The 288,341-nt window shown below is 36.4% G+C and overlaps 1 protein-coding gene across 1 annotated transcript; it reads right to left on the bottom strand.

The window, feature by feature from the left end:
• Positions 1–132,780: 132,780 nt before the first annotated feature.
• On the bottom strand, positions 132,781–243,006 carry LOC148653672 (kelch-like protein 4). Its single transcript, XM_088648938.1, has 11 exons — positions 242,151–243,006; positions 192,215–192,382; positions 183,442–183,578; positions 181,269–181,465; positions 176,721–176,933; positions 171,633–171,819; positions 168,881–169,105; positions 157,314–157,476; positions 154,919–155,131; positions 137,469–137,640; positions 132,781–136,859 (listed from the first exon to the last, which is right to left on the bottom strand). Exons 1-11 carry the CDS (start codon positions 242,573–242,575, stop codon positions 136,800–136,802), a joined length of 2,160 nt encoding a protein of 719 aa, XP_088505064.1. The 5' UTR covers positions 242,576–243,006; the 3' UTR covers positions 132,781–136,799.
• Between the last annotated feature and the right edge of the window lie 45,335 nt (positions 243,007–288,341).

Below are 288,341 nucleotides of genomic sequence, written 5' to 3' on the forward strand. Positions count from 1 at the left end.
TCTTTATTCAGTCTTTTGGAAATTGTGAATATTATTGGGATGAATATCATTGTGTTTCTGCTGCAATTTGTTTTGAAGATTTGTTTTTTCATCAAAGGTTTTTAAACTACAATTCCGTCCAGGATGTAACTTGCTTTCTGCCCATTGCTTGCAGGGATATGTTCTGGCTCTCCTGCTACCCTGAATTAGATAAAGCAGCTAGAAAATGGATGTAAGGACACATATTCTGCATAATTTCACTGTAGGCGAAGTATATTATATATGAAGCTGAAGTTAAACTGAGTTTGAAATAAGATACTTAAAAACTATTATAAAAATAATTGAATCAAAAGGTGATTTATAGTGCAAAATAACTTCCTGGCATTATTTATCTTTCTTTTTCTAGGTATTACTATTTCCATTCTCCTTTAGTGCAGTCTTTATATCTAGTGACATTTTTTACAATTATTAGAAGAATAAAGCCTTGTTTAACTTAATAAAAGGGGTCAGTTTTTGAATTTACAATACAATTGACTGGTTTTGCCATTATATAAAAACACAACAAAGATATAAAGTATGTAATTAACACCAGAAAAAATATTTTTTGTATTGTTTACTGATACAGAGATCTGCCTGTAATGAAACTGAAAATCTCACTTCATCTCATCAACAGTTGCCTTAGAATAATGTATTCCTATTGCCCTAAGGACCTGGCTGATGTTAACCAAGTACATCTCAATTATTATGCTTATAAGCTAGTTTGGTGCTGAACTCATTGAGCTCCCTTTTATCAGATATTAAAGACTCTAACTCAATAATGAAAATATGTATCATTTTAAAAAGGAATATTTGTAGAACACTACAAATCCTCTTCTATTACAAATAATAATATATTTTGCTAGCAATTGAAAGTAGTCCCAAAGCAAGATTCTACGTTTATTTAAATTGGAATCATACTTATATGTTGTTCTTCATTGATTATCATTCACTAATGTGGTATTACTGCCAATTATCAGTACACAGACTCTTCTAAAGCTATTTGAAATGCCTCTGAGGTGTATATACCTACTCTCATTGGAACTTTGGTCAAAACCATTACTATATTAATTGCATAGAACTCAAAACAAAGTAAAATAAACATGATGCATACAGAAAACACAAAAACATAAATATACAGTGCCTGGTATTGAGGTACTTAAATCTAAACTGGGATTTTCACTATGAACTCTAATAATTATTATTTATAATAAAAAAGAGGTTGAACATCCATACTAACTTGTCTTACCAACCTGTCTTGATTTCAGTGTGTGAAGTCTATAGTTGAAAGTCAAAATTTAGAAAAATATCTGTTAAATAAAAATGTACAAGCAAATCACCTACATCCATCTACTTTCTAACTGCTTCATCCAATTCAGGGTCAGGAGGGTGGAGCCTTAACTGGCACTTCAAAATCAGCAATTTATAATATATGGAAGAATAAATAATTACCAGTCAACATTTGGCTGGCCAAGAAATAACTGCAGTTGGTAACAAAAATAAAAACATCTCAGAGTTGTTAAGGAAAACACTAAAATACTGTAAGTCAGAACACCCCTTGAGTAGGCAAGAATTTAAAACTCAAATTGTTTTCAGAAAACCATCTCCTCAAAGGGACATGTAATCACACACTATCTTTAAAACTCTGATAAATGAACATTTCTCAATACTTCAAATCACTAGGTTGAACACAAAGTATGGATTTACCAAACATAAGGCATACTGTATATTGTATGTCATAATACCTCTGTAGGGCACTGCTGATTGTCAAGACGTAGGATTAAAAAATCAACAAGATGTAACGAGTTCATTACTGAAGTTATATTGACCTTTCCTGAAAGTACTTTAAGCTTCTCTGGGATGCACTGTGGGTATCCCAATAAGACAGCGAGGAGGTGCATTGCTGCTCGCTATTCTCTCTGGACTGTCATATCCTTGCTTATGTCCAGCTGAAATTCAGCCTGAAGCCTAAAAAACAAATTGGCAATTATTTCAATTCACCTGCAGTCCCAGGCCTTTTCATCAGCTTTGATTAGTTTCAGGCTGGATGGGACAGACTCTGTCTGTTTCAGAGTGAAACATAGAATACATAAAGCAACAACAAGACAGTACATACAGTATCAATTGAATTTATTTTTTCCCTTTTTTCTCTGTTTTCTGAAGCATACTGCAGAATAATATGTGTATGTAATTTATTGATCATAAAATGTGCAGACTATAGTAATTCCTACTTTTAATATAATAATTTATATTTAATTAAATGTATAATTATTATTAGTTGTTATAGTTGTATAATCCTATCCCACAGGATCCAGCCATTCAGAATGAGCGAGGGATTCTGCAGTACTTTGCAGTTTATGGTCTGTGGGAGAATGCAGCTTTTTTAGAAATACTTTGTACTTTGTAAATACTTTGTTTTGTAAAACCTCCAGGTTTAACAGGGCATGTGGAGCATTTGGGCTGTCATCAGAAAATGCCTGATTTTGAATCCCGGTCAATGCTGAAGGACAATCTTTTACCAATTATAGAATTTTAGTTGTATACTGTTTCGACTTTTATTAATTTTAAACTGTGTATTACAGCATGTTAAATATTAAACTAATTAAAAAGTAGGTATATTTGATAAAATCAAGACTGTTCAGTTGGATATAAAAAAAGTGTTTATTGTTATACTGTAGCTTTGTGTAATGTGATGTGCCTTTTTCAGGTTTACATCCACATAGAGATAATCCAAAAGGTAAAAAACAAGGTAACCAAAAATAAAAACAGTAGTATAACATAATACATACCTAATGTACACACATTAGATGATAGATGATAGTGGTAGCTAAATATATAAAAGTACACAACAGTATTCCACCTTCTACATAAATTTTGGTTTTGGTTTGAATTGGAGAATAAAGCAGTTGCTTGTTTCACTATCTCGTCTCCACTTGTCCTTTGTCCTGCGTGAACTCAAAAACACTACATTGGTGTCAGAAGCCCGCAGGATGGACAACCTGTGGAGGATGCTAGCGGACTCTGTCAAGTGCCGGCTGACCCTGAAAGAGACAGAACCGAGGGGCAGCGAACACCCAGAGCCTGAGCAACTCCTGGGTGCAACAGGTGGCCACAGCCCTTACAAGTAGTGGCCCACCATTGGAACTGGGGAGACTGCCTGCTACTCCCGTCCAGCGGATGCCCCAGAGAGGAGATGCCCTCCCCGCCGGAGCCAGCCAGCTGTTCCCAGCCAACCAGGAGAGAGACTGGGCCCGGTCACCGCTAATGTCATGTTCCTCGCCCGCTGAGAATACCCAGCTTTCCCCTGGGAGGCGCAGCAGGAGACAGCTCTCCAGGCTTTTCTTAAGGCCCTCTCACCCGAGGAGCTGCAGCACCACGTACAGCTGGCCATGCTGGCCTCGCTGGAGCAGGCCTTGGCCCTTGCTACACAGGCTGAGACCATGTTCGGGGTGGCTGGAAGCGGCAGCAGACGGAGTGCACTATGCTGGCTGACCGAGGCGGAGACAGAGGGGTCCAGTGAGTGGGAAGATTAGCCAGCCTGCACAGCGACCCCTGCGGAACAGCCCCGCAAGCTGTTTTGCCTACGCTGCAGGAAGAGGGGACACTGAGCCCAGGACTGCCGGGCCCCAGAGCCTCGCACTCCAAGGTCGGCGTCAGGAAACAGGAGCGGGGCGGCTCAGCCCGTGGGATGGCCGCCCTTGAACACCTCTGTGTCGACCTAGCCATGGTTTACACTGGTTCATCAGTAACCCTACTCCGGCCTGGGGTCCTCCCCGACACCAAGGGGACTAACCCCCTAGGATGGGAGGCCTCCGGCCTGCCGCTGAGGACCGTGATGGGACAGCTTGCTGCAGTCCGGGGGAAACAGATGCTTACCTTCTGTATTGGTACAGCGAAGGTGCACCACCCCTGCTACCTTGCACCCATACAGGAGGACTGCATCCTGGGGCTGGACCTGCTGCAGCGGAAGGCCGAGGGACGCGGGCTTGCTGGAGCCGGGGGAAAATGAGGCAGTGGCGGCGGCTGGACCGGGCCTGTAAGCCGGGGAGTGAGCATGCCGGATCCTGCACCTGAGTCACCCGGGGGGCCAGACAAGGCGGCAGTGGTGGGGGCCGAACGTTGCGTGGAAGCGAGGTGAGCCGTTGAGGACCTGTACCAGCGAAGCTGCAAAAAAACTAAAACAACCACAACTACAGCAAGAGTGAACCAAGAAAAAAATATTGGCTCCACAAAACAAATCAAAGATCCTGAACAAGCTCCCAAATATGCTACATCCCCACTATAATTATGGCAAAGCTGATTTTTAAACCATTTTTAAAGACAATCAAAAATAAGAAACAATGACATGTCCCTGCCTAAATTAGACATTGCATGATTTAAACTTTAAACAGTAGAACCTCAATTATATTCCCCATTGTATTAACAGTTACAACAGATATAAATCTTTACACAAATTCAAAACCTTTTAAACCAGAAGCTGTTAACTCTACTTCATACCTGCAAGACAAGATCATGGTGTGCCCAGAAGCTCTTTTGATTGGATTACACCATGAATGAGTCCTTGAGGTATATCATCCAAGGTTTCAAAATTTTTGAAAAATCAAACCTTCGGATGAGAGAAACGGGTATCTTTTGAGAAGTCGAGTACTGATTGCAAAGAATCTGATTTTGACATACCTTAAAGAGATAATTTTGCTTGAAGAATTTAAAATCTGTCTGCTTGACTGTATTGAAGTTTATTTCATTGAACTGTTCGGACACCTACGGAGATACCTTATCTAAATTTAAGGTCTTCTTCTTTCACGGTTTTGTTATGCAAAATGTTTTTGCACTTGTTAAACTCCGAGGTCCTTGCTGATTTGACTTTATATTTCCCCCATTAAGTTGAAACAGAAAAAGAAGACGTTCTGTAGTTAATCTTTTTGGAATTTGATTTATTATATTATTTGTTAATTATTCGTATTAGTAAATAATAATTATTATATTATTATTTATTATAAAACCACTAAGTTCAACACAGGTGCTGCTGCTATTCATAGCCTCTCATTAATTTAAAATTTTAAAGACTTGTTGTAAAGACTTGTCTTGAATTGCCCCATTGGATGCAATATTTTGAATTGGATTGAATTAAGCTGGTCAAACTGCGTTTTACTCCTACTATTGACAGTAATCACATTTGCTCATTCATATTTTCAATTTATTTATTGAAAATGTTGTGATATATAAAAAATAAAATGTCAGTATAATGTACATAATATTTCCTACTTTATTTTTTTAAATTAGTCTTTATTTGTTAAAAGAAAAATGTGTGCCTTGACAGGGAATCAAACACTGAGCTCCAGGTTGATATGCAAGCACCCAGTCCAGACACTTTAAATTTATTCCAACTTAATCACGTGCGAATGAGTCAAAGAAATTGATGCAGATTGTTTACAAAGAAAGTGGAATACGGTAATACTTTGATCTAAATAAATATATTAATTCATATCCTTAAATTAATATCATTATTAATTTCTTTAGATTCCATTTTATATTCCCTATTAAGCAGATTCTAAAAAGTACACGTTTTTTATTGTGATAACAAGCTAAAAGTATTCACAAAAAAGGTTAAAACATTAAAGCTTTATATAAAGTACAGTATGTAAACTTAATATTGTCAGAACAAGCACGTCAAAACTTGTTCAAAATACACAGTAAAATATACAGTAAGTGACCAAGTGAAAGACTTTGATGCATAAAATGTTTATGAAGAAAGTGGGATACTGTTGTGTATTTTTTATTTAAACTACCACTACCAGCCATATAGAGTTTGTATAACATATTTATATTCCTAAATTAATATCGTTTATGACGTTCAGAGACATTATGCTCCTGTTATTTTTATGCTCAGCTACCAAACTTCCCTTTAGTTGTAAAATTCCATATTTAGCTAATTTAAACATGCACAGTTCAGAGATTAAATGAAGCAATCGTTTCACTAACAGCTAAGTGCCACCTGTCGATCATCTTTGGCCAGCAAATTACATACTGCGGCCGCCTGCGCCTGGAAACCTGCAGTACGGGATTTTTACCACACATTTTGAATGGCTACATCTCTGTATACTATAATTAATATTTAATTAAACGTATTATAGTAGTAGTAGTAGTAGTAAAAGTTGTAATAGTTGAATATTCCTCTCCATAATAACATTCAGAATTCATTATTATTTATAATTATGTACAGGGACTGCAGTGTGAATATTTTGTTTAGAAAGCAAATTAAAAAAATATATTGAAAGAGCTGCTTCATTACATTTTGTTTGAATGAGTCCATCGAGCAGACCCAACTAAATTATACAGTCAATTTAAAGAAAAAAGCCTGTGAAGAGCTACAGTTATATTTATTCTGTATAGTATAGTGGCTTATCTTTATTAGCATATAAAACTCTACCCAGAACATACCTTTTGGTGAGAATCACTGAGCAATGGTGTTTTGTTCTTAAATCATGTAACGCTTGTTAAAGGGAACAGTGCAGAACATTAAGCTTCAAGGCTACAACGAAGAAGAAAATGCCATATAAAGCCAAAGGCAATATAGCACTGAAACTCATACTGAGCTCTGAAGCCTGCTTGTAAAATGTAAAGTTAGATCAAATAAAACCTTCAAGTCGTTAGTGGGGGTAAAACAAAATAAGGCACAAGCATGCAGCATTATGAATCCCAACTACTGTGCCTTGGGCAGCCCTGCAGGCAAATACATGTAGACTTCTTCTGTGTGATACGGGAGCTTGCAGAGTCCCCTGATGAAATGTTCCAGTATTGATTACATCAAGTATATATATAACAGTAACACCGTAACATCCACATCTTTAGGATTTGTACGAAAAACAAAGTCCTGAGGCTGCAGCTTTAATGTACTTATTATTTTGCACATCAGTTCACACTGAGGATTTCAAGAATGTCATGCACATGTTTGCAGAGTGAGCATCTCATCCATTAGTTTGCAACAGCTGGCATCCACCCTGAGGCATTCACTGTAGGATAGCTTATGCTGCCTCTGTCGTCTGCAGACCTAATTTTATTCTACTGGTATTGGAGCCCTGAATTTCTGCCCTCTTCTTTTCTGTTTCCATCTTTAATTTTGCTTTTCAATAGCATCAGTACATCTGCATAATAAACCATTTTTAATAGATTGTGTTTTTACAACAGCTCATCACCTAAAAGGTAAGAAGCTGCTTAAACAGGGGAAGTGAGACTGATAATGTGCAGTAGAGTGTCATTTAAATTCATAAATGCAAAAATACAGAACAATTGCATAATTTTACCAGTAAACAATTTTCACAAGGACATACATAAACTAAAATGCAATCTTCTTTGATATAAACAGAGAAATTGTTAAATGCAAAGAATATGCTATATGTGTCCACTGAATCTTCCTTCTGAATTTGATTAATTGACTCAGTTGTTTCATAATATACTGTCTGTTGTAATGTATGGGGGGGTATTACTGACAAAAGGTATTAATCAAATAATTAGGTCACAATGACAGAAAATCCTAACAGTAACTTAAGCACAGGTAGTTTATAAAAGTAATAATATATGTTATCTAGTTAGGGAATAATGTGCAAGATCGCATAGCTTTGTTTTAATAGTCTGATAATAATGTTGTTGCAGAGAAATACAGTAAATAAGAAATTGTTACAAGTACAAATATTAATTAAACAAGATTAACACAAACAAGACACATAACACAGAAACTACAACTCCTATTTATGAAAGGAGACCCATAACCTTATTTAGTATAGTATGGTGACTTATCTTTATTAACATATTAAACTCTAGCCAGAATTACCTTTGGTGAGAATCTCCTTCCTAGCTCCCTAGCACTGATTCATACATTCATACCTAGGACCAGTCACTATATCAATACTGCAACCTGTACATGGATGGGACCCATTCTGGGAAAGGTTTGGTTACTGCTAGAAGAGTTGCTTTGGGTCCAATAGGGAGTGTTCACCTTGTAGTCTGTGTGGGTCATTTAGTGACTCTCTGTGGTCATTAAAAATCACACGACAATTCTCGAAAAAGAGTAGGAATTTTAACCCCACTACCCTGGCCAATCATAGGCTCCTAATTATCCCCATCTAAGGAGTATTAGTATTGGTATTGGTACTGGTGCTGATACTGGTATATTATTATTATTACTAATAATGTCACTTAAGTTCTGTTACTTTCCACATCCCTCCTCTAGAGGGCGCTCCTACCCCTTTTTGTTATTTTAGTTTTTATTATTTCCTGGTGCATCTCATTTGAATATTGGTTAAAAGCCTAGGGTCTCTGCAGTTCCTGGCTCAGTATTGGAAGATGGACACCACAAGGCTTGCTTATTCCCGAGGGCAGGCCTCATTCCCCGGCGTCCTGACTGTCTGAGTCCGGGGCTCAGGGCACCTTGTCCCATTATGCTTTTAGTTCTTTTTCCTGTTCCAGATCGCATTCTGGCTTTTAATCCTGTTTTTGTCTTGGATGGATCTCCCGGCCTTCGGACTACAGACTGCACTCCGACTTCCCATTTTGGACTTTCCTGGACTTGGTTGCTTCTGCATTTCCCCCCACGCATCAGATCACTACAGTCACTGCCTCCTTTCTGTCAACCCGTCCTTACCCTGCTGTACCTTCCTCTGATGTCCTTCTCCATAATCTTCTGGATTATACTGTCTGCATACACAACTCACTTCACGGGAGTTAGAACCGGCTTCCGTGACAAGTTCAGAATAAATGCACCTGTCTCTGTAGGATTCCTTAGTCAATAAGTACATTTAATTCAAAGATTCATCTGTGAAGACCAAGGAGTATTCAAAACAACACAAGCAGGAAGCTGTATAAAGGCACATACAGTATCAGGCGGCTTGTATGGAAGATGTCAAATCCTGCCCTGATTTACAAATAACCTAAGTGATTCTGTAAACATGTTGCAAAAGGGTTTGTGGTCTGAAAAGACAGAAATTGAACTTTTTTTGTCTAAATACAAAGCATTAAATCACTAAATCTAATGCAAATCCAATATAGTTCATCATTCAACTAACACCATCCCTATTGTTAATGTGGTGGTGGTGGCAGTATTATGTTAAAATTCTGTTTCTTCTCAGGTGAGAAGCATGTCAAGACTGATGGCAACACAGATAGAACAAGGTATTGGACAAATCTATGAGAAAAACCTGTTCAGAACTAAAACTGGAGTGAAAATTCACATTTCAACAGGATAATGACCCAAAGCACTAGGTCGAAACTGCAATGGAGTGGCTTAAAAAAGTGAAAATCCTTACTTAGAAATAGTTTTCTTGACTTGAATACTATTAAGAATCTATGGAAAACAAATTGAGGGAGTTTGATCAAATCAGCCAAGAATAATGGGCAAAAGCTGCACTAAGCTGATGTCCAAAGTCAGTAAAGCCTTCCAAGATGGCTTAAAACTGCAACTGATGTCAAAGATGCTTCCACCAAATCACACGACTGAATACTTGTGCAATCATTTTTTATAGTTTTTAGTTTCTGCTAATACTAACTGTTACTTATGACCCATATTGGCAATGGGTAGAGGTAACTTGGAAAAAAATAAAAATACTGTAGGTCTTTGCTTGCTGCAAATGATGGTCAAACCAACAATTGCATTTGAGTACAATTATGTTTTAATGATATCCACTACCAGAAAAACAACAAATGTGCAGAAACACCAGCTGGTAAAACATTTACAGTGCTGACCATGTGCACAATATACAAATTAAAGGAAATAACCTTAATGAGCAGCAACATCTACAACTACGCTCTGTAGCTCCAAATGGATCTGCTCTTGAGTAATGAGAGTAGGCCCTGCCCATGAGAGGCTCTTTTTCCTTAGGGCCTAGACAAGGGGAGGCAAAATTATAGATGCTGTTTTTTATGCTATGTAAGTACAGTATATACAGTATATAATGTGTGTTGGATTAACATATATAAAGCAGTGTATGATTCATTTTAAATACGTGCACCTAGGAACCAAATCTCTAGATACAGTAAAAACAGATAGTAAAAGAGTTAGTGAGATAAATTAGATGTTTGTACATGTTCATTTGGGCAAGAATGAAGTTAAAGCCAAGCAGGTCCAGAAGCCTGTCGATATGGAAGGGGATAAGGAATGACAAGATCTCCTTTTGGGTAGGTGGAGAGCGCATCTCCCTGATTGCAGAGCAACCTACCTGGAGTCTTCGAGCAGAGATGTCAGACAGAAAGATGGGAAATGCCATGCTTCAGCAGCTTTCAGACGGCCTGGATAAAATCGTTCAGAGCCAATTACCTAGAAAATACAGGGTATGGTGCTGCCAATTTACACTGTAACAAAGGATCATGTGGCCACTGAAGATTTGTTGAGATCAGCTCATCAATACATCCAAATGTGGCTAAGCCTCCCAATATGTCTTTCAGAGACAGGACTCTTCAGGAAGGACACTCTCCAGCTTCTTATAAAATCTATAAGCTTAGACTGTAAGCAGGAGAAAAACAGCCTAATCATGGAATAAGAGAGTCCAGAATTCAGACAATCAGAGGTGTCAATGTACAGGTAGCATGCTGGAAGATGTTTGAGGGCACAAGATGAAGTGCAGAATGCAGTGAATAGGCTGCAACACCAGGAGGTGGTTGGCTCAGTCCAAACAAGTCGAGCAGGACTAGGATAGGGGCACCCACTTCGCCTATGGTCCAAAGCCAACAATAAAGAATGGAAGTAGATGGTGGTCATGGAAGTGACAAAACAGAAGAGGAGAGATGGAAGGTGAAAGCAGTGTCACATGAACAACAGGGAAGTTGGACTAAGTGGGAGAGTGTGGTGAATAAAAATCAGCTGGTTTGGGAAAAGACCTACAAGCACGCTTCAGCTTCCTGATTAGGGTGACCTATAACATTTTGCCTTGCACCAAGAACCTCCAACAATGGTACGGGATAGAGGAGACCTGCCATCTTTGTGGTACCCTCAATACAAGCCTCCAGCATCTTCTCATATTCTGACAGGCTGCAAGATGCCTCTCTCGCAGGGCCAATATAGGTGGAGACATGACCAGGTCCTCAGGAGCTGGCAGAGGTACTCGAGACCAAGAGGCAGGAGGCAAAAAGAAATAGTTCTCTACCAACAGCACAGCAAGTTGGTTTGTCAGGCAAGGTCAGGAGGTGGGGCAATGCAGAGGGAGGGTGATATCAAAGATCCTAACACCAGGAGTGGAGTGGAAGATGGAGGGGGACCTTGGCTGGCAGCTCCAATTCCTTAGGAAATCTGCAGCACAGCATTGCATCCTGATATAGTGGTGTGGGCAGAAGAGACCAAGACCAAGAGGTTTTATAAGCACATCATTATTACGCCTCCTTAGGGATGTGGGAGTGGCTGGTATAACATTGAAGAGAGCAGTAAAGGACCTAGTGGAACAGGTTGAAAAAGGAAGTTTTTGTCTATGGCTGAGGAGAAGAGATAGGAACTGGGGGTCTAAAAGTCTTAATTAGAGAGAAGACAGCTGCAGGGGGTAACAGGGAGACACCCCTGTCACTGCCCCATCACTAGAAGATGTACCGGAGCAAGGGGTGCAACATTGATGAATGGTGGTCCCCCAGCTGAAGACCCTGTAGCTGGTCTCTAGGCACTGTAAGAGTTGCAGCAGGCAAAAACCATGCAGGTTAACATCCACCTGTATAGATGATGATGACCCTACACTTGAAGTGGATGAGCTGGAATGTGCTTTCAGGAACTACATCACTTATCTAGTGCATGCTGATTCTGTTGTGCAAAGAGGTTCATTGTGGTACCGAAGTGAAAAAAGATGAAAGTGAAAAAATGTGGCCTGACAATGTACATTTCAACCAGCTGTTCTTTTTTCTATCTGCTTTTTTTCATTTCACAGTCCTAGGGGAGCTGGAGTCTCTCCCAGCACACAACAGGCACAAGGCAGGATACACCCTAGGCAGGATGCCAATCCATCACAGGTCAGACAGACACAAACACAGACATGCACACATACTCAAGTCCGTTTTTCCAGAAGCCAGCTAATGTACCAGTACTGTACGTCTTTGGTCTGTAGGAGAAAACCAGAGTATACTGTATGGAGGAAACCTATGTGAACATGGAGAACATAAAAACTCCATGCAAAATATCACCCCAGGTCTCCAATGCTGCAAGGCAGCGATGCTAACCACTGTGCCACTGTACCACCCCCCTTTCATTTTCATAATTGTCCATTCCAAATCATAAGATATTTTTTATTGGTGGACCAGCACAAGTAGACCAATAGGTAGCATTCTTTCTCCTGATAAAGACTTTATAAAAAATAGACCTGTTTGTAGAAATGGGAAATTGTGCTGTAGGAGGTGCCATCCTTAAGATGAAAAATTTAACCAGTGATTGTTAAACCTTGTTCTAAGGGTCGTATGTTTTTTATTTTGTTTTTGCCCCGGATAAGTTCTTGATCACAGGCTAGTTGATTTCAATTTTCTATTTCAGGTGTTTTTTTAAAAATTGCTTCCAGCTCTTAAAGGGTGTAATGGAATTTGTAATTGGTATACTAAATAGTGAGTTTCAGAACTGTCCTTATTCAGTTATGTTAGCTGAAATGTGTCCAATTTGTTTCAGAGTGTCAGAGTAAAAATCGGACTATGGGAGTGTCTGACACAATTATTCCCATGTCTCTTCAATCTAAACTGGTTTCGTACTAATAGCTTTTTATTGAGAAATAAGAGGGAATTATTCTATTAGTATTGTTGGACCAGGGTCCTTAATGCAGCAGAAAGTCTCAACAGCAAGCAGATCAGTTACAGGCACCAATTAGCTCTAGTGATAAAGGGCCTACTTGGAACAAAATCCAGCAGACACAAGAGGTCCCCCAGGACAAGGACTGAGAATCACTGGATTAAACAGAGGTCTTGTGTACTTATGGTCATTAAAGATCAGATGGTACTGTTCATAGGAGTGTAACCCTAGACTCCTGGCTACTTTGATCTTGTACAATATGCCCTAGTTGAATTACTTACTTAATTCATTGATGAAGTAATGATGTACTGATTAGTACCAGTGGGAGCTGTAGTTCAGCAATGAATTATGTGAGTGTTCTCCAATTTGAAAAGTGCTACAGGAGTAATATATATATTTAAAAAAACAGAACTAAAATAGTAAGGTTATTAAGGACTCCTGAAATCTGAGTGTTGGACCAGTAACATTAAACAGCTCACTTTTACTATATGGTACAGTATATAACTTTTATTAATGCATTTAACTAAGCATTGAGTTATATTACAGTAGAGTATTTTCATTTGACACTTACAGTACTGTAATACAGTTCAAATGCAAATTGTTTATTTTTCAGGATTTATAAATTATAATAGCTAATAGACACTGACTCACTTTTCGCTAGTAATAGATTGGAAAAGGGTTTTAAATGAAAATTTCGCTAGATGTCCACACCCCCCGGAACATCACAATGTATAAAGTATAAACTGTTAGAAAATAATTAAATTATCATTACTGCTATTGTGACTATTGAAGTGTATTTAAAACAATTTCAGCCATGAGAGTCCTGTAGTGATTCATAGCCGTTCAGGGACGCCAAATATGTAAGAAAACTGGCTCTCTGAAGGCACCAGTTCTGTAGGGTTTGGGCATTTACTGAGACAATTATTAATTGTAGCAGTAAATCACAAAGTTGATTCTTTTGATGGCTTTAGAATCCAACCATGCGACATAACTCAAACAACGCACACACACAGGTACTAATACACGAGGATACATTTATTAATACATAGAATATGCCTTAAACTAACAGATCTTATCGAGAGGGTTATCAGAATACAAAAGATATATATTCAATCAGTTACGAAGTGTTACATATATCAAGAGGACATACGTTCAGTATATCATTCATTAAGACCGTTTCATAAATGAACTTGGTTATAACTTCTACATTAGATACTCGAAACAAGTACATAACTCTTAGGAATTAAATTGATATCAACTGGTTGGGATAACAATTGAATTCTTGAGCTGTAATGCATTGAAGTTGAATACTCATCCAATCTTTGGGGATTCAGATCTCCTGCGGGCACAAAGAAACAGTTGCAGGCTGTTGCTGTCCAATCCGCGCTCTCTGGCTCGGTGCCAGGCTGTGCTGTGCGGCTTGCGACGGTGCGCTGCTGATGCTCACTGACCGGCTAGTTAGTGTTGGCTTTAACTAGCAAAGTTTGTGCACAGGAGAAAAGATGACTGTGGGTCCCAGCAAGTCAGGAAGAGGACCGGTTCGTTCCTGATGAAGAGCTAGTTCTGAATAGTGATTCAGCTGTCCACAATTCCGACCTGTTCACGAGGCCTGCTGCTGGTTACTCTCTGGCAACCTCCACTCTAGACTCTTAGAACAAAGGAAAGTTCTGGCACTCGGACACACTGGCCGTTCCGTGGTTGTCCGGGCTGAGTCTCAGGATGGTCAGGAGGCGCGCTGCGAGGATGTCCTGCCCTTGGGAGCCTTCTGCTCCTGGGCCGTCCTGCCCTGGAATTCTCCTTTGAATTCCCTTTAGAACAGTCCACAGAATCCTCTCCAGAATCCCTTCTGAATCTTGTTGAATCTCTGTGTTGCCTGTTTTTACCTGGAGGAACTTCAGCTCATTGATTGGCTGAAAGTTCCATGGGCATCAGAGTCCCACGTGGGTTACTCGGCCCTACCAGTCCCTGATTGGTTGATCAAGGTGAGATATGAGTCACTTACTCCGGACACTTAGGAATGCAATCCAGATGTCCAACTCGCACTCCCTAGACAGATATGCGCCAATGGATGACCATTGATCATGATAGCCAGGCTTAGCTAAGTGCATCCCCCTTTGGGAGCTGGTTTCTTATCACAAGAAAACATCTTAAATCAGCTTGCATGAATTCTTTCTCTGTGGCTGCACCACAGAGATGAACAGAGAAATTAGGCCTAATTTGGGAAAGCTCAGAAACACTTAATTCTGCCTTATTAATAAGCCTCACCGCTACAGTCCTATCAGAATACATGTATATTTGATTTTAATGCTAAATTTTTTATTACCAAAAACAACATTTTTAATCGTTTCTCAAAATATGCAAGTGATCTCCAATACCCTCTAAACACAACCATCAAGTTTTTTTCACAGCAGCGAAGTTATTTTCTGATAAAGCAACAAATTAATGATATACAGAACAATACAGTACTAATTCCAAAACCTAGAAAAAGAAATTTACATCCCAAGTATGCCACAACTTGAGAAATGGACTTTAGAAGACAGACAATAAAATGTGTTGTATTTTTTCCTGTTTTTGTTTTCTTTATAATGTGTGTACTGAGTAAGATATATACAAATTCTGATGGTCTAGACAGGATGTCTAAGGTGGTTCCTTGAATTCAAGAACCAAACCAGGCCTGTACTGTGTATACTTTCTAAGAAAATTTAAGATATTTAAGGGTACATACATTCCAGGAGAACAGCGACTGTGGGTTCCGTTTGGGGGAGAGGGTATATAAAGATTCTAGATATCATGGGTAAAACCTGGCCTGTGTCAACATTTCCAGTTCTGAGTTCAAAGCTAGGAGATGTTTTCTGAGATGTACAGTAGAGGTCTGAGATTCATAGATTAAAGTAATCGTGAACTTTACCCTGGTTAACCTTAGCTAATTAAGTTCAGGGTAAATGATTAAGTATTAATCAACAGTCCAGAAATACAGCATACAACAGGCAAATAGAAGAGAGCAAGGAGATGTGAACACATGTAAAGACAGACAGAGAGGAGAAAGAAGGACACAGAAAATCAAGCGTGTGCCAGGCAAGAGATCCATTTTCATATTATCCACAAAGATGAGGTTAGAGGTTAAGTATCTGAAACTTTTTCAGAAAGCTTGCCATTCTGATATTTAAGGAAACTCTGATTTCTTGTATAATGAATGCTTTGGTTAAAAATAGCATTTATCAGTTAGTGGGTGCATTTTTAGACTAGGGATCCAGGTTTCCCATTCACTTTGTAGCATCTATGTACAGTATATACATACAATAGAGAGATTTAACTGTATGACATATTATATTTAGTTTTGAAGGTAGCTGTCTCTTCTTTTGGTCTTTGTAGGTGTTAAAGAGGATTTGAACATTTGGTTACAGTCTTGGATTTTTCAGGGTGGTCTGGACTTAGGCCTCTGTGATGCCTTGTTTGTAAATAGTGCAACTTGTATATTGTACATGTATATTGCGTGTTGGTTATTGTGTCATTGTCATTGTTAATACATATTTGTTTAACCGTAGTGTGCTTAAATTATTATTCCTTTTACCTAAGCTGTGACAGAGAACAAAGAACTCTGGTGCTTCCAATTATACCAACCGCTCGGGTATATTCTTGGCAAATCACATTATAAAACATTGAATACCGATTATTCTTAATCAACAGTTAAAATACTGTATGTATGTAATAACAAATTGATATTTTTGTTCATTTAAATATATTTTAGCACTGAAGCCTAGGCAATGAGATGGGAACAAAAAGTTGTTCAACATAATTAATGCGACTTTTAATTGTTCTTAAATGCTAGTGGCAGCCTGCCCCTTGAGGTATCGTTCTGAAGTTTTACATTTAAGCAAGTTTTAATTTCATGTGGAGCTGTAACACAATTACATGGAAGTATGTAAGCAAATTAAATACTTTATAGGTCAATTGTCCCATTAACTATCCTCAGGGACTGTCTTCTCAAAATAAGTATCAGATGCAATTTACTTAATGATCTTTCTGTTTATGTAGATCTTTTGTTGTTGTTTAAAGTGTGATTTTCTTATTAAAGGACAGTAGCAATGCTTTGAAATAGCTTGGAAACAACATGTTAAATGTACAGAAAAAGTACAGAGGAAGCTATAATCTTCCACCACTTCCTACCCTAACACTATCCATCCTTAATGAAATAATCTGAGAAACCTGAATTCTGTAAAATAACAAGGATATTTAATAGAACCCAGCGGTGTATTTTCTATATATTTTATGACAGTGAACACCAAGAGTGTTCTTCCAGTATTGCAAGTACAGTACACCACTGCAATATTGATCAGAACAAAACAGAAGTAGTTGTACATATAATGATTGAATTTAAAATTCACTCTACTTGTGAATTTTCTTATTAAGTCAGCTCACCTATATATTTTTTTAATTCAATCACCTCTTTATTATGAATTGCAACCATTTTGCTAAATTGATCCTAATCCCACAATCTATTTCAATTCCAAATGCAATTCAACCTTTAAATAGACACATAAAAAATGTAAAATGCTGCTTTTTCTGTGTTGTTGTATTATTGCTGTTACAGTATTTGTGATGAAACAGTACTGTATATTTAAGTCATCATGTGTGAGAAAACCTGCTGTGACTAGCTCGCTTTCTTCAAACTGTAATTTTGCTTAAATTATATGGGCTCAAAACAAGGAACCAGTTCTTGCTCAGGCAATTTGGTTAGAAAATTACTCTTTCCTTCAAGAACAGTAATGACATGGAATTTTAACTATCACAAGCAGTTCCTCTTCACTAAGAATAGTTGTCAGGACTGACCAAGTCCAAACAAGGCCTACCTTTTCTCAATATATAATTATTATTAATCTTTCCTTGCCTGCTTGTTTTTGGTTTTGAAGATAAGGAAATGCAACATTATACCATCTAAAAAGACACAAAGACAAAAGGCATTTCAGAAGTTACAACAGCAGAAAGAGCAGAGATTACTTTCTTTTATTGGGTTTAAGAAAAACCACAGGAAGAGTAGAGATAACCTAACCACTAAATATTATAAACAAAACCCCATACTGCAGTTGTTTGCTTATACATTGGTGTCATGACTCAGTCCTAAATCTATGTTTGTCCTGATATAATATACATCACATGAGAAACCGATCATGTAAAAGTATTAGGTCTTCGATTGTATTTAAGAGAACTTAGGCTCTTCCTGTTTGCAAAGTTGTTCCTTTACATTACACTGCATTTTAAAATAAATAGTGCTGTGAAGTAGAATTTTACAGGTGAACAAGTAATTTTCTTATCTGGGAAGTAAATAAAAAGTTAGGCCCTACTGAACAAGAGTAAGCCGGGCTCTGCGGTTCAGGAGTCATATAGAAACCAATGCCCTCAGGCAGTGGACGTGGGGCGACCTGGATGCTAGGTGGGTCTCAGGACATCTGAACGTCAGTGCTGAACAAAGTTGAAAGAGAGACCCAGAAATATATAGCCCCAGAGAGAAACCGGAAGGACAGCAAAGCACAGGAAACTAGGGACAGGACAGAGCAGGAATGCCCTCTGGCTGCAGAGGGCGTGACAGGTATAACGTATTGCTCATAAAAAATTCAAAACTAAACATTCAAATTCAAGTACACATTTTTATTCATATTAATATGAGAAAAGGGATAGTTCATTGTTGTAAAGTAGCACTGGGTTCTGAGGTTTAGTAATTCATGTAAACAAAGGAGATAAAAATGTATGATTTTCTCTAGACCTTGACCACAAGACTGAGATGAAAAAGCTATTGGTTACTAGGAACCCAGATAGATACCTCATTAAAGCTAATCAGTTCTAACTAAAAAAAATATTTCTCAAAACACCTTATGATCTTCAATCTTTGTATATACTTAGTCTTGAGCTTCAATAATACCTTGAAGTAGGAGCTTTTTTTTCTTAAAGCAATTACTGGAAAATATTCTGTTATATAACTGGTGTTGTATAAATAATAGAGAAGTACTCCATGGTTTCTTTGGAAATGCATGTATATTGCAAGCTTCAAACTCTATATCAGCTAAAATTCTAAAGCCTCTATCCCCCCTAAAAAATGACAGTCTAAACACCGTTTAAACTGTCATTCACTACTCAATAATGAATATGTCAGGAAGTCTAAATGTCAATTTTAATGATGCTTATGAGACATGTTTTTCAGAACCATTCCAATACCATTCCAAAATCAGTTGAGAAAAAAAGAGTACAAAAATAATGTTCACAAAAATACGTATCTTCAGCAAAAGATGTCTTTACACATTAAAAGGAGAATGACACACTATTACACAATACAGACATTTATTTCTGTATTTATTATTGTATTATTTATTTTTAAGAAACTTAGACAATACAGATGGAGGGGTGACAATTTCTTACATTCCTGTTCAACTATATGTAAATTTTACTAAATATTTTGAGATACTGCAGTACAGATGCCACACTCTTGCTATTCCACTTCTTATTTTTTTCTGTGCATGTTGAGGTGTGCCATATTTAATTTTTGTTTTTATATTTATTTATTCATTTATTGCTTCAGGCATTTATTATGAATATAAATGTTATCTGTAAATTGGTGTCATAGAGGCAGTGAAATTTCTGTTTCAAATTAACTTACAGGACAATGCCTAATTATCGATCCATAAATGTAGAATGAAATATGGAAAGAAGTGTACCAAAAAAACCTCCAGGCCTTTCCTAATCTCTTAAAAAAACGGAGCTACTATTTTGCATAAATACAGCAGGCACCATACAATTGCTAAGGAAGTGCGTCGACTGATAAGGAAATATCAGTCATGATGCCCTGAGTCAAGTCTCCAATGCAATTTTATTCATATTTGGGTGGATAGCTGCTCATTTTTATCTGCAATTCTCAGAAGCACTGAACAGGTCATTTTGAGGTCAGTCAACAGTCCGCATATGACTTCTTTATTTAACAATAAATGTGAAAGTAATGTGAAAGAAAAAAGAGATGCCCAGTTCATTGATGAGAAATGTGCTGTTGAGATTATATTTAGTTTTTACTTTGTATGGAGGTAAATTTAATAAGTGTGACTGGGAATCATCTGCTTTCGCCTTTTGGAAACTAGCTGGCTCACTTCACTGTTCCAGGAAAGCAAACATGGAATATGAATTAAAAATTTATTAAACGTGCTGTCTGTTGCAATTCTCTATCAGGGCTACAGATGCAGTGGGTGAGGTGGGTGTTCAGTCTTTTCCAACACCTGGTATATAATGAACAAACATCTGTGGAGGTCTTGTACTCTTCCTCTGGGGAAGGAAGCCACTATGTGGAGAGCTGGGGAGCTAGACTCTGAATCAAAACTTTGGCATTTCCAAGGTTAATGCTCATAATCCAGTGGGAGCTTGAAACGTCAATACCAAGGAGGGTCTGTGCCCAGGAGACCTCTTTCAGCCAATGCAATTATCTCTTGCAATCTGGCAAGAGATTAATTATTTTCTCTATACAGCTGCTGAGACCTGAAACATTCCTTGAAATCTCTTTATGAAGGTATTCAGTGTTTAAGGGCTTTGTCTGAATAAGAATCATGAAGTGTACAGTTGACATATTTTGAAGGATCCTGATAAAATCTTAACAGTAATGCATATATTGTAATGGTACATTCATAGGTAGAGAACTGTGGTATTATGGAGCTTGTTGTTTAGCTGATTTTGCATTGGTTCGTAGGCTAGAGACAAATAAAACCTTCTTTCTTCAATTTCTTTAGAAACCATTCACCTGTTACTAGGCTACCTTGCTTTAAACAATTAGCTATTATTATAATGCAACCCATGCCTGTCTTCAGGTCTCCATTTCTGTTACAGTATAGTTATGATATTTTAGAAATACAGTAAATGAGGAAAGAATTTGTTTTTTCTTTAACCTGATTAAAACAGAAGCCATTCAGATCTAGAAAGCCTGCTCTTAAATTTGCAGAGGAAAAAAGCATAATTCCATAGTTAAAATTCTTGCTGATTTCTGCTGTTATCCAGAAAGGCAAGTAAGCATTTGTTCTGAATAAAGCCTTTGAAAAGAAAAATGTCCAATCAGTTACTAGCAACAATCTATGAGGACTATGACTCCAGTAATTCTATGGTATTTCTCTGCATTTTTGTACAAAAGAACAAATAAAAATGAGAAGTAATCAAAAGAGAAGTATATTTAAATATGATGATAAAAGGTTTGGGTAAACCTATTTTCACATTTCTCTGAACATACTGAACCCCTTGAAGACCCACAGTAGCTTCTCTTATATGTTAACCATTATGATACAAATGTAAATAATAAGCCTAATGTAACTGGATAGGGTGCTGACATACTGAAAAAGTAGGAATTTAAATAATACAAATTAAGGTTTCATCAATGTTAAGAACATTACAATGATAAAGACTTGGATAATCCATTGACTGTACCATACATTTTTATGTTATTTCTTATATGTTTTTATTTCTATGTTATTTATATTATGTTTTTATTTTCAAGCTAAATTCTGCAATATGTAATACTGGATATGTTTAAGTAAGAATTTTTATATATTTTCTTTTATTTCAGAAAACACCTCAGCAGGATGATATTACATTGCATAGACCTTCACAAACCCTTTCAGTTCTTCTAACAAGTCCACATGACCTTGAAGGCTATCTTTCTTCAACTGTTTGTGTAAGTGAAAAGGTTTCCATGGATACAGCTGCATATAACAAATACAAAAGCTTAGACAATGTTAAAAAAGCTTTTAAAAACCTTATTTTATATAAAACACGATCCTCTCTTTGAAAGCACGTTTTAAAGTGACAAAAGCAAATATATATTTCAAATATACAGTATTGATTCTGTTAACATGTGGATATTCATTATTTAATAATCTCACATTTTGAAACATCTTTCTCACTATTCAGTACATTACTCAACATTCTGTTAGGCAACGTCTATTTTAACTTCAATGTAATTACATACAATAGATTGCAATGTATTTTGATTTGTTTGTATTTTCTATATGTTACCTTGTAGTGGATATCCTTCATTTTTTTTCTGTGTTCCTACTTGCTTCATTTAGGTGATTTTGAATTTGAATTGAGCTTGCTTGTTCTCATCTTGATTTTCCCAGTGCTCCAGTTCACACTCAAATGCATTCTGTCTAGTTAATTAGCATCCCAGTTGTGCCCTCCATGTACAGTATGTGCATCTTCTGCAATGGACTCGCTTCTTTCCCAGGGTGTAATCTACCTTGTGCATACTGTCTTCTGGGTTAGGTATTGGACTAAGTGGTAATTGAAAATGGATGGATTACCTTCTTGTGGAGAATGTATGCATTAATAGGTAAATTTAACAAATCCCCTTTATTTAAAGCATTGGCTTCCACCAAAACCACACAGCATCATCTAGCATGGATACTGTACTCTTGTAGTACACATGTACACATAGTTCACATACTGTAGATCATTGAAAGTGACAAATAGAAACTTGTTATTCTTACCTCTAATAAACCAAATGAAAATCTGCCATCTTTGCAGGAATGATAGAACATTAGATGTTAATGGTATAGAAAAATACTTACCATGTTTGGAAATAATTGGTCAAATGTTTTTCATTAGTGTTATGTCCCATACTGTACATTGACAATTAAGAATCTAGTGTAAACATTTCCAGCTTCATAGCAAATGGGTGTTTGGGTAAGATATAGGGGGCCCAGATTTAGAGATCAAAGCAATCATAAAGTTTACCTTGGTTTACCTTAGCTAATTATTATTATTTATTCGTATTCCATTCAGTTTAGGAAGAAGCTTTATTTTATTCCAGCCTTTGTAAGCATTGTGAGTTTGAATAGTTGGTAACAGTTTAGGTTTTTTGGGGTGCTTCAGATGTTAGGCCTCTGCGACACCTTATTTGTAAATTTGTACATACAGTAACTTGTATTTTGGATGATTATGTTGTGTGTAGATTAGTGTATGTCACTGTCATTGTTAATAAATATTTGTTTAACTAAGTGTGCCTGAATTATTACTCTTTTCACCATAGCTGTGCCAGAGAACAAAAAACTCATGTGCCTCTAATCATACTAACTGCTCAGGTACAGTATATTCTAGGCAAAAGCCTTACAGGTTGGGTGTTATGATCATTTAATAATCAGATTTTACCAATTTTACTAATTGATTTATCCGTTCAGTTGTTTTCTATTATTCACCATTTTCAAAAACCACATTTGTAATAATATCTATAATATTGTATTTAATTCACTCAACTGTATTTAAGCAGAATCTTTATGACATTAACTGTTTATTACCTGTAGCAAATGCACATATTATCGGAACAAATATTCTTGATTGCCGAAGCACCCCAATTTTTGTCACATTTATAGTTTAACTTTTCCAGATTACAGTAATTGTCTAGTATGAAATTGCTATGCAGCCTTGCAGAGTACGTGAGTGAGAAAAAGAAATAAAACTCCCAATCACCAAAGCATTTGACTACTAGGAATCTGAGAAATATGTTGATACCATATTTCAATATTGCAGATGTCATATTTCAAGCTATTATAATAAATTTTAATGTATCACTTTCATGTACCAAATCAGTTGACTCCCATAACAATTTTATACCAGCCTTTTATAGAGAATAAAAGGATTTCTACTGTGATCTGTTTTAGGTAAGGGAAAATACTGTACTTCTGCTGTAACTAATGAACAACATTATCAACTGTCTCCACCATCAAAAAATCGAGTAATAAACTAGAATATTTAAATTAAGAACACATTTAAACTTTATAAATTATATTAAATGCACTGACCTGCCATACAAGTTCCACAGGGAAAATCAAAAGAAGTTGTCTAAGTGGCCAGCTGCAATACATTATTTCCATCATTTCTTCAAAAACTGTACGCAAGTGTAGGGGAAACTCATATCTGGTACCCACTGAAGCTAAGCAAATGTGAGCCTAGTCAATACCTGGATGGGAGACCTCCTGGGAAAAACTAAGGTTGCTGTTGGAAGTGGTGCTAGAGGGGCCAGCTGGGGGCGCTCACCCTGCAATCTATGTGAGTCCTAATGTCCAAGTATAGTGAAGGGGACACTAAACTGTAAAAAGGTGCTGTCCTTCAGATGAGATGTAAAAAAACGAGGTCCTGACTCTCTGTGGTCATAAATATCCCAGGGCATTTCTCAAATAGTGTAGGGGTGTAATCCCGGTGTCATAGCCAAATTTACCATTGGCCCTTACCAATCATGGCCTCCTAATAATCCCCATCAATGAATTGGCTTCATTAAACTGTTCTCCTCCCTACTATGTGTGGTGTACCACTGATGTGTTGTGAGCATTCTGGCACACTATGGCTGCCGTAGCATCATCCAGGGGAATGCTGCACATTGGTGGTGGTATAGGCCATTGCCTATAAAGTGCTTTGAATGGCATGTCCAGAAAAGTGCTATATTAGTGTAAGTAATTATTATTAATTATAAAGACTTCTTAAGGATTGCTAGGATTTTGGTAATCAATTAGTATCACACAATTATCTTTGCAAGTGTATAATAGGAGAATATTTCAACTTCACTGCTCATTGCTGAATGAGGGTGGACATAAAACATTGCTTTCTGTGAGAGAAAAAGTGAGGAAACTAAAAAAAGTTGCCTAATAAATCTTCATAATTGATGTTCTTCAACCTTTAAGGAGTTTTACTAGTATTATTTGGGGAAGAGAGCGTTTTTGTCTTCAATAAGCTTATGTTTCGATGTGTATGTACAGATCCAGCCATTCAGAATGCGTGCTGAATACTGCAGCAGTTTGCAGTGCACGTGATCTAGCACAATTAACGCACCTCATTTTTGTTTTTGGACTGCACTATTTTGTACAACCACCAGGTATAAAAAATAGTTTATTATTATAACTTGTTTTGATGTTGCAATGTGCCTCTTTCAGGTTTACATTTGGATTGAGAAAATCTATATTTTGTTCAATTTCAATTTCATCAATAACAATTAAACAATTTAACTTTAAATTTTGATTATAAAATATATTTCACATACTGTCTATTGTACTGTTATATACTGATTATATCATACTGCAGTTGATTACTGCACAGTACGATATAATACACAGTACTGCACAGTCTAAAGACATACTGGGAGGTTAATTGTTTAATTAAAATTGGCTCAGGTATGTGTGAGTGTATCTGGATAAATTATTATAAGTGATGGTTTCGTGATTAAGGGGGGTTTATTATTATTTTTATCTTGTGACCTGCATACTTCATTTTAAGGAACAATATGAAAAAGATATGTTTAATTCCTGTAATACTGAAAAGAGAAATACAATTTTCAAAATGGGATTGCCTAACAAACTATGAAGAAGAAAGCAAAAGACTGTAAATTCAGCCCCATCCCCCAAGCAAAACTTCCTATTCAAAATAACAAAATATCAGCAGGATGTATCACCCCCACCATAATGTTTATTAAAGAAGAAGGGAGCTGCATCATTTCATGTTCCTAAGCACTGCAATGGAACAAGTGAAGGCAATCAGCAATCAAATAGCCTGTAACACTCGTTTTTCCTTTACTGTAGTTTTAAAATGAGGACAAAGACTACATATCAACTAGGAAGAAAAAGGGGCAGCAAATACATGTCTAGAGACAAAACTTTAGATTTTACATTTTATATTTTAAAAATATATAGTACATAGTGGCATTAAAATCTGTATTTAAAACTAAATGCTATAAACAAAAAACTCAATTGTGATTTCTGTTTAAAGGCAAATTCTTTAGATTCTCTTGCTGTTTATGAGGAAATTCAAGATGTTTGGTCTCTTGGTATGGAGTTTCATACATGTTATTAGTTAATATTCAGAAATGTGAATATAGTTTACAAATGATTTTATTGTAGAGAGTGTTTAATGCCCAAGGAACAATTTGTTAAAAAACCTTCCGATCAGGGCTGGAATCAAACCCAACCCTTTTGCGTAAAGGTGCAGAATCCTACCACTGAACTACCGACAAAATGAAAGCAGCACTTCCCAAATTAATTTCAGCAAGCATGCAAATTTTCATTTTAATAGTTAACATAAAAATATCACATGGACTACATCTGTACATTTCAATGGTCCAGAGGCAAAAGGACTTTACTTTGTCATCTCCAGGAAAGCATCATAGGCCTGCTGAATCAGAGGTTTACAAAGCTTACATTGTTTGATTGGAAAATAATACATACGAGTTAAAAACTTTGATGAATAAAATAATGTGAATTACATGCACCACACGACTTTTACTGTATTTTGAAGAAACACTGCATGTTCTGATTGGCTGCATCTTGTATTCTATAGTGCCTTGTAAAAGTATTCTGACCCGTACAGTTGTTTCTTTACATGACATTTTGAAACAGAAATTAGTATTTATTATATTAACAACCAACTCCACACATTCAAAGAAAAAATCGAAAAGAAGGAAATAGTCTAGATTTGGTTGTTCTTCAAAACTTAGTGGCCAGGCTAAAAAGCATATATTGTTGCAAATGTGTATAGGAGCAGCCAGATCTGGAGTGTATAAACTGGATCAGGCCATGTGAGGTGAGGTGTGAAGACACTCCAGATATAGGGTGAAAACTAATCATCCAAATTTGCACAAGGTTATTAGTGAACTGACTTCACCTGTTGGAAACTGGTTCCTCTACATAAGACTTCAGAGAGTAGACTGGGGTTGTCTACTTAAGTTTGGACTAGACAGCGAGAAACGTAGTGTCATCATCCGTCCTCAGACCTTTTGTATTTTGATTTCATTATTACGTGTACCTCTCCTATTTTCCTGTCCCTACTTCAGGTGTCTCTGGGCTTCAGGGCTCAATATTGGAAGATGCATGCCACATGGCTTGACTATCTCCCGAACTCGCGGGTAGCCCAAGGTCAGGTCTTATTCCCTGGCATCCCGAACATCTAGGTCCGAGGCTCGGAGCACCTGGCTCCGTTGTGATTTTACTTTCCTGTGTCTATTTTGATCGATCTCCCGGAAATGGACTTTGGACACCTACGTGTTTTCCCCTTCTGGATTGTTTTGGACTTGTTCGCCTAAGCCACGCCCCCAAGCACCAGAACACTGCCGTCACGTCCCCCTGTCAATCATCCTGATCCTGTCGTGTTTCCCTGTTGCCCTTCTCCAGTCTCTTCTGGATTTTACTGTCTGCACAGGGTCTCATGACAGCCATGAAAAGACATCTGATTTCCAAAACTTTTTTGGCCTGGCAGTAATGTAAAGAAAGAGGTAGAGCGGGTCTGACCAAATAGGAACAATCAACTTGAGGGAAATTCCACTGCTACTTACCGAAAGGAACAAGAAGGAGAAAGGCTTTTAAAAGACTACATTTTGGATCAGGGTTGGTAAGGCCTCTACCTAATTCCTGCAATAAAAAGGTGATGCACAGATCTTCCATGCTTCACAACCACACTAGGGGGATGTGTCCCAACGTGGTTAAAGCTTTGGTGGTCAAACAAGACAAAATTGGACCCTTTTTGTCAGAATGCAAAGCTGTACAACTGACATAAACCCAACATAGTACATCAGTAATATGTCAGCCCTACTGTCATGCATAATTTTGGCATCATTATGTTATAAATCTCAGAAGCAGGGACTGGGAAGCTTATTGAGATTGATTGGAGAACAGAAAGAGCAAAGTACAAGCAATTCTTAAATGAAACCTTGTATTAGATCTAAAACTGGGTCAAATATTTACATTTCAGCTGGACAATGATCCAAAGCTCAGGTCAAAACTACACTAGAATGACAATGGAATGACACATAGTGACTGTCCTTGTGTGGACCACCCAGTCAAAGTCCTGACTCGAATCATATTTTAACTCACTGGAAAGACGAAGACTGCTGTCCATAAGCTATCTCCAAGCAACCTGAGAGATCTTGATCAAATCTGCCAGGAAGAATGGGCAAAAATACCATCAGCCTGGTGTGCAAAGTAGGTAGAGACTTACCCCCAAAAATCTGTACTGTAACTGCTCCCAGAGGCCACAGGTCTGAATATGTATGCAATAAACAATTTAGTTTATCCCTTTAGTTTCTGGTTTCTGCTGCCATTTACTCTAACCTAATCTGCCCTTATAACTATTAAGTTTGAACATTTCAATTTTGAATTTTTGAATGAAATATTAATTTAAAAATATGTATGCATAATTTAGCTATGAAGTATTTCAATTGCAATTTTACCTTTTATCGCTCAATATTGTGAGTCATATAGGTGTGTTATTGGTTGGGTGTACACTGTTACTCACAGGTTCAGTCTGTCTTTGTTGATGTTAGTGGTTTTATAATAAATCGAGTACACATTTTTATTTATACATGGCATAATTTATCTTACATATTTTAAGTCATATTGGCAGATTACATACTATGATGAGAAGTAATACTCCTCCACTAACACCTCTCCCAGCTGTAACCTTAGTTTTTCCCAGGAGGTCTCCTACCCAGGTACTGGCCAAGCTCACATCTGCTTAACTTCAGTAGGTTGCAGTTGTGAGTAGCAGGGTGATGTAGCTGCAAATATATTTAAGATAACCTCTCCACAGCCTATTTTCAGATCACAGCTCAACTCTCTATAGCATTTCTGAAGACGACCAAGGCTGGCTCCTTTGTGAGCCTGCACCTGGAGCTCAGCTTGCCCTTCATCACTGCCCTAAAACCTCAGGACTGCAGCATAACAGTTACTGTACATCTGCAGATAAAACCAACAAAAACACTACTTTCTACAGCAAATTGTGCGATTAAAGGTTTAAAATGGAACAAAGTGTGTACTATGCGTTTAAAAGTTTGGCCACATTAATCTAAAAAACAATTCCTGACATGCCACACAAGCCAATCACATGAAGTCATACAGATGCAGCTATTCAAAATGCGCGGGCGATACCGCATTATTTTGCGGTACGCTGTACGCAGTCTACCGCAAGCTACCGGTAAATACCGCGAGTTACCGTAAATTCTCCTATAATACGACAAGCAAAATAATAGTATCCGGAATTTCCGCAAGGTGGAGCTAATAAAGCTCAACCTCTCATGTTTGAGCTGTGGCCATCAAAGTCTTTAACGAAGATATTACTAATAGTATTAATAATGAATGACCTTGGACAAGCTTTAAGTGTAAACTCAAAGTATTGCCCTGGTCAACATTCTTTTTTTCATTGACCGTCTTTGTAAAAGTAACACCACAGCATTTCGCAATCACGCATTTGTTTCCAATCATGCAAAGTACAGTAATTTTTGATAATCGATTCACCATGCCTTTCACATGCTCATAAAAGAGATTGATTTAGGAACATAAACATATTACCGTATGAAAACTGTACTGTATACAGTATGTATATGTATATTTAATGTCTTAACTGTGCCCGTTTTAGTATTGAATATTCATATCTAATTTTACCACTGAAGGGAAATCTTAGTAGCTGAGCATAAAAAGAATAGGAGCATACTGCAACGCGTGTGAAGGCCATAAACGATATTAATTTTGGAACATAAACATACAGTATATGGCTGGTCTCGGTACTTTAAAGAAAACATACACGAAACATGGTTTCATTATGACCAGAATCGGTCTTGAGATATTTTTAACTTGATTTACAGTATTTGAGAGGTATGTCTTAACACCGATACTACAGTGCTTAAGTACTGCTCACGTATATGTTTCTAGGTTTATATTATGCATTTCATACGGTCAAATTACTTTTGAGCAACTAATAAGAAGCGCGAAACGGTATGCGTTTTAGTTTCGTTTTGTGCTGGGACCCGTGGATTGATTAGAGATATCAAGTACATACAAGTCATTTTTTAAATGTTGTAGTTCGTCTTGAAAAAATGTTACGAGTACATCATCTATCAACAATTACACAGGTTCTGTTTCCATATTGCGGATTTTGGTTACGTAATATTATTTTCTAGATTTCACATTGTGAATATATGATTTGGGCAAACAGAGCCGCAAAGAAGTACATTATGGGTTGTTGTTTTTTTTTTTTTGCAGTTTTATCTAGAACAAGCGATGCTTAAACCTTTGTCTGATTCCTGTGAAACTATCCACACGACAGTTACAGTACTTAGGAGTTGACTTCAGTGATGTCACTGATGGGATGTTTCTAAAAATCCATCCTCTGTAAAACGTCTTCTCTAGTTGTCCTGCATATGTATTCGCTAATGAAGCTGTGTGTTCTGAGCCTGGATCTCTACATTTCTGTATGAACCAGCTTAGAGGGCTAAAGACAGCTTGTGTTTAAATTGAGTGTAAGGCAATTTATGCTTCTAAAGTCATGGTCAGCATTTATTTTTATACTGTGCTGTAAACTTGTTCTGTGCCAAGTCACATTATTTTATAGCGTTTTTATAGAGTTATCAAATACGGTGTTACTGTAGTTTACTGAGTCCCATGTCACATGGTCTGTGATTGAAACCTGTAAAACCGGTTTAATTCGTCACAGCCAGCACTCTTCAGGTGTGAGGGTCTTCTGCTCAGAATGAAACGCTAAAATGTTTGTGTATATTCTAATGGTAGTGGGGGCAGGGTGTGTGGGAACAGGTTTGGTTGAAATTGCATTGGAGATCTATGTTCTTCACACCTGAAACATTTTCTCTGAAAGCATTTTCTTCGCAGTTTAACCGATCTTGTTACAGCATGTTACAGTTTACTATTATTAACCATATTAATTTTAAGTGCTTAATGTAAAATCTTGTAAAAATATATTTTCATTGTTCAAATATACATTAAGTCTGACTATCATATAATAAGTTAAATACAAAACTAAAGAAAAAATAGAGTTAAATATAATTCAAAATATTTTGCTAACAATGTTAACTGTTTATGAATAATAAAATGTATTAACTAAGGAGTAGGATGGCACAGTTGTTAGTATGTTTTTTGTTTTGTTTCTTTTTCATAAATACCACAGTAGTACCTGATGTCTCAGTGGCTTTCAAAATTAAATTATGCATGCAAACCTGTGAACTAGAAAGATAACTAAGATATCCATCCATTTATAATGGTGGCGAAGTGGTTAGCATTGCTATCTTGCAGCACTGGGGTCCTAGGTTCAATTCCTGCCATCCTGTGTGTGTGGGGTTTACATGTTCTCTCTGGGTTACATGGTTTTTCTCCATATGTGTGATATGACTCCCTCTCGCACTCCAAAACATACTGGTAAGTTAATTGGTTTATGGGAAAACTGGCCCTGGTGTGTGTGTGTTTGTGTCTGTCTGTCCTGTGATGGACTGGCGCTATGTCCAGGGTGTATTCTGCCTTGTGTCCGTTGCTTACTGGGATAGGCTCCAAATCCTCTGTACTGGATAAAGAGATTAGAAATGGAAGTAAAGGCACTGTGTGGATGGAACTATACACAGTGTTAGAAACCCACTATGAAATGGCAGCATCTCACTGAGAATAAAATATTTTATAGTGCTGGCTTAAGGAAACAGCCTTTCCACCTCTCTTGCACATCAGTATTCATACCTAGTTATTTAAACAAATTGCCTCTAATTATAAACATCTTAATATGCTGGCTCTGTGGATCCGCATCAGCTATGTTTGCCCATTCCTTCAATTCATGTGCATCCAACACACATTTCAATGCCAGCAACTACACATAATCTAAAATACAATCCTTATTTCAGTATCTGTGTAAACATATAGTCTGTTAACTTCATCATCTTCATCAAAAGTATGCCTAACCTCATTAGGAAGTATTCTTGTTATAAGTGTATTCCTCAGCTTTCCCCAAATTATCTTCTTCTTGCCAACATCTCTAGTCTTTTATCCTGCAATAACTCAGCCAACACTTAAATCTCCAAAAGCTGCTTGTGTTAATTTCTTTAAATCACAAATATCATGTGTAAATACTGGCCATGTAATACTCTGCATTGTGGAATAATAGTTTATTTTAAAGGGAACTAGAGAAACTAAGAACTAGAGAAATCAAGAAAGGCTTTTTTTCTAGAATTAATAAATGCACATCCTGTTCACTGGGGAAATTAAATCCACACTGAGCAATCTTCAATATGTTCAGAATATGACAGCAAGAATCCTATCAGGGATGCATTACACCTGTTTTCAAGTCCTTGCACTGGTTACCTATCAGATTTCGAGTCAACTTTAAAATCCTTATCCTCCTTATATACTGTCCTACAACTGTTATTATTGATCACCGAATTATTGTACTTGACATGACTTCATTCAGCCTTTCCTGAACGTCTATGACAGGCAGAGAGAGTGCTGTTTCTGGTGCGATCTTTTGCAGCTGACATTTCACTGTTTTAAACAAACAAGAAATTAGATTGCTCATAAATCACTTATTCTATATAAACACAGCGTAATTGCCCTCCGAAAATCCTCTTTTTCTTGTTTGTTTTAGAGACCTTGATCGAAACTGATTTTAGATGTCAGAAAGGATTTATTTTCTCTGTATTTCCTACATTGCTTTGTCGAGATTTTAACTTTATATCTAACTTTATATCTAACTTTATATCTAGGCTCAGATTTCAACTATAAATCGTACAGTAATTAATAGCAGTAAATACTGATGTTTTGCGCCCTCTTACCACAAAAATATATGTTTTGTAGTTGGGATTAACTTTATTTCGTACGCGTAGCTACTCCGATTCGGACACCGAACAGTTAAAGATGGCGGCAAATCAGACACCCAGAGAGAGGGGGGGGGGGCGTCTTCTCGCCTCCATAACTAAAATGCCAAATAGGAGTGGCTTAAGCGACATACACAGTCGTGTAACTGACAGTTTGAGGTAGCCTATTGTGTAAATTTCGCTTTGTTGCTGATAGGTTAAGCTTTCGAAACTCTGCCCCAAAGTCATGTGACCTGTTTCGTTGGTTAAACGCAATGATCACAAGCACCACCATGGTAACTGGGATGTGTAGTTTTTAATTCCATTTGAATTATAACTGTACGTACTGTCTTCATATTTGGCCAGGGCTTTAAAGAGAAGGCGCGCCAAAAAATGTCGGTGCCGTTGTCTCCGCTTTAAAGGTACCCCCGTGCTGGAAGAATTTGACCTCAGAACGTTTGCCCAGCGTAGTTATAGTGGACATAAAAACAAGAGTTCGCTGGCATTATATCCTAGAAGACACAAACCGGCGCCAGACCGGTAAATGCTTGATGAACTAGGGATTGGACAGTTTCCAAGTGCTTGTACAATCGATGGAAATGTTCAAATAAATGTGCAAAAGAAATAAACAAAATAATCATTTATTTCTTTATCATATTGGCTAGCTAATGTCCTCTCTTTGCTAGTTAGTGGCTGTGTTTCTGCGTTGGGTAGCAACGGGTGACTGTTCTCAGGCGGAAGATGTAAACAGCTTAATTTTCGTGTTAAATAATTTTTAAAAATTAAAATTCATTCTATACAGCAATCACATATTTGGGTTCCGTTTCATAAAACTTTCATGCTTAAAATGTTTAGGGAGAAATGGAAGACTGGTGTGTATTTTTTCTTTAAACTATCAAGACCAGCCATAGACAGTACAGTTTATGTACATACAGTAATGTTTATGTTCCTAAATTAATATCGTTTATGACCTTCAGATGCGTTATGCTCTTCTTCTTTTTATGCTCAGCTACTAAAATTTCCCTTTAGTGGTAAAATTCCATATAAATATTCAAAACTAAGCGGATTGAAATGTGCACAGTAAAGACATTAAATGATTAAATCTTTTCACTACCAACCAATGCACCACGAGTGCCCCTGTCGGTCATTTTGGCCAGCCAATCACTTGCCCTGCGGTGCCCTACGGTGCCCTGCGGGTTGGTTACTGTACCGCGGGTTTTTACCGCTCATTTTGAATGGCTGCATCTGTATCCACAGATATGAAGAAACAATAGAGTACAGGTCAATGAACCGCAGTACAATCATTATACTAATATAATCGTATAAATAAACTCTATATACTGTAAATACAGTATGATAACATAAGGCTTTAAATCCATTATAGTGTAGTATTTGTGAAATATATTCTTTATAATCAAAACATAAAGTAAAATTATTTCCTTATTACTTACTAGTTACTGAAATTAGCATTAAGACAAAATATGCAGAAGATTATTTTAATGTGGATGTAAACCTAAAAAAGCACATGTATTTGTATTTGCAAAAAGATATAATATTATACTATTTTTCTGAGTAATCTATCTTTGTGAAACAGTTCTTACTTTGTGTTTGATATTAATTTAGTATTTAGCAAACTGTGGTATATAAAATTAATAAAATGTTATATAGTATACAAATTAACTTGTATTATTTTTAACATTTTGGTCAAAAATTATTCCCCACGGGGGCAGGCATTGGCTGGGATTCGAACCTAGGTGTTTTGCGGTAATTGTTCCACACACCACATTAAGCATTCATTACACCACCTGGTGGTTTTATGAAGTAGTGCAGTCCTGCATCAGAACGAGAAAGGCAGAGGTTAAAACCACAAGCAGTTCTGATCTCCCAAACAAGAGACTCAGCTCGTCCCTATTTAGTACAGATCAATCAATTTGTATTGATCGATCTGGACTGAACCAACTCACAGCTCCTCTCTAGTCATTTTACTTATGAACATGGCAAACACAACATTTCGGCTTTACACCCGAAGAAGGCTCCACAGCCAAAACATTGTGTTTTCTTTCTTCTCTTTTCAGCATGGAATAAACCTATTACTTGTTCCTTTGCAGCCTACGCATGCTGACTCAGCTACCTACCTGAACTACTTACAATACATATGGTGCATTATGCTTCCTTCACAAATTCTGGCTGGATCTGTATATGTAGTGATATTGTAAACACATTATAATAATTGAGCAATAGTTTGGACATTTCCACAATAATTTCATGTTCTTGAAAAATATTATCTCAATTTCTAATTGTTTTACTTTTTAATCTAAAAAATTTTTTTTACTGTTTTTGCTCTTTATGCCCAAGCATAATAGTGCTGAGAGGCACTGTTGCTAGAAACAATTCCACAGGTAAAAAATGTACAATTTACAAAGCTTAATGAAATAGTATGCAAAAAAATACTAGAGTTTTGATTTGAATTTAACAGAATGTATCTTTATTAACAGACAAGTAGACTCTGTAATTAAATCTAACATTGATGAATCACAAACTAAGCTTCTAATTAAGATCACCCTCTTTATGGTAAATAACGATTAATCACTTGCAAAAAAGTCAATATGGACATATCTTCACAATAGGTTTTCCTTTATTTTTTCCCTTTCTCTATTCCCCTCCCTTCTCAAATATTCTTTTTAAAGCTAGGTATTGAGGAAATATTTTGACTTTAATAACCACATGAACCACGTAAGTAGGCTTTCTTTGCTTTGTACCTTTTTCTTGCACTCAGTAGTGTCTTTCAAAATTAAAAATTCAGAGGATAAAACACCGGGGACAAAAAGTTAAAGTTATGCATTGTGATTCCCCACACTAGCAGCAGTTAAAGTGACATACAATAGACCAACACAGGGGAAATTAAATAGATAAACAGAAACAAATAGATAAATGGAAAAGAAATACATAAACAGAATCATTAACTTAGACGTATTTACCCGAATGAACCACAATTGCCATTTTCTGTGCTGATTTTTACTTATTAACATGGCAACTGGTCCTAGTCCAAATCTCATGAACAACAGGGCAGTCCTGCCAATTTGCTACAAAATAATACCATTTTACAAGAACAGCATATGGAACCTACCACAGCACAACATTAATTGCAGAGAAAAGATGCATTTGGGAAATGTTAACATTGGTAGTTAGCTGAATGACTTTGTTCTTATTCTTTTCAATCTATTATATGATGTTTGGTTGCATTATTACATGACAATACAGACGGTAGATCAAAATGTAACTTCAAATTAAATTCGGAACAGATACTAAAAATAAAAAACTCCAATATTTTTTAAGAAAATATTTTATTGTAAAATTCAAAGGAACTTCCCTTAGATTCCCTTAAAAATTAAGACAAAATATTGTACTGAATTGAGTTATTGTAAAGAATTGAGGTAAAACAATAAAAGTAATTCAGCAGCATAACTAATTAAATCATATTGAGCAAGATCTGAAGATCTGATTTTACAGATTTCTGCAATAAGTTAATAGTATTGTGGCTGTAATTCAATTGTGTACTACGATATGAAAAATAAATAGAGTAATCAATACAATAAAGCCTTCTTTATCAATGAGATGTTTCTTTTGCAAAACCCTAGGCAGTTAAAATGATTTCAGTCTCATTACTGCCATAAACTGGCTATAAAGAACACATTGAGTTTTAATGTTTTGGATGCTGTGTCCATGATACTGATAATGCATAAAGAAAACATTTTCTCTTGATGTATTATGGATAATGAAGTAAAAATATGAAAGCATTTTCCTAGGTGGAGTATTTATTTATTCCTATGCAGCCTGTTTAAGCCTTTGGTTAGTTTGAACTTTGTTTAAAATATCTTTGGCCAAAAAAAATGTGATATTCATTAAATTTAGCCCAAAAGTAGGTGATGCTATTAAGGATTAGGATTAGAATACGAGAGTTTTATAAAGATTTCTCAAACCTATTTACATGATAGAGTGCATAGTGTTATAGTCAAGAATATGGAGCTCTTACAGACACACAGCAGGTTATTGTATTTGTTTCTAAGATGAATTCACACATTTTGCATTTTGGCTTTTAGACAAGTCAATGGTAAGATGTTTGACAGTGGCTGACAGCCTTTGAAGGAAAGGAAAAATGTAAAACTCAACAAATGCAGAGCAAGTGTCCAAATCATCTGTAGGTTTGACAGGGCTGCCATACATCATTTTCAGAGAAACAAGGAGGTTGGAAGCCTTGTCTTTGGCAGCATTCCTAATAGTTGAACTTTACATTCATCTAATCATACCTTGTTAAAATGTTTGGCAAGTGGACAAGCAAACAGAAGAATTCAATCAACAACTGCCAGTTAATGTGATGCTTGAGGCATTTGAAACTTCAGGGATGTATAAGATCACTTTCATCATTCTTGGACCCTTTCATTCTCTTTGTTTTATTATGTTTTAATGTTTGTCTGTTTATGTCCAGCATACATGTACAGTAATATATGTTCTTCACTGAGAATAAACATCCTGTTATAAAGGTTGCCCAAAAAGTCAAAGAAGCAAAGTTACATATTATCAAGTATTAAACAATCATCAACATTGTTTTTTTCAGGACTGCAGAGAACTCATGTACTCTGCTAATAGCAAATAAATATGGTGAAAACCTAATAATATAATTTCATTGTAAACCGGTTGAGAAAACAAAGTACTGTATTCAGTCTATGTAAAGAAGAGAACAGTACTCATTTTGGCTTTCTTTGTTTACAGGGAGTTCTAGAATACTGATGGAGCAAAGTTTCTTGCACATACTGTATCTTGAATTTACACAGTTCAAATAAACACAGTTCAAATAAAATACATGTACAGTTCAAATAAAATAGATCTAAGCCTAACACACACATTAATTCACAGCCACTCTAATAGTTGTGAGAGTATATAAAGGCCTAGTTTTAACCATATTAAGATGTTATGTTTTTGCTATTAATAAGTTGAATGAGCTCCAAAGAAACACAAGAACATACTGCATTCATGAACTTTATTCACAGCATTTATTAAATGAGAACAGAGTGACACCAGAGTGTCAGACCTTTCCTGGAACCAGAAGAGGCAGCAGTCCTTCATGCACTCTGTTCTGTTCAAAGATCTATAGCCTTTCTATTTTTGCACAGTTACAGACACCTCTTCAAATTATGCCATGAAAAAGGAAGCAATCTTTCTAATTCTCAAAAAATGCTGGCAACAGGATGTTGCTGCCCCTGCATGCCGGATGGCATAATGGGCTTACATCCATCCATCTACAATATTTTTTAAAAAAATCTTCAAAATTTGATGCCAATTATTTCATATATTTAGTTAATTTTCTTTCCAGTGAAACCTAGGGGGGTGATATGTAAAAACTGTTAATGTATAGTAGTTAAAAAATTTAGTTTTGTGTAATTTCGTGCATGTACATTTGATAATATTAAAACACAAATGTACTTTGTGTTTAACCCAATAATTTTAAGTGATCATAAATATTGTTACTCATTTTAATCAGATTTTAGAGCATAAAACCCAGTATTTGGTTTCATGTTCCTTTGAGGCAATAACTCGATGAAGTCTGCAACCTATTATTCTCAACATATTCTTTGTATAATTAAGGTGCTTCACTGCAGCAAAGTTTTGAGTCCTTGTATATACATCAGATGTTTGGATTTCAATTTGTTATTCAGCATACAGTATACAATGTAAGTAGTAGTATAAAGTGACACCTTTCGTCAAACTTTTGACAGGTACCACGCCCCCTTTTCCAGCCAATGGGAGTCAGCGGTGGTTGGCTGTCCGGCCCCCTTGCCTGCCAATGGCGGGTTGTTATTTTTGCATGTCCCGCCCCCTCAGGAGCCAATGGTGTGTCGTTAAGGGTCGGAACTCCCGCCTTCCCCCCCGGCCGGTCGGTCCGGAGCCTCAGGGTCCCAAAGCCCCAAGGCGGTGCATCCCTCGCTTTAGGTGTGTGTAAGTGTGTATTGGTTTGGAAGGGGACCATGTCTGCAGCGGGGTTGAGTGCGCTCTATTATAACCCTAGGAAATCGGGTAGTTACGGCGGCGCGGGGAGTCTGGTGCCCCCGGGGTGTGAGCGGCGCCAGCCGCGGCCGGGTGGCCGAGTGGTTGTCCGGCCAGGCTGCTTATACGCTGCACAAGCTGGCGCGTGTACGTTTTAAGAGAAACAGGACACTGGTGTCCGAAATGGACTGGCAGTGGCAGGCCGACTTGGTGGACATGAGAGAACACCGCGAGTTCAACGATGGTTTCTGTTACATCTTAATGTGTATAGACATGCTGTCAAAAATGTGGAGGTACCTGACACACAAAAACACCTTTCGATATATCGACGTCCTTTCAGATCTTATTTACGCTTATAACCATAGTTACCACACGACTATTAAACTAACCCCGGCTTCTGTTACGTCCAACAACTCCCTTGAGGTGTGGAGAACGGTCTATGACGACCACTTTAAGAGAAAACCGTCAAAGTTTTCATTGAATGTGGGTGATCGCGTGCGGGTGTCCAAAATAAAGGGAGTGTTTGAGAAGGGATATGAACAGACCTTCACAGATGAAATTTTCATTGTCAAAGAGCGGACCTCGGCTCTGAGACCCTATTACAAACTGCAGGACTACGCAGGTGACGACATTAAGGGCTCCTTCTATGCCAAAGAGCTACAGAAGATAAACCCAGATGTTGAGAACGTCTACCGCATCCAAACGATTTTAGCAGCCAGGGGTCGTGGCAAAAACAAACAGCTTTTGGTAAAGTGGCGCGGCTGGAGCAATAAATTCAATAGTTGGGTAAAGGCTTCCGAGGTCCGAGACATATAGAGGTGGTGAAAAATGAACCCCAATGGTTTCTATGTGACACTGGCCAGTAATTCATCCTCAAAGATCTTTCCAAAGAACACCAACGCGTGCTTCACAGAGCATCTGGCAAAGGCGATTGACCTGGACGGGGGCTGGGAAGTGGGCCTGGTCGAGCTGCACTATCCGCATACACTAAACACTTTTGATGAAGACGAAGTTTTTCTGTTCGTCAGTGATGAGCTCAAGACTATATGGACCTGTACCTTACCGAGAGGGTACTACAGCAAAATCGAGCAGCTCTTGCATGAAATGAAACGGGCTGCGGAAAAAAAAAGTTAACGGCTGTAAGTCTTAAATACAACCCCATTAGCCGGTCCGTAAGGATTGTTAGTGATAAACGGTTTGTTATACAGGTGCATAACCGCCTGGCGAGGATGTTGGGTTTCAAATCAGGTGTCGGGGGTGTAAAATCACCGCACCCTGTCGATATGACTGGTGGATTTAACACCATGTATATATACACCGATATCATAGAACACCAGTTAATAGGCGACGTCTACGCACCGCTTTTGGGTTGTGTGCCCTTCAGAGGCGTGGATGGTGAATTCGTCACAGTATTGTACGACAAACCCCATTACGTGCCGGTGAGCATCGACCATTTTAACAACATCACTATTGAAATAAAGACGGATCAAAACGAACACGTGTCATTTGCATTTGGAAAGGTCATCGTCAAGCTGCATTTCAGACCTGTGAAAGCGACAAACATCTGTAGTGTGCTCTCTGAAGGCACCAGTTCTGTCGGGTTTGGGCATTTACTGGGACAATTATTAATTGTAGCAGTAAACCACAAAATTGATTCTTTTGATGGCTTTAGAATCCAACCATGCGATATAACTCAAACAACGCAAACACACAGGTCCTAATACACGAGGATACATTTATTAATACATAGAATATGCATATAAACCTAACAGATCTTATCAAGAGGGTTATCAGAATACAAAAGGTATATATTCAGTCAGTTACAAGTCAGTTACAAAGAGTTACATATATCAAGAGGACATACGTTCAGTATATCATTCATTTAGACCGTGTTGTAAATGAACTTGGTTATAACTTCTACATTAGATACTCAAAACAAGTACATAACTCTTAGGAATTAAATTGATATCAACTGGTTGGGATAACAATTGAATTCTCGAGCAGTAATGCAGTGAAGTTGAATACTCATCCAATCTCTGGGGATTCAGATCTTCTGCAGGCACAAAGAAACAGTTTCAGGCTGTTGCTGTCCAATCCGCGCTCTCTGGCTCAGTGCCAGGTTGTGCTGTGCAGCTTGCGACAGTGCGCTGCTGATGCTCACTGACCGGCTAGTTAGTGTTGGCTTTAACTAGCAAAGTTTGTGCACAGGAGAAAAGATGACTGTGGGTCCCAGCAAGTCAGGAAGAGGACCGGTTCGTTCCTGATGAAGAGCTAGTTCTGAATAGTGATTCAGCTGTCCACAGTTCTGACCTATTCACGAGGCCTGCTGCTGGTGCTAACCTCGGGTGGATACTCTGGTTACTCTCTGGCAACCTCCGCTCTAGACTCTTAGAACAAAGGAAAGTTCTGGCACTCGGACACACTGGCCATTCCGTGGTTGTCCGGGCTGAGTCTCAGGATGGTCAGGAGGCGCGCTGCGAGAATGTCCTGCCCTTGGGAGCCTTCTGCTCCTGGGCCGTCCTGCCCTGGAATTCTCCTTTGAATTCCCTTTAGAAAAGTCCACAGAATTCTCTCAGGCCCTCTGTGTTGCCTGTTTTTACCTGGAGGAACTTCAGCTCATTCATTGGCTGAAAGTTCCATGGGCATCAGAGTCCCACGTGGGTTACTCGGCCCTACTAGTCCCTGATTGGTTGATCAAGGTGAGATATGAGTCACTTACTCCTGACATTTAGGAATGTAGTCCAGATGTCCATCTGGCACTCCCTAGACAGATAGGCGCAATGGATGACCATTGATCATGATAGCCAGGCTTAGCTAAGTGCATCCCCCTTTGGGAGCTGTCCCTTATCAAAAGAAAACATCTTTAAATCAGCCTGCATGAATAGCTTCTCTGTGGCTGCACCACAGAGATGAACAGAGAGATGAGGCCTCATTTGGGAAAGCACAGCAACACTTAATTCTGTCTTATTAATAAGCTACACATCTAAAAGGATGACGGTCATCAAGAGCAACGGGGATCCTTCTTTGTATACGCACTACTACAAACAACAGGCTGGTTATGGATTACCAGGATTTTCAGGGCTACCAGTTCAGTACGGCGCTGGTATCGGGGGTATTTTCAGAGCGCTATTTAGAAAAGCCGTGCTTTTTCTGAAACGCGGGTTTGAAATAGCTAAGCCGCACATGGCATCGGCAGCTAAAAACATCGCCAAAGACGTGGTCGGCAACGTTACAAGCACGGTCATGTCTAAGGTGGCTGCACATCAGCAGGAAGGTTCAGGTCTAGCATACATCCGCAGGGGTGTCAAGAGAAAAAGACAGACGTCATCATCTCACCGTCGGGGGCCGCCGAAACCTGATAAAAGAACGGCTAAGCGCAGATAGTCAACTCATTAAAGCTTCAGGTCGACCAAGAAGGGCGTGACACACCGCAATCAACGAGACACAAAACGAGACATATTTTAAACATGGCTTTTGTTCACGGCGGGTCTGCAGAATGCGCCAAGTCGGAGCTGGACATATTTCAATTAGCGCCTACCCAAACAAGCGTCGAGAAAAGCTTTTACATAGAAGTTCCACCCCTCCCGGCCCTAACGGAAAACGCACCTCTGGAGTTCTACGTCGCAGGCAACGGAGAAGATTATTTAGATTTAAACAACACCCTGCTCTATTTGACCTGTAAAATAACGGAAGCAGACAGTCGGGACATTGATGCGGCAGCCCGTGTGAGTCTGGTGAATTACCCCATCGCTGCCATCTTCAGCCAGGTTGACATCACCGTAGGAGACCGATTGATCAGCCAGAGCAACAACTGCTATCCTAACAGAGCCTTTATAGAGTCTGTCCTGAACTACAGTGAAGAGACGCTGAAGACGCAGTATTCAACAGGGCTCTTTTACAAAGACACAGCCGGGGAACACGAGTCCACAATTTTGGATGGTCCCAATCAGGGGTTCCGAAAAAGAGCATCATACACGACGCAAAGCTGAAAACTGGAGTTCCTGGGTCACATTCACGCAGACCTGTTTTTTCAGGACAAACTACTACTGAATGGCGTAGACCTGAAAATAAAACTCACGCGCAACAGAGATGCTTTCTGCTTAATGAACAACGCCGGAGAACACAAACTGAGCGTACTCTCTGCATCTTTGTTTGTGAAAAGAGTCAGAGTGTCACCCGGGGTCAGACTGGGACACGCCGAAGCACTCCTGACGGCCAACGATAAATACCCCATAAACCGCGTACAGATGAAAGTCTTCAGCCTGCCTGCAGGGAGCCGTGTGTGTAACCAAGAAAACCTCTTTCTCGGACAGTTACCCAAAGTGGTCATTTTGGGGTTTGTGGACAATGCGGCATTCAGCGGCAGTTTTACCCAAAACCCCTTCAATTTTAAACACTACAACGTTAACTTTCTGGCTCTCTACGAGGACGGTGAACAAATTCCCACTAAACCGCTTCAACCAGACTTCCAGAATGGACATTGCGTCCATGAATATTTTAATCTGGTGGAAACAGCCGGGAAGCGTCTGAAAGACAAACCACTTCTGGTGGACCGCGAGGAGTACGCGCGTGGTTACACATTGTTCGCTTTCAACCTCAGCCCCGACGACGAGTGCACAGGGCATTATTCACTTATCAAAACGGGTAATCTGAGAGCTGAAATACGCTTCGCGCTACCGCTACCCACTACAGTTAACATGGTTGTGTACGTGCTGTTCGACAATGTGATAGAGCTGGATATGAGACGTCAAGTCATTTACGACTTCAGCTAAAAAGCAGGGGAGGCCACACAACCTGCACATAAAGATGAACGCCAAACAGCTGGAAGACATTCTAACCCGAGACTGCTACACCCGAGACAGTTTTCTAGGCGTGTTCCCCAGTGATTCCCTACCATGCGAGAGACTGGCGCGGCGCCCGTTGTGTTTAATAGTTTATTCTCACCCACACGACCGCCCCGGTGAACACTGGCTTGCTATTTACTTACCCGACGACGAGGGCGCAGAATTTTTCGACTCCTAAGGATTTTCACCCGAAGCCTTTTCTTTCCCAAGAACATTATTGATTTCTTAAACAGAAATGCTAATTCCATATTTTACAACAACAGACAATTGCAAGATTCTTTTGCAGTGACCTGCGGTCTACATTGTGTCTTTTTTCTATACCATAGATGTAAAGGTTTATCTTTTAGAAACATTTTAGAAATTTATTCTACGAATGCAATCCAGAATGACCGCATGGTGGAAATGTTTCTGAAAAACCGACGTCGTGTGAGACGAAGACCCCTGTACCCTTTTAAGCCCTTTGAAAATACGAATGTTCAATTATGTGGGTGTTTACGACAATTTAAAACATGTCATAAATGTTAATCGACCGTCTAAAATAAAAATTAAATCGAACCATTTAGACGTCTGTGTGGTTATTATTTTAAAAAGAACACAAAACATGAATTAAAATCAACACAATATTTTTATTATACATTCGCTGTTATAGCGCTCAAGCTTTTTTTAATACATGTTACAGCCAAGCCATTTTCTTACAAACATTTTTAACCATATTGGGCACGCCTTTTAATATCCATTTCAAGTCATTTATCACAAACACACATACCCAGAGAAAAAATGTTACAAAGACAACCATGTGGGTCTAGGTATTAATGATCGTCTCCTTTCAGCGGTTATCTTAGAGACCGGGTCGACCGTCGACAACTCTACCGGTTGTTTTAAAGTTTTGACCGACGCTGCACACCCCAACGGGGCAGCCTTGAGTTTTTCAAGTAGCTCTCGGTTACCAGCGTTAGCTAGCAAGGTGCCCGGCACGTTGATTTCTGCCATAGCCTCCATGAACACATCCCAACCTTTTGGCTTCTAACCGACCGCAAATGCTTGCTGCTGCGAGAGAGCCCTGACAAGATCAATCATATGAGAGCCCTCAACGGGTGCCCCCTTGTACACAAATTCCCCTTTTTCATTCCAGGCTATTAATGGTTCATTGCGGGCCATGGTCTTTAACAATATCTCGGCATTTCTCCGGAACCGCTGAGACACGCTGTCCAAAATATACCCAAAGTCGTGCTAACGTGCATGATAGTTCAGTGGGTGCATTTTCTGGTAGTACAACAGTTAAAGTCCCCTTTTCGGAAGTCTCCTGGCGTACTAATGTCAAATACCTTTGTAACACCTGGCTGTACAATTTCACTTTTTCATATTCGGCCAGATGCGAGTTCTGAAGAATGTCACGCATTTCATCATCCAACCGACGGGCTGTTATTTTTCTTACATCGCTTTCGAACCCAGACCGCTCTCGGAGTCGATCGAGCTGTTTCTGAGGTACCAGGTACATTTTTTCAGCGTGCTCCATTATTGACGTTGTAGAAGCCCCGTAATCAGTGGTACTGCAGTACTCAACAGGGTCCCGATAAAACCACCGGACTGGTTTACCAAGAGTCTCTTTCTTTTAAGAGAAAGACCCTTTCGACTCAAAGTCTTTATAAGTTTACGCTTTCTCTTCAGGGTCCCAAACTGCTTAGCAGATAACAGTATGTTCCCTTTCAAGGTATTCAAGGCGATTTCGGCTATGGCCTGTACAAGATCATTTGTAGCCCCGCAGAGAATAGCTTTCCGCTGCTTGGGGGCGGCTTTTACCAGAAAATGTAAGAGAGTCTGTGGTTGTGAGATCACCGACTTTTAGATTTTTTAAATACATAAGCCGTGGGTACATCTGGGGGGAAAGCGATAGTCATCTGGGGTGTCGGCATTTAAATCCACCAACAAGTAACCGAAAGGTTTTTTAGTAGAGTCATCGAACGCTTCAAAAAAAAATGTGGCTTTACCTGGGTACATCTGCCGGGACAGGGTTGTAATCTGTAGTTTATCTCTAGGGTTTTTAAACAGCACCATGTACTTTGTATTTAATGCGATGGTTCTACTTTTCCGGCCTTGACAAAACACATTTTGGATGATATACATGATGCTGAGGTTTCGGTGGTGTACGTATTTGGTAAAAGCTTTTTCTATCTCATTATTTTCACACGCAGACTCCATCAAATCATCAACTATAATCAAATTTACTCTACCCGGCGGCAGTAGCTGGTCGTCGGAAAACGACGTCGGTAGTCCTTCTATAAACTGAATGTATGGAAATTTCACAAGCAACTCAGCGTATAGAGGTTGCCAGCAGCTGTAACACCAGACTATGTTTTCAGGTTTACGAGTCATAACGGTATCACCGTTCTCCAAGAGCTGTTTTATAAAATAACTTTTACTGCAATTCGAGGGTCCGGACAAAATGCATGAAAAAGGGTGTTTTAACCTGACATCCATAGTGTTAATATCCGTAGGGCAATGATGTCAAATTTTCTTGCAGCACCCGCTTGTCGTACACCACCTTCTGGGTTTTCTTTAAGGTCCGGGTCTCAATGCGCCAATCCTTTTTAACACGCACGATCATCGGCTGTTAAATAGAAAAGTGTTTAAATTCCCGACACTCTGCATAAGGGTTAACGCCATAGTCAAAAACCAAGTCCCGCAGACTCTCAAAGTTAACTTTTTCACAATTGTTCAAATTGAGCGTAATGCCTTTTACCTTTAAACAGGCTTTCCCTCCAGACAGTTTGTACCCCTACGACTTGGGTCCTGTTGATACAAACTCAGTGATGTGTTGTCCAGCAGCGATTTTGCCGGTCAGCTCACCCAAGTAGTCACCCAGTCCCGGATTCCACTCACCCTCCCGGCTCACAAAGATAACGGAATCTGTGTCGTGGTACAGACAGCGGCCTTGCAAAGCATTTAGCAGATTGTATAACTCCAAGCGGGCATAGGCGGTTGTAAAGCTAGCGATGAAAATGTTAGTGTTTGAATGGCCTGTATAGTGGTGTTTAGTGTGTTTCCACGTAACACAGGCTGTGTTTTCATCGATAAACTCGCAGGCTGACACCTCATGATATGGCGTAAATAAGTATCTGAACAATTCATCGGGGTTTCTCACAATGGTGGTCTGTGGTAAATTGTCTCTTTGTCCATACTTCCCCCACAAACTGTTCAAGGCAATTTTTGAAAGCTGTCTTTTGGCCAGATTCTTTTTAATGTTGCCGGGGTCCAGCCGGACACCCTCTTTTTCAGAATATTCACGGATATATCTTTGTTGTTTCGCGACATCTGTACACCACTCTGGAAACCCCGAAGCTTCCTGTTTCCCTTTCAGATGCAGTTTGATGTAGTCGGTAAAAAGATCGTGTGAGGCCTTTTCGAAATGCCAAATTTAATACATTTTACACACTCTATACCCCAGATCTAAGGCCATCTGTAATTCAGGGGTGCACCAGACACCAGTCAAGGCGCGATCTTCATCACCGTGCTCACAGGGGGTGGTCTGTTTTGTTTCAGCACACGTATGACACAGTGTGAAAAACAGTTTTTTGTCAATTTTGGTTGGAAGAACTGGAAAGTACAAACGTCTGAGTGGGTAAACTTTCACCTTCGCTAAACCGAAATACCGTTTTAAATCTCCAAAGTTGTTATATATTATTCGGGGGTGCCCCAGTGGGTATTTTTTAGTTTTGTTCACAAACGGATACAGACTGGTGAAATCATAGTAATGAATTTTTTCACCGGGCTGCGCTGTGTAATGCAAACAAATCGCATTTGTTCTCCCCCCAAAAAGCGACTCGCACGGTTGCAGAGGCTCTGGTAACTGCGCAGCTGTTAGAAATTTACCCAAGTCCCCATTTTCAACAAGCGTGTCTCTGAACTCGTGCTCCCACAAAACACGCACGTTAAAACCTCTCATTTTGAGAAAATTTATTTTAACCATCGTCTTTCTGTACAACAAGCCAAAAGTAGTTTGTCAGCGGATTAAAATCGTTTTCACAATAACAAATGCTACAACCGTGAAAAAAGCAACCGTTGAACTCAAAGGCTGTCGGCACTCTGTCAATTACAGCATAACCATCCAGAAAATATGGGCCAACCTTGAACTCACCAGCAGTGGTTAACGCGTGTTGGATTTTAATGGGCTCTGTGTGTTCGATGTGCATAAGCCATTGAATGCTGGGTGTAGAAAATCGTTTTTGCTGGTGGTGGTAATTGTCATGTGGTAGCAAAGCAATCGTCTCTTCCTGTAAAAACATAAGTCTGAACATGGCCATGCAGACACTAGCGATGGTCACAAACTGAAAGGGATTGATGCAGACAACGCAGGCGACCCCTGACTCAGTCACGCGTGTCTGTCTGGTCATATTCATGACCTCGTCCCCAAACCTGATACAGCCTTCTCTTAGAATTGCCACATCCAACTGGCAGTAACGTTTCAACTCTCTCTGTAAGTTAAACACACTTCCCCTGCATTCTTCATACCAAACCAAAAACCCGGCTTTCTCGCTCGGCAGCATGTAGTTAATGCCGTAAAGTTCTGGCGGCGGCATCGGTCCGACATAATTTTGGTTTTCTGAAGTGTTCATCAAGTATGGAAAATGACCCTTACCCCCGGGGAACCCGGCAGTTTGCTTAATTTCATAGGCAGAAAGTTTAAAGAATCGATAAATCTGATGTTCAGAGCTTTTACGGCCATACACATTATCTTACCACCCTGATTAATTAGTTCAACGTCCATCTTTTCAGCTAACAACTGTCTGATCACTAGGTAATTGTCATATCCCTTGCCATTGTGCGATATGAACGTATGGTTTTTGAAACGTCTATCGATAAATTTACACACAAAATCCTTTAGACAAGTTTCACCATAAAATTCCCAGCTTCGTTTATTGTCAATATGAAGGGCGTGGACGTAATTTGGTATGTGTGTCCCCGTTTCTTGCATGCATTCAAAGTTGAAAAAAATGTACTTGTTTGAAATTTTGGGGTTGTCCAAAGGCGGTATGTAGCACAAATGTGTGTCAGGGGTGTCGATCACGTTGTTACAACACAAGCACAGTTTCTCTTTACATTTGTGACTTGCGAGGTTATAAGCCCCACATTTCTCACAAAAGACCCTGCACTCACACTTACTAACACCCGTTGCCGCATTCCGAAAGTGTCTCGCCAAACACTGAGAGCTACGACAAAAGACCTTACAGGCCGGGCAATTCTGAATTTCTGCATCAATTTCGCAACACTGGGGATCTAAACAGGTTTTACAAGCTTTAACACAGGCGTGTGCGTTCTTGTGGCTATACGCCCCCACAAAAGCTTTAATATTTAAAACCCCATAAAAATGCTCTTCATGCAGTAGAACAAAAAGTATTTTAGAATTTGGTGGTGTGGGCCCCATTGTAAAATATTTCCAATCACTCTGGTCGTGGTACAAAATTTTAATGACCACCTTTAAATGTTTTTCAAAAGCGGTAATGTCTGACAAACTAATTTTCCGATTCTCTGGAAAACCCAACTCTTCGTGCATTCGTTTAGCGCCCTGTAACATTTCCCCATCGGTACAACCTTCATTCAACAAACAGTACACACTCCCGGCGAAACACAGATTACCGCCCGTGTAATGTAAGTCGATAAGGTGCGCTTTTTTCTGAGCAATTACCCGGCTGTACAGAACGGATTTAAATCTTCGGCACCCCCCTGCATATTCCTAACTATCGTCACCACTAATCGGAGGCTGTCATCAGTGAGAACCTCTGTGTGGCTCTGTAAGAGGTCTGAGATGTGGCTTAAAAAATCGGCAGCATTTAATTCTCCGGGGTGTCTCCTGTGTGAGAACAAGGGTTTGTTAAAACCACCCGCAGTCAAACGCAGCTGTACAAAATCATTCGCCCCGATGTTTGGAGAAAGTTCATCCAATATTCTCTGGACTGCACCATGCACAGCGTCTATAGCCTGTACATACAAGGCTATTCTGTCGAGATTAACAAAACGAAATTCTTCATGGTGCTCTGTTGCTCTAAAATTATTATAAGACCTGTTATAAATACGTATACGCTCCAGGAAAACTAAGGGGTCTCTATTCGCCCCTGCACCACCACCAACCTGATTCAGATCGTTCAGTACAACCGGTTATCGCCATCCTGTTCTGCTACAGCACCCTCGGGCATTAAGTTATTTTCTACCACTGCATTTTCATTGCGTGGTTCGGGTGACCCTTGGGAAATCTGATGCCTCTCTCTGAATCTTTTACGATGCAACAAACATGCTTTTGCCAGTTTAATTCTTTTATTTATGTACAAACGCTTGATGTTGGCAAGCGGTCGGTCTTTTAAACACTTTTTAGACCGCATGTTTAGTCATTTATCCCAGTGGGTCTTCACCAATGCTCCCTGAAATAGCATTACGAGGTAGTGAAATCCAGAGGTTAGATCGACATCCTCTTTAGAAAAAACGTCTAAGAGGTTAGCAGCGTAAACCTGGATCGTTTTTGGAAACTCTGCATGTGCACTTGCTAAAGCGGCTCTTAGATTCTCTAAATACCGCTTTTTATCCACCTCATTAGTGTCCACCTTTGATACTAAGTCTGCAATATACCGCACTGAGTATCCCAAATCACCAAGCACCAAGTCTTTAGGCGCGTTATTATTTTGCTCCGAAGGCTTGACACATTTGGTTTTGGTCAGCGTCTTAACAGCCGTCTCAGATGCAGTCACCACCTTAGGGTCCGACGTTTCCGCCACATTTGTTTCACCGCTCGTCGATACAGCTGCTGTGTGAATAAATAAAAGACTTTTTAATACCACGCCAATGCTCCACATCTCAAAATCAGAAAACTACACTGTGATAAAAATAAAAGTCCTTTCAACACAACAATCAATGAAATCTAAACTGTCAAAATCAGAAAACTACGATAACTATGATAAAAACGCCACACATGTGGCGCATCCTTACACAAAGGGCTGCGGGTGAATGGAACAAGTTACCCGGACATGTTGTTACACCGGTTTCCTTTACGACTGTGGTGGCGCTACTGTGTCAAGCGGCGTGGTTAACGGTCTATAGACCCCTCGCACAGACCAGTCGCTTTTAACTTTAAAAGCTAAGCAGTTTTAAAATAAGGCTTTTTAACACTCCCAAACAGAAAACTACGCGAACTAGGATCTTTCAGCGAATTAACATCCTAACAAAAGAAATAACATTTGCCATAAGTGGATCATAACATATCTTGACCACGCTTAAATTATATTAACCTTTGATTGTTGATTTCAGCCGTTTTGAGCTCGTTGACCCAGTTAACGTGTTGGCTCGTCGCAGTTTATTTTTTGAAGGTCCTGGGTCTGCACAGAGAGGGAAAATACCATTAGTGAAAGAACTCAACACCGCAAATTACCAAAAAATAGAAAAACAGTGGGGATTTTTATTGTAGACACGTTTAAATGGCCATGCTAAAAGAATGTTTTATATAATACCGACCTCTTCTCCCAGGCAATCTGATAATATGCTCCGCACCCTCTGGTATGACGTGAACATCTGCATGTGTCTCCACAAGGTTTTGCGGTGGTATTGTAAACCCCAAACGAGGTTTTTTAAATGTGTAGCGACTTGTCCCTTCGCCCGTGTCTGCGGAATAGACACATACGAGTATTGGTGTGGAGTATGTACCCCGGTGTCTTTAAGACACAAGCGTTATTCAAAACATTGTCGTAATTACTCACCAGTGTTGGGCTGCACCGTAACTGGTCTTTTTACAGCTGTGGTTTTCGGGGCTAATGGAAATGAATGGATACACACAGTCACAACCACATTACAGACCAACTCCCTTGTAATTCCATTATAATAATTCAATATTGCCTAGTATACAAATATTATACAATGTTTTGTAACTATAGCTAACATGAGACATGCACCGTGACGTTGTAATTGTCTCACAATAAGCCAGATATACATAACGCTGAAATTCGTGAAGTCCTCGTCTTCGTCTATCAAGTCGAACAGTGTTAAGTCTGTAAATAGACTATCTTCAGACTGTTGTAATTGATCGGCGTGATCCATTATGACGAGTTAGGCGATAACGTGAGACTGTAAGAATTGGAATCCAGCCAAAAATTCACCTGTTAAACCGCTGGTACTTATACCCAAACCGATAAACATTCTCTTCTAAGAAACACACATGGCCCCCCATAAAACCATTAATCTTAGGTATCGTTGGGGGTGCACGTACTGGTCTGTAGAAATTATTTTAAGAAAGATTTTAGAAAACGTTTTAGACCGTTATAATGTTAAAATCTATATTATTTTAAGACATACAACGGTGTCTAAATTTCATAGCTGTTAAAACGTGGTGAAAATGTGCCACGGTGTCTTTGTTTGATTCACCAACAGACCGCTAAGAATATTATCAAGCAAAATGTTTTTTATTAACGCTATAAGAAAATGTATCTGTTCTTTATAGTGACGTGTTCACAAACCAAGCTTGACGTTTTGAGGTTTTATTTTTTCGCGAAATACATGTGGTGCTTGTAAATTAGAAAACTTTACATGAATATAAAATTTTTGTAAACTTTCCCTGGGGTCAATTTTAGCCCCCCTCCCCCCACTCTGCATTCAAGAGGCTTTAACTAAACTCCACACCGCATGTCTCCAAAAACATCTCAAATTATCTCTAATACGTAATTTTAGAACTTTAAGACCAATCCGTTAAAGTATGAAGAACAACAACCCATCATTTGTTGCCTGTTAATACCTTTAAGACTTTTATGCTTGCGATGTGTGGAAATTTATCTCAAACTTTCGAAAAAGCTGTTGCGAATGTGTTATTAAAAATAAACTGTGTCTTATTTCATTATTTTAAAAACTTTAAGACCAACCCCGTGTGTTTAAAATTTATTTTCTGGGCAAACACATCATTTGTGTTTGCGTTGTGTGTTAATACTTTTAAAGTTTAAAACTTATAAACTGATATGTGAATACTTTTCGCTCTCGATAAATCAAGGGGGGGTCATCAGAACATTGGTTGTGATGCGTTTTAAAGCATCACAACCAATTGAAAAATGTCTTGTGTTATGTAGGCGTGGTTACACCATTGGCGCATATTCTTAAACGCTCCGGCCTGACAGGGTCGCAGTGCGTCCTTGGAGCTGTCAGACACCGCCCCTTGTTGGGAGCTGCGGAGATGGCTTCTTTGTGTGGAGAAACAACGGGGTCCGCTGCTCTACAAAGTGAAGAGGTAGGCGGCTAAAATATTTTTTCTGATCGTGGAATTGTTGTATCGGTGCTTAGTGTATGTCATTTTAATACTTGGTCTTCTTTTTAGCAAAACCCGACCCCACCCTCTGCACCCTGTGACAGCGGCGGGGGTGTGAGTTCAGCTGGGGTACCAAATGTTGAAGAACTGCTGGGTTCTAGCGATGATACCACGCTACAAATGGTAAATATTAACAAAAAACCTTAGCTCAAAAGTGCGTTAAATGCTCTATATTTTAGGTACAAAGCATGTCTATTTTGTTAAGCCTTCCTTTTCTTTTTCCTTTAATAGAATAAAGAGGATGTGGACGGGTCAATCTTCAGCCTACCGGCACAACTGAATGTTTCGTGTCTATGCTTGTGTGTTCGGCCAAATGTTAATAAAGCTGATGCCCATGTCCCTAATGAGCCCGATGTTATGCCCCAGATTGTGAAAGCAGCAGTTTATTGCATCTTCAAACACTGTTTAAAGGGGGTCCTGGTTGATGACTGCCCAGCCTGTTTGATTGACCATCCCGGGCAGTGGGGTCACACATGCCTGTCTGTCGGCTACACAGATGGGTTTGAAGATGTGACGTTTGCCGCTTTAGAAATTTATAAGTCTCTCAGTTTAGCCCGAATTTTATCGGCTGTTCTGTACACCGCCAGGTGTCTGGGTTCGTACACCATTACAAATGACACTGAGCAGTGCATCAAACAGTTGCTGAAAAATATAATTGAGGACCGCTCCCCATACGAGCATGTACACACCATACTTGAACAGCTGGATGAAAAATTAGTAGACGTGACTTTTGATGCGTTTACAGACGCAAAAAAAAAGATCTTTGTATAATGTGAATACAGATTTCACTCTGTTTTACAGACCCGGGTGTGCCATCGTCCGAAGAATGAAGAATTTCGAATGTATACTTCTGATTCTTACTAAGAGTGCTTTACACACTTCTCTCTACAAAGCTTGATATGCAAAACAAAGAGTCGAATGCTAATGTCCTTAAATTTGTTAAATAGATAGATGTGTATGTCAAGAACTTATGCAGATAAGTTGAAATTATTGCAGATCTGATGTTTTCAGATCAGAAACGGAAGCCTGGGGGGTTCTACAGTGTGTATTCCAAAATACAGCGTGTTTTGCACAGAACCTGTGGTAACACCATCCCGCTGATTACGCAGGCACATTTTTTTGCTCTGCTAGATGGGATCGCCCAGTGTGGTTCGCATGGCTTTAGACATGGGGAGCGGAAGGGGGTTATGAATGCTTTTTCAGATGCCTCAAAGTTTCTCAGCAATGTTGGGGTGGTGGTTACGTGTACCGAACTAATTTTCCGCACCAACATTTAATTGTTGAATGCAAACAGGAGCCGGTAACGCGTGTGTGCTGCGTTGTTTCAGTGTTTGAAACACCCACTGTTGAAATAAAGCGGTTCACATTTCACATACTTGCAAACTGGAGTCTGTAACTTGTGTATTACAGCTGCGCTGTTTCTGTGTTTGAAAACCCCCTGTTGAAATAAAGTGGTTCACATTTCACATACTTGCAAACAGGAGTCTGTAACTTGTGTAAAAAGTGATGCTGCGCTGTTTCTGTGTTTGAAAACCCACTGTTGAAATAAAGCGGTTCACATTTCACATGGTGTTTGTCCTGCGAGTTCTTTCCGTGAGACTTTACGCAGTCAGTGTGTGTGTGCTTACAACCCTGCTGCTTTTTAGACATGGCTTGTGCAGCGTATAAGCAGCCTGGCCGGACAACCACTCGGCCACCCGGCCGCGGCTGGCGCCACTCACACCCCGGGATCTCGCGGCCCGCACCAGACTCCCCGCGCCGCCGTAACTACCCGATTTCCTAGGGTTATAATAGAGCGCACTCAACCCCGCTGCAGACATGGTCCCCTTCCAAACCAATACACACTTACACACACCTAAAGCGAGGGATGCGCCGCCTTGGGGCTTTGGGACCCTGAGGCTCCGGACCGACCGGCCGGGAGGAAGGCGGGAGTTCCGACCCTTAACGACACACCATTGGCTCCTGAGGGGGCGGGACATGCACAAATAACAACACGCCATTGGCTGGCAAGGGGGCGGGACAGCCAACCACCGCTGACTCCCATTGGCTGGAAAAGGGGCGTGGTACCTGTCAAAAGTTTGACGAAAGGTGTTGCTTTATACTACTAATGTATGCTCAATTGGATTTAAATCTGGAGATTTACTTGGCGGGTGGCACAGTGTTTAGCATTGATGTCTTGCAGCACTGGGGTCCCGGATTTAGTTCTGGACCAGCAGCACCGTCTGTGTGAAGTTTGTTCTCTTTTTTATAAAAGATTTCACATATGATTTACAACATACAGCAGGAATTGGAAGTACCACTGAATAGTGTGTAGGACTTTCCAAGGATGTGAAATCTTTTTGAACATTAAATAACATATTCCATGTGGTTTTAAATTATTTACAGCTCATAATATTCTTCTAACAGGATCTCCCTCAGTTTAATGCTGCAAAGAACTGAACTGCATGTCTCACATGTTCCACTGGCTTTCAATAGAATAAAAATCAGAAGTCAGTTCTGGCTATGGAATACTACTGTACCTCACACTCCTTCAGCTATCCTCACAGAACCTGCTAGTGACAGGGTACACCTTTAACTAGGAATTACCAGTTTTTTGGAAGTAGGTGTATTATTTTGTCGTTGTGTAAGCAAATCTGCTAATAATTATTCTCAGGATCTTAAAGTTTCAATGCACAAAAAGTACTTTATGAACCTCTGTAACACATCTGATTTTTGTGGAATTTTAATTAAATAAGTGATGAAGATCTGTCTAAATACCTGTGGTTGGCTAGGGTGAAAAATATCTGTCCATCCCATCCTAAATGTACAAAAGTGATAGTGTGTGTGACTGTGAAATAGCAAAAATGAACATTGAACACAAGCACAAAATTCATCTATGATAAGGCCCCCATTTACTTGAATATTGAACATGTCAAGACCACTTCAAGAACAACTGCAAGTGATTGATATTTACCTGTAAGCCGGAGTTGCAAAAATGATACGGCTTACCTGAATGCAAAATCTTTATTCTTCCCTTTATTTTTACACGTATGAACATCAGAAGATGCTCACTTCTTACTACTCTATAGTTGCCATGTAAGAAGTAGTAAAATTCACAAGTACTCATCAACCACTGTTGCTACTTTTAATGTGTTAGGAAAAAAATCATCAGCTAAGCAAAATAAATTCAGCATTTATGTTGAATAAATGCTGAGTTTATATACTTGTAAATTATTATATTTATATTTATAATAAGCTATAAAAATGGTATTCATAAAAAATAAAGCATATTTATGAAGTTGTAGCTATAAAACAATGTTATGTGCTGAGCTGCTTACCCAATTCACATTTGTAGCAATTGCAGGTATGGCACTTATAAAATAGTAAATGCATATTGCAAGTCATTATGAAAGTCCTTTAAATGCATAATTATACATCAATATATACTGTAGATATGTTGCATACACACAATAATATATACTTTATAGAGTTTATGGTGTGTTTGTAAGCACAAGCAATCACTATGGGTTATGTAAACGTTAATTAACACTGGCTAATTAACAATGTTGGAAATCAGAACTGTCTACACATACTGTACCTGTAATACAGGACAGTTGTTTTGAACATATTACAGCCCATCCACATACTGTATCCATATAAGTTAAAAATGTGCAAAATAAAATAATACATCTATTTTCTATTCTATCTATTATCAACTTTATGTTTTGTATATATTTTTTTACTTTTATTCCAGGTTGCAGTAATGTGCAGTGTCTTGTCCATCTGTTCAGTTTGTGATCCAGATGTCTTGCTTGATTGTTAATCCATGTCTTTTCTTTTGGAGCCTTCTGTTCACAGTAAACATTTCCCTGTACTTTATACACTTTACATTATACAGTAGTCCTGAATTCTGCTGTACACAGTTTACAGTCTTTTTAGTCTGACCAGCAGAAATTTTAAAAAGTGAATTTTAATGTAATTGGAAAATATGATAATACATTAAAAGCAAGAGTAGGCTGTCTTTTTAAAATCACAATATGTAAAAACATTAATTATGTGGCTCATTTAACTAGTTACAGTACCTAGAGCAATTAATTAATGAATCTGAAAAGTAAGCAGTTAATTGGTTCAGAAAAGATATGGTTCTCTTGGCAAAGTTCTGCTTAACCTTTGGGCAACTGTTAGATACACTGTATACATGATTAATAAAATAAATGTTATAAATTCAAATAAAGGCCCACAGCTTTTGAAAAAATGTAGTGCAACTACTATACTTACAAAAGTGGCATAACTGTTCTCAATGTGCCTTACAAACACATTTGAGGTAATCATTAGCTTACTTGGACCAATTTAACTTCAAAGATTTTCAGCTGCCCATAATTTAAAGACACCTAGAAAACTGATTGGGTTCTGGTACTGATGTAATGTACTGTACCTATGAGAGGCGTTTGTAATACTGGTCCTGGGGATGCATACACCATTGCTGGTTAATAGTGGAAGTGAACTTAAATTTACTTAATTTAATCCTTGTTTGAACCTGTAAGTTGCTTGTTTAGAACATTTGTTTTTTTCCTTAATTACTTAATTGAATGAATTAAGCAACTTACATTTTCAGATTGACTTCAGTTAAGTCAGTTTGAAAAGTGTCTTTTTAGGTTATCTTTAGAATTAAAACACTTGTGAACTTCCATATACTTATCGTTTTTATAGAAATATTATATAGTTTATATATAATGTACAGTGAATGTATATGTATTGTCAAATAACAGAAATTCACAAATTGATAAATTCAAACATTCCCTGCATTTCAAGAGAAGTTAATATCTGCATCAACAAAACGTGTCTTTCTTTTCTCTGTTTTATGTTCTTCGTTTGCTTTTCTTGACAAAATCAAAGTGTATAGTACAGCATACCTTGTTACTAGTCAAGTGAAATAGTTTTTTTTTCTTATTCTGTTTTTCTTAAACAGGATAAGATTATTTTTCTCAGTACACATTTTGCTTATGAACAGATAGAGCAATACTGCTTTGATTTAATTCCCAAGAATTCTAATTCTATGCAGTTCTGCAGTTCTATGAAATATAATATGCATTCATAGAATGAAACTGAAATATATTAAAGCTAAGAAGAATGTTTCTTTTTTTGTTCTACTCTATGGGGGGAATGCTTCAAAAATAAATAGCCCTCACAAATTTAGGGCCATCTGAAACGTAATGGCGCATGAAGCAATCCCAAGAGATACCAGTGAAAGTGCAGCCTGCCAGCTCTGCCAAGCTGTCGTTTTGTGCCATTAAATAATTGTTCCTGCTTGCTAATCATTGTGCATCTATTATAGCACAGGTAATTCCATTCAGATACAGTTTATGAAGGGAGAATGGTGATGCATTTATTCTTGTAAACATATGTAGTGAATCTCATTTTACAAAGCACATTAAGGTCATGAAATGAGCAAAATTTATGTGAGGTAGCACACACTGTAGAGCCATATGGGAGTCTAAGACCTGGAATTTTAAACCACCTGCCATTCACAAATAACAAAAAAATGTGCTGAATATGCTTAGTTCAATAGATCCTTCTGCTTGTACTTCTGTTTTTTAGGTGAATTAAAATGGCAAATAGCTACTAATTTTGTAAAAGAAAAATCAGTAATGTCCTTAAACGTAAATGCTAAAAAAATTACTTCTCTATTCTGTGTAATGCAAATACATTATTAAATATATTATTAGACTATATATTATATGTTATTAATATTTATTTTATAGGATTTCTGATATTATTTTCTTCTGTAAAGCATATACTTCTCAACCAAACTATCAAAAACCCACAACAGCTTACAGAATAGGTTTAGAAAATTAAATTTAAAAATGTATTTGTGAGTTCTATGCAGCTAGTCAGGATGATGAATTTATGACTGGAATGAGGCCAGTAAATTAAAGGAGAACGATACCAAATACAAAAAAAACTCAACAATGGTTAAAATGTTTAAAGCTACTTTTGGTTATGCAAAAAGCATTTTTGTGAATAAATACTTTAGAAACCACGAATTATGCAAAAATGTTCAAATGAAAGTATAAAATATAACTATTGGGGAGAGAGATCCAGTATGCTTCCATATTCCATCCTGTTTTGCCACATTTTCCAGAAAATTCAAATCTTAACCAATTGCTCTAATCAAACCTAATTAAAATAAATAAACAAGCTAAGAATTGTGGGTTTTGGTTAAAACACTTTGTTTTCCTTGAAAGAGATTAATGAAATTTTAGCTTCACTTCTTTAGGAAAATATCTAATAAGGAAAAAATGGTATAGACTATTTTGCAACCTTTCTTTCAGTATATTTACTGTATGTCTTTGTATTCTATTTTTTATTTGATTTAAATGTGTAGTTTTTATAGTTGGTGGTTTCCTCAGAAATGGATTGTCACTATCTGATTGTACAGTATGTAAATAAGTATGTAAATATGCATCTTACCACATAGTAGTCTGATCTTGTCAGATCGTAGAAGCTAAGCAAGGCTGGGCCTTGCTAGTACTTAGATGAGAGACCAAGGACATTGTACTATAGGAGTTTCCATCCTTTGAATAAGGTATAAAACTAAGATCCCAACTGCTTGGTCATTAAAGATCCCATCACCTACCTTGAAAGAGTATGTAAATTAACCTTAGTGTTCTGGCTAAATTCCATCCTGGGTGTATATAATCTACTCTTCTAATGCTGTACCTTAATCCAACTACTGTATGAAGGGATTTTTAATTCCTTTTCTCAATCCACTGTGTCCTGGGACTACTGGCCTTGGTTCCTGCATGTCACTTACAGTAAGTGGATAGAACTTCTATTTATAAAGTGTTTGGGGATTATTTGGGATGCAAATCTCTATATAAATGTAAGTAATGAATTAATAAGTGAATTACTGAATATATTACTTTGGCAAATATGTTTTATAATATTTTGTCTCAAGTTACCAAAATGTTTTAAATAAAGTATTTGAACAAGAATAAGAAAAGGGAGGTAACTGTATTTTCATCTGAATTTTTTTAACACAGCATCAGAATGTATTATATTATTTGCTTCTAATGTTCACTAAACTGTTCATGCACAAATAATAGGAGGTTTGTTCTAAACATTTCTCATTCCTCCTACTACAGTAATGAGTGTAACAATGTACTGTAGCTTTAAACACTCCACTCCAAAGCACCAATTTTCCTTTTAATTGTCAAATATTTGTTCAACATAATAAAAAATTAAATGACAACATATCATGTAGGGAGCAGAGCTGATTCTGTTTATAGAGGGGGGAGCTGCTTGCATCAAACTGTCACCTTATCTTGTATTTTTTTTTTGCTTCCTGACTTTAACAATGATGTGGAGATAATAATACAATTGCTTGTCCTTGTTCTCAAATATAAAGATATATTAATGGTGAATAAGACCTTCATTCTATTGCAGGTTTAGTAGTATATTGTACTTTGCTTGTCATTGATTCCCAGAACTTCCTTTTTTTATTTAGAATTAAATTATTTATAAAAAGCAACAGCACCATCTACAGCATATCTGTACACACTGATAAAGGTAGATGATAAAGTTTATAGGTTTTACGGAATGAACATTTCTGTGATTCTTTATCATTTAAATAAAATAAAATGTATCACTAAAATCAGTAATGAAATAGTGAGTTATAGGATTTATGCAGACCTCTCCTTTCTGTGATAATCATACCACTAGTGAGCATTTTTAAACAGTTTTATGTTTAATTCATCCACATCATGTGGATCCACTTGACCTGGGAGTTATTTAGTCAATGTGCAAGTTTAGGTGTTTTACTTTCATATTATAATTACGATTCTTGAATGATATTCTTTGGAACTGGTCAAATTCTAACACAGGGAAGATTAATGATGGATACTTAACAATTGAAATGAATTGAGAAAAAAGACTAATTTGATTCTGTGTAAAAATTGTGCTGCATGTGTAGAGTGCTGCATGGTGAGACAGATGCTAGAAAGGTGTTTTTAAAAAGTACAGTAAATTTAAATTGCTTTTCAAACTGTATATTGTAATTAAGGTAAAAAAATTTTAATTTAAAAGAAATTAGCAAATTTGTTACAAACAAAATAGTTTTTGATGGCAATTAAGAAATTAAGATAACCTTAATGTTGTTTAACTGGGTCTATCCTGTAACGTTGCCATAGCCGGCCCAGGGACGCCAAAATGTAAAAAATGTAGTGTGCTCTCTGAAGGCACCAGTTCTGTAGGGTTTGGGCATTTACTGGGACAATTATTAATTGTAGCAGTAAATCACAAAATTGATTTTTTTGATGGCTTTAGAATCCAACCATGCGACATAACTCAAACAACGCACACACACAGGTCCTAATACACGAGGATACATTTATTAATACATAGAATATGCATATAAACCTAACAGATCTTATCGAGAGGGTTATCAGAATACAAAAGGTATATATTCCGTCAGTTACAAAGAGTTACATATATCAAGAGGACATACGTTCAGTATATCATTCATTTAGATCGTTTCGTAAATGAACTTGGTTATAACTTCTACATTAGATACTCAAAACAAGTACATAACTCTTAGGAATTAAATTGATATCAACTGGTTGGGATAACAATTGAATTCTCGAGCTGTAATGCATTGAAGTTGAATACTCATCCAATCTCTGGGGATTCAGATCTCCTGCGGGCACAAAGAAACAGTTGCAGGCTGTTGCTGTCCAATCCGCGCTCTCTGGCTCAGTGCCAGGTTGTGCTGTGCGGCTTGCGACGGTGCGCTGCTGATGCTCACTGACCGGCTAGTTAGTGTTGGCTTTAACTAGCAAAGTTTGTGCACAGGAGAAAAGATGACTGTGGGTCCCAGCAAGTCAGGAAGAGGACCGGTTCGTTCCTGATGACGAGCTAGTTCTGAATAGTGATTCAGCTGTCCACAGTTCCGACCTGTTCACGAGGCTTGCTGCTGGTGCTAACCTCGGGTGGATCCTCTGGTTACTCTCTGACAACCTCCGCTCTAGACTCTTAGAACAAAGGAAAGTTCCGGCACTCGGACACACTGGCCATTCCGTGGTTGTCCGGGCTGAGTCTCAGGATGGTCAGGAGGCGCGCTGCGAGAATGTCCTGCCCTTGGGAGCCTTCTGCTCCTGGGCCGTCCTGCCCTGGAATTCTCCTTTGAATTCCCTTTAGAAAAGTCCACAGAATTCTCCTGAATCTTACTGAATCTCTTCTGAATCCCTGTGTTGCCTGTTTTTACCTGGAGGAACTTCAGCTCGTTGATTGGCTGAAAGTTCCATGGGCATCAGAGTCCCACGTGGGTTACTCGGCCCTACCAGTCCCTGATTGGTTGATCAAGGTGAGATATGAGTCACTTACTCCTGACACTTAGGAATGCAATCCAGATGTCCATCTGGCACTCCCTAGACAGATAGGTGCCAATGGATGACCATTGATCATGATAGCCAGGCTTAGCTAAGTGCATCCCCCTTTGGGAGCTGTCCTAGGAAACCTTATCAAAAGAAACCTTAAATCAGCCTGCATGAATAGTTTCTCTGTGGCTGCACCACAGAGATGAACAGAGAAATGGGGCCTCATTTGGGAAGGCTCAGAACACTTAATTCTTTCTTATTAATAAGCCTCGCTGCTACAATCCTTTATCTTAAAAAACAGAGAAGATCCACATTGTAATTAGACCAGATGAAGACTGTAAAACTAAAATGTGTCTGTGATTATTCTGAGGTTTTGAATTAAGAAATATTAAAAAAACCTTGAGTACAGGCTGGATTTTTAAGATTCCTAAGTTTTGTCCTTTGTCCTTGAGCTAGTTTGTTACATCATTTTTTTTTTTGCTTTGAAATGTCCTTTTTAGGATGGGATAAGAATATTCCATTATCCTTGAGTTTCTTCATGATGGGATGTATTTTTTTCACTAAAGCTATCACTAAAGTTGTTGAAGTTGATAATAATTTACACAATTTTGAGACAATTCTCTCTTTCCTACTGATGATGTGTTAGTACTATGTTTTTGCTTCTGTGTTCAGCCTCCTTTTCCCAATAACAATAAAAGTGACTTCAAGAAATTTGTAATCTGTGAAACTTACAAATGATTAAAACATGTTATAGCAAATTAGCAGCATTTTAGCATATTTACGAAGTATTTAGAAATTTTAGCATTGTGTAATTGGAAAGATTTGTAGTATTTACTTTACAGTTATGTCACTGATAGATTCTGTACTCCTTTTTATACATTATTATGACATTTTAATTTAGAAACATTGAAAAGGCCTAATGTGCACTCAAGGTTTCATTATAAAATTAATTTTAGTTACGGTTCAAAGGGCATCAATAAATCTGTTTTACTGTACACATTTGGAAGTATGTTCTACTGTATCACCACCCCCATACAGTATTTAATAAGCAAACATGTATATATTGTTGCAAATCAATGTTCAAAATATTAATGTTAGGAGATATGTACCTAGGCTATGTGTACCATTCGTTAAATAAAGTGAAAAGCCTTTTTCTTTTAGCTTTACCTGAATACCTGCATGCTTCTAAAATGTAATATTATGTAATTTTTTTAAGTAAGATAACATTATTTGAGTCAATAATTTTATTTCTGAGTTTTTCCCAGGCACTTCTATAGAGTGGTTGATATTATCCATCTTAAGTTAAATGGATGGAATTTTTAAATAATTGAATTTATTTATTAACTGATTCATTCTAGTCACCCTGTCTCACTCTTTCTTTCAGTTTTGCAGGGAAAACAAATAACAATTTGTTCCTCTGTTGCTTTCTGTTGTTTTTCTTGCAGTTCCACCAGTACATCATAAATATTTCAGTGTTGTACTCTGTAACCAGGTGTTGATTCCAAAGCCCCAGACCTAACACAGAACTCACTTGTTGGAAAAAGATAATCAAATAATCTGCTTGTGTACCATGTATTGTAACATATCCGAACAGTAGATTAGTCGTGAATCAAAAGGAGTTCCAAGAGTTTGTGTTGGCATGCAGGGCCATCATTAAATTACACCAAGCCTGCTCGTAGAATAGGAGTCACTGGAGAGGCAATTACTTTGGTCAGAAGGAATGGGTTTTTGCATCACCTTGTTATGACCTCAGTTTTTGTAAACATCTTTTCCTGTTTCATGAGTAAATCACATTTACAGGTGCTCAAGCTTGCTGTGTGAACTTAGAACTGACCAAGCTGATGCCTCTCACCGCAGACCCAGTACATAGATGCCCCTTAAAGCAATCATGGGTCAAAGAAGCTTCCCACATCTTCATTCTCATTACAGAGGTTGGTGTTGTATGTTGAAATTTTGGAAAATATTGTTTCACATAAACTCCATTTGTAGATTTATATCAAGCATTTGGTCACGTGGGAAAAAATTGTTTTCTCCTTATTGTCACACAGATTCATCAAATATTTGGTAAGGAAAGAGATTTTATGGATTTAAATGTGTTAAAAAGGCACCCAAGAAATCATTGAAGGGAGACATCATTACTGCATACTGACTTATTTGAATATTTGAAAGGCTTTTGGTAAAATACCATATGATAGACAAATCCAGGGACTTGCCAGGGCTTATAGCAAGGTCATTGAGAGAAGTGGGACTCCTCCGATCTGTGCTAAGTCTCCTGGCAGGAACTGTGGTATCTACGTTGTGTTAAATAACTGAAAGACTCTACAGGTGGGCTTATTGAAAGAGAATGTCTATATGTGAGTGTAGGAGTCCCTGCAGGAGTCACTGCCAAATCTTAAAAAAAGCAATTATCAATTGCAAATTGGGTGATCGTATAATAAAAAGGGAGTGGGGAAAGAAAGAACATAAAATATTAAAGATTTTAGCAGAAGGCAATTCATTCTAACTATATCATTTGCTTGCTAATAGCTTATTAGCCAGGGATGTTATCCAGTAATTGTGGGTAAACAGCTGCATCAATCTTGTTTCAGTTTGCTACAGAACTTGCTTTAGGAATCACTAAAAGAATTGTGAAAAGCATTGTGAAAGTACTCCAAAATGTGTTTCAGTTGTACAGACACAACATAATTTCTTGCTGTAAAAAAACATCCCTAGGCATAATTTGTTTGCTAATTTTTTTGTTTGCCCTTGAGTTGTGAAACGTTTAGATTCTCTGGGTCCTTTATGCAGATGGACAGGCGCTATGTCCAGGGTGTATTATGCTTTGCATCTTTTGATTGCTAGGATAGGCTCCAAATCCTCTATACTTGATAAAGAGATTAGAAAATGGATGGAAGTAAAGGCACTGTGTGGATGGAACTATGCACAGTGTTAGATGGCAGCATCTTACTGAGGATAAATTATTTTATAGTGCTGGCTTAAGGAAACAGCCTTTCCACCTCTCTTGCACATCAGTATCTATACCTAGTTAGTTATTTAAACAAATTGCCTCGAAATATAAACATCTTAATATGCTGGCTCTGTGGATCAGCATCAGCTATGTTTGCCCAATCCTTCACCCTGGTCATAGCGCCTGCCCATCACAGGACAGACAAACATACACAAACACACACACACCATGTCCAGTTTTCCCATAAGTCAATTAACCTACCAGTATGTTTAGGAGTGCGAGCGAGAATCATATCACACATAAGGAGAAAAAACACAGAACCCAGAGAGAACATGCAAACTTCACACACACAGGACGGCAGAAATTGAACCTAGAGCCCAAGTGCTGCAAGATAGCAATGCTAGCCACTTCACCACCATTAGAAATGGATGGGTATCTTATCTTTCTAGTTCAGAGGTTTGTGTGCATAATTTAATTTTGAAAGCCACTGAGACATCTGGTACTACTGTTGTATTTATGAAAAAAACATACAAAAAGCATACTAACAACTGTGCCATCCTATTCCTTAGTTAATACATTTTATTTTTATAAACAGTTAACACTGTTAGCAAAATATTTTGAATTATATTTTACACTATTTTTTCTTTAATTGTGTATTTAACTTTTTTTCTGATAGTCAGAATTAATGTATATTTGAACAATGAAAATATATTTTTACAAGATGCAGGGGAAAGTGCAACAACTTATTACAGTGCTAAGTTTAATATTATTGATTACTAATAGTTTATGCTAACACCTAACTTTCTTGATTAGATGTATTTAAAACAATGAACTAAGTGTAACATAGCATTCAGAAATACAATCGAGAATAGGTTTGTGGTGTATGTATAGATGAAACTTTTCTAAAATGTATAACAAAATTAAAGACGATTAAAATTTGTAATCTTTCCACGTGTAATGTCAATAGAAAGTATAATAAGTTCCTGCTTTGTCTAATGATGGTATCAAAAAGTAATCTAAGTGGTGAGAAACCTGTGCTTAATGATAATTAAGGGACTTAGAAGTCAAAGAAAATGATTTACCTTGTTTAATTTTAAACACTAAGTTATGAATGCAGACACAGAACGGCCATTGTGCAATACTGAGCTCCATGCTTCCTCCCTCTCTTGGTTCCGCCTCCCCCTCTGACGGAGCGCAGTGGGCTGCAAGCTATTTTCAGAGCCTCTGATTGGGAAAAAAAGACCTGCTGATCTGTTCTACATACCAGGAAGACAACAAAATACGATTTTTTCTATTCGAAACATGTGTTGTCTTTATGAAATTCGTGTATTTTAAACGTTTAAGTAAGAAGTAAAAACCTTATAGCGTACACAGAGATTCTAAGCTGATCACGAGGAAGAAAAATTACCAATTTTTTGCACATAAAATGTGGTTATTAACTATTGAAGCCTGTTTTTATAGCTTTTAAAGTCCTGCAATGTCTAAGCAGGAACACATCATTATATCATTTTTTTTATTTATTTTTTAAAAATGAAAAAAATCATTTGCCCAGCCTAATTTTAAAGACCTCTACTTGTGAAACTTTTCACAGCCTGTACATAAAACTGTATACACAATACTGCTGACAGCAGGAAAATTCCTATTCTTTACTCAGCAGCTTATTAAAAACAACACCCATGGTGTTCAAACCGATTTTTTTACACAGAAGACTGACACAGCTTCGCCTTGTGAATCTCTTTTTCTAAGAAAACATTTGTCAGTCTCTCCATGGTGGGAAGGGGTCTGTCTTTCATTCGAAGGCTTGCCTATTCTATATTGTAAATGTAGAGGGTAAGAAAAGACTTGTAAAACCGGTTTGTTTAAAAACAATGTAGGCACAGAGACTCAGACTTTGTGGAGTGAAATTCGGTACAACCTGCCAGCCAGCACTACCGCATGCCAGCCAAGAGAGAGCGCACATAGGGGTGCGAAACCAGGCAATCTCCCCAGACCGTACGCCCGTTTCACAGTGGGTCAGCTGCACTGGTCAGAGGCTTTCCTAATCCCCACCCTGACCACTAGCACTCCTGTCCTGCCCCTGTCCGGACACCCCAGCCAGGCGCTCTTCAGCCGCAGCGAATGCGCTACATTAATGTAGGGCTTTCAGGCTCACTTGGGTTTGCACCCTACACCCTGCGGTACTGCTGTGTACATACAGTACAAACATGTTGTGATATTTAGAAATATAAAAAAGGTCAATATAGTGCCCATAATATTTGCTATTTTAGTTTTTCAAAGAAATGTTTATTTGTTAAAAGAAAACTCATGGCGATAGCTGGATTTGAACACCCGACCTCAGCCTTAGAAGTCAGTCACTTAAGCTATCATTCCACTCCACTCTATATACCAACTTTTTAATGTATAATGATTAACATGCTGTAATACACAGTTTAAATTTAAAAGTCTAAAGAGTATACAACTTAATTTTTTATTGAGTAAAGATTGTCCCTCAGCAGTGATCAGGATTTGAAACCGAGTGTTTTCTGGTGACAGCTCAAATGCCGTACATGAGAGGTTAAGCTTTATTAGCTCCACCTGGCGGTTTTACAAGGTGATTCCGGATACTATTAACATATTCTAATTTGCATACGGTAAAGTCCGGTATGATGCGAAATGGCACGTTATGACGCGTTTTGATGTGACATACCCACAGCGTTGTACCACGGCGTACCCCGCTCACTTTGAATGGCTGCATCTGTATTTGGTGGCTATCAAGGGGTTCATAAAAAGACAAAAGCAGAAAATGTTACACTGAAATATCAAATTACAAATATAAATCCAGTTGAACATGCATTTTATATGCTGAATATGAAACTGGAGTCAGAACAACCCATGTATAGGCCAGACCTCAAAATTCTAACTGGCTGCAGCAAAGCCTTTTATATATAATAACAAAATTGAATTCATAACTCTTCAAGACTAGACAAGAACTTAAAAGTAGCTGCAAAGGCTTGGCAATTCAACACAAATCATTGCACAAAATGTTTCATGCAGCAACTACCTCATTCTGATATGAAATCAGAATTAATTTGAAATTCTTTGAAGGTGATGTTCAGGATGGATGATGAAAACCAAGCTACAGTCATCCTAGCTGTTCTTAATCATGATCAGTCCCACATCAGTAACTTTAAAGTTACTGTATACAGATGCCATCAAGAATGTGCGCCAAAACTCATGTCAGCGGAAAGCACAATGGCGAATACCACAGTGCTGTTCAGCATGCCACTTTCAGTCCTTCACAGCTTCATTTAATCTAATTTTTCCTTAGTCTAATAATCATATTTCTTGAAAATATAACATACTTAATATATTATAGAAACATATAAAATACATGATCTACCTACCGGTTTAAAATGTAATGTGACTGCTTTCTGTAAGATTACATGCCATGAATAGAGTCTGAATTGGACTTCAATCTTTTAATGTACCTGGTTTCATGGAAATTCTCAGAAAACAAGGAATTTCATGGAATAACAAACTATTCAAAACAACAGAAATTATTTAAATTGAAATATGCTGTTTTATTGCTGACATATGCATCGCTCAAAATATTTTAATATCATTTTAACAATTGCTTGCAAATCTGGTGTAAATAATAGTATCTAGATGAAGGCAGTCTGGAAGAATGACGCTAATGCTATAGTTTATGTACATTTTGGATAACTGTCATAATATCTCATAGCTGTATCAATACTTTTTGTAACTTAAAAGTAATGCTAAACTTTATTTTATATGGTGCCCTTAAAAGCAGCAATCAAAACACTTTACAGTAGGTTTGATAAATCTAAGGAGATCTTTCATCTTTAACCATTTAGAATTATATAGAGAAAGACATACATACAGAAAAAAGTGAATCCCTGTGAGACATCACTTGTGTGCCCTACTGGTAAGGGGAAGCGTACACACAGAATCTAAGATGATAACAGAGAAAAAAAAAACTGTTTTTGCATAAAGTGGTTTTTAACCATCTAAAACAGTTTTCTATAGCTTTTTAAGTCATGCAATATTTAGGTTCAAACATCGTTTCTTGCTCAAAAGATACTCAGCATTGCTTGCTGTGTGAGGTATTTCTGAAGCAACACTTATCTTAGCAAAGGTGTGCTTAACAAATATTTCATTTGCACATTAATTGGTTTCTGTTTAAGGACTCTTTAAATTCCCTTACTCTCATCAAGAATCCTTGTGGTTTTCTTTACTCAGCCAGTGGCAGGATTATCATGTTTGCTAGCTCTAGTACACTTCTTGTGTAATACAAGTTAAATGGTTTAAATGTAATGGTAGTCTGATGACATTTTAAATACTGTCACAGCCTTTTTTCACAGACTGATTAATGGCATCAAGATTTATTGACTTTTGACACTAGAAATTACACAGGGCATATGATGATCATAGTAATTTACCCTGATCGTTGTTATATGGAATTTTATCTAATTTATAGTCCATCACACAAGTCAGAGCCTTAGAGATGTGTTGTTACATTAGGTTAAAAAGGAAGCTGTTCATTTTACAGCATGAGCATGAGGACAGTAGTATTGCTGTTTTTGTATATTTAACATTCATTATATTGCTTATTTTAATATTTCTCAATCACCTGAGAATCCACTTTTGTTAAGTCCTGAGAAAGTATTACATTACCTCATTAATTTTGTATCCTTTGGATCCCTAGTGTCTTGCTTAGATTTTTTAATAGCTATCCCTTTTTCTTCTTAGTCTAATCCTAGATTTTATAATATTTGGCTTCTACAAACACTACAGATACATCAATATATTATATGATATGTCCCCAATACAAATGGTAATGCAGTAGTCTGAAATGCTTCCCTGAGTTAGGCAGCCGCTAACTGATTGCAGGGTATCTCGTTTGGTTTGTGGTAACCAGCTCAGAGAAGTTGGTCCTTCTACAAATAGCACAATCAATGTAATCCACCACATTCATTAATGGTCTGTTAGTGCCGTTTTGTGCTGTTTAAATGAGTGATGTGTGTTTTTGTTCCCAAAATAATAGTGCCTAATTTTTCAGGCGATCATGTGACTGTCTACAAGCAACTTTACCATTAGTAATACCCCAGATAGGTATTGTACTAAATTATAAAATGTAAGTATAAAAATGCCAGCAAGTTGCTTTCTCAGTCTATCCAGAGGCCTGGGGGTGGGGTAGAGTGGATGATTTGGGATGTTTTGCACTTGAATAACTGTATTTTTGTGTGTTTGTGCAAATACTAAAATTAATCCAATTAACTAATATCTTAATGCAATCAAAGGTGTTGTCTTAATATTTAGCCTTAAAAAGGGAACATTAGGAAACACTTAAATGGCATGTTATACTACATAGCTTCGTCAATATTTTCTTTAAAACTGCATATGTGATCTAAAGAGTTCCTTACTGTATCCTTTTACAATAAATAGGCAATTCAAAATCTGTTTGAAATCTCAGCCTGTCTTAAGAGCTATATATTTAAAAAGGATACAATAAGAAAAAAAAGTGTTTAAAAAGGTTAGAATTTGAAACATCCTGCCTTAAAAGACCACTACTAGTTCAGTACTATGTTCTAGCTGATAAAAAATCTACAAAACAATGGAAATGCTACCATATAGATTTCAGTAATACAGTATTTGAAAACATTTTTAGTTGGTAACTAAACACATTTTAAATAGAATACCTTCTGCATTGTATTTGTATTGGAATGCTTACAACTAACTATACAATGTAAAACTGTTTTTCTTAAACTTCTTATGGTAGGATTCTCATGTTAAATAGTTCTATATTACAGAAGCTCATCTTTGCAAAAAAGTTTGTGAGTCCTGATTTCACTATGTAACAACATAAACATACTTTTATCCTCATAAATTTATCGTTTATTCTTGTTTGAAACAACTGTATCAAATATCAGGATAAATTAATTCATTTAAATTGTATTAAATTATTCAAAACAATTACAATTTTGTTTCAAATTGTGATTCCATTTATTTATAATTAGTTATTATTACATGCATTATTAATATTAATTTCATAGAAGTATATGATCAATTGTTTAACATACTGTGATTTTAAATTAAGTAAAATGTCAATAGAGTATACATATTTTTTTATTATTTATATTTTATTGTATTATTATAAAGAGAGACTTTATTATCCCCAGATGTCAATATGTTAAAGAAAGTACAGCTTATGCATTGGGTGGGAACTGAACCCAGTTCTCTAGCATAGCAGAATTCTACCACTGATCCAACAATTTGTCAGTCTTATTAGATGACTGAATGTGTGGGACACTGGGAAATGTAGTTTTTTTTTTTACTTTATGTATTCAATGCCATGAGCCAAATTAAAAACTACAAACATTGCTTTGTGATGGTTTTATTTGAGAGGAATTTTCATTTCCCACTGCAAAGAAACATTATATACAGTGTCTTGAAAACACATTTAGTCCTTAACACATTTTTCACATTTTGTTGCTGCAGATTCCGAATTTGAAATAAATTGTAGTAGGATTTTTCGGCTCTGATCCACAAAGAACTGAATACCATGCTGAAACAAAACAAATGTTCCAAAACCTTCCCACAATTTACTAAAAATGAAAAACAGACATTTAATTTTAAACAAGTATTCATACCTCTTGTAATTGCAAGCTCAAATTTGTACAGGTGCTATACATTACCTCAAAAGTCACACAATTTGTTGATTGACTCCACCTGTGCAAGAAATTAATTAATCACCTGTTGTAATTTTTTGTAAATATTAATACCCCTCTCTCTGTGAGGTTTTTCAGTATGGTAGAGACTTTCTGAAATAAAGACTCAAGATGAAGTTGAAAGAGCATTCTAAACAAGTCAGAGATATGATTATAGAGAAACAATATGATTATAGATCACAAATCAGAGGAAGGGTACAAAACCTTTGCTAAGACATTAAACATCCCTCGAAGCTCAGTAAAGTCTATTGTACAGAAGTGGAACAAGTATGAAACTACAGTCACACTGCCTAGATCAGGCTGCCCTCCACTAAACCAAGTTGTGGTGGCTGGGATGGAAGATAATGTATATCCGTCAACAATCTCCAACGCATTCCACAAAAAGGGCCTATATGGGAGGGTTGCAAGGAAGAAGCTCTGTCTTAAAAAACCATCTGTGCAAAGATATTGCAAAATGCCATATAGAAAATACTACAGAGATATGTCAGAAAGTCTTATGGTCTGAAAAGCCTAAAGTGGTACTTTTTGGCCTTAATGCAAAGCAGTATGTACGGCACAAATCAAACACTGCACACCAGCCAGGTACCACCATCCTCACAGTGAAGTACAATGGTGGAAGAATTATGTTATGGGGATGCTTCTCAGCAGCAGGAACTGGCAATCTTGTCAGGATTGATGGGAAGGTGAATGGTGCTGCATTACAGACAAATCTTGGACAAAAACCTGTTACCTTCTCCCAAAAAGCTCAAACAGGGGAGGACGTTTAATTTTCAATAGGACAATGTTCCTAAGCACACTGCAAGGGCAACACTAAAGTGACTGAAAATTAAGGTAATAGATGTCTTTGAGTGGCCCAGTCAGAGTCCTGACCTCAATCCTATTGAAAATCTGTGACTTCAAACTGCTGCTTCCCAGTTAACCTGACCCAGCTTGAGTATTTTTGCAAGGAGTAATGGGCAAATATTGCTCCATCTTGGTGTTCAAAGCTCATAGAGATGTACCCCCAAAATACTACTGCTAGTAATATCTGCCTGAGGTGGTTCAACTAAGTAATGACCAAGGAAGATGAATACTTTTTAAATTTTTATTTTAAATTAATTTATGGTATACTATTATCTTTTGGGGGGAACTCTGTGAAGATGAATGTGTGACTCACAAATAAAAATTCACATTCTAAAAAATTAAAAATTGGAGTAATAATTAAAGGAAAAGATCTAATAAAATAACTGGAAAACTGAAGCTATCCCTTCTTTGAACAAACTTTGATATCTACTTTATACTGTATGTGTAATGTTTGAGTCTAAAATTAGTCTTAAAAAGTAAGGAATGAGGCAGAATTTACAAGTATCTGGGAACAGATGGATTCAGAGGCAATAGGAGAAGGATGGTTATATTTTAGTAGTATACTATTAAAGGCTTAAAACAAATTCAACCCCAAACAAATAGCTGTAGGCTGAGGAAAATATGGTCTACATAGTTTAATGGAAAATTAAGGCAAAATCACTAGGAAGAGTTTCAGTTCTACACACTGCAACAGGTGCTGTAATAAAAGACAATAATCAAGAAAGAGATACATTTTAGTATGTGACACTATAGTATTTTAACATTTATTTATTTTGTGAGCAGAGAAATAAATCATTTAATTTGTTTTATCTTAAGCAATTGAGGGATTTATGTATTGACAATTTTGATTCTCTATGGTTCTTTCAATTAAACTAGAGAGTCTCATTTTTAACTGAAAAACAAGAGAGTAATATAAATAAAAATAAAATTCAGTGATTTTCAATCCTTAATCAGACAATTCTTTTTCAGTGATGATGCTGCACAACCAAAAAAGTCTGTCTGTTCAGGTGCTTAAATAAGATCATTCATGCAGTTGTTTTCTTGAATATCTGTTGTTTTTCATTCATTTTATTTATTCGTTATCTAAATCAAAGGGTTTTTGCATTTCCTCCTAAAGCAGCTACACAAAGAAAGAATCTGGGCTTTTAAATGAAAATATATAAAAAAAACTCTTTAAAAACATACACCCAATAAAAACAAATGACACAGGTGCATGAGTACAAACCATGTTTAAATATATTCAAATGAATTTAGACCCACATTTTGTACCAAAAAGAAAAATTCACTAATTAGCCCAACTGATCTTTATTGCAAACAGAACAAACTTTCATGCTACAAGAGCAAGATGTGCAAAATTAATGAGGTCATATCTATGATATGTAGTGACTATTTCCCGTTCTTTGAATTTTGCATTGTATTGCTTACATGATGTTCCAGTCCATCACAAACATGTAACACCTGTTTATGGATTTGGTATAGAATGTGACACTTGAAACTTAAGGAAAATTCAAAAGGGAAAACTAAATTTTACCACAAGAAAATCTCAAGATACACTGATACAACCAGACCAAACATAAGCACATGAATACAGTGAACACACTTTATATTTGTTCGTATCAAATAACACATCTAGGGGAAGATTACCTATTCTCACTATCACCTCATATTAACCCCATTAACTGATGAACATAAGAAAATCCCACCTCTCAAATCAGGGATAATATATTAATTAAAGATTATAATCCTTCATGAATCATCTCAACTAGATTTCTCATTTGTCTTCAGAATTCTGGTATTTATATTATTAACATATAAAGTGACATAATATAAATGAATATAATACAAAGGAAAGGAAGGCTCTGTTTAAGCAGAAGACAGTAGTTTACTACAGAAAAAAATGAAAGCATTTTTTCTTAAGGCTTGTAAAACTATCCAATTCAAATATTTTGGGCTTTGTGTCTCCACATGATTGCTCCATAGATTGCTCCACAGAGTTGTAATTTTGAAAAGAAACACACAAAAGAAGAACTGGCCTATATGATGTTTTTACAGAACATGTGTGCATACTGCCTTTTAAAGATGAGTTTATTTTCAAGAGGATGAAAGAGCCTCATGAAATGTGTTTATTTCTGCTAGCTGTCAGGCAACATTCTGCATTTTCTTGGCTCTGTTTTTAGCAAAATACAAGAGGGAGTGAATTGTCCTAGTTCCACTATAGTTTTTTTTTTTGTTAAAAAAAGTTTGGCTGTGGTATAGCTCTGTAATTAAGTACTGAACAAAAGGATGTAGAGCATTCTTAGATTTTTGTCACAGAAGTCTAACAGCAGTTTATCATTAAAATGCCTTGAAATTTGTTTTGCGATTAAAGATAAAAAAATAAAAAGTAGTTTTTTTAGTCATATTTCTGCCAACCAAATCCCCAAGGACCAAACATTTATTTCAGTACTGTTATTTTCATTTTGGCTAAAGGAACAAATCCCCGTTGGAAACAGTCTGCAGGAATGTCATTCAACCTATGTTACATTTAATTAAAATATATGAGCACATTTTGCATTATGGTCATATGCAATGTCTATAATTGGAATCTCTAATGATTTTGTTGGTGTTTCGGATTAGTTTCTTAAATACCACATCTCTGAAGAAATTCACACAGATGGACTTGTTACATTTCTTGGTTTTTTCATTTCCAAGTATTGTAACAGGATTTTCATTTCATCCAATTTTAGATACAACGCCTAAGTAGCAAATGGATTTGTTTCCACACTTCATATGTTGGTGAATGGTACTGTATATGACAAAGGCACTGTATTGTTATCGAAACTGTAAAAGGTTTCTTTAAATTATCTTGTGTTTCATGTGTTTACATTTGAAGATTAAGGGTCTGAAAAGTCACATTTGATTGCTGAAGAGTTCATATATTTTTTCTTTTTCTGGCTGCTCCCTCACACAACAGTAAATGAGAGAACAATAACCAAAACAAATGAGAAAACGTGGAAGACACTGTGACCATCCCAAATTACAATGATACCAGTTTTATGTGGGTCACATTCATTTAACATTCCATACAGATATCCCTGGAATTAAAAAAAAAATGTATTAATGCACATATCTCCTTGAGACATATGACTTTCAGCTTTCCAACCTCTATCTTGTCTTGTCTCTGGCTTAATTATTCACATTATTCTCCTACATGTCAAGCTACAAGATCTCTATCATAATAAAATCTCAAGAACAAAACAATGTGTCCTCTTGGAATCCAATAATATTTCATTGCCAGCAGCCATATCACCCTACAAATCACAAGTGACAACCCACTGAAGTTAACCAGGTGTGAACCTGGTCAGTACCCGGATGGGAGATGTCCTGGGAAAAACTAAGGCTGCTGCTGGAAGTGGTACTAGAGGGGCCAGTAGGGGGCGCTTACCCTGCAGTCTATGTAATGCCTCAGTAGAATGATGGGGACACTTTAATGTAAAAAGGCGCTGTCCTTCGGATGGGATGTAAAACTGAGGTCCTGACTCTCTGTGGTCATTAAAAATCCCAGGGTGTTTCTCGAAAAGAGTAGGGCTGCTCCCCAGGCATCCTGGCCAAAGTTTACCTGGATGTTACCGATCATGGCCTCCTAATAACTCCCATCTCTGAATTGACTTCATCACTCTGTTCTCCTCCCCACTGATAGCTGATATGTGGCGAGCATACTGGTGCTGTATAAAAGCGCTATATAACTGTAAGTTATTATTATTATTATTATTATTATTATTATTATTATTATGTTAATAACTAAAGTCTAAATCAAAACATATTTATCATAGCATAATAACTTTTACAATTTAGCTATTAAAGATGTATTAATGGGACTTTTTGTTTAACTTATATCACTTAGTAAATGCTAGTCACAGAGAATTAGAAGAGCTACAGTAGATTCATACATTCTACATCAGTGTTGCTAAAACATCAGCAGCTTGAATACATTGTATGTATGGTTTTAATGTTTAATTAAAATGAGTCAAGAGTTTAATAGCTTTCAATCTTCAACACTCCAAAAAGATGAACGATCATTCAACCATAGGGATCAGCACAACTGAAGAGCTCCTTAGGCTTATCGTTAATTCACCATCTAAATCTGAACCACTTAAAAAGCTAGCCTTTTGACCTGAATGCAGTAAAATACAGTTTCTTTGCTTGTAGGTAGCATAATTTCTTTTCTGATATTTTCTAAATAATATTAAGTTGGTTAATATGGGATTGACAGAAAGTTGCAGTGACTTGAATCACTGTATAGTGAAAGGCACTATGTCAAAATATTATTTATTACAATATTTAATTACAGGTATAGCCATTCAAAACATGGTAAAACCCTATACCGTGGGAAATTATCAGCATAATACAGCAGAAAATGATTGGCTGGCCAAAATAACCGACAGGTGGTGCTTGTGGTGCATTAGTTGTTAGTGAAACGATTGTTTCATTTAATCTCTTTACTGTGCATGTTTAAATCCGCTTAATATGGAATATTAATATGGAATTTTACAACTAAAGGGAAATTGTGGTACCTGAACATAAGAACATAAGAGCAGTATAACATCTCTGAGCGTCATAAACTGCTTGTATTTTTAAATTGTATTTTGTTTGGGTGATTTGTCACTGTTTTCTTAACCTTCTTATTAAACACCTATTTTTGAGACAGGGTATTCCAGACCTCTCTTTAATTTGTCAAACTCCCTCTGTATTTCCTGTTTTCACACAGATCAGAATAAACTACATATCCAAATCTTTTCACAGATGGAAAGATGTTTTGTGCTCAACAGCTCTTACACCACAGTATATATTATGTTACATTTTTAGGCATCAGTCGAAGCATTCTGAAGTCTGTCACAATCGTAAAAAATGTAACCCAATAGTGTAGGTAAGATTGCGATGTGTCCTGGATAAGGCAGTTTGAAAATAGATAGACTAGTAGATTTACACTACATATATTTGGAAAAACGTTCCAATTTTAATGCAATATGGAAGATATTATTAATAATAACTTGGAAGATCTGTAAGCTGAAGAGTTACAGAGGAGACACCTGAAGTGTTTTCTTTTCAGCTTGGAATTAACTTTTATGTATTCCATCGGTGCCACTTTATGTAACGCAACTCCGTACTTTAACAAACATCTTATTTGTCACAAAGGCTAGGAATGTTATACCCCGCTGTGTTTGTTATGTAGAGTAGACAGTTTTGCTTGGGCGATGGGGATGGCAAACATTCATATTCTCATAGCAGTGTACTGGGGACCACACCCTGAACAGTGTTAAAAATTCAAAGGGATGTCTGTGGCAGGGTTCAGCACATCTTAAATTACTGAGAAGCTATGAACAGCAGCAGCACTTGTGTCAATGTTAGTGGTTTTATAAAAAATAATATAATAATAATCACAAGTGCAAAAACGTTTCGCATAACAAAACAGTGAAAGAAGCAGACCTTAAATTTAGATAGGGTTTCTCCGTAGGTGTCCAAACAGTTAAATGAAATAAACTTCAATATAGTCAGGTAGACAGATTTTCAATTCTTCAAGCAAAATTCACTCTTTAAGGTCTGTCAAAATCAGATTCTTTGCAGTCAGTACATGTCTCAAAAAATACTATATCAATTTCTCTCATTCAATCAAATGTTTGATTTTTTAAATATTGTAACCTTGGATGGTATGCCTCAGGGATTCATAATGTAATCCAAACAAACATCTATTCTAAAGGTGCAGTTTGTCAACACAAACTCTAACAAAGCCGCTTGTGAGAGCAAGGTAACTTTCTGCTCAATTACATGAGATAATAATAATAATTAATAATAGTTGCTTACACTTATATAGCGCTTTTCTGGACACTCCACTCAAAGTGCTTTACAGGTAATGGGACTCCCCTCCACCACCACCAATGTGTAGCATCCACCTGGATGATGCGATGGCAGCCATAGTGCCCCAGAATGCTCACCACACATCAGCTATCGGTGGGGAAGCGAGCAGAATAATGAAGCCAATTCGTAGATGGGGATTATTAGGAGGCTATGATTGGTAAGGGCCAACGGGAAATTTGGCCAGGACGCCCGGGTTTCACTCCTATTCTTTTCGAGAAACACCTTGGGATTTTTAATTACCACAGAGAGTCAGGACCGTGGTTTTACAGGACGGGGGCCTGTGTAAAGTATAGTTTCCCCATCACTATACTGGGGCATTGGGACACACATGGACCGCAGTGTGAGCGCCCCCTGCTGGCCCCACTAACATCTCTTCCAGCAGCAACCTTTTTTTTCAGGTCTCCCATCCAGGTACTGACCAGGCTCACACCTGCTTAGCTTCAGTGGGTTGCCAGATCTAAAGTACTGTCAGATCGATTTGAAATTAGCCTTTTGTCCAATTCACTTTGCACAGTACACGACTTCTGAAAAGGTACCTTTTTTTCTGGAGCAAACTCATTAAAGGTTTAATTATTTTTATAAGTCTGAGACTTGGAAGGTATGTCTCAGCGACTCCACCCTATTCCCGCCAGGTCTCTTCCCCCACTGCTCCACACACGCCAATCACAAGAAGTCAGATCCACATACTGTATACTGAAACAGTAGCACACACAAAGCCTTTTTCACAACTGAAGAAGGCTCCATAGCCGAAACGTTGCGTTTTCATTTTTCTCTTTTCATCATGGAATAAACCTATTACTTGTTCGTATATAGCACAGTATGTGTGTAATATTTTTCTTAATCCAAATTTAAAGTTAGATTACTCATTGCTGAAATTTGTACAAAATATAGATAATCTTAATGCAGATGTAGACCAGTGAAACAGGCACATCGCGTTCAAAACAAGATATAATAACAAACTATTTCTACACATGCGGTATATTGATAAGCTGTTCTCTGATTACTGGCAATTTTAAAAAATAACCCTTCTTCCCTCCTTTGTTTAACTTAAACAATTCCATGAAGAAATCCTTAATCATGAAACCATCACGTATAATAATTCATCCAGATACACACACTCACGCGGGAGCACATTTTGCCAGAAACAACCTCCCAGAGTAAATCTTTGGACTGCGCAGTACTGTACTGTACTGTACAATATACTGTTTAAAGTTTTAAATTGAAAGTTAAACTGTAGGCTGATTACGTGCTGCTGAAATATGGATTAAGACAAAATATAGATTTTCTCTAATCAGATGTAACACAATCGTGTTCACAATCAGCTATAATAGTGGATTATTTTTATGTATTCAGCTATGTAAGAAACAAACCTTGATTGGGCTTTGAACCGCCTGGGTGCAGCTCACTACATTCCAGTCCATTACCCATTACCATTATAAGGACAATAAAAAGTAAAAAAAAAGAATGTCAAAATGTTTAAAAAAAAACACTTGTCATATTTTAGCTGCTTAGTTACACAATTCCATATTAATATTACTATCAAGTGGTATTAAATCAGCACAACCTTTTTTTACAATAACAGCAAGTGATGTTCTTACTATTGTACATATTCTTAGAACAGGATAAAACATTATACAGTAGCTTTTTCTGAAGTACAGTATATACACTTTATAATGTCAGAATAAGGATGTTTAAGCCATAACCCACCATAAGTCACCATGTTAGACTTTGGTAAAGTATTTATGAAGATGGTAGAATACTGTTGTGTATGTGTTCATATTTAACTATCACTATCATCTACTGTGCGTACATTAGATTACTGTATGTACAGTATTACATTACAGCACTGTTTTTGTTTTCTACTACCAAAATTTACCTTTGGGTTTTCTCTGTGAATGTAAAGCTGAAAAAGGCACATCATGTTCACAAGCTACAGCATAATATCAGCATAATAACAGTTTAAAAGTACCAAAGTCTAAAGAGTATACAGCTTAAATTCTGTAATTATAAAAAGATTGTCCCTCAGTATTGACCAGGATTCAAAACCAGGCACCACATGCCCCATTAAGCTTTTATAGCTCCACCTGACGGTTTTACAGAGAACTGTAGTCACATTGCTGTAAATTTCTAAAACGCTTTACTCTCCCGCAGTCTACCGCAATCTCGTGCAGTATCGTGCAGCCACTGAACTGCGAACTAATGCAGTATCCCTCACGCAATCTAAATGGCTGGATCTGAAAACCTGTTAGACTTGACTTTAGAAGTACACATTTAGTACACATTCAGCAATCTCTAACCCTAAGTCATGTTGAGTGTCACAGGAGTGTAAAGATGGTTCTGAAGATTTTTACTGATAGTGATTCAAGTTTTGGAAGCACTATTAGGAAAGTAATATGAAAAATGATTGTGAGATGTACATTATTTCATAAGCTTAAGTAGTTCAAGTAGGTAGCTGCGTCAGCAGGCATAGGCTGCAAAGGAAAAGGTAGAGGGTTTATGCTGAAAAGAAAAGAAAGGAAACACAATGTTGTTGGAGCCTTCTTCAGGTGTCATCAGCTGTACTTGGCTACAGATATTCCCCTAGAAGAAAAGGGAAAATTGTATTTTTCAGCTTTGGGAATGATATGCACAAAAGCTGCAATTAGAGGGCACAAAATAAATTGTTATTAATATAAGGAGTAAGCATTGAGGAAAAATTAAATATCAATATTTAATATAAAGCATAACCATAATCATAGAAATTAAACTAAACAATATAGATCAAAGAATCATTATGTTTTTGGTATGATGCATGATATTCTGTAAAAATTGAAATATTACAAAACTATTGTAAAATATGACAACCTCCCTGAAAATTAACATATTCATGCCAGCATTGATGCATAGAACTGCTATGACTGTTGCAGAATATTTTGCCACTATTGCTGTACATCTGCTGCCAGCTGGTGAAGTCCAGCCATTTGTCTCCAGTTGCGCCTGTAAAAAGTCGGTCCCACAGATGTGGACACAGGTTAGGAGAAAAAGATGGCAATATCATCTGTCATTGATGATTGTTTTCTTGAATTCATGCCATTAGAACCCTAGGACTGTGTGGTCTTGCACTGCCCTTGAGGAAGACAGACATTTAATTATTTGAAGTTTAATTATGGCCATCATAAGTGGCCATAAGCAACACAGTGTTAAATCACAAACAAATAGAAAGTTCTATCAATATTATTAGATGTTCAAAAACTTTCAAAACCTCAAATCATCAAATTCCTCAGATGTTTTGTTGTTTAAATTATGTCTATCTGGTATTTACAGTACATAATACACTTAAAATGTGCTTTATGGGGACAGATGAGGCAGGTATGACAAGTTACTTGCATGCAACTTGTGCCAAGTAAGAAATGCTTCTTTGGCTTGGTTTTCCTTTCCAATAGATTAGCATCCTATGACAAAAGACAGTAACTGAAGTACTGTACATATCGGTCTCTAGACATATTGTCTTCCTTCAGGTTTGTCAACCTGGGCAAAATGGCATTCAATAGTGAAAAAAGCACTCTAATACACTCCCTGCTGCCACCTCAAACATTCCCTGGCTCATGGATGATGGCAATTTCATCTCTTAACTGTCAAAATGTTATCCCTGAACAACCTAAGAACAAGCAGATCAGAGTATTTCTGGTCATGTACAGCTTGGTTTTTAAAAATAAAATAAAATAATTATGCAGATAGATCATGCAGATGTGAATGTCCTGGGATAGTATGGTGACATTCTGTTTTCCTAGAGTTAGCCTGTCCCTGGCAGAGCGGGTATTCTGATTTGTCAGGAGGACCAATTACCTGACTCTTGAGGCAGACACTTAGTGGGTTCTGGTTTTATATTGTGTATATTGCTTATATTGTGTACATCATAAAATGTTATAATGTTTTATCCTTTTCTAAGAATACACAGTAAGAATACCACTTGCTGTTATTGTAGCAAAATAAATGTTGTAGTGATTTAAAATAGTTATATGAATATGGAATCGTGTAACTAAGCAGCTAAAATATCACAGGTGAACATTTCGGATACATTTTGACATCTGTTTCTTTTTTAAAAAATGTTATTGTCCTTGTAGTGGTAATGGACAAAGCACAGCACCCAATGGTTCAAAGTACGATCAGAGTATTACTTTCAGTTTGTTTCTTATATAGTAAATACATAAAAATACTCCACTATTAAAGCTTGTTGTTGGCTCTGGCATGAATTTGTGTATCTGGATAAATTAAGTGATGGTATTGTGATTAAGGATTTCTTCGCAAAATTCTTTAAGTTTAAACAAAGGAGGGAAGAAGGGTTATTTTTACAATTGGCATTCCGAGATTCTGACTGATTAAATTCCCCTCATTTAGCTGAAACAGATAAAGAATCATGCAGTAGTTATATGTATTGGAAGGCGTTCTGTTTTATTATCTGACACTCAGCCTCAAACCTGTGTTGTACAGTGATATAGACGTGGGTAATATCATCCCCATTAAACAATGTGCTTATCTCGCAAATCCTGCTAAACTAAAATTAGATACAAGAAGAGTATTATTGGACAATATTGTGGGGCTCTGGCGGAATTTCTCTGTAAACTGAAGAGTTATAGAGGAGACACGTTGTGTATCGCCACTTTTTACACTTGGAAGAACATTCCAATGTTAATGCGACACGGTAGATATTATTAATGACCTTTTAAATCTGAAGCTGTTAACTCTATTTCACACCTGCATGTCAAGATCACGATTTCAAAATAAATAAAAAAACATCAAACTTTTGATTGGATGAGAACGTCATGATTGTTTCGCAAGGATGTGAAACATGATAATTTTTTACAGTTACCATCAGGAGAAAAAAAAGTTTATTTTTATTTATTTGTGGCTGCTGCAGAGGCTTGCAATGGCTGGATAGTTAACACCTCCCAATTGCTTTGTCAGTCTGTCCTTGAGGGAAGGGGGGAAAGAGAGAAAAGGAGTGGGGGTGCTCTCCTTGACAGCTGACACTACTCCATACGCTTAAGTAAAAAATTAATAAAAACACCAATGTAAACATCATATTTACAATTTGTTGAAAATAAAAATGTAAAGTTCTCTAAAGTTTTCTCAGTCAAGTATGAGAATTCACCTAGGGAGCTGTGTGAGCATGTGTAGGCAGCAAAAGATCAACTTAAGAGAGAAGAAAACACTTTCAGAGAAAACAATGTTTCAGGTGTGAAGAATACAGATCCCCAATTCAATTGCAGCCTAAACCTTTCCCCACACACCCTGTCCCCACTGCAATTGGAATATACACAAACATAGTGCTGAAAGCTTTACAGTAGATGATCAGGTGTTTCACAGACATAGGGATAGTGAGCAATTCTGGCTTTATGAACTCACACCTGGGATTCGATTAATTCAAATTAAGTTTTTTTTTTAAAAAAAACTGCACCAGGTACTAGATCTTGTTTATATTAAAGTTATATCACTGGGCAATGGCGGACAGTTAGTGGATGGTGCGCTATTTTGTCAGCAACCTGCTAATCTGCTTAACACCTGTAGAAAACATTATTTAACTCGATCAACCTACAGTACAGTACAGTTGGGTATGCAAGATTAGCAACACGGGGTCATTGTTATGATTTCTCTATTATTATCAAATCCCTCAACTCATTCCCTTGTGGTTATGTTGGAAACATTTATAATGTTCCTTTTAACTACATTGCTGTCGATATTGTAGCAATAGATAAAATGAAATGCTTGGAGTTTGTAATGTAGGGCGCTCTGAATGACTTGTGGCAGTACAGTAGTGGCAGTACAGTAGCAATTTGAAATTATTCATTGTTATTAATTAAACACTTACAGATGCAGCCATTCAAAATGCGCGGTAAAAACCCGCGGTACAGTAACCTACCCACAAGCCACCGCGGGGCACCGGAGGGTACCGCAGGGCAAGTGATTGGCTGGCCAAAATGACCGACAGGGGCACTCGTGGTGCATTGGTTGGTAGTGCAAAGATTTAATCATTTAATGTCTTTACTGTGCACATTTTAATCCGCTTAGTTTTGAATATTTATATGGATTTTACCACTAAAGGGAAATTTTAGTAGCTGAGCATAAAAAGAAGAGGAGCATAACGCATCTGAAGGTCATAAACGATATTAATTTAGGAACATAAACATTACTGTATGTATGTAAACTGTACTGTGTATGGCTGGTCTTGGTAGTTTAAAGAAAAAATACACACCAGTCTTCCATTTCTCCCTAAACATTTTAAGCATGAAAGTTTTATGAAACGGTACCCAAATATGCGATTGCTGTATAGAATGAATTTTAATTTAAAAAAATTATTTAACACGAACATTAAGCTGTTTACATCTTCCGCCTGAGAACAGTCACCCGTTGCTACCCAACGCAGAATGGTGATTGGCTGACACCATCTGACACCCCTCTGATTGGAGAAAAAAGACGTGCTGGTTTGCTATACATACTGTACCAGGAAGAGGATTTCTTTCTATTCAAAACGTGTATTTTAAAAGTTTAAGAAGTAAAAACCTTACAGCGTACACAGATTTCTAAACTGATCAGGATCGTTATCTTTGTCTTATGCATAATAATGTTCACCGCTCTGTCCAGCAAATTAATAATAAACTTTATTTTATATAGCGTTTTAAACGAATAAGTAATTAGATTGCTCATAAACCTAATCACTTGCTTTTTCTTTTTATTTAGGCTCAGATTTCAACTATAGATCGTATTATTAATAACCATAATAACAACCAACCAACAAAAACAACCATATAAACATAATACCAACCAAAAACATAGATAACAACCACAATACAAAATCAAATAATCAAACCATTTTACTCTCGCAAAGTCCTCCAATTATCATAATCCCGCCCCTTATGCAAAACCAAACCTTCCTCCCATCCCAGTTTATCCTGTTTATCATAAACAAAATCCACCTCAATTTTCAACATAAAGCATTACACAAAATCAATACCTCAACACTCCATACTCAACAACGATAATTCACAAACAGCCAGAACATGTAACTACACATTCCCAAACATACCTATTTTCCATAGCCCCGCCCCTTATGCAAAACCAACATCCCTCCCCTGTTCTCTCTCTCCCCTGGCGGTTGTAATTGTTTTTATTTTCAAATAAATTTTAGCAAAGTCATGTATTTTAAAAATCTTAAGATTTTTATATTTATGTCTTTATTTAGTGGTTTCATTAGTGACAAAGGCTAAACTTTCTTGGAAAAATGTCTTTTATGTAAACCATGTTTGCTATTAATTCATTCAGGGCTAAAATATGTTCATTGTCTTTTAATGAAAGAAGGGTTCCTTTCGCCGTAGTCGGGAGCCTAGCCTTTAACTAGTAAGTACTGTATTTACTGGGTTTTTGAGGGGGGTGTCTTTGAGGGGGGCTGTGACGAATTAAACCGGTTTTACAGGTTTCAATCACAGACCATGTGACATGGGACTCAGTAAAGTAACACACAGCGCCACTGGATTTGATAATACCTAACCAAAATCCGCAATATGGAAACAGAACCTGTGTTATTGTTGATAGATGATGTACTCGTAACATTTTTTCAAGACGAACTACAACATTTAAAAAATGACTTGTATGTACTTGATATCTCTAATCAATCCACGGGTTCCAGCACAAAACGAAACTAAAACGCATACCGTTTCGCGCTTCTTATTAGTTGCTCAAAAGTAATTTGACCGTATGAAATGCATAATATAAACCTAGAAACATATACGTGAGCAGTACTTAAGCACTGTAGTATCGGTGTTAAGACATACCTCTCAAATACTGTAAATCAAGTTAAAAATATCTCAAGACCGATTCTGGTCGTAATGAAACCATGTTTCGTGTATGTTTTCTTTTTCATCTTGAAATAACTCATTTCTAAATACCTTTTTCACTGTTAACATCTTGTAGCAACTTTGCGACAAAATATACACTCTGACAGTTCATCCTGCTACCAACATTAAATAAAACAAATCTTAAGATTTCTATATTTACAGATGCAGCCATTCAAAATGGGTGAGGTATTTCGCGGCATACCCCGGTGGGCGTGTCACAGTATCGCGCAGTATCACGTGTGTTACGTGTGTCACGTGACTAACTATCCGGCGTCGCCTTGTAAAACCGCCAGGGGGAGCTTAACCTCTCATGTACAGCACTTGAGCCTTTAATATTGAACTGTGTATTACAGCATGTTAATCATCAGTCATTAAAATGTTGGTATATATTATGAAAGCAAGATTGCTCAGTTGGACAGAAGTACACAACCTACCTTTATCAGAAATATTTATGCATCAAAGCCTTTAGATATTACTAATAGTATTAATAATGGATGACTTTGGACAAGCTGTATACTCAAAGTATAATTTCTTTAGCACATTTGTACAAGCACTTGGAATCTGCCCAAGCCATACTTTGTCAGGCATTTTGTTTTACTTCAACGGGGCATAAAAACTTCCTTGCTTTTAACAGGGCGTTTCATAATTTCTAGCTACGAAAATGATTTAAAATGCGACACCTATCATTCAACTAGAGCTTAAAATATCACAAGGAAAAATACACACCGGTATTCCATTTCTCCCTAAACATTGTAAGCTTCGAAGTCTTTAACTAACGTGAAACCGGAGTCAACAAGCATACTTTTAGAATTTGATTAAAAGGGAATATAATATGGAATCGCGTATCTCAAGAATTTAATAACGGTATGATTATATCCGTGTACTGCGGCAGAGCTATGTAGGGCTGTTTCGCCTGCCTGATCATGTGAGCTGTCTTGTAGCCTACTGGTCTAGGTGCGTGACTACCAGCTGGCAGGTTGTGTGCTCGGGTACCGAGCTGGTGCTGGACTCTTCATTTTTATTTATTTATTTTTTAATCGCGTAACATAAACATATTACCGTATGCAAACTGTACTGTATACAATATGTATATGTATATTTAATGTCTTAACTGTGCCCGTTTAATTGAATTTAAAAAAAATATTTAACACGAACATTAAGCTCCTTACATCTTCCGCCTGAGAACAGTCACCCGTTGCTACCCAACGCAGAATGGTGATTGGCTGACACCATCTGACACCCCTCTGATTGGAGAAAAAAGACGTGCTGGTGTGCTATACCAGGAAGAGGATTTCTTTCAATTCTAAACGTGTATTTTAAAAGTTTAAGAAGTAAAAACCTTACAGCGTACACAGATTTCTAAACTGATCAGGATCGTTATCTTTGTCTCATGCATAATAATGTTCACCGCTCTGTCCAGCAAATTAATAATAAACTTTATTTTATATAGCTTCTTAAACGAATAAGTAATTAGATTGCTCATAAACCTAATAACTTGCTTTTTCTTTTTATTTAGGCTCAGATTTCAACTATAGATCGTATTATTAATAACCATAATAACAACCAACCAACAAAAACAACCATATAAACATAATGGTGGTGCTGGACCTTCCAGTTTTATTTATTTATTTTTTAATCGCGTAACATAAACATATTACCGTATGCAAACTGTACTGTATACAATATGTATATGTATATTTAATGTCTTAACTGTGCCCGTTTAAGTATTGAATATTCATATCTAATTTTACCACTGAAGGGAAATCTTAACATAAACATACAGTATATGGCTGGTCTCGGTACTTTAAAGAAAAAAATACGCACCAGTATTCCATTTCTCCCTAAACATTGTAAGCTTCGAATGAAACCACTAAATAAAGACATAAATATAGAAATCTTAAGATTTGTTTTATTTAATGTTGATAGCAGGATGAACTGTCAGAGTGTATATTTTGTCGCAAAGTTGCTACAAGATGTTAACAGTGAAAAAGGTATTTAGAAATGAGTTATTTCAAGATGAAAAAGAAAACATACACGAAACATGGTTTCATTACGACCAGAATCAGTCTTGAGATATTTTTAACTTGATTTACAGTATTTGAGAGGTATGTCTTAACACCGATACTACAGTGCTTAAGTACTGCTCACATATATGTTTCTAGGTTTATATTATGCATTTCATACGGTCAAATTACTTTTGAGCAACTAATAAGAAGCGCGAAACGGTATGCGTTTTAGTTTCATTTTGTGCTGGAACCCGTGGATTGATTAGAGATATCAAGTACATACAAGTCATTTTTTAAATGTTGTAGTTCGTCTTGAAAAAATGTTACGAGTACATCATCTATCAACAATTACACAGGTTCTGTTTCCATATTGCGGATTTTGGTTAGGTACAGTATTATCAAATCCAGTGGCGCTGTGTGTTACTTTACTGAGTCCCAATCTGTGATTGAAACCTGTAAAACCGGTTTAATTCGTCACAGCCAGCACTCTTCAGGTGTGAGGGTCTTCTGCTCAGAATGAAACGCTAAAATGTTTGTGTATATTCTAATGGTAGTGGGGGCAGGGTGTGTGGGAACAGGTTTGTTCTTCACACCTGAAACATTTTCTCTGAAAGGATTTTCTTCGAAGTTTAACCGATCTTGTTACAGCATGTTACAGTTTACTATTATTAACCATATTAATTTTAAGTGCTTAATGTAAAATCTTGTAAAAATATATTTTCATTGTTCAAATATACATTAATATACATTAAGTCTGACTATCATATAATAAGTTAAATACAAAACTAAAGAAAAAATAGGGTTAAATATAATTCAAAATATTTTGCTAACAATGTTAACTGTTTATGAATAATAAAATCTATTAACTAAGGAGTAGGATGGCACAGTTGTTAGTATGTTTTTTGTTTTGTTTCTTTTTCATAAATACAACAGTAGTACCTGATGTCTCAGTGGCTTTCAAAATTAAATTATGCATGCAAACCTGTGAACTAGAAAGATAACTAAGATTTTAATACTAATTAAATGACCGCGGGCACTTCCCACCCACCCCTACATTCTCAGAGTAGAACAGACTAACCTTCTAATGAAAGACGGTCCACCCCCCACGGACAGGAAAAGTGCCCACAGGCACTTAAACTTAATATGGTCAGTAACGGTAAACAGTAACATGGTAAGAAGGAGCACGTACAAACGTTTTCGAAATAACCACATGTAAGACTCTGATCCTAAAAATGTTTAGGGAGAAAGTGGAATACTGGTGTCCTTCCAGAAGAATCAGTATGGCTCAGAGATTAAATAAAACTTCACAGACATTAACGAAGAGCATAACGCGTGTACTGTATACACTGCAAGTACAACCCAACTCTCTGCAGGAGTGCTGGCTGTGACGAGTTGAACCGGTTTCACGGGTATTTTCAAAGTAGGAGGCGAGATTTCCAGCGAAAGACACCCCCCCCCCCCTTTCAAAAACCCAGTAAATACAGTACTTACTAGTTAAAGGCTAGGCTCCCGACTACGGCGAAAGGAACCCTTCTTTCATTAGAAGACAATGAACATATTTTAGCCCTGAATGAATTAATAGCAAACATGGTTTACATAAAAGACATTTTTCGAAGAAAGTTTAGTCTTTGTCACTAATGAAACCACTAAATAAAGACATAAATAGAAAAATCTTAAGATTTTTAAAATACATGACTTTGCTAAAATTTATTTGAAAATAAAAACAATTACAACCGCCAGGGGAGAGAGAGAACAGGGGAGGGATGTTGGTTTTGCATAAGGGGCGGGGCTATGGAAAATAGGTATGTTTGGGAATGTGTAGTTACATGTTCTGGCTGTTTGTGAATTATCGTTGTTGAGTATGGAGTGTTGAGGTATTGATTTTGTGTAATGCTTTATGTTGAAAATTGAGGTGGATTTTGTTTATGATAAACAGGATAAACTGGGATGGGAGGAAGGTTTGGTTTTGCATAAGGGGCGGGATTATGATAATTGGAGGACTTTGCGAGTGTAAAATGGTTTGATTATTTGATTTTGTATTGTGGTTGTTATCTATGTTTTTGGTTGGTATTATGTTTATATGGTTGTTTTTGTTGGTTGGTTATTATTATGGTTATTAATAATACGATCTATAGTTGAAATCTGAGCCTAAATAAAAAGAAAAAGCAAGTGATTAGATTTATGAGCAATCTAATTACTTATTCGTTTAAAAAGCTATATAAAATAAAGTTTATTATTAATTTGCTGGACAGAGCGGTGAACATTATTATGCATGAGACAAAGATAACGATCCTGATCAGTTTAGAAATCTGTGTACGCTGTAAGGTTTTTACTTCTTAAACTTTTAAAATACACGTTTAGAATTGAAAGAAATCCTCTTCCTGGTATAGCACACCAGCACGTCTTTTTTCTCCAATCAGAGGGGTGTCAGATGGTGTCAGCCAATCACCATTCTGCGTTGGGTAGCAACGGGTGACTGTTCTCAGGCGGAAGATGTAAGCAGCTTAATGTTCGTGTTAAATATTTTTTTTAAATTAAATTAAACGGGCACAGTTAAGACATTAAATATACATATACATACTGTATACAGTACAGTTTGCATACGGTAATATGTTTATGTTATGCGATTAAAAAATAAATAAATAAAAATGAAAAGTCCAGCACCAGCTGAATTCGAACACACAACTTGCCAGCTGGTAGTCACGCACCTAGACCAGTAGGCTACAAGACAGCTCGCATGATCAGGCAGGCGAAACAGCCCTACATAGCTCTGCCGCAGTACACGGATATAATCATACCGTTATTAAATTCTTGAGATACGCGATTCCATATTATATTCCCTTTTAATCAAATTCTAAAAGTATGCTTGTTGACTCCGGTATCACGTTAGTTAAAGACTTCGAAGCTTACAATGTTTAGGGAGAAATGGAATACTGGTGTGTATTTTTTTCTTTTCATGATAGGTGTCGCATTTTAAATCATTTTCGTAGTTAGAAATTATGAAACGCCCTGTTAAAAGCAAGGAAGTTTTTATGCCCGTTGAAGTAAAACAAAATGCCTGACAAAGTATGGCTTGGACAGATTCCAAGTGCTTGTACAAATGTGCTAAAGAAATTATACTTTGAGTATACAGCTTGTCCAAAGTCATCCATTATTAATACTATTAGTAATATCTTCAGTAAAGGCTTTGATGCATAAATATTTCTGATAAAGGTAGGTTGTGTACTTTTGTCCAACTGAGCAATCCTGCTTTCATAAAATATACCAACATTTTAATGACTGATGATTAACATGCTGTAATACACAGTTCAAAATTAAAGGCTCAAATGCTGTACATGAGAGGTTAAGCTCCCCCTGGCGGTTTTACAAGGCGACGCTGGATAGTTAGTCACGTGACACACGTGAACCGCGTGATACCCCGGTGGGCGTGTCGCGGTATGCCGCGAAATACATCACCCATTTTGAATGGCTGCATCTGTAGCTTCAAACATGTTGTGATATTTAAAAATATAAAAAATGTCAATATAGTGTCCATAATATTTGCTATTTTAGTTTTTCAAATAAATGTTTATTTGTTAAAAGAAATCTCTTGCTGACAGCTGGGTTCAAACCCCCAACCACCAGCATGCAAGGCACACACCTAAGCCATTACACCACACATGAAATCGAGTTAAACTGATGCAGACATTTACAAAGTAAAAGTGTACTACTGTGATCATTTGAGCTATATGAGTATAATTATATCGTTATTAATTTATTTAGATACACGATACCATATTATATACCTTATTAATCAAATTCTAAAAAGTATGCATTATTCACTGCAATAAGGGGCATAAGTATTCACAGAACAGGTTAAAACATTATCACTTTTTTTGAAGTATAAAAACTTAGTCAGAAGAAGCACGTAAAGCTTTTCCAAAATAACCACAGTATGTAACCGAATGAAAGACTTTGATGCTTAAAATTGAAGTAAGAGACAAGATGTTAAAAGGGTTAATAACTTAAGTCATTTCTGCCTGAAAATTAGACTTCTAAGCAACAGGGGTTTATGGCAGGAAAGGGGGTTAACTGATAAGGATTCCAGATGCGAGCAAGGAACCCCCTGGGGGCATAATCTTAAACAGACCATTTGGCCAAATACCATGACCCCCCCTTACCATAACATCGAATGACGTCTGAAGCAGCAAGCAAGGACTATATAACCTAAAAGTTTGTACCGGTACATCGAACAATACTTCGGTTTTGTTGTTTCTTGCGGGAAACAAGACTTCGGCTTTATTGTTCCTTGCATGCAATAAACTCATCTGTTTTACTTCATCTCGGGATCAAGAACCTTATTCCTTCTGTTACAACAAAATGTTAAGGAAGAAAGTGGAATCCAGCTCTGTATTTTTTATTTAAACGACCAATACCAGCCATATACAGTTTACATAATGTGTTTATGTTCCTAAATTAATATCATTTATGACCTTCAGACGTGTTATGCTCCTCTTCTTTTAATGCTCAGCTACTAAATTTTTTCTTTAGTTGTAAAATTCCATATAAATATTCAATATTAAGCAGATTTAAACATGCACAGTAAAGAGATTAAATGATTAAAGCGTTTCACTAACAACCAATGCACCACGAGTGCCCCTGTCAGTCATTTTGGCCAGCCAATCGCGAACTACGGTACAACGTGATGAACTGTGGATAATTTTGCGCGGAACGGGGTTGTACCGTGCATTTTGAATGGCTGCATCTGTAGCTCTAGCCTTGGATATATCTCTTGTGTTTATTAAAATATTATTTTCTTAATAAGAATATAATACCCAATGCAAAAAGAACATATTTAAAGGATTGGCAATTACCATGCTGGCATAGTTTTTAATCTTGTGAAAAGAGATTATAACAATTACAAATGAGAGAAGGCCCATCTGTTTTTTTCCGTTGTTAATTGATCCAAGGAGCAAACCCTCCTATTTTGTGAATGATGATCTTTCTGAACTTTAAGTTTGAAACTCAGGATGTGTTAAGAGCTAGACAGATTCTAACTGAATCCCCAGTTAATAGACTACACAAAAGAGAAAAAACATGTTCAGGCCAAAGCTGTCAAAATGCTTTTTGCTGTAAAGTTACTGGAGCATAACTTAAAACTAACCCTAGGAGTGAGTTTACTTTCTTGAAGCCCTTGCTTGAAACAGTCCTGGATGAAATTGAGAGACTCAATTTCCTTTAAAAAATCCACACTAGCTATAGATTCCTGTTCAATATTTATTACAAATCCTACTAGTATTAAAGACACCATAAAAAATATGGTTTGATCACTGTTTGCATTTTGACACTCTGCCTTTTGTGTCCTGATCACTCAAAGAAACAAGTAAAGGTTTATTCCTTAATAAACTTATTTTCTTCGGAAATGTTGAAAGAAACGTTGAAACATTGTGTTTCTTTTCCTCTCTTTTCAGCATGGAATAAACCTTTACTTGTTTCTTTGCAGCCTATGCATGCTGATGCAGCTAACTACTTGAACTACTTTATCCCACTTGTATGCCCAGTGACAAAGTGCCATTATTACAGTGTAACTGCTGCTGTCTCTTACTGTATCAAATGAATCAAGAGAAAGTTTCAGCAAATTCAAACCCAAGAGCTATTTTGGGTTTTATATGTATTAAGATATATCAAAGTAACAGTTAAATACCTCAGCAAATCAATCAAAAAAAAAAAACGAAAACTAAAAACGTATACAATGCAATACATGTCTGCAAGTGATAATGTGAAGGTTTTTTGGCATTTAACTTTACATCAGCAGCTTCATACAGTATACAGTGTTGTTTCCAATTGATACTATTATATTTAAGTTAAAAAATGTTTTCAGGTTTTCTTTTGGGATTTGAGGTGAAAACTAGAGATCTGAGATGTCTGGAATCCACAAAAGCCAGGTGCCGGACCTGTCCAAACTATTACTCTGCACCTCAGGATGTTACACAAAAAGTATCATCATAACATTTCTTGATATAAATCTCCATATGACAATAAAACATGAAGAAAATTAAATGAGGAGTGGTATCTTTTTATATCATGAAACCTTCATAGAACTCATCTGTAAATGTTTGTGTGATATTTAACTTTTGTGGCTTGCAATTAAGCAGGAACCCATTGAAATTTATACTTTCAAAGAGTGTTCAAAAATATTGTGTTGCTTTATGTACAGTATGGGTAGCTCTGAATGTCACTTCACAATCAGTATAGCAACAAGAAGACTTATCCACATGAAATATTGGTTTGAGGCTATTATTGTCTTACTGAGACAGATGAAAAAAACTAAATTTGAAAGGAAAAAAATGTATATCACTTTTCTCATGTGAATTTCCCCTGCCCACATTCTCTGATTTTCCTCAGTGTATTCATTTGGTGAGTCACCTCCTTTTTATTCCTTGACATTTGAAAATTTCAACAAATAAGAATATCTGAACTTTCAAAAGGTTAGACTTCAAAATGTAAGATAAAAATCTGTATACTTCAAACTCAGGGAATGGAAAATAATATTTTGATGTTCTGAGACTAAAGGTTTGCTTTGTAAACCTGACTCATGAAAAGCATGTGACAACTAAGGAACTGAAGGTACTATAAAAGGTAAATCACAGCTTAATTTACACATTGTCATTTTTTCACTCATTCCAGTATCCAAGCACCGCTAAATAAATTGCTTGATCTAAGATAGTTACTGTTCATTATATGGTCTAAATCACAACAATTACACCAAACAACCAATTTGTAGAATATGGAGTTTCTGTTTAGGGCACAAATAGAGTACAATTTCTCCAATAAAATGGCAAAACGTTTTGATCTCTAGTTTGCAGTTCCCCATTTGGAAACTCATCATCATCATCTTCACTTGTATGATTTTTTTAAAATGCACAAAGTAACAGTCAGGAATGAATTCATACTAAACAAATATCAAACAATATACAATAAACTAATATGTAAATAATTAATAAGAAACTGTAATATTCTGTATTGAATGAAGCTTTTCTCATGCAGTTATGTTTGCAAGGTTTGTTTTACTCTTTTGTTTAAAGGGCTTATAAAGTAGTTGAGTAAAATTAACAAAAATCTGCTTTTGCTTTAATAAAGTGTCCTGTATAGATTTGTATGTTAGCCTCTGATGTAACAATAACTATGCATATTATGTTCCATTTTGTCATGAAGGTTCAGAAATGACCTGAATGTAAATCTTAATGCAAATTTAATGTAATCTTAATGTAAATGTTATTCTAATGTAAATGCTAAGCTTCAACCATGCAAGTCTAACTACACTTGTTCAACTTCAGTATGAGAAACAACTATTGTACCTAGTTTAAATACTAATACTCGCTGTATATATCATTTTCCACTTGCAATGTACTTCTATAGTATATCTTAAATCTTGTCAGAAAATTGTGATCTGATAGCATATTTGAAGTATTTTGCTTTTGAAGGATGCAAAAACCACAACTGAGGATGTTCCCACTCAATTAAATGCTTTTGCATCACTTTCATTCCCTCAGTGAATGTCATCCCAGATGTTAAGCATAAGAACTCAATTAGTCTTTACAGCATAACCTTATACACTGACATTGCTAATCCCCACTTCACCCATATTAAATTTAATGCAAGTTCTGAAGATTAGAAACGAAAGAAGTGCTGAATTCACAGAGGCGCAACAAAACTTGGATATTCCATGTTTATTAATTGGTCTACATTGCATACAGATTTTTCCTGTATGTGCTTTGAAAATAAATTCATACCATTTTGAATACATGGCCCGTTACAGATCTTACTGGAGTAAAAGAGCTTTCCTTTATTACCATTAAAGCAAAAAAAAATCTTCACCATGATCATCAATTTTAGCCTTTATGGATCTACAGTACTACCATAATGATTTCCTAAAGACTCTTACTTCAGCCATCCTCCTCCAACTTTCTTGCAAGTGTATTGATTTCAACTTGTCTTGCAAGAATTAGGCTTCTTAGTTGTTTTGCTAGGATTTATTTTTAAAGTAAATGTCAGATTTAAGTTAGCAAATTCCAGTTATAAATTCTCTGGCTTGGAATAAATCAGCTTGATGAAAATCTACTTTTTATTTCTGTTAATCCAGGCTTTTGGCCATTTAGTTTCTGTATCACTTTGGTATGTAAGGTCCAGTTCTAAAATCACATTTCTGTGTTAATAAAGGTCCAAAAACCTTTAATATTTCATTTAACTTTCACAGTTTGGCCATCTGTTTCCTTTGTGTTTCACTAACATCACAAGTTTACTTGATACAAGCATTCAAAATAATTGAATACTTTGACACAGACAGTCAAGTAGACTTCTTCAAAATAAAAACTGAAACATGAACCAGAGAATATAAACTGAAAATGTGAATATTTAAAACTGACAACAGGAGCCACTTCTTTACCCATAGAGTAGTGGAGCAAGCTACCTAGCCATGTTTTTGAAATTGACACCTTGGATTCCTTGCAAATCTGCAGGTTGAGAGTCTTAGATCAATTAGCTACTAACTACTAAATGAGCTAGAAGGCCTGGGTCTTCTTATTTTTAACCATTCTTATTTTGTTATGTCTTCACATTAATATGTCTAATATTTCTATTCAATTGTTATGAAAGGTCCAAGCTCAGAGTAAAATTAAACTGGGCCAGTGGGGTCTCATCCAACGGATCCTACATCCTGTCACCATGCTGGGGCATTGTTCTGAAAAAATTCTGAGCCAGACAAAACATTGCCACCTACTGGTCCACACACACCACTTAAAGCTGTAATTAGGTGTGAGCCTGTCCAGTATCTGGATGAGAGACCTTCCAGGACAGCTAAGGTTGCTGCTGGAAGAGGTGTTAGTGGAGCCAAAAGGGGGCACTCACCCTGTGGTCTGCGTGGGTCCTAATTCCCCAGTATAGTGACATGGACACTATACTCTAAAAAGGCACCATCCTTTTTCTCTATTCCTTCGGATGAGACGTAAAATCGAGGTCCTATCTCTCTGTGGTCATTAAAAATCCCATTTTACAAAAAATCCCACTTTACAAAAAAGAATGGGTGTTACCCCAGCATCCTGGCCTTTACTAATCATGGCCTCCTAATAATCCCCATCTTCATCACTCTGTTCTCCTACCCACTGATAGCTAATGTGTGGTGAACGTACTGGCATCATCCAGGTGGATGATGCACATTGGTGGTGGTGGAGGGGAATTCCCATTATCTGTAAAACGCTTTAAGTGGAGTGTCCAGAAAAGCTCTATATAAGTGTAAGGAATTATTATTATTAGATCTGGCCTTCTTTTGGTTGCTGGTTACAACACTCTGCAAGATGGAACTACTGCTGTCATTTGATTCCATTGGTACAGTTTCAGTAATTGATTCATCTACAGAGGCTCATGGTGAAGCAAGCTTTAAACCAGCAGGCACGGGATGCGATATTGGAGACAGTAATCTAGTTATCATTATGTAATATTAATTGATCTTTTGTGTATTAGCTCATTTACAGATAGTTTGTTTTTAAACCTGCTGTGACAGTAAATTAATGCAGTTCTTAGAGTTGCAATTAAATATATTCTCTTTTATGGATTTCTTTATACATTTTCAGTATTTTTGTCTATGCTGTCAATATAATAAGACAATATTATTTATAGTTTAAAATTATTTCAGTCCAAATACAAAGGATGAGGTTTATTGTGTAAATACTATATCACATCAGTGTTTTTCTGATGAAGCAAGTAAAATAAGCTTTCAATTCAGTTACAATTTACCACTTGACTCTCCTAATTTGCCTTTAAATGAAATGAATAAAAAGACAAGAGTGAAAATTGTGCTATTGAAAATTGCATAGTATTTTAGAATAACAATATTTCCATGCTTCAGGCTCTGATATTACCTTTTTGCTTCTCTTATCAGAATAACTGATTGAACTTCATCAATGTTCTAAAACATATGGGGTCAAATATGACTGCAATCATTTTTGCATACCAAATACCAATCTGCCTAATAGTTATGCAAACCATCACAATTTATTGTAACAGCTTAAGGAAATCTGTGAAAGAAAACATTGCTGAATGTCACATTTGTACCATTATTATTTTTTACATCTTGTATAATACTAAGTCTAAAACAGATTTAGCCGCTATTCTTTTAGAATCAATATTTTGTATCTCTCAAAGTGTCTGCCTCTACCTCTACCTCTACCTAAAGTGTTTTATACACTTTAATGTCACAATTTTACATTTTCTGAATCTGAGTATTAAAGAATATGACAGCCTCCATTTGTGGTCTGGAGAGCTAAAATTACCCAGACTGTACTTTATATGACAATACTGCCACCAAGTGGCAGATATATGTATAAATTATATAGAAACTAATGCACCAAACGAAATGAACACTCAGGTCTAATAACTGTTAATATATTTTAGACATAAATATCAAACAAAATCAGTGAATATGTGAAGACAAGTTCAAACCAAATAATAATGATCAGTATGAAATGTGACATGTTGCTGAAATGAAAATTTTCCAAAATTTGTACACAGTAGGCTGACTTCCCTGAGCACCAACACAATCCTGGCAGCACTGATGTATAGACCTGATCAAGACAGACTGCTGTGGGACGTTTCACCCCTCTTTCTGTGTAGATGTTCAATTGAGATTGTCTCCATTTGATGCGTCCTCAAGTAGTCACATGCTTAACGAGACAGAAACCTAGACTTGAGGTTGTGCTATCTTAATACTTTAACACTAGGCATGTGTGGTCATGCATTGTCCTGCTGGAAAATGGACCCTTCAGGATTGGCTTGTAGCTTCATAAAAACTGTTGACTCACCAGAAGGGCTTAACCAATAATTATGGTCTTCAGAACATCTGTGAACATGGTTTCTTCCTTAAGGTATATCAGGAGTTGATACCAGAAGTAGTGGTTAAGGCCACAGACTGCAGTGGAGGGTTGGCTCAAATCTCAGAGTTAATTTGCTGTTTGTCTTTGACCCAATTTCCCTTTATTAATATGCTGCTGTAAAACAGTACCCTCATAGTACTGTCATTACATAAGTGTAACTGATCGTTATTATCAACGTGTGTTGTCAATTGACTCTAGTTCAATTAAGGATTAAATCAAAAATGATGAAAACCATGGGTATTCATGGGTAAATAAAATGCCCCACTGCTCTCTACAGTATGTCCTCCTTACAAATGTTCTCTGGACCCCAGAAGACAGCAATTTAATCTCTGTCAACAATGGCCTTCGAGCAAGCACATCATTTTCATTCAGAAGTTAAACCACTGTTATTCTGCTGAGGTATGGGCTATTTCATCCAAGAATTTGTTCTGCTGTACCCATTGCAGGCTATAAATGATTTAAAGGATGTACCTATTGTATTTTACCTCAGCTGCTCCAATGAACCGAACTGTCTAAGTGGATACCAGCATTGGTGTGTGGGTAATGTGGGTAATCCCGGCAATGGACCAGTAACCCATCTACAGGTAGAGTCACTTTTATCAGTACAAAAAACAGGATTACCTCTGGCTACAGAAATGGTTTCCTAGTTTCTCTAGACTTATCTCTTGATCGTTGAAGCAGTGCAAAGTCAGAGAAAGGTACTTTCAGTTATACCAATAGCTTCCAGACTGTTTTCGTTACTTCATTACTCAAGATGGATATTGTCATATCTTTTGTCGTTCCTGCATTAATTAAACTGATGTCAACTTACAACTAATAAACCTATTTTCTCACTATTGAAAATGTAAATAACATTATGCATTTGCTCAAAAATCTATTGGAGTTAAGACTAAGACTGTTGAATAATTATACATCAGCATTTAAGGAGTATTCCTGTCTGAAGAACTTACCACCAAAGATTAAAGAAGTATATATTTTAGTCAACATTAAATTAGTGTTCTATGTCCTTTTCCAGACCTCCAGAGACCATTTCCACCTGGAATGTTGTCCCCTTAACATTTTCTAATAACTTTGTAAGTATAGACAGTAGATGCCTGCTTCAAGGCTTAAACTGAAGTTACAGTAACTAGGATAGAGTGTCCTCGTTGAGTAAAGTTCTATAGTCAATGTCTTGGTAGAATGTTATTATGTAAGGTTCACTTCAACACCTCCAAAACTATTTCTCTCAGTATTTTCATATCTTTTCACAATCTGTGTTCTTCCTATTGTATAGCTTCATAAGGTCAGTTGTAAATGACAGTTGTAATGACTTGAAAATTGTCAAATATCTAGCACTTCAGGAAGATGGTAAAGATGGTCTAGACGATATAATATCCTCTCGGTGTTAATGCTTTAAAGGGTACCAGCAGCACAGACTTTCTTTTGTGACAGGCCTAGTATTTCAAAACTGATTCACAAGTTATTTCTTTTTCTGAAACAAAAACCATTGTTACAATATAAAGTTAATATTTTGTGTATTTGAACAAACTATGCATTTTTTGAGCTGAGAAAATATCATTTGTAGTTGTGTATGTACTGTTATTTTTTGCTTTCATATCCTTCTGGTAAAATGAGTAGCACATTTAATGCTTTCTGCATAATATAAATGGAATATGGCAGAGACACAATAAAATTTAATATAAAAATAATTGAAATGTGTTGTCTTATTATTTGTTGCAAAGCAAAGCTCATCATTCTCTGTATGTTAAAATGTAATTACACCTCGAGATGCTGTTATCAATGCTTTCAAAATATTGAAGATCTGTTAGATATAACTGTTACTTTTACAGAAACACAATGGAAAAAAACACACCTTCTTGGTAATTTCAGGGCTATGTGCTTTTCTATTTTCCTCCTGAATAGATCCTATTCTTCTCACCTTGAGTTAGGATGATCAGTAGGAGTGGAATATGAGCCTCATGAAATGTATTCTAGTTATCAACTTATTACCATTCATTTTGCAGCTCAACTGTTATTTTTCTAGAAGAGGATTATTAGAGTCATCTTCATAGGGGTGGAATGTCTTTTTAATGAGAGGCAAATTACACTGTGTGACAGTATCTCAAATTGGCTACAAGGGACTGCAGTAAAGTTGATTAGGTATATATTTTCCAATTAATCTAAAAAAGAAAAGACTTCATACAATCCTTTTTAATGAACAACTGGGAATTGTATTTTTTTAATCATAATGCTGAAGCCTGTTATCAATGTTTGACATTTCAAAAATGCAACATAAAGTAGGAACACATATGCATGAATCACAATAGTTTTGAAGTGGCCTCCTTGATCTAATTGAGTATAAGTGATAATTAAAATTATGCTATCATTCATATTTAATATATGAATGAATAAATCATTTTGTATTTTTACATTTGGTAATGCTTTATCTTTTTGGTGAGCTCCACTTATGGCAATATATGATATACTTATATAATATCATAGGCCATAGTTATCTGAAATTAAATCTTAAATCTTTAAGTAAATGCCAAAATATCTCCTCTTTTTATTTTCTAATTTAATCTAATTCAAGGCTATGACATTAAAAAATCTCTTAGATTTAAAGGATTTCTAACCCTAGATCTGGGTTTGAGTAATGTATAAAGGTAATCCTATAACTGCCATAACAATAATTTGGTATGTTTGCTCAGGTTAAAAGTTAATTTCTATTTTGTATGTGGATTTTTGATTGCTGTGTTTCACTGATTGTAAACTGTTGTGTCCTTTCAAGATCACTTTGCAATTCAAAGTATACATGGTGTTCATTGTCAGCAAAGAAGCACTTCTAAATGCCAAGCTAAGCTTAGGGTTAAAATCACCATTAACATTTCATGTGCATTAAATGGGAACTGCAACACTATGTTTATATTTCAGGATTAGAAGGAATTGGCATTGATGAGTGCATTTAAAACTACAATAAAAAGTAAAATGTCTACAGTAACATGTAAAACCGCCACTATACTTTATAAAATAGACAAACATTTCAGATGTGCACATATTGTTATTACAGATGCAGCCATTCAAAATGCGCGGTAAAAACCCGCGGTACAGTAACCTACCCACAAGCCACCGCGGGGCACCGGAGGGCACCGCAGGGCAAGTGATTGGCTGGCCAAAATGACCGACAGGGGCACTCGTGGTGCATTGGTTGGTAGTGCAAAGATTTAATCATTTAATGTCTTTACTGTGCACATTTTAATCCGCTTAGTTTTGAATATTTATATGGATTTTACCACTAAAGGGAAATTTTAGTAGCTGAGCATAAAAAGAAGAGGAGCATAACGCATCTGAAGGTCATAAACGATATTAATTTAGGAACATAAACATTACTGTATGTATGTAAACTGTACCGTGTATGGCTGGTCTTGGTAGTTTAAAGAAAAAATACACACCAGTCTTCCATTTCTCCCTAAACATTTTAAGCATGAAAGTTTTATGAAACGGTACCCAAATATGCGATTGCTGTATAGAATGAATTTTAATTTTAAAAAATTATTTAACACGAACATTAAGCTGTTTACATCTTCCGCCTGAGAACAGTCTCACCCGTTGCTACCCAACGCAGAAACACAGCCACTAACTAGCAAAGAGAGGACATTAGCTACCCAATATGATAAAGAAATAAATGATTATTTTGTTTATTTCTTTTGCACATTTATTTGAACATTTCCATCGATTGTACAAGCACTTGGAAACTGTCCAATCCCTAGTTCATCAGGCATTTTCTTTTACGGTGCGGGCATTCTCCCGGTCATGGTCTTCTAGGATATAATGCCAGCGCTTTTTTGTTAAATTTGTGTTTCCAATAACGCCACAGCAAACTCTTGTTTTTATGTCCACTATAACAGATCTCCTTTGCTTTTAACCGAGCATTTAATAATTTCCTAAAATGAAAATGATTTACTTTATTTCCCTCACGGGATCAATAAAAGTATATATCATCTGTCTAAACTATGGGACAGAATTCTGGGGTCTCCCCATACCAGAGATTATGGTAGGGCTTCAGAATGGTGATTGGCTGACACCATCTGACACCCCTCTGATTGGAGAAAAAAGACGTGCTGGTTTGCTATACATACTGTACCAGGAAGAGGATTTCTTTCTATTCAAAACGTGTATTTTAAAAGTTTAAGAAGTAAAAACCTTACAGCGTACACAGATTTCTAAACTGATCAGGATCGTTATCTTTGTCTTATGCATAATAATGTTCACCGCTCTGTCCAGCAAATTAATAATAAACTTTATTTTATATAGCGTTTTAAACGAATAAGTAATTAGATTGCTCATAAACCTAATCACTTGCTTTTTCTTTTTATTTAGGCTCATATTTCAACTATAGATCGTATTATTAATAACCATAATAACAACCAACCAACAAAAACAACCATATAAACATAATACCAACCAAAAACATAGATAACAACCACAATACAAAATCAAATAATCAAACCATTTTACTCTCGCAAAGTCCTCCAATTATCATAATCCCGCCCCTTATGCAAAACCAAACCTTCCTCCCATCCCAGTTTATCCTGTTTATCATAAACAAAATCCACCTCAATTTTCAACATAAAGCATTACACAAAATCAATACCTCAACACTCCATACTCAACAACGATAATTCACAAACAGCCAGAACATGTAACTACACATTCCCAAACAGACCTAATTTCCATAGCCCCGCCCCTTATGCAAAACCAACATCCCTCCCCTGTTCTCTCTCTCCCCTGGCGGTTGTAATGTTTTTATTTTCAAATAAATTTTAGCAAAGTCATGTATTTTAAAAATCTTAAGATTTTTATATTTATGTCTTTATTTAGTGGTTTCATTTGTGACAAAGGCTAAACTTTCTTGGAAAAATGTCTTTTATGTAAACCATGTTTGCTATTAATTCATTCAGGGCTAAAATATGTTCATTGTCTTCTAATGAAAGAAGGGTTCCTTTCGCCGTAGTTGGGAGCCTAGCCTTTAACTAGTAAGTACTGTATTTACTGGGTTTTCGAGGGGGGGGGGGGGGGGTGTCTTTCGCTGGAAATCTCGCCTCCTACTTTGAAAATACCCGTGAAACCGGTTCAATTCGTCACAGCCAGCACTCCTGCAGAGAGGGGGGTTGTACTTGCAGTGTATACAGTACACGCGTTATGCTCTTCGTTAATGTCTGTGAAGTTTTATTTAATCTCTGAGCCATACTGATTCTTCTGGAAGCCAGTTCCCGCCAGGGAGTAAAAAAAAAAAACACACTATGGTATTCTCTCCAATGCAGTGCAGTTAAAAACATACCTCTGATGCTGCTCCTAAATGAATATCGTTTATGACCATCAGAAGCTTTATGCTCCTTTTCTTTTTTCCAGTGGATTGAACAGGGAGAGGCATTTCATGATGTACTTTTCACTGATGAAACAACAGTGGCTCTGGAACAGTTTTCAACCAAGTCGTTTTATAAAAAGGGGAGATATGTACACGTTACTGAAGCTAAAAGTTTTGCCTTTGTCACTAATGTAACCACTAAATAAAGACATATAGAAATCCCTACGTTACAGACTGTATATGGCTGGTATTGGTAGTTTAAAGAAAAAATACACACCAGTATTCCATTTTCTCCCTAAACATTTTAAGCATCAGAGTCTTACATGTGGTTATTTCGAAAACGTTTGTACGTGCTCCTTCTGACCATGTTACTGTTTACTGTTACTGACCATATTAAGTTTAAGTGCCTGTGGGCACTTTTCCTGTCCGTGGGGGGTGGACCGTCTTTCATTAGAAGGTTAGTCTGTTCTACTCTGAGAATGTAGAGGGGGTGGAAAGTGCCCGCGGTCATTTAATTAGTATTAAAATTCACACTGATTCCCTTGCGAAGATACGGACATAGGAATATTCGTGCATGGTCAAAAAATGGCATAAAAACGACAAAGTGAAGGCTGTGAAAACATTCACAATGTACTTTATACACAAAGCAAATATACCCCCCCCCTCTCTCAATTCAATTCAAGCTGCTTTATTAGCATGACAGATGGGTACAATCAGTGTTGGGTATTTACTTTGCTTTGAGATGCCACTTTTAAAGGTGATATATAAAATCAAGGCTTTAACTTGCTTTAACTCCGCAAGTCTGAGTTCTTGTGTCTGTCCTATCCGAACCCGAAAGTATTACAATATGTATCTTTATAGCAGGTGGTGTACAGCTTTTTAGTATAGATTACACTTTTCTAAAATGTATTTAAAAAATAAAAACGATTACAATCTAATCTTTGCACGTTTGATCCCAAAATAAATCTAAACGGGGAGAAAGCTATGCTGAAAGTTTATTAAGATACTTAGAAGACAAAGATATCAATTTATGTTGCATTTGTCTGATTGTGAATCAAAAATCACATATATTTAAACCCGCATTTGTGATTTAAATCAAAACGTTATTTAAATCAATATAAATGTTTATATTGTAACGCCTAGGTGACTATTCATTGTTATTAAAATGACTTAAATTCGATCATGTTGTGATATTTAGAAATATAAATTTGTTTGGTGCGAGTGAGGTTTTATTTAATCTCTGACTCAGTGATGGCCTGGCATGGTGAGGTGCGCTGGCAGCTATGTGGTGTTACGCAGTGGTGGCCTGACACGGTGAGGTGCCCTGGCAGCTGTATGATGCAGTGGTGGCCTGGCACGGTGAGGTGCGCTTGCAGCTATGTGACGCAGTGGTGGCCTGGCACGGTGAGGTGCGCTGGCAGCTGTGTGATGCAGTGGTGGTCGGGTATGTAGAGGTGCACTGGCAGCTGTGTGTTGTGACGCAGTGGTGGCCTGGCACGGTGAGGTGCGCTGGCAGCTGTGTGATGCAGTGGTGGCCTGGCACGGTGAGGTGCGCTGACAGCTGTGTGGTGTGGCGCAGTTGTGGCCTGGCACGGTGAAGTGCGCTGGCAGCTGTGTGATGCAGTGGTGGCCGGGCACGGTGAGGTGCGCTGGCAGGTGGGTGATGCAGTGGTGGCCTGGCACGGTGAGGTGCGCTGGCAGCTGTGTGATGCAGTGGTGGCCGGGCACGGTGAGGTGCCCTGGCAGCTGTATGATGCAGTGGTGGCCTGGCACGGTGAGGTGCGCTTGCAGCTATGTGACGCAGTGGTGGCCTGGCACGGTGAGGTGCGCTGGCAGCTGTGTGATGCAGTGGTGGTCGGGTATGTAGAGGTGCACTGGCAGCTGTGTGTTGTGACGCAGTGGTGGCCTGGCACGGTGAGGTGCGCTGGCAGCTGTGTGATGCAGTGGTGGCCTGGCACGGTGAGGTGCGCTGACAGCTGTGTGGTGTGGCGCAGTTGTGGCCTGGCACGGTGAAGTGTGCTGGCAGCTGTGTGATGCAGTGGTGGCCGGGCACGGTGAGGTGCGCTGGCAGGTGGGTGATGCAGTGGTGGCCTGGCACGGTGAGGTGCGCTGGCAGCTGTGTGATGCAGTGGTGGCCTGGCACGGTGAGTTGCGCTGGCAGCTGTGTGGTGTGACGCAGTGGTGGCCTGGCACGGTGAGGTGCGCTGGCAGCTGTGTGATGCAGTGGTGGTCGGGTATGTAGAGGTGCACTGGCAGCTGTGTGTTGTGACGCAGTGGTGGCCTGGCACGGTGAGGTGCGCTGGCATATAATGAATATATTCATGTGCATCCAACACACAGTTCAACGCTAGCAACTACACAAAATCTAACATATGAGCTCAACTTGCCACTTACAATACCAACAGTACCAGCTAACTTTAGTAGTGACATTTTCATGGATCTTTTAAACAATAAAATTTACAACATCAGACTTCAGACACAATTAAACAGGCCTCAAAAAAGTCTGGTACAAACATTTTCAGCATGGTGAAACATGGTGAACATTTCCACCACTGCGTCACACCACACAGCTGCCAGCGCACCTCACCGTGCCAGGCCACCACTGCATCACCCAGCTGCCAGCGCACCTCACCGTGCCAGGCCACCACTGCATCACACAGCTGCCAGCGCACCTCACCGTGCCAGGCCACCACAGCGTCACACCACACAGCTGCCAGCGCACCTCACCGTGCCAGGCCACCACTGCATCACCCAGCTGCCAGCGCACCTCACCGTGCCAGGCCACCACTGCATCACACAGCTGCCAGCGCACCTCACCGTGCCAGGCCACCACTGCGTCACAACACACAGCTGCCAGTGCACCTCTACATACCCGACCACCACTGCATCACACAGCTGCCAGCGCACCTCACCGTGCCAGGCCACCACTGCGTCACATAGCTGCAAGCGCACCTCACCGTGCCAGGCCACCACTGCATCATACAGCTGCCAGGGCACCTCACCGTGTCAGGCCACCACTGCGTCACACATATTTCAGCGCCATATATTTCATGGATATTATGGAATATAATGGATGGATATCTTAGTTATCTTTCTAGTTCACAGGTTTGCATGCATAATTTAATTTTGAAAGCCACTGAGACATCAGGTACTACTGTTGTATTTATGAAAAAGAAACAAAACAAAAAACATACTAACAACTGTGCCATCCTACTCCTTAGTTAATATATTTTATTATTCATAAACAGTTAACATTGTTAGCAAAATATTTTGAATTATATTTAACCCTATTTTTTCTTTAGTTTTGTATTTAACTTATTATATGATAGTCAGACTTAATGTATATTTGAACAATGAAAATATATTTTTACAAGATTTTACACTAAGAACTTAAAATTAATATGGTTAATAATAGTAAACTGTAACATGCTGTAACAAGATGGGTTAAACTGCGAAGAAAATGCTTTCAGAGAAAATGTTTCAGGTGTGAAGAACATAGATCTCCAATGCAATTTCAACCAAACCTGTTCCCACACACCCTGCCCCCACTACCATTAGAATATACACAAACATTTTAGCGTTTCATTCTGAGCAGAAGACCCTCACACCTGAAGAGTGCTGGCTGTGACGAATTAAACCGGTTTTACAGGTTTCAATCACAGACCATGTGACATGGGGCTCAGTAAACTACAGTAACACCGTATTTGATAACTCTATAAAAACGCTATAAAATAATGTGACTTGGCACAGAACAAGTTTACAGCACAGTATAAAAATAAATGCTGACCATGACTTTAGAAGCATAAATTGCCTTACACTCAATTTAAACACAAGCTGTCTTTAGCCCTCTAAGCTGGTTCATACAGAAATGTAGAGATCCAGGCTCAGAACACACAGCTTCATTAGCGAATACATATGCAGGACAACTAGAGAAGACGTTTTACAGAGGATGGATTTTTAGAAACATCCCATCAGACATCCCATCATATTCACAACGTGAAATCTAGAAAATAATATTACGTAACCAAAATCCGCAATATGGAAACAGAACCTGTGTAATTGTTGATAGATGATGTACTCGTAACATTTTTTCAAGACGAACTACAACATTTAAAAAATGACTTGTATGTACTTGATATCTCTAATCAATCCACGGGTCCCAGCACAAAACGAAACTAAAACGCATACCGTTTCGCGCTTCTTATTAGTTGCTCAAAAGTAATTTGACCGTATGAAATGCATAATATAAACCTAGAAACATATACGTGAGCAGTACTTAAGCACTGTAGTATCGGTGTTAAGACATACCTCTCAAATACTGTAAATCAAGTTAAAAATATCTCAAGACTGATTCTGGTCATAATGAAACCATGTTTCGTGTATGTTTTCTTGAAAGTACCGAGACCAGCCATATACTGTATGTTTATGTTCCAAAATTAATATCGTTTATGGCCTTCACACGCGTTACAGTATGCTCCTATTTTATTATGCTCAGCTACTAAGATTTCCCTTCAGTGGTAAAATTAGATATGAATATTCAATACTTAAACGGGCACAGTTAAAACATTAAATATACATATACATACTGTATACAGTACAGTTTGCATACGGTAATATGTTTATGTTACGCGATTCAAAAAATAAATAAATAAAAATGAAAAGTCCAGCACCAGCTGGATTCAAACACACAACCTGCCAGTTGGTAGTCACGCACCTAGACCAGTAGGCTACAAGACAGCTCGCATGAACAGGCAGGCGAAACAGCCCTACACAGCCCTGCCGCAGTACACGGATATAATCATACCGTTATTAAATTCTTGAGATACGCGATTCCATATTATATTCCCTTTTAATCAAATTCAAAAAGTATGCTTGTTGACTCCGGTATCACGTTAGTTAAAGACTTCGAAGCTTACAATGTTTAGGGAGAAATGGAATACTGGTGTGTATTTTTTTCTTTAAAGTGCCGATTCCTGGAACACCCCTCTGAAGTGGTTCCATAAGAAAAGAAAGCATTGATAAATACAAGTGTCTTTTAATACACTCTTTGCTGTGCTCTTGAGGATCCTTGTGATATTTTAAGCTCTAGTTGAATGATAGGTGTCGCATTTTAAATCATTTTCGTAGTTAGAAATTATGAAACGCCCTGTTAAAAGCAAGGAAGTTTTTATGCCCGTTGAAGTAAAACAAAATGCCTGACAAAGTATGGCTTGGACAGATTCCAAGTGCTTGTACAAATGTGCTAAAGAAATTATACTTTGAGTATACAGCTTGTCCAAAGTCATCCATTATTAATACTATTAGTAATATCTTCAGTAAAGGCTTTGATGCATAAATATTTCTGATAAAGGTAGGTTGTGTACTTTTGTCCAACTGAGCAATCTTGCTTTCATAAAATATACCAACATTTTAATGACTGATGATTAACATGCTGTAATACACAGTTCAAAATTAAAGGCTCAAATGCTGTACATGAGAGGTTAAGCTGCCCCTGGCGGTTTTACAAGGCGACGCCGGATAGTTAGTCACGTGACACACGTGAACCGCGTGATACCCCGGTGGGCGTGTCGCGGTATGCCGCGAAATACCTCACCCATTTTGAAAGGCTGCATCTGTATGTGCAAGGCAGAAAGATGCAACTAAACTTCCTGTGACATGATAAAGTCCTATTACATGGTACACAAGTAGGCTTTTAATACATCTATTTTTATGCAATAGAAATAGCTCTTGGCTTCAAGATGGTCTTGCCAACTAATAGTGTGGGAGAGGGAGAAACCGCGGCGAGCACCAGTAAAACTCGACACCCCATCTGAGGGGATGGAGGCACCGGTGTGAGGTTAGCGAAAACTAAAAATAACACAAAAAATGCGGGGGGGCAAAAACAACAATGAAAAAGGAAAACAGCACAGCAGTGCACCACGACGGGGTCCAGCTTGGGAAAAGAACCACTTAGCAAAGCTGTAACCTGGTCTTACCCTATTTGACTGCTTCTAGTCTAGTAGAGCAGGGAGCACAAGGCCAAAACAAAAAGAAACTCAACCTTTAGAAAAAGGTCAGCATACCCTGGTGAAGATGGACGGCAGGACAGGCAATAAAAAATAAAAATGCTTGGTCACATTCCCCTCTGGGACTGTCACTGGAATTATCCTCACCTTCCAGGGTTCTGCTCGTCCCTCCAGGAGCTGTGCAGAGTGTTCTTAAAGGGTTCCCACAGCTGCGGCTTGTCATTAATTAGCCAGAACAACTGCTTCAAGCCTTCTTATTTACAGTACGTCGCCATCTAGAGACAAAGCATACTAACTTAAAAGACAAACCAGTTGCATTTTTTAAATGTAAACTGTAAGAAAATTGAAAAACATATAATTAATACAGTTCAACACAGGCAACAGATCTTGAAAGGATGCATTAAAGATATCTTACCTTGTTAGCTATAGAGTGGGTAAAAAGGTATACCACAAACAGTAGCAGAAAATCTTTGTTTTCCAAAAGACATGGCAAGTTGTATGATTGGTGAAAAGGCAGCTAAAAAGTTGTGTGCGATCCCTCTTTTCTGACATTACTGTGTCAGGAAGGATCACTAGTGTGTCTGAAAATAGTCTGTCAATTAGTCAATCATATAAAAAACTGTGAATTTTACTCACTGCCAATTGACAAGTCGACAGATGTTGCAAATCTGGGATATCTTTTGGTTTACATTCGTCAGTAATTTGAGGATACAGTGTCTAAATGTTATCAATTATATTTATTTATCAATCTAAATATGTTTATATAGCTGGTAATGGTAACTGAAAATAAAAAAATAAGGTACGCAATGGTATTTCACCTTCTTTGTAAACTTTTCTACATCAAATTCTTTAACTCGGTTGCTTGCCATTATTTTGGAAAAGTTTTGCTAGTCAAAACTAGATTTCCCATGAACACTTGAAATGTTCAAATAAAAAACAACATACACTTAAATTTTAAAAAGATGTTTAAAAAGTGTTCTTTTGATGGAAATGTTTGGTCCTTTTTATTGTTTTTATGTAATCAATGTTCATATTCTTAGGCTAGAATTTAATTTTTTTACTGTATATTGATTCTGAGAATTAATTTTGTGTTAAAAAAATCAGTCTCGTTAAGTACTTTGGGGCTTTAATTAGGATGTCTGTGCAATCCAGATCACCTATTATATTAGGAAATGCTATTATATTAATAAATGAGATCATGATGCATAGCTACAAGGAACAGAAGCTACAGTGGATAGACTTATATATAAGAATATTACCAGATATTTCATTAATCCCCTATTTGATGATATTCACTAATGTAAGGTCGGGAAATTATTTGAATGCTTTGCAAGACCTTTTTTTGTACAAACACTGCTTTTGCTTTACTGGAGTGCTCCGTCACCTACATAATAAATAACTGCATAAGTCACAACGAATCTGAACCCTATGCACAGAGTTTGAATTTATTCTAACACTGGGTTATTTTGGATGGTTTTAACAATGTATTTACTTTAGTGATCTTTGAATGTAAAATATACCTGTCTGTTGACGTATCTTTGAAATAAAAATGTCAGTGAACTGAAAAGTGTTTTGGAAATCTCTAAGCTTTCATTCTCTCTGCAAAGCTCTAATGTCAACTGGATCCCTGAAGAAAAGTATTGTCATTTTTTGTAGGGAACTAATTGGTCTGTGAGGAAAGCTCTTAAACACATAGTCTGGCAACCCCAGAGCATGTTTAATCAAACTTATCTGGTTAACTCCATAATCTTGTTTTGTGAAATATCCCCTATTTCTGTAAGGGAAATTAAAAGGAAACTATAGTGAACAATGTGTTGATTCCTTTCCCCATGGAGTTTTATTATTGTTTTTAAGTAAACAGTACAGAAATGCAGAACAGAAATTGTTCTGCCTTCTGATTTTAATTTTTATAATTTTTCTCCTCCTAATGGCTGTTTATACATAGTTAATGCTAGACTGAAAGCAAAACTCTATGGTATCATTTGCACTTTGACCCTGGAAATATGAAGTAATGTTATTGACAAGCACACTGTCAGTTAATAGGCTGCCAGTGTATCAATCGTCTGCCATCTACAATACTTGTTTCCTTCCAGTGAAGGCATTGCCTTTTTACTCCTTATTCTAAAGGTACATGCTTGGTTTTGTTCAATAAAACAAGGAAGCTTGGATGCCTGACTCCAACGTAATTTTTGAATGGAGGACAGTACAGCAATGTAAAAGAAATAGACCAGTTTAAGAAAATATTAAAGACTGTCCAGTTATTGCTTGTGTTTTGTTGTTGTTTTTTTTCTTCACTTTAGCCACAAAAGGCAAAATATTTACAACAAAGTGTTTTTGATTCATACTTTGTCATTTTTGGTGTGTTTCTGAGTAATTTTATGTAAGTTTTCATTGGAATTTTTTAATTTTTGAAACACTTCTGGTTTGTTTGGTTGCACTTCCTGTGCAAACAATTACTGTACAACATCAGTAATTTTAATTGTTTGTTGTTTATATATAATATAGATCATACAGTATGTATAATGTTTTTGCCGGATGCCAATCCGACTCAAGGCCAAAGTTTTCAAGACTGTTGTCCACCCTGTCGCCCCGTATGGATCGGAATGCTGGCCAGCAACTTCCAGGCACGAGCAGGCCCTTCATGTCATGGAAATGAGGATGATCCGGTGGTGTCTCTGCCTAACAAGATTTGACCACGTTCCCAATGACGATGTCCGTGTAACGAACAGTTCTTTCCGGACCCTATGCCTCCCTTATCGACCCAGCCTTTGGATTTTGTCTTTTGGATTGTCCCTTTGCTACTCTGTGTCCTGTGGGATTCCGGTCACGCATAAGGATCCTCCTATTCCACGTATAGGTTCCGTGACAGAATAGTGAGCCATATTAAAATGGATCCAGCGGACCAGAGTCAACTTTCTATTCTCCTTGAACACTCCCGGAACCTGGACCTGCTAACTACGGCAGTCCAGCAACTAGCTGACCACTTTGCACTTCCACCGTCTCCCCCACCTGCAACTCCTGCTCCTGCACCCCCGCTTCAAACACAAACTAATCTTCTACCCCCTCCCTTCCCGGAAAAATTTGATGGCGACTCCTCCAGTTGTCAGGGCTTTCTGACTCAATGTCAGATGGCTTTCCACATCCGCCCAGACTGCTTCCCCACCGATGGAGAAAGAATTGCTTTTATGGTATCTTGCCTCTCTGGACGAGCTCTGGAATGGGCTGGACATCTCCTCTCTCGAAACGCTCCTGAGAAGCCTTTCTTAGTATTCTCCAGTGCGTGTTTCCAAACCTTTCGACTGATCTCCCGTTATGAATCTTCTGCTTCCGCCTCTTGACCTCGCCTTCTGGATTTTGCCTTTGAATTGTTTTGAATATCTCTTGTTACCGGACCCTCTGCCTCCCTTATCGACCCAGCCTTTGGATTTTGTCTTTTGGATTGTCCCTTTGCTACTCTGTGTCCTGTGGGATTCCGGTCACGCATAAGGATCCTCCTATTCCACGTATAGGTTCCGTGACAGTCCGTCGACACATGGGAGTGGCACCAATAACAGAGAAGATCCGAAAAGGAAGACTGCGATGGTATGGAAATGTGATAAGAAGTGGCGAGAACACGCTGGCATGGACAGCGATGTGACTGAGCCTGCAGGGTCGACTGCCCCGAGGGCGGCCCAAGAAGCGGTTGATGGATCGGATCACTGAAGACATGTGGAAAGTGAACGTCGCCCCGGAAGGCACTTATGACCGCGCCAAATGGAGACGGGTGTGCCGACAAGCAGACCCTGCCGAGGCGGATGTAGTGGCAAGGCTTATTAAAAATACAGGAATTAAGTTTGCTGCTCCCTTGCCAGTCCCTCTCTCTTTCATCTGGTTCATATTTAAGGTGTTTTTCTAGCTGATAGAGTTTCCTGATAAGGAACAGATCCCAAAGCTGAGACTCACAAGCCACCCTAATAAATGGTCATCTCTGGCGCCTTACTGTTGGGGAGATTCCTTGGGAGAGTCGCATCCCAGGTTGTTTACAACCCTAATGTCAGAGAGCATGGTTACTCATGCTCCACCTCGATCAGCCAATCAGGAACTGGTAGGGCAGGTTAACCCACATGGGTCTCGAATGCCCACGGAACATTCAACCAATGAACAACTGTAGTTCCTCCAGATAAAACAGGCAGCACAAGGCCCCGAGGGGGTTCCTCCAGGACATTCTCAGACTCATCTCGGACAATCACGTAACGGCCAGTGTGTCCGAGTGCCAGGACTTTACTTTGTTCTAAGAGTCGAGAACAGAGGTTGCCACTCGTAACCAAAGGATCCGGCAGCAAGTCTCGTGAACCCACTGCGAACGCTCGCCTCATTAACAATGAACTACGGTCGGAACTTTGGACAACTAAATATCAGTATTCAGGACTAGTGCCACATCGGCAACGAACCGGTCTTCTTCCCGTCTAAAGAGTGTGACTTGCTTGGACCCGCAATCACTTTCCATGTGGACAATTTCTTCTAGTAAGCCAGGACTAACTAGCCGGTCTTCAGAGAGCCACCGCTAGCACACCGCAGCAGGATTCTCTCCCTCCTTTTTCATGCCTTCAGCCGAACCAGCACTGCGTGGCACCAGGCCAGAGAATGCCGATTGGACATAGCAACAGCCTGCCACTGTTTCTTTGTGTCCGCGGAAGATCTGAATCCACACAGATTGGATGAGTATTCAACATTCTGCATTACAGCTCGAGAATTCAATTGTTACCTCAACCTGAGTGACATACTTTTTTGCGAGTATCTAGTGTAGAAGTTGTAATCTAAGTTCGTTTACGAAACGGTATAAATGAATGGTATACTGAATGTACTGTATGTCCTTCTTGGTTGGTAACTCTTTGTGATTGAATATATATCTTTTGTATTCTGCTAACCCTCACTATAAGATCTGTTATGTTTATATGCACATTTTATGTATTAATAAATGTATTGTCGTGTATTAGTATCCATGTGTGTGTGTTACTGAGTTATCCCACTTGGTTGGTTTTCTAATAGCCATCAAAGAATCATTTTGTGACTTACTGCTACAATTAATAATTGTCCCAGTAAATGCACAAAACCCCTACACGGGATTTATGCTAGGATGAAGATGTATGGTACAGTATTTGTGATACGGTAGCATTTCTATTGTTGTTTTCAGATTTGTTATTAACTACTTAGATCAACTTAATACATGTAATGTGAGCAGGTCCAGGCTCCCGCTAAGCGTAGTTCAGGACCCTATGCAGACGGTATAATCTGGAAGTAAGTGGAGAAGGACATTGGGGGAAGGTACAGCAAACAAGTTCAGAGAGTCCATAGGGAAAATCCGAGGTGCAGTCAAAAGTCCAAAACCGGGGGATCCATACAACACGAGACAAACAAGGTTAAAATCCGGAACAGGATTCAGAACAGGGACAGGGAATAAAACCAGGGTAACGAGGCAAGGTGCTCCGAGCCCCAGACTCAGATGGTCAGGATGTCGTGATAAAGCGTATTCTGTCGGGTCTCTCCTGGACCCGCTGGTAGGTGGGCTTCCGGGCGTTCATCTCCCAATGCTGAGCCATGAATAGCGAGAGCGCCAGGCTTAAATAAGGAGACAAAACAGGGACAGGTGCATGTACTCAACTAAAATACGAAAGGGCCAGAACGCCCTTAAGAGGAGGGATTACAACCGTGACAATACATAGTGCCCCAAACAAAACATATAATCCAATTTCCTGTTGCTCTCCATGTTTATAGTACTGTATGTATTAGCACTGCTTTAAAAAGATGGATCACTGCTTTTTATATGCGGGAAGTGCTCATTCTAACCTTTTTAAATACGCAGCTTGGCTTGAAACTTTCAATGTCTTTTGAATTGCATATTTATTTCAAAAGGACAGAATGAGAAACTCCTTAGATTACCTTTTCAGTTTTAAAAAATATTGAAACAGCTACAAAGTATTATGACATGGTAGTGTAGGGGTTTATCTGTATTTACTGGCACAATCGTAGTGTAACAGTAAATTCCATGAATTTACCTTGGCTGTTAGGAATCAATCAACAAATTTCAATTTCAAGGAAATTTGTTTTACGGCAGAGTCAAACACAACACAATGACAATACACATTATCAAAAGGGAAGAGAATACAGCACTGTTACAGGAGAAAGAAACAAGAGACAAGAGACAAGGTAATTACTTTGCATTGTTTAAGAGTGTGATTGCAGTGGGGATGAAAGACTTCCTGAGTCAGTTGGTTTCACACCTGGGGCACAGAGGCGTCTCCCAGATGGGAGAAGTGTGAATTCACAATGGAGGGGGTGAGACATACACTCCCTGATGCTTTTGGCTTTCTTAGTCACCCTCTGTTTTTTAAAGGATGCTTTACCCAGCCTATTACAGTTACTGGTACTTATGTTGCCAAACCAACAAGTGAAGCAATATGTTAAGTCACTTTCAATAAATGATTTGTAGAGAAGTGTAAGAATAGTTTTATCCACCTTAAAGTACCTGATTTTTCTAAGAAAGAAGAGTCTCTGTTGGCCTTTTTTATAGTTTGTGTCCCAAAATTTGTCCCATTTTAGGTTATTGTCAATGACCAGTCCCAAGTACTTATAGTCATCAACAATTTCAACAGGATGACCATCAATTATAGTGGGTTGAGGGTGTGTGGTATTTTTCCAAAAATCAATAACCAGTTCCTTTGTTTTTGAAACATTTAACTTTAGGGAGAACTCGTTGCACCAGTTAGTAAAACCATTAAGGATGGGCCCATGATGGTATTCTGTGTTCTTTAATAAACTGACCAGAGCTGTGTCATCAGCAAACCTAATGAGGTGTCTATCTGTGTGTTTGCGTATACAATTATTGGTGTACAAAATGTACAGCAGAGGGGACAAGACAATCCAGTTGACGTATAGCATATAGTAAAATGACTCTGCACATGCATTCTCAACACATGGAATTCTTTTACTGATACAAAAATTATGTACATTAAAGCTATCAGAATAAATATGGGAAAGCCTGTCTGTATACAATCAGCAGCTTGTTATGTGAGGGATAAAAACAAGGTTAAAATGTTTAGCATACTGTTACATTCCAGTGTGTGGTCCATGTGTGTTTTTGTTGCTACAGATGCAGCCATTCAAAATGCGCGGGCGATACCGCATTATTTTGCGGTGTGCTTTACGCAGTCTACTGCGAGTTACCGGTAAATACCGCTAGTTACCGTAAATTCTCCTATAATACCGCAAGCAAAATAATAGTATCCGGAATTTCCGCAAGGTGGAGCTAATAAAGCTCAACCTCTCATGTTTGAGCTGTCGCCATCAAAGTCTTTAACGAAGATATTACTAATAGTATTAATAATGAATGACCTTGGACAAGCTGTAAACTCAAAGTATTGCCCTGGTCCACATTATTTTTTTCATTGACCGTCTTTGTAAAAGTAACACCACAGCATTTCGCAATCACACATTTGTTTCCAATCATGCAAAGTACAGTAATTTTTGAGAATCTATTCACCGTGCCTTTCGCATGCTCATAAAAGAGATTGATTCAGGAACATAAACATATTACCGTATGCAAACTGTACTGTTTACAGTATGTATATGTATATTTAATGTCTTAACTGTGCCCGTTTAAGTATTGAATTTTTATATGGAATTTCACCACTGAAAGGAAATCTTAGTACCTGAGCATAAAAAGAATAGGAGCATACTGTAACGCGTGTGAAGGCCATAAACGATATTAATTTTGGAACTTAAACATACGTATATGGCTGGTCTCAGTACTTTAAAGAAAACATGCACACCAGTATTCCATTTCTCCCTAAACATTTTAAGCATCGAAGTCTTTAACTTACGTTAGAATTTGATTAAAAGGGAATATAATCTGGAATCGCGTATCTAAAGAAATTAATAATGATATAATTAAATTCATGTTGCAAAACAACTGCAACGGACATAAAAACTCCCTTGTTTTTAACAGAGCGTTCCATAATTTCTAACTATGAAACTTATTTAAACTGCGACACTTATCATTCAACCAGAGCTCGAAATATCACAAGGATCCCCAAGAGCACAGCAAAGACTGTATTAAAAGAATCGTGTATTTAAAGAAATTAATAAGATATAATTATATTCGTGTACTGCGACAGGGCTGTGTAGGGCTGTTTCACCTCTCTCTTCATGTGACTCTATTCGAAAGCCATTTAGCAAAGAGGGGATGAGAAGGGTGACAAACTAGTATACTTTAGATCTTTTTTTCTGAACCGGGGAAAATCTGATCATGTTTCTCTATAACAATAATAAAAAACATTGCCACACCCAGACTGTTAAACCAACGCATTAGCACGTCAAAGCCTGTTGAGGAGCCGGGCGCAATAACTGTTTTGTCCCTTGATTAACTGATCTGCATTAATTACAGAAATCGAGTTCCTGCTCTTTGCAGACGACCCGGTCCTGCTGTCGCCCACAGAACAGAGGCTGCGGCAGAACCTGGCACTGCTGTAGCAGCACTGTCAGACCTGGGCTCTGACAGTCAATCTGGACAAGACCAGAGTTATGGTTTTCCAGAAAAAAAGCCAGACCTCCCTTAGTCTTCCTGAAATTGTCGGATTATGAGTGAATAAAAGCATCTTATTAAAAACACGTTTGCGTTTGTTTGGGAGCTATATTATGTATTTTTCATATGTAAGATATAATGATGTGTTCCCGCTTACACATCGCACGACTTTAAAAGCTAGAAAAACAGGTTTCGATTCACATTATCTGGCGAGGCTTGTTTTGTCAATGGACAGCACAAAAAAAACAGACAATACACAAGGGGGGGAGGGCAAGCGAGAGAGAGAGTTTTTTATCCTCTGTCAAAAAAAAACAAATCACCCGGGGCAGAGACTCTGGGGGGATTATTGTGTGGTACAGAACGGAGCTCAGTCAATCCAAACAAGTTCAGTAGTAAGGAGAGAAAAGTCAACAATTGATTTAAGAACGATCTGTCAAAGCGCAATGAAATACAATACTGTTGTTGTTGCTGTTATTGTTGTTTTTATCCTGTAAAGCGTTTTGAGAAGCCACCTTTAAAAGCGATATATAAAAGCGCTGATTCTTATGGAATGTGTTCCGCAGGGGATTCAAAAAAACTGCAACGGACATAAAAACTCCCTTGCTTTTAACAGAACGTTTCATAATTTCCAACTACGAAATTAATTTAAACTGCGACACTTATCATTCAACCAGAGCTCGAAATATCACAAGGATCCTCTAGAGCACAGCAAAGACTGTATTAAAAGTATACTAGTGACAAACTAGTATACCTTAGATCTCTTTTCCTGAACCGGGGAAAATCTGATCATGTTTCTCTATAACAATAATAAAAAACATTATTTTACATATCACCTTTATGTGATATCACCTTAAGGACAGCACATACAAGGGTTAATTGCACAATGGACCGCGCAAAGAAATTTAAAATAGTCTTCTTTAGGTGTGAGGGCAGGAGTGGATCGCAGAAGGCATAATCAGCAAATTAGGAAAACAAAGAACAGGACAGGTGAGACGTTTATCCAGAGAGCGAGTGATCAGAAAAAGGAACAGCTGTTACGCCCAGTTTTTACGCTCTCTCTCTGCTGAATGAATAAAAGCATTTTATTAAAAAACGCGTTTGCGTCTGTCTGGGTATTTAACTTGTAATCTGTGGTTTACATCTACTGTATTGCTTTGAGATGCCACTTTTAAAGGTGATATGTAAAATAAAGTTTTTTATTATTGTTATAGAGAAACATGATCAGATTTTCCCTGGTTCAGAAAAAAGACGATTAAAATCTGTAATCTTTCCACTTGTATGTCATCGGAAAATACAAGAAGTTTCTGCTTTGTGTAAGGATGGTATCAAAAAGTAATCTAAGTGGTGAGAAAGCTGTGCTCCTCAAAGCGCTTTACAGGATAAAAACAATAACAACAATAGTGTTAAGATGGGCAACCGTTTTTTTTATAGAAATACAAAATGAGATATAATGCTGTGTTCCGGCTAAGACATTAACGAGTACAACCCCCCTCTCTGCGGGAGTGCTGGCTGTGACGAATTAAACCCGTTTCATGGGTATTTTCAAAGTAGAAGGGGGCGAGATTTCCAGCGAAAGACACCTCCCCCCTCCAAAGCCAAGGAAGTACAGTACTTACTAGTTAAGAAAGCTAGGCTCCTCAATGAAATCGCTTTAACATGCTAATGCGTTGGTGTAACAGTCCGGGCGTGGCAAACTTCTAATGTCAACTCGACTCGATTGGAAGACAATGAACATATTCTAGCCCTAAATGAATTAATAGCAAACATGGTTTACATAAAAGACATTTTTCCAAGAAAGTTTATAATAATACGATCTATAGTTGAAATTTGAGCCTAAATAAAAAGAAAAAGCATTTTCAGAGAGCAATCACGCTGTGTTTATTTAGAAAAAGTGATTAGGTTTATGAGCAATCTAATTACTTATTCGTTTAAAACGCTATATAAAATAAAGTTTATTATTAATTTGCTGGACAGAGCGGTGAACATTATTATGCATAAGACAAAGATAACGATCCTGATCAGTTTAGAAATCTGTGTACGCTGTAAGGTTTTTACTTCTTAAACTTTTAAAATACATGTTTCGAATAGAAAGAAATCCTCTTCCTGGTACAGTATGTATAGCAAACCAGCACGTCTTTTTTCTCCAATCAGAGGGGTTAGACGCTCGGTTAAAAGCAAAGGAGATTGTCTGTTATAGTGGACATAAAAACAAGAGTTCGCTCGCATTATATCCTAGAAGACACAGACTTCTGCGGGAGTATGCCCGCAGCATAAAAGAAAATGCCTGATGAACTAGGGATTGGACAGTTTCCAAGTGCTTGTACAATCGATGGAAATGTTCAAATAAATGTGCAAAAGAAATAAACAAAATAATCATTTATTTCTTTATCATATTGGCTAGCTAATGTCCTCTCTTTGCTAGTTAATGGCTGTGTTTCTGCGCTGGGTAGCAACAGGTGAATGTTCTCAGGCGGAAGATGTAAACAGCTTAATTTTTGTGTTAAATATATTTTTTTAATTAAAATTCATTCTATACAGCAATCGCATATTTGGGTACCGTTTCATAAAACTTTCATGCTTAAAATGTTTAGGGAGAAATGGAAGACTGATAATGGAATGGAATGGAATGAATGATAAGTGTCGCAGTTTAAATAATTTTCGTAGTTAGAAATTATGAAATGCTCTGTTAAAAGCAAGGGAGTTTTTATGTCCGTTGCAGTAAAAGAAAATGCCTGACAAAGTAGGGCTTGGACAGATTCCAAGTGCATTTTTGCAATTTACGTTGCATTGTCCATTGTGCTGCTGTAATACAGTTTAAAATAATTCAAAGTCTAAACTGTATCAGCTTTATTTATGGTTTGCAATTTAGAAAAAGTCAAAAACCGCACTCAAAATGCAATTTAGAGCTTTCTGGCAAGAGGAGACACCCAAATTAATAATGTAACATGCCACTGTTTGTACATTAACAAAGTTATACTGCTATTTCCTTAGATACACGATTAAAAATAAAAAATTGAATCCCCGGCGGAACACATTCCATAAGAATCAGCGCTTTTATATATCGCCTTTAAAGGTGGCTTCTCAAAACGCTTTACAGGATAAAAACAACAATAACAGCAACAACAACAATATTGTATTTCATTGCACTTTGAAAACCAAGTAATAACTTAACTATCTGTGCAAACGTTTTATGATATGTCACTGTTGTGAATGTCTGTGGAGTGTATCTTATTTGCCTGTCTGTCCTGATCTCTTGCTCACCCTACCCCCTCTCTCCCTCAATTCAATTCAATTTAAGGTGCTTTGTTAGCATGACAGATGGGTACAATCGGTGTTGGGTATTTACTTTGCTTTGAGACTCCACTTTAAAAGGTGATATATAAAATCAAGGCTTTAACTTGCTTTAACTCCGCAAGTCTGAGTTCTCGTGTCTGTCCTATCCGAACCTGAAAGTATTACAATATGTATCTTTATAGCAGGTGGTGTACAACTTTTTAGCATAGATTACACTTTTATAAAATGTATTTAAGAAATAAAAACGATTACAATCTAATCTTTCCACGTTTGATCCCAAGATCCCAAGAAAAATAAATCTAAACGAGGAGAAAGTTATGCTGAAAGTTTATTAAGATACTTAGAAGACAAAGATATCAATTTATGTTGCATTTGTCTGATTGTGAATCAAAAAACACATATATTTAAACACGCGTTTACGATTTAAATCAAAACGCGATTTAAATCAATATAAATGTTTATATTGTAACGCATAGGTGACTATTCATTGTTATTAAAATGACTTAAATTCGATCATGTTGTGATATTTAGAAATATAAATTTGTTTGGTGCGAGTGAGGTTTTATTTAATCTCTGACCAAGGGAAACGTTTAATTTTTTCAAATAAATTTTTGTTAAAAAAAGAAGTCATGGCTCCAGTGGGATTCAATCACAGACCATGTGACGTGGGAGTCAGGAACCTAACCCACAGCGCCACCGGCAAGGTCACATGCAGAGTGCTGAAAAAGCACTACAGAAACATTATCAACAGACAATGTACAGCTTGTACTATTCTTGTGTTGCGGTACATGAATATAATTATATCGTTATTAATTTCTGTAGATACGCGATTCCATATTATATTCCCTTCAAATTCTAAAAGTATGCTTGTTGACTCCGGTATCTCGTTAGTTAAAGACTTCGATGCTTAACATGTTTAGGGAGAAATGGAATACTGGTGTGTATTTTTTCTTTAAAGTACCAAGACCAGCCATATACTGTATGTTTAAGTTCCAAAATTAATATCGTTTATGGCCTTCACACGCGTTACAGTATACTCCTATTCTTTTTATGCTCAGCTACTAAGATTTCCCTTCAGTGGTAAAATTTCATATAAATATTCAATACTAAAACAGGCACAGTAAAGACGTTTACTGTAAATCTTTCTACGACAGACCAACGGACCACGAGTGCCCCTGTCGGTCAACCAATCACGTACCTCGGTACCGCGCGTCATCGTGCGTCACAATGCGCGACGCCGTAGCCAATTACCTCCGGTACGTGTCTGTTCCGCGCACTTTGAATGGCTGCATCTGTATGTTCCACACTTCCTGACCTTGATTGTTCTCCATCCCCATTGGTCCATCATTACATCATTGTTTCCCTGTGACGTCATCATCAATCAACTTCTCAGCCAATCAGAGTGTAGCTTATTTAGTATATAAGTTGTAGATTTTCTGAATGAAGGGACCTTTCATATAACTTTGGTCCCGCTTGGCTTAGCTTCGATTCCTTTCGCTTTTGGTTTTGCTTCGGCTTTGTTTCGCTTTCTTGTGTGTGTGTTTCATATAGCTTCAGCTTTGTTGGTTTGTTGGTTTGTGTTTTCCTCGTACTTTCATTGTATGTGTTTATCGTTTATTTTGCCATTACCTTGCCCTAACATGTTATATCAACCTTTTTTGTTCTTTTGTACCCTGTTCCTGTTGACTACTCTCGTTTTCCCTTATTTTTATTCCTAGTTCACTTGTGTATTTGTGAGAACATTTGTGAATAAGGTTAGTTTAGGTTGTTGGGTACATTCTGCACACATAGTTGATGTTTGTATTAGTAACACTAGTTAGTATGGGTGAGTGCTGTTTGTCTTGAATGGTTTTGGGTAGTCAGTGAAGGTTAGCTTCCGTGTTTTCTTTTGTAGTTAGGTCAGCTTCCCTCACTTTCTTAGCCAGTTCCATTTCGTTTGTTGTTTTCTTTTCTTTGTCACCACTCTAGTTCCCTACCCCTGTGTGTTATTGTGTCTTATTACGTACCAGTCACTTATTCACCTTTTTGCACCAACCCTTGTTATCACGATTCTCTCACCAGAACCCACCTGCATCCAAAAATTATCATAAATATTACACCCCTTTACCACTAGACACTTGGGGTTGTAACAATACCATCAGTTAAATAAACTCATTAATGAGTCTCATTAGCATAATGAACATTCAGATACTCATAAGTACATACTGCTTCTTAATTGAATTAAATTGATATCAACATTTTAGGATAGCAAATTAATTCTCGAGATCAGAAATGTTGAATATTGAATAATACTTATCCACCATGGATTTGTAACTCCTGTGAAAAAGGATAAAGAATCCAGTTCTTGGGATCCATCCCAGAATAGTATAATCTGTGCTCTGCTGGATCCATGTCACCATTCCTGAGGCAGCTCAAGGTATAAGAGGAAAGGGGAGAAAGGAGAGAGATGAGAGACAATGATGCTGCTGTAGCCTCATGTTGATAGTCTCAGTTTTCTCCAGTATTTATAAAGTTTGTAAGGTGAAAGAAATATGTTTTTATCAGATTTTTCATGTGGCCCAAAAGACAAGAGAGGATCAAGTGTGACTCCCAGATTCCTGACTATGACTGACATGTGAGTGGGGAAGCCAGCCACCTTAACTGTGAAACCCTTTAGTTTATCCACCTGAGGTTTGCTACCCACCAATAAAATTATTTTGTCACTGTTTAGCTTGAGGGAGTTTGATATAAACTAGAGTTTGATGTTATGCAAACAAGAGATAAATGATGGAGGGGGAAGGCCAAAGAAGGAAGAAGTTTTAAAATCAATCTGAGAATCATCTGTATAACTGTGGAACTGTTATGCTTGCATATAATTTTGCCGAGAGCTATTGCACAGTAGCATAGAAATAATAAAAAGTAAAGGGCCCAAGACTAAACCCTGAGACACAATGTAATTGACTGGAGACATGGAGGATTTATGAGGATCAAGGGAAATAAAATTATGCCTGCCAGTCAAAACCAGTTAAAGACAGTACCACTAATCAACAAGAATGTTTCCTCTCGATTAGCAACACAGAATGATTTACTGTATCAAAATCAGCACTAAGATCAAGGAGCTTAAGGATACTTATAGGACTTGAGTCAGAGGCAATAAGGTAATCATTCCCAACCCTGACAAGAGCAGTCTCAGTGTTATGATTTGAGTGAAAAACAGGCTGAAATGGCTCAAACAAGTCATTAGCTATCACGTGAGCCTGTAATTAATGTGCAACCACAAGTTCTAAAAGCTAAATATAAATGGCAAATTAGAGATTGGTCTGTAGTTCATTATTATGTAAGAATCCAAGTCAGGTTTCTTCAGTATAGCAGATAGATTCAGTCTTTAAATCAGCGGGAGCCACACCAAGGGAAAGGGAATTGTGGATGATGTTGACAATTAACAGGCAGATGTCTGGGAGGCAAGCTTACAATAAAGATAAAGGGATGGGACCTAGGAAGCATGAAGGTTTTTTACAGGTGTTAATAGTTTTTGTAAGTTGATCAGAATCTGTTGCAAGGCTAAGGCTTGATTCAGATAATTGTAGTTGTCAGCTTACTTGGTTCATAGGAGAGAAATAGAGCTCGAAGTGATTTGTACCGCTTTTTAACTGGGGAATAATTAGCTTGTGATTGTTTAAAATGTCATTGAGTTGATTGGTCTAAGTACAAGTGCAAAACGTCATCCTTTTGGATAATAGATCATAGCCTTTCCATCATACTGTAGATACGACTATAGCTCTTCTGTGGCTGGGACCACAGAAAAATGGCTCAATTAGGAATCCACAACAACATTTACTGTAATTCTGTAGCTTATTAACAAGCATTGGTGCTACACTAGTCACATCTCTTTTCACTAAAATTCAATTGTTTCAATTGTTTTCAGTCAGTAGCTCTAGCTTAGTGAACTGATATGCACCACGATTCCATCATATTCTATCCTGCATTAATTTGAATACAGAAAAGGTAAGGTTCTTAAAAGCAAGGTAAAGGTATAGGGGACTGTGTTTTTTTTAACACTAAAACACCCGAACAGAAATATATGAAAAATGGTGGATCTTGAGTGCAGTTTGAATACTTAAAACATTTAGTGCCAACAGTAAATTCCATAAATGAATTTCCATGTATTTCCATAGATGCAATGCTTTTTTCATATATGAATATTTTGTATTTGTATTTTGTATTTGAAAGAAAAATAAAAAAGAGCAGACACCCGCAGAACACACTGTATACAATAGTTAATTACTGCCAGATCCAGCTGTGATCACCTGCGCAGACAATGAGCATTTCATTAAAAGGTGATCGCCCTTAAATCAAAGTGCAGATACATTATCAGACTAGAAAAAATAACGTTGAAACTGATTATGTGTTTTCTAACAGTTTGTCTCAAAGGGGGGGATGCAAACATTTTTATTTGGTTTCATTACATCAATCATTAATCTTTGCTGTTTATTGTCTTTATAATGCCACATTTAAGGTATAATGGAAACCTAAATTAATTGTCAATAAAACAACCACTAGGCCAGCTAGAGAGAAAAAAATCTAATGCTCTTTTAAAGCACAGAACTTCATGGGCGTGAGTATCTGTGTTAAGTTCATATGTTCTGTCTTTTCTCCCTCCTACTTCCTGGCTCTTTAATATAAATATGTGTATCAGGACATTTTACTGGGTTAGCATACTAAGTTCACGCCTTGCAATGCATTGTGGAGTAGATATGTGGTGTTTTTTTTTAATTGTTTAATAAAACAGTTTAATATCTGATACGTTTCCAATACAAATAGTGATGCACAATAGTGTGTAACGCTTCCATGATCTGGGCAGCCCCTAATCAATTATGGTGTATTGGTTTTTCAGAGCAGCTAGTAACAGGGACATTTTTCTGAATTTAAGAAATTAGTACATAGCGTTTCACATAGACACTAATCTGCCATTTTTACCATTTCCTCTGTTTAACAAGACAAATGACAAATGATTAAAATTATTTTGGATTTCGTGAGTTGTATTTATTCATTTTATAATAATAAAGTAATTTTATTTTTTAAAGAGTCTATTTAAAATATAACAGAAAGTGTCACCTTCAAAAAAATGAGCAGCCTATTTTTAATCTATTGGTATGCTGCTTCATGTGGTCATACAGATGCAGTCACTCAGAACTCTTGTTATCACTCATTCCTTTGATAGATGCTCTACAGCACCGTGCAGTGTACTTGTAGTGGTTGTGTGATTCGCGATCGATGATCAATTGGTGACACTTGTGTTGCGTTAGATGTTAGTGAAACCATTGCTTCATTCCCCTCTTGTAAATCTTTAAACCACTTATGTGGTTATGGAATTATATAACAAAAGCCAGCAGCCATATCAACCTGCAGCTCACAAAGGCAACCCACCACAGGTGTGAGCTTGGTCAGTACCTAGATGGGATACTCCTGAGAAAAACTAAGGGGTGCTCATCCTGAGGTCTGTGTAGGTCCTAATGCCCCAGTATAGTGATGGGGACACTGTAAAATAGCCAACATTAGGATGAGACATAAAACCAGGGTCCTGATTCTCTGTGGTCATTAAAAATCCCAGGGCATGTCTCAAAAAGAGTAGGGGTGTAACCCCTTTTCTCCTCAAAACTGATAGCTGTTGTGTGGTGAGCATACTGGTGCACTATGGCTGTTGTCGCATCATCCAGGTGGATGCAGCACATTGGTGATGGTGGAGGGGAGTCCCCCTTATCTGTAAAGCGCTTTGAGTGGAGTGTTGAGAAAAGCTCTATGTAAGTGTATGCAATTATTATTAAAGGAATATTTTGATAGCTAAAAATAAAAATTACAGAAGTATAATGATATTAATTTAGAAATATATATATTATATGTGCTGTGTATACTGTACATGGTAGTGGTAGCTAAAAATATAGCATAAAGTACACAACAGTATCCCATCTTATAAACATTTTCTGCATCAAAGTCTTTAACTTGGTCACTTACCGTGGTTATTTTGGAAAGGTTTTGACATACTTGTTTTAACTATATAACATTTAAATACTTTAAAGAAACATTATAATGTTTTTAAGCTTTTCTATAAATGCTTGCTGTTATTATGGTTGTAAAAAAGTTTTCTGCTGGTTCATGAGAGAATATAGCTTCTTGTCCATATTAGTACACACATGAAGTGAGCAAAAAAGTGCAAAAACACATTTTTCTATTGACTAAACACCATGAATGCACTTTCAAGCACTACCAGTAACTAAATGGAACAATGGAAATAAAATATTTTTTTATTCCTTTCTTTATTTTTTTCAGTTTTCTGGAACGGTAAGAAAAGCATTGCAGGTCCTGTCTTCATAAAAATTAATGTCGATTTTGTTTATATGTTTTCAATCACTCTCATTTTTTTTAACAAGGTAGTAGACATACAGTATTAGAGAAAGCCTACAGTAGAAAGAAAATTGATGTCTTTGGTGTTCTACAACTTGAGAAAACGACTTTTGAACAAAGACAATATAATTTGTTTGTTGATTTTTCTGGTTTTTGTTCTGGATATTTCTTTCTAATGTGTGTATGAGCAACACTGATTATTTAATTTACTTATTGATAAACCCACTCGGTCAGTTTCTGATATTTACTATTTTTGTAACACCTACTGTACATACTGTATATGTAACAGTATTATTTAAATACAATTTGTGAAAGATACAGTATCATAATTAGAAGGCTTTTAAACAATGGTTTAAAAGGTAACAAAACCAGAGGGGCATCAATAAAGAGATGTCCAATCCATACATACATACTGAACCTCTATTTTTAATGATTTATTTTACAAAACTGACATTCTGTTATCCTGATGTTCTAATGTGCTGACAAAGGAACCAAGTGAAATAGCCTGTTAGCTGTTGTAGCGGCAATGTGTTAATAAGACAGAATTAAGCATTGGTATGCTCCCAAAAGAGGCCCCATCTCACCCTCCATCTCTGTGGTGCAGCCACAGAGAAAGAATTCATGCAAGCTGATTTAAGATGTTTTCTTTTGATAAGAAACAAGCTCCCAGACGGGGATGCAATTAGCTAAGCCTGGCTATCATGATCAATGGTCATCCATTGGCGCCTGTCAGTCTAGGGAGTGCCGAATGGACATCTGGACTGCATTCCTAAGTGTCAAGAGTAAGTGACTTATATCTCACCTTGATCAACCAATCAGGGACTGGCAGGGCGTGGTAATACCACGTGGGTCTCCAATGCCCGCCAAACTCTCAACCAATCAGCACACATCTGGGTCTTGATCAAAAAGGGAGCGCAAGCTCAGTTCTGAGCTCTCCTTGGCCATTTTCGCGCATCCTCAGAGACAATCACGTGACAACTGCTGTTGTCTGCAAAAGGACTTGGACTTTGTTCTAAGCGCGAGGCCGAGGATCCCGTACGTACTCAGAATTCTACCAACGTGAATGCTCCGCTTGATCAACGGCAGCCTACAGTTGGACCCTCGTCGACAACCTGAATAGCTTATTCAGAAGCAGCGCTGGACCGGGAACGAACCAGTTTCTTCCCAGGCAAAAGAGTGACTTGTGAGGACTCGCGGTCACACTCTGTGCATAGAGACTTTCTACTAGCCAGCCGGACTGCTGGTAGATCCCCTCGGAGCAACGACTGCCCTGCGCGCCGCAGTTAGATTCCTCCGCCCGTCCTACTCCGAGCTGCACCTCGACTGGTTGGCCGGTAGCCAGAGGACGCCAACACAACGCCCATTGGACAACCGCTGGAACAGAGGCTGCAACAGAGCCTGTCAGCTGGTTTGGTGTTCGTGCCGGGAATTCCAAATCCATACACAGTGGATAAGTAAACCCCATGTTCTACATTGCGTCTCGAGAATTCAATTGTACCTCAACACAAGTTGTTATCAATTTAATTCATGAGTAATGTATTTACTTCCGAGTTTAGAGTAACAGTGGGTAATAACACTGATTAGCGATTTGGTAACCGAACGATATATATTGACATATATTCTCTGTTGTGTATCTCTTTGTGTTTGCATCTCTTCGAGATCATATACCTTGTATATTGATAACCCTCACAGTAAGGTCTGCCGCTCGTATCCAGGCAGACTAGTATATGTTTGGTGCACAGTTTATATTAATAAATGTATCACGTGTATTGAACCCGTGTGTGTGCGTTGTTAGTTGTTCTGACGATAGATTTTCTAAAAGCCACAACGAACAACCTTGTGATTACTGCTACAATTAATAATTGTCTCAGTAAACCCATCAAACCACTACACTGTGAACTAACTGATAGTTACTTTCAAAGGTCCAGAGCCTTCATTCTAACTTTCCTGTCTATAATGACGACACATTGACACATTGGCAGTTCAGTAGTAGAAATCGTGCCTGTCACATCTTGGCGGCCCAGGTTTGATTCCAGGTCAATGCACAAGTTGTAGAAGTATTAGTAATTGTGTATAAATAGTCATTAGAAATCAGAAAATTTTATTTTAGATTTTGGTTCTAAAATATATTGTAATGGGAGCCCGGTCCAGGCTCCAGTGAAGCGTAGTTCAGGACCCTATGCAGACGGTATAATCCAGGAGTAAATGAAGAATTACATCAGGGAAATGTACAACAGGATTAGGATGGGTTGACAGACGGGAGGAGTGACGACGGTGATACGGTGCTCAGGGGGCTTGGCAAGGGCAAACAGATCCAGACAGTCCAAAGGGGGAATCCGGGGCACAGTCCAAACAAGGTTAAAATCCGGAAAGGGACCTGGAACAGGGACAGAAAATAAAACCAGGATAACAAGGCCAGGCACTCCGAGCCCCGGACTCAGATGGTCAGGATGCTGTGATGAAGCCTATGCCGTCAGGTCTCTCCTGGACCTGCTGGTAGGTGGGCTTCTGGGCATCCATCTCGCAGTGCTGAGCCAGGAATAGCGAGAGTGCCAGGCTTAAATAATGGGATTCAGGTGCAGATAATTAACGAAAATATGAAAGTGTCACCCTTAGGAGAAGGGATCCTGATCGTGACATATATATTATACTAATTTTGTATGATGAATTTCCAGTTCTTATCTAAATCAGAACTATGACATTACAAATCATTTGGGTATTGTAACGAAAGCGTTCATTTGGGACCCTATGCAGACGACACAATCCGGAGATGAGTGAGGAAAACACAGGGAAAAAAGAATGCAGGAGTTGGGAATGAAAACAGGGGGCATGTCCATGGTGCGCAGGTATTCTGGGGGGTGAGTCCAGGGCAAACAATCTAAATCAGAGTCCAATGAGAAATCCAAGATGAAGGCAAAAGTTCCAAAACCGGGCAGTCCATCCGAGACGAGGACAAACAGGATTAAAAACTGGAGCGGGATCCGGTGGAGGGTTGGAGGGAAAAAGGGGGAACAGGACCAGACGCTCAGATACCGGACTCACTTGGTACAGGAAACAATGCAGAGCCTGGAACAGAGTGGGCGTCTGGCTTTTAAGGTGGGCTGGAAGGAGGCTGGAACCGGGGGCAGGTGCACAAAATCAAGTCCAAAGTGAAAGAGCTGGAGCGCCCTTAGGGGGAAGGACTACAATCGTGACAGGTGTAAGTTCATGTAGTATTTTTTTATGAAATGTTCTTTAGTATTTGTACAATATCTTTACAAGAAGATAAGATTTTACAATAATAAGTATACTTCAAATCTTCTTTAACTACTGAAATTACTCAATTTCCTCATTAAGTAAATCATGTGTGTAAAATTTAATACATATATACTGCAGAACTTTCAAGGCAGAAACATGATCTTAAGTTGAATATTGATAGAATCTGATAGATCAGAGTACAGCCACATTCGATTTTCTGTCTTTCTGCAAACCTAAAAAATGATTTTTTTATCTGTGAAAAGTGGGATTGAGTACATCTGTGTCTCTGGGATACAGCATTATAAAGAAAAAACTCCAGCCTCTTAGTTCAGCCTTTATGCATTCCCTTATTAGACTTAACTGTGGATGCTGTTTAAAGTGTAGAAAATATTCGACACATTTTGCATGAGTTCCTTCTTTCTGTTCTTTTACTCTCCTGTGTTTTCAGACCTTCAAAATCCAAACATAACTTTCACTATGATGTTTTGTCTGTGCTGTGGAAATCAAATATCTACCTCTGCACTAAAAATTGGCAGGCCATGAGTGTAGTGCAAGCACAACACCTGCAGGTTATCTACCCCTGTGTTGCTTCTGTTAGAAAATAGTCAACAAACATGCCAGTTATAAATCATTAGATGTAGTCACATGAAGCAAAACCACCTTTTAAGAAACAATTTTAGAGACAACAATCAAACAGCCATCTCTGGATTAAAATCCAGAAAATAATATTTGTTAACAAGCAACAACAATATACTGTTGAAGATTTATTCCTTGATTTGCATGCCATATAGAATATTTAAAGAAGAAAAATCATCATTACAAATATAAATATTCTTGAATCTTTAATGGATGTTGCAAATTTATGGATTTACATGATTTTAATTTATGTTGAAGCAAGCAGTGATACAACTTCTTAAAGTCATAAACTAATGACACATTATGAAATCTATTTATGAATCAGGATTCATTCCATTTGACCAGTCTTGCAATGCATATCTGTTACTGTCAATTCTTCATAAACAGACTTTAATCCTCGCAGTTAAATGTTGGCGCATTGATATGTAACACCCAGAATGAGAATATTACATTTTTGAGTGATGAGCAGTGAATTTAGCAAAATATGATACAAATATAAATGAATGTAAACCATTGTAGCATGCGTAATAAAACAAATATCAATATTATAATACACATACAAAGTTTTCAAGCAATTTAAGAATGAGATTATATACATGACTGCGGTTGTTGGCAGACTTGGAAAGAACTTTACAATAATGCAAAATATCAATATGATATATTTGTATATTCACCATTGAGTAAACGTTGTCTAGCTATGAAATACAAGACTAATATCCTAACACCTTATGTGCTAATGACTTTGGTGTAACTCAGCAACCAGCTGTGTGATGAAAATTTGAAAACAGCTTCAATGTAATATTTCAATAATTAAAAAATATTAGAATTAATAATTTAAAAACAGTCATATTATTTTGTCTATTTTAAAAGGTTTTCAGTTATGTCATATAAGTAACTTTCTTTCAAAAAAAGAAACTGTTTTCAAAAGTAGTTTGCACATGAACTTCTTCTTGTTATGGTTTTGTTACATTGTTAAAAGTGAAATCAAGTAATACTCTGTTATACAAGAAACCAATTACCATTATGTCTGTGGTAAGCTCATACAAATATTCACAGTGTTTATTGAAATTGTGTTGTTCAGTAATAAAAACCAATTTAACACATTTCAGTGCAGCTAATTACTGAAAACTTCATATGTAGTTAGAAGAAAAAGGAAAACCTAATAACCTTTTGTTAAAATTATTTCAATTCTAAATATACTGCAGAGAAGAATATAGGTCCCCTCTCAAATTCTACAGCCTTTCTCCCTTCACATACAAACACCACTCTTCAGTAACTCTTTGGTACAGTTGACATATTTAAGACAGCCTAGTGTACCTCCATTTCCCATTTGAGATAATTCTGTTAATTCTTATTACACATCAAGAGTCTTGCAATTGCCCAATCACAAATCGCAAAACTTAATTGCCTAAGTCTTAGTTTCCGCAGTTGTCTTAAGATTCCAGATCAGCTTTTGAGAATATCATTCTGGAATAGTTTTTAAACACTTTATACATATGCTAGTCGAGATACAGCACTAAATGGCTGCTATTAATATGTCCTTAATATGGCTGCTATTAATATTTTCTTCTTAATTTATTGTTATATTATTTTGTGAAACTTAAGTATTATAAGAACATGTTGAGATGCAGAAAAGCATAAAAAAGGCAAGAGAAAACATTATGTAAACCTGCACACAATGAAAAAACAAAACAGGAACTCATTTATTTAATAACTGTTTTAGGACTTTTTGTATTAATTAATTATAATACTTCAAAATTAAGTGACAGAAACTCAAAATGGCAATAAAGTAACAAAAGTGACCAAAATCCTGTATATCTGTATTTTTTCCTCTGCATAATAAAGCACTGCATTTTCCTTTACAAAATAATGTACCACTATATGGTTAAAATACTTCAATACAGTGCCTTTTAAAAGTATTAACACCCTTCCAGCAGTGCCCTATATTGTTCAGTAACTAATGATGTGTACACATTTGTAAACTTTATTTTTTTTAATCAATACTTGAATGCTCAATATAAACACTTTTGTTTGTGAATTAAGTTAAAGTGAAATGTCATTAAAACAGCAAAAAGGTCATTTTGGATACTTCTCTGCCAATTTTTCACATTGGGGTGGCTGAGAGTAAGAAATGGGTGATGTGCTGTGCTTTGTAAATACCTTTACTTCAACACGAAAATTTTTCATTGCAAACTATATGCAAATTCGGGAACTTGTTTTTAGTATTGGAATATTGCTGACTTATTTTCTCCCATCTCAACAACAGAACTCAGAAGCTCTTTAAAAGTCACTGTTGTCATTGCAGTAACAACTAACAACATAACCACTGTCCTCATTGCCTGTTTGTTTGTTTGGAGGTATGTCCTGATCTAGGCAGTGGCTGGGTGATCTTTATGATGTGCTCACCATGCTCCTTCTCCAGATCTGTGCGGTTCTACAACTTTATCATTGAGTTGTTTAGAAAGTTCCGTAGTCTTGGTTGAATCTTTCCTTGATGTTCACTACGTGACTGACGGACTTTACAAGTGTAGAGACAAGTGTCTTTATTCTGAAATCATGTGGACCACTATCATTGCACATAGACAGAATCCACACAACTAAGTGTTTCATTTAGCAAAGTATTTATATTTACAGTGAGTCAATTACATTTTAATTTTTGATTTTTCTTTGCAGTTTAACCTGACTTTTAATTGATTTCATATACTAATGTGTATATGCTAAATTGAGTATTTTGTGAATAGACATACTGTAGTATTAACTATATATAAATCATTATTTATTCAACTAATTGGGATAACAATTGCAAGGGAAATTAATAATTTTGCATGTCACCATATAATATGTAAATATATGTACTGTAAATTTGTGTCTATGAATCTATGCAGATCCTCAAAATGAGATTTTAATAATATAAACAAATAAAGGTGTAATCATATCTTTACAAAAATGTTAATTGCTTCATTGTCTCACCTAGGCAATTTAGTTTTAGACCAGCTTGATCTTGATCTTTCCTTAGAAATAAGATGTGATACCATTTCTCAAATTTCTAAAGTGAGCAAACTGTCAAGTATGGGAATTGTGAGGTAACCTATACTGCATATGAATATGATATATACTGTATGACTTTATATTTGAATTTTGTATTCAGTGAATGAGGCCTGTAGGAGCAATGTGATGAAGCTTCTGAATTACATTTAAAGTACTGGTACTGTAGAAATAGCTTAAAATGCTACTTTCTATTGTGTATGTTTGTGATGCACCCAGAATGTTTTGTTATTCTGTTATGTTTGTAAATATACAGTAGTGTTGACCTGGCTCTTTGTGGTTTGGGGTCATTGTGGGCAATCAGCTACAAGTCATAGCCCACAATGGAACAGTTCATGAATAAACCATGAAAATACACCTGGAAGAGGTTCTGTACATCTATGCCATTGGTTATCTTTCCAAAGAGAGCAATAATACCACAGAAATGAAGAAAAAGAAACAGGGCATCACAGGTATGCCATTACCTCATAAATAAGAATTAACATAAAGTGCATGTAAGCTATCTTCGGTCAGCCTATATGTCTTCACATAGAGATACTGTACCAGGAGCCAACTAAAATCCTACAGGACAGGATAACTCCTCAAAACATTACACACCACAACTGACCCTTCAGAGCACTATGAACCCCACTTACTATCTGCAGGTGCTATGTTTGTTTCCTGAATTAAAAAAAAAATTAAATTATGATAATTATTTAGTTAAATCAGAGACCAGTTCTACTAGCCACACATTTAAAAAATATTACATTTGAAAATAAGCTTAATTCATATGAATTTCTTGAAGGCTGTGTGTGTTGTATTTTTGTTGCCAGGTGAAAAATACTTGTTTCAAGTTGTTTAATATTTGTTTAATACAATGTTTTAAAAAATGCATCCCCAAACAAAATACATTTTGAATGTACAAGCTTGTCATTCCGGCTTTGAGAAAGGTTATGAGGTATTCATCTAAACTAAGAACCAAATTGATTAAGTCAGGTTTCCAGGGCTCTGAGAAGCTGGGTTTTCTGTGGTAGAATGTAATCAAAATAATCCCCTTGACAGTGGCTCAGTTAGGTATCAGACTACTTGAGATGCACAGAATGCTGTAATTTGTACTTGGTCATGGCATCAGTGGTGTTGGTACTTCACATCACGGAAAGAATCTTCTGCTTCAGAAATCTCAATTTCTCAAGGCAGCTTGACAACAACAATGCATGCACCAGCCCTTCCAATCTTAAGAGGCACCTCCTGGAATAAAAACATGATTTAAAGAAAGTAAAGCTTTACATTAAGGCTCCCTAAAAGCTGTGAAATTACACTGTGATTGCTATATTTGCAATGATTCCAATAATATGAACAGTGTATGTAATGCAGAACTTTCTTCTACACTACTAATGATAACCACATACAGTACATTTCATACAGAAATTATTTTGCAATTAATATGTTTGCATATTTAAAGTTTTCCACTCCCAGGACAAATGAAAAGATATTATAAACTATCAATTTGTGGTAAATACTGTTTTTAATTTACACATAGTATACTGTAAGTGCATAAGAATATTGAAAATAATAAAATTAATGTGAGAGTATAGATAATGAACATTTACATATTTTTATTTTTGCAGAAACAAAACTAAGAAACACTATACTATTAAATATTAATTCTAAATTAATTACAATGTTGATTCAGTGGAACCATAAAATCTATAATCTGGTTAAAATTTTCTTTCACACATGATGTGAATAAAAGGCCTTTCCATCAGCTGAATTACAAAGAGTAACAGAGTATTAGCAGCATCATCAATTATATTTATAAAACATTCATTTAAAAACGATATTGATTGTGTTTTGTACCTCACTCCATTCATTATTTTGTGCATCATAGGACTCTACAGTGTTCAAATAGGTTTGTCCATCGTATCCACCAACTGCATACAGACGGTCCCCCAATAAGCATACACCCACAGCATCTCTTGGGACACTTAACGGTGCCACAGTAGTCCACGCATCTGTTTTAGGATCATACCTAAAAGAATAATTCAAGATTCTGTTATGACTTCACACTTTTATACAAATACTTAAGACATTCAGATAGAGCTATTAATTTTAAGTCATTAGAGTACATGTCTCCTTAAAGATGTGTACACCTGTACTTTGTCAGGACAATTGCAGATGTTCATGATACAAATATGAAGGCTCAGCAGAAAAGCTACAAATCAAAGTTTCCTAAATAGCACTGCTTCATTCCAATTCAACTTGCCTAACAAAATCATATTTCTAAACAAAAGTAGAACTAGGATAATTAATACATTCAGCCTTTTAACTTGTTTCATTACATTGTCAAAGTTTCCCCTGTAACTGATTTACAGTGCTTTGCAAAAGTATTCACTCCCTTTAAAAGATGCCCCTTCCAGCAGGCAATGGAAGCAAGACAGTATACATCTGGATGGAATGCCAGTCCATCGCAAGGCACACAAACACACACACACCAGTACCAATTTTCCTAGAAGACAATTAATTTATCAGTATGTGTTTGGACCATGGGAGGAAATTAGAGCACAAAGTGGATACCCAATAGAACAAAGGGATAACATACTGTACAAACTCCTCACAGATAGCACCCCTGGAAATGAACCCAGGTTCGCAGAGCTGTGGGCAGCAATGCTACGTAACCACTGTTCCACTGTTTCAGCTTCACAACTCTGCCACTAGATGGCTTCTCACAACACATTTTTTTTTTTTCATGTGGCTTTTATTCCAGCAGAGGGTATGCTTTACACAGGTAGAGTTCAGGATCTATGAAGGATGGTAGTGTCATTCTGTATATCTAGATATATAAATATAAAGCATAGACAGATGTCAAGCAGGATAATCAAATAATATAACAAAAAGTACAGGGTCAAAATGTTGCCTTGCATTGCATATGGTAAGAATGTATTCTCTGGTCCAACAGAAAATACATCAGAGTCAGTTATGGCGATATACATCATGTTTCACATTTCGTACAGTAAGTCAGATTTCACATTTTGTTGCTTTAAAGCTTGCAGTCATGACACTTGACAACAATAGTGTGAAATAGCAGTGAATCCCATGATTTCATAAGAAAATGCTATCTCTGTGTGGAGTTTTGATCAGATAGTGAATTTCAAACAAAGACTAAAACCATGAAGGTTAAGGAGCCTTCAAAGCAATTAAGGAATAAAATAACTAAAAAGCACACATTAAGAGAAGGGTAGAAAATAATATCATGTCCCAGGCAGCATTTTTTTATTGGCCAGCTTCTCATCAGCAAGGACTGAAAGGATGTCAGGAGTGAAGCTGAAATGGACAGAGAAAAGTACTAGAAAAATACCAAAAGAAATATACAGTATTTCACCTTTCAGCATGACAATGACCCAAAGCACAAGTCTAAAACTACACTGGAGTGGCTTAAGAATAAGAAAGTGAATATCCTTGAATGACCCCAGTACTGTCTTGAATCCTATTGAGAATCAGCAAAAAGACTTGAAAACTGTTGTTCACCAGCAATCCCCAAGAAACCCTGAGCAAATCTGCCAAGACAAATGGGAAAAATGTGTACTAAATCAAAGACTTGCAAATCTAATTGCTGTGAAAGGTGCTTTCACCAAATACAGAAAATTAGGTCTGAATGCTGTGTGCCATTTGTATTTTCCTTTTTAGTTTTTGTTGACATTTAGTGTAACTTATCTTACCCTAAGTCTTCAGTTTGAACATTCAGGAATAGAAAAAGTATCAAAATAAGTTTAAAAAATGTGTAAGCATCATTTTGTAAATTCACAAAATAGAACACGGTAGGAAGGGTCTGAGTACTTTTGCAAGGCATGTTTTGTTCATTTAGAAAAATTGTATTAGCAGCAATGTTAATAGGAATACATGAGGGATGTAAGTTAGTAAAAGATCAGATATTTTGTTATTTTCAATTTAAAAAAAAATGTATAGTTCATTGACCTCTTATCTGTAAATACAGATATATAATGGTATGTTAACAAAAATAAAAAAACAAGTATTGATATATACTGTATATCAGTTATATACCAGTTAAAAATAACTGAAATATACATGTATGAATATGAAAAAATACTAATTGCACTTTAACTACAAGGAAATAGACAATAAAAACAGGCATCTTTATACTTCCAGCATTCTTAAGAATTGTGAATGGATCAAGTAATGTAAAAGATTATGAAAAGTCCATGTTGCAAAGGTTGGCAACAAAAAGGAAACATTGATTAGTATAATTTTTGAAGCAGTTGGACATACACTGAGATCAGGCAATTATTATTTTCCCATAGCACTAATAATCTTCTGTTTTGAAATTCTACTACCAGATGGGAATTCTACAATGGTTTCTGCAATACTGAAATGTTGTAGGGATAGATTCAAGACTTTAGATTTAGATCTTTGATGCAAACATAACTCATTATATTTTGTTAAAATAGTTTCTCAACTGCAAAAAAAGCAAAAACAACTGAAATAATCTTTGTTGTTATTACTATGCAATAAAAAATATAAAAAACATCCTAACGAAAGACTGTGATTACACTGTTGAGCAAATGTAACAAGTCTGTGTGATATCAGAGAGAACTTATTGCAGTATGTTATTATCCTGGAAACTATAATAATAAAATCTAATTATTTATCAATTTTGCTGGCAGCAGACAACAAAAAACTGATATCTAAAGTTGCCATCTGAACATCAGAAAGAATAAGGCTTCCATGTCTGCCAGCATGGAGACTTGATTGAGAAAAGATGCTTGCATTAACATAGAAATATTGTTCTTCTTAAATTGTCTTCTTCTTCTTCTTCTAAGTAAATCAGTTGTGAATTCATGACTTAAATTATACTGATAAACTTAAGTAATGTATCACAAGTTTATTTTGAACTAAGTGCTCAAAACACTTTTAATTGAAAACAAATGTAAAATAGTAATTTTAATAACTATTTTTCCTAATTAATCAAAATTAAAAGTAAAGAATGTTCAATTATGAATGAATGTGTGTCTCTGTTCATTAGGCTACCAAAACTGTAACGCAAACATAATGTGAAATTCAATATTTGGGGTGATGCGGAGTTGCAACACAAGACATTAGAAAGAATAGTGGGACTATTGTATGTAAAAAATGGTTAATAAAGAGAGAATGGTGACCAATTAAAATTTACTCTCCATTTTATTATTAATGTTGTAAATGCTTTTACAATATTTAAATCAGGACTTAATCAAGGTGCTGACTACTTGGTCAATAAGGATCACATAGCAGTGAACATAAGTGTTGGGCTTGGTGAATTACAGTACACTCAAAGTATGCACAATCTGGATTCCCTAAAGTTCCACCTCAATTCAGTTGGTGAAGTAATGCTTCACTTCTCCCCTGGATCTACTGTGACATGGATCTGTTGGTGCATAATGGCTGTGACATTTCACCCACAGATGCAGCCACTCAGAACAACTGCTAACTTTCATTGCTGCGTTAGACGTACTGCATTATGAATGCAGTATACTTCCCTATGTGGTTCAGTGGTCAAAGACAATCGATAGATGGCACTTGTGGTGCTTTAGATACAGTATAAGTGAAATTATTTCTTCATTTAATGTTTCTCTACTATAAAACTTTATATCAACTTAATATGGCATGGTAATATGGAATTATGTAACTAAAGGGAAATTTTGGTAGCTAAAAATAAAAACAACAGAAATGCAGTATAACATCTCTGAACATCATAAAATATTAATTTATTAATTTAAATATATTATACTTAATGCACAGTACATACAGTAGCTGGTTGTGGTAGCTAAAAATTTTAAAAATAAAGTACACAATAGTATTCTACCTTCTTCATTCATCAAATTCTTTAACTCTGTCACTTACTGTATACTACTTGCCATGTCATTTGCCTAACCGCTTTATACCATACGGTGTCATGGGAAGCCGGAGCCTACCTGGCAAGCAACAAGCGCAAGACAGGGTACACCCAGGATGGTGCGCCATACCATTGCAGGGCAAAAGCAAGCCAATCATGTATTTGAATTTGGAGGCCACGGTAAAGGCCAAGGGGGGAAATTTGACCTGGACACAGAGATAACTCCCTACTCTTATCGAGAAATGCCCGGAGTCTTTAATGACCACGGAGAGTCAGGATCTCGGTTTAACGTCTCATCTGAAAGATGAGTTTCATCGTGGTGGGGACACTACAATATAGTGTCCCCACCACGATACCAGAGCATTAGGGTCCACACAGACTGCAGGGTGGGAACCCCCCACTGGTCCCACTAACACCACTTATAGCAGCAACCATAGTTTCCCAGGAGGTCTCCCATCGAGGTAGTGACCAGGCTCAACCCTGCTTTGCTTCAGTGAGTAGCCAGTTGAGAGCTGAGGGGTGATATGGCTACTTGTATACTACTTACTACAGTTATGTCAGCAAAGTTTTGAAATACGTTTGGTAACTACAGTATATAGAGTATATATACTTTATAAAAAAAGGTATTATATTTTAACCTTTTCTAAAAATACCTGCTGTTTTGATTGTTGTATGAAAAGCTGTAGTACTTTTTTAAATCCACTTAATAGGGAATATGATCATGTACTGTAACTAAAGGGTGATTTTGGTAGGTAAAAATAAAAATAGCCAAAGTATACTGTAATAATGTCATAACATCACTGATAATATTAATTTAAGAATAATTATAAGGCATTGGTGGCTCAGTGTTAGAGTTCTGCAATATCACAGAATAGTGTCTGGGTTTGATCACAGTTACCTTTTTAACAGTTTGTGCCCTGGACATAATAAAGAATTTCTCTCACGATCTCCAGGATGCTAAGAAGGAGCAAGGGAATTTAAATCTGTCCAGAACAGATTTAATTGTTTACTGAATGTGTATACGCATTTAGTTTTGAATACAACATTTTAATGCTACTATGTAAATTTTAAATTATTAAATTAATATTCTACATTTTACATTTTACACGTTTGCTGCCCTTTGTTTCTTCTTAGTAGTTAATATAATTAAATTACATCAGTTTTACCTGATTTGCGAGTGTACATTACGCAAGAACAACAAAACAAGATTTCATTCTAACTTTTCTATTGTACTGTAGCAATGGAGTGAGTGATTTGTGCCTTGGTGGCGAATTATTTCCTCATAGTGGGGGGGACAGGGTGTGGGCTTTTATTTTCACTCTCTGTCTTCAGTACACATTCCCAATACTCACTGGTACTGGGGACCCATCTGATATTAAACTGAGGAAGGGAGAGACAGTAACTTCAGCCCCAATTTCCCAACCACTGGACAGATTGAGAAAGCAACCTGTAGACATTAACTATGCAGTTATTACAAAGGGTGCAGTGTCGCACAGATGAGCACATTTACAAGATAAGGTGAGGCTATGAACTTCACAGCCATGAGTCCAATACCACAAATAAAAAATAAAAAATAAACTGTATAAAATCATAACTGCAACAAATTATGTCAAGCTTCACTCTAGTGTAACAATCATGACATATATTTGTATATTTGTATATTATATCATGTATTCAGAAGACATCAAAACATAACACAGAGCAAGAACTCACAGCAATTAACGGGTTCTGGGAGGAGGGGCTGACTGATCAAAGTTGTAATCATTTTTTAATATACTTTTTCATTCTCCTGGAGATTATAGAACACAGTGGGGCACATTCAGGAATGTAATTTCACAAATGTGTTTGTTCTGTCTTAAATTGTCAAATTGTAAAACAATTTAACTCAAGAGGGGAGTGCAACATTATTTAAAAAATCTAATAGATATTAGATTATTAACATTAATATGACACTGTACTGTATAACACTGTACATTACAGCATCTTCTCACCTTTTCACCCCTTGGGGAGAATACACTCTCATGCTAAAATAAATATTGAATAACACGTGTTTTTTTTAAGTGATAGATAAAAAGCAGGGCAGTGTCTTTCTCTCTTTCTTTACAAGCTATGTAGAAACTGTCTTACAATCTCACAACAACAACAACAATAATAATAATAATAATAATAATAATAATAATAATAATAATAATATAGTGTGTATTTCCTGTAAAGGCCTGAAGAACAGACAGTGCACCTGTCAATAATGTTGAAAGTTTTATCTATTGTATAAAATATACTGTATACAGTATAAACAGTACTATATATATACACTGTAGGTATGTTAGAAATGTCTGGAAATGTTAAATATTAAACATTAAATATAGATTACATAGAAAAATATAGATAAATACAGATAATTTTAAGGAGGATGTTAACCTGAAAAAAACATTGCATTCACAACAAGCTATCATAACAAACTATTTTTTATAGATCTGGATGAGTAATTTTTGTTTCTAGAAAACAGACCTACTTTCTTTTTAATAATCACCATTCAGTAATATACAGTATAAAATTAATCAAAGTAGAAACAGTACACAACTTAAAATCTATAATTGGAAATATTGTCCCTACAGAGCTGAGCATTGACCAGGATTTGAATCCACATGTTTTCAGGTGACACCTCAAATACTTCCACATGCCACATTAGCATTTACTGCACCATCTGGCGGTGTTTACAAAGTAATGCAATCCTGCAACAGAATATTTTTAAAAACTGCATTGCAATGTGGTACCTGTATGTATAAAGCATTTATACTGCATTATTCATCGTGCATTCTAATGGCTGGATCTGTATGTGGATGCTTTAGTGGTGGATGATGTACAGATGCAGCCATTCAAAATGCGCGGGCGATACCGCATTATTTTCCGGTGCGCTGTACGCAGTCTACCGCGAGTTACCGGTAAATACTGCTAGTTACCATAAATTCTCCTATAATACGGCAAGCAAAATAATAGTATCCGGAATTTCCGCAAGGTGGAGCTTATAAAGCTCAACCTATCATGTTTGAGCTGTCGCCATCAAAGTCTTTAACGAAGATATTACTAATAGTATTAATAATGAATGACCTTGGACAAGCTGTAAGTGTAAACTCAAAGTATTGCCCTGGTCCACATTCTTTTTTTCATTGACCATCTTTGTAAAAGTAACACCACAGCATTTCGCAATCATGCATTTGTTTCCAATCATGCAAAGTACAGTAATTTTTGAGAATCAATTCACCATGCCTTTCACATGCTCATAAAAGAGATTGATTTAGGAACATAAACATATTACCGTATGCAAACTGTACTGTATACAGTATGTATATGTATATTTAATGTCTTAACTGTGCCCGTTTAAGTATTGAATATTTATATGGAATTTTACCACTGAAGGGAAATCTTAGTGCCTGAGCATAAAAAGAATAGGAGCATACTGCAACGCGTGTGAAGGCCATAAACGATATTAATTTTGGAACTTAAACATACAGTATATGGCTGGTCTTGGTACTTTAAAGAAAACATACACACCAGTATTCCATTTCTCCCTAAACATTTTAAGCATCAAAGTCTTTAACTAACGTGATACCAGAGTCAACAAGCATACTTTTAGAATTTGATTAAAAGGGAATATAATATGGAATTGCGTATCTAAAGAAATTAATAACGATATGATTATATTAGTGTACTGCGACAGGGCTGTGTAGGGCTGGTTCGCCTCTCTCTTCATGCGACTTCCCTTGTAGCCCACTGGTCTACGTGCCCAATTACCAACTCACGGGTTGTGTGTTCAAATCCAGCTGATGCTGGACTTTTCTTTTAACAAACATTTCTTCGAAAAAATAGAATAGCAATATTATGGACAATCAATTGACTTTTATATTTCAAAATATCACAACATGATCGATTCTATTAATCATATCTTCGGTGTCGCATCTTACCAGTGCAGCTGATTTTTTGCTGCCTGGGTGGGTCAACTATCACAGAGCTTTAGAGAACCTAACATTTCTATTATCAACAAATTGTAAATTTGTAATAGAGTAAATTTTTATAGAGAAATGGAGGCTGGACAGTATGTGTTACAATATAAACATTTATATTGATTTAAATCGTGTTTTGATTTAAATCGCAAACGCGTGTTTAATTATATGTTTTTTTTAATCATAATCAGACTAATGCAACATAAATTGATATAGTATCTTTGTCTTCTAAGTATCTTAATAAACTTTCAGCATAGCTTTCTACCCGTTTAGATTTATTTTTCTTGGGATTTTGGGATCAAACGTGGAAGGATTAGATTGTAATCGTTTTTATTTTTCAAATACGTTTTAGAAAAGTGTAATCTATACCTGCCCAGACTGTACGCCTTCCTGACCATTTTCTCTCCTGTCCTGCTCTTCCCCGTGCACCCCAGCCGGGCGCTCTTCGGCCTCTGCCCGGGACGAATGTATATTTAGATATTTACACCCGGGGCGGCACCGAGGGAGCGTCTGCATTTATAACTTAGTTTTTAAAATTAGTCAAGCAACATGAAGCACCTCCTTTTACTTTTAAGTCCCTTAAATACATTGAGCACAGCTTTCTCACCACTTAGATTACTTTTTGATACCATCCTTACACAAAGCAGAAACTTCTTGTATTTTCCGATGACATACAGTACAAGTGGAAAGATTACAGATTTTAATCGTCTTTAATTTTGTTACGTTATACGTTTTAGGAATAGTTCATCTATACAAACACCACAAAACTATTCTCGATTGTATTTCTGAATGTTATGTTACACCTACAGTAGTTCACTGCTTTAAATACATCGAATGTAGCACTTTAGATCTTTTTTTCTGAACCGGGGAAAATCTAATCATGTTTCTCTATAACAACAATAAAATACATTATTTTACATATCACCTTTAAAAGTGGCATCTCAAAGCAATAAAGAAGATGGAAAAACAGTTAAAAGAGACCAAAGTAAATACCAGACAAACGCAAACGCATTTTTAATAAAATGCTTTTATACATCCAGCAGAGAGAGACACACACACCGGTTTCCATCGACAAAAGTCTGCATTTTCAGGAGTGTCTCTAGCTTCCCAATCCTCCCCAGTAATGCGTCGTACTGCTCCCGCTGCTGCCGAAAAGTCTCCACACAGGTGCCTTTGCCGAAGTTGAGAGACATTAGAGGCTTGCCACACCCGGAGTGTTAAACCAACACATTAGCACGTCAAAGCCCATTGAGGACCCAGCCGCAATAATTGTTTTGTCCCTTGATTTACTGATCTGCATTAATTATGGAAATTGAGTTCCTGCTCTTTGCAGACGACCTGGTCCTGCTGTCGCCCACAGAACTGAGGCTGCGCCAGAACCTGGCACTGCTGGAGCAGCACTGTCAGACCTGGGCGCTGACAGTCAATCTGGACAAGACCAGAGTTATGGTTTTCCAGAAAAAAAGACAGACCTCAGGGAAACAGGTACAAATTCACACTTAACAACACATTAACACCTAACAACGGGAGCAGGGACGAATTAGGCCAGTATCCACTATTGTTAAACATACAGAAAAGAATATTAAAGTATTGAAGTATTGGCTTTAGTATTAGCCATACAGAACATTAAAGTGCCCCTTTTCCATTCAGCGGGTGTCTAAGCCGCTGTGTCCTATCTTCTGACAGTCGCCGTTGTGAATGTCTGTAGAGTGTATCTTATTTTTAGTACTATATTTTTGTATTATATTCCCTATTAATCAAACTCTAAGAGTATATATCAGCTTGTCCCCTCCTCCCGCCCTTCTCTGTGTACAGTAGAGCCTCCTGTCCAGCCAGCACATGTCCACAGACATTCACAACAGGGTAAGGAAGTGAGGGCGAAGGGGACCGATACTCTGTAATACTCCTCACTGTTACAGATGCAGCCATTCAAAGTGAGCGGTACAGACACGTACCACAGGTAATTGGCTGCGGTGTCGCGCATCATGACGCAAGATGACGCGGGGTACCGCGGTACGTGATTGGTTGACCGACAGGGGCACTCGTGGTCCGTTGGTCTGTCGTAGAAAGATTGCATTTTGAGCGCGGTGTTTGACTTTTTTAAAATTGTAACCCATAAATAAGGCCGATTGCAAAAATGCACTTGGAATCTGTCCAAGCCCTACTCTGTCAGGCATTTTCTTTTACTGTAACGGACACAAAAACTCCCTTGCTTTTAACAGAGCGTTTCATAATTTCCAACACCGAAAATTATTTAAACTGCGACACTCAAAATGCAATTTAGAGCTTTCTGGCAAGAGGAGACACCCAGATTAATCATGTAACATGCCACTGTTTGTGCATGAACAAAGTTATACTGAGATTTCCTTAGATACGCGATTAAAAAAAAAAATTGAATCCCCGGCGGAACACATTCCATAAGAATCAGCGCTTTTACAGTATATATCGCCTTTAAAGGTGGCTTCTCAAAACGCTTTACAGGATAAAAACAACAAGAACAGCAACAACAACAATATTGTATTTCATTGCACTTTGAAAACCAAGTAATAACTTAACTATATGTGCAAACGTTTTATGATATGTCGCTGTTGTGAATGTCTGTGGAGTGTATTTTATTTGCCTTACGTCCTGGTTATCTCGCTCGCCCTCCCCCCCTCTCTCCCTCAAATCAATTCAATTCAAGGTGTTTTATTAGCATGACTGGGTACAATCAGTGTTGGGTATTTACTTTGCTTTGAGATTCCACTTTTAAAGGCGATATATAAAATTTTGTCTTCTAAGTACCTTAATAAACTTTCAGCTTAGCTTTCTCCCCGTTTAGATTTATTTTTCTTAACTAGTATACTTTAGATCTTTTTTTCTGAACCGGGGAAAATCTGATCATGTTTCTCTATAACAATAATAAAAAAAAATATTTTACATATTACCTTTATGTGATATCACCTTAAGGATGCGCAAAGAAATTTAAAATAGTCTTCTTTAGGTGTGAGGGTAGGAGTGGATCGCAGCAGGCATAATCGGCAAATTAGGAAAACAAAGAACAGGACAGGTGAGACGTTTATCCAGAGAGCGAGTGATCAGAAAAAGGAACAGCTGTTACACCCAGGTTTTACGCTCTCTCTCTGCTGAATGAATGAAAGCATTTTATTAAAAACGTGTTTGCGTTTGTCTGGGTATTTACTTTGTAATCTGTGGTTTACATCTACTGTATTGCTTTGAGATGCCACTTTTAAAGGTGATATGTAAAATAAAGTTTTTTATTATTGTTATAGAGAAACATGATCAGATTTTCCCTGGTTCAGAAAAAAGACGATTAAAATCTGTAATCTTTCCACTTGTATGTAATCGGAAAATACAAGAAGTTTCTGCTTTGTGTAAGGATGGTATCAAAAAGTAATCTAAGTGCTGAGAAAGCTGTGCTCCTCAAAGCGCTTTACAGGATAAAAACTATAACAACAATAGTGGCTGGGCAAATGATTTTTTTTATAGAAATACAAAATGAGATATAATGATGTGCATGAACAAAGTTATACTGCTATTTTCCTTAGATATGCGATTAGAAAAAATAAATTTTTTGAATCCCCGGCGGAACACATTCCATAAGAATCAGCGCTTTTATATATCGCCTTTAAACACAAATATTTAAACACGCGTTTACGCTTTAAATCAAAATGCGATTCAAATCAATATAAATGTTTATTTTGTAACGCATAGGTGACTATTCATTGTTATTAAAAATACTTAAATTCGATCATGTTGTGATATTTAGAAATATAAATTTGTTTGGTGTGAGTGAGATTTTATTTAATCTCTGACCAAGGGAAACGTTTCATTTTTTCAAAGAAATGTTTGTTAAAAAAAAAAAGTCATAATTCCAGGGAGATTCGATCACAGACCGTATGACATGCGAGTCAGGAACCTAACCCACAGCGCCACCAGCAAGGTCACATGCAGTGTGCTGAAAAAGCACTACAGAAACATTATCGACAGACAATGTACAGTGTGTACTTTTCTTGTGTTGCGGTACATGAATATAATTATATCGCTATTAATTTCTTTAGATACGCGATTCCATATTATATTCCCTTTTAATCAAATTCTAAATATGCTTGTTGACTCTGGTATCTCTTTAGTTAAAGACTTCGATGCTTAAAATGTTTAGGGAGAAATGGAATACTGGTGTGTATTTTTTCTTTAAAGTACCAAGACCAGCCATATACTGTATGTTTATGTTCCAAAATTAATATCGTTTATGGCCTTCACACGCATTACAGTATGCTCCTATTCTTTTTATGCTCAGCTACTAAGATTTCCCTTCAGTGGTATAATTCCATATGAATATTCAATACTACAACGGGCACAGTAAAGACGTTTACTGTAAATCTTTCTACGACAGACCAACGGACCACGAGTGCCCCTGTCAGTCAACCAATCACATACAGATGCAGCCATTCAAAATGGGTGAGGTATTTCGCGGCATACCGCGACACGCCCACCGGGGTATCACGCGGTATCACGTGTGTCACATGACTAACTATCCAGCGTCGCCTTGTAAAACCGCCAGGGGGAGCTTAACCTCTCATGTACAGCATTCGAGCCTTTAATTTTGAACTGTGTATTACAGCATGTTAATCATCAGTCATTCAAATGTTGGTATATTTTATGAAAGCAAGATTGCTCAGTTGGACAAAAGTACACAACCTACCTTTATCAGAAATATTTATGCATGAAAGCCTTTACTGAAGATATTACTAATAGTATTAATAATGGATGACTTTGGACAAGCTGTATACTCAAAGTATAATTTCTTTAGCACATTTGTACAAGCACTTGGAATCTGTCCAAGCCATACTTTGTCAGGCATTTTGTTTTACTTCAACGGGCATAAAAACTTCCTTGCTTTTAACAGGGCGTTTCATAATTTCTAACTACAAAATTGATTTAAAATGCGACACCTATCATGAAAAGAAAAAAATACACACCAGTATTCCATTTCTCCCTAAACATTGTAAGCTTCGAAGTCTTTAACTAACGTGATACCGGAGTGAAGAAGCATACTTTTAGAATTTGATTAAAAGGGAATATAATATGGAATCGCGTATCTCAAGAATTTAATAACGGTATGATTATATCCGTGTACTGCGGCAGGGCTGTGTAGGGCTGTTTCGCCTGCCTGCTTATGCGAGCTGTCTTGTAGCCTACTGGTCTAGGTGCGTGACTACCAACTGGCAGGTTGTGTGTTCGAATCCAGCTGGTGCTGGACCTTTCAGTTTTATTTATTTATTTTTTAATCGCGTAACAAACATATTACTGTATGCAAACTGTACTGTATACAATATGTATATGTATATTTAATGTCTTAACTGTGCCCGTTTAAGTATTGAATATTCATATCTAATTTTACCACTGAAGGGAAATCTTAACATAAACATACAGTATATGGCTGGTCTCGGTACTTTAAAGAAAAAAATTCACACCAGTATTCCATTTCTCCCTAAACATTGTAAGCTTCGAATGAAACCACTAAATAAAGACATAAATATAGAAATCTTAAGATTTGTTTTATTTAATGTTGGTAGCAGGATGAACTGTCAGAGTGTATATTTTGTCGCAAAGTTGCTACAAGATGTTAACAGTGAAAAAGGTATTTAGAAATGAGTTATTTCAAGATGAAAAAGAAAACATACACGAAACATGGTTTCATTATGACCAGAATCGGTCTTGAGATATTTTTAACTTGATTTACAGTATTTGAGAGGTATGTCTTAACACCGATACTACAGTGCTTAAGTACTGCTCACGTATATGTTTCTAGGTTTATATTATGCATTTCATACGGTCAAATTACTTTTGAGCAACTAATAAGAAGCACGAAACGGTATGCGTTTTAGTTTCGTTTTGTGCTGGAACCCGTGGATTGATTAGAGATATCAAGTACATACAAGTCATTTTTAAAATGTTGTAGTTCGTCTTGAAAAAATGTTACGAGTACATCATCTATCAACAATTACACAGGTTCTGTTTCCATATTGCGGATTTTGGTTAGGTACAGTATTATCAAATCCAGTGGCGCTGTGTGTTACTTTACTGAGTCCCAATCTGTGATTGAAACCTGTAAAACCGGTTTAATTCGTCACAGCCAGCACTCTTCAGGTGTGAGGGTCTTTTGCTCAGAATGAAACGCTAAAATGTTTGTGTATATTCTAATGGTAGTGGGGGCAGGGTGTGTGGGAACAGGTTTGTTCTTCACACCTGAAACATTTTCTCTGAAAGGATTTTCTATGCAGTTTAACCGATCTTGTTACAGCATGTTACAGTTTACTATTATTAACCATATTAATTTTAAGTGCTTAATGTAAAATCTTGTAAAAATATATTTTCATTGTTCAAATATACATTAATATACATTAAGTCTGACTATCATATAATAAGTTAAATACAAAACTAAAGAAAAAATAGGGTTAAATATAATTCAAAATATTTTGCTAACAATGTTAACTGTTTATGAATAATAAAATGTATTAACTAAGGAGTAGGATGGCACAGTTGTTAGTATGTTTTTTGTTTTGTTTCTTTTTCATAAATACAACAGTAGTACCTGATGTCTCAGTGGCTTTCAAAATTAAATTATGCATGCAAACCTGTGAACTAGAAAGATAACTAAGATTTTAATACTAATTAAATGACCGCGGGCACTTTCCACTCCCTCTACATTCTCAGAGTAGAACAGACTAACCTTCTAATGAAAGACGATCCACCCCCCACGGACAGGAAAAGTGCCCACAGGCACTTAAACTTAATATGGTCAGTAACAGTAAACAGTAACATGGTAAGAAGGAGCACGTACAAACGTTTTCGAAATAACCACATGTAAGACTCTGATGCTTAAAATGTTTAGGGAGAAAGTGGAATACTGGTGTGTATTTTTTCTTTAAACTACCAATACCAGCCATATACAGTCTGTAACGTAGGGATTTCTATATGTCTTTATTTAGTGTTTACATTAGTGACAAAGGCTAAACTTTTAGCTTCAGTAACGTGTACATATCTCCCCTTTTTATAAAACGACTTGGTTGAAAACTGTTCCAGAGCCACTGTTGTTTCATCAGTGAAAAGTACATCATGAAATGCCTCTCCCTGTTCAATCCACTGGAAAAAAGAAAAGGAGCATAAAGCTTCTGATGGTCATAAACGATATTCATTTAGGAGCAGCATCAGAGGTATGTTTTTAACTGCACTGCATTGGAGAGAATACCATAGTGTGTTTTTTTTTTACTCCCTGGCGGAAACTGGCTTCCAGAAGAATCAGTATGGCTCAGAGATTAAATAAAACTTCACAGACATTAACGAAGAGCATAACGCGTGTACTGTATACACTGCAAGTACAACCCAACTCTCTGCAGGAATGACGAATTGAACCGGTTTCACGGGTATTTTCAAAGTAGGAGGCGAGATTTCCAGCGAAAGACACCCTCTCACCCCCCCCCCTCAAAAACCCAGTAAATACAGTACTTACTAGTTAAAGGCTAGGCTCCCGACTACGGCGAAAGGAACCCTTCTTTCATTAGAAGACAATGAACATATTTTAGCCCTGAATGAATTAATAGCAAACATGGTTTACATAAAAGACATTTTTCCAAGAAAGTTTACCCTTTGTCACTAATGAAACCACTAAATAAAGACATAAATATAAAAATCTTAAGATTTTTAAAATACATGACTTTGCTAAAATTTATTTGAAAATAAAAACAATTACAACCGCCAGGGGAGAGAGAGAACAGGGGAGGGATGTTGGTTTTGCATAAGGGGCGGGGCTATGGAAAATAGGTATGTTTGGGAATGTGTAGTTACATGTTCTGGCTGTTTGTGAATTATCGTTGTTGAGTATGGAGTGTTGAGGTATTGATTTTGTGTAATGCTTTATGTTGAAAATTGAGGTGGATTTTGTTTATGATAAACAGGATAAACTGGGATGGGAGGAATGTTTGGTTTTGCATAAGGGGCGGGATTATGATAATTGGAGGACTTTGCGAGTGTAAAATGGTTTGATTATTTGATTTTGTATTGTGGTTGTTATCTATGTTTTTGGTTGGTATTATGTTTATATGGTTGTTTTTGTTGGTTGGTTGTTATTATGGTTATTAATAATACGATCTATAGTTGAAATCCGAGCCTAAATAAAAAGAGAAAGCAAGTGATTAGGTTTATGAGCAATCTAATTACTTATTCGTTTAAAAAGCTATATAAAATAAAGTTTATTATTAATTTGCTGGACAGAGCGGTGAACATTATTATGCATAAGACAAAGATAACGATCCTGATCAGTTTAGAAATCTGTGTACGCTGTAAGGTTTTTACTTCTTAAACTTTTAAAATACACGTTTTGAATAGAAAGAAATCCTCTTCCTGGTATAGCAAACCAGCACGTCTTTTTTCTCCAATCAGAGGGGTGTCAGATGGTGTCAGCCAATCACCATTCCGCGTTGGGTAGCAACGGGTGACTGTTCTCAGGCGGAAGATGTAAACAGCTTAATGTTCGTGTTAAATAATTTTTTTAAATTAAAATTCATTCTATACAGCAATCGCATATTTGGGTACCGTTTCATAAAACTTTCATGCTTAAAATGTTTAGGGAGAAATGGAAGACTGGTGTGTATTTTTTCTTTAAACTACCAAGACCAGCCATACACAGTACAGTTTACATACATACAGTAATGTTTATGTTCCTAAATTAATATCGTTTATGACCTTCAGATGCGTTATGCTCCTCTTCTTTTTATGCTCAGCTACAAAAATTTCCCTTTAGTGGTAAAATCCATATAAATATTCAAAACTAAGCGGATTAAAATGTGCACAGTAAAGACATTAAATGATTAAATCTTTGCACTACCAACCAATGCACCACGAGTGCCCCTGTCGGTCATTTTGGCCAGCCAATCACTTGCCCTGCGGTACCCTCCGGTGCCCCGCGGTGGCTTGTGGGTAGGTTACCGTACCGCGGGTTTTTACCGCGCATTTTGAATGGCTGCATCTGTACCGCGGTACCGTGCGTCATCTTGCGTCACAATGCGCGACGCCGTAGCCAATTACCTACGGTACGTGTCTGTACAGCGCACTTTGAATGGCTGCATCTGTAGTTCCCCTCCTGTATGTGAAGTGATTTAGAATCCTTTGTTATGCAAAGTGATATAACAATGCATCATACAACTCAAATTGCATTATACCAAGAGCATTGATATCTAAGTGTTTCAGCTACAATTTTTAGAAAAGCATTTTATCAGATCATGTGATCAGTTTTCTATACAGAAGTTATGGATTTAAGATGCGAATATGCAGTAATAAGTAATAAGTCAGGATTATTGTAATTTAGAAGTATTAACAAACTACACTTATGTTTAGCAAGATAAACCTTGGCCCATTACCTTTCCACGCAGTCCGAAAGCCGAGAGCAGTGATTTGAAGCAGGAGCATCGTGACCTCCAACTGCATACAAGAAACCATTGTAAGTTGCTACGCCGACCCCTCCTCTTCGCTTAGTCATGGGTGCACACATGCTCCACTTGTTGGTGTGAGGGTCAAAACATTCCATTGACCTCAAACAAGAACTGCCATCACGCCCCCCAACAGCAAACAGCCTGAAAGAATGAGATGAAAACAAGAAAACAAGAGGGTCGTATTTATTTACACTTCTGAGTAAATAGAACTAATTCTGTTCTTTGGAAGTGGAATAGATGCATTTAGATGTACAGTATATGGAGGCCTCCAGAGGTTTCCTGTTTATATGGGGTATTCAATGAGGTAAAACAGAAAACTTTGTAATAGCATGTATTATAATGGTTAAGGTCAGAGAAAACTTCACAGACAAATGGTCATTGACCTTCACAAGTAGAAGGACAGCTATAAAATAATCCACAAAAAGCTGAATCTACCACTTTGCACTGTAATGCCCATTAGTAATACATTTACTAATACATCCTCTCTGCCTGGAAGAGGATGAAAATGTATCTTGCCTACACAGGCTATGAAACCAGCCATTCAAAAATAGTTGGCTTTTCTTCTTGCATTTATCATTGTTTCTCTTAAGGATTTAGCACCACACGCTAACTCTTACAATCAGCATTCTTCACATAATAATTTACATTAAGTGAATATTAAAAACAGTATACCGTGTATACACAAAAATTACATAGTAACTACACATATCCCAACAAAAAAAAATATAAATTATTATGCATGGTACTAATAAACTTAATGTCTAATTTATATTACTGCAGTGAGTAATTACCCATTCACATTGAAATAGTAAAAATGTAAAAATGTGTATACAGTATAATAATTTACAGTAGTGGCTAACTGATACTAATAATACTACTAATAATAGCAATAATCAAAGGAAAAATAGTTACAATACTGTTTATATTATTTTATATATTTTATGTTTTATATGTTCCTTGAAGATTAAAACTTTTGATGTATGAAATCATATCCTCCAATATAAGACATGCCCCACATATTGTAAAATGACACCTTTCTCAGACCCCCTCTCTATTAGTATGTTTTTACCATTTAAAGTGTTAAAAAGTCATAATAATGTTATTATAATGTCTATGCATCCATGTATTAATTGCAATACACTCTTTTTGGAGCAAGGTGTGTTGTTGAACAGTGCCAGAGAACAGAAAACAGGAAACATCTTGTACATGAACCCACTCTGACCTGGAAGCGAAAAGCATTCATAGTCAAATAATTTAAGTCCCTGTTGTCTCTTTTATAACAATAGCAGGACTCTATTTTCAGATTTCTAGACAAAACAAGAAAAAAAGTAATCTTCAGTTTGTGGGACAACAATGGACACCAGCCTTTTAAAGTCACTTGCAACTAAAAGACATGTGAGACCTGCTGTTCTCCTAGCCTATTTCCTTTTGCCAAAGGGAATCAACAGGAAAAGAAATAGAAGTGGCATTTAATTCAGAAATTACAACTGAGAGGCTGCAAGGGCACAGCTAGAAAGGAGTGAGAATGTAACCATACAGTAGCTGATGCTATCAAGTTAAGAGCTTAGGTTAGAAGAAAAAGGGGCCTCAGAAATTGAGGCTTTTTTGTCTTTGCAGGTAATGCCTATAGTACAATTTATTATACAAAATTAAAAAACTGGGGTCAGCTCAAGCCTTCATAATCAGTTGCCAATCTTCCTGCTCTTACCAGCCCTCTCAACTTCATTGATCTTGTCTGTGCTTATTGTTTAATGGTAACAGATGAAAACACTGCTAAGACTTTGAGAATAACATACTGTAATTAAACAAATATTGCTTTGTCTGAAATGATGTGTGGCATATACAAATCTAACTTCTAGCTCATATTGTATGCTTTCTTATAGCCAAAGATTCATAGAGAATTGATCAATAAAATTGACAGTATCTTGCAAGACAATGTGAAATTATAATTATATTATCATTATTATCTGTTATGATTCTACATTGCTTATCAATCATGTAATAGTTAAATGAATATAAATATAAATTTATATATTTATATATATAAATGAATCAGGCATAGTAATGAAGTGTGTCTAAAACTGTACAGCACCTAAATATTAAGAAAAACAAATAAAAAAGAAAATGTGAATTCAGAAGATCAGTTATATGTGTACCTGCAATACCTATCATACATATCATGTTTGTTTTGTTTATGAATACAGTTTTTGACCAAGTTGATTTTAAGTGTATATGCAAATGTGTCAGTAACACTAATTGAAACTTGTTTTTGACATGTTTAAACACTTACATTTTAATTCATCCACCCAGTGTGATTACTTACTTGCCATTTAGCGCACTGACTCCTACAGTACTTCTTGGAGTCGACATGCTTGCAACATAATTCCATTGTCGTGCCTGGGGATCCCACCTTTCAACCGTATTTAGATAACTCCATCCATCATGTCCTCCAACAGCATACATTGGTCCTTCAAGAACAGCAAGTCCTGAAAGGAGTAAACAGAATGGTTTAGTTTTGTAGTATAAAATACTGCAGGTGGTTATGCTTCTGTTAGTAAACCACTTAATGATTTTTTTTTCTCTTAGTTCAATATCTTTCAACAAAACTAAAAAATAAGGTTTCCACACCAGAATTTGATGCACTAAAATGTAATCATATCATACTTATCAATAAAAGCAAAATGTAGCAATAGTACTGCATGTTTGATAATGACAAGATTTGCCGTCTGTTGTGAAAAGGATCTATTACTCAAAACTGTCTAATATTTGAAGAGGAATATAAAGTTTAAGAATTCTTTTGTTTGTGAAATTATATTTCACCTAATATTACAAATACAGATGCAGCCATTCAAAATGCGCGGTAAAAACCCGCGGTACGGTAACCTACCCACAAGCCACCGCGGGGCACCGGAGCATACCGCAGGGCAAGTGATTGGCTGGCCAAAATGACCGACAGGGGCACTCGTGGTGCATTGGTTGGTAGTGCAAAGATTTAATCATTTAATGTATTTACTGTGCACATTTTAATCCGCTTAGTTTTGAATATTTATATGGATTTTACCACTAAAGGGAAATTTTAGTAGCTGAGCATAAAAAGAAGAGGAGCATAACGCATCTGAAGGTCATAAACGATATTAATTTAAAACACTACTGTATGTATGTAAACTGTACTGTGTATGGCTGGTCTTGGTAGTTTAAAGAAAAAATACACACCAGTCTTCCATTTCTCCCTAAACATTTTAAGCATGAAAGTTTTATGAAACGGTACCCAAATATGCGATTTCTGTATAGAATGAATTTTAATTAAAAAAAAATATTTAACACGAACATTAAGCTGTTTACATGTTCCGCCTGAGAACAGTCACCCATTGCTACCCAACGCAGAATGGTGATTGGCTGACACCATCTGACACCCCTCTGATTGGAGAAAAAAGACGTGCTGGTTTGCTATACCAGGAAGAGGATTTCTTTCAATTCTAAACGTGTATTTTAAAAGTTTAAGAAGTAAAAACCTTACAGCGTACACAGATTTCTAAACTGATCAGGATCGTTATCTTTGTCTTATGCATAATAATGTTCACCGCTCTGTCCAGCAAATTAATAATAAACTTTATTTTATATAGCTTTTTAAACGAATAAGTAATTAGATTGCTCATAAACCTAATCACTTGCTTTTTCTTTTTATTTAGGCTCAGATTTCAACTATAGATCGTATTATTAATAACCATAATAACAACCAACCAACAAAAACAACCATATAAACATAATACCAACCAAAAACATAGATAACAACAATATAAAATCAAATAATCAAACCATTTTACACTCGCAAAGTCCTCCAATTATCATAATCCCGCCCCTTATGCAAAACCAAACCTTCCTCCCATCCCAGTTTATCCTGTTTATCATAAACAAAATCCACCTCAATTTTCAACATAAAGCATTACAAAAAATCAATACCTCAACACTCCATACTCAACAACGATAATTCACAAACAGCCAGAACATGTAACTACACATTCCCAAACATACCTATTTTCCATAGCCCCGCCCCTTATGCAAAACCAACATCCCTCCCCTGTTCTCTCTCTCCCCTGGCGGTTGTAATTGTTTTTATTTTCAAATAAATTTTAGCAAAGTCATGTATTTTAAAAATCTTAAGATTTTTCTATTTATGTCTTTAGTGGTTTCATTAGTGACAAAGGCTAAACTTTCTTGGAAAAATGTCTTTTATGTAAACCATGTTTGCTATTAATTCATTCAGGGCTAAAATATGTTCATTGTCTTCTAATGAAAGAAGGGTTCCTTTCGCCGTAGTCGGGAGCCTAGCCTTTAACTAGTAAGTACTGTATTTACTGGGTTTTTGAGGGGGGGGTGAGAGGGTGTCTTTCGCTGGAAATCTCGCCTCCTACTTTGAAAATACCCGTGAAACCGGTTCAATTCGTCACAGCCAGCACTCCTGCAGAGAGTTGGGTTGTACTTGCAGTGCATACAGTACACGCGTTATGCTCTTCATTAATGTCTGTGAAGTTTTATTTAATCTCTGAGCCATACTGATTCTTCTGGAAGCCAGTTTCCGCCAGGGAGTAAAAAAAAAAAACACACTATGGTATTCTCTCCAATGCAGTGCAGTTAAAAACATACCTCTGATGCTGCTCCTAAATGAATATCGTTTATGACCATCAGAAGCTTTATGCTCCTTTTCTTTTTTCCAGTGGATTGAACAGGGAGAGGCATTTCATGATGTACTTTTCACTGATGAAACAACAGTGGCTCTGGAACAGTTTTCAACCAAGTTGTTTTATTAAAAGGGGAGATATGTACACGTTACTGAAGCTAAAAGTTTAGCCTTTGTCACTAATGTAAACACTAAATAAAGACATATAGAAATCCCATTTTTAGGATCAGAGTCTTACATGTGGTTATTTCGAAAACGTTTGTACGTGCTCCTTCTTACCATGTTACTGTTTACCGTTCCTGACCATATTAAGTTTAAGTGCCTGTGGGCACTTTTCCTGTCCGTGGGGGGTGGACCGTCTTTCATTAGAAGGTTAGTCTGTTCTACTCTGAGAATGTAGAGGCAGTGGGAAGTGCCCGCGGTCATTTAATTAGTATTAAAATCTTAGTTATCTTTCTAGTTCACAGGTTTGCATGCATAATTTAATTTTGAAAGCCACTGAGACATCAGGTACTACTGTTGTATTTATGAAAAAGAAACAAAACAAAAAACATACTAACAACTGTGCCATCCTACTCCTTAGTTAATACATTTTATTCATAAACAGTTAACATTGTTAGCAAAATATTTTGAATTATATTTAACCCTATTTTTTCTTTAGTTTTGTATTTAACTTATTATATGATAGTCAGACTTAATGTATATTTGAACAATGAAAATATATTTTTACAAGATTTTACATTAAGCACTTAAAATTAATATGGTTAATAATAGTAAACTGTAACATGCTGTTACAAGATCGGTTAACTGCGAAGAAAATCCTTTCAGAGAAAATGTTTCAGGTGTGAAGAACAAACCTGTTCCCACACACCCTGCCCCCACTACCATTAGAATATACACAAACATTTTAGCGTTTCATTCTGAGCAGAAGACCCTCAGACCTGAAGAGTGCTGGCTGTGACGAATTAAACCGGTTTTACAGGTTTCAATCACAGATTGGGACTCAGTAAAGTAACACACAGCGCCACTGGATTTGATAATACTGTACCTAACCAAAATCCGCAATATGGAAACAGAACCTAATTGTTGATAGATGATGTACTCGTAACATTTTTTCAAGACGAACTACAACATTTTAAAAATGACTTGTATGTACTTGATATCTCTAATCAATCCACGGGTTCCAGCACAAAACGAAAGTAAAACGCATACCGTTTCGCGCTTCTTATTAGTTGCTCAAAAGTAATTTGACCGTATGAAATGCATAATATAAACCTAGAAACATATACGTGAGCAGTACTTAAGCACTGTAGTATCGGTGTTAAGACATACCTCTCAAATACTGTAAATCAAGTTAAAAATATCTCAAGACCGATTCTGGTCGTAATGAAACCATGTTTCGTGTATGTTTTCTTTTTCATCTTGAAATAACTCATTTCTAAATACCTTTTTCACTGTTAACATCTTGTAGCAACTTTGCGACAAAATATACACTCTGACAGTTCATCCTGCTACCAACATTAAATAAAACAAATCTTAAGATTTCTATATTTATGTCTTTATTTAGTGGTTTCATTCGAAGCTTACAATGTTTAGGGAGAAATGGAATACTGGTGTGTGTTTTTTTCTTTAAAGTACCGAGACCAGCCATATACTGTATGTTTATGTTAAGATTTCCCTTCAGTGGTAAAATTAGATATGAATATTCAATACTTAAACGGGCACAGTTAAGACATTAAATATACATATACATATTGTATACAGTACAGTTTGCATACGGTAATATGTTTATGTTACGCGATTAAAAAATAAATAAATAAAACTGAAAGGTCCAGCACTAGCTGGATTCGAACAAACAACCTGCCAGTTGGTAGTCACACACATAGACCAGTAGGCTACAAGACAGCTCGCATAAGCAGGCAGGCGAAACAGCCCTGCCGCAGTACACGGATATAATCATACCGTTATTAAATTCTTGAGATACGCGATTCCATATTATATTCCCTTTTAATCAAATTCTAAAAGTATGCTTGTTGACTCCGGTATCACGTTAGTTAAAGACTTCAAAGCTTACAATGTTTAGGGAGAAATGGAATACTGGTGTGTATTTTCTTTTCATGATAGGTGTCGCATTTTAAATCATTTTCGTAGTTAGAAATTATGAAACGCCCCGTTAAAAGCAAGGAAGTTTTTATGCCCGTTGAAGTAAAACAAAATGCCTGACAAAGTAGGCTTGGACAGATTCCAAGTGCTTGTACAAATGTGCTAAAGAAATTATACTTTGAGTATACAGCTTGTCCAAAGTCATCCATTATTAATACTATTAGTAATATCTTCAGTAAAGGCTTTGATGCATAAATATTTCTGATAAAGGTAGGTTGTGTACTTTTGTCCAACTGAGCAATCTTGCTTTCATAAAATATACCAACATTTGAATGACTGATGATTAACATGCTGTAATACACAGTTCAAAATTAAAGGCTCGAATGCTGTACATGAGAGGTTAAGCTCCCCCTGGCGGTTTTACAAGGCGACGCCGGATAGCTAGTCACGTGACACACGTGATACCGCGTGATACCCCGGTGGGCGTGTCGCGGTATGCCGTGAAATACCTCACCCATTTTGAATGGCTGCATCTGTACCTGTCCAGACTGCTCTGAAAACTAAAACTGTCTGGGAGTTAAGGAAGTCCATCGATCCCAAACTCTATCATATTGTATGTTACAATATGCCTTACAAATGAAAGAGAATAGTAAAATATATATGTTATATCTCTGTTATATCAGTAATATATAAGAGGACTAGGGGAAGGGTCATTTATAACCGGTATTTCCGTAACGAAACACTGGATATACAAGATATAGACCTAGGCAAGATGGCCGCCAAGGATAACCAGCTGACCTGCTGTTGGAAAAGATCTATGCGGCGAAACAATGAGACACAGGTGAGCTGCGTCAGGAAACAGAATATAAATGCCCCAGAAGCAGTGAGCCGGCGCGGAAGCCGATAAGGTGAAAGCATTTTGGAGGAAGGAGAGGTTTAGGACTGTGCTGGAAGGAATTAAATAATAATGGACTATTGGATACAGTATATGACAAAGATTTACGGATTACGACTTGGATACGGTGCGGATTAGTGTGGACATACGGCTAATACAGCAATTGTCCCAGGCCACCCTCGCCCAGTTTCAGGCTTTAAAAGGACAGCAAGAAGCTATCCAAGCGCAACGGGAGGCAAATCAAATTCAAACCGAAACTAACGAACGAATTCAAAAATTAGTACTGGAAGAACTGCAAAGATTAGGGGAAGAATTCAGGCAGACCCCAGTAACAGGGAGAGACCCCGTTCAGGCTGAACAAATTGGGCTACAAAAGATGACAGAACTTGATGATGTGGATGCTTATTTAACCACATTTGAAAGAACTGCATCTCGAAATGCATGGCCCTAGGAGCAATGGGCCTGGAGAGTAGCGCCTTATTTAATTGGAGAAGCCCAAAAGGCCTATTATGATTTAAAAGAAGAAGATGCAGAGAATTATGAGACTCTGAAAAAGGAGATTTTGGCAAGACTAGGGGTAACCTTGGAAATACGGGCGGTCCGGTTTCACAATTGGAGATACCAAATGGACAAGCCTACGAGGTCTCAGATGTTTGACCTGGTACATCTGGCAAAGAAATGGCTCCAGCCAGAAGAATTAAACCCAGGACAGGTGGTAGAAAGGGTGGTGTTGGATCACTTTGTGAGGAGTCTGCCTGTTCATCTGAAAAGGAAAGTGAGTGGGGATCCCCAGACACTAGATCAGGCAGTGAAATTAGTGGACAGACACCATGCCACAGAGGCCTTGTTTAGGGAGAAAAAAGGGGGACTTTCAAAAAGAGGAGAGAAGAAGCCCCAAGAGTCTGGAAACTGAAATGAAGTATCGGCCAATAAAGTACAGTGATTATCGAGGACCTATACAGTTTAAGAAACCCCTTCGGGACAGATCAGACTCAAGGCCCCGACCATGGAAAGAAACCCGACGATGTTTTAATTGTCAGGAAGAAGGGCATTTAGCCAACCTTTGCCCTGGCCTGTCCGAACCCATGCAGGTAGACCCCAGTGATGAAGCCAAGTGTAATTGCCTTACAGCACGGGTCCCAACCTGCGAGGATCCCCATCTTCTCAAATCGAGATGGGGGAGAACCTGTCAAGGTCTTGTTTGACTCCGGCAGTACTGTGACCCTGGTGACCCCTACAATAGTTCCTGGAGAACTGGAGATCCGGGGAACAGAGGGGATACCCATTACTTGCATTCACGGGGATACCAAGGTCTATCCGACGGTAGAAATTAGCATCTCTACGGAACAGGTGACCTACCGTTCAACTGTCGGAGTGGTTGAACAGGATCCTTACCCTGTGGTACTGGGACAAGACTGTCCCCACTTCCTCCAAATTTGGAACACTGTCCAAACAGCTAGGTGAAGACCAATTCCCTGTCAAGAAGGCTGAGGTGACGCCCCTAACGATGTCCCAGCTGAGACGGACCCACAAGAAGGAGGAACTGGACTTGGAGATGAATTCGTAAATATGGATTTACCGGACTTGGAGCCACCAGAACATCGTGGTAGGTTTGGGACGGCCCAATTAGAAGATGGAAATTTGAAACATGCGTGGAGACATGTCAGAAAAATCGATGGGAAGTGGCGTACTGATCCTAGTACATTGAGTTACCCATATTTCATGATAAAAAATAATCTCCTCTATCAGGTGCAGCAGAAGGGACAGGAAGACATGGAACAACTCCTGATTCCCCAGGCCTACCAGACGAAGCTCCTTAACTTGGCCCATAGCCACCTACTGGGTGGACACCTGGGGGTGAATAAGACGTCCGAGAGACTACTCTCTAGGTTCTTTTGGCCAGGGATCTATAAGGCCATTGAGAAGTACTGTCAGGAATGTCCGGAGTGTCAGAAAATGGCTCCACAACCTTATTATAGAAACCCTTAGATTCCCCTCCCAATTATTGAAACCCCCTTTGAACGGATTGGGATGGATTTGGTGGTGCCCCTGATCCGAACCACCAAAGGTCACCAGTATATTTTAGTGATAGTGGACTATGCTACAAGGTACCCCGAAGCCATTCCGTTGAGAGCTGCCACTGCCAAAAATATAGCTAGAAAGCTGGTACAACTGTTTGCTCGGGTCGGAATTCCTAAAGAGATCTTAACTGATCAAGGAACTCCTTTCATGTCTAAAATCATGCGAGACTTATGTAAGCTACTGGGAATACATCAGATCCGAACCTCGGTCTATCACCCTCAAACCGATGGGCTAGTCGAACGTTTTAGTAAGACCCTGAAAAGCATGCTGAGGAAGGCTAGGCAAAAGGATGGGAAAAATTGGGATCAGCTGCTCCCGTAACTCATGTTCGCGGTATGAGAAGTGCCACAGGCACAACCCTCACCTTTACAGACCATCATCGAACATGTGGAACAAATGAGAGAACGAATAAACGTTATTGTTCCTATTGTGAAAGAAAACCTGGAGAAAGCACAGGCTCAACAAAAACAAGTTTATAATAGGGGAGCTATTGCGAGAGAATTTAAACCTGGCGATAAAGTACTGGTATTAGTTCCGACCCCAGAATGTAAATTCTTGGCCTCCTGGCAGGGTCCTTATGAGGTGGTGGAAAAGGTGGGACCGGTCAACTATAAGGTCAAGCAACATGACAGAAGACGGCAGCATCAAATCTACCACATCAATTTATTGAAGAAATGGCATGGGACCGAAGTTCTGTTCTCCCACTTCTCCCCTGACCCTTTGGAAGAAAAAACGGGAGCTGTAGACATGGGAGACCTGGCTCCAGCTCAGAAACAGGAACTACAAGAATTCCTGTCCCAAAACAAAGATGTTTTTTCCCAGACACCTGGTTGGACCCATCTTATACGACATAAGATTACCACGGAACCAGGGAAGAAGGTAAGTCTACCCCCGTATCGAGTACCTGAAGCTAAAAGGAAATTGATTTAAGAAGATGTGGAAAAGATGCTAGAAATGGGATTAATAGAAGAATCCCATAGCGAGTGGGCGAGCCCGATAGTTCTGATCCCCAAGCCAGATGGAACTATTCGATTTTGTAACAATTTCAAATGGTTAAATGAGATCTCGCTGTTCGATGCATACCCCATGCCTCGTATTGATGGACTAATTGAGCGATTAGGCAACGCCCGATACATCAGTACCCTTGACCTTACAAAGGGATATTGGCAGGTGCCACTGGCCGAAGACCACTTTTGCCACACCTGAGGGGCTATATCAGTATAGAGTCCTACCCTTCGGTTTGCATGGCGCTCCCGCAACATTCCAAAGATTAATGGACTGAATACTGAGGCCATATCCCATATCGTGATTTTGCAGCTGCCTACTTGGATGACGTTGTGATCCATAGCACGACATGGGAAAAACATCTACAACACCTGGAAGCAGTGACTGGAGCTTTGCGAGCAGCAGGATTAACAGCCAACCCAAATAAATGTTGTCTGGGGGCTCGGGAAGCCAATTATCTTGGTTATACGATCGGGAGAGGATTGATCATGCCCCAAGAGCAGAAGGTGCGGTTAATTAAAAGCTGGTCCAAACCTGCTACAAAGAAGCAAATCCGAACATTTTTGGGACTTGCAAGTTATTATCGACGTTTCATTCCAGGGTTTGCCTCCATTGCCGCACCTTTGCACGATTTAACAAAGACGAATTCTCTGGAAAAAATAAAATGGACCGACTTGGAAGAGAGGGCCTTTCAAGACTTCTCTCTCTTCTCAACCCGTCATACAGGTACCGGACTTCAATAAACCTTTCATGGTACAAACTGATGCTTCTGACACTGGAATTGGAGCCATACTCTCGCAAGAAATTGATGGACTGGAGCATCCTATTCTATATATTAGTCGCAAGTTAAATCCTGCTGAAAAACACTATTCTACCATAGAGAAAGAATGTCTAGCAATAAAATGGGCCCTGGACTGTTTGAGGTATTATTTATTAGGAAGACGGTTTATATTGTACACAGATCATGCGCCATTAACCTGGATGTTACAAAATATGGATAAAAATGATAGAATTACACGATGGGGACTTAGTCTTCAAAGGTTTCAATTCCAAACGGTATATAGACCCGGAAGGAAACAAGGGAATGTAGACGCCCTCTCCCGAATGCACTGTTTATTTTTTTCTAGACCGCCCGAGGACAGGGCTGATCTCAGGGGGAGGGAATGTAAGAGGACCAGGGGAAGGGTAAGTTATAACCGGTGTTTCCGTAACGAAACACTGGATATACTGGATATAGACCTAGGCAAGATGGCTGCCAAGGATAACCAGCTGACCTGCTGTTGGAAAAGATCTATGCGGCGAAACTATGAGACACAGATGAGCTGCGTCAGGAAACAGAATATAAATGCCCCAGAAACAGTGAGCCAGTGCGGAAGCCGATAAGGTGAAAGCATTTTGGAGGAAGGAGAGGTTTAGGATTGTGCTGGTAGGAATTAAAGAATAATGGACCATTGGTTACGGTATATGACAAAGATTTATGGATTACGACTTGGATACGGTGCGGATTAGTCTGGACATACGGGCTCGGAAATTTGGATCGTTTAAGGATACTGGCAACGGACTACGGAACAGACTTGGGAAACATAGGGACGAAGGACAAAGAAGATCGGTGTGGTATCTCTTTTACACCTGTTTTCCCCCGGCGACACCACAATACATATAGAATGAGTTACTTCTGTCTTTGTCAATGGTCAGTAAATCTGATTTCAGTGTTAACAAACATTTCAGTGCTCAAGTTTAAACTAATTAGAATGAAATCCAAAGTTCTAAATTCAACATGTACTATACCCTATATACACTCCAAATGTAATATATTGTACTGTAATTATACAATGATTTTCTTATTTACTAAGTAGAAAATTGGATACTTTGTTTACTGACCTACAATTACAATACTGTATGTGTACAAAGTTTTGCCAGTTGTATGTGAAGATTTAATGAATATGTGTATTTTGTTATAAAACAGACAAGTCACATGATTAACAATAAAAAAGAGGAGGAGGCAACTGGAATACTTAATGGCAGACTGTGTGGTCCCCTTGATTCTTACAAAACTATGTTTGTAACACACATTTGACACTATGGATTCTCCCTTCTCTGATCATCAAAGAGGCCATATTTATGAGCTTTGTGCAAGATAGCATGCTTTCAAAAACCCTTTGACATCTAATGTACCCCAACGAATATAACAATAAAAAAGCTTACCTGTCTAGCACAAACATACTGTATAGTGCCTCATTCCTAATCATGCAATAATCATTCCCAATCATACATCCTAGTCTTCTGACCAGATTCTCCAAGTTGACTCTATTTTCAGCGAGCGGTTCTGAAATTCTCATGCAGATTAATGATGATTAATAATGAGAGCTGATAAATGAAGTGGCACTGTATGGCATATACTGTTTCTATAGAGAATACATAGCTGTGATATCTGAAAACTATATTCCAATTCTCAGTAAATTCCCACTATATTGTCATTTTTGCAATTACAGATGCTTTTCAATTGAGCAAATAAAAATGCCAAAGTAATATTTGTTTAATCTATCCAAATATTGCAATTAAAATTTAGTGTTTTCAAAAGTAATGCACTTTCTAAATCACCTCAATGTTATTTTAATATGTGCATTTTCTTTAAACAGGAAACAAAGGTTATCCTGAGCAGCATAAATTTTAAAAGGAAGGCAATAAAAACAATTTCCAAAACACATTACATTTTCTTCTCCAGTAAGAAATAAATTAGTATTAAAGGAACAATGTACTCTGTAAGGGCTTAAGAAAGTAGAAGGTGTAATTAAAGAGAATCATTTGTTCTACCACTGAATTTTCAGGAAACATCACATACTAGTTTCTGCCAGTAAGCTTTCCATTGCTATACATCTCTGCTGGGAATCAGATTTGATCTGATCTGTACATTATCACCGTCACCATTATTTCATTTTATATAGCTCAAATTTATATGTGAGGCAAAACCCAAAGTCTTAGAATCCTTTTCAAACAAATTATGGAACTAAGAAAAAAGTAATTTTGCAAAAAAGATATAATTAATGTACAGTACTTCACATCACGGTGGTTAATAGCAACTTTTGGTGTCTATATTAAGAACTAATAAGGAGTGTCTTCATCCTACCTAATCCATGTCTGTGAGTTGACATTGGTGGCATTGTGGTCCATACTTTTGTTATTGGGTTGTAACACTCCACCATGTTAGATGTCTTTAATCCATCTCTGCCACCAACAACATAGAGCTTATTATCAATTACTGACACCCCAAACTGCAGCCGCCTTCCATTCATGGTACCAACTTGGATCCAAGTGTTGGTACGTAGGTCATATTTTTCAATTGTTGTAGCACCTACAAAACAAAACAAGGAGAGCAAGTCAAACTTTGCAGTGGGTTATATAGTATTTTTTTTTCCAGTTACATGATTTTCATTTCAGAGAGGTCTTATTTTCCCACAACATGTATAAAGACTATTATTGTATTTTTCAATAATTCAATTAATTTTAAAATGAATGAAAATTGTCATGGCTCCTAAGTGGCTCAAGCAGTAAAATTGCTGGCTTGAATTGCAGATTATACTTGGTGGTTTGAGTGTTCAAGCATGGCATTAGTCAACAAGGACTCTCTGTTTTCTAGCAAACAGCAGTTCCTGCAGTTTGTTTTCAGTGAGAAAAAGGCCACTCCTCCAGGTAGTGCTACTTCTCCTGTCAGACACAGTGAGCTTGCAACATGTCAAATGATGAATGGCTGTGCAATTGAGCATGTGGGTGTAACACGCTTTCTCTCCCAGATGGTTATAGAAGGCTAGAACAAAGTGTCAAGATAATTAACAAAATATGGGTAGTGTCGGTAAATAATAATAATGATGATGATGATTGATTAACATCATCATAATAATATAGTAGTTCAGGTGGGTAGCTGCGTCAGCATGCGTAGGCTGCAAAGGAACAAGTAATAGGTTTATTCCATGCTAAAAAAAGGGAAGAAAGAAAACACAACATTTCGGCCGTGGAACCTTCTTCAGGTGTGAGTCTGAAGAAGCACCTGAGGCATCTTGTACCTCCAGCAACCTTATTTACTGTATCTCTTGCAGTAAATGCCCAGCCATCTACATTGGAGAAACAGGAAGGAGACTCAGAGACTGCTTCAGGGAACATGTCAGGGCTGTGAAGATTAAAGATCTCTCCAAGCCCATTGTTTCTCATTTCACCTCTGACGGCCACGACCACTCTAATCTCTCAGTCTGTGTTCTCAAAGACGGTTTTCCATACTCATACATCAGAAAGACTATCGAAAACCAAACTTTATCCTGCAGATAGGATCACACATTCCCCCTTCTCTTAACGACAGACTACTCTTCTTTTAAATTTTCTCCATTCATTGGTAGTTTCATTTCACACTTTTCTACACCTATTCGGACTTCACACCTCTTGATTGGCCTCTCTTTCTGTCCCCTGCTCCCGCCTCTCACTCCTCCTCCCTCCCAGCCTTTGTTCTCCCGCTACATTACCTTTGCCTACTGCCTTGTCTCTCTCACACCTGAAAAAGGCTCCATAGCCGAAACGTTGTGTTTTATTTCTTCCTTTTTTTTCAGCATGGAATAAACCTATTACTTGTTCCATCATAATAATATACTGTACATGCTATGCTAAGCTTTCTATGGAATAATGATTTCCTGAAAAATGACAAAAATATATCACAATTTAGGAATTCACATTCATTTTCAAAGTTTAATAAAGAAATGAGATTTTAAGAAAATTATATAGCATAAGCTTAGTTTAAACTAACCAAAACATTGAGTTCTTAAGAAATGGTATTCAATGCTGAGAATAAGAAATTTCCCAAAAGATCTAATCTGTTGAGCCTCCTGGTCATGTTTTTTCTCTGCCTGTAAAAAGCTCAAGCAGAAAAATTAAGAATCCTTGTCATCTTTTAAATTTCTTTCTTTGAAAACAGACTTCATTATCATTTTGTGGGCCAGGGAATAGCTCTTTTTTAAAACATTGAGTTGGAATGTCACCAGCAGGAAGTTTTCTCATTTTTAATTGCTTGGCAAGTGTCATGTTATAATTTTAGCCCTCTCCGGAACTTTTTTCCAGGACTATAATGCCTCATGTTTCATTTATGTCATGTACTCTTGCTCTGCTCACAGTGTGTGATACACACAGAATATCTTAAGTGGATGTGTGACTATGGAAGTGAAAATTATTTTGCCTGAAACTGATTAGGTCATCTGGATGATATTTAGAAATAGGACTAGTAAGAGTATCTCTGTGAGGTTTTCTTCCTATGAAAAATATTTACAGAGGACTTTGAACAGCATGGTTACATAAAAAATTGAATCCAACAGACACTTATATATAACAGATATATAAGTAAAGATTGATGTGGGTATGACAATCAATATTTTCTAAGTGCTCAGGTACAACTTGGATCACAAGAACCAATTCCACACTTTAACAATCCCATACTCTAATCATATGCTTTCAATAAGGTTTGGGTGCAAATCTTTATATTGAGTTCTGTTTTTTTCTTTTTGTAAAACACCCTTTTTTGATTTCTGATTTTTTATTACACTGACATAACTTTGTAAGCTGTGTATTTTCACACTTTGAAGCACTGTGTATTTGCCAGGTTGCAAATTAATACATAATATTATTAAAAGAAAATATATTCTATTGGTTCTAATACTCCTTTGCTTAACTCTGTAATACATTGCTTTACTCCATTTGCAGTTATCCGTTTCATTCAAGCTATATTATGAAACAATGTATATAAATCAACTACTTGTAACTACCACAGAGTAGGTAATCTAATAATAAAATTGTGTACACTGCGATCTGCACAGTTTGTTTAAGTTTCTTCAAGCTGCATTTACCTTTAGTGGCATCCATGCCCCCCACTGCATATAGTGCTCCTACTGTGGACTTCCGAGGCTTCGTCCTTGGACTTTGTAGCATTGGTCTCCGTTCAGGTAACAGGTGGTATTTCATAGCCTCCATAAGCAGCTTCTGGCACTCCAGATCATCAGCAAACATCTTATTGTTTTCCAAGTCAGCTAGAAGCTAAGTTGAAAAGTAATAATAAGACTATACAGTTCATCTACTAACATTGAACATTAACTTCATCTATATGTACTTTTGACGTAGGTCACACTCCAATTTGTGATTTTTTTCAATCTGTGCAATTTCTACTCCAATACTTCTCAGGCTTCTTTAAGAAACTACCAATAGTTTTGGTATATTTAAATAAAACTTCATATTGATTGCTCTTGGATATAGATAGTTATATTTATTTGTGAATGTCCCATACATGGTACCATTATTTCTTAAAATACAAGTGCTATAATCAGGCTGTGATTCTTCAGTAAACTATAAATTAAGTGCTGAAAACAGAATGCAATGTTTAGAAAGGATAGTTTCATAACCAGTAGACTCAGGGCATTAGACATAAGGAAGATACAAACATAAAGAAGATACAAATATCATGAACAGTGAATAACTGTATTATACAACTCTTAGATGAAAGTGTCATTCACAGACTAAATGCTCTGAACCTGTTGATAAAGCTAAGCATCTTTTAATGATATTTCAAAAGTGTGTCATGGACTCATGAACAATTCTATTACACCATGTGTCAAGACCTTATATTAAATAAAGTCTGAGATATTTTTCTGTTTCCTATTTAAGGATGAAGAAGGGGAACATATGAGAACCCTGTGACACCAAAGTAGAATCCTTAAATACAGGACATGGTGAGCATGCTAAGAGTTAATTTAGTTCAGATTTGACAAACGTCCTCCATAACATCTGAGGAGCTTCTAAGGGTTCAAGCATGGCAAATACGATTTCTAGATGAAGAACACAGCACCAATCTAAGGGTTGGCTGGCAAGCATTCAGTACTGAAGTCGGCTTGGTTACGATATTCAGGATTTTCTGTAGGAAGCTGTGGCAACTCATTGTGTCAGAATGGTTGGCTGTCCAAGATGAGTTTAACTGGTAGTAGAAATAGAGATGATTGAAATGACTGTTTCTGGAGACTGATTAGAAGTAATGAATGAGTGGCAAGTTCAAAGTGTGATGTTTTGGAAAAGTGATACAAGAAGATGGCACAGTATAAAAAGAAAGAAATGCTGGAATATGACTTCTGAAAAGATGTAGTAATGGCATCAGAGGTCCTGAATTTCTGAAAAGGGAGGGGAATCTACACGTAATACAATGAATTAGCTGGCCTCATTATTTTCCTCAGTAAAGATACTGTAAAAGTCTTTGGACAATGCATGGCAGGTGAAAGTTTGGAGGTTTTTGGAAGACAGAGGGTGGTCTTTATAGATAGTGATGCCAATCCACTGCTCGGTATGAGCCACAGCATTCAATGAAGGTGCAGTTTATGTCCAGGATAGCAGAGATGCAAAGATGAAGCAAGAAGTCAAGAAGATAAGAGACAATGGGCCCCAAAGTATGATGTGCATATTGTACTTTAAGTAGACGCAAATGCAGCCAATGCTTGTGACAAGGTGGCACAAAAAAGTTAAAAACGAGGATGATCCCTAGAGACCCAAAGGAGGAAAAATGTCAAAGTATTCTCTGTGCTGGATGAATTCTGAGGAATCTGAAAATTCTATTAAGGTTGATAAAGTTTAAGTGTGGAGAACATCAAAGTGAGAAAGTCATCCAAGAAAAAAGAAGAAGATTGAGAGGAACTGGTAAATAAAGCAAGATCCAGCTGAGGACGTCTAAAAGCTGAAAGTGTCAAAAAGCTTTGGGCTGGAGTGGCAGTTGAAAGAGAGTTGGATTGTAAAATATCCATCTGGTACCTGGGGTTTATGATCAATAAACAGTTATTGCTAATGCTTTTAAATTTATGCCTGTCATGAGCAACATTCTGCTGCTTCGATAGTGTTAATGATTGTGTAGAACAGAGGAAAATAATCACTGCTGTACCGCAGTATTATTCCACATGGTGAATTCAGTTTTTCACTGCTCAAAGACGATTGATAAGTGTCACTTGTGGTGCATTAGGTGCTAGTGAAATAGTAGCTTAATTTAATGTTGTACAACTTCTTTAAATCCATTTAAAATAGAATACTAATATTAATAACTGAAGTAACCAAAGGGAAATGTTGTCAGCTGAAAAAGATAACAGAAGTTTAATAATGTTTCTGAATATCATTAAGGGTATATTTAAGGGTATAAGTATATTTATACAGCTGGTAGTGATAGCTGAAAATAAAAATTTACTTTTTCCATGAACACTTGCTGTTGTTATTTTTGGAAACATTTTACATGCTCGTTTCCTATTACAACTTGCAATATTCAAATTAAAAACAATAAACAACATACACTTGAACAAACATGTTATGTACAGTAAGTAATTATAAAATACCAAGGATTTGCATGACTTGCAGGACCCAAGGAAGCAGAACCTTGGATTTCTGGGAGAAGTAGTTTTTGTTGGCAGATTCCCAATAAGTTTGAAAAATTTGAAAAACCTTGTTATTTTGGAATTATCTGTTCTTTCTCTTATCAACTAATTTGGAATAATTTCCTTAATCTATTTTTTTCCTCAAAAGTGTTTTAAACATTTTAGAATTTAATTATATTAATTTGAAATAAATTATTACTGTTGTTAACTATCTTACTCTCATATACGTTTAAAATTACCATAGTTGATATGAAGTTAACAAGGTTAACACATCTAAAATACATAGGATTTTAATTACAGCTATTTTGTTTCTGTTACACAAAAAACAGGAATATTATCTAATTGGCTTAAATTGAAATTCAATTGAAAATTAAATTAAAAAAGGAAACTTGTATAAGTACCAAAGTGTTTTTTTGTGATTGTATTTTCATATTTAATAGATTTTTAAGCAATTAAATATGATTAAACATCTAATCATAATTTCTATTTAGCTAAAAAACAAACCTAAAATAAAAATGAGTCAAAGGAATATTCATGATATTGGAGGAGAGAGTACTTCCCTGCTGACAAAGTCATTCAAATCACTATTCAAAACATATTTAAGTCTTTTTTGTTTTTGTTTTTGTGTATTGATTTGCTTTTAAAAACAATATGTCTTTAAAGTCACAATGTGTGATATATTTTCAAAATTTGAAATCTTAAATTTATCTGTTTTATATTTTTACCATTTCTAATAATTCTGTATACAAACTGTAATTCAAAAAACAATAATTTTGTTAATGTTCCACCATATTTTGACATTAAGTATACAGAAGCTGTATGTTGTTGGAGCTGTGTGTAATTGTAATTATATGTGTAATTATATTTAATGAAATTATTTTTCTGTATTAGATTATGCATACATTATGATTAGCAGAGGAAAGCACTAATGGGTTAATAAACATTTAATGTTATATGTTATATTTTACTGTACAGGGGTGAGTTTCCCGAAAACGATGAATCTTAGAGACTAACGAGCAACTTTACGATGTACGTACGTAACGTATGAGCTACTTTTTCGTGGGTTTCCCAAAACCCCTCTTAATCGATCATTTAACGAGCGAGTATAAATTACTTCTTTGTTAACCCCTCCCCTGCAGTCGCTTAGCAAAAAGCATCACAAGTCGATTGAAAAACAATCGATTGACAATACTTTCATTATATGGTGTCGGTTTTGGTCCTTCAGTGGGATGAAATAAAGTTGTGAAAAGGAATATGAAGCAAACATGACATCCTAATTTAACAACAATTTAAGCGAAAGCGTATAGATAGGCACAAAATGGGAACCTTATTGTTTCTAAGAGAAAAGAAAATAAATGACCGTCAAAGAAAATCAAGTTTAACTGCGTGGACACTGTATGCGTCCTGCACGACGTCTTTGATTTATTTAAAGCCATATTTGCCATGCGCTGCCAATGTTAAGAATCACAGTGTTTCATGAGAAAAAAATGTTGTTATTTTTTAACATAAAACGGTATTCAAACTTTAAATATTGTATCGACCGCGGGTTTCGGTATGGAATGGAGCAGGCATGGGACTCAGGGAATGGGGCTGAACAACACATTTATTAACTCGAATCGGGAAAGGTACACACACAGGGACAGGGGTTACAGCGCTGCACCTACACTAACATACACACACGAAGGGAAGAGACTGTATCCCAGACTCCGTCCCACTATATGGTCCGGTAGTCCCCAGGTGCTGTTCTGAGCCAGCCCTGTGTGGCGCTACATTGTAATACATGTTACATGTTCCACGTTCTTTATGGAATTTAAATACAATTTAAACCCCACCCCAAAAGTACTAAAAGAGGGAGTATTATTAAAACATTTGACTTATGAATATGAAATTTACCCAAGATGACTAATAAATTCATTACTGTAGAAATAAATGTTATTTTTTCGAATTTCCTCTTACATAGTACAACAAAATATCAAAATCCTTAATATAAACTTAGTATTCTATATTTCCAGAGAATTCCCATGACGTGAATTGAATGTGCTCTGTCTGGCGATCTCTGTCATTAAGGTTGGCGCAAGAGGTAGCCAGTTTAAGAAGCACTTAGTAATTAACGAGTGGGTCTGGGAGCACGTAGATTACGAAGGATTTAACGTTCTACTTTAGTCACGATAGGTTTTGGGAAACACTCGTAAATTAACGATCTATCTTAAGAGCGAGTTTACGATGTTCTTAGCGCTATGATGCTTTCGGGAAACTTAAATTATTAAAAAATAGTATAATGTAGTGCTGTTCCGGGTAGCGCTGACCTACTACAGTAGACTGACTGACACCTCATGCATTAAAGATGACTGCATCTGTACCAACCACTCCTGTATATTTGTGGCAAAGTCTTTACAATATGGGAATTATGATTATTTATTTTAATTATTGATTAATTCTGTCCATTTATGTATTTCTCTATTCTCATAACCCCCTTAATGTAAAATATTTTATTTTATGGATCCTTGGATTAAGAGGAGCTTGATTAAATATGGTTTATACCTGTGGAGGGAGAAGTGGTAGCCGGATGTAAGACAGCAGAAGTCCAAGGTCCTGCTGTCGGCTTTGTACATCATGTCTTACCCACATCATTAGAGCTTGGAATATTGTTTCTTCATCTGGTACATTAATGTCATCACTGGCCAGGAGCTTCACAATTTCAGCACTTGGTAGCAGGAGGAACTCCTGGTTTTGTATAACCTCTAGAAAGTGTTCCTAGTATACAAAGCATGGAAAAGGGGAAATAAACACTAATTAAGACATTTGTTTGACAAATGTATTCAATTAGCTATAAAAATAATTTAAATACTCCAGCCTGAATACTATTAATATTCAGGTTAGAAGGCAATTGAAACACTGAACTACTGTAGACCTTTTATTGTTATTGAATACTGTAGATAGTTAAACTGTCAAACAGGTCAACTTTACAAGGGAATATACACCATTCTTAAAAAATAAATATATTACATATAAATAGACAAACATGAATCACTTGCATTCTCTTCATGTGTGGTGTTTGACTGCAAATCCTTAATGATTTTAGGGCATAGCATTTCAACAGTCCTGATACTAGGATGGTTTATATATAAAGCAGGTATCACCTTCCCTAAGGAAGACAGCCCTTTCCTTTACAGCACTGTTTTAATGTAGAGAAACCCAGTAAATAAAAGCTCTTCTCCATTCAGAGTATGCTTATCCTTATCGAAAAACAGTTAATATACATCTGTTCATATTTTGCAAGTGCAATACATGCAAACATGTACAAATATTTTGTTCACTGTCATTCTTAGGATCCTAGCATTCTTAGATCTTGAAAATATCAAAACAAGCAAGTAGAATCTGATACCTCAACACACCTATGCAGTATCTTGTATCCTCATAGAAAAGGGACAATTTAGGATATTTGAATACAATTAAATGGGCCATGTTTGAGAAAAGGGACAAAATCAAACATCTGAAAGCAATAACACTGGGCAAAACCCCACAAAAACTTGTGAAGAACATGAAAAGTCCTCTAAAACAGATGCTTGAGACCATAATCAAAACAATAACTTGAACACTACAGTATAAGGCACCATTGCTAACCACACTACTATGCAACCCAGTAAAATATATAAACATCTAAAACATCTTGTTAAATTATGTCCAGTTTCTATATTAAAATTAAGCTGTCACCTATTTAAGGAATCATAATAATGTTAACATCATAATGTTCACATTCGAAGACACATCATTTACTTTTAAGAATTGCTTTTCTGTGAACACAATTACAAATGGCATTGAAATTAACTTGACAGGGAGACTTTACCTTGTTCCCTTCACACAAGCTTGTTCCCTGATTTATTTAGAGGATAGATCTCTGTGATGCATGTAATGCATTCAAGATTAAATGTTGGAACACACTACCCTACAACTAAGAAATGCACAGAAGTTATTGATCACTTCAGCCTGTACCAAATTACTGTGCCTATAAGAAATCTATCATGATCTCACCAAGGAACATTTTAATGAATTAGCTTCCATGTATTGATCTATTCGACTTTCACTTAAGCAGTATGTAATCCCAAAAAACCCAGTATTGTACAACATCATTATGTATTAATTAAGACAATTTAGCATTTTGTTAAGAGTAGTTAATTGAAGTTTGTCCATTTGCCTATTTTTTCACTGGTTATGTTTTCTAAACATATTAAAGGTGGAGTGCAAAATAATAAGGATAATAAAACACATTATAAAACTGAGTTTAACAGTGTATGAATTGAAAAGTATTTTTTCAGTTTAGAATGAACTACCACAGTATCAACTTTCTGCATCAAATGGATTCATGGATTTATATATTGAAATGAAAAGTCTTTTTCAAAAACAAAAAAGTCCATTTATTTGCAGCAATCTCGCTAGTGTCATATCTAAAATTAGTGATAGCAAAGAGAATGCATAGAAATGAGAAAGCTACAATCAAACAAATTACCAAAAAGGAAAATGGAATGGTACAGATGGAAAAATGCATAGAAAGGCTTGAATATAAATTGTGGATATTTGACCAAACCAAGTATCTCCCTTACTGGCCTTAAGAATAAACATTGTAGCCTGACCCAAAGAGTCATAATTCTAATTTTCAGACTTTCATTTCCATTTGGAAAAACATATAATTTTTTTTTCCTGAGAACAGAGCAAACAAGGACAGAACTAAGAATGTAAGGTTTGGTACTTAAAGGCTTGCTGTGTGCTCTTGTAACAGCATTATTTATATTGCATGTTAAATTAAATTTCTAAAAACATTAATTGCATTAAATTATTCTTTAAGACTTTTTTAAAACTTCTCATATTCATTGAGAATCTGTAACTGATTTCATTATATTTGTTTTATTTAGTCTTCTATACAATATATAAAGATTTATATTAAAGATTCATATAAAGAATATTATATGTTCTAAATCCTAGACAAATAGTGTGAATTAAATTCATTTATGTTACTCCAGATGTAATTTCATCATACTAATCTTGCTTTTTAAGACTAATATTGTTAATTACAAATAGCAAGATTTGCTATTTGTCGAAAAAACAACTATCCATTCCTGAAGAAAGAGGAACAGGATGCCACAATAGCTTTGTTTCTAAAGAAAAAAATAGAAGGGTTTCAAAATAGCATGTTTAAAGTAAATACAGCCAATAATGGGACAGGAAATCTTTAAGCCTCTGTGTGCAAGATTGAAATCATTGAACAGGAGGTTCTCCTGCGTGCGTCCTGTGATTGGATCAACCTTTGCACTCTGGAGGACCACTGTTATCCAATGTAAACAGTCTGTCCAGATGTTCTTTAAGAGATAACAGTGAGCCTTACAGCGTTTGTCCTCATTTCTACTGTGTCATCTTTTGAATTTGCACTTGCTTTTAGTCTGAAACCATTTCCACTATTTCCTTTCTGTTCTGTCTATATATAACAAAGATAGACATGTGACCTCTTCTTTTTTTCAAAAAAAGTGTTTTTTGCCTCTGAGTTTAGGACAATCTATTGAGCCAGAGAATGTATCTGGATAAAAAATTTGATCTTAAGTTTAAATGTTGAGTCAGTGTGCTCCACATTCACCGTGTTTTTTTGCACTTACAATATAAAATATAATCTTTAATCAAATTAATTTTTTAGTTTTACATTATTTTTTTTTAAACTGCACAGAATTGAAAAGACAAAAAGATGAGCATGTTGTTATTAACTGTAGAGAAGTAAAAACACATTTAGCATTATTTTCTAAGTTGACCTATGAATTGTGATTATGATGAGTAACTTAAACTATGACCTCATAAAAGCTACTGGAAGTTTTGGTTTCCATACAAACAATCAGGAATTAACTGTGCAAGCATTGATTCAAAACTACATAAACAGTGTTGTATCTCTTTATAGCCAGGCAGTATGACGTCATCTGTAGAGGTGAAAGAACCGCCATTATGCATGGTCATGTCTCAGAAAAGTTATCTTAGAACTTTCCCAGTCTGGTTGTTTTCTTGAAAATGTGGAGGAGAATCCCTCATAAACTGCAATATGAAGTAGAAAATCATTTTTTTCCATCTCTTATAGTTTTTGTATTTACTATTTTCAGACACATTTTATGTGAAGTCTTATATATCCACTATAACACTTCATAGAGACGTACTGTAGTATGAGGCTGATATAACATTCATATCAAGTTTGTAATTCAGTGAAATTCTAATAACAATTAAATGAGCCAAAGGATATAAAGGAATAGTATACTTAATACTTTGGCATAGATAAACACTTCCACAACCCTCCTCATTTAAAAGGACTGAACCAGGGAGGATGCTGCAACAGAGAAGCTGGGATGGAAGGAGGGGTGCTAGAAAAGATGAACACAGAGTTGTGGGCAGCCAGGTAGTATTTATATACTGTATATATTTATATATACAGTATGAAAGTGTGACATTAGAATTTGACCTCCTCCCAATTTTCTGTTAATACCACAATTTCAGTAGTTCAGTAGTAAAATGAAAATAACTTACAGTATGCATATAAAGAGATAGCATACTTAATACTTTGCTTTTAACCTGGCTGACGAAATGATAGCATTTTCCAAAGGTCAAACCTGTCACAACCCCCCAGAAAGATCCCCAAAAGATAGACACAGATTTTGAAGATGGAGTGAGTGCAGACTGCATATCAGCTACCAGGGGGAGAGGCACCTTCAAGGACAGTAAAAAGGAGCACTGGGAAAATGGAAGAGACGAAACAAACGTAGGCTGGACAGTAGGCATGGTGGGATGGACTTTTGACCAGAATCGGGCAGAAAAAAGAGGGTGGATGGAGAGAGTCGAGTGAATGGAATTAAGAGAAGAGAGAACAGGGGAAAGGGAGATGGAGCAGCCATGGTTCTCTCTTTGCATAGCTCATGTAGGATGTGAAATTCTTTGATTTTCATCGTATATTTTAAGGTGTGTATTACCAATTCCAGAAACAGGAACAATTATAATAAAACATTAGTATTGGTGCTACTAAACCCTTACTGATAATGTTATTACTACTGTTACTGCTCCTCTTACCATTGTGTAACTGTGAGCAACATTTAGGAGGTCCATGCACCCTTGTGCATCAGCAAATGACCGGATTCCTAAACAGTTGGAGGGGTGTAGTTGTTTCATGAGAAAGTTGCAGCACACTTCAATCACTTGAGAAAGTTGAAGAAGGCAGGCAGCAGCCAGGAGACATTCAATTGTCTCTTCTTTTAGCTCCAGAACACCTACATATTCAAACCAAAGAAAAAAATATCATTTTCTGTGCTTGTCATCTGTAGAAATTCTGTTCAATTAAATGATAAATGTGCAAGTTCACCACAAGACATACCTGTTTTAGGCAAATATGCCATCTAAAGCTATACTATATCAGAACATACAGTAATAGAGTGTAATGTATAGTAAATGCATACAGTATTAGTTTATCTATAATATACATATTCATTTACCATTATAGTGATTCTATTACTCAGGATACAAAGCTATTTAAAAAGTAAAATAAATGATAGAAAATAATGGCAATAATGACATGGTAGAAAATATATAATTATTATTGTAGAAAGGTCAAAGCCAAGATATGGATACTATATGTAAAATGGAACCCACTCTAAATCAATACAGTATGTCATTCAAATAGATTTTTACTATACTTGAGCGAATAAAACAAGTAAAACATTTTGAATTAATAAAATTGTTTATGATAAAAATGTGTGGATACTATTCACGCTGATGTACTGAAACTTTAATGGCGAAAACAGGCCTATCTCAACTTCACATGTTCCTGCACTGAGTTACAGCATCTAAATTCATTTAGAAAGATTGTAAGATCCCAGCATCTTTTGGTAATTTAAGTGATCTGTTTTTGGCACTGATAGTTCTTTGTACAGTACAAAGCATTTTAGTACCTGCATTAAAAGAACAAAATGGCACAATCTGTGAAAATTTAAGATGATCTGCCATTTCTTGTTTTTCAACCAGCTCATACATATGCATACATTACCTTGGATTTCCATTGCAGATTAATCTTTTATGAAGGAACTAATCCCTTTCTTCTACAGTAGTTCATCTCTACTATTTCTAATGGTTCACCAGTAACAGAAACTTAGTTTTCTCTCCCTTTGTATGGATTGCATTCACATTTGTAGTTCTCCTGAAGTTGTAGCTCCCATCTTTGTGAGAGTTCATGTATCCTTGCTATTACATACAGTAAGCTAAGTATGAATACCATCCAATACCAAGATTTTCTTAGGTACAACTGGGAAAATGCCATCAGGCTCTGACAATTAATTTGTATTAATCTGCCATAGCCTTTGTATAACTGCCATCATTAATCTTATTTGATCTAATCTTATCTTATTTCATTGTATTTTGTCACGAGAAATTGTGATTATTGTTTAGACTTGCTTTATTGTGCCGTATCCTTATAGCACCCTTTTATACTGGGCTAAACATACATCAGATGCAACAAATTTAATAGGGCACACAACAATTATTTTAATTTTTATTCTTCAAGTAAAAATACATTTTAAAATAAATGCAGCTGTAATAAAGAAAATTAATAATATTAAAATTAATATTAATATTTGTCCAGTAATAAATAATATTTGCTACAAGAACTAATAAATTATTTGTGAGGCATAGGAGGCTGTTTTTTCATTAAGCCTCAGTCTCTTACTTGTATTTGTTAAATAGCAATATGGATAAATCAGTCCTTCTTCTCCACTAGTGAAATATATGACTGTTTATGGATCTAACACTTTTAAGCTTTGGACCAGAATTTCCAAACCAATGCACCAATTTGACAGTATTGTAACAGTGCTCTAGGAAATGCCACCTCTGGTATAAGACAATTAACTAAGGTTCTGGCTGCTTGGTATTAGAGAGAAAATATCACTGTTCCTAAGTGTAGGGGTGTTAAATAAGTGTCTTGTTTCAGTCCTGCTTTGGATTGCACAAGCTGGTCTCTCCCTTCTCGAGTGAATTCACTGTGCAGTGGGGCTGCGGTCACATGGTGGCTGCTGTGTGCCACCCAGTTGCATTTTAGTAATGGGTCAGATAGGCTTCCTCCAATATCTAAAGTCCTTTGGGATCAATTGGGTGAGAAGTGCTATAGAAAGCAAGCATTTATTAATGGTAAAATGTTGATTTATGATATTGCTTAGATTAACTGTACAAAGGGAATGAGCATTTTATGAGCACTCACCAGTGTATGCGTAATGAACCAAAGATTTCAGAGCATCAGGATCCACCCCTTCCATCTTAATCTCCTCTTGTTTAGCTTCTCGAACATCATTGGTGAACATGGCAGCAAAGTAATCGGACACTGCACTCAGAACAAGTCTGTAAATTTACAAGGGAATAAAAACTATAGTCTGAAAATTATACTGTAACTATTTTACTGTGCTTTTCAACTGTACAGTCAATTAAAATTGGTTGCTGGGCAGTTTTTTCTATGTTGTGCTTTTTTTTTGCTTTTCTCCATATTTTGCAGACTGTGTCTATGCTTGTCTTGTTTTTTTGTGTATAGTAACTGAGTTGATGTGGGGAAGAAGTGTAGGGTGTGTGGTCTGGTCTTTTTAAGATGGGTTCTAGTACAATATCTGTGATCTCTACACTTTGCACAAATGTACAGTACTGCAATAAAAGCAAAAGCATCCATTTTTTTTACGTGCTCACAAAATCCTTGAGTCAAATCATTCCTAATATATAAAGTGTTATATTTTCCTGAACTAAAATTGGTTATAGAAGCACAGAAGCTATACAACCCACTGAAGCTATGCAGGTGTGAGGCCAGTACCTAGATGGTGCGCGGTACAGACACGTACCGGAGGTAATTGGCTACAGCGTCACGCATTTTGACGCAAGATGATGCGCGGTACCACGGTACCTGATTGGTTGACCGACAGGGGCACTCGTGGTCTGTTGGTCTGTCGTAGAAAGATTTACTGTAAACGTCTTTACTGTGCCCGTTGTAGTATTGAATATTCATATGGAATTTTACCACTGAAGGGAAATCTTAGTAGCTGAGCATAAAAAGAATAGGAGCATACTGTAACGCGTGTGAAGGCCATAAACGATATTAATTTTGGAACATAAACATACAGTATATGGCTGGTCTCGGTACTTTAAAGAAAAAAATACACACCAGTATTCCATTTCTCCCTAAACATTGTAAGCTTCGAAGTCTTTAACTAACGTGATACCGGAGTCAACAAGCACACTTTTAGAATTTGATTAAAAGGGAATATAATATGGAATCGCATATCTAAAGAAATTAATAACGATATAATTCTATTCATGTACCGCAACACAAGAATAGTACACGCTGTACATTGTCTGTCAATAATGTTTCTGTAGTGCTTTTTCAGCACTCTGCATGTGACCGCGCCGGTGGCGCCGTGGGTTAGGTTCCTGACTCTCATGTCACATGGTCTGTGATTGAATCCCACTGGAACTATGACTTTTTTTTTTAACAAACATTTCTTTGAAAAAATGAAACGTTTCCCTTGGTCAGAGATTAAATAAAACCTCACTCGCACCAAACAAATTTATATTTCTAAATATCACAACATGATCGAATTTAAGTCTTTTTAATAACAATGAATAGTCACCTATGCGTTACAAAATAAACATTAAATTGATTTGAATCGCGTTTTGATTTAAATCGTAAACGCGTGTTTAAATATATGTGTTTAAAGGCGATATATAAAAGCGCTGATTCTTATGGAATGTGAAATTTATTTTTATTTATTTATTTTTATTTATTTTTTCTAAATTGCAACCCATAAATACAGCTGATACAGTTTAGACTTACTGTATTTTAAACTGTATTACAGCAGCACATTGGACAATGCAACGTAAATTGCAAAAATGCACTTGGAATCTGTCCAAGCCCTACTTTGTCAGGCATCTTCTTTTACTGCAACGGACATAAAAACTCTCTTGCTTTTAACAGAGCGTTTCATAATTTCTAACTACGAAAATTATTTAAACTGCGACACTTATCATTAATTCCATTCCATTCCATTATCAGTCTTCCATTTCTCCCTAAACATCATTATATCTTACATATGAAAAATACATAATATAGCTCCCAAACAAACGCAAACGTGTTTTTAATAAGATGCTTTTATTCGTTCATAATCCGACAATTTCAGGAAGCTTTCTGGAGCAGCACTGTCAGACCTGAGCGCTGACAGTCAATCTGGACAAGACCAGAGTTATGGTTTTCCAGAAAAAAAGCCAGACCTCCAGAAAGCTTCCTGAAATAATATATATATTATATATAGAAAGATATAATGATGTGTTCCCGCTTACACATCGCACGACTTTAAAAGCTAGAAAAACAGGTTTCGATTCACATTATCTGGTGATCCTTGTTTTGTCAAAAAAAAAAACAGACATTGTGTGGTACAGCACAGAGCTCAGTCAATTCAAACAAGTTCATTTTAAAAAAAACTGCAACGGACATAAAAACTCCCTTGCTTTTAACAGAGCGTTTCATAATTGCCAACTACGAAATGTATTTAAACTGCAACACTTATCATTCAACTTTAAATAAACTTTATTTTATATAGCGTTTTAAACGAATAAGTAATTAGATTGCTCATAAACCTAATCGCTTTTTCTACATAAAAACAGCGTGATTGCTCTCTGAAAATGCTTTTTCTTTATATTTAGGCTCAGATTTCAATTATAGATCGTATAATTATAAACTTTCTTGGAAAAATGTCTTTTATGTAAACCATGTTTGCTATTAATTCATTTAGGGCTAGAATATGTTCATTGTCTTCCAATCGAGTCAAGTTGACATTAGAAGCTTGCGACGCCCGGACTGTTACACTAACGCATTAGCATGTTAAAGCGATTTCATTGAGGAGCCTAGCTTTCTTAACTAGTAAGTACTGTACTTCCTACTTTGAAAATACCTGTGAAACCGGTTTAATTCATCACAGCCAGCACTCCCGCAGAGAGGGGGGTTGAACTCGTTGATGTCTTAGCACACAGCAGAAACTTCTTGTATTTTCCGATGACATACAAGTGGAAAGATTACAGATTTTAATCGTCTTTTTTCTGAACCAGGGAAAATCTGATCATGTTTCTCTATAACAATAATAAAAAACTTTATTTTACATATCACCTTTAAAAGTGGCATCTCAAAGCAATACAGTAGATGTAAACCACAGATTACAAAGTAAATACCTAGACAAACGCAAACACGTTTTTAATAAAATGCTTTCATTCATTCAGCAGAGAGAGAGCGTAAAACCTGGGTGTAACAGCTGTTCCTTTTTCTGATCACTCGCTCTCTGGATAAACGTCTCGCCTGTCCTGTTCTTTGTTTTCCTAATTTGCCGATTATGCCTGCTGCGATCCACTCCTACCCTCACACTTAAAGAAGACTATTTTAAATTTCTTTGCGCATCCTTAAGGTGATATCACATAAAGGTGATATGTAAAATATTTTTTTTATTAATGTTATAGAGAAACATGATCAGATTTTCCCCAGTTCAGAAAAAAAGATCTAAAGTATACTAGTTAAGAAAAATAAATCTAAATGGGGAGAAAGCTAAGCTGAAAGTTTATTAAAATACTTAGAAGACAAAGATATCAATTTATTTTATTTAAAATTGTAATTATCACCTTTAAAAGTGGAATCTCAAAGCAAAGTAAATACCCAACACTGATTGTACCCATTTGTCATGCTAATAAAACACCTTGAATTGAATTAAATTGAGGGAGAGAGGGGGGGAGGGCGAGCGAGATAACCAGGACGTAAGGCAAATAAGATACACAGACATTCACAACAGCGACATATGAAACATTTGCACATATAGTTAAGTTACAGATGCAGCCATTCAAAGTGAGCGGTACAGACACGTACCGCAGGTAAGATGACACGGGGTACCGCGGTGCGTGATTGGTTGACCGACAGGGGCACTCGTGGTCCGTTGGTCTGTCGTAGAAAGACTTACTGTAAACGTCTTTACTGTGCCCGTTGTAGATATTGAATTTTACCACTGAAGGGAAATCTTAGTAGCTGAGCATAAAAAGAATAGGAGCATACTGTAACACGTGTGAAGGCCATAAACGATATTAATTTTGGAACGTAAACATACAGTATATAGCTGGTCTTGGTACTTTAAAGAAAAAAATACACACCAGTATTCAATTTCTCCCTAAACATTGTAAGCTTCGAAGTCTTTAACTAACGTGATACCGGAGTCAAGAAGCATACTTTTAGAATTTGATTAAAAGGGAATATAATATGGAATCACGTATCTCAAGAATTTTATAACGGTATGATTATATCCGTGTACTGCGGCAGGGCTGTGTAGGGCTGTTTCGCCTGCCTGTTCACGTGAGTTGTCTTGTAGCCTACTGGTCTAGGTGAGTGACTACCAACTGGCAGGTTGTGTGTTCGAATCCAGCTGGTGCTGGACTTTTCATTTTTATTTATTTATTTTTTAATCGCGTAACATAAACATATTACCGTATGCAAACTGTACTGTATACAGTATGTATATGTATATTTAATGTCTTAACTGTGCCCGTTTAAGTATTGAATATTCATATCTAATTTTACCACTGAAGGGAAATCTTAGTAGCTGAGCATAAAAAAATAGGAGCATACTGTAACGCGTGTGAAGGCCATAAACGATATTAATTTTGGAACATAAACATACAGTATATGGCTGGTCTCGGTACTTTAAAGAAAACATACACGAAACATGGTTTCATTATGACCAGAATCGGTCTTGAGATCACGCACCGCGGTATTGCGTGTCATCTTACCTGCGGTACGTGTCTGTACCGCTCACTTTGAATGGCTGCATCTGTAGCAGGATGAACTGTCAGAGTGTATATTTTGTAGCAGAGTTGCTGCAAGATGTTAACAGTGAAAAAGGTATTTAGAAATGAGTTATTTCAAGATGAAAAAGAAAACATTCACGAAACATGGTTTCATTATGACCAGAATCGGTCTTGAGATATTTTTAACTTGATATACAGTATTTGAGAGGTATGTCTTAACACCGATACTACAGTGCTTAAGTACTGCTCACGTATATGTTTCTAGGTTTATATTATGCATTTCATACGGTCAAATTACTTTTGAGCAACTAATAAGAAGCGCGAAACGGTATGCGTTTTACTTTCGTTTTGTGCTGGGACCCGTGGATTGATTAGAGATATCAAGTACATACAAGTCATTTTTCAAATGTTGTAGTTCGTCTTGAAAAAATGTTACGAGTACATCATCTATCAACAATTACACAGGTTCTGTTTCCATATTGCGGATTTTGGTTACGTAATATTATTTTCTAGATTTCACGTTGTGAATATGATGGGATGTCTCTAAAAATCCATCCTCTGTAAAACGTCTTCTCTAGTTGTCCTGCATATGTATTCGCTAATGAAGCTGTGTGTTCTGAGCCTGGATCTCTACATTTCTGTATGAACCAGCTTAGAGGGCTAAAGACAGCTTGTGTTTAAATTGAGTGTAAGGCAATTTATGATTCTAAAGTCATGGTCAGCATTTATTTTTGTACTGCGCTGTAAACTTGTTCTGTGCCAAGTCACATTATTTTATAGCGTTTTTATAGCGTTATCAAATCCGGTGTGTTACTGTAGTCTCCTGACTCCCATGTCACATGGTCTGTGATTGAAACCTGTAAAACCGGTTTAATTCGTCACAGCCAGCACTCTTCAGGTGTGAGGGTCTTCTGCTCAGAATGAAACGCTAAAATGTTTGTGTATATTCTAATGGTAGTGGGGGCAGGGTGTGTGGGAACAGGTTTGGTTGAAATTGCATTGGAGATCTATGTTCTTCACACCTGAAACATTTTCTCTGAAAGCATTTTCTTCGCAGTTTAACCGATCTTGTTACAGCATGTTACAGTTTACTATTATTAACCATATTAATTTTAAGTGCTTAATGTAAAATCTTGTAAAAATATATTTTCATTGTTCAAATATACATTAAGTCTGACTATCATATAATAAGTTAAATACAAAACTAAAGAAAAAATAGGGTTAAATATAATTCAAAATATTTTGCTAACAATGTTAACTGTTTATGAATAATAAAATGTATTAACTAAGGAGTAGGATGGCACAGTTCTAGATTTCAATATCTCAAGACCGATTCTGGTCATAATGAAACCATGTTTCGTGTATGTTTTCTTTTTCATCTTGAAATAACTCATTTCTAAATACCTTTTTCACTGTTAACATCTTGCAGAAACTCTGCTACAAAATATACACTCTGACAGTTCATCCTGCTACCAACATTAAATAAAACAAATCTTAAGATTTCTATATTTATGTCTTTACTAGTGGTTTCATTAGTGACAAATGCTAAACTTTCTTGGAAAAATGTATTTTATGATTTGCGGAAAAAACTGACTTGCTTTAACAAAATATGTTTACAAATCCTTTCACCTGGCATTTTCGTAGTTAGAAATTATGGAACGCTCTGTTAAAAGCAAGGGAGTTTTTATGTCCGTTGCAGTTCTTTTGCAACATGAATATAATTATATCGTTATTAATTTCTTGAGATACGCGATTCCATTTTATATTCCCTTTTAATCAAATTCTAAAAGTATGCTTGTTGACTCCGGTATCACGATAGTTAAAGACTTCGAAGCTTACAATGTTTAGGGAGAAATGGAATACTGGTGTGTATTTTTTTCTTTAAAGTGCCGATTCCTGGAACACCCCTCTGAAGTGGTTCCATAAGAAAAGAAAGCGTTGATAAATACAAGTGTCTTTTAATACACTCTTTGCTGTGCTCTTGAGGATCCTTGTGATATTTTAAGCTCTAGTTGAATGATAGGTGTCGCATTTTAAATCATTTTCGTAGTTAGAAATTATGAAACGCCCTGTTAAAAGCAAGGGAGTTTTTATGCCCGTTGGAGTAAAAGAAAATGCCTGACAAAGTAGGGCTTGGACAGATTCCAAGTACTTGTACAAATGTGCTAAAGAAATTATACTTTGAGTATACAGCTTGTCCAAAGTCATTCATTATTAATACTATTAGTAATATCTTCGGTAAAGGCTTTGATGCATAAATATTTCTGATAAAGGTAGGTTGTGTACTTTTGTCCAACTGAGCAATCTTGCTTTCAAAAAATATACCAACATTTTATTGACTGATGATTAACATGCTGTAATACACAGTTCAAATTTAAAAGCTCAAATGCTGTACATGAGAGGTTAAGCTTTATTGGCTCCTCCTGGCGGTTTTACAAGGTGATGCCGGATACTTTCCGGCATGACGTCAAATGACGCGATTAACCGCGTGATACTGCGTGATACTGCGTGATACCGCGACACGCCCACCGGGGTATGCCGCGAAATACCCTACCCATTTTGAATGGCTGCATCTGTACCTCCCGGGAAAGCTAAGGTTGCCACTAAAGAGGGGGCACACACCCTGCAGTCTGTGTGGGTCCTAATGCCCCAGTCTAGTGATGGGGACACTATACTGTAAAAAATGAGTATAGTGAATGAGACATAAAATCAAAGTCATGACTCTCTCTGGTCATTGAAAATCCCAGGGAACATCTTGAAATGTGTAGGAATGTTCACTCTGGTGTTCTGACCAAATTTCCCATCTGGTCTTTACCAATTATGGGCTCCTAATAATCCCTATGAATTACTCAAAAAATCTCTATGAATTGGCTTCATAACCCTGTTCTCCTCCCTATTGATAACTGATGTGTGATAAGGGTACACATACAGTAGGCTACAGTTGCAGGTGGGTTCTTTACATTAGTGGTATATAGGAGTCCTCGTTTCCTGTAGAGTGCTTTGATTGGAGTATCCAGAAAGGTGCTCTATAAATATAAGGATTATCATTATTATGAATCCCTCTTTTTTGAAACCTGATGTTTATGAATGACAAATCAACTAATTTGGTAATAAATCTATTATTATTATTATTATTATTATTATTATTATTATTATGTCAGTAGCAGTGGTAGTAGTCGATACAGTTTGTTTTCAATATTTCTTCTCAACAAGTGCCTTTAAATTTGGTGTAGATATTAAAATTGCATTGTACGTAAAAATGTGTATGTATTATGACAACATTCCTTAATAACATTTGCAACTGCCAATGATTTCTATGGTGTGAAACATCATAAATTTTATTATTATGTGATCTGCCTCGATGTCCATTTTCTCTGTTTTGAGTGGATTATGGTGTGGGTGTCAGGTATCATGTTTTTACACCACAGTAAAATATTTTTGTATAAGATTCAAAAGAACATCGATATTCAGATTTACATGGTGTTAATTCATTGATTTCTAATGCATTAGGAAGTCTCTGACTTTAGTATCAACTACAGAATGTATCATTTGCATGTACTGTCTATGTCAATTTTAGGATCAAAAGGGAACAAAGATAAACATTCACAGATAAAAGGTTAGAAATTTGTTTTGATTAAGCATGCCTATTCTCAAGAGACATGTAAACTGGAAATTTCAAGAATTAGGGAAATTAATTCTATAGCTCTTTACATATTACTCCAGGGAATGAAAGGAACTGAATGCTGGTCTCAGAACCTTTACTTTGATGTGCACATTTTTGTTTCTACTCTACTTTTTCAGGATTCTACTGTAAAAGAAATCTAAATGCTTAATTTGAATAACTTTTAAACACATAACAAACCAAGGCAAATTTTCCACTTCCAAATTATTCTTGTTCTTATCCTGTTATCGCATTAGTTGGATTAGAGACTTGAACTGATCAAATATAAGGGTTTTTTTCCCCATTCCCTTTTAGAAAACAACACATGTGGGTGTATGAAGATGAGAGTACAGTATAATCATATTTTAAGGTGTGTGATACAGTATGTGTGTTTACTATATATGCTTTATACACTATTTGCTTTTTAAAATATATACCCCTCTTCACACTGTAAGATTGCCTGCTGTTTATTGTAGGATGGAGTTTCATATACTCTCCATACCTATGGGCTGGAATCTTGTGGTTCCCTGCAATCAAGAGAACATCACACAGCTGCTTATGTTGAAGGTAGTTCTCCATCTTGCGGAATGTTTGCTCAGCATGATTCATAGCCTGGAAAAATTCATCAGAGCAGTTGGAGTTCATCCTGGAGTAGTTGCTTAGTGATAATCTGCAAAGCAGAAAATACAATGGCTAAGTGAAGTTAACTATTATCAGTTACTTTATAGAAAAAAAAACTGAAATCCTGTGAATTATTTTTTTATTTCTAATTCCACTTTCTGTTTTCAATTAATTTCAAAATACTGTAATTCATCACCAGGGAAATTTAAGCAGCAAGCAGTGCAACATACAAAACATGAGAAATAAAAAAAACTTTACTAAGAAAACAATTGTATACATACAAAAACAACAAATAGAGTATACAAATGATTGAAAGTAACAGTATGTAATAAGTAAGAAGATATTAAAGTACATGCACATATGTAGACTAAATTTCCAAAAGTGACACTAAATTTCCTTTTATTTGTCTTGTACTATGAACAGTGAAAACATCTTCCTGAAGATGATGTAATGATTACTTAGGTCTTCCTCGGGATCTGCTGGACATAAAGCTGTGCCAGGGGCCTTAAAGGCTCACCAATGACTTTACAACTGAGGTTTACAACATTTTGGTTTTGACTCTAGAGTTTGAGTTTGAGTTAAGAGAACCAACAGATAAAAGAAAAAGTTAAAATACTTTATATAAAAGAGGTTTACAATATTGATATAATTCATTTTTGGATTATTTTTCCAAAGGGAGTCCATTTTCTCAGCTATAAATAAGTGCTGCTGGGATTTATTCTCAATGACATCAGTGTTCTTAGTGAACTTAAGTTTATTGTGAAACACAGTGCCCAGATATTTGTAAATTCAAACTATACTATCACACCTGTTGACCAATAAGACCAGAATGGATCCATGTGTTTGTCCAGGCACTGAGAGAAGAGAGACTAAAACACACTGTCATCAGCAAATTTGAAGATATAATGATTTTCGTAGTTGGTCCAATAGTCATCAGTATACAGTGTAAGGGGAAAATTTCACGAAGCGTCTTTCAGGACCCTATGCAGATGGCAAAATCCGGAGGGGAGTAAGGAAACATGGGGAAAAAGACTAGGATAGGAGCTGGAAGAAAAACAGGGGGCATGTCCAAGGTGCGCTGGTGTTCGGGGGTGTGTGTTCCAAGGCCAACAAGTCCAAAGGAGTTCGTGAGAATATCCTGAGAAAACCAAAGCTGGGTGATCCATCCTGATAGACCAGACAAGAGTTAAAAGCTGGAGCGGGATCCGGCGAAGGGTCGGGGGAATAAAAGGGGGTAACAGGGCCAGGCGTTCCCAGCCATGGACCCAGATGGTCAGGACACCATTGTGAAGCCTATACCGTCGAGCCCCTCCTGGACTCGCTGGTAGGCGTGCTTCCAGGAATCCATCTTCCAAAGCTGAGCCTGGAATAATGGGAGCTTTTAAAGGGAGACTGGAATAGGAGGCAGGTGCAGGAGATCAGGTAAATGAGGAAGGGCTGGAGCGTCCTTAAGAGGAGGGGTTTACGATCATGACAGAAATGGCGGGGAGAAACAACATGGTCTTGTCGTGAACCAATAGAAGCCCAAAGTCAGATGCCAACCTGTTAATAAATATAGTTTGTTCTATTGGTCAGAAAATTAATGATCTACAGTTATATGATAAGTTCATGATCTAATCTGAAATGTATGATTAGTTTTTCAACCAAAATGTGTGGATGCATTGTATTAAAGGCTGATGAAAAATCAGTAAAGAGAAGTTTGAGCTGAAGATTTTTTTCCACTCTAAATGTTTATAAAGAACAGTAGGCAAATTGGAGGGGGTCAAGATCTGATTCTATTGCAGCCACAATATGTGATTTCATATTCATCATTAATGGAGTCATAGCTATTGGCATCAAGTCATTGAAAGCTTTAGGTCAATTCTTCCTAGTATCAGGTACAACTGTAGAGTGCTTCCAAACAGCAAGAACAATGCCATTGTCTAAAGAAAGATGGAATAGGTGTTGAAACACTTCAGTCAGCTCTGCAACACAATACTTTAGTGTTCTGCCCCAAATTCCATCTGGACCTGGTGTTCTGTCGACCTGAATCTTTTTAAAATAGTTTGTGAAGTTTGCGATATTTATAAGTTGATATTTGCTGTGTTTTTTCCAGGAGTAAATAGCTTTTGGAAAACATTGAGTTGAGTGGAGAAGTTGTACTTTTTGAAATTACTAAAAAAACATATTTAACTTGTCAGGTAGGGTCTGTCTGCTAATTCCATCTACTAGGATGAATTTGCGTTCCTCATTGATATTCAGGCCATAGTCCTACCAGTCAATGTAGAGCTTCCCTTGATTATTTTGCTCCATTACTTTATTTTTTCAATCATTTTTGCTTGCCATATTGCACGTTTAACTTCTTTATTTTCTAGAATAACCTCTTATTTTTATCAAGAAAATTCTTTAGCTCTTTGGTAACCCAAAGCTTATTATTTGGATACTGTAAATGGTGATTCTCTTAGAGGGAATTTATTTATCAACACAAAATGAAGAATGAAAAATTATGAATTATGAAAAAATCACATCAAGGCAGCCTTTCAAGGTGTTAATACTCGACTTTGATAATAATTTAACTGTTTTCACAGCTGCCTAATGGCTGGTAAGCAGGAGCAAGGAGATTGGTATTATGATTAGCGCCACCAATGCCAGGTATAGAGAATGACCTGGGAGAGAGCCGTAACAACTGTCAAGGATTTGTTAATGGTGTGTATCTCAGTTGACATACTGGTGATATGGTAAAACACATATTGTATAGCGGATAAAATAAACCTAGAACAGACGTAATCAAAACACTATAGGGAAAACTTTATGCACAGTCCTCCTGTCTCAAATTAACTAACTCAAATTAGGAAGGAATGACTTTAAAAGCAACTATTGTCATTTTGCCAAAACAAAAACAGGCAGAAGAATAAATTATGCCCAATAAATCTACTCACAGAGGAATGTAGTCTGTAACTGTAAGATTTCTTGAATATGATTCTGTTGTTTCTGAGCACAGATATAGTTGTCACTTATTGTGACATATTGTGTGACTTATTGTGGCTTATTGTAGTTTCCTTTTAACTCAGCACACTTTACTTTAGAGTCCACAGTTTCTATTGCTTACTGTTCATAATATAGAAACTTTAAACAGGTCCTCTGTGGAAAACCATCTTGAATCACTAGTACCTTGCAGAACATGAATTGTAATGGAGCTAGAAGCTGTGCTTTTCTTTTCTTTCTCCAAGTGTTACGTCCCAGTGTGTGGTCTATGTGTGTTTTTGTTGTTATGTTCCACAATTCTGACTTTGATTGTTCTCCCTCCCCCATTGGTCCGTCATTACACCCCTGTTTCTATATGACATTGTCTTCAATTAGCTTCTCGACCAATCACAACTCATCTTATTCAGTATAAAACATGGAGGCTTTCAGAAGGAAGAGGCCTTTTGTTTGACTTCTGTCCCGCTTGGCTTCGGGCTTTTGTTTCACTTTTGGTTCTGCTTCGGCTTTGTTGGTTTGTTGTTTTGCTTTGTGTGTGTGTGTGCATTTTCTGATATCTTTGGCTTTGTTATTTTGTTGGTTTCTGTTCATCTCTTTGTACTTTCGTTTGTTTGTGTTATCCTTGTTTCGCCATTACCTTGCCCAAACTTGTTATTGTATCAACCTCTGTGTTGTTTTGTACCTTGTTACTTGTCTGCTCTCGTTTGTATTCGTAGTTCACTTGTGTATTTGTGTGAACTTTTGTGTATAGAGTTAGTTTAGGTTGTTGGGTATATTTTGCACACACGTAGTTGATTCTTGTATGAGTCACACTAGTTTAATACGGGTGGTGTGTTTGTTTTGTATGGTTTTGGGTAGTCAGTAGAGGTTAGCTAGGGTGTTGAAGGTGCCGAAGACCGTGTGTTTCGGGTTTTCTTTTGTAGTCAGGTTAGCTTTCCCTCACTTTCCTAGCCAGCTCCATTTTGTTTGTTATTTTCTTTTCTTCGGCACCACTCTAGTTCCCTTACCCTGTGTGTTATTGTGTCCAATTACAAACCAGTCACTTATTCAACTTAATATCATCACTTTTGCACCAACCCTTGTTATCACGCTTCCTAGTCCCTCACCAGAACCCACCTGCTTCCAAAAATTATCCTAAATGTTACACCCGTTTACCCCTAGACACTTGGGTCGTAACACTAAGGAAAACAAACTATATGCAGTGCAGTTCCAATAAAAAATAAAAATAACAGATATTCCTTTGAGGCTGGATACAATCTCTGCAATTGCAGTTCTCTAATTAAAATACACATTTTTGATGGACAGCTACTTTCCTTTGGGACCTGGCTGTTCAACGCCTCCAATATTGCAAAAGTGCCAGTGCTAAGCCTCTCTCCGTACAGATTAGTAGATTACATGGTATTTTGCAGAATCTAAATAATCCTTTATAATGTTGGCAAATATGACAGAATGTTTCTTTCCATGCCCTTCATCGAGAAAATCTGCTTGAAGCTTTTAAATCACCTGTCAAAACATGTTAAAAACTGTTTTTAACAATGTTAATTAATTTTGGAAGCAACTTGTTTCTTGATAATATCTAATTATTGTATGATATAAAAATAATGTCTATAGATGAAAGAAGTTTTTATTTCTATAAATATAGACAACTTTGACAAGACTTCAGCTATATTAATTACTGAGCTTTTAAGATTATTATTTGTTAACAATTGGACATCACTCATAGGTAGAGTTCTCTTACTCCTTCTTCAGGATCAAAAGTCAGTGCATTTTCTATATTCCTTTACATCTTCAAAAGTTTCAGATCTTTGGTGAAGTGAATAGCATCAGTTAACTGTTTTACTCAGATCTTCATGTGTTAATGATTTAGCAATACCTTGTACAGTATATCTGCATGACTGTGGCCCTTGAACAGTGGATTTGGGGATCCTCTTTGCTAGTTTTCAAACCATCAACTAATGTTTCTTTTAAGATACAATTGTGTATGTACAACTCCAAGACATGAAAGGAGACCGTCCTTCTGCTCATTCACCTGCACATGTATAAAGATTGAAACACTGAATGGTCTAGTTCCAGATCATTTTAAGGATTTACTGCATAAGTATGTTTTGTCCAGCTCTTAAGTGAGATGCATTGATTCTGGAATTCTTAATCTGCCAAAACCAGGCTTCCTTCAATAGAAGACAGAGCTTTTTTAATTGCAGCACAATGTCTGTGGAACTGTTCAGTTCCATTACAGAGTCTGCAACAGTCAACAATTTCAAAACTCACTTGAAGACCTATCTTTTAACTAAAGCTTTAAATGTGTACATTAGTCATACTCTTCATTTACCGAAGTCAGTTTCCCCCACATTTTTTCATTTTCTTTGTGTGCACATGATGTTAACTGATAAATGCTTATGAATAATGTAGTAGTAATATTTCAGATAGTTCTCAGTTCCACTGAGTACCCCCTCCCATTGTGTACTTTTAACAGCCCTCCCTGGGAATTTAGTTTCATCTGTAAAGAGACAAAAAAATACTTGTATACAAATCCTACTTCTTGCCAAGTCTGCATTTTTGAACTGGTTATAATCTGTGGTATTCAAAACATGTAAGTATAATGCATTTTAAATGTTGAATATATAACAGTAATAAACAAACAAAATTATAATGACTGCAGAAGCATACAGCCATGTTTGAATTATTCCTTTGCTACTGACAGCACACAATCAACGCAGCATATGACTTGAGTGGAGTGTCTCATTACCGTAGATAAATGAGTAGTAAAGATGTTATAAAGAAAAATTAAACATGATATATTCCCAGCTTAGCTAGATAAGTGTTAGAATAAGATAAGTACTTTATTAGCCATATACAATTTCTTGCATTAGGGATTCATCTTTTCACATATCCCAGCTTGCTTTCCATGAGACATCCAGACAGGGAGAGAAGCTTTGGGTCAAAACATAGGGTCCACCATTGTACAGCAGCCCTGGAGCAGCTGAGCCTTGCTCAGGAGCCCAATGGAGTAGGATTCCTCTGCCAGCCACAGGCACAGATCCTTAGCCACAGAGCCACCGCTCCACCCAAAGAGTAAATAGTTGGAGACCTCAAGCCTTGATGTTATAAATGCATGAATCTGGCATTCAGCGTGGCACATTGATTAAAATTGCCTAATGCTGGCAAATATTTCTAACATGAAAGGAAGATGTCTTAATCACATTTTTCATAAGACTCAAAGGACAGAAGAGGATCAAGTGTGTCTCCCAGATTCCTGACTATAGCAGATGCGTAAATAGGGAATCTATCAACCATTATTGTGGAAAAACTGAGATTTTCCAACTGAGATTTTCTACCCAACAGTAAAATTTCTGTTAAATCACTATTTAGTTTCAAGAAATTTGATGTCAACCAGAGTTTGACATCACACAAACAAGTGATAAGTGACAGAGGGGGAAGAAGTTTTAACATAAATCTGAGCATCATCTGTGTGGCAATGAAACTGAAGACCATGTTTGCATATAATTTGGCTGAGCGGTAGCATATAAATAATAAAAAGCAAAGGGCTCAAGACTGAATCCTGAGGAACACCATGATTGACTTGGTGCCATGGGGACTAAGGGAGACTAAATGCCACCTGCCAGTCAGATAAGAGCAAAACCAGTTAAAGACAGTACCACTGATAGACAAAAATGTTTGCATGCAATTTAGCAACACATAATGATTTAATGTATCAAGAGCAGCACCATTATCAAGGAGCATAAGGATTACTTATAGCCTCCAAGTCAAAGGCAATAAGTATATCGTTCACAACCCTGTCATGAGCAGTACTATGATTTGAGTGGAAGCCAGACTGAAATGGCTCAAACAAGCCATTAACTATTATATGAACCTGTAATTGATGTGCAACCACGTATTCTAAAAACTTAGATATAAATGGTAAATTAGAGATTGGTCTGTAGGACTCAGGGAATGGGGCTGAACAACACATTTATTAACTCGAATCGGGAAAGGTACACACACAGGGACAGGGGTTACAGCACTGCACCTACACTAACATACACACACACGAAGGGAGGAGACTGTATCTCAGCCTCCGTCCCACTATATACAGTCCGGTAGTCCCCAAGTGCTGTTCTCAGCCCGCCCTGCATGGCGCTACATTGTAATACGTTACATGTTTCACGTTCTTTATGGAATTTAAATACAATTTAAACCCCACCCCAAAAGTACTAAAAGAGGGAGTATTATTAAAACATTTGACTTATGAATATGAAATTTACCCAAGATGACAAATAAATTCATTACTGTAAAAATAAATGTTCTTTTTTCGAATTTCCTCTTACATAGTACAACAAAATATCAAAATCCTTGATATAAAATCTTAGTATTCTATATTTCCAGGGAATTCCCATGACGTGAATTGAATGTGCTCTGTCTGGCGATCTCTGTCGCTAAGGTTGGCGCAAGAGGTAGCCAGTTTAAGAAGCACTTAGTGATTAACGAGTGGGTCGAGTAGATTACGAAGGATTTAACGTTCTACTTTAGTTACGATAGGTTTTGGGAAACACTCATAAATTAACGATCGATCTTAAGAGCGAGTTAACGATGTTCTTAGTGCTACGATGCTTTCGGGAAACTCACCCCTGAGCTCTTCCAGTAATGTTGTGAAAATCTTGCTAAAACATTTTCCCAGTCATAATCAAAGTACAATCTTCTAGGAATATTATTACAGCATTTGTGTTAACTGGGTTCACATGTTGAATTAATTCTTGATTACTCCATCTCAAAGTGTAATATTTGCGGAAAAATGTGACTTATTACAACATGTATATTATCTGTATATGATATATAATACTCCATGAATACGTTCTACCTATCAGCTATAAATGAAATAACATTAATAAAACAATTAAAAGTGATGAATTCTTACCACAGAAAATTGTTTGAAATTATTTTGTTTTCTTGCATCATGGAACCAAAATCGATTTATTTAGGAATTCTAACCATTGATCAACATAAAATATTCAGTGGTGTCAAATAAAAAATAACTTTAAAGATTTTCATTAATTACAAATTAAAAACAGACAATAATTTATTACATAAGTATTCACACCCCTTGTTTTAATTGTTTTTAGATGCTGCAATTACACCTGTGAGTCGATCCCATTATTTCATTATGTAAGAAAATAAAATGTGAAAAATCCCAAAGGGGCTGAATACATTTTATAGCCACTGTATGTACATTCAGTTGAAATCTAAAAATGTAATATAACTAATATAACTAATAACACATTATAAGCTGGACTGAAGGTTTAAGCAGACATTTACATTCAGCATTTCAGGAAAAAAAGCACGTTTCCACTCCTGCAGTCTACATATTAATTTTCATCAGAGAGAGATTACTCTCAAAGATGGGTGTTGTGAATGAATGTGGTATCAGCCAAAGAATGATCCTGAGACTTTTGAAGAGCCTTTCAAAGATAGAGAAGACATTCTTAGTTATTGTGCAAAGGTCATCTTGAACAACAACTGTAAATCACAATCATATCCTGATGCAAAAACAATATTTTGCTTTTTATGATGCTGAAATTATGACACTGTATTTTTTTGCAAAAATGTTCCATTACAGCCAAAGCTTGAGATGTAACACTGTAAGATGAGGGCTGTTTCCATTATCTATAATGTCTATAATGAAATTATATAGCCTATACAGTATAATTATTATAAAGTCTATAATCAAATAGGACCCTCATTGTACTTCACCACAAAGATAAAGGACATGAATGCCATATTATCAAAAGAAGTAAGGTAACTACTCTAGAACACATGAGTAACATTACCTTTTTTAATTTTATTTTTATTATACCCTTACTGAGCCAGGTCATTTAACAATTTTTACAATACCTGATTTTGTAGACATGTGGATCATCTACAGTAATTTTTCATGTAAAATAAATACAGAATTTTATTCACTGAACATGTTCCTTGTGCAACATAATTTTACATTCAATCTGTTTGATTGGCAAATGCCAGTATGTTTCCCATGTACACATTTTGTGATTTTGTCTACTCATACATAGACAAAAATAGCTGTCAAAAGATAATTGAAAGAAGGTAATTTGTTTTTCAAGTGTTTTCCAGTGTGCCAAAAAGCTCATTGTGATGTTTTCCACACAGTCCATTAAGTTGTAATAATTAGCTAACTTGATCAAAGATGTAGTCACTCTCTCCTCAAATACAAGGAAGGTTGAAATTAAAATTTCAATTTTAATTTAAAATTAAAATTAAATTAAAAAGTCAAAAATTATAATGTGACATGAGCATCAGTCTTCAGATATTGTTTTTGCAGAATTAAAATTGTCTTGGTACACCATAAAGGGAAGGGCACTGTTGAGTCTGCTTGAATCGCTGTGTACTGCTCATAACTGATCACATCCACTGCATGCTAACAGTACAGAAAACCATTATCCCATAGATAATAAAAAAATGCAGTGAAGCGTTAAATAACAACGACCAGTCAGAATAACAGATGAAGGAAATGTAATGAATTTTGATATTTGGCTTGTCAGATGAAATGACAACATTATTAAAAGTCTTTTGCTAAATAGATTTTATTTTTATTTAAAAGGGAATAAAATAGAAATGTGGGTAACAAAATGTATGGTTTGTTAACAATAGCAATGCTTGTCTCCCATGCATGTGCTTTAGGAACCTGTACATATTATTCAAATATTATTCAAATTTTACCAAATATTCACCTAATAAAGGGTTATATAAATTTCATAAAGTGCCCTATTATTTAAAATAATGATTTTGTTTCTTACTGGAATAAATTAATTCACTTAAGATTGCTTTATTCTGCATGAATGTTCAGGTATGTTGCGCAAACACAAAATCTAAGAACTTACTTTGTTGTGTTCATACCAATCAATTAGATGCTAACTGCTGTTCTTTTATTCGAGCCATTACACATTTAATGGCTACTCAAATTGAGTTGAGGGATTTTATGAAAATGTGTTAAAAATTATTATTAAGGACCTGAAATACTTGTCATGGACTAATGAACAACAATAATTACACAAATCAAAATAAGTCCCTAAATGTTTTTTTTTGGCCTCATATATCTTTTAAAATGCATGTTTTGCTAAAACCTTTTTGCTTAAAGTAATTCAGATATTTACTGCATGCCAGTGTCAGGGAGAGCTTCTCTCCCTGAGGTTTACTTAATTTCAAGGTTTTGATTGATTTATGTACTTTAGGCAGGCTTTGTGTCTTCCTGAAAAGGTAATCGTCTCCTTGACATAGATTTTAAAGCTGTGTGAATGCAGTTTGATCTTTAATAGCATTAGCAAAGGTTATCAGCACTTTTGTGGGTTAGTACAGATCAGTGTGTGCAACCAAAATTCAATTAGCAAAAGTTAACTCACATTTTCAGTATCTTCTGAAAAATAACACAAAGGTGTTTAAAATTGTAAAACACATATTTAAAAGTGTTAAGTCATATATATCTGAAAAGGCATTTTGATTAAGTAAATGGAAAATTGATTTTTTCAGCTTAAGTTTAGGAAGAAACTCCCTAATTATAGAAATTCATAAAGGATCCATCTTTTCTTAATTAGAAAGCCCTTTATTCCTGGCAGTGGTTACAGCAACCAAGAGTCTATTCTGGCAGCGGGAAGCACAAGACATTATTGCACCATAGATAAGATGCTACAGCAGTCCATCAAAGGGCACCCACACAACACAGAGACAATGTAAAAACAAAATTAACCTATTCGGGATGTGGGAGGAATTGGATACCAAAGCACCTGGAAATAATGCAGACACAGGGAAAACATACACTGACTATACAGATAATAAAGTATTTAAAGTAATATTATGCTTTGGGAAAATTAATATTTATTTGGGTTATACATACTCTAGTTGTAGATATTGATTAAATTGTTTAAATTAAATTGTTCCCCACATGCCAACACACTCTGTATAATTGCACAAGCTTGATGTAAATTGGTCTTACTAAGTGTGGGATTGGCTTATAGTGTTTGACATTATAAAATGAAGCACCAATATAAACAAAAAAGCTTCATTGCTAAATCCCAGCTGTTTATTTTATACATTTACTTTGGTAAAATGCTTCCTATACCAGTGTAATATGAAATATACCCAGTGTTCTTGTTTTATGTGATATTTAGTATTGATTTTTATTGCACTTGGGCTGAATACAAGTTAAGGCAGTCAACAATTTCTGAAAGAGAACTCTGAATGCAGAAAAGGCATGATTTACACTGTTTGCATAGAGTAAGTGGATTGTAAACTGTAATGGCACAAAATAAATCAGAGAGTATTACCAGTTCTGTTATTATGTAACCATATCACTTTCTACTTTGACATTTGAAAGAGAAATCATTTAACTAAACAGTGTTACTCACCAGCTACAATGCTTCGTGCTTGGATTCATGTTTGAATGCATGTTAGTAAAGATAAAACAAATCTCATTGACTGCAGTTAAATAATCTGGCAAATTATGGTTCTCTGGGGTTAAGTAAAGACACAAGCCTTTTGTTAGGTCAGTCACCTTCCTATTTATAAATCCCTAAATAATAAATACTCCTCTAAGTACAATGTTCCCTTGGAGGTATAAAGAAAAAGACACCCAGCAACAGAAGAATGAGTAACATTCTCATACATCCCCAGATATTTGACAATGAAAAAGCTTGTAATTATTCATGTGAAGCAAGGGCCGGGTTGTTTTCTAAGCTCTGTTGGAAAGTCCCCATGGAAAAAAGTCAAGAAATTAGGTTATTGCTTGTGATTGGATTTAGTTTATGAGCATTACCCAGAAATCAAGGGTAACCTCAGACTACTGCAGCAAGTGTATTTCTTGCATGAGGAAGATAAACTGACTATGTAGCTTTATCTAAATAACTGCTCATGCAGCTGTCTTTTCACTTCACAAAGCAGGGACATTTTGGGACATGTGTCTGTAGAGCATTTATGTATTGTTTTTGGTTGAATAATGAAAGCTGTGTTACAAACTCTTTTTAATTTTTATTTTAATTTTTGTTTTTTTTTAATCTTTTTCTACAGAGACTAGAAAATTCCAAAAGATCCAAAAAGAAGTGTACCATAAAACAAACCCTCTGCCAGTATTATGTTTGTATGAAATGTCAGTGGCTTCATTGCTTATTGAAATCAAGCCCATCTGTATTAATTGGGTTAGCCCATATTATATTGGAATAAAATTACAGTAATATATCAACAATTGTACTTTAGTCAATTCTTTTTTTACATTACATATAATTTTATTAAATATTTAATGGTGCTTTAATATTGTAATTTACTTTTCTCAGTCACAGACATATGTTTTTCAAATAGTAGTAGTATAAGGTTATGTAAAAACTTTGAATAAGACAAGTGGAATTTATAAAAGAAATTCTCTAGGAAGGATAGATCCTAATCTTGCACACTTCCATGTGTTTTGTCTCACACCCTGGACTTCACATAGTGCTTCTCTCTCGTACCCCTTCCAACAACTCATCTACATCCCTTCAGCAACTCTCTGGCCCAATCCTCACAATACTGAGCAGGGGAGAGGGGTCTCTGCATATCTCATCTTTCTCTTACATGTATTAGGATCTAACCAAACTACTGAAATATCCTTTAGATTTATCGAAGCCTAAGGAGATGTTAATGTTAATATGAATGTTTTCAATTACATAATTCCCTAAAAATCTTGACAGAAACGTGTTAGTGAGTGTTCAAAAACCTATGGCTTCCAAGTCTAGTTTACTGTTGGAGAAAGATAATGCCAATACTAATTCATATGGATGTATGCATTAGTAAATACTATCTACAGTAATATAAGCTAAACAAGCATTTGAGTTATAATTTAAGCAAACTCCATTGTGTATCTGAACTGCAACGATGAAGTCCATATACCTTTTTACTCCTTAAATCCATGGTGTGTACACACACGAGTTTCACAAAGAAACATTACCAATATAAACAAGAATAAGTGTATGTTATAAGATGAGTGATTTCAGTTTGAATTCTGATTACAAATTAGAATCTGGTGAATTTCACCAAATGTTGGTGATTTTGGTTGTGTGCTAAAAATGAAGCAGTTCTGAAATTGGTTTTATATCTAACGAAATGCTAGAAGTCAACATGAGTGTGTGTTAAGAGTTTCTTATCATTATCGTATTTGAAGATAACTGTAAACTATTGCAGTGTAAAAAAAAATCCCTAATATGATTTTTAGTATTACTCATGCTTGTTTGTGACAAATGAGTATAACACCTCTCTGTATTCTATCTTGTAACTGAGTCCAGGTTTAAGACCTTTGCTAAATACCCAAGGGTGTGATTATTTTGTCATTTCAGCTTGCTCTCCTAATTACTATTCAAATCTGTTTGATTTGGACATACCGTACATTGAACAGTATTAAAGTGAAATAAAGTCACGTACATTATATGGGAAAGAAATCTGTTGTGTACTCCCTGCCTTACTATGACTACATATTGATCTATAGAATTATAGAACCTTACTATGACTACATATTGATCTATAGAATTCTATTGTCACCAGCGCTTAAAATGTATTTAGTTAATTAAATTCGATCTTAAATAGATATTTTATTATTTATTATAGATTTTTTTGGGCTTTACACATCCACCCATTTTCTAACCACCTTATTCAATACAGGGAAGTGGGGTATATCGGCAAACAATGGATGCAATTCCCTTTGCAGGAGGCCAGTCCAGACAGAGAAAGACACTCACACCAAGATAATTTTTCACAGAAGCCAATTAACATACTGTACCAGTATGTCTCACGACTATAGAGGAAACCAGAGGATCTGGAGAAAACCCAACACAAACAAAGGGAGAACATACAAACTTCACGCAGATAGCACCCCATGGCTCCAGCACATGCAGAGGCAGCAATGCTAAGTACTGCACCACTATGCTGCCTTTTTATATTTATACATTACAATTTTTATGTTTATACAGTGGTTAGACAAATAATGGAACCACCTAATGAAAAAGGGACTCTTATTTTGAACTAATAATAAAGAGTAATACATTGCTATTAAAAAGAATTCTACACGTGCTTTGTGTTAATTTTAATACTAATTGTCAATATGTATCTGCTATAAAAGACATCTTAAGACCAACACTCTAAAGCAACATGAGAGATCTAACAGAGGTCAAATGTTAAAAGTATTTAATGTATTTAGGGGACCATAATTAAAAATCATGATGGCATATGCCAGTCATGAAAAACAGTATTAGAATAGAGGAACAGTGGTCACAACTCAAAGAGATACTTACAGTACCACGATAGTTGTTACAACCCACAAAAATTACCACAGAACTGAATCTACACTTCTTTGATCCAGCTTTGCCAAAGCTGACATTTATGGGAGGGCAGCCAAAATGTAACAGCTTGTAAATCATTCACTCCTTCATCTCAAAGAACTAGAGGCTTTCCTTCTTGAATAATGATCCAAAATCAGCCCAACATCTTATTAGTTAATAAATATTTATATATTGCCTGGTGTTTCCTTTATATGTTCAACCCCTGTACTATATATACTGTATATGTGATTGTTTCCAACAAAGAAGATGCATTAGTCACTTTATAATTTTATTCTTGAACTCAAGAAAAGATTAATATGTGCACACAGAATTGCATGTTAAATTACTCTATTGCTAGGTTTAGAAATAAAAAGGAATTTTAAATATATGAGATTTAAAAATACAGTACTGGATATTTCAGTCTGTGTTTAGCTCATGCATATCGTTTTCATTATGTTCTCTCCAAGGAATGAAGGGCAGAAGAATATAAATGTTTAAAGTCCTTGTGGTTTATGAGAAGGATTATTTTGTTAGTTTACAATTCAGGTTGACAGACTGACCTTGATAATATCTATCAGTATAAACAGGTTGATGTGGACCCCTGGTCCCTTTGAATACAGCCATCCTCACTTAAAACCTGCAGTGGTGAAAACAGACGAGAGCTTCATAGTTCAGAGGGTCCATGGCTTCCTTTGGGAGAGGCAGTAAATGTCACTGTTTTATGTACTATGAATCATAAAATATATTCCTGCAGGCTTATATCTGTCAGTTGCAGCTGGCTAAATTGCAGAGGGTCTTATTCTTGTGACTAAAAGCCAGTCCCCAAAGGACTGAATGTAAAATTTAAATTTCTGGTCCAGCTTATCAGAAAGCCTTATGAAATTTTAAGAACTGTATAACTAAATAACACACTGTACTTCTTTAATTAAAAACGTAGGACATTTTCAAAGATGACATACCAGAAAATCCACATTTTACAGTTTAAAAATTCTTTAGAATAATGAGAATTTAGAAATTAAAATGGCTAGCTGCATTTAAACTACAGTATGTACTGAACATTTACCATATGTTAACAATACTGTTAATATACTGAATGCACCTTGATATCAGACATAGTTTATTGTTTATAAATTGTTAAAAAAATCCATATTTTGTTTAAATAAGTTTGCATACATCCATTAAAATCTATAATACAATTTATGAATTATGGGAATTAATATTAATTCGCATTTGCAGTTTCACAATGGTGAGTGGGGTAGAACCAGTTTAAAATTATAAGACCAATAAATTAATATTAATTCAAATACTGTAGTTTGCAGCAACTGATTATTGCCCATTAGATGTTTTGAATGTATTTTGAATTTAAATCTGAAGGAAAATATAATAATACTGACAAGCATTATTAAAAGTGGCTTTTTGAGCATTTTACAGGTTAATAAAAATGGGCAAAGGTGTTCCTTTTACAGCATAAATACAAGGTTAACAATAAATTATTACCTTTCATGAAACACCTAAAAACACATAAAAAAAGATATTTCAACCTAACTAAAATTAATTTGGGGTTTATGTAGTTTCAAAACCAGAATGATTTGCAAACTTATGACTCTTTGTCTTACTGTATATTTGTATAAATAGTATTGAAGGAAAAGTGTTCTATAATTGACTCTGTGCTCCCCCCCCCTACTTTATTTGAGTTTTGTTTGAATACCTCAGCAGCATTATTGATCCTCATTTGCCTCAATTCTCTATAATTGGCATATTTTCCAGTCAGAAATTGAACAGTAAAGTTTTGTATCTGTAAAGTTTTGAAACTACCAAGTACACGGTAATGTGTACAACTTCATATTTAAGTTACAAAAGAGACGAAAGTTTCAATGTACTGTATGTGTAGCGCCATATTGCAGTCATTGTCTGCAATTCAGAACAAGTCAACAAAAGTTATGGTAATGCGAAAGCAGCTCAATTACATTGTAAAAATACTTAAGACCAAGCAACTTTTGCTACTATATTAATAGTAATTTTTTTAAGGAAACCAACACATACAAGAATGCATATTTTTACCTACAGTACATGGAACCATGATGTGTTTAACAGAATTTTTGCCACTCATCATCACATTAATTACATCAATTAATTAATTTACTAAAATGTCTGGATTTTGTTTTTCACTTTTGCATTATAGAGTACTTTGTGCTGATGAGTTGGAAAAATTCTCAGTTAAATACAGTACATCATCGTTCCATGCTGTAACACAATAAAATGTGAAAAAGTCAAAGGGGGTGAATACGTTTGCAAGACACTGTAAGTATTGCAAAAACTTGCCAACCGACTAAATTACACTCATATTAATTTTTAAGTTTCGCAAAGGTGCTCTGTCATTTATATTGGTGACTTTATGGTAACTCACACCTAAAATTGGAGGATTTTCTGCACCATAACTTGTGGCATTGCCTGAATAGCTGATTTGAATGAATGTAACTGGATTGAATTAACTATATGGACTTTGAGACCATTTTGCTGGCAACTACTTACTTCTTAATTCAGAAAGCAGATCATGTTTAAACATTTCTGGGGTAAAATGTCTGCTGCACAACCTTTACTTATTTTAAACACTGAATCTCGAGAAACTTATCATTGAGACCAACATCAGTGCCAATGGGTATTGTTTATTACCAATCTCCTTTCAAAAAGTAAACCATTTACAGGAAACACTTTCTGTTGATCTGATCTTCTGTTTTGTGTGTGACTACTATTTTCTGAACAGCCACATATATACTGAAATATTTACTGTGACATACCCCTGGGCATGTCATAACAGGATCTTAGCAAATAGATGGGTCTGGACCGACAAACACACTAAAAATACAGCTGTAAGAAACACCCAAATGCAGTTTATCTGCAGTGCAAGGAACACAAAACACCAAAGCCAATGTCCAAAAGAAAAACCTAGCTCTTCTTTGAGCTCCTGCCTAAACTCCTTGCAGATCTCTACCTAGTGGCTAGGCAGCTACACTGTTCACCAGCCACAAAACAAATCACAAAGTCTTTTTCCCCAAAACAGTCTCTCAAACTCTTCTCTATTTTCAGCACTAGAGTCTCTAGCTCCAAGACCCTTAACACAAATTAAGAGTTCCTTGTCAGTTCTTCTCCTCTGGCAAGTAGTGCACACAGGGGTTTTGCCTTCTGAGCCCCTCCAGCAGCAGACTTCCACTCCCCCTAGACTGACTCTGGAAGCTTCCCCTTCCTGACTTTTAAAGAGTCATCTGACCAATTGGCTTCTGGCAACTGGTCAAGTGACTGAGCAGCAACTCATTCCCCAGAGGAATCTGTGGAATGTGATCCTTACCGGGGCTGTGCATGTCACAATACATGGATTCAAAAAGACAAAAAAAGGATTAATGTTGTTAGGAGACCATGTTTCTTATTTGATTATAGCAATTAGTGAGATTTGCCTGTGACAAATATGCAGTTCTTTCGCAAAGTTGATAATTTTACATCTTAATTCACAATTTGTAAAATTTTGTGATACTGTCAATTAATTTATTTTGCTACCAATATTTAATTGCCAGTCTGAGAAATCGGGATTGCAGTTCCCCTTTAAGGTGATGAATATCAATCCTAGTAAAAAACAAGAAAAACACAGAAAGGAACCAGTATGTTCCACTTGTCAAGAGAACAAAACCTTTGCATCATCTATATGTTGTATGCCAGATTAAGTCAATACACTGTGGCCCACCTTCTGGGGAATTCACAACAAGCAGTTTCTATCCTGGCAAGACATTACAGCCAAACACAGTCACTCACAAGTCATTACACACCACAAATGATCAATGGAGGTGTCAAGAGTGATGGCCATTTCGGGAGTGTTTAGTCACTACAGAACTCCTCTTGTAAGGTTTGATGGCAATCTGACTGCACAGCACTACATTGATCAGATACAGGGATCTCACTTTCTACCCTTTGTGCAGACTCACTCTGACTTGACAACATTCCAACAGGACAACAAACTTCCTTATACATCTCTGTAAGACCAGAAGTTGACAGTTGTGGTAGGGATGCCATACTCATCAGACTTAAGCACAGTTCAACACTGTGAGATGAACTGGGGTTTTATATGGCATTTAAGGCTTAGAGACCAGTGACCAGGCACACGTTTGTACTGGAGCAATGAGAGGAAATGGACAGGTGGGCAGTGAAAAAATGTCAAAACTCCACTACTGAAAATGTCCCAGGCCTGTATCAAATACATGGGATTTATAATTTGGAAAGCAGTTAAGTTTATATACACACAAATTTTAAGATATTACTTGTAAACTATGGAAGGATGGTGGTGCAGTGTTTAGCATTGCTGCCTCAAATTTCTGTGGCTGTGGGTTCAATTCAAGACCTGGGGTGCTACTGTATATACTGTATATGGAATTTGTATGTTCTTCCTTTGTGTGCTCTGGTTTTCTCCTACAGTCATATTGGTAGGTTAATTGGCATCTTAGAATATTGGCCCTCATGTGAATGTGTCCATGTTAGTGTCTATGCATGCCTTGCATATGAAGAAAGATATAAGATGTGAAAAGGGGGTTAACTGATTCTTTCTGCACAAAGACTTCTTGTAACTCAAGACATTCCATGCTTAGGCACCTTTGAGTTATGGCAGGGATGGGAATTAATTGATATGAAATTCCAAGTGCAAGATAAAGACCCCCTAACTAAGGAAAGATAAAACCTACCATTAAAAGTGTTCAAGGTCTTGGGAATGTCCAAACACAGGTGCCCCCCCCCCCATTACCATGGTAATAGTTTGCGTCAGAAGTGGCTGAAATTTGCTATATAAAGTGGAATTTTTGTACCTATATTTCGAACAATACTTTGGTCTTATTGTTCCTTGCATGCAATAAACTCAGTTGTTTAAACTTCATCTGGGGTTCCAGAACTTATTTGTCTGTTACGACACATAGGACTGGCATCCCATTAAAGGAGTGTCCTGCCTTGTTCTGGTTTTGCTGGGAAGGGCTTTCGCTCCCCTGTAATCCTGAAGTACTGTAGATAAAGCAGATCGAAAATGGAAGGATGTGTGAAGGAGTCATAAAAACATATTTGCAATCTGGGGGGTCACACTCTTGGCCTTTCTTGTAGGGCTTTAGGTCTCATACAGATGCTCACACAGTGTGTAACATTTTTAAAAGCAATGTTACTTGGTTGCTGTGGCTGTCTGAAACTGACAGCCATGTTTTACTGACAGGCTAGTAATCCAAAAGCAAAAGATCAGACCTCCGGAGGCTGGCAGAGATTGCCGAAGAGGTGGATGGTGAAAAAGGATGGAGATAGTGAAGGGAAGGACTGAGTGGAAGGCGAAAGCTGTCGTCAGGGCAGGAATGGACTGTGAGACTGCAATGCTGTGAGGCAAAAAAAAAGGGCCACGGAAAAGAAACCACTGGTTTGGTGCTGAACAATAGGCTGAAGTACTCAGGTAGATCATGTTTGGGACTTTGCTTTAGGCAGCGAATACATTTTGGAGATCCGGGTCAGTACTGAGAGTGTACTGCTATTTGTCTGACAGCAGCTCAATAACAGAGCACCAGTGGCATGACTAGGTTTAAATACTGATGAATGATCATTGAAACACCATTAATTGGATGAAGTGGGCTAAGATAATCAGGCCAAGGGAGTTCTAATTCCACTGAATGGTACAAGGTCCCTTGTGGGAATGCACCTGGTTTCCAAGGAAACTGATGGCTGAGAGCTCCTGCTTGCCAAGCATGACACAATGGTTACATTTTCAATAAAACAGCACACTCATGTCTTACTTGCTGGTCTTCATTACGTCACTAAATACAATTTGAAACAAACTAGATCTATTAATAATTGCATTTCTACAACACACAAACGTAGAGTCAACAAAATATAGCAGGGAAATCTAGTCATTCAAGTGACATTCAAGTCTAGTCAAAGTGTTATTCAGAAGCAGAGTAGATTTATCAGCATTTATTTAGAGATCAGGATGCCTTGAAGACTGATGCTTTGTGAATTTCATATTAGGCAGATTGTTATATCTGTCTAGTAAGTAATTTATCATATGAAATCAATTAAATGTAAACATTCTGCAATTCGGATGCAAGTTCATAATCTTTCAAATGTGATGTTCTCAACATTAGTGAATTATAGTAAAATAATAGATAAAATAAAATATAGTTTTGTAATTAAATACATTTAAATTCTATTGAAATTGTTTTTGGTGTTTCTGCAACACCTAAAACGTTTAAATATTTTCAGATAATTACACATCACTCATTTGCTTCACTTGGTAAAGAAAAGAATATACAGCACAATTGTTAAGCATCCAATTAATTCAAATAATAAATCAACTTAGAACAACCCATTAAAATGCATTAAATACACATCATTAAATCATTCCTTAGGGGAGTCATTGCAAAAACACTCAAAAATAACAAAAGCATTAGTGAGTGAATGGCTACTGTTCATCATTTGTATTAATGTTAGCTTCTAATTTATCTGACCTAAGAAACAAAAAATGAGAAGTGCTGTAGTTTTCAATCATACCATCATTACAAATATCCACACCTTGCTTGAATATCATGCAGCATAAACTACTAAGTATCAATATGCTGCATTATTTTGAAACAGAGTGAAAAGCTCAGTAAAGGCAATCAGACATCTTGCATTTGCGATCTAAGTTAATGTAACAGTATCATTTTCAAAGCCCCAATTCTGCTACAAGAAGTGCATTATTAATCAGAAATAGAAAAAAATAAATTATAAATTATATAATTTAACTATATCAATTTGTATATTCGATTCTGGCTTAACATTCGACCCACATGTACAGCATACTGTCAAAACATCTTTTTTTCACCTTAGAAATATCGCAAGACTACGCCCTATGCTATCATTAACTGTGGCTGAAAAGCTGATCAACATATTTGTATTCTCTCGAATTGACTACTGCAATGCTCTGCTCCCTGGGGTATCTAAATCTACTCTGAACAAGCTGCAGTATGTCCAAAATTCAGCAGCCAGAATCCTGACCAGATCTAGTGCAAGTGTTCACATTACTCCTATCCTGGAGTCCTTGCACTGGCTTCCGGTCAAATTCCGCGTAGACTTTAAAATCCTCATGCTCACCTACAAGGCTTTACATGGCTTGGCACCTCAATACCTGTCTGAACTTTTATCGCCCTACTCCCCACCTCGCAACCTCCGCTCTTCAAATTCTGCCCTCCTTACTGTCCCCCAAGCCCGTCTACATTGTATGGGCGACAGGGCCTTCTCCTGCTATGCCCCCAAGCTCTGGAACTCCTTGCCCAAGGATATTAGAGAGTCACCTTCTCTAAACTCCTTCAAATCCAGACTCAAAACCCTCCTTTTCAGAAAAGCCTTTACTTAACTGGTTCCATTCTTCACCCCTCTGCTCTTCTTAATACCATCTTCCACGGTCTCCTCTATTGTTATTGTATTGTACTGTATTGTTGTAATTATAATTGTGTCCTGTCTTGTGAAATTTTCTTATTTATTGTTGTAGTCTTCTTATTTATTGTTATTGTCATCCTGTAAAGCGCTTTGAGAAGCCACCTTTAAAGGCGCTATATAAAATAAAGTTTATTATTATTATTATTATTATAAGTATAGTATAAATTTGACTTGAACAGATAAACAGTGATGGTCTCATCTTAAGCTGGTCAACGAAAAACAGCTATCAAATGTTCATGAAATTTTATTGCACCTTTTATTGCTTAGCACTATTTTAAAGTGGTTTTCAGTCATGATGCAGAGTAAATACATGAAAACCAAGGCATAACTGACAAGGTCATACTGCTCAAATGCATACTTTATGCCATACTATACTGTACTCAGTTACACCATTCTATTGTTCTACCTTTTAAGCAGGTCAGGTTTAGAAGCTCTATATTTCTGAGATCATACCATTATTGAAAAAGTAAAACCAATCAAAAGGTAACATTTTCTTTACTTTTACATATAAAATTATACTAGTGAAGGAAAGTAACCATGTCAATAACAGCAATTTTATTTGGCAAAGAAAACATGTGGATTTTCCATAAATGTTTAATAAGTGCAGATGAATAAAAAATTAAAGAAACCAGGAAGTCAGAAAACATTTTCTAAAAGCCAGGGGCAGGTGGAATGAATATCAGAATAAGGGATTCTACCAGTAGTTGGAATATGACAGAACCTCATTAGGTACGTTGATGAGAGACAGAATACTCTTTTGAAAAATAAACTAAACTATGTGGAAAATACCTGCTTTTCGTAGCATATCTCGGGGGACCTTCACACATAAAATAAATTTTATTTTGAATGCCACGAGACCTCCCAGCATTTTCCTTTTAATTAGAAAAAAAGTTTTAACATGAAGGACATCACAAATACAGCACACCTTTTTTTTTAAAAGGCAACCATGAACAGGTTTAAATAGAATGGCATTTACCTTCCCTTGCCTGCTGAAAGAAACCAAAAGCTCAGTGAGATAAATTTATATACACCCACTAATTCAACCCATATAAAAATGCACACTCTCCCATATCAGACCTATGTAAGAATGCATACAGGGCAGTGAGATTATACCCCAGTGAATTAATTGTATGCCTTTGATGGGTTATTAGGCGGCTTCTCCTGACAGGGCCTTGAAAATGACAGTCTTTCCATGGTATAACCTCCCACACTAGACAGAATTCTTGGAAAATAATGGAAGTTCTAAGCAAGTAACCTTGACTCAATCAGAAAGATATTAATTTACAATATGTTGTCGAATTAATAAGACTACAAGAAAACAGCTATAAGTATATAACCTTGTTAGTGAGTAGCAGGGGGAACTGATAATCATCCATATCAGGTACCGAGGGCCCCAGTGGATGAATCAGAGCATGTGGAGATGTGACTGATTGCCTTTGCCATATAGGGGTGCAACCTGGAATTATGTTTTTCTCTTAAAAATGATCTCAAACTTTGTGGTCTGCCTTAATAATTGAAATTTGAAACAAGTTCTACCATTCAGCATTAATACTTTCTCTTCAATGAACCCTCCTTCATCAGCAAATTGAGGCCTAGCCTGTGGTAGAGTACCAACTAATACCAGGTAATATTAGTTAATTACAATTGTGTGATTCAATATGTCCTACAGGAATTCCAGGATTCAACACTAGAGGAATATTCTATACACAGCTAAAGGATAATATATAGTGCACAATATTTAATTTAATATTGTAAAAATATATCTTGTTTACTAGTTCACTGAAACACTTTCAAAAGGGCATAATATTTTACTAGTGCGTTATGATACTTCCCTATACTGTATGTTGTCCCTAAACACTGTATGGACTTTTTGTCTTTGTATTAAATGCAAATAATAAATGGCTCACTCCCCCTGTAGTTACGCATTACAGTTGCTACATTTGTCTTATTAAGCTCATTAACAAATAAAAATTTTACAGTATATTTGTTAAGGTAAGTTTACCATGGAGCTAGAATTTACATAGGCTCCACAGCTTGAATACTGCTCTCGACTTTGAAATACATATCTATCATTCATAAGAAAATTTGCCAACTTTATAAAATCCACTGCTTTAAATTTAGGACATTAACAATTAAATGATGGATTGACTAAACCGTAATTACTTTACCCATGAATGGTTTTAATTAGTCTTGACATTTTTAATATTCAGGGAACACACACGCTGTGGATCCTACTGCCTAGTTACAGAGCTCTTTAAATAATTTACACCTACACATCCTGCAGCCCTCCTGCTCAATAAATGGCATTCAGATTCTTCTGCAGACATAATGCCTTCATTCACATGACTCAAAAACTGAAATGAAAGCACCCCGTAACAGTCATTAACTACAGATATACATACTGAACTTAGAGTACAAATGTCTGTGTCTCTTGAAAAAGAATACATCTGCAGTGCCATGATATTTTTATTAATGTTCATAGAAAAAATCTATATATTTGAAGTCCAAAGAAGGCGCTCTCATGAACATACTGTACTGTAGGTGTGTTGACATGAAAGCTAGTTTTAAAAACAAAATGCCATCAGTGCAGTGAGACAATGTGAATTTTAGAATCAAACAAATCCAAATGCCCTTTTGAGACACAATGTGCAAGAGTGTGTTATTCATATTACTTAATACAGAATAAAAAGGATTTATCAATTAACAATCGATTAACAATTCCTGTTAAACAGCTGATTATGGAAACATATTCATAATGAATGTCATCATTAAGGAAACGGTGAAATAGGAAAAAATCACTTTAAATCCAAAACTGAGTCACGTGCTGTTCCTAAAACCTTATATAGATTATTCATTGTAGGAAGCATTGGCTCTGCTTTATCATTTTACTGCTGTTGCCTTAGAAACTTGTTTCTTTTTAGTTTAGGTTAACTCATCATGATTCCCCTCCAGCCTGCAGCACTGCTGAGAGATTTAAAGCAGTGCATGCATGGAACATGGATTTTCAAAACTGCTTGTAGAATCAGTATTTCATAAAGTAGGATATATTCTGTAATTCCTACTACTCAGAATAGGTTGAAATGTTGCACGTATTTTCAACTTACCTAGTAATTCTGACATGACAGGAAAATAATAGTGATTTAAGAAGGAGAAAAGTTGAAGGTGACACAAGCTCAAGATGGATTAGCACTCTCCAATCCCCCAAGGCACATTGTTGGTCAACATTCATCTTAGAAAGCAGGCCAACTGGCAAGGAAAGATTAACGAGTCCAAAAATTCCACAAGATACAACTTTGACTGCCCTTTAAAACCCAGTGTATTGACTGCAGAATGATTCAATCATTTCTTTTCTTAGTCTCATCTGTATTCTTACTGACATTAGAATCTGTACTGTGAGCACTTTTCAAGAACTTCATTGACTCTTGTGATCAAAGGAACAGTTTGTTATGGGGATAATTACTGTTGCTATCGTGGATATACTGTACAGAAAATGTGTCCCTGAAGGCATTATTTATTACTCTGTGTTATGAAAATATATGCACGTGTTGTCTGTCACTGTTCCTTTATAAATTAATGAATAATGGATTATGTTAAAAGCTTTCTCACAAAGGTACAACCCCCTCCATTTATTTTTTTTATTAGCACTCAAACATTATGGTGTCCTACTCCAATACTTCAAGGACTCTATTGGCATTCATTAAAGGCAATGTTCTTGGAATTCAGATTTCAGACTTACGGCACAAGAAGAATTCTATTCAGTTTTAAGATGCTAAATAAACTAAAGACTTGTATCTAGTTTGCATTTTCCGTCCTTTATTTGGGATATCCAACTGCTATTCCAGTTGGTTTGCTACTTCAATTTTACCAACTAAAGAACTAAAGATAACACACATGCGTTCAAAGAGACCAGCATTGTCAAGTCATTATCTTTTTTGCTGCTGTGATCCCAGCAAATATCAAATAGCCAAATATCTGAGCTTTATTTCCACCTGAAGGATGTGTACACTTCGCATGGTGCCTTGCCAGTATTAGTGGTAACTGGTGTTCAGTAATTCACAAACTCTTCCTTGGCTTTGCTCCACCACTCATGTTTACCGCTTACCTTTGTGTTGAAAGCAACTAACATAATCCAGATTCAAATTATGGAGCTATAGAATACATGTGATGAATTCATCACAAAGCAGTTTTAGGACTGAAACATTTTAACTCTTCTTGTATTGACCAGAGTCACCACAGATATGACCATTTGTGAGAATGTTTTTCTTTTGTTTTACACCTTTAGACACAAATTATACCTTTCAACGTCTTGTTAACAGGCCTCATGTGTACAAGAGATAATTAAAGGTAATGTAAATGATTTGTGCTTCTTATGACCAGTTCATACTTCTTAATATACATGACCTTCAGTGGTCATTAACTCAAGTGACATTATCATAATTTCAATCTGAATGTAGGGAATTGCATTTGTCTAAAAGTGAGGGTAATTTTATAATCCCAAAATCCAGAGCTGTAGATATGACTGGTTCTACTGTGAAATTCTGCAGAGAAGGATCTGCCTAGTAATGAACAAAGAACAATCCAGTAGGTGTTACTAGCCTACATTGGGCAGCAGTTTCCACATGATGGACAGATGGCATTGATTCAATTTAGTTAGCCCTATTCACTGGAGAAGCAACACAAAAGCTGTTAACAAAAGTTATTTATTTATACCATGGCAAAAACATGCTATATTTTGTTGAAGTAATGAAGAATGATAGTTAAAACATAAAGCACAGAACATGTGGAAAAAACAAAGAGAATCCATAGAAGACAAAGAAAATGTTGAAGAGAATTAAATTGTAGAAGCACGGAAAAATCATATGAAAAGTGAAGGAATGCTGTAAAAATAAGTTACCCATCATATCAGTTGGCTTTTCCAATCAATCACATGCATTAATTTTTTTTTGCTAAGGGAAACTTACAAATATACAGAATAACTTTCAACAGAAACCTTCCAGTGTAAACGTGCCATAATAAAAATTGCTGTAATACTTACTGTATAAGAATATACAATACAAGACTTATAATGACAACTCACAGTACAATATTGTTACAGCTTAAGGTGACTAAGAAGTGTCTATTGGATTTTAGCTAACGTTTGTCACTTGGCAGAGAAACTTATTCTAGCTTCAAAGCAGATAGGATGTTTGCTAAGGTCTTTTGTGGTAAATTGTGGGTTAAGGAGCAAGGAGCTCAAGGAGCAGTACTGAAACACATAATTTAAAATCACATTAAGAGGAAGAAAAAGAGGTAGGGAAAAAGAGAGTAGAGACAACCATTTCCTTATCCAACCATTTCTTGAATGAGGCCACAGTTTCAGCAAAACGATGCTTCAGTACTGTAGGTTATTCCTGAAAACCACTGCACTTTATGCATTTCTTTCCATTTTAAATGCAATTCCCCATTAGTTTATATTTGTGTCCTCTGGATTTCTGTCTCAATGCTGATTCTGAAGCCTCAAAAGATTAACAATATGTAAAAGTGCAAACAAATGACCTATGCAGTTTTAATATTTGTAAATTAAAGTTAGCTGGAAATGAAGCACTGTCATTTGGATAGGTAGCCTTTTTCTCGTATAGTAATTATGGAAAATAGCTGAACCTATGGAACTGCACATAAAGCAGATTTGGATTTGAAATCCTTGTTGTCCATAAGCTTTTTCTGTGGTTACAGGACTGCAGAATACATATAATAGGTGAAATTTCTCAAAGGCTGAATTTTAGACATGACTGCTGAGTGTGCAACTTGTAATAAGGTGCTGCAAGCATGATGTCAGATACAGTTAATACTGTAGATCTCTGAGCTTGAAGTAAACACTCATTTACATCTCTTTGTTTCTTATAATAGCATAGGACTTAAAGTCAGTGAGACTGTGCCCTAAGGTCAATAACACAAACAATAGTTACTAGGGATGCTTATGGAATATTGATAATATTATAGGTTCAATAGTGGAATAGTGGAACTACTGCTCTACTTTAAAGAAGTAAAATTATAGAGTAACAATGTTATTGGTAGTTTTGCTCATTATATATATTGTTTATGCTGGTCCTGTTTTTATTGAGACTATTTGATTTTAGATTTCTTACTTGTTTAATGCAGAGCTCTCCAGATTTATTCATACCCATGATGAAATGAACATAAACAGAATGCAAGGATCATAACAGCATTACACAGAGGAAAGTCATATATCAGGAAGGTTACATTAATTCACACATCCAAGTATTACTTTAATTAGAAATCCAGAAACAAAAGTGGAAATGCAATAGGATTCCAAAAGACATAAAGGTCTCAGAAGGGTATAAGAGTACACAAAAAAAGAATAACACAAAAAAAGATACATACTAATAGCATGCTTCATCATGATTAAGGTCAGAAAGCTATTCAAAGACTCCAGGCAAAAGGTAATTGACCTTCTTAACTTGAGGGATGGCTATAAAAGAATCCACAAAAGATTAATCTACCTTTTTCCACTGTAGTGTTCATTATTAAGACATATAAGGCTTCTACTATAGTGGAAACCTTTACAGGAAAAGGATGCAAGCATATCTTGCCACCATGAGCTTTGAGACAAATGACTTAGGAGGTAACCATAAATCCAAGGCAACAGCTGGATTTAATCAGAAACACTAATTTGTGTCAAGACATTTCGGACATATACATAGTTCCCACAAGAAACACAAGCTTTGCCTAAAATGAAAGCTTCAGCATTACAATGACCCAGTGATAATATCAGAATTGGCAAGGAAACGCTTTAGTGCAAATAAGCGTTCTTGAGACTGTCCATCTCAATCTTCAGACCTCAATCCAATCTAGTTCAAACTCACAAACTGCAACCAACTGTCCTGGTCAAACTGCCTCCCTCCCCTATTCAGAAGTAGTAAATCCCATAGCAGACAACAAGAGGGTACGTATAACCACTGTGCTACCCTAAAGAACCATTATTATTATTATTATTATTATTATTGATAAAACATTTGAATTAAATTATATAGTTCATATTAGGTATAATGTTTAAAAGAGTGCATTGTATATATGATTTATAGAACAATAATATTACTTTCCAATGAACAAAAATAGCAGGGCATCTGACCACAGTTCTCTGACAAAAGAGCATTAAAGGTATAATAACATAACATCACTTTATTAGCCCTATACAATTTCTTGCATTAGGAATTCATCTTTTTGCATACCACAGCTTACTCTCCAGGAGACACACAGATAAGGAGAGAACCTGGGGTCAGAGCACAGGGTCAGCTATTGTACAGTGCCCCTGGAGCAGTTGTGGTTAAGGGCCTTGCTCAGGAGCCCAACGGAGTAGAATTCTTCTGCCAGCTGCAGAATTTGAAGCAGCAACCTTCCAGCCACAGGCGTAGATCCTTAGCCACAGAGCCAGGATAATGGATTCTTTTACAAAGTATCACAAGGGTGACACATTAGAGGTACATTTACTGTACTGTTTATGACTTATAATAAAGGTAAATGTGATGTAAAATGTTCAATCAAATTTTTCTCACTTTGTCATTAATGTCTTGTTTTGTGAATCTGGCAAAGACGAACTGGGATAAAGTACCTTGCTCAAGGTATAACAGCAGTGCCTGCAGCAGGAGCTTGAACCCATAAATGATCCGTTATGAGCCCAGGGGCTTACCAATTAATTATAGCATTTCATTAACAAAAAAAGAAGAGATAAAAATAATCATCTTCCGTTTCATTGTAAACATTTAACTCTTTAAATTAAAAACACTTCTGTTGTTCCACAGTAACTTTCTCTTAGCATGGAGCAAGGATTGTTTTTAACCATTTAGTTTTAAGACTTTTATTATTAAAATTTTTAAACAATTTAAAATCTAACAGATTTTAGGAGATGTGTTCTAGTGTTAAGTGTTACTCAGGAGACAGGACATCTGTCACTTGTTTCTTTAGTTTAGTTTTAATTGTTACACTATTTTATGGCCTATGCTATGTGTGTTCACCTATGTCAAGGTGGACTTTATTGTTTTTTTTATGATTACTAACTTAAGTTTAGGCTAAAAAAAGGTAAGATGTTTGAAATTGTAGAGGGTATCATAATGTATAAAGTTGTTGTTAATTGAATAATATCTGAATACTATTCATTGATCACTGGATTTGGATTGAGGGTTGGGGTAAGGGATACCCCGTTAATTTCTATTAATGCACAAATTACTTGCCTTTTGCAAGCCACAGTGGCAGAGATCACTTCATGGTCAACATCTCTTGTTCATGGATTGTACTCTTTACAAGAAGTGATCACCAACTCTTTTATGGTACAAATATGAAAATGTGTTCTATTTAAATATCGAAAATGTTTTGTGGCATTTAACTTGAACTTGACATATTGACTTATGGACTCACTTCATATTTAATTGTGAGTGAATGAAAGTTCTTTTGGACTTATCCTTGTTTTATTATGAGAAATATTTTGTCCACAATGTACTGTACTTTTTTTGCTTCAATTCTGGTTGTGGTGTGCTTCTATTTCCAAGCCACTCAATTTAACAAACTTGTGGTCCTTGAGGTTTTATATTTAATAGTTTAGTTCTCTCTGTTAAAACTATTGCAGATGGTGAAGCTCCCTCAGTGTCTGACATGGGCACTAGGGGAACATATAGATAACAATTTCACCCTTTTTCAAAATAATTAAATGTGGATTTTCCTGTTAAATCAACAAAATATGACTCCACCTACTCTGACCTTCAGCATATTAAAGACAGAAATTGTATATATTTAATTGTATATTTATAGGCAACATTATTGAAAAAGAATGCTTAGCTTTTAAAAGACATTAAACATTAGTGTGTGGAGAATATTTTGCATACATATTCATGCTTCTTTTTCATCCTAGCAAGCAGACATTTGATAAGTTGAAATCTGCTCGTAATATGAACATGGAAACATACTGAATAAAATAATCAGCAACTTTTAAAAGGGATTACTTTTTCCCCTTTGAATAACAAAAATATTAAAATAAACATATTTATGTAAAGGAAAAAAAAGTCTACATCTGCCATTGATAGCAACCCATTCAGGAAAGGAAGATTCCCCAAATTAACTTAAGTGTACCTATAGAGAGCTTTTTATTACTGAGCAGTTCTTCAATATTACATTGACAGAAATATATATTAACGGAAAGTGTAGGGCACCTTACTATTTTTATTAATTATGCTGTAGATCTGCCCTCACATCAAACAGCACAGGTCTGTCCATAGAGAATCACCCAATGATTAGCTGCTATACTAATTGCAGCTGTCAGCAATAAGTTCAGCACCCATCAAACATGAATTTCATTTGTAGGTTATTCTTGTATGTTTTGGACATACACAAATAATTAAAGCTTTACTAAATAAAGGAGGATCTACAGGATTTTAAACCCTTTTCTTTTGAATTGTCAGATCAGTGTAAAGGAAGGCACTGAAAGACTTCTTTTTCTTTTTTTAAATACCAGCGCACTGCAGGTAGTTCATATTATATCTGATTTATGGCTTTCAAATGAAAAAAAAAATCTACTCAGACAGTACATACACAAAAAGACTCTGCAAAATTGCCCTTAGGTATCAGTGGCAGGAAGAAGCCCAGGAGATCAGAGCTGAGTAACACATAATGTTCTGTTCATGCATACTAAAGTTGATACTTGCTGAGGATTCGTAAGCAAACACTATACTTACAGTAACTTCAAAAGACAATCTACCATTACTGACAGTTTTGCTTCTTTGACTAAATTCGGCCTGTTTTAAATTAGACTGCACCAATAATCATTTAATCGTTTTTTTATCTGTATTTTCTTCATAGATACCAAATCCTTAATCATATGCAATAACAAAGAGATCACACCATATTAAAATGTCAAAAAAGCAGGCCTTCTGGATTTGTGATAGTATATAAATGCCTGTTATTTTTCATTTTGAGATTACTGAATCATTGTGTTCAAGGTACAGGCCTCTGTCCTTCATAGGTTTTCTTGTATCAATTTATGACCATACTTGCCAGTTTTTGCTCAAGAACTTGAACTTGAACTTTCAACTGTCTGCCATTTTTTAGGCTGCAGTCACATGCAGCACAGTGCTGCTGGCAGTCTGACAGTCAGGGATCCGAGAGTTGGCCTTCAGGTCTTTTGGGGGGAAGTCGAGAGGATTCGAAGGAAAAGGCAATTAGCAGGACTGAGGAAGAGGAATGGCTGGAACAAGGCTGCCCTGAGTTGGTGCACAATAAATGGCTGGAGAAAGGCAGCTTGGCATTTGTGTCACAGAGCTGGCTGGAATGAGACTGCTCTGAGTAAGTGCCAAATAACCGGCTTTAGAAAGGCATTTCTGAAGGTGTGCCAAATAAATGGCTGGACTAAAGCTTCTCGGAGTGTGTGCTTTAGGATTAGCTTGAACAAGACTGTTCAGAATTTGTGCCGAAAACCGTCTGGAGTGAAAAGTAATGCCAATGTCGGAGCCCCCATCCTGTGGCGATCCAAGTTGTAAATAGGATGATTCAATCGGAAGATTGGCTGTCTGATTGATCAGACACCCAATCTTGTCCTCACGGGCTGTGCTGAAGGGTGAGCACTTCTGGAAATGTTGTTGTCCATGGCAACCACAGACTTCAAGCCACTCCCAGCTAGGGTGTGACACCATTATCCTTAACTGCAGACTTTCAGGGGTGAAGAAGGACAAAAAGAATATTTATCCTTTCAGCATTTTTAGCTTTAAATATCCTAAGAAAAAGAAATGGAATGAGTTGTGGTGTTTTTTTAGATTTCCCCAAGAACTGATGAAACATACATTTTGAAGTGTAGTCTTGCTATTAAACTTCTTTTAAAGGCAATAATACCAGAGTCAATGTATTGGAAGTAACTGCAGGAAATAACTTTAGATTTAGAGCAATTTATCTTAAGGACAAGTGCCAAAAAAAACAGTGCAGGACCAAAAGTAATGATTTGAATTTGATTTGTCTCTCATGTTTGTAGAAGGGATGCAACTTCAATGCAAAACCAATTGCTGTGATTGCTTTTTCAACAATATTAAAGATGAATATTGTACTAGTATACTAGTTTGAGGCAATAACTGTCTTTTAATGCCCACTGTATAGGTGTGGGTATTTCATTCCTTTATAAAAATCACAGTGCCTTGCAAAACAAATTCTCTTTCACAGTAATGTTTATTTAAAGCTTCCAGTTATGACACTTTGAAAAATAAATTAATAGTATTAATATATACAATCTACTTCATACATTCATAGCAAAATGATAAATGAAAGAGGATATTTAATATGAAAGAAAAATGGAAAAGTCATGATTGTATTCATTATTCAGATCCTTTGCTGTGAGAAATCTAAATTAATTCAGGTGCACAAATTTACCAGGAAGTGAATTTCCAGAAAAACTCAACCATGAAGACTATGGAGATATCAAAATGTTTCACAAATAGTCATGGAAGGCACAGGACAAAAAATAGGAAGAAAAATAACTAATCACCATGAGCACAATCTACTCAATTAGCGCGAAATGGAAGGTACATTGCACTACCCACACTGTCAAGGAGACAACATGAAAGATACTACTGTGAAGCCAACGACAACTTTGAAACAGCTAGAGTCAGAGTTCAATGACTGAGAGGGAAGAAAATAATCATTGGTCAATAATATCCAGAGCTCTACACAGCACTAATGTGTATGTTAGGATGGCAAATTCATTTCAAACTCATGTAGTGTGCAGCAAAGCTTTTATGCGATACTGAAAACATTTAGCAAAAGGATTTGCAGTCTGAGAAGGCAGAATTGGAACCTTTCGGTCTAATGTAAAGCATTTAATCTGGTGTATACCCAGCACAGGGCATCACTGCCACCATCCTTACATTGTTGGTGGCAGCTTATGCTATGAAACTTTCTCATCTGGACTGGAAACCTTATTTGGGTTGAAGGAAAACACAAAGTACTGGTGAGTGTGAGAGGCCTACTTCTATATAGGTGGTTAATAAGGCCTGAGTACACGAAAATTCACAATGGACTTTATGCAGCAAATGTAACACATTGATTAACATTGCTGCTTCTAAGAGGTGGGATCCTGGGTTTAATTCCCTGGGTGTTATCTGCATAGAGCTTATATGTTCTTCCTACTGTACATGGGTTTGTATGGGTTTACTCCAGGGACTCTACTGTAGCTTCTTCCCACAGTCCAATTACCTACTGAAGGGCAAATTGGCTTTTGAGTCAATTGGCCCTGGTTTGAGTGTGTGAGTATCCTGTGATGTACTGTACTGGTGTTCCATTCAGGATGTATTCTGCCTTGCACCTGTTGTTTACAAGATAGGCTCCTCCTCACCAACAGCCCTGTATTACACAAAGTGCTTAGAAAAAAGATGTAGCAAATATCTTTCCTATACACCAAACAAAACCTACTCAAAACCACCTATCATTGCGACTCACTTTACATACAGTACTATAAATTAAACTCTATGTGAGAATGTGGCTTCCAGCCCCAACACCAAGTAGATAATCAATTAATTACTGCACCATAGCTGAACCTATTTAGAAACAATAGAGGCCTAAAGACTTCTTTAGCAGGTTAGCTGTTCATAAGGGCATATACAGTACATGCTGTACATAAGTGATTCCAAAGCAACTTAAAACATCTTATGGAAATCTGTCAAGAATAATATGCAAAAAATTAACAAGCTGGTGTGCAACTTAATCTGGTAGCAAATTTAATCTTAAACCTTTATTCTGATTATTGCTGACCAGTCATGTTAAAAACCCATTTCAGTGTGATAAAGACTTTAAACTGGGGTGAAAATTCTCTTTCAGTATAAGACAGATCCAAATCTACACTTGAGTGGCTTAAGATTAAGAAAGTGAATGTGTTTGAATGGCCCAGTCAAAGTCCTGACTTGAATCATATTGAGAATCTGTGGAAAGATTTGAAAACTCCTGTAAGTGATCTCTAAGCAACTTAAGTCTCAACAAATCTGTCAAGTAGAAAGGGCAAAATTGCACTAAGCTGGTGTGCATAGTTGTTGAAGAGTTAACCAAAAGATTTGTAGTTGCTGACAAAGGTTATTGCAGCAAACAGTTCACAGGTCTTAATAGTTATTCAATTACAACAAATATTTTTTTCTCTTTAGTTTTTTGCTGACATGTACCTTGTTCTTAGAAGTTTTTATTTTGATCATTCTGATTCAAGTTAAAAAAATGTGTATTCAGAATTTTGTACTTTTGCTAAATATGACATCGTAGGAAGGGTTTGAATACTTTTACACTGTATTTTCCTTTTTATATAAATCCTCTTTGTATAAATGTAGAAAAAAATTAACCAAAGTAATATAAAGTACACCATGTCTATAATTTGTAAAAAGGCTTTTAGAAGGGTAAAATTCTGTGTTTTTTCCCTAGGCCAACTGGCCTATCTTGTCTTCACTGAGGCACAGAAAAATTAACATGTACTATTTTCTAATCTTTGGTGTGTTATCAAGCTGCCAGAAGCTATGTGAAATCTTATATTACATGGTGATTTGGTGAATTCATTTGTTTTCATAATAGGTGTGACATGCAGTATTTCTAACCAGTTCATTTTCTCCTGAATGCTGGTCTTGATGTTGTAAATACTTTATTTTTTTCACAATATGAGTCATGTTTTTAGAGTGGATTCAAAGCAAGCAAGGGTATTCATACTGTATATACCAAGGACAAGAATAGCTCTTCATTAACCTTCAATATCATTGGATAAAACAAATACATTACTCAGCTTTTATGCACAAATTACACCTTTTTGAAGCATACAGTAGATAGTTGTTTGTACATTGCATTGGTTAGTAAATTGGTGAGACAATGTAAATGGTATTTAATATACAAAAAAATCATGCTACACTAGTATTTACTATATTCAGATTTTAATGTTTTTAATTGCAACTGAAGTGATTTTATAGAGCCGTCAACTGAGAATTTGTAACATATTTAAAATATAAATGTTGAAGCAATCAAATAAGACCAGATTGTAAAGCTGCTCATATTTCTTTGGCAGACATACTGTAGTCCCTGAAGATGTTATTTCTGCTGCCAAGCTGTAATCATTTATATTTTCAGTTTATTAAAGACCAAACTATGGCCTAGTTTGCTTTCAATATTGTCGCAAAGCTCAATAATAAATATTGCAGTGTAGTCACTTAATGTGGGAATGCCATTCTCTTGTGAACACAAATCTAACAAGCTCACCAGGTCTGTTTCTTTACACTGTTGCTGAGACAGAGGACAATGACAATCCAATAATCAACAATGTGAAGTCAGCTTGATAGTGTTTTGAAAAAAAAATTTAAAAGGATGCTTAAATTAGTTAGCAGGCCATTTAGGTAGAGGCAAAGTGGCAGTGCAGTTGTTAGCATGGTTGCCTTGCAGCTCTAGGGTCCAGGTTTCAATTCCTGGGGTGCTCACTATGTGGAATTTGTATGTTCTCCTCGGTTTCCGTGGGTTTCCTCTGGATGCAACACAGTTATATTTTCAAAAAATTATCAAAAATTGCATTTTCATTGATCATTGGTACTGTACAAACACATCATATTGAAGGTGGGTAGCTGCGTCAGCATGCGTAGGCTGCAAAGGAACAAGTAATAGGTTTATTCCATGCTGAAAAAAAGAAGAAAGAGAACACAACGTTTCGGCCGTGGAGCCTTCTTCAGGTGTGGACACCTGAAGAAGGCTCCACGGCCGAAACGTTGTGTTCTCTTTCTTCTTTTTTTCAGCATGGAATAAACCTATTACTTGTTCCTTTACATCATATTGAAGTCTCCTCAGCACTGAACATAACACCATAAGGTTTTTCCAAAAAACAGAATCCAGTTGAACCACAACATTGACCTACTACAAAAAGTCATTTTCAGATTGTCTTGATTAAATATATGAGAATTCAGTAAAAAGGGGGCTACCAATTGGCTCAACCAGTAAAGGCAATTGTTGTGCCTTTGAGCATATTAAGTCTTATTGATATTATTACGTTGCAACAAATTGCACAATGACATTCCAACCTCTTTAGCAAATACTGAGGGATGAATGGGTTTTGGTTGGCCAGGACATCCCCAGCTTGCCAGGTACAAGCATCATTTTTTCATTTTCCAGGCACCTGTGATCCTGCAATATTGTGAGAACTGAATCACTGCTTTAATCAAACTCTCCTACTGTATATTAACTCTTCTTTGAGGCAATATGCAGCTCACACGTGTGTTAAAAGGCAAATTGCTCAAAATTGTATGTATTGGAGAAAGGCATGTTACGACCATTATTCTCTTCAATTATTTTGCTGAAAACCTGAGCTACAGTAGTTGCTAATCACTGATTCCAGATTTTGAGGTTATAAACAGACATAATGATAATACCACCTTTAAAAGAAAAAGAATACAGCTACTCTTACCAGAAGAAAAAAAAGTTTAAAAAATGAGCATGTCTAAAGCAGAAATTTGACAAGAGGTAATTGTTATAATGTAAAAAGTCAATGACAGACTGAGCTAATAAGAAGAAAATTCATAGAAAGTAAAGAAGAACATTGTATCACTGAAGTATGTGTCACTTGAATTTAGGCTTTCATACTTTCATACATAAATGTGGTTAAACACACCTTTCTCTTAGAAAACTCTGATTTAACTTTAATAATAATAAAATTATTACTGTTTAAAATAAAGAACATAAAATACACAGAACAAATCAATCCTTTACATTCATTAACTACACAAGAATTAAGGGAGCTTTTGCAGTATTTTGTACATTTACAAACCGAAAACAACACAACACACAATAGCAATGCATATATGAGAAAAAGAAAAACAATAGCTTATGGTGCACTATTTAAAATAATGTAAGGTACTATTGCTAATTAAGAGCACTTTCTTAAGTAAAACTCAGCAACATTGTTAGTCTCTCATCATTTACCAACAATACCCCATTCATTGTTCCACTATAAAAGTGTGCCAAACAAGGAACTATCCCTTTCTGTGTGGTCTCAAATGGACTAGTTATGGGCTGGCTAAAGCAATGGAAAAATAGTACTATATGTTGTACTATATCAAAAAATCTCATTGTATATTTGTATTTTAATCTACAGACAGTAGATGTGTTAGGAAAAAACAGGGAAAATATATTTCTAAATGTAAAAAATAGTAGGTGTGCTGCTCACATTCAAAGTACAGTATGTCTCTCAAAGCTCAGTGGATTCAAAATTACAAACAAGGTTTGTTTTTATGTTTTCTTGTCCAAATATTAATTAGTGTTGACTCAATCACTTGTCAAATTACTATCAATTTGATATTGGAATAGCATACTTCAGTTAAACCTCTATGAATCCTTGTTCCACACTAAAGATTTTTTTGGGGTGAGGACAAAGTATTTACTTTTGGTACTCAGACTCACAAGCACCCAACCATGAACAGGGGTTGTTCATGCACACCAAGCTATGAGCTTCACTGCTGTCTCTAGCCACCTTACCCCTATCACAGAACGTGACACACCTGGCTTGTGCTACAGTGTAGATCCTGGCAGTTTCTTATCTCCATTCAGGGACTTTTGTCAGATAAGCCAGTCTAGAAAACCTGCTTTACTGTACAATTTTTCGAATTAGACACTTCAAGTGTAGAATGAGATAGAGACGTTATCTCTATCTCTATGTGTTTTGCTTGATTTCCTTTTTGTTTTTTTGTCCAAAAATGACAACATTTTTGACAACAAAGTTTTAAATAGATCATCAGACCTGTTAGAAATCCCTTTAGCAATTTTCTTCAAATTGTTGTTATTAATTAATAAACTACAAACAAGAATCTCTCTACTGTATATTCACATGTGTTGACTGGTGGCTGATAAGGAGAAGGTTTTAAAAAACTTTGTTGAGTGCCAGACCTTGGGAAAGGGTGTAAGCAGATTATCTGAAGGTGACTACAGAAGAGTGTTAATTTACATTTCTCAAACAAAAATGCACCTTTAAATGAAGTGCTAGTAGACAACTCATGAAATAGCCCCGTATGCATTTTATGCTGAAATCAGCAATGTGCGGGTGATTCAAAATGACAAAATTAGAGAATACAGAATCTAATGGGCCCTGTAATGAAATTCTAACTATGTCCCCAAGCTCCATTTTAAATACAACAAATCCATAATCGCTTTAACTTCATTTTAAGTAAAATGAATGCCAAATCCTAAATAAAAGGCAAACTTTTTAATTTATGGGAAATATAATCCCTTGAACTTCTCGTCCATATTCAACACATAAAATACTCAAATACTATACGACTATAGATATAATAAATACCTTAACAGTGAATATTAATATATAGATATTATATAGGAAAATTCATAATCTCCCACTTATATAGATTACATTTTTTAGAGTAAAGTAAAATAAGTGCTGTAAACGTTCTCTTTGCAGCCGTACCAGAATTAAAATATTTCTTCAGTTTCCTGTTGATTTTATCTCAATTTTATCCACAGTCATTGTTTTTTACTTTACAATGCTTATCTTAAACTGTTAAGCTTCTTGGCTAAAACAAAGACAAAATGCCATGGCTTTCTGCTTTTTTACATCTAATTAGCCTGCAAGATGAAACTGTTTTTAATTATGGTTAATGGAGGCTTATTTTCTTTTTAGAGTGATTTATTGTCGATTATCTGACCTCTTGATTATAATACAGTCCATTGTTTGTATAAACAGCATTCAATATTTTTTGTGTTGTCATGTACAATTGCTGCTGAGCTCTATCAGTCTTGTAAAAAAACACAATGACACAATCTAGAAAGATAACAATATAGAGTAAGAGAAGAAAGGACCAGAACCGAGAGAGACTTCTGAAATTTTAATACAGTTATTGATTTTTTATTATTATTGTTGGTAACAGAACAATTCATTGGAAAACAGTACCTGTTTAGAAAGTTCTTTCCTAAATAAGGCACCCAATGTAATGTTAATTCCTCTTCAAAGGATTAATTAAAATGAAAGTAAAATGTATACTGTAGGTACTGTACCTTGAGAAACTCAAAAGCTGCCCTTAAAAATTGCAGCTAAGTAGACTATGTATCACAGTGAGTTATAAAGAGTCGCAGCATGTGCCCGTTACCATCAGTTGTGTAGACTCAGTCATAGCACTCTTAACAGCGCTTACGACTCTCTGCGACTTGCGAGTCACAAGTCGTAAGGGTGGGCTCTTGTGGCTGCGACACTTAACAGCCAATAAGTGCTCAAGGAAAGAAGGAAAGCAAGTGTTTTGGACTGTGCACTGCAAACTTTGGAGCTAGCACATGTCTGTTCGATGTTTCGTGTTTGTCGTTTTCCTCTTTGTTGTTTTGTTTACTTTCGTGTGGTGCTCCTCCTGTTATTCTGGTGTGCTCCATGCTGATGGGTTTCCAAAATGAGGCAACCTCCTGGTACTTTCGAGGCTTAATACAAGATTTAAAACCGTGATGAAAAGTCATGAGGGAATCGTGTAATTAGTCACCCCCTGTTGAGTCATGTAGTGTGATGCCAGCTTAAGAAAGCCTAAAAACTGCATTTTGTGGCAATATTTATGAACCCATATATTCTATATTGTATTTTAGCCTATCCTACATTTCTTATTTATTATTGAAATTTGATAGGAACACCCGTTCTTGCAAAAAATAGTATGAATCTTTTTTGTCAGAAGTACATCTGCTAAGTAGCACAATGAATGGTTTTAACAGTCACATTTTACTTTTTTGATGCAATCTGTTTTTAGTTGTGTGTACTGTTGCAATGAGGAGGGCAAAGACAAGACTTATCCTCAGACCATCATTGCTTGAGAAAATAAAATAAATAATAAGTTGTTATAAGAGAGAGAGTGAGCTCCAGAAGAGTGTTCTTGCTAGTGATGGACCGGGCTGGTTTACAGACTTGTGGGACTCAATGAGATATGAAGTAGATTGAGGAAGTCAGCTTCAGCAGTACTGAGTGGCATTACAAGTTCTCCCATGGAGGCCGCATTCACCAGGCCCAATGAGGCTGTTGGGTGATACCGAGAAACAGGGTTGGCATGCTGACCTGGGCTGATAGAAGACATTCACACTTAAAGGAGTGCTGTGTCACTTGGCTCTTCCCCCCACAGTTGAGAGAGTCTAGATGACACAGGTTTAGTCTCGCCTGGCCACATCAAAGGCTTCACAAATAATTACACTATGGATGTGGTTAGCTCAGTGGGTTATAGACTTCATGAAGTTATTGCCTTAAAGAGAGATACAACAAAAAATGACTTCTAAACTCTGAAATTTGCTTAAGATGAAGATGTCTTAGTGGCACAGTGGTTAACAATTCAGCCTTGTAGAGCTAGAGCAACAGGGGTACTATCTGCATGGACTTTGTACGATCACCCTGTGTTTGCATGGATGTCCTCTGTGTACTACATTTTCCTTCCACATTCCAAAACCAACTGGTAAATTAATTGGCTTATTTGGCTGCGTATCTAACCCTTACCCTGCCTTATGCCCTTTGCTTGCCTGGTTCACCTGCAGCCCTTAATTACAGTAGAAGAAGCGGGTAGAAAATGGATGGATGGAATATGTCCCAGTACTTTTGGTCACCTGAAATGGCTTTGTTGAACACATTGTATTAAACACATTGTTCAATTACAACATAATGTGCCATCAATGATGTCTGAAATTCAACAGATATCTGTATGGTTGCAGCACAGATAGAAATTGAATGTGGTATCATGCAATGTCAAACAAACAACATTAATAATCCTTAAATTACTGAATAAACCATGAATTCTACATCCAGAATACGCAGGTCAGAAATCTCAGTTAGAAAAAAACAGGAATTTAAGTGGCTATGAGTTTCAAATATACAATCCAATGCTTTTTTTCAGACACAGAGTTCCAATTTTTCTGTTTCAAACCATAGCCGTCTACTCATATTATCAATCCATTATCACAACATCACTAAATGCAAATAAGAGAAAACACAGGGCTCAAGGTGGACCCAGCCTTAACAACTACAGTACCTCCTATTTTATTTATTTTTATTTATATATAGAATATATGTAACACTTTCCTGCCTTGCTACTGTGCTTTTCTAAACTTGCTCTCAAAGGTGTGATATTGCAATACAGTGCCACCTGCTAAGATCAACACCCTAGAACTGATGTACTGATCTCCATCTCAAGGCAGAAATAAAATTATTTTTTCTAATACTGAAGGGAAAGGCACACCACTGTCCAATGGAGAGAAAAAGAGAATTATTAATTCCTGTGAAAACAAAAATCGTTCAGACTGGGAATATTTTGCTTTGATGTCCACTGTTAGTTTGTTTTTCTCTACCCAAGCACTGACATTCACATAGATTAACACTATTTCTGGTTAGGTGATAAATAACAAAAGAAAACCAATAATCTGATACTGTGACTTTTTTTCATCAAACAATGCAGCACTACACATGAGGACACCATTTCAAATTTTACGGTGATATCACTTGAAGTAATGTGAAATGATCTAAACTTAGAGCTTGCCATGTTTTAACAGTTACCATGGAGATCAAGTTATTCAACTAGACCTAGATTAATTTAGTTCCCAAAATATTTTATTCATTTCTTAGCACAATCAGTTTTGGCTGCATTACAGTTTTTTTTAATGAATCACAACTAGTGGGATATTGAATCAAATACCTAGATGAGAACAGCTGATCATAGCATAAACATAAAATCTGCTTGCACTACTGACACAATTTTAACAGACTTATGTAATCAAAACTGCAATCCAAAATGTTTAACCCTAGTGGACAAATTAGGTTGCTCATAACCAAACCAGAAAAACATAAAAAAAACGGAGTTAATTTCAGGTTTACTGCATATGACAGAAAAAAAGAGTCCCAGTCCAAATGGCAACATACTGTACAATTATTTCTGGCCAAGTTTTAAACTCCCTTCAAGATGTAAAAAGTATCAATGAAACAGAAAAAATGTATATTACAACACTCTAATAGAAATGACTTCCTCAAATCACATGCAAAGCATTTCGGTGGAACATGGTCTTCACTAGGTAAAAATGTCCCTGTTTTGACTTTGAGCTTATGAAAGAATTTAAACTTTGTGTCATGAGTTGTAGTGTATATCACGCTGAATAATTTAAAAGTCCTTAGTGATACTCTTTTTTTCTGTTCTTCTAAACTGAAGGCAAAATATTCTTCATTGTAAATGAAAGAAACAGTACAGTATCTTACAGTTTGATGTAAACGTTTTAAGCTTTTTGTAAAACCAATCACAATATTTTGTTATTTTCAGCTAAAAAGTTGGAGTGCAGCGTCCTGAGAGAATATACAAAACTTCCTGTTTGCTTCTTCACTTCAAAAGCTTCAATCCAAAACATGTCACAGTTTTTAATGATATTTTATTCATATTCAAGGCTTTATACTAGAAAAAGAAACATGTCTGTGTATTGTGCTGTGAGAATATTTTGGCATGGTTTATGTTTACACAAGGATGTACAGGCATTTTGAGAGGAGTGAACTTCTATTTCAGAGCTAAAAGACCTTTTTATAAAATTATAGTGACCATTTACATTCAAACCAACCTAATTCTATTTTAGTCCAATGTAATAGATATTTGTTGGAAGATTTAAAGAGATCATTTTGTTTTAGCATGGATACTTTAGTTCAGAAATCCATATTTAAAATAAGGGGTATTCAGGAAACAATAAAGTATTTACTAATCTACTTTTCCTCAGTAATTTCCTTCTCAAAGAAAAATGCCATGTATAACAAAGATTTGGACAGACTTGAAACCTTAGAGATAGAATAATATAGTTGTGACTTAATAAGTCTCCGCTGAACCCTGTTTCCATCCAGGATGAGAACATAGAGGAGGTGCAGTCCTACAAGTACTTAGGGGTACACCTGGATGATAAACTGGAGTGGTCTGGTAACTCTGACGCCCTGTACAAGAAAGGTCAGAGCCGACTCTATTTACTTAGGAGGCTCAGGTCCTTTGGTGTGTGTGGAACACTGCTACACATTTTTTAGGAATCACTGGTGGCAGCGGCCATTATCTACGCTGTTGTGTGCTGGGGCAGCAACATCATGACAAGAGATGCTACAGTAATAGGCTCAATAAACTTATCAAGAAGGCTGGTTCTGTATTGGGGCTGAACCTTGACCCCCTGGAGGTGGTGGCTGAGAGGAGAATGCTGACCAAGCTCACAGCCATCATGAACAGCACCTGTCATCTGCTTCATGGGACTGTTATTGGGCAGTGGAGCACTTTTAGCAACAGACTGCTTCAACTACAGTGTTCAAAGGAACGTTTCCACAGGTCTTTCCTCCCGGCGGCTGTCAGGGTGTATAACGCAGCCCTAGGCTAGGACTGTTAGCCTTTCATTTGCTCGTCTATGGACAGCATGTTGCTCCATTGTACTTTTTGGACACTTAATCTGTATATACCTATGCACATATTTTATTGTTTTTACAGTGACTATGATCATATTTTGCACACACCTATGTATTTATTTTTATTTTATTTTATATTTATTTTGTATTACTATATGTATTCTATTTTTTTTTGTCTATCCTGATGTCTGTTTTTTTTTGCTTCTCTTGGGCTGCTGTAACACATCTATTTCCTTTCAGGATCAATAAAGTCTTATCTATCTGATGTGAATTGTTGGTTTACTAGATCAAATTTTATTCAGCTCACTTTTAACAATCAATTCCAAAACTTTTCTTTTATACCCATTTCAAAAACAGTGACTACTATAATTATTAGTGCCATCCTCATGGCTATTATAGTCAATGAGGTATTCATAGTAATGGCTTAATAGTTATCCATCATAACTGGGAAAAATCTATATTTTTAAACCATTTTCATGTTGTCTTGCTCTTAAATTTGAATGATACCACCAGAAACCATTCTGCAGTGCCATTGCATTCAACACCATGACAGAATTACATTCAAAAGACAATGATAGTCAATAAAACAACAGTAACACGAAATAAAAAGCCTGTAGGTTTTTTTAAAATCACTGCTCCAAGCAAGCAAATAATTAGTTCAATGAGATCATCAAGACCTGTCCTGGAATGAAAACCAGCAAGACAGAGGTCCTCTAGGACTCTGGTACCCAACCCTATTCCCAAAAGAACACTGCATCTGTGAGATAATCTGCTAGCATGTTAACTTATTTTTCAGTATTTTGGTCCTCAGTGTCACAAACACCCTAATTCAAAGGTACTATAAAATACAGATCTTTGTGTAGCTTCTTTTTGTTTGTCATTTGGACTAAACTGCTTTTACTAGATCACTTTATGACAAACAGACATAGGAGAGAATTACACTATACCACACACTCCTGAGTGGTTTTGATGACTGTGTTTATTTTCCTTCTGCAGTGGTACAATTGGCTACATGTCAGGCAACACACCTGAATAAGAGCAGTTTTGAAACAGAAAAATTAGTACAGGATTGATACTAATTACAAATCCCATTTGACCTTTCAAGAGCTGAAAGTAAATTAACAAACATACCTCAAACAGAACACTGAAATCAATTACCCTGTGATTAAGACTTAAGCTACAGCAAAAACAAAACAGTAAACACAGTGTTCCTCCAGGACCAGGATTAAAAAATCACTGCTCTAGGACAAGCTTTAGGAACTTCCTTTTAATATATTTTCACATGTAAAACTTTGTAAACACTGTAAGATCCCCTGGATAAGAACATCTGCTAAACAAATAATTAACTAGAGCATTGCTTAAATTTAAACTGATATTACATGCTTAAGGAACCATTGAACCTGAAGAAACCAAGGTGCTAAAAACCATTTTAGAAAAGCAAGGTGAGACTTAAAGATAAAGAAGTGCAGCAATGGTAGAATAATATGAGGAGTTAGAGTTCAGTTGATTATATGGAGTGACCTTTTTGAGCTGATTGTTATTATGTGCTAAGTTCGGTGAAAGTTATTGATTAAGAAGAAACATAGAAGCTTTTAAACCTCTGGCTCCTGAAGGACACATTCACTCTCTGAAGCATGTGACTTAGCTAGAACAGCACCGGAACACTTAAATTGTCCCTGTGAAGGCAGAGAGCCCCATGACACATTAAAGGAAATTCAGGTCAAGATCCCAATGAATAATTGATACTTAGATCACTACAGACTGTGACAGGTGACCTTAGTACGATTTTTACTAGTTAGTGGATTAGTAAATGGCTTCTAGAACAGAAAGGAGCAGAGAAAGGTCAGAGAGCAATCTCTGTTTTCTAAGTGTGCAGAGCAACTATAATGAACATTCATGAGGACCTACTAAACCACTGTGCATTGAACCTACAGTACTTGGAGAACTTGTCATTAAGTAAACTCCCTCTGGTTCAGTTTTAATAATAGTCTACTGTTCACAAGATCTAAAGGTCATGGTTCACTTGGTCCTAACTCTATGGCAAACTAAAATTAAAGGTTGGACTCTTTTAAATAAATAAGTACTGATCAACAAGGCTTCACCAAACAATTTCTAGAAAGCCCACCACAACCTAGAATGAACACATTGACAGACTGCAGGACTAACAGGATTTGCTTTCAAATGCTGACGTTTAAAATATTATCTGTGTACATCCAAATCCATTGTTTAGAGTTAGATTAGCACCTCCCTAAGCAGTTCATGTGACAGGTTTAGGTGCTGTGCTTACTTTTTGCAGAGGCAAGAAAAGCTGGTGGGATGCTCAGTTCTCTTCCTCACAAGATTGGATAGGAATGAACCTTGGAGATATCAATTCCATCCTCAAACAACATGACCTAGATAGCCACACTAAAACACCATGTATTTCAAGAAAACAATAATCCAGTTTTGAGCTTCCCTTTCGATGCTACCAATACAAAAAATATTCAAGTGTCTTTGATATTCAGATATTTTATTAGGGGCTTCTCATAGTCAGTAACTTTTTATTCAAAAGGTTCCTTCACTTTAGACACCCATGTAAGAAGATTTATATTGCAGATGTTGAAAAGGTACTAATGTTCCTTATTTTGTAGCTCTTAGATAATAAAGCTGCAGTGGAATATTTTAAAGCACACTCACTCACCAAAATGGAACACATAAGGTAATTAACTTTATTATTATTTAGCTTATATATAACTCATTTAAAATTTACACAATCAGTTTTTTAAATAAATGGCTTTACATTTTCAGATTATTCCTACTAAACTGACAGTAAAATGTGTGTAACATTTGGTAAGGTTGGATCCCGCTACTATGCAAAAAAATCATTTTAAAAAGCTTGGGAATATCAACTTTTGGGACCAACACTAAGGTTACAAGGTCAACCCTCACACACAATGTGGAATCAAAGGCAAACAAGGAACATGAATGACAGTCTGTGTGACAGAGGGATAAAAAGTATTATATTTTTAGCTTGTCTGACCATGCATAAATCCAGATGGACTTCACTGGTCATCCACATCTATTTGAAAAGAGGTACCCTTTACTGATACCTATTCCTTTTCAGAATCTTCATCTGAAACACAAAAGCTAGTGAAATAAATCCTGACCACCTGTCAGAATCATCGTCTATTGATTCAATAAACATCATAGACAGGTTGTGAGTTTCACAGAATCATAAAAAAAGCCTGTGAAACAATGGAAATAGCAAATATAAAAGGACTTCCTACTAAAATCACTTGTTGATTGTGGAATCAAGGCGTTTGAAACATAGGGATAGGAGTTAAATAACCATGTGTACCACAACAGCTATTTCATTAAAAAACTCTAGCAGATCACTTTAACCACTAACAAACTCAGAGTGTAAAGCTTTCTAGATTTGTATTAATGGAATTGTGTTGTTGTTCCGAGAGACATTGTAAAATAATTTTTAAAATATTCTTCCATGCACAAAAAGCATTTTAAAATAGCTCGGTAATATCACCTTTTGAGACCAACACTAAAGTTATAAGGTCAACCCTCACAGACAATGTAGATTTAAAGGCAAACAGATCATCAATGACAGTCTATGTGACAGAGGGATAAAAAGTATCATAAAAAAGATGGATTAAGTTACAGACCTGTCCTCTGCAGCTCTTGAATTGATCTATCATACTACTTACATTTCTGCATCATGCTAAAGTTTTATTGATCAAGTATTGATCAAAACACAAAGCTATCTACCAGCAATATTTTTTTTGTAATGGAGTCTTTTTTTTCCTCTGGTGGTTTTATGTTGCTCTCTGTGTAAATCATATATCCATAAAACTCAATGTATTATAACATTTCTTAGTAATTAATAAAGTTTTAATTATGGTACACAATGTATGATTATTTTTTATTGCAATAAGATAGATAAACTGATATTTGAGTAACATGATTAGAAGATTTAACAAGATTTTGTCATAGAAAATATATTTTTTTTTTCTGTTCTTAATAGAAACAAAAAAACTAGCTGAATTTGCAATTTTAGAATGTTTATTGCCATTTAAATGTTTTGGGGGAAAATACCATTTTTACTTTTGTGCATTTTGCAATAGGAAGTAGATACTAATGTTTTTCAAAAAGAAATATTTATTTGGAATAAATATTCCAAAACTCAGCACAAGGATTACAATTACACAGAATTCTAGACATCTAGCTACCTGCTGTAAGTACACATTTTAAAGCATACAAATGTTCTAAAAATATAATCCAAAGCACAATGCAAATGAAAAATGCTAATGAACTGGATGCTATAATTTGAAAATAACGGTAAGCACAACAAACTACATGTAATGAAGAGTTTATTTAATGATTTCTTCTAGAATTAAAGCATGTCTTCAAACAACTACAGTATTTCAAAAAGCTGTTATTTTCACTTTATGCAGGTTTTGTCCTTCCTTCAGACACAGTTTACTTCCTGCAGTAGCACAGGATGACGCTATAGAAAACAATAGTACACATTACACAAACTGAGCATTTTCCTGCTTACAGTTTGCTATTCAGATCCCTTAAGAGACCCTAAAGATAAGGAAACAAATTGCAAGCACAATAAACCAACTAGTACTTTATAATTAGCCTCCTCTAACGAGAATGGGGATGAGCCTGATTAATTGGAGCTGTTGCAGATGAACAAATTAACATTCCCTCCTTCATTTGAACTACGTTTCTAAATGTCAGCTGTATAATAAACAATTAATTTAAATGCCTTTTTTGTAGTTCCAGTAGCAAAGAGTTTTCTGCTATACCAGTGTACTTAGTGTCATATTTATAACACAGGGAATATGCACCAAAATCCCTTCTTCACAATGCACATGTGGAATAGATATCTTAGATACCCGAAAATGTGATATGATTAAAGAAACTTAAATTTAAGAAAAAAATATTTTGTGTGTGATAATTGAATACAGAATTAGTTTTTACAGAAAGATAATGCTGACAGCTTTTATGTTTTTCAGCTTTTGGAGTAAGCTACCAAAAGTCAGTAGTTCTACTAAATTATTTTTAGAAGACTGTAATCTGTAATATAGCATTCATGTGATTCTATCTTTTTGACATGTATACAAAGTATGCCTGATACGAAAATATGACAAAGACATCAGATCAGATTATTAGGTTAAGTGAATTAGTGCCTTTCTTCTTGATTTGGAAGCTTGGTTATGATGCAATGTAACTGTGTCATTCAATATAACTGCAAAGAAAATAAAGCCATTAATTGTACTATATGGCATTAGCATATGCTCTCTAATTGTATTATTTATAATTTAATAAGCTAAAACAACCTTCCCAATAGGAGAAAATACAATTTTGACAGTACACTGCTGCATATCAACATAGATGCTTTATTTCATATTCTTGGACAATATTTAATATAAAGCACACTTAAAACTATGCAACACATATGTAATGGTGCAAAATAGCATTAAAAAATGTAGATTGCACACACTTTATAAAACATCCCTTGTAATTAAACCCAATCAACATCACTTCAGTTTGAGAATACCAGAGAGATAGCAATGCTGCATGGAATCCCATATGGCTTCTTAGGATCTCTAAATTCGCACAAGCCCCTGAAACCATACCTTTCTCTCGCCTCCTCTTCTGAAGGATCCTCAGAGGTTGCCTTTACATCCTCTTTCCCAAGTTTTCCATCTTCTTTCCTGTAATTTTCTGGCGAACCGATTTTGGGCAGTTCATCGTTCACCTGCAAGTGCTCGATGATGTTCTGCTGGTGCCATGACTGATTAGCAGGTCTGGCATAGACTGGTGTGGGTCCTGGAGTTGGTGCCAGAATGCTGTGCACTGGGCTTCCAGTCTTACGAAGCCCGCTTCTGTCCCGAGAATGACTCTTTAACCTGTTCTGAACTGGTGTGCCCCGGTGCTCAAACCCCTCCTGCTGGATGTAGCTCCCACTGTTTGCCGAACTCTGTGAGGAATGACTAAACCACCTCCAGCGCAGTCTGAGGATCTGTTTCACATCAAACTCTTTCTTCCCCGACACTGACATGTTTTTTTTTTCTGAAGGCAATAAAAAAGGAGTCCAAAAAATAAAAAGAAGGCAAAAAGCCTCTCTCTCTTTCCCTGTTTCTCCTCTCTCTCTGTGCTGTTGGGAAAAGAACAGTCTCTGCTCTTCTTTTGCCTATGCTGCTCTCGAACACAATTCTTCTGCCTCTCGCTCTCAGCTTCTCTCAGAGCTCAGCTAACACACATGCACAGCACACAGAGAAGCCTAAAGGAACAAGCAGTGCTCCCAGAGCTGTGCGCCCGTTTCCACTCTGCAATGATGCTGTGCTGCTTCTAACTGTGGAGGTGGGGGACCGTACTGACAGGATGATGAGGTCAGACCTTAAACAAGTAAATCAGCTTAGCAGAGGAAGGCGGCAACCAACAACCCTCTCCCCTTAGCAGCTGGGTCTTCCATATACTCTCTCCCCCACCTCTCTCTCAGTTCCTCTCTTGCGCACACATACACACATACGCGCATGCATACACGTATGTGTCTGCTTTCACAGATGTCCTAACAGTCCCAGGATTGACAGGATCCCATGGGATGTCGAGACTGTTTCTCACAATGCAAGATAGCATGCAGAAAAATTATACACCCAATCCCTCCAATACCCTGGGGACCGTGTGACAACCAATGAATTAATAAACTTCAGAGAAGACAAGTATACACTGTCTGACATGTTTCCTTTTCTTTTAATTATCTCATTTAACATCAAGCCCCTTTTCAAAAACATATTGATGATTTTTAGGTCTTAATTGTAATTTTTCTCCCGTTACAACACATAATCAGCCTCCTAAGTGCTTAAGTAAATGTGTATATACAAAAGATAAAAAAGATAGAAAAGCTATCTTTTGTTTCATCACAGCAATTCAACCCTTCACAGTTAATTCAGCCCTTCACAATATATGCCTCAATATCAAACACCTCGTTTTACTTCTAGAATCTGCTTTTGACATGTTAAATGTTTAATTTTCATTGTGTAATGTGAGATAAGCATGTTGGGTTAAATACCTCATCTCATCTGTACGTCTTGTTATGTTTTAATTACAAATATTTTAAAAAAAAATTTGGCTAAATGAAAGGCCACATTTTAAATTGTGTCTATTTCATGCAAATAGGAAGTATATACAGTAAGTATCACTGAGTGTTTTTGATTAATGCAGGTTAATCTGTAGTGAATAAGAAATTGACAGTTGCATACTTAAGATTATATTAGAAAAGGAAGGAGTGTGTGAGGGCTAATTTGGTACACAGCCTTTGATATGATCATGGTATTCAATATTCGATTTTTCTCTCATACCTCACAACCAGAATAAGAAGCAAAAAACTTCCAAATATTTATTTTCATTATGTCACGTAGATGAACAAAGGAAGATACCAATTTGTTTTATCAAAAACGTGTAGAATTATGTTAAAATTGTTTTCAGAGTTTCTGAAGTTTATAAGAAATACCTGTAGCATTGAAATATATTTCACTATGATCAACTATTTCTCATCCTAAATTTCTTTTGAGAGATGCAAGGGTGAAAGACAACTTTTGATAAAAGGCTTTTGGGCTGTATTCATGGAAGGGTATAAGCTTTCATGTTACATGAATCTGTGACAAATGTGAGCAAAGGCAAGGGGCAAAAATGAAGTGAAAGTCATCAAGGACAGTTCAATAAAGGCAACATGTGACATGGCTGAAGGAAGCAGACTATTAAAAATTACTGACAAGCTGCTGATCATATCAAGTCGTATGGATGATCTATGCTGAAAGTTGCTCGTAGCCCTTTCCATCTAAGCCACCAGCTGCATAAATAAGGCTTGTTTTTCACACTTTGTGACTGGTTTGTATTAATGCCTTGCCTAAAGACAGGTTTATGCAAGGTCTGTAGATATGGCATGCTAATTTGGGGAAAATGTATGATGTGATCCAAATCAGCAGGCTCATTGATATTCTTCAGTGGCTAAAGGTACAGTACAGAGGCAGAAGCTGCACAGTGGGATAGTGTCAGATGCAGTGATAATTCAGATAAGACTGTGCTCTTTTGCAAAGAGCAATACCTGCAAAGAGATAAGACACCAGGCAGGGAATTGTGCTCTGTCGGAATCAGAATTACTAGTGAGAAAAGAATCCAATACACCTGGGGGGTGTGTCTTGTGGCTGTCAGCTATATGGAGCGTAAAGCTTCTCAAATTTATTTATCAAGCAACAGTCTACAATGGAAATTGAGAAAAAGGAGTACATGAAAAGATAAAGAACACAAGACCAGCGGTTCAGTCTGCTGAGTTAAAAGCTGCATAAGAAGGTAATGTTCCTTCCCTTTCTAGGGGCGTTCTGGGTTTTTGCACATTTTATACCCATAGGAAGGGCTGACTGAAATAACTTGATTTCATGCATAGCTACAGTATGAAGGGACACCCATTTTTATCTGACTTAATCATCTGACTAAATTTTTATGTTAAATCGTGTACTATATTGTCCTTAATCACTCAACATTTCTTTTCATTGACTGTGAAATATTACCGGAATTTTACAATGAATCACAGGCAGTTACAGTTTATGTGCAGTAGTTGCCTAAGGGTTTTATGCCATGCAATATATCAGCTTGTAGCATTTCCTACTTCGTCAATTTGAATCTGAAGAATTACACACACACCTAAATATTTAGTTATTGCAGCACAAGGACCAGCTAGAGAACCGTAATATTGATTTTTTTATTTGTTTAGTCTGAAGACAGTGTTGATAGTTAAATGTCAATGACATGATAATCAAAACCATTTAAAATATCATTGTAAAAGAGGAATGTATTCAAAAGCTACCAGATTCTCAGTGGAGATACAGTACATACTTACATGCAACCATGAGTAAAGAATGAGCAAAGTAAAATATAAAATTATTTTGTAGAAATATACTGTGACATGCTAACCCCTTAGAACAGTTCCAAGGAAATTCATAGCACCTACAGTAATTAATTCTTTGCTGGGCACCTCTTTTGGTCTTTTTTGGAAATATCTGCAGTAGCTACACATGTTATTCAAATCTGGCTTGAATGAGCCTATATTCCCCTCCAGCAATACAATGGGGTTAGATGTGGGATGGAGGGCCTTCAAATCAGAGTGTCCTCTATTAGTATTCCACCCATGCACAAAGTAACCAATTACTGTCTTTCCCAGTAGTAGACCTTTTGCGATGCAAAGTTCAGTCCTTATACTACCTTCATCTTCAGTGTTAAAATACAATATGAAAAAATAATGAGTTCTGGATACTTGATCCTCCAAACTCAGTAAGCTCAGCTCTATGTGATAATTTGTATAGATTCTACCAAACAATTGATACAAGTTGGACATAAATGCAATGGGCTCACAACTAAATGTACAAGAAAACAGATGTGGTATCACAAAGGCATATTGTATTATTTTGATTTATTTAATCATTAATAATACTGTGGTTATTAGTTAACTTATGAGATCTCATAGATGGTGTACAGTACGTTGAGATGCTTTCTATTAGAAATTGAATTGTAGTCTGTTGTTGGAGATCAGCACTGCAGTCTTTCAGACCTTTTATATGTTAACAGTGAACCAAAAATGTTCCTTAAAGTGTAAGAATAAGTGTTTTTTTCTTATTAAGAATTTCATGATGCATTTTCAGTTTTTCTTACTTCAAAGAATTTCTATTTTAACAGGCCCTTTAGAGAGCTTATGAAACATATCTAAATGCTAAAAATTCTGAGCTGTGAACAAGGATGGAATGCTTTTGTAAAACTATTTGTTAAGCTCAGCAAAAGTTTTATAACAAAGGAGATCTACAACTTAATTAAATCTTTTTGTTTTGTCATTGTTGCTACTTTTATCTTTTATGCCACAAACTTCTTATCAATCATGATAATGTATATTATGTATGCAGGAAATACAAGCTGTTTTCAAAAATGTTAAATGTTTATAACAATAATATATGGACTGGTTGTAACACTAGTCTATTATCATTTTGCCTCAATATTTATTGTTCTCCACCAAAACTCTCAATATGGCGCAGTCTCCAGTATAAAACATGTCATTACTGATATTAAGGTCAGTATTTCTTCTGTTTTGTCAAGACAAAAAAATATATATAATTCAAAGCCAGAAGTACAGTAATTGACTTTAAATATATATACAATATACAGTATATCCATCCACTGTATCTAGTATGTGAGCCAGAGCCAATCAAATATTATTATTTTTATCAATAAATGAATTCTCTAGTAACATATGTTGGAGCTTTTCCGTCACTGAGCAAACAATTAATTCCTGTGTTCTTCCATCAGTTACATAGTCATCTCTCAAAACTGTATTTCTGAGAGCATTTATAGTTTCGAAAAAGTTTTCATCATTGTTGGATACTGTAGGTTTCTATCGAGTGTCAGTCAGCGAGGTGGCAGGTGGGGCACTGGAGCATACATAATTGTAAAACCCAAATCTCCCTTTTAAAGACTCAGAAGATGGAAGAAAATGCAATGAAAATAAAAAATAAAAAATAGATGTATTTTCACTGTATTTCATTAATGAGGCCTTTTCCTAAATGTGTTTCAGGTATCGAAATATAACCTAATATAATAAAATATGCAGTACTAAAGCCTTATTACATTTTTCTCAAATATAATTGTGTATCTGATTAATACTCTATTGCTTAAAAATGCATAATGGAGGAAATTAGAATTCTACAGTGTGAATTCCAGGGAACTTTCTTGATACTGTAGATATAAACTTTCTGTTCCTCACTGAAGACTGATCAGAATTCCCATGGAAAGTAGCCCTTCAAGACTGTATTTGGCCGGACATCATGAATAAAAGCAGAACATGGAAAACAACTTGTGAAACAATGCAATTAGGAAATAATCATTTTTAAACACAAGTGAACTCAATTATCTTCTATGAAAACTGCCAAAGTCAACATTGACCAATGGTTAACATAAATATCTAGAGTTGTGTCGTATTTCTAGCTGGTGCAATATTGGTTCAAACTTAATACAGTTAAGAAATATTGTAAGATAGCCACATCTTACATTATTAACATGTAAGACGTAATGATAACATTATCAACACAACAGAACACATATTACTTTTTCTAAAAAAAAAGCTATTTTAAATGCTTTTTCAATCCTAATAGTAATTCTATTGGTATGTCCATCGTCCAAATATGTATGTTTTCTGTATGTAGTGTTTTAAAAAATCTAACATTGATTTTGAATGAATAGTTTGCAACCTCATTTTAGTTTTTCATTCGCACATTACATTGTTCGAGATGCATGATTTCATTCAGAAAAAAAATATTTCTGCTTTCCTTGATTAATTAGATGTAGAATGAAACAATTTCCCTTGTAGTACATGCTTGTACTAAGGTTCACTGAGGAGTACTGTACACTGCTTGCTTTACTGAAATAAACAGATAAGTAAGAAGGGCTCAAATCTTTTTTGCTATGGACGTAATGCACTAGGGAATACGGGACTAAAACCTTAAGCAGTGTTTGACTTGCACAGAAACGGGCTGTCTTGATATTTTTCATGCATACTGAGAGGCATTAAAAATGCAAGAAGTTGGTATTGAAACCAATAGGATTTGTCACGTTTTAATGCCTCTCAGTGTATCAACTGTAATGTTTAAACAGCTTGTTAGAAAATGATAACCATTAAGCAGATTGGAGTGCCAACAGTGAAGAGAAAGCTTTGTATGCTGTTATTGTCTGTAGGTCATCTACAGTACCTTACTGCTGTATGTTTTTTTAAAATACAGTCTTGTAAAGATATTTTGACTTCCTGACCACAGATGCTTATTAATCTGTCCCTGAAGCAAACCGTCCATATCCCGCCTCTCCTGCTGTGAGGAGGTGGATGACTTGAGCTCTATACACCACACAAGTGTCAATTTGCAGTTTAATCTTGGAAGGAAAAGCTAAAGGAAGAAAGACTGCCAACTGCACTGCTTTTGGAGAAAATAAAAAAGAAACCATATGTTTTGTTGCCATTACCAAATGGAATTAGCAAGAATCTGACAGAGATACAGGCAAAAACACTCATCATAATTAAGCTGTGTGAGCTCTTCCACAAATACCTAAATGATTAAAAAGTATCAGTATCCTTATGTTGTATCTTTTTGTTTTTTTTACTAATACTTATTTCAATTTACTAACCCAATCAATGATAAATAGATTTTAAATGTAATGTAATGTAAAATGGTTTGATTATACAATATATCAGTTTAATAAAAGACACTGAAAAAGGTGTGATGAGTAGTGCTGCAGCTTCATACTGTAGCTTTGCAGTCTTCAGGTTTTGGGTTCTATTGTGGACTGCAACTTTTTTACTTTGGAATTGCACGTTCTCTCTAGGTTCATATTTAGTTTTCATTGGACATTCTACATTGTCTATGTCTCCATGACTCTGTTATGATCTCACATCGTTGACACCTAAGCTTCTAGCATAAGCATTGGATTTTGATAATCTTCTCCAGTGCTAGAAAGTAGCTTTCTAGCACTGGGTGGATGGACATGGTTAAGCAAAACAATAATTGAATATGAACAAGCAAATTTGCTTTACTTTCAAATCATATAAAGGTCCTTCACATCTGTACTACAGTACTACATGCAGTAGTTAAGTCCTGACACAATTTCTGTCAAGATTTCTGAGTTATATTTGTTGTCATATGGATTCTGGGATGGCTCAATCTGTTAAGGTGCCTGCTTGCCTGCTCACAGGAGCTTTATGGTCCTAGTAACATACCTGTAGGTTCCGGTCATGCATTGTGTGATTGAACTTCCCAAGCAGTGATATATAGAGGAACTGGTTGAATGTTGCCAGGGGTGAAGAGGTGCTAATTAGACAAGGATGGCATGACCCCTGGAGGCTTTCCTAATGCTTGCAGGCTTACAGTGATGTCAGAGAGGAAGGTGCCCCTCTTTCAGTTGGCCAAAAACCTTCAGTTCAGAAATGCTTGTAATGTGTTAAAAGATGATTAATGTTTTGTGGGTTAAAGTGTCTGCCTATACTTGTCTCTAATAATAATAATATAATTCTATCTTGTGTCTGATTTTACAGTTCAAAGCCATGTACTGAGACATGAAAAACACAATTACTGTAGTAATAAAAATTAGTGAATAACAAAAATAATTGGTGATTATAGGTAAGCTGCCTCACAGTGCTGGATCCCTGGGATCTATGTTGGACCTGGGGTTCTGCCTACATAGACTGTGAAATTGGCCCTGGTTTGATTATGTGCATGTTTGTGTCTATGTATGTTTTGTGATGAATAGGCATTCTATCCAGGGTGTATCCTGCCTGGCACCGGCTCCTCAGCGACCCAATATTGGATAAAGCAGTTAGAAAATGGATGGATGGATTTTAAATTTAAAACGTAATTGTTGTTTTACATCACCTTGCAGTAAAGAATGGATGTTTGACAATAGTCGTAATTTACAGTAAGACTGCAAAACTGGAAACAGAGCTTTATGAAAGCTGCCAGGGCATCCATCTGATTGTAAAATCAGCAAGAAAAATCTGAGGCTGTGATGTCCCTCAAGTAATTCCAACCCTCTTACTTGTGAAAATGCATATTGACCAGGGATGCTTCCAAATACTCTATGTTAAATAGAATTTGCATCATCAAGATACTAGGAAAACTATGATATCATCCAGAGTGAACAATGTACAAATAGAAACTGTTAAATGAAGTGTGAAATGATAACAGATGACAATTACATTTGAGACTGAGATTTCTAGAGGACCAAATAATGGTTTTAACTTGGTTTTAAATGATACACTTGCCAAGGACTGTGATTTTTAAATGATCTTAAAGGAAATTCAATTGAATTTAACAGTTTCACAAGAAGAAAGAGGGAGTTGGTTGCCTCTTAACAGTAATATTGCACAATCATTTGGATTTCAACCACTAACATTTAAATCAAATTGTTAAATGCCTGAGCAGCACAAGCCAAACAAACATTAAACCTACTCAACGACTTGTCTTTTATGAGGGGATTTTAACAGTCTACGGAATCTAGGAAAATTATGTTACCCTAAACTCATAAAGTTAGAGCCTCAGCACTTTGGGCATTCTTGTCATGACACCACTGGTCTCTTTTGCAAACCCTTTATCTAAAGAGTAAAAAATAGAGGATGTGTAAGAGGATTCAAATTGTATTGCTTGATCCAAAAAGGTGCATTGGCACTTCTTTCTAAAATAGAAACACAATCAAATCTGAAGCATCTCTCTCTAACAATAGGCTTTCCTACAGCCAGTGCAGGGAGCCTGTAAAAGCAAATGTATTTACTCTTACATGGCAGTTTAGTTGTCGGGAGTTTCCTTTAATTAATGAAACCATAAAGCACCACAGTAAAGGGAATAAAAATAGACCCAGTGGAACAGTATTTCATAGCAATCTCATTAAACTGTTTGTCTTTGAAAAAAAATATCACTACAGTCATTAAGCTAGTTATACAGTATGTACTGTAGTATGCACCTTACCTATAGTGTTAAATATGAAAAACTCTGATAAATACCAAGAACAAATGCTTTGTTTTCAGATCCTTGTGAAACTGAAACCATGAGAGATTCAGCTATGGAATATTTCATGGAGTCATCATTATGAATACTAGTTACCAGCAAAGACTGCCCATTGATCCATCTCTTACAAAAAAAATCTACTGCTTATTGTTTCCTCCAATGAACTTTTCACTCAGACGTTTCTGTAAAAACTTACAAATGTATGAAATTTTGTAAAATCATGGCAGTAAAAGTGGCAGAGTTTGAGCATTTATAGAAAGACAAATAATACAAATTCATGAACATCAAATAATATATAATCTCTTGTAATTCTTGTATTCTATCCATTAGCAATATGGAATTTGTATGAGTGAACAATGTGTTTGTGGTATGTTATCTTTTAAATCTCACTAACATATTGGAAGTAATTTACACAAACATAATTATATATGCAAAGAACTGGAAAATATACCAATCCTACTCTATATAGTAACTATGATGCAAAACAGAGGGAATTCTGCATTGTAATGACTGCTACAGTGGCATTGTTATCTGTTCTCCTGAATACATAATTGCAGATGATGCTCTCAGTCTCCTCCTCTTCAGCAGAATATTCTACTAATATACACTTTACTGTTGCTGAATTGCATTCAAGTGAGCTGAACATTTGAGTCTACATTGAGCCATCACACAAAAATTCAAAGAGAAGTGGACTGTTCAGCTGCCTACAAGCATTCCAAAGCAGAAAGTTTGAAAATTACAAAATATGGGAATACTTCTCAAAAATCTTCATATTTAGTGCTGAATTTCAGTAAATTCCCCCTTTTCCCCTTTCCAGCACAATTCTTTTGATTTTCTTTCAGAGGGGAACCCAATAATATATTATTTTATTTAATTTTAGCAATCTGGAAGAGCATTCCTTTTCCCTATTGTTGACAGACAGTGTTAGTTGATTATCCAGTAACCCTTTTAAAGTTATAAAAATATTTCTAGACACTTTCTAAAATAGAACAGCTTTTTATAGAAAACAGCATACTATCTCAATGCAAGCATTTCTTGAAATCCATGATGATAATTTAATGTCTTTAATCTGTTTGGCAACCTGTGATACATCAATAAAGACTTCAAAGATAGCACAAAATGCATTGCATTCCTGAATAAGTAACACAACATTTTAAGACTGAATTTAGCAAATAATTTGGTTAATCTGTCATTTCTAACAATTTTTATGTTTGAAGTCACATTTTAACTAAATTAATAGTTTCTATTTTCTTAACTTCAGCATTACTTCTTGCTATAAAGAAGACCTTAAACAGCTTAAACACAGCATAAGTGTATTTTTTTTTTTGCAGTAGCAGTTTCTGCTTTGATTACACATTGTTGTTCATCTGCTTTATAGTGCATTATAGTTAAAAAAATCTTTCACTCCGGATTCTCCATCCAGCTCTCTGTTCCTCAAGCAGCAAATCTATAGATGCTCAGATAACTAGGCCTGGACCCGAAAAAGCAGACTTCATTTTTGTGAAAGAACAGTTCTTCAGTTCCTCTCTTTTGTGCAGAATGAAATAATCTGTTCAAGTTAACAGCATGATATCATCCATGATTTAACACACAGTGTTTATAAATTGTGCTTTGAACACCTTTTGCATCCTTTAGACCAAGGGTCTCCAACTGCATGTATTTTTATCCAGCCCGAGAACAGAGGATAGTGCCACCACTGCATCCTTACGCACAAGTGGTAAAGAAGTCAAATAACCTTTACCTCAGGTTCACTTGTTTGTTTCTTGCATTGTTTGTTTATTTTTTTACATTTAAATGTCAGGAGCTAAGAGGAGAAAAGTTGACGAAGAATGCAATGGTTTTAATGAGAAGCGGACTGAAAACTATTTCGTGATTGAAAGCAATAACAAAGCATTGTGCTTAATATGCAGATAAACCATTGCTGTTCTCAACGAGGATATTATCCAAAGGCATTACGATACACAGCACAGAAGTACTCAGACTTGACTGGCAAAATGCGTTCAGATAAAACAGAAATGTTGAAAGAAAACTACATTTATCAGTGTGAAATATTCACAAAACAATCACAACAATCAGAATCCATTGTAAGGGCGAGTTTCAAAATAGCTAAGGCAGGGAAACCAGTAACTGATGGGCAGTATATAAAAAATTGTATTATGAAATCTGCTGAAGAACTTTGTCCAGGAAAAGTTGCTTTGTTTGAGGAAATAAGTCTGTCAGCTTATACAATTGCTCATCACACAGAAGACCTGGGAAATAACATCTCTCTGCAGTTGAAGAAAATGTGGATATAGTTGTGAATGCAGTAAATTTTATACAATCGTCCTCCCTTAATCATCCTCAGTTTAAAAACTTCCTTTCTGAAATTGAGATTGAATATTCGGATGTTCCGTACCACAGTGAGGTTTGCTGGATCAGCAAAGCTAATGTACTAAAGAGATTTTTTTAATTACGCACAGAAATTGATATTTTCATGACTCAGAAGAAATGAGCTATTAATGCCTTCTCTGACAGTGTTTGGTTATGGAAGCTTGCCTTTCTTGTGGATTTGACTGCACGTATAAGTGAACTGAATGTGAAACTTCAGGGCAAAAATCATTTCAGATTTGTTTTAACGTAAAATCCTTCAGACAAAATGTATTCTTTTTGAAAAACAGGTGGCAGCTAACAATTCTGTTCATTTTACAGCTTGTGAAAAGTACATAAATCAATGTACCAAACCTTTTCCTATTCCGTTCGCTTTAAACATGATTTCACATTTGAAGCAGCAATTTCAGGATCGTTTAAGATTTTGACAGTATCTCAGAGAACACAAGATTGTTCCAGAAACCTTTTGCAAGTGAAATGAAGATCTTCAGCCTGAGTTGCAGATCAAAGTAATTGACCTTGCTGTGAATGACTTGTATAGGGATCGGTTTAAGGAAAAGGATTTGTTAAACTTCTATAAATCACAAGAGAGTTTTAAGAACATTAAAAAACATTTGTTTGTGGAATGTTTTCTGTCTTTGCCTCCATATAATTGTGTGAACAAACATTTTCAAATATGAAATATGTAAAATCTAAATATCGAACATCACTCTCTGATTTTTGATTCTGGGGCGACAAAGTTTGAACCAGAATTTGAGGACATTCTGTCACAGAAGCAATTCCAAATATCGCATTAAATTTGTACACATGTACAGTATGTGAATATTTATTTTAGTTCTATTTTTTCATTTAAATATTACAGCATATTCATTAAATGTATTATACAGTAAGTGTAAATTGTGTTGTTTATTATGTATTCCTCCATCATAAAATCTCCCTGTCTGCCTACCCTCCCACTGTCTGGCCCTCCAGCCTTTCTACCCAAGCAAATGTGGCCCTCAAGGAAACAAGGTTGGAGACCCCTGCTTTAGACATAGTTACAGTAACTGTCTCGGTTATGGTAGTTTCTTCAGAATTGCATCTCCATCCTTTGAGCGTATAATTGAGGCTGTCCAAGCAAATGTATATTTTATTTTTAAAATATTTAGATAGGTTGCTTGTTTTTAAGTGTTTACTATAAATCTCAAAATATAAATCTTAAATGTATATAGGACACGTTTGTATGAAACAAATACATTTTTGAAGCAGCTCAAGGGGTTTGGCTATCATTTTGCTATAACATGATTAAGGTTCATGTCCAGATGATAATGTAAAATAAATGTAAATTGCACACAGAAAAGGTTTGGTGTTTTGTATTTTCTAATTATTATCGCTATTCCATTTATTGGTTATTATTTACCAACACAATTTATACTTGCCTGTTGTTTCTTTGACTTATAGCAGCAAAGCTTGTGCTGCACTGGGAAAACAGAGAAGGGCAGATAGACTCCTCTTCGGCTATCAATCCATTCACCGTGACACACAAGCTTTGCAGGGACCTACAGGGGGATTGGCACCAATTGGAGTTGAGTCACCACCAGCCTCCAGGCACCCAGGAAGGTGTAGGAGTCTCTGCTTCACTTGGAGCCATAAGAGCCTGGTCAAATCAATCCCAGCCCTACAGCTGGCAGGGAGAACTCTTCTACTGTGCTTTTAATACTGTATGCCCTGCAGTAATATGACTCATTATAAACTGCTTTTAGAAAGTGGTCAGCATGAAAAGGTGCAAAACAAATAATCGATTTTTTCTATCTAGACTGTATATGCTACTTATTTCAAATTGTTTATAATCATGGTTTAGTGCTTCAGCTAATGCACTCTTACCAGAGAATAAACATGCTCAAGCCCAACACACCTGCTGTCAAGCCATTCACCATTTGACGTATAGTATTGTGCGCAATAGTACCTACAAGTGGTTTAACACAGAGTGAAAAAGTGATAATCCGCTCAAATAAACTAAAAATACTCCTGCCAATCCAGCCTGGGAGGTAATTGGTTAATTGTGTGCTTCTAAAGAAAACCTGGTCACGATCAGCTAATGCTATACCCAGACTGGAACTAGAGATGCCCAGGTCAGAGCCCACTGGTGTTGGTGGAGCCACTAGCTTGATAGAAAAACCTAATTTAACACAGAAACCTGGAGCATGATGGGGCTTCCAGTAAAGACTACTGTTTTTGAAACCCTGAAGAGGGCTTACATTTTTAGGACATTCAGAGCAATACGGTATTTGTAAAAATCCTATGAAAAGTAAAAGAGGACAGAAATTATAAGAATAATAAAGGCTGCTACACAGAGATGGCTTTTTAGTTCTAGTTCATTTTTTATTTTTCTTTTAAAAAATGACATTTTTTGTGCCTAAGGATTCATATGACTTCACTGTGCTCCAGTGTGTTTATCCCAGGAGCTTCCTTGGAAGTCTCTGAGTAGTTTCCTCCCTAGAGTGCAGATTATTTTCAGCCACTAAGTGACTTCCTCACTGGAGCCAGGAGAGCACACAGCCCTGGGCTGATTAGTCCTGTCACTAGTGACTATCTGACGCTCTTTTTTAAAAACGATCTCTCAGAGAAAAAACAAGAAGAGACTCATTCTGAATATTTTAGGTTCTACAAGTTCAAAATAAAAAAAAATCTGCTCCACATGCAGACATGCATTCTTTGCACATTATAATATAAACCGTACCATTGACCTGTTCAACTCACTTTACTCAATACAAATCCATGGCCACAAACATCTTTTGAAGGTTCCTGTTTACAGCTGTTTATTTTATTGTTACAGTACAGTACCGAGGTTTAAAAGTGGAACAATTAAGGTTATCATTCATTCATATTTCCACTTTATTCTTCTTTCTTGTTGATGGATCAATCCTTCAAGTACAGTACCTTTCAAAACAAGTTCACTCAAAAACCACGCTTAACATACAGATGCAGCCATTCAAAATGGGTGAGGTATTTCGCGGCATACCCTGGTGGGCGTGTCACGGTATCACGCGGTGTCACGTGGTTAATCGCGCGTCATTTGATGCCCTGCCGGAAACTATCCGGCGTCACCTTGTAAAACCGCCAGGGGGAGCTTAACCTCTCATGTACAGCATTTGAGCCTTTAATTTTGAACTGTGTATTACAGCATGTTAATCATCAGTCATTAAAATGTTGGTATATTTTATGAAAGCAAGAAGATTGCTCAGTTGGACAAAAGTACACAACCTACCTTTATCAGAAATATTTATGCATCAAAGCCTTTACTGAAGATATTACTAATAGTATTAATAATGGATGACTTTGGACAAGCTGTATACTCAAAGTATAATTTCTTTAGCACATTTGTACAAGCACTTGGAATCTGTCCAAGCCCTACTTTGTCAGGCATTTTGTTTTACTTCAACGGGCATAAAAACTTCCTTGCTTTTAACAGGGTGTTTCATAATTTCTAACTACGAAAATGATTTAAAATGCGACACTTATCATTCAACTAGAGCTCAAAATATCACAAGGATCCTCAAGAGCACAGCAAAGAGTGTATTAAAAGACACTTGTATTTATCAACGCTTTCTTTTCCGTATACCAGATTTTATGGAACCATTTCAGAAGGGTGTCAGCCAGTCAGATTCCAGGAATCGGTACTTTAAAGGAAAAATACACACCGGTATTCCATTTCTCCCTAACGATTTTAAGCATCGAAGTATTTAACTAGCATGTGAAATAGCGTGTGAAAAAGTGGTAGTTTTAAGCTTTTCTGCCAATATAATATGGAATTATGTATCTAAAGAATTTAATAACGGTATGATTATATTCGTGTACTGCGACAGGGCTGTGTAGGGCTGTTTCGCCTCCCTGTTCATGCGAGTTGTCTTGTAGCCTACTGGTCTACGTGCCTGACTAACAACGCACAGGTTGTGTGTTCAAAACTAGCTGGTGCTGGACTTTTCTTTTAACAAACATTTCTTCGAAAAAATAGAATAGCGATATTATGGACAATCAATTGACTTTTATATTTCAAAATATCACAACATGATCGATTTTAAGTCATTTTTGATAACAATAAATAGTCACCTTCTTCCCTTCTGACAGCGGTTCCTGCTTCTATTGTGTGTGTGTGTGCAATAGAGTAAATTTTTATAGAGAAATGGAGGCTGGACAGTATGCGTTACAATATAAACATTTATATTGATTTAAATCGTGTTCTGATTTAAATCGCAAATGTGTGTTTAATTATGTGTTTTTTAATCATAATCAGGCTAATGCATTTCTACATTTCTGTATGAACCAGCTTAGAGGTTCATACAGAAAGACAGCTTGTGTTTAAATTGAGTGTAAGGTAATTTATGCTTCTAAAGTCATGGTCAGCATTTATTATTGTACTGTGCTGTAAACTTGTTCTGTGCCTAGTCACATTATTTTATAGCGTTTTTATTGTGTTATTAAATCCGGTGGCGCTGTGTGTTAGTTTCCTGACTCCCATGTCACATGGTCTGTGATTGAATCCCATGGAACTATGACTTCATTTTTTAACTTTGAAAACATGAAACGTTTCCCTTGGTCAGAGATTAAATAAAACCTCACTCGCACCAAACAAATTTATATTTCTAAATATCACAACATGATCGAATTTAAGTCTTTTTAATAACAATGAATAGTCACCTATGCGTTACAAAATATTCATTTGGATCACGTTTTGATTTAAATCGTAAAGGCGTGTTTAAATATATGTGTTTAAAGGCGATATACTGTATAAAAGCGCTGATTCCTATGGAGTGTGTTCCGCCGGGGATTCAAAAAAAATATTTTAAATAAGCTGATAAAGCTTAGACTAACTGTATTCTACCCTGTATTACAACAGAACACTGGACAATGCAATGTAAATTGCAAAAATGCACTTGGAATCTGTCCAAGCCCTCCTACGAAAATTATTTAAACTGCGACACTGATCATTCATCTCTAAATAAACTTTATTTTATATAGCGTTTTAAGCGAATAGGTAATTAGATTGCTCATAAACCTAATCACTTTTTCTACATAAACACAGTGTGATTGCGCTCTGAAAATGCTTTTCCTTTATATTTAGGCTCAGATTTCAACTATAGATCGTATTATTATAAACTTTCTTGGAAAAATGTATTTTATGTAAACCATGTTTGCTATTAATTCATTTAGGGCTAAAATACGTTCATTGTCTTCCAATCGAGTCGAGTTGACATTGGAAGCTTCGATCATGTTGCGATATTTTGAAATATAAAAGTCAATTGATTGTCCATAATATCGCTATTCTATTTTTTCGAAGAAATGTTTGTTAAAAGAAAAGTCCAGCACCAGCTGGATTCAAACACACAACCTTCCAGTTGTTAGTCAGGGACGTAGACCAGTAGGCTACAAGACAACTCACATGAATAGGGAGGCGAAACAGCCCTACACAGCCCTGTCGCAGTACACGAATATAATCATACCGTTATTAAATTCTTTAGATACGCGATTCCATTTTATATTCCCTATTAATCAAATTCTAAAAGTATGCTTGTTGACTCCGGTATCACGTTAGTTAAAGACTTCGAAGCTTAAAATGTTTAGGGAGAAATGGAATACTGGTGTGTATTTTTTTCTTTAAAGTACCAAGACCAGCTATATACTGTATGTTTATGTTCCAAAATTAATATCGTTTATGGCCTTCACACGCGTTACAGTATGCTCCTATTCTTTTTATGCTCAGCTACTAAGATTTCCCTTCAGTGGTAAAATTCAATATCTACAACGGGCACAGTAAAGACGTTTACAGTAAGTCTTTCTACGACAGACCAACGGACCACGAGTGCCCCTGTCGGTCAACCAATCACGTACCGCGGTACCCAGCGACATCTTGCGTCATGATACGCGACACCGCAGCCAAATACCTGCGGTACATGTCTGTACCGCGCACTTTGAATGGCTGCATCTGTATAATGCCAAACAGACCATCATAGCAAGTTTAGTGAACAATACAATTCTACTTTAATAAGCTAACAATAGCTGTAAAATAATTAGATATATTTACATTTGTCATTCTTTGTAATAGATTGCCATCCAAGGGAAAGGCTAAAACGATGTGCATACTGTTGTATATTATTACGTAAAATAATATTTTTCTCTTCCTTAATACCCCATAATGAACAGCAACTACAAAACAAACACAGATAAAAACACTTTGAAAATGAGAGCACAAGCTTTCTCTGTGATCATAATCAAAGCACTGCTGCCTCACGGCATCCTTGACCACAATGCCCGTCACATGCGCAGAAACTAACAGCTGTTCGGTGGCACTGAATTCAAATGTTCACATAAGGTTCTTGGATAAAATCAGTCACTTTCGAACTTCAAAGTTTGGATTAGGGAAACTTGTTCTTATAATGAATTACAAGTTACAAATTCTTCATGTTCAGATAAGCGAAAATTTGTATACCTAAAGTTCTTAAACAGTGGTATGAGTATATTAAATTACATTAAGACGGTTTGTGTAAAAGTTTGGTTGCCTCTTTTCAAAAGGGTCATTTCTATTCTGGAATCTCTCCAAAGAAGGACAAAAAGGCTAGTTCCTGATTTTAAGAGATTGTCTTGTGAAGACAAAAATAATTGAATCCCTTTAGTCTTAAACAAAGAAGACTGTGAAAGCAGTTTATTCCAACTTTCAAAGTATTCACATAGTCAATTTAACAGACTCTTTCAAGGTCAACAGTTAAATAAGAACCATAGGACATGAGTGAAACAGAGCATAAGTTTAAGACTGAAATTGATTTATACAAGGGGAATTTGGAGCAAGCAACCCGGCCACATTACTGATGGCGACCCCCAAGAAATAACTGGACGACATTCTATCACTTTCTAGTAACAAAACAAGTTGGAATTAACAAATGGTCGTCTCTCAATTGTGGCTTTTATGTTCTGAATTATAAATTGAAATATATTACTTATGAAATCTCTACAGTATACGGCACTCTGTTGTTCAATAAACTGTATAATACTGCAAAAAAATGCAATGTAATTGTTTCATAATGCTTTCATTATATTAAATGATAAAACTGCTCATATACCTTATTATGTTCTGAGTGGGAAATGACAGGAAATAACAGACGTTAGATGAACAACATGATAGTAAGGTCGCCTATTCCAGGGTGATTATTCATTTTAATCACAGAGGTAATTAAACAAATCAGGGAATGTGTGTTGTGAATATTGCAGGAAAATAGCAATATGAAGACAATAGATCATTCCTCCCTCACTAGACTCTAGCAACACTACCAACCAACAAGGACTCTCTTTACCAATTCAGACCTGGTCACCCATGTGTGAAGTTCCAACCAAAGGGTTGTGAGTTGCAGGACAACCACCTGAAGAATCTCTTTTACACAACAGGAGCTATGACTGAAATCACAACTGTGTGTGATGAAGATGTACAGTATTAACCTAATTACATCTAACATGACTCAGTGATGCCAATACCTCAAAGAAGTAATAGCAGAAAGTGATAAAGTTTACGTCCCCTGAATATTTTCAAAGGATACAGTTTTCATATGAATCTCTAATCTGCCTAACATGGTGATGGTTGAACACATGTAGAAGGAGAACCCACCAAACCAGACTTCGGTGCAAAGGAAAGATATTGTTCTGGTAGGGTAAAATGGTGGTGTGGTGAGGGGCATTATTATGAGCTTGGTAGACTTGGTAAAGTTAGCTTGTTATTGCTAATGTCAATCTCACTGCAAGCATTATATTTGCCACACTCTACTTGTTAAACTAAATTCAACATAAATGAACAACATAATAAAATGTTATGTTTGTGACGTTGCAATGCTCATCTCCATATGAGATAAGGAAAGCTAAATATTTTGTTTGCCAATATGGGATTACTGTTATACACTGGCCATGTGTCAACAGAGCTCAGTAATGAATACTTTGAGAAACAAATAATACATAATCCACAATAATTTAATACAATTAAAAATAATTTTATCCCTTTTTTGTTTTTATTGTGCTATTCATTTATGGTACGTCTCTCCTTTTTGCTTCAACAGTTTTCTCAGATTTGCTCAGATCTTTCAGATTACATTTAAAATTAAATTTAAATTGACACAGAAATCCAGCTGTTCCAAATCAGAAATACATCAACTTGAAATCTATAGGAAACTAGTTCTATAAGAATGTTTACAGATTGTAGATACCCCAAACATGGGAAATTGAAGATTGAAATTAGGGCTTCTAATATTCCTACTTGCTGTATGAGCCTGGTGCTGCATGGGTTTCAAATATAATTACTTGTGTCTTAGTGACAAAAGGAATCAAAAGCTGCATTGTTGTCCACAAGCCGTCACAGTTAATTCTGTTTTCCATATGTTTGTCTAGGTGTGTCAGAATTGTTTAGCTACCAGGAGCAGGCATTTCCCATTTTGGTATACATATCACTCTTACTGAAGGATACAGAATGCCTTTGAAGCAAACCAGATTGCAGACTATCTGCTCCATTGAAGGTTGTTGTCAAGGACGAGTGATGGCACCGCCCAAAAGTTCACAAGCTGTTAAAGTCCAGATGCATTTGCATTCTATTTTATTGCAAATGAAACACATTGTTGGTGAATTCACTGACTTTGATTCTGAATGGGGCTTCTGGTCTGAGCACTACCCAGTTTACTGTGCACAGATGTCACATATTAATCATGCTAGAATTGCCATGGAAGTCTCCACCAGATGACTAGAGCATTATCATGGATCCAAGTAATTAGTTATTTTTGTTTTCAATGCTGTGTGTATGGGAGGCTTATAAAGACTGTGCCTCAAAGCTAATGCAGTTAAAATGACACTTAGGGGTCTGTGAAATTTCTGATTAGCTTCAGTGTAATGAGCAAAGAGTCTCACCATACACAAAGGAAGATTGACAGATGTGCAGGACATGCAAGGTGCTCCACATGGTGTGTGGACTAAATGAAAAGGTTAATCAGTATGACAGGCAAGTCACGGGTAGTAAAAATAGGTTTGCATGGAATGATCAGAATAATTTCCTTTCTATCAAAAGATAAAAAAATATGGCAACCATGCTACATTTTGGCAAGATGCACATTCATAATTTTTTTTCTTCTTTAAAAATTAAAGAATTTAGAATTTGATTAAACAGAATTTAGTTAAGGTATGAAAATACTTTATGTCTTATCAAAGATATTTACCATGAACCCCCGTATGAAAGTTAAGCAATAATGATTTAATTAAAGTATTTTTGCACTCTTATCATGGCTTTACCTTACCTTAGATATTGTTTCCTAGAGTTTCAATTACTGTAATGGCTTTACTGTAATTAGTATATTGAACCATGAGCAAACCATTCCTTAAAAACACCTATGAAACACCATAGGAAAAATCATTTTCACTGTTTGAACTGACACTTCAGAAACAAGCCTATTAATATTACCCTACAGAAATACATAAATGGTGTGATATACAGTGTATGACATATATTGTATAGGTACAGTATATACCATATATCTGGTATATTATATTACCATGGTACCATGTAGTAAGATACATAAAGGTGTGTTAAAAACAAATAAGCAAAAGTCATCCAAATCTATGTTTAATAGCTGACCGTACTATGATTGACCTGCAGAAAGGATCCTATTAAAAAACATGAGGTGCTTTTGTGACATCAAAAGTTTTTCTACCAATCTGCATGAGTTTATACAAATGATCTTGTCTGACACACACAAAAAATGAACATTTTCAATGAAACTTCACAATGTTATAAAAGCCTTTACAACATAATATGATGCCTAACACGCTGCACAGGACTTTCTTCAGAACTGACTTAGAGATACACTGTAGGCAGGAATATAATGCATAACATTGGCATTAGCAGGTAGTCTGTGTCATTTTTATTTATTTTTATTTTTATGTGTGCTCTCATATAGTAAGATAGTACTTTCTTAAACTCATATAATCAAGATTCATTAATTTAAATAAAGACTGAGAAAAAGATAGACGACAATAACCATAAAAGTGCACTCAGTAATAAAGTTATGTTTGCCATATTAAATATTAATGATTTTCTCAAATTTTATTTGTATTAATAAATTATAATAATAAGGAAAAACAAATAAAAGACCATAACAAAATTATGGCAGTAATATAATTATTGCTTTTAACCATCCATACAGTTTGACCTTTCATACAGTTTGCTGTCTGTCTTGTTTCTGTCTGCAGGGGATCCACTGAACTCAATCTTGGTGTCAATTTCTGTCTGTTCAAAACATTAGCATTGTTCTTTAAGGATTAAGGGCTGCTTGGCAGCAACCAATTAAGAAGACCACAAAAAAGGTGCAAAGAACTGCCTTTCACAGCAGTCAACATATACAATGTGTACACCGACACATATTTGTTGCTAAACTAACTTTGTATCCATGGACTTGGTAAAATCAGGCTCTTTCTGAGCAAGCTAATTTAAATGGCCTATAATTGCAGTTAAACCGGAAAGGAGTATAAATTAAATTTTAATTACTTCTGCAAACACATTGTGCAAAAATCAAAGAACACCAATTAACCTTATTAAAAAATCCAAGGAAGAAGGTCAACTCTCACCTTTAAATGCATTAATGCACTTTACAGATATTTTCAAGGAAAAATGTTGCAGATGACCTTGAGTGGCACCATTCAGCATGTTTTAGAAATATCATACTGTACCAGTCATTTGTGTTACTCTGTTATATCTAAGTGTGCATGAATACAAAATGATGACAATGTTTTAGATTTAATAGCTAAAGAAAAAAATCATCTCAAAATATAATCACCCATTATCCTAAAGCTAATTATTCTTGGGAACATCATAATAACCGAGATGCATAGGGTACAAGGCAGGACTGTACTCCGGCAAGGATGCCCATCCACCTCAGAGAAAACACACACACATTTTACAGACAAATTAACCAAGTCAGCATGTGTTTGGAAGGTAGAAAAAAACAGGATTGTGAACATTTAAACACCATACAGAAGGCATTGGGTCTAAACTGATACCAAGGACCCACTATGCCACTAAACTCGAAAACCACATAATCACATTACTTTCAATAACCAGTAGTGGTTATATGATACTATAACTAAGTTGTTTTCATGCAAAGTAGCTTTCTATCTCTGATAAGGGATCATGTTACTTAGTGAATGAAAAAATATACTATTTTCATTGTACTGACTGACAATCACCTGTCACGGAAATAGTTTTTCCTTTCTTTTGTGAAGCCACATAACAATTTACTTGCATTTAAAAAAATTAGATTCACAAGTAAATAACATACGCATTACTTATGAAAAATGTGAACAAAAGTTCTATAAAAGATTAATTAATTCATATTTGATTAATATTATATGTGGCACAGCATATGAAAGATGAGATCATTATTTTTTATGATTAACAAATATTGTCTTTGGTTGATGCTTTTATTTAAAGCAGCTTACAAAAATGTCCATGACCTATTTCTGTACTTACAATTTGTGATACCCATTTATAGGGCTGGGCTTACTAAAGAACCACGTTGAAGTGTACAGCAGTAGTGTTCCCTCCTGGGATTTGATCACACAGCCCTCTAGTTAAAAATCCTGAGCCTTAACCACTAGTCCACACTCCTGCCACTCTAACCAATTTAGTTAAAAATCAATCCCTCAGCCGAAGAATAATAAAAAAAATTGTTCTGGATAAAAGCAATATGCCACTGAATTCTCTTGTTGGACATAGTCTATACCCTTTTTTGTTTAAACTAATGGGATAGTTACTTTTCAAGGACATTATATTCAAAATAACAGTAAGATGCATGTTTTTCATGGGGGGGTTTCCTGTGATCTTAGAACTATAATGTTCTGCGTAATCACAGAAGGCAGTGTCTTTAGTTTTACTATTGATGTAAACGCATTAACATACATTGATATTGTAAAGCTAGAAATATGATTTAAAATAAACTTGAAATGTTTCAGCTTTCATTAATGTGCTGCATTCTGTAGGTGCAGGGCTATAAGCCGCCCTCAGGCTTCATGCTGTGTCTGAATAGAATCAGCAATTATTCTATCAGCCAGTTTCCATGGTGTCTTCTTATTGTCTCAGGAGTATGCGTTTTGAAAAGACTATTTTAACCTCCATTCAGGATAGGTGAGACTTCTGTTGAAGTTATGTTACATTCACCCTTTTATTTTATTATTACCTTATATAAAAGTGGAATAGTACACATAATTTTCTCAGCTTTCACTGCTCCTCTATAGTGTGTAGTGTCTTTCATTCCTTTATTCTATTATGACGTAAAGTGATTTTACTGTGCTTTACTACATTATTTTTATTTTAGTATTAAACAGTAGTATAGTTTTATAAGGGACATTATTAAGAGTAAAACTGACATTTCGTTGAATCACAGCTACTGCAGAGTCCTGCTGTAGAATTATTTTTTTTCTCACCAACCAAACATGTCTAGGACTCTGAGATAGAATACTGCAAATTAAAGATATTTGTGAAAAGGCTTATAAATCATTTAAAAAGATATTAACACTGTTTCAAAATTGCTTAATAGCATATTAATAATATGGGACTTTCATTGGGAAATCTATGAAAACATCTTTATCATATTCAGAATTCATTATTCATATTAATGAAGTAAATTTGACAATATCTATGTCTAGCATCTGATCTTAGATTTTAAAATGCAATAAATTTACTCTCATTACAAATCCTAGATATCCATATTTTTCCTCATTTACTAATGGTCTGGGCTACAGCTATTCATTTCCTGCATACTGTGATACTGCATACTGTGATTTATTGTCACATACTGTATAGTCTGCATTGTAAAATAATGGTAAATAGTGGCCACGGTTTTAGAGCTATATTGGATGTGGCAAGTTTTGTGGGAAGACCATTCCATTACAGAATAAACTGCCAAAATAAAAAGGATGGAGTGACAAACAATTCAGATCTTTCCTTGCCATTGAATAAATCAATTAATTACAGTATTGCAAAAAAGGCCTGCTGTTCTTATTAAAATATATGTTATTCTTTATGCCCCTACAAATATTGTAGTTACAGTAAGTGTTAAGTAACAGATTTCCACCCTTTGATGCCCCTTTTTCAAAATGAGGGCCACCACCCCAATCTGCCAAACTAGAGACATTGCTCCCACCATACATGTAACATTGAAGAGATACCTTAACTATGTTCAGCACCTTCTGCATTTCTAACTGGATATCATTCACTCCTGCAGCCGTACCACTACATATCTGTTGAATCACCACAGTGGCCTCAGCCACAGCAATGGATTCAATCCCACCAGTGACTTCTGGTACTGCCTCCTGAGATCCACCAGATTCACTCAGGTCCACATCAGGGAAAGCCATTCCTAGCAATCAACCACTGCACCCACTGTCTTTAAGAATACTCTGAACAGCTGTTAGGCACATAAGCACACACAACAGAAAGTTTTCCTCACTGTACATTGTAGTGACATTCAGGCAACCTTATAATCCCCCGGAACACACTCCTCCTATGCTTTGAATAGTTGGAGCATGTATTTTACCAATCAAAATATAAAATATAAAATTCCATACGAATCTAGAAATATTTATGGCTATGGTTATGTTTTCAAAATCTCATGCCATGATGTCGTAAAATGTTGCTACCAACTACTAGAAAATGTAAGCAAAACACACTAGACTTTGATTTCACACATACTGTATATTACGTTTTGTGAGGAATTATTCAGTGGTTCAGTCAAATTCATTGCATTTACAATATTATACTGTTTTGAAAAGAATCTACAATGCAACATTACTTCATTTATATTTGCATGAATTAATTTTTGGCTAAATTAGTGATTGACACCTGTGAAACCAAATGTGTTTGATAGGTAATAAGACTGAGAGAACAAAGGAGAAAAAAGCTACTTTCTCTTTGTAAATCATAAAGATACAGTACTGGAAATCAATGTAAGATAACATTACGCACAAGCCTAATAGTGTTGTACTTAAGTGCTTATTTTCCTGTAACTGATCTAAAAGTAATACTTTATGTATCCTCAAAATAATTGGAAAATAGTTTAATAGTATTGGAGTTTTTAGTGTGTGTCAAGAAAATATATTGTCACGCATACGGCCATCAGTGGTGTGTAAGAGCCGGCTTACCAGAGCGGTGACGTCACCGCCCTTCCCTGTAATAGCAGGACCACAGCCCCTAGGCTATGGAGAGATTTCTCTTCAGTTCAACAAGCTGGGTCCCTGTTGAGTGATGCCAGAGGCCTGGGTTTGTGTCCCCCATGGTGTGGGGCTGACCTGTGTAGGCAGAAGGCAAGGATGCCTGCCAGAACCCTGAAGCGTTACAATATATACAGTGGATGTAGAAAGTATTGACCACCTTTGAACCTCCACCACATTTTACTGTGTGACAACCTCATATTGAAAAACATGTACAGTATACAAAAAAAAACTTTTTTTGAAAAAGGCAGCTTGGAAAAGTAACATTCCCAAGACATTAAACATTTCATATTTATTTGCTCCCCCTGTTATGGCAATTACAGCCTCAAGTCTTTTGTGGTATGTTGTAACCTGCATTTCACATATTGTTTGTTTAATTCTTGCCCACTCTTCCTTGACAAATTGTTCCAACTGTTGCAGGTTACTAGGAGAGCAATAATGTAGAGCAATCTTCAGTTCCTGCCACAGATTTTCTATGAGAATTACGTCTGGATTTTGTGCCACTCAAGGACTTCCATTTTCTTGTTAAGCCACTTAAGACTGCTTTAGGTCTGTGTTTTGGGTCCTGTTGAAATATGAAACTCCATCCCAGTTTGAGATTTTTGCAGACTGTTCCACATTTTGCTTCAGGATCTGCTTATATTTTGTTCCCTCAGTTCTGTCCTCTACTTTGACAAGAATACCAGTCCCTGCCTATGAGAAGAAACTCCACTACTTTATGCCGCCACAACCATGCTTCAATATGGGGATGATGTTTTGTGAGTGATGAACAGTAACTCAATTTTTGTTTCATCAGACCACAAAATGTTTTATCAAATCATTTGAGTGGCTCCTACAGTATATACCTTTTGCATAATCAAGATAGGACTTTTTGTACATTTTTTTCAAATAGCTTCCTTCTCACCTCTCTACCATTCAGCCCAGATTTTCGGTGCTCCTGAGCTATTCTTGATTCACACAGTTTCTCCCATCTCAGTTTTGAGTCATTTGAGGTCTTTGAGGGTTGGTGTGGCCTTTTGACAGCTTTTCTGACCAATATCCTACTGTACTTCTGCTTGCCTGGCTGCTAAGTTTTGGAGGACGACCTGGTCATTGAACATTCTGTCCCGTACTTACTGATAACTGATTTAAAAGTGATCAGTGGGGTACTTAGTGCCTTTGAAATCTTTTTAGATTTAGATTTGGTTCCTTAGTTGTTGCAGAAGCTCCTTTGTCTTCCTGTTGCCTTGTATGCAATGTCCAACAGTTGGAACTCACACAGACAGGTTTATTTATCCTTACCACCAAACAGGTGGATTCCAATCAATATATTGTGCATATTATTTCATATATTATTTATTTAGAATTGCTAATTTTTTAGTGGTGTACTGTGAACTGTAAGTGGAATACTACATACTGCCCTGGAAACATCATAAACACAAATATCTTAAAATGGAAAGATTTTGTTTTTATTACGTTTTCTACTTTCCTCAGTTCCTCAGTTAAATTAGCCTTATTCCCTTTTTAAAAAAAATCAATGCATAAACATTGCAACGTCTAGCTGAAACAGATGTGGCAAAATAATTAGTTTATATTAACTCTGTGTGCTGGTGCATTCACGCATGACAACAATCATAGCTGCTTCACTTTACTTAATGGACTTGTAATGTGCACTGTTGTGTCTTTAATTGTTTTTTATTCGCTATCTAAATATACTCAGAAGATGTTTTCTTGAGAAATGGGGAAAAAAATAATCATCTATTGTAGTTCATCTCATTCGGAATACCTCATAACCACCACATAGAAGAATCATAAATCACACATCATTATAGTTCATTATTAACTCCATGACAAGTTCTGCATTTTTTTTTCCTCTAGATGATACAGTATGTTTTTCTATTTTTATAAATATCTGAAAAATGCATAATTCTGCTAGGATTTACTGGTACATTACTAATAAACTTAAATATGGACATTAACATGCTAAAAAATACTATTCATAGTTAATATATAGCATAATTATATAATTTTTAAATAATATTTACGCAAGTTATATGGACGGCTCGGTGGCACAATGGTTAGCATTGCTGCCTCACGGTGCTAGAGCCCTGGGTTCAATTCCAGAGCTAGGAAGCTATCTGTCTGGAGTTTATACTGTTCTCCTGGTGTTCATGTAGGTTGCCTTTGGATGCTTCAGTTTCCTTCCACAGTCCAAAGACATACCAGTAGGAAAATTGTCTTCTAAGAAAATTGATCCTGGTGTGACTGTTTGCATCTATCTGCCCTGCCATAGACTGATGCCTTGTCTTGTCCAGGATGTATTCTGCCATAACCCTGTTACTTACCAGGACAGGGTTCTTCTCCCTGCAAACCTTTATTAAAAAGCAATTTGAAAATGAATGGATGTATATTTATAAATTTGACATGTTCAGATTTATTCAAACCCTGTAAATGGTGAAGCTGAAGAACTGCTGTGGTAATGGCACTCTCTGGGTCTCTTGATAGCAACTTATCTGGGCTGAGCAGATCATATAAAGTATCTGAGGTTCTTCTGACAGCATTTCACATCCACGTTGCTACTGCATAGGCTACATTAGAGCCAAGACTGGATCAATAAGATTAATATCTATCAGCTGCTGAAATGCCAGACATGTTAGGAGAGGTAGAGGATAACAATCAATCAATGTGTAAAAATCAATCTATATTCACACTGCTCACAGTAAACGTCAGGTCTTGCCTGGGCGTGGGGCTGTGCCTGTGGCAGTGGTTTGAGGCAGAGTCTGACTATAGAACACTATACTACCACTCCTGCACCTAATAGTTTGTCATTGAACATCATGCAAAAGGCTAATGTTTTGATATGCTGTAGTATGGAGCAAGATTAAAGTGTTCATTATGGGCCAAGAGTATGACAAAGAATCTGCCTTCTGTAAACTTATCACTTAAATCATATATAATTTTGATTCCATCAGGGATGGCATGCATTACATTTGCCATGGGAGAAAATAGAGGCCCTTTTCATTAATCATCACAAAACATGTTCAGCATATATAAGAGTGTGTGAAAAACTAAGCTCTATTTTTAAGATTGGAGTTCTGATTACATTTCCTGACTTAGTTAAGAACATAAGAAAGGCTACAATTGAGAGTAGGCTAATCATATCATCTAACCTGTCTAAGTAAAAACCTGTCTAGCCTGCTAGCTTTTGGTTGAGAGTTCTTTTGATGTAGAATAGCCTTTCAAAACTTAAAAAGATTTTATTTCCTAAAATAATGCTTTGTGGTACAACGCACAGCCACTCTACCTTTCAGACAGGTGTGTCTTTATTAAAGACTACACCAACTTCAGTGGAGAAGAGAGAGTTATTTTATTTATTTTCTACACTTTAAATTGTGTGTTCCTTCCAGTTCCAGAAAATAACTTTCATTGCACTGAAACATATTTTTTTAAGAATGCTGCCTAACTTCCTTCAATAGAGAGAAAAGATAAAAGAGCTTGTCTAAGATGACCAGCAATCCTAATCTATTAAAGCACAGAAAAGCATTGAACTGCCATGCTTGGATTGTACATAGATAGATACTTTGATCCCATGGGGGAATTTGCAGTGCAACAGCAGCTTAACACAGACAACACAGGAACAGTGTAACAAATTATACAATATAATAATACAATACATACAATACAAACAGTACAGTGAGAAGTGCACTAAAAAGAGTTACTCACAGTCCAGAACACACAGAGAACAAACCAGAACAGAACAGTAAACATAAAGTTGTATTGCATAATATAAATATAAATATAAATGTATTGCAGATGTCCCTCAAATATATTGCATGAAAACCATTGTAAACGGGAAAAAGAAAAAGAACAGATGTAGCAGTTTACTGTTCAGTCCAGAAACAGGTCACTGTCAAAGTTGCCTCTGCCCAGATGCAAGGTGGATGCGTTGTACAGTCTAATGGCACACCATGAATGGATCAGTCTATTGCTGAACATGCTCTTCATTTCTACAACCATGTCATAGAGGGGATGGGAGACGTTCTCCATGATAGCATCTAGTTTGGACACCATTCTCCTCTCAGCCACTATTTCCAGGGGGTCCAGGCCAGACCCAATGATAGAGCTTGCTCTTCTGATGAGCTTGTTCAGCCTGTTAGAATCCACTGCTCTAATCCAAGAGCCCCAGCATACCACCGCGTAGAAAATGCCGCTCGCCACAACCGACTGATAGAACATATGTAGCATCTTACTACATACATTGAAGGACCTGAGCCTCCTCAAAAAGTAAAGTCGGCTCTGACCCTTCTTGTAAATGGCCTCAGTTTTCTTAGACTATTCCAGTCTATCATCGATGTGCACTCCCAGGTATTTGTACGAGTCCACCATCTCCACGCCACTCCCATGGATGTAGACAGGAGTAAGTTTGACCCTTTTCCTCCTGAAATCTACCAACAGTTCCTTTGTCTTTGTTACATTCAATTGCAGGTGTAAACATTCAATTACATGACCACTATTACAATGTAAACATTCAATTAATGACCACTAATGTGGGATACACAGAGATGAAAATGTGAAGAAAGAAAAGAATTTTCTCAATAGGATAAATTAAAAGATATACTCAATATAATGAATGTAGCAGACGATGTATGGTCACACAAGACAAAAATATTCGTCTAATCTTTTAGACCTTTATGGTCAAAATGCAAAGCTTTACAGTATGTCTGAGGCAAGCCAGACACAGCTTATCACGCAGTCAGCCCATCATAACTGTCAAACACTGTGGTGGAGGCTGGGAGCTAATCATTGCCAGGCAGGCTTTCCTGCTTTTCAGGAATATGGGAAAAATGGATGGTGCAAAGTACAGACAAATCCTAAAGGAAAATCTGCTCAAGTCTAGAGAATCAAAAAACATGATTTCTGTAGAGCAATGACCTGAAGCTAAATTGTTGCCAAATTGTTGCCAAATGTGTTTTGACAAGAAGAGAGTGAATGTCCTTAGGTGACACATAATCCTGATCTGAGTCCAAGTCATTATCATTACTGACTTGATATTATATAATTTATATAAATTATTTAAATTTAACTTTTTATTAAATTTATATATACAGTACAGACCAGGTCTAGTGCAAGTGTTTACATTACTCCTGTCCTGGAGTCCTTGCACTGGCTACCTATCAGGTTTCGTGACGACTTCAAAATCCTCATTCTCACCTATAAAGCCCTAGATGGCTTGGCGCCTTGCAACCTTTGTATTTGAAAATTACCTTTTAAAGCTGCTATGTAAAGTTTATAATTATGATTATAATTGTTATTAATACATTTTGGGAAAAAAATAATACACAGTTATGAGCCTTTAATGAAGTTTTTTTCCTTCATATTTCTCATTCTGCTATCTTGTAGTGTTCTATATTGTAATTTAGCATTGTCAATACACCCATATACAGTAAGATTATAGCTTTAGGTTTTGCTTATAGTTGATTTGTGTTATAGCTATTAGTGTATGCTTACTGCATTGCAGAGTATTAATAGAGATTATTATTCAACAAATTCCTCCATATTATTTAGTCTTCTTATTTCTTCCGTATTCATTTGTATTTTACTAGTTTTACTAGTACAATTAATCTCTGCTAATGCATTTCTGAAAATATCTCGTTATTATATTCTTTGTGTTGTATGGGAGAAAGTCAACTTGTCTTTTTCCAAATTAAAAAGTACTAATTCCAAATAAATGTATTTTTTCTGTTTTCTCTCATCAAAAAAGAAATTATACACATATATATATGTATGTATGTTATATCTCAAAGAAAAATGACATTTATTTCTCACTTAATATCCATGAACTAGTTTGCCTGTATTTAAAAGTACCTAACTGCAAGGGAATATCCTTACTGAAATTCACTAGTTTGAAAAAATTCAATGTTCAATGTAGTGTTCAAACATTATGGGAAATTTTATTGAGACTGCCAGAGTGCAAAGAAATGCAAAGAAAAAACATGTTTTGGGTTTTTACTTTTCTGTCATTTCAGTGAAAGCATTTTGCACATTTTATGGTTTCCATTCCCTTCAATGTTACAGAACCATGGAACCGAAAAGCTTCCCTTTTTATTTTTATCAGGTACTATTAAACGAATTCACCCAGCTAGCCACTTATCCTTTTGCATATCAATAAATGTCACAAAGGTTAATTTTACTAAAGAAATAATATTTACTATATGAAACACTACTGTCTGTGTTAGGGCTATTGCCTAATGTTACAAACTAGTGCTTATGGCAAAATAGAGACTGAAAGAAGAGATCATTTGTATGACCTTTTTCTTGCATCTCTGATAACCAGACATCTCACTGTCAAATAATCCATATCATTATAGTAACAGACACTTGCAAAGCCAAGCAATATTGACTGCAAATGTACTTACCACATTTTTCCATCCAAACAAAGGAAGCAGAGAAGAATTAATCAGCAAATAAAAAAACGAGTCTGCCTGAGCCCACATAAATGAGAGGAACTGTGCAGTGTGACCTTTTTCTTTATTTCAGGCTGAGAGAGGCAAAAAATACCACATTGATAACACATCAAGCTGGGTTGATGATTTAACCATGGGAAGAACTGTGAATAAGAGACAAATAGCTCAAATCAAATGAATGGCAAATGAGAGTAAGGGTTGTTACTTGTGTTTACAACTAGGTCTTTGAATGGAACTTTTTAGATATACTAGTCTATAGCTTTCTAAACCCTTCACTTTAATTTTTGTTTTGACAAGGTGCAAATTGCCTTTTGATTTGCATCAGAATAAGAAGTTGTGGGAGACTTATTGTACTGCCAAGTTGGCAACTGTGCTGAAGGCAGTACCGCCTGCCCACAGAGTAATAGATTGCCTCTTCTAACCTCTCATTAGCTACTTATTTTTAGACCCTGAAAGTACAGTAAAGAAACCCATGAAACAATGGTGTCATCAATTATAATGCTGGAAGGCTCAGGGTTTGATAGTACTATTACATAAGTCTTGAAAGAATCGTCCCAGTATCAAAAGCTTCTACCAGCAGAATACATTTAGATCCCGAGATGCAACCCTAGAGGAATGTGAATAGAATTAACATTCTGATGTGTTTATTTTTTGCTCTTATCCAAAGGATTTTGATATATTAGTACTTAAAGAATATTCAGATTGACCTGTTTTGTTGCTATTCTCTGAACAGCCCTTCTGTATAGGTAACATAAAAGTTGCTGAAGACTCATTACCATGAACAAGCGTCACTTGGAAATGATAAAAAACACAAAGTAAATTTAAGGTGAATGAATCATTTTCCTCCTGTTGGAATAAAAATAAAACCATTTTGAATAAACTACTTGTCTCAGTCCTGAAATTCATTTTAATATATTGCAAATCTATTAAAACATAAAAATAAATATTTTAGAAACAACAGTCTTTGAAATGACTTGTTTTCTGTTTATGTTAAATCTATATAAGATGAAAGTCTAAAACTTAGGAGTTTTGGTATTCAAGCAATTGTGTCAAACAAAACATATTTACAGTAAATCCATAGATATTATATTGTCTACATAAGTTTTTTTCATTGTTTGATGGGGTAAGAAGTTACTGATTTAGAACTGACATTTTAAGACATGCCACAATTGTTTTCTTTATCAATTTGTTAAAACACCCTTCTAAACAAAACATAATTTATATTAAATGAAAAAAATCCAAATAAAGAGTGTGAAAAGGAACTCTGAAGCAAAATTATGTTTCTCCAAAGACAACATTTCAATAACTGAGTAGAGCTATTGTATAAGCTGCCTTATTAGATGTTGTCGAAAAGGACTAGAGCTGCTGATGTTTCTTTAAACCTCTTACTACATCATAGCATAGGAAATTAAAAATCAATTACAGTTTTGCTATAAATTTTAATATAAATAGTCCTATAATCTACCATCACATTTCACAAATAATGCTGAATCCTCAAATATTTATGTTCACAAATATTAACAATAAAGAATAACCTTGTATGATAACATTCACAGACCAAAGATTACTGTTTTGATCATGTGAATGTTAAACCTTATTCAGTACAAAGTGAAAAATACTGAATTTAAATCCAGCCCGAAATGTCTTGATATTTATGATGTCAATCGTCACAAGATCCTTAAATCTTTAATTTATTTTAAGGCCAAAATCTAATAAAAAGACATAAATAGTTCTGGGATATTGGTACAGTATTTTCATAAACAAGTTAGGCATACAGTAAGCTTCAAATGATTTTGTTCTACTTATTACTTTCGTGATCTGAATGCTCATCTACAGGAATCTTCATGCTCTCATGAAGTACTCCCTGAGCCATAAATCATGTAGGATGTTTATTTTTCTTAATAAGTCTCTATTTATTTTCCATAAGAAGCAGCAATATTCTATGACAATGATGAGGATGTGGCATAAGGTATGACTTATTTTTTTAACTGCAGAAGCTTAAATAATTCACCATCATTAGCATTGCATGAAACTCAAAGAAGGCATTGGAATATGTGGATGATGTTTTCGTTTTCTTAACCATTTGTGTAGACTCAGATGGATTTTAGTAGAATCTTACAAACTTTAGAGAAGTCTATAATTAAGACGATTTTAGAAAATGTGGATTTTCAAATGGAATGATATTCATCACCTTTTTTAAATGTGCATGCCAAATTTATATTTTTTCACAAATTTCTTCACAGCCAAAATATTAGGAAATCTCATAGAATAAGATGTGATGAACATAAATGTTCTTTATAGAACATTTCTGGCCATTTTTCTGTCCCGAGAAGGAGTCATATGCTCCTCAAATAAACCATGCCATTACCATTACCAGAAATAGGTTTGCTTAAAGGTGAAGTATTTTCTTAAGAGATGAAGTGTAAATGTAATAATATTTTACACACTTCTCTAAAACATGCAATTCATGCTTTGATCAAGGGTCTTCTCATTACATTAAATGTTCCTTTATTAAAATCTTTAGCTTTAAAGTATACATTTAACTTTCCTTGTCTGCATGAATAACTGACAAGATTTTACTATTATTTTCCCGAAGCAATTAAATGTTATTTCTCTTTCTATATATAATGGAGTACTACAGTGAAATAAGATAATAGAATAATTCATCCTAATATAATAACAAAAGCAATGTGCAAAAATTACAATATCTCACGAGTCATCAATTTTCAAATATCCAGACAAACGATACCTAGCTAACAAAATTAATGATGCAGCAGTTATGAAAAAACCTTAAGCAATCGATTGTGTGTTTGTGTTTTATTCACTTTGAGTTTTATGAAGATTGGTAGCAATTGTGTTTTGGGGTAAAAATATAAGTGGATGACCTACAATTATATATTTCAAAGAAGACGATTTAAAGTCCTCAATCTACAGGCACAAGAAATAACTACATTACAGTCCTTCCTACAATTTCCAGATCTTTGTATGGGATCATTTAGTGGCCTAAATCCTACTCCCACATAGATCACCCAGGCTGTACCAAGATCTAGCTCAGACCATGAACAAACCCAAGCATAAATGAGCTATCCAGAATTCATCTCTGCTAATACATCTATATCAACTATTTTCTTTGGACTCACTCAAATAGGCTTTTTGCCAAAAAAAGGTTTCCAACACAATACAATAGAACCATAGATATTGACCACACAATGCATAAGCAAACATCTGCCTTGTATAAAACAAAAAGCAGGCACCACAAAGTAGAGTCCATTGTCATATTTTGCCAGTGTTAGATGTGTTTCCAGAATAAACAGTTGTGAATCTATTGACCAATTTTTATTCTCTGCATATGCCAAAGTCAGTCCTCATTTAGCCTTATGTGCTTCTCTGAGATCAATGCCTTGATAAAAAAACACCATTGAAAGTTCCACAGCTTCGGCTTCATTATGAATAAAAATCACTTTATCTTAAAAATGGTACTGGATAGCAGGTAGAGTAGCTGAAGAACTGACAGGAGAGCTGACGCGGAGAATAATGTAATTTACTATTATGAATTGTAACACGTTATTGCATTCAATAACCTCTCGTATTCCTGGAGTCAAGGACACCATCTGCCTTAACTCCCCATGAAACATAATATGTCAAGCCACACTTTTGCTAACTACATTATCATGCAACATCTGCCTCATCGGTAAAGTGCACGATTTCTACACCACCTGTTTCTTTACCTCACAGTGAGAAGAAGCAGTACTTAGTAAATGACAGCAGGCTCAGAAAGATTATACTTCTTATATTATCCATAATCACAATTCTATTATAAGCAAATTAGATTATTGAGTTACATCTGAGTTATAAAGTAAGACTAGAGTAAGAACTTTTCCATTGTGGTGCACTATCCATATTCACCTTCTGTTTCAAATATTGCATGGATATGGAATATGATATAACTTTTACAGATTTGTTTCATTTTGCCACACTTTGTTCTTTTTTTTATTTCAATATCATATACATACAGTATACATATAGCTCATTAATGATTTTTGCTTTACCTGAGATATTATCAACTTTAAACAAGGCACTGTATATGAGCAAGGGTCAGACTATAAACTTGCCAACTGTTACCCGAAAACTACTTTTGCTTCTACTTCTCATTCAAGGATTTAAAATCTTCCCTTTGCTGTTTGTTCTCAGCACATACAGTTTTAAAATATTTACAGCACTGGATTTGTGTACATCATTTAGGCCACTGTTATTTATTTTCTCAGCTTTCCTAATACAGTTTATATTGAGAGATTCTCATTCAATTCATGAAATTTATTGTTATTCCCTCTGAAGTTAAGATTAACAATTGTTAAAAACATTTGAGAGTACCTAGGCAATAACACATTCTTCTTTAATCTTGGCATTCAATGTGTTTATCATTTGTATATTGTAGTGTATAACTGAAATGGTATTACTGTAGTTTGCTACCTGCTTGAAAATGATCTGCATGCCTGGTAACTGTTCAGGGGCAAATTAGGAGATTAAATTGTTATCTTCTATACACCAATGAATATCTGAGGTGGTGGCTCTTGTCTTGATGTAAAATAACAGGTGACGTCATGGTGTACATTTTACTTACTGTTGTAGGGTGGTGGAAATATGATTATGTTGGGAGGCACCACTATAGTCCAGCAATACACTGTTTAAGTCTATGAGCCTTGGTCCACCGAAACAATACAAGACTGCACAAAGCTGGGATTTCAATGGCACAATTTCAGGTTAACAATACTGATGTCTTTCTGAGACCAGCCTTTTCCTGCAGACTTTCCTCCAGAGCGCAATAGCACATTAGCAGTACCAACTAACCAACAGCATCAGCAGAAGTCAATCATAATTAGCCAGACTTCATCAGCTGGCTGTACTGTAGATGCACAGGCAGAGTGGTGAAGCATTCCATAGCCATCTGTCCTGGCAATGGGATGATTCACATTGACAGAGGCTGACCTGGTCAATGCATTAGTCCTGCTAGGACTGTGTTAATGCCCAGGAAAATCATACCTGATAGCAAATTTGGAAACACTTCATTCAGGTTTCTTTCATACTGAAAACACCTCATGATCCATATTTTTGTTAAAAAAATGTATCATTATATTTGTTGTTTTTGTTTAGGTTATTTAGTTGAAATCATTATATTTAATTAGAAATAACTTGTGCATTTCTCTTATATATCACTATAATATAGTCTTCTTGCCACGCTTAGTTACCACATTGAAGTGTATTGAAGTGTACTTAAGCAATGATAAGCTATGGTTGAAAACGTACTTCAAATACCTTTGAAGTCTCAAATCACAGAACACTCATATCGTAAGTGGGGATCAGATTTTTTAATGAAACTCTTGAAGACTATGTCTAATTAGAAATGAGAATATTATACATTATTGATATATTCTTGTATGGTAAAGCCCTCACTCGATGAGATCAAAGGTCTCTTCAAGCAAAGTGTACAATATAATACATTCTGTGTGCAGGCAGGTTTCTCACTTTAAAGTTAATGCTGCCACACACACTCTTATAAACAAGCACAGTATAAATGTATTATGAAACCATCATCTGTAAAAGAATGATTCATAAGATGGTTTTCTTGCAGTCTGAAGACTGGAACAGATCTACATTATCCAGAGCCCATAATTGCATAGAGTCAGCATCTTCAAAAAAACTCTCAAAGCCTGTTCCCACACAGGTGCAACATTCTTTATTAATTCCCTCACCAAAGTCATGTTTCCCAAACGCACATCTTCCAGTTCTGTCTCTGGCTGAATTTCAAAAGATGTTGTAAAATAGCACCTCTAATTCAAGCTTTTATTTTTTTTATTTTCCAAGAGTAACAGAAGGAACCCATGCAGTCTGAGAGTAAAGCGTTGCTTACATGTGATAAATATTTAATAAGCAAGAGAGAAACTGAACTAAATAAGCAACATTACAAATGTTGATTTAATATCCTCTTTAGCTAACAGAGATAAGTAGTCAACTGTATGGTGTTTAGTGGACATCAGTAAATATAAAAGGCAACTTTTTATTTCAGATTTGGCTGCCAGTCATTTCTTAAGAGTGTCACAGTTTTAGTACTCTTACATTCATCACAGGGTAGATTGTTACTGAGAGCGTTCAAGGACAGCATGTTAAGCAACTACAGAGCATCCTGAGTTAATACATCTATTAATTGTATTTTTTAATTGTCCTTTCACAATCTGGTGAAAAGAATACACAGAAATCATTTGTTGCTTCTGCTGGGGTTCTGCATTAATGAGGAAATCATTATGATAATGAGCTTCAAACCTTCACCTAAACAACCGGACAGCATATGGAGGGTTATGGTTCCTGATAACGAGATAACAGATAAACTTAATCATTTTGTTTTATTTTATTTCATTTAGGAATTAAAAGGGCAGTTTTCAAAAATACAGAATCTACATTATAGAATGACATTGTTTTAAAGATGTTTATTTAAAACACCCAGAAGGTATGATGTTAACCTGTTATTTATGGAAAACAGTAATGCTGTGAGTTCAACAAAAAAAAAAACATAATGTTATTGTGTTTTACTACAATGTATTCAATCACAGAAACCTTATGAATAGAGTAGTATAGAGTATAGCATAGCTTATTCAGGGTCCAATTTAGAAAAATATAGTAAAGATATGTATTTTATAACCATCCATCAATTTTCTAACCTTTCAGTCCACTACAAGGTTATTGGGGAGCCATAGCTTATCCAGTCTAGGAATAGGCACAAGGCGGGATACACCTTAGATGGGGAACAAGTCCATCCCAGAACAAACACAAACACACTCACAGGGCCAATTTTCCCAGAAGCCAATTAGTCTACCAGTATGTCTTTAGACTGTTGGAGGAAACTGCAGCACCTAGAGGAAACTCCACGTAGACTCCATGTAGTCCCCCACAAAATGAACTAAGAACCTCACACTGCGAGGTACCAATGCTAACCACTGCACCACTGTGCCACCCTGTATTTAAGATATTTAAGATTAAACCATAAAATAGAAACATAAAATGAAAATAAAGTAGAACTGCACTGTAAAAATCTTATGATAAAGATAGTACAGAAAACTTTCATAGGGGATGGTATAGTACTTAGATGTTCGATAACGGCAACAGATGTTCTTCCAATAGCTTTCATCTTTTCTTATAAAGACACATATTTTCCACTACAGTGAATTTAAGCACTTAAAAAAGCCAACTCTAGGACCAGTACTTTGCAGTAAAAGAAGATAATATAAAGAGAGGTGTGTGTACTTGCAGGCCATGTTCAGTATTTTTGTTTATGCTTTGTTTTTGAAGAACATAAGAAAAAATACAGGTTTCAAAGCAGAGCAAAAATTTATGGTGAAATTTACAACAAAGTTTAACCAGTTAGTATATTTGCTTGTTAATAGATAAGTGATTTTTAAATATAATCAAACTACTGTATGTATTCAAGGATCCCAGAGAATTAACCAGAAACTCCAGAAGACATATCAGTCCAGAAATAGATCCTTATTTCATTGTGAGGTTTTTGAATACGAACTAAATCCTTTTGCTGTCTCCTTTGTTCTGAATTGTTCGTTTAATTTAATCTTTTCATTTATAGATTCTTTAAGATCAGGAATCATTCTAGTCTCTTGTCTTTGAACTTTTTATAGAGTAGAAATATCCTATTTGAAACATACTGTAGGAATAAAAAACTGACCACAGTATTCTAAGGTCTTATTACTTAATTTTAGAGTTTTTGCATCAATTCCCTTTGCTTCAGCAATTATTCTAGCATTCTGTTTTCCTGCATTGTGCACCTTAACATAATCACTTCAATCATTTTCATACTGCTTCAAGTTCATTGTCACCTTTTTGACAGACATTCTGAAAAAGAAAACAATGCAAAAATTGAGACATAAAGGAAACATTCAAATTGCCTTTTGGCATGTAATTTATTGAACTGTTGCAAGTCACGTTGATGAGATATTTATCATTATAGTATTCTGAGCAACAAATCCTAAAGGACACGTTTGCTAGAAATATTAACTGTACACAAGTCATTTTTGGTTTTTAGATGACATTTTCTTTCAAACTGTCATTTATTACACAATTTTTAGTCATGTCGGAAAAATGTTATATAGTAATATCTGGCTCAGTACTATCCACTGCCACAGGCTAAACTGAATACCCTGAGGTGAGGAACGTAACCTAAATAATCAGATGAAAAATGTGTTTAATGTATTTATTATGTCTGTACCTGACATTCAGATCATTTACCGTGGACCATATATTTAACAGTCGGTATTTCACCATAGATCGAGAGCATCCTGTAAAATTTACTTGATTGCACAGTTGAATTACTTCATGTCTCAAGCCAAAAAATACAAGATTTTGTTGTCTTTATCCAGGCTCTTTGAATGTGATTCTACATTCTTAAAAACTGAATAAATAATGGAAAACTATGTCATTCAAAGGCAATGAATAACATGCCTAACAAACATGTTTAGCATATGTGGAGGTAATATGGAGCAAATAAAGCACAACCTAACTAAACTTCTGAAATTCCTTTGACCCATACCTTTCATTTTACTATGTATTTTTTCCTCAAAACATAAGAAAAGGTAGATGTGGGTATTAATACTGTATGGGAAGAAAAAGTGTAATTATCTGTTCAGGCATTGACAGTTAAAACAGGAACTGCAGAGCTAGTTTGTTCTGAGCAAATTACCCATGTAAGCACCTTTTTGTGAAGGGTTTCAAGTTCTTTAAAAAAAGAAAAGGAAATAATACATTCCAAGCTCCATTAAAAAGGGGACATTGGAAAGGCCAATAGAGGAAAGAACATTTAAATGGAGGATAAATTAAGTAATACAAATTTGTTTTTTTCATTTTTACTTCCGCTAAGAATATAATTAAATGTTCTAAATACCGGATACTTGGAAGCACAGTGGTGAAAGTATATTTTTACTCTTGAGTATATTCATATTTCTCTTAAGTATTTTATTAAGGAAAAAATTAACAATATGCTCATCCTGAGCATAAACAAAATTCTATATAAAATTTTATTAGTATTGAGGAAGCCGAAGTGTTACAGGAACTAGAATCACTTAAACAAATCTTCGTGTCTGCTGGTGTTCTAACAATTGTATTAAACCATAGATGCTATTCCTGGACCGTGAACAAAATTGTACTAGATGTCATTCTAGACAGTTATTATACCTTTGACTGGAAAATTCTTAATCTACCACCCATTAATAAAAAAATATGAAAAAAATCAAACCATGTAATTATAGACCATTATGACTTATTCTGATTTCATGTACAGTTACAGACACTATAATTAGAACTGAACTACTGTAGAGGATCTTCTATGGGTACATGGCGTTAGGATTTTATGGGATAATCAATATTGATTTAGAAAATGTAAGTCATGTTTAACTAAATTATTTGATCCAGTGAAAGCAGGGCAGAACAAGTAATTGATACAGTATTATAAATAAATTAGTATATCAATATTATAAATTTAGACCTTCAGATGGCTTTTGACAAAATACAAAGACATTATGGAAAAACAATAAAAAAGAAAAGCATTATGTACATAGTTAAAAGTGCCAAATGTACTGTAAATCAAGAGATGTTATGCTTTCAAAGTTATATAATTGTGTACATTTTTGGTAACCATATTTCAAATATGTAATGTCAAAATAGTGTGGAATGAGTCCAAAGAAGGGCAACTATATACAGTACAGTACATTCCTGGGTTTAAAAAAAATGTCCTGCTTTGAGTAAAGGAGCTTATTGAAGTGTTGTCATATGGACCTCAGTACAATCAAATGTTTTCTTGTTTGTTTTCCTCACATGACAAATGACATACTGTAACAGATGACATAATGGAAGACAATGGCATAGAAAATAACACAACAAATTACATCACAATTCTTGAAGACAGGAACAGGGTATCAGCCATATTTTTGACCAGCATTTAGATGGTAGCTGTGTGCAAGTATTTTGAGTTCAGTGTAAACCAGAGGGGTGTACAGTAAGTGGCGGTGGGAGGATTTAAGAGGGGGAGTTTAATAGTCTTACAGCTGTGGGATAGTTTTTTTTTTTTTTTTTCAAAAATAGAAGTCTGGGCTTTTATACTCTGATGACTTCTGCCAGAAGGAAGAAGAGAGAAAAGTGCATTCCCAGGATTGTTTTGGACATTGATGATATTTTTTACTGTTCTGAGGCAGCATGTGGTGAAGATGGTCTGGATGGAAGGGAGTTCTGTACCAGTGAACGCCTCAGGTGTCTCCACCACCTTCTGTAGGTTTTTTTAAACTTTTTTAAACCTTTTTTTATTTTAAAAGGCAAGTCAACCTTTTGGATTTCTTTAGAATAAATGAAAAACATCATGTTCCCCTTTTTAAAAGCAGATCTGTCCCACCTATATTTAGCCTTTATAAGATAGGGTTTTTATCGTACTCTGTCAATTGTGCAAATCTGCAGACTTGAATAATTCACAGCTTTATGATGTAGTTTTCTACAGCTGTAGGAATACAGCTGTTTCACAAAACAGCATGTTAATCCATATACCTAATTATCCAAGCTTTCTCATTTATAATTGTTGGTTTTCACTTGTATTGTAACTTTGTTGAGATGGAGATACTTTGTTTCACTATTTTAAGGAAATTAAAGACATTATTTTTACTGTTGCCTTCTATCCAACAAAAGCTTGAAGATGAAAAATAAAAAACAAGTTTATGCAATAACATCCTTACAATATCAACAACTACATGTGGAGGAATTCAGCTTTATGGCTGTTTTATTTGTAAAGTTTAAGCCAGTAGTTTTGGAACTGAAGAATGCTGAGGAATGCTTCTTGGGAAGAAAATGCTAAGTGATTGAATTCTGAATAATGCATCAGTATATGGTTAGACCATGCACAATGTGTATGTTAAGAACAAGAATTATCATCCTTTTTAAGGTTAAAATGCATACAAATAGCTGCGTAAGATCTCTGAAAAAGCTTGTATACCCACATAATTACCATTGCAAATGTATGGCCTTAGCAGAGTTTTCACATTTTCAGACATTTTATGTGAACTTTTTGTGTAAGCCTGCATAAATCATTTTACATTTTAAAAGAAGGTAGTACTGAAATGATTGATTACCTTACCAGCTTCAATTCCAATGTAACCTGGTGCTTTCTCAACTTACAATTACCTTGAAATCACATTCTGACCAGCTATAAAGCCAATACGACTTTGATTAAAATAATACTATAGTGATTTAAAGCAACTTTCCAACATAAAAACAATGATAACCTTTCAAATAAACTAATAAAATTATCATAGTATATTTATGGTTTAAAAACAGTATTTGAAAACAGCAAAAAGTCTATGCTAACTGATCTTTTTTTTATTTTGTGATTTGTTAAAAACAGAACTCTCTGTTTATCCAATTGTTTACTTATAATTGGTACAGAATACTTATTACACAAATATCTTTAAGTAGACTCAGTTTATTTGCAGCTAAATGTTCTACTTTTGTTATATCTAACCCCACTCGTACTGATCAAGCCAATCAGACATTAATGAGAGAGTGTATTAGGCTGTATTAGCTTCTATCATATTAAAATGTACATGATATTGCCTTGTGACAACTCACATTAGGGTCCTTCTACCTCCTACTTTTTTAAGATTCAAGCTGATGTTTTATATCACAAATTTGCAATGTGAACAATTCGAATTTTAGAAAAGCAGGATTCTTCTTACAGATACAGAATAATCCAATTAAATACCGATGATGATCAGAGAATTCCCAGGCCAATTTACAGTTCATGAGGAAAAATGACTTCCTAGAATTAATTATGTTTTAGGATGTTTACTGAGTATTTATGAATAGTGAGATTTAGCTGATGGCAAACAGCGTAGCCATATCACAAGGAAGGTAGAAGTCAGAGTGAGAAGTTAACCAAGAAGAAACTGCAAAGGTGGAGATGGACTGTAAAAGGGATAGATGAGACAAAAAGCAGAAAAAAGGGATTTGCATATATATAGCCTTCCAGAAATGAGGTTGGGAAAGATAATTTATATGAATAAATGTCTGAATGGTCTGTGACCTGAAGCTCAGTGGGCTAGGATTTTAACAGTGTTTGAGTGTTATGAGCAGAAAATGCATTATGAGTTGAGTAGTTGACAGCTGAGCTGAGGGTAGGAAGCCGGATGGACCTGATGCTGAGGAGGTGGAATCGGGAGCAGCAGGGACTGGGACGCGCTAAACGGAGCTACAGAATGCGGCTTGAAATGCAATGTGCTGTCACCCAGAGGCTGTGGCAGGGATTACAGTCAATCACAGGCTAAAAGGGCTGCAGCCAGAAGATTGAGATAAAAAGCATATCCCTGCCTGACAAGCTGAACCATTTCTATGCCCGCTTTGATTCTCTGAACACAGACACTGCTGAGAAGACCCCAAGTGTACAGGGCGAGATTGTTCTGAAACTCTCAGAGCAGGATGTGCAGAAGACTCTGAGTAGGCTGAAAATCCATAAGACTGCAGGGCCTGATGGGATACCGCCCCGCGTCCTTAGGACATGTGCAGCCCAGCTGACCACTGTGTTTACAGACATCTTTAACTCCTCCCTGTCACAGTCCATTGTCCCCACCTGCTTAAAATAAACCACTATTGTTCCACTCCCCAAAAAGGCAAAAGTGACATGCCTGAACGATTCCAGCCTCGTAGCATTAACATCACTGGTGATGAAATGCCTGGAGAAGCTGGTGTTGTCACACATCAACTTCTCCATCACAGAGTCCCTGGACCCCTTGCAGTTTGCCTACCACAACAACAGATCAGTGGATGATGCTGTCTCCCTAGCTCTACATACAACTTTGGAACACCTGGACACTAAGAACTCATGTGAGAATGCTCTTTGTGAACTACATGTCAGCATTCAATTCCATCATACCCAGCCAACTGGTGACAAAGGGTGGGGGACTAGGGTTGTGCAACTCTGTCTGCAACTGGCTGCTGGACTTCATAATCAAGAGACCACAGGTGGTGCGGATAGGTAATAAAACATCAACACCACTCACCCTGAGCACTAGCACCCCACAAGGCTGCTGTCTGAGTCCAACGTAGTACTCCCTTTTCACTCACGACTTCACAGAAAGACACAGCAGCAACTGAATCATTACATTTGCGGATGACACCACTATAATAGGCCTGATCAGTGATGATGACGAGTCCACTTACAGGGATGAAATCGTACCATGCCCCTCGGAACACACCTACACCATCTACCTCATTATAATTTCTTATTTGTTGCACATCTGCAGTCATTGTTTACATGTCTGCATTGTTTACATTCAAACTGTTTACTTGTTTACTTGAACATTGTCTACTGTTTGTTTGTATATAGTCTTCATGCACTGTCTGCACATTTTGTTTTTACACTTTTTTAATAATCGAGAGTCTTTCTGTAAGTAAGAATTCCATTGTAGCAGTACATGTACCGGTTACATTTTGCAATAAAGTTCAAGTTCAAGTTCAGAATGATTCAATTAAATACTGATGATGTTCAGAGAATTCCCAGGCCAATTTACAGTTCATGAGGAATAATGACTTCCTAGAATTAATTATGTTTTAGAATGTTTACTGAGTATTTACAGTATGAATAGTGAGATTTAGCTGATGTCAAACAGCGTAGCCATATCACAAGGAAATTAGAAGTCAGAGTGAGAAGTTAACCAAGAAGAAACTGCAAAGGTGGAGATGGACTGTAAAAGGGATAGATGAGACAAAAAGCAGAAAAAAGGGATTTGCATATATACAGCCTTCCAGAAATGAGGTTGGGAAAGATGATTTAGATGAATAAATGTCTGAATGGTCTGAGACCTGAAGCTCAGTGGGCTGGGATTTTAACAGTGTCTGAGTATTATGAGCAGAAAATGCATTATGAGTCGAGCAGCTACTTTATATGGAGGAGATGGACAACTGAGTTGAGGGTAGGAAGCCGGACCTGATGTAAAGGAGGTGGAATCGGGAGCAGCAGGGACTGAAAGGGAAGAGACCAAGACCAAAGACACCAAAGGTGCTACACTAGGGCTGTGTTGGATGGTGGGGTTAGAGTTTGAAAGATAGAAATTAAATTAGAGAAAGAAGGTCATAGGAA

Source organism: Lepisosteus platostomus, chromosome 10 (assembly GCF_059453375.1).
Source record: "Lepisosteus platostomus isolate fLepPlt1 chromosome 10, fLepPlt1.hap1, whole genome shotgun sequence".
NCBI lineage: Eukaryota > Metazoa > Chordata > Actinopteri > Semionotiformes > Lepisosteidae > Lepisosteus > Lepisosteus platostomus.

Coding starts and splice junctions, on each gene's coding strand:
- LOC148653672 (XM_088648938.1), bottom strand. CDS start 242,575: ATGTCAGTGTCGGGGAAGAAAGAGTTTGATGTGAAACAGATCCTCAGA. Junction 192,383..242,150: donor GAAGAGGAGGCGAGAGAAAG/GTATGGTTTCAG, acceptor TCTGCTTTGCAG/ATTATCACTAAGCAACTACT. Junction 181,466..183,441: donor GGTTCATTACGCATACACTG/GTGAGTGCTCAT, acceptor TTGAATATGTAG/GTGTTCTGGAGCTAAAAGAA.